The sequence below is a fragment of the Saimiri boliviensis genome, chromosome 10 (assembly GCF_048565385.1).
Source record: "Saimiri boliviensis isolate mSaiBol1 chromosome 10, mSaiBol1.pri, whole genome shotgun sequence".
Classification (NCBI taxonomy): domain Eukaryota; kingdom Metazoa; phylum Chordata; class Mammalia; order Primates; family Cebidae; genus Saimiri; species Saimiri boliviensis.
The window spans coordinates 107,380,199-107,668,556 of record NC_133458.1 but is presented as its reverse complement, the minus strand read 5'-3'; the positions used below and the strand labels follow the sequence as shown (position 1 = coordinate 107,668,556).

At 44.5% G+C, this 288,358-nt stretch overlaps 3 protein-coding genes and 1 non-coding gene across 17 annotated transcripts; 2 read left to right on the top strand and 2 right to left on the bottom strand.

Moving 5' to 3' along the window:
* Positions 1-41,570: 41,570 nt before the first annotated feature.
* IKZF1 (IKAROS family zinc finger 1) lies at positions 41,571-141,389 on the top strand. 9 transcript variants are annotated; one of them, XM_074379696.1, is made up of 9 exons: positions 41,571-41,616; positions 56,313-56,366; positions 64,476-64,595; positions 104,909-104,968; positions 113,703-113,963; positions 119,665-119,832; positions 124,439-124,564; positions 128,797-128,931; positions 136,869-141,389. In XM_074379696.1, exons 2-9 carry the CDS (start codon positions 56,327-56,329, stop codon positions 137,576-137,578), a joined length of 1,620 nt encoding a protein of 539 aa, XP_074235797.1. In that variant the 5' UTR covers positions 41,571-41,616; positions 56,313-56,326; the 3' UTR covers positions 137,579-141,389. The 9 variants fall into 9 exon arrangements, with proteins under 9 accessions (XP_074235797.1, XP_074235798.1, XP_074235799.1 ...); XM_074379694.1 differs by lacking the exon at positions 41,571-41,616 and adding an exon at positions 42,051-42,432; XM_074379695.1 differs by lacking the exon at positions 41,571-41,616 and adding an exon at positions 42,051-46,432.
* Positions 141,390-166,435: 25,046 nt separating this feature from the next.
* LOC120360924 (U6 spliceosomal RNA) lies at positions 166,436-166,541 on the top strand. The gene has a single exon (XR_005577306.1). It is a non-coding gene; the product is annotated as a U6 spliceosomal RNA (small nuclear RNA).
* Positions 166,542-176,171: 9,630 nt separating this feature from the next.
* Positions 176,172-181,629, bottom strand: FIGNL1 (fidgetin like 1). 3 transcript variants are annotated; one of them, XM_074379693.1, is made up of 4 exons: positions 181,558-181,629; positions 179,472-179,580; positions 179,275-179,366; positions 176,172-178,554 (listed from the first exon to the last, which is right to left on the bottom strand). In XM_074379693.1, exon 4 carries the CDS (start codon positions 178,542-178,544, stop codon positions 176,520-176,522), a length of 2,025 nt encoding a protein of 674 aa, XP_074235794.1. In that variant the 5' UTR covers positions 178,545-178,554; positions 179,275-179,366; positions 179,472-179,580; positions 181,558-181,629; the 3' UTR covers positions 176,172-176,519. The 3 variants fall into 3 exon arrangements, with proteins under 3 accessions (XP_074235794.1, XP_074235793.1, XP_039318029.2); XM_074379692.1 differs by having other exon boundaries at positions 179,275-179,346; XM_039462095.2 differs by lacking the exon at positions 179,275-179,366.
* Positions 181,630-186,707: 5,078 nt separating this feature from the next.
* Positions 186,708-285,820, bottom strand: DDC (dopa decarboxylase). 4 transcript variants are annotated; one of them, XR_005577297.2, is made up of 16 exons: positions 285,625-285,820; positions 261,414-261,642; positions 257,541-257,654; positions 255,520-255,639; positions 245,892-246,026; positions 244,835-244,978; positions 231,520-231,586; positions 226,575-226,669; positions 222,441-222,508; positions 206,640-206,716; positions 203,053-203,072; positions 195,788-195,886; positions 193,278-193,379; positions 188,986-189,204; positions 187,551-187,597; positions 186,711-187,114 (listed from the first exon to the last, which is right to left on the bottom strand). XR_005577297.2 is itself a non-coding variant. In XM_039462140.2 (15 exons), the coding sequence occupies exons 2-14, from the start codon at positions 261,612-261,614 to the stop codon at positions 189,004-189,006; spliced, it is 1,443 nt and encodes a 480-aa protein (XP_039318074.1). In that variant the 5' UTR covers positions 261,615-261,642; positions 285,621-285,819; the 3' UTR covers positions 186,708-187,114; positions 188,986-189,003. The 4 variants fall into 4 exon arrangements, 3 of the variants coding, with proteins under 3 accessions (XP_039318074.1, XP_074235792.1, XP_039318073.1); XM_039462140.2 differs by lacking the exon at positions 187,551-187,597 and having other exon boundaries at positions 186,708-187,114; positions 285,621-285,819; XM_074379691.1 differs by lacking the exons at positions 187,551-187,597; positions 285,625-285,820 and adding an exon at positions 281,133-281,191 and having other exon boundaries at positions 186,708-187,114.
* Positions 285,821-288,358: the final 2,538 nt, after the last annotated feature.

Sequence of the window (288,358 nt, the reverse complement as noted above, 5' to 3'; positions counted from 1 at the left end):
TATGGATATCTTTGTTCACCACTGCGTTGTTGGTGCTGGCATAGTTCCCAGCATAGTGGAGAAACAAAATCACTATATAATGCACTTTTTACTGTGGATTAAAGCCAAAAAGACTGTAAGTGCTTGAAAGAAAAAGCTCTCTTTTGCTTCATGTACCTCCCCCTCTACAAGGCTGAGCATCTTGCCTTCCACATAACAAGTGTTTATTATCAAATGAATGAATGAATGAACAAAAGTATTAAACACTTATTGAGTACCTTCTGGAGGGCAAGCTAAAGAGCAAAGAAATAGAAGAAAGTTCCTGTTCTTTATGAGTATAAAATTGAGTTGAGAAGGGGTGATATAGATACAGGGAGTTAGATAACATTGTCAAGTAAATTTAAGTCACCTATGATACGTGCAGACATGGAATATGAAAGAAAATTTACTGAAGACATAATCGCAGGCAGTTAGGAATGCCTTCTGGGAGATAAAAGACTGGAAGTAGCTCTTACAAAAAGGACTGTAGAAAATGGAAGATATAGGTAAGGAAACTAGTATGCTGCCATATGTTTGATGCATGATTTCTTATTTAATCTTCACATGTCATCAAAGAGGGGGGAAAAATAAGAGCCCATGTGTAGTAAATAGTGGGTCAGGATCTGAATCCAAAGCTACCTGACTCTCCAAAGAATGTTTTCATTCTACATGGGAATACCTCACACTTGAAAACAGGAAGAAGGAATTAAATGAAGGAAGAATGACGTGAGAAAGGACCTGGGATTGGGGTGCACGAAACGTTAAGATGGCGTGGAGTTTGTTTCATGGGAGGCAATGCTAGCAACATTGGTAGAAGCCAGGTGTTGGAAACCGTCAAAAGCACGCTCTGCAGCTTGTACTTTGTTCTGTCCTTTGAATGGGGAACTTTTAAAAATATTAAAAGGGACTAAGTATTCCAGGAAAATTAGTCAACCTCTATAGAAGGTAAATTAAAAAGGTGAGGATTCAGAGGCAGAGAATGAGAGCTATTGCAAGGGCCCAGAGGAATGATGCTGACGGACTTGGCTAAAGTGAGTTACTCATTCATTCAATCTCTTAAGTATTCTCAAGTATCTCAAGAAATACAGAAAAGAAAAAAAAAAAAAAAAAACAGGACAGGTGCAGTGCTTTTTCTAATGGCATCTACTTTCTAGTGGGGAAGAGAGGCAGTTAGGAGGGAAAAAAAAAGTGAATATTGCCAGAGAGGAACAGCATCATGAAGAATCATCAGGACAGTGGGGCGGAGGGTCAGGCAGAGGAGCTGGTGGAGTTGGGTGGACAGGGAAGGCCTAAGGAGGGCAGAACAAGCCCCAGGACCAGAAAAGCCAGGCAGCAGAGCGGTGGGGGAGCCTGGCTCAGGATGAGTCTGGAGAGAGGACAGAGGTCTGATGATACAGGGTTCGTATTGAATGAGGGAAGGAAAACGTGAATGAAAGAGATACTAGGAAGATAGGTTCTGTTGTAGGTTCTGTGTGTCTTTGAACATGGGGATAAGGAAGAATTTCAGGGTGATTTCAGATTTCTGAGTCTCTAGGACTAAGAGGTGACAAGGAGAGGTGAGGGCTTTGGCTTGGGGGAAAGGGGAAGTTTTAGGTTTTATGAAAAAGAGCAGTAGGAGATAGAGGTAGCCCATGACTCATTTGTGGCTTGAAACCTCTTTCTTATAAGAGCAAACTATTTTCTTTCATACCATTGTGGAATTTCCGAAGCTGGAATTGCTGACTACATCACAGAACTGATTTGCTCAGCTGAGAACGTTGTGTGACTTGGGAAAGGTGGTCACACCTACCTCTACCTACAATGTGTGAATGTGGGGTGTGCAAAACTGCCAAAGGGGCAGGACTCCAGGCCTTTTTCTATCAAAACACATTGCACTAGTTTTAAATTTGGCTATGAAGAGCTCTCCTAATTTCAAAATTGTTTTAAAGTTGGTTAACAATTTGAAAAAAAAAAAAAAACAAGAATGAAATCAATGAGCATGAAATATAAAGGAATGAAGATGGTGGAGGGTGTGACGAAAAACCTCTGTTGAGAGTTGCAGGATGGAGGATAACATCCACAGAAACTTAGAAACTGATTGAGGGCTTTGCTCCGAGCTTCCCTGGCTTGTCTAAGTCAGGACAAAAGAGAAAAACTCCAGGCTGCACGATGCGCAAGCTGGTCACAGTGGATCTTGCTGCTTTTCCGGAAAAATCACCTTCCTTGGCCTTGTGCTTTAGAAGGGCATATTTGTATAGGATGCAAAGTTATTAATAACATCCCTGATTTTTCTTTAAAAAATCCACAATAACAATTATTCCATGTGGCTATTTCTTTCAACAATCCTTGGTGGAAAATCTGAGTCTGAAAAGCTTTGTGGGGTCTTGAGGGGCAGAGAGTTGGGTTCCAGGTATTACACTTGTGGAGGTCTGGCTTAGTCCTGGGATAAAGATTGGATAATCTTGATGAAGAGCCATCACTACAGTCTAGGGTATCCTGGGTAAGCAGCGTCTCTGAAGATGGTGGGTCTTTCCTAGCAGACAGGTGCTCTACCTGTAGCCTGAGGGAGAGGCTCCTGCTTTGGTAGAGAGGGCGTTAGGTAGAGAGGGTCACAGAGTGGGGCTTGTGCTGGAGCACAGGAAAGACAGGGTGGGGGGGCAGGGCTGTACTTCACCTCCTCCCCTCTTTTGGACTCCACTGGCTCTTCTTGCTGCCCCAAGTGTGTGGTCTGCACCACCTCGCACTTGTGACTTTCCTGTCATTCTTTGCCCCTATGCAATGCGCCCTTGCTCCGGAGAGTCTAGGCTCTGTGCTGGGAAAGCTCGTCACAGCTCATCTTCCTGGAGAAACAGACTTTTGCCTCCCACCCTGCCTTCTCAGCATGTCAGCTTGGATAAGTGCTTCAGGTGGGGCGAATGCCACTTTAAACTTTGAAATCAGAATGAAATCAGTGAGCATGAAATATGAAGGAATAAAGATGGTGGAGGATGTGTTCTCAGGCCAGCCAAGAGCCGCAAGGCCCCCTGTGGCACCCCTTCTCCAAGCCCAGGCGACTCTTCCGAGTCACGTCTTCCCCAGGCCCTCCTGCAGTCCTGCCCCTCCATCCCCATTGCTTGGCTTGTCTTAATTAAAATTTTTAATAAAAAAAAAAGAAAAATCAAAAGCTAGTGATCATGAGCCTTCCTTGTAAAAAACACGGCTTATTTCTATCATTAGCAACCTGTGCTGCAACAGAACCCCTGACACGTGCATTTCAGGAGCAATTAGGAATCGCTGGCTGCATTTACATAACATTAAAATCACTGTCTACTTGTGCAAAATAAAATGAATCTCTTCTCATTGCTCCCATAGGCCCTGGCCTGAGATCGATTTCTATCTGCTTTTGCCTTTTAGCCACACGGATTTACTTGATCTGTCCATTATTTGCTTTCCTGGTAACGGGAGGGTTCCCTCCACTCTAACTGCCTGGCCAGGAGCAGTGGGCTGGGCACACCCGCGCCAAACCACTCAACAAAAAGGGGTGAGGCAGGGCCACAGTCTATCTCATCTCCCCTCCCCGGCATGCCTTGCAGCTGCAGGAAGCCACCCACCCATATTTCAGAAACCACAGGCTCCTGTGGGTTCCAAGAGCCTCTGTCCTGGGTGTGCTTTGAAACATGCACACAGTTTAATGTCTGGTTAGTCACCTTCTTTTGCATTGCTCAACTGGAACTGGGAAGATGCACCATTTACTGTGAACCACGCATGGTCTGATCTTCAGTCTTTCCCTTCCTTCCTGGGCAGCCATTCTAGCAGCAACGCGCCACTGCTGCATGATGGAGTTCTAGCTCAGCTGGTGTGTGGAAAGGAGGAGACAGTTTCTTGCTATGAACACCCTCCCACCGCACGACGGCGGGCTGTAAGCAAAACAGAGATGCGTTTTCAGCTGCCACCTGTCATGTCAGAAGCCAGGATGGTTCGCTACGGAATAAGGAAGAAAAGGCCACCTAGTTGGAACCATGACTGAGTTGCTTCTCCCCTACTCCTGTGCCCCTGCAGCCTCTCCTTTCGTCCAGAACCCCTCTTCCCTTTCGCACCTGCCTACCCCCTTATTTGTTTAAGACTCAGCCCAGGGCCTGAAATGCACACTTTCCCCTCTAGCCTCTTCCTGACTTTCCTCTGGCTCACATGCCCCTGCACTACGCTGCCGTAGCCTGTGGTCTGAGCCCCCGGAGGACAGAGGAATGTCTGTCCCCATGTCTGGATCCAGCAAAGAGTCTGGCTGCAGGAGGCACTCAGGGGATGCTCCTCAGCTTGAAGTCAGAAAGATCCTGGTTTGCCTCAGCTAACTGGTTGCAGAACAGTTAAAGAAGGAATATCTAGATCAGAGGTAGCCAGCCGAGGCCAGAGGTAGACTCTGCAGCCAGCACCTTTAGGCCTGCCTGAGGCTGCAGTGAGCACCTCAGCTGACCGCATTCAGCCTTCCTGACAGCGAGACAGGAGAGGCCAGCATGCCCTTGCAGCTGCCAATCAATTGTCCAGGGTAGGCACCCCTCCCTAAACTGGCAGTGCCCCCAGTTTATGAGGCCTCTGCACTATGTGACTTCTCCATTCTCTCGGTGCCATGTTACATGGCCAGCGATTAGCCACAATGCTCAGATGAGGAAACTGAGGTTCGAAGAGGTTACACCACACACTCAAGATCACATAACTCATAAAGACCAGACATATGAACCTACAAATGTTGATAAATCCAAGTCACTGTGTTTTCGGTTGTTTGCTTTTCCCTAGCCACTCACTCTGGTGGCAGGAGCAGCTTCATGGACCTGTGAGCAGTGCAGTCTCTCAGGGTTTTGCAGTTAACGCTCTGTGGTTGCAGTCTTGAAAGTGTGAATAAATTTACCTTGAATTTGTGTTTTGTCCATGAAGTCTGATGAAGCAATGTAGTATGCACTGGGGACTCAGAGTTTCTGCTCATGTGGGGCTCCCTTCCAGCCGCCTCCCCTTCCTAGGGATGGATTCTCAGCCACCTGCCCCAGCACCCCCCTCAGCAACCACTGCCATCTGCTGGGAGGGGACCTGAGCATGTGCATGGGAATACTTGGGTCTCCATAGTTGTGAACAGACCCCTGGGTACCTGTGATTGTCTGCAATCTCCCCATGAGTATTCCTGTGTCCAAGGGATGTGATATTAAATAGCAAGTCAAAAACACCATGACACCTTAAGAGAGAGACCTGGAAAGGAGGAAAAACTGATTCTCCTGCTATTTGAACAAGGGGTCCCCTAATTTCCGTTTGCACTGGACCCTACAAATTATGTAGCAGCCCCGTCTGGCAGAGGTGTGCCAGGCAACCCTGTATGTCCGCTACCTAGCAAGATGGATGGTGGGGGATTGGCCCTTCCAGTGTCCCACGGGGTCTGGTTTCTTAGATGATAGTTAGTCTTAAGGAATAGGGTAAAGGGAGGAACAGCAACAGATGCCACCTTCATGATATGCTCCGGAGACTGACCTCCTTCCATCTCTCTCTCGAAACTCATGCTCTGCTAAGCCCAGGGCCTCAACTTGGCCAGCAAGTTGAGCTGAGGCCACCTCCTGCTCTACGAAGAGGATAACAAGTATTGTTGAATATCTAAGAGTTACATTTTTAACACTTGTGTCTAAAACAAGGTCACAGTTTTGCATCTGCAATAATTTATGCCTGGAAATAAGGAAGTGAAATTCCCACCTACTGGAAAGACAGTTAGGAGGGCTGTTCCGTGGGGCAAGTGTGGCTTAGAACTGTGCAAACACACATAGCAGGTGCAGGGAGACTCAGGAGCCGTGAACAAGTAGCTGCCATGAGCACTACTGCTGGGTACAGACAGGGACCAGCCTTCTTTCCTCTTTTGAACTGCAGGAAAGGGCAGGAGCACATATTTCACTGGCAACAGGCAAGGTTTGAAGGAGACCAAGCCAGGGAAGGATTTGTCTGTGCGAGATGTGTGTCCCCACAGGGGCAGTCTGCACTGCCCGGCATCCCACCCCAGGATTCTCACTGCCTGTTAAGGTGCTTGAAATCCTCTCCTCTTGGACTTTACGTAAAATTCTGTAGCTTCTTTCTGTCCTACTCATTCTGGGTTCCTCTACTCGGCATCCTCGTGTACTGCTCAGCCCTCATATCTGCTGGAATTTCTTCAGAAAACTCTGAGCTGAGACGGTTGGTACCGACTTCATCACCAGCTTAGGAGTGGCAGTGAGGGCTGACGCCCATCCTGGTGTCACACTATCTTGATCTGGACAGAAAAGGGATCCAATCAGAGCAGAAGATATTTGCTGGGGCCTTGGAGAAAATGCAGCTTTCTCTTGTGGGAAAACTTTAAGGGTAAACATCATCCGTTTCTCTGAATGGTAAGGCGTGAGAATACAAAGTCTGGAGGTGAGGGCTACGATGATCCAAGGCCCACCAAGTGCAGTCCACCAGGCTGGCACTGTAGAAGGCAGATCACAAAGGTAGAGCGAAACTGAGCCATTCTTTTCACTGCCGATTTATTCACCTGACCCTGCCCCTGGCATCTGCTCTCAGCTTTTAAAATTGGAGCTAATACATTTCCCATATTGTTTAGACAAGTTTCAGGTTTTATTAAATTCAAAAACTTTTACTCACTTCATAGACATTAAATTATATGATGTTCAATTTGCATTTTCATACAGTAGTGATGTTAACTCCTAATTTTACCTCTTCTTGACCACATGGCACGTGTTCAATTTGCGTTTTCATACAGTAGTGATGTTAACTCTTAATTTTACTTCTTTTTGACCACATGGCACATGGGGGTGCGTCAGTCACCCAGTCCATAGAGTTATCCCAGTGACCCTCACCCTTTATTATACAAATAATGTCCTCCCCTTGGGTGTGAGCGGAACCTGTTGAATGTGTTGAGATAGCCACTGCTGCTCTTATGTTACGGTTCATGGCAAATGGGGTTTGCAGATAGAATTAAGGTTAGTAACCAGTTGACTTTGAGTTAATCAAGAGAGATGTTATCTTGTTGAACAAGAGCCCTTTTCATCCATCTCTAGAGGTCAAAGATGGGAAGTGAGACATTCAAAGCATGAGAGAGATAAGACATGAGGGTGATTCTCCGTGACTGGCTTTGAACATGGAGGGGGCCACCTGGCAAGGAATGTGGGCAGCAGTGGGAGCTGACAGCAGTCCCTGCTGAGGGCCAACAAAAAAAAAACGGGCTCAGCCTTACAACCCAGAGGAGCTGAATCTGCCAACAACCTGAATGACCTGAGAAGGTGATTCTTTCCCAGAGCTTCCAGATAAGGACTCAGCACAGCCAGCATCTCAATTTCAGCCTCAGGAGACTCTGAGCAGAAAACCCAGTCATGCTGTGACCAGCCTTCTACCCACAGAATTGTGAGGTGATAACTGGGAATTGTTTGAAGGCACTAATTTAATGATAATTTGTCATGCATCAATAGGAATGTAGCACAGAGGGACAGACCCCAGCAGCCTGTCTGAAGTTTCATCCAGAGCTACAAGGCTATTTGTACCCTGGCTGTCACAGTTATTTGAAGAAATAGAGTCCTTTTTTGCCTAAGTTTATTGAAATTCAATTTCCATTTTTGGTGACCAAAATTCCCCCAATATAGTTCTTCAGTTCTTATAATCTTTTTTAATTTATATTTTATGATATGCTACAAATAATAAGGTGACCTGTGTCAGAGATATTCAGATTTTTAGAAAACTTGCTGAGAATTTTTAATTGTTTTCCAAAAAAGTTATGTCAATATATCCTGCCACCAAAAACAGAACAAAACTATCAATATACCAACAGCAGCATAAATCTACCATTATCACTGCTCTTGCATTATTTGGTTAAAAGGTGGTATTAATTTGTACCTGCATTTTGTTTTGATTTTCAGCTTTCAAACTTAACATGTGCAATCAATTTGCATGAACTCTCCATTCATTAATTATGCCCAAGTTTCTATTGGGGTGCAGATTTTTTTCTTACCATTTTCCAATGAGAATACCTATTAAATTTCTGTCATATGTAAACCATTTCTCAGTCTGTTTTCTTTGAATTTTATTTCTATTAAGTATGTTATTTATTTAGTAGAAGTCTCTTATTTTATGTTTCATATCTGTTGTTTCCTTTAAGATTTCTTATATTGGCTCAAAATCCTGGAATCTTGAAAACTTCCTGATATGCACTTTACTTCTATATTCATTGCCAGGGCTTGTCTATGTCATTTAGTTCTTCAAAGATTCATGTCTTAGATTTGTCTATTTTGTTTTTGTGTGTTTTCTATTTTTTTCTTTTATCACATTTTTAAGGTGACCTCAGTTGCCAGATACAGAAACTCAATTCAAATAGGCATGAACAACAGTTGATGATTTATTTACAAGATGTTTGGGTAGCTGACAGATTCAAAGGCCAAGATGAAGAGTGACAAGGGTGGAGGAGGCCTAAGAGGGAAAACTCTCTGCCTCCTTCTCTGTTTCTCTCTTAACTACAGGAGTTCAGACTTTTGTTTGTTTTTTTTTTTTTTGTTTTGTTTTGTTTTGTTTTGTTTTGTTTTGTTTTGTTTTGCCATTGGCCAAAATTTTGCTCTGCTGAAGAAAACAGGGCATCTCAGGCCTGAAGCCCTGCAGCTCCATTATTCAAGGCAATGATTATCTCTCTGCCAGAAGCACCCAGTAAATTCTAGGAAAGGGCCCAACTGGCTCAGTTTGGGACACCTGCTGGCCCAGCAGATGGAATCAAATAATCACTGGTGAGTGTTGCCTCTTGAAGGCACTTCTTCATTCTCACCTAGTGAGAAGACACCAAAACTCACCATTAGGTTTGAGCTCTTCATTGTACAAAGCCTCCTAGAAGTCTGAATCAGGCTACAGGTTGACGTCCAAAGTCAGGCAGAAGTCTCATTATTAAGAGGCTCTGGGAGTCCACACCCTGCGTTCTCCTGGGAATGACCATGGGCACCTGCTACTGCTGTAGAGCAGGGATTTCCCAGGCTGCTGTAGGATGCAGGCTCCCAGGGAATCCCCCATCTACCATTCATACTTGGAAAGAGATTCTCTAAATTTGGACTCCTTGGTTTTATTTGACCAAATTGAAAAGCTTTCAGATCAAGCGTTCTTTTGTTCTTTTAACAAGAACATGAAGACCAGGAAAGCAGTATTCTTTACACAATACTCTGCTTTGCCCGAATATCATGGTCTGCTCATGGTATTTACTACATAATAATTATTTAACAAATTCCCTGGGTTCTCGTCTGAAATAAGTCCACGTCTTCAGGAATTCACTTCTCATGGGATGTCACATTGCAATACCTAACGATAACTTTTAAGACACATTTCTGGGAGGGGAGGATAACAGGCTTCTCTCTGCTCTCTTATGTACTTCTGTTTCTCCAGTTCATGTCGGTTAATTTTCTTTGCATCATTTGGGGCTTTGATTTCAGTCAGCATTATTAATAATTTACTCTTTGACTTAATGGGGCTGCTGAGCGGATGAGACAGGTCTGGTTGAAGCAGTGTGAGCTCCCTGATATGGACAGCTATGGGCACCGTGTGTGTTGCCAAGTGCATTACAGAGTAATAAATGTATAACGAGCTAGGCCGTCTGTGTGTGCTAAAAATGAACTCTGAGTTAAGTAAGAGAAGCATTTCCATTGTGCTGTCTGTGCTAGTAAGGAGCCCTTTCTGTGAACTGTCATGAGCTAGAGACTTGTTCAGAATCCACTTCTGAGAATGGGCACAGTGTATATAAATGACTAGCCTTCGTGCCTGCAAACCTTGAATTATTTTAGAAGCTGCTTCTAATTATTTAGAACCGTGTCTAAATAAGTTACTTGAATCAGGAGAGATCCATATCCCTGTTCCTAACCAGGCACCATGGAACAGATCTTTAGGTGTTACTAAAAATTTCTCCTTTCATTCATTTAGTGAGATGTGGTCTAAACTGTACCAGTGTAGTTCATGGGTGTGAAATGGTTAAACAGTAAAACCTCATATGTGTGCAGCTGTGGGGTGGGAGGGCTGGGGTCTTCAGCAGCTGGACACAGTCAGTGTGGGAGAGAGAACCACATTCACAATGGGGGATAATTTATTGTCTATACTCTAGACAACTCTGGTTCCCCTCACACTAAATCCAGAGTAGTCTTCAGATTGGAGGGGGAAAACTCGTGTCCAGGTAACAATGCAGAACATTCTAGAAAGACTAAGCTAGAGGAAAGACTCTCCCTTACATTCGGTGGCAACCAAAGAGATTTAAACACAGGAGCGGGTGACTGTCCTTAAGATATGGGTGCCAATCAGCTGTAGGGAGAGGGTAAGAATCTTTCCAGTTGGAGTGAAAAACTCCAGGCAAGAAAGAGCCCCCTTGTCATGGACAAGGTGTGGAGCAGGAGTAGGACTCCTCCAAGGGAACTCAACAGTGATGAGGACCTGAGAACTCCAGACACTGACAGAAAATAGGGCCAATATCATTCCCTCCACTGCACTCAGCTAAGAGCTTCACCAGCAGAGGGGGAGTGAAGGCTAATGTCAGACACACTGGTTGTTTTTATACATGTAATCATAAGAACCCCTGAGTTATGGTCATCTATCACAATCCAAATGTGGTAGGTCATCACCAGAAACCCAGTCTGCATGGAGTGCCCTGCCGTCATACTTAATGACAACTTTTAGACACATTTTTTTCTAATCAACCTTTTTTCAATTATTTCAGTAAGAGTAAGAGATCAGGAAAGCAAGTTTCTTTGAAGAATTTTGTCTGAATGTCACTGTCTGTTATTTATTTTACTACAGAGATATATTACAGGGTTTCCAAATTTTAAAAAAAGGTGAAGCAGAATTATCTTTGCATTAAATTTTCTGCTATTTCAATATACTTCCAGGATTTCACTGCCTTCAACACAGCACTTCTCCAGCAGGTAGGAAGGAAAGGGACATTCAGCCCAGCCCTCTCAGCTCTCTGCTCTTGACTAACTCCATCCCTTACAGTGGAACTAGGTCGCATCTTCAATGCAGCTTGCTCAGGAGGAAGTGGGCGGGAAGATCAGTCACTCTCCAGCTATCCCCTCAGCAGTAAGACAGGAGTTCTCCTCTGGCCACAAACCCCATGGACGCTGAGGAACGGCAGCCCTCTTCACCGTGTGGGGCCACGGAGACAAGATGAACCCATGGGACCCTCATGCCGATGCTCCCACAAGGGGGTCCAAGTGGCAGCCTCTGGGTGCCAAGGACAGAATTAGCCACCATCCTGGAATAGGGACCCAATCTTTATTTGATCATCCCGTCAACATGTATTGAGTGCCTATCTTGAATCTAGATCCTGAAGGAGGCTCTAGCTCCAGGAGGAGGCTCTAGGTCCTGCTCTTGAAATCTCACACATCCTGTTCACCAAAATCCTGGGCTTGTAAAGAAAGGGTGGGGAGGAGATCTAAGCAGCTCCATCTTGGAAGGACAAAGGGGTCCCAAGGGGCTTTTTAAAACTTACTCTTCTCCTCCTGCAGAGTAAAGTTTAAACATTTGTCTTCAGAGACAGAGAAAGCAAGCATGGCTGTGCAGAATAAACCCATTAAGTTCTTACAGAACAATCTATTTAATTAAGTGCTTGAAATGTGCCAGGTATCATTCTAATCACTCTACACAACTGTTTAATCATCACTTTATACTACCTTTGTACCAGGCATATTTCTGTGTACTTTAATAATATGAAATCATTCAATTCTCTAAGCAATCTTATGAAGGGTACTGTTATTATCCCCATTTTACAGACGAGAAAATTGAGAAGCTAAATAATTTGCCCAGGGACACACAGCAAGTAAGAAGACCCAGGATTCAAATACAGGCAATCTCACTGTAGACTCCATGCTCCTAACCCCAGAGCCTAATCCCAGGTAGAGAAGCAGTGAGTGTCAGGCACAGAAGCAGGACTGGAGGTGTCTGTTTCAGTAAGAACCCATCCCTATTACCAGATGTGCAAACAAGGAGACAGTTGTAGTACCATCCACTGGGCTGTGGGGATGAGGAGAGAGTTTATAATCGGAAAAGGAAGGTAAATTCATAACAGACATGGGAGTCAAGTCTTAGCTTCACAAACTACCAGCTGTTCTGAGCCTCAGTTTTACCCATCTGCAAAATGGGGATTATGATATGCGCCTTGTAGAGGTATGGTGAGAATCCAGTGATGCATAAATAACTATTCACGCAGTGCCTAGCACAAATTTGGTGAGTAGAAAATATTCTCACTTCTATAGCCTATGTCACGCCTTCCTAGATGGAGATTTACTGTGAAGTCGGATCAGGCAACACGCCTTCCTCAAGTGTCCCCAACACATCTGTGGCACCTGAAAAGCTGCTGCTAACAGCTTCTGCTGAACACACAGACACAGAAGCTGTTCAGATCACAGTGATGTGACCAGGTAACATCTGAGGCTCCTTCTGGTTCAAACCACTCCAGGAATCAATATTATCATAATTATCCACTTGTCATTATCATTGACAAGCCAATCAATAATCATAGAATAAAAATACATTTACATTGGAAAATCAGTTGAAGACTATTGGGCAAACTTCCTTTGCTTTATATGTAACGTATTAACAGGAAACCAACATTTTGAATGCAATGTACTTGTTTAAATACAAGGAAAAATGAGTTGTTACTCAATTCCAATAAAGTCCAGAAATAACTTGTGAAAAATGTAGTAGTGATGTTGGAGAAAGGAGAGTCTTATTTGTTTAATGTCACCTTGTGAGACTGAAATTTTTACAAAATCAAGTAGAAGATTTAATACATTTTCAGAATGTCTAAACAGAAAACTTTTCTTTTAGTATTTTCTTTCTGTCTAAAACTAAAAAAAGAGAAAAGTTTTAGACAGAAAAAAAAATACATTGCTGCTGTCCAGATAGTGACAAATGATGTCAAATGTTAATACGTAGCAGCTGCTTATCATTACACACAAAACGGCTTTAATAGTCACTGTGGAAGATTATATAAGTAAAGTGATTGGGAGAGGAAGAAGAAAAGAAAGAGAAAGGGAAGGTGAGGCAAGAGATGATACGTTTTTCTAATCTGATTTTACAATGGCTCAATTACTCTCTTTTACACTTCATTTACTCTGTGCTTCTAAATTTATACAGCTCATGAATGGGCCCCACTTCCCCAGGAATATTGCCCATCAGGCTCCATATCTTAAAACCCCACCCTGCCAGAGCTCCTGACCCTCTTTAGTGGATGGGCTGATTGATTTCTCATTAATTGTCAAAAATCCATTTATTTCTTCTCTAATAAATCTTCTTAATAATTCAATTAATCTCCTTCCTAGAACATATGCTAAATTTAGAGAAGGTCCTTCAACTTCAGAGGTACCATGATGCAGGAATATTTATATAATAGCAAATTCATTCTTTCCAGAACATTAGCCCAGAATTTTTAATAACCTTTCGGGAGCCATCAGATTTGCACATTACGACAATGGCTAAGTCTCCAGCCCAATTTATCCTCTTACTCAGATACCCACTTTAACTAATTCACACGCTAGAAATGTATCCATTTTAAATTGGGAATTTAGAGGTCTCCTTGATAGAAAGCAGTAAAATAGTATGCTCTAATTTCAGGCATGTATAATGGAAATCTTATTCCTAAACTGTTATTAAATTACTGGAATATTGTGCTTGTAGCTTCTGTGACCCATTACATGTGGCAACATCTCTATTTAAATGTCATCTTGGGCCATCTTTTCAAAGACACATCAGAAAAATAACAGAGTTTTCACTAATAAAGAAACACCTTTCCAAATAGTTCTCAATCAAATAAATTATTTCCTTACTAGATGGTCACAAATTAATCAACAAATAAATGTTCATTAAGCATCATAGGGGAAGGAGGGCCTTTATGCTCCAATCAACTCACCCTTGCCCTCCTTGCAGAAATGGATTGAAAAAGAATGTTGTACCTCCTCTTCCTTTCTCATCTTTTTGTTTGTACATCTAATCACTGGCTCCTGCCTTGTCTAATTACGTTCCATAACCATACAGAAAATGCAACTCCTGAGTTTTTCAGGGAAAAAGAAAACATACAAGATTGCTTGTAACAGAATTCCATGTCAGAGAAATTCACATCTGGGCAGCAACTGGGTAGTAACAGAAGTTTTAGCAAAACTGAAGGACCCACTACTAGGAGGTAAGGGGCACACAGAAAGTCTTCAGTGTTTGATAATCAGCCTTAATTCTGGAAGAAGATTCTGCCTCACAGAATGACTACTCACCCCTCTCCTATCTCACCCTCTGCCTTCTGGTTCTTTCCCTCTCCTTTTCTCTTGAATATTAGTTTAGCTGCCTGTTCTCTGGGCTAATCTTTGACCACACCAATGTCCTTAGCATCAAATGTTTACATGGGTTTGCTTGTTTTGTTAAACAAATACACTTTCTTTCTTTTATTTTCTTTTAATTATTAAGATGCCTCAAAATTTCGTTGCATGAGAATAGCCAAAATTGAGAAAGAAAACTCTTAAATTTGTATCAACAGGGAAATAATTAAGTCAAAAATGATGTATCCATATGACGTAACGCTGTGCATTTTTTAAATGATGATATAGAATTGTATGTTTGAAGTTCAAAAATTGTTCATGTGGCTATAATTTCTTTTTTAATTACTGAGTAGACACAGTATTATAAAGCATACATAAAGTATAATGATTAATCATCCAACAGTAATGAACTCACTTAGCACTTGAGAAAATATTCATCATCCTTACTTTGAGGCCCAGTGGGTGCCTCTGATCTCATTCCCTTCTGTACCTACTCACAGAAAATCATTATCCGGAATTTTAGGTTTATTTCCTTCTGTTCTTCAGAAAATTATTATTATTTTTCCAACATCTATTAGATAATATTATTTATTATCTAAAAATATATAATTTTTCCTACATCTATTAGATAATTTTTGGCTTTTATATCTTTGGACTTCATAGGAATTGAAGTATAACTTTTTTCAGACTGCGGTGACATGATCTCAGCTCACTGCAACTTTCATCTCCCAGATTCTAGCAATTCTCCTGCCTCAGCCTCCCGAGTAGCTGGGACTACAGGCACACTTCACCATATCCAGCTAATGGAAGTATAACTTTCATAGTCTTCTGTGATTTGCTTTTTCCACTCAAGACTAAGTTCCTAACATTCATCTGTATTGATGTATAGCATAGTCAGCTCACTTCACCTGCTTTGTAGCCTCCCATTGAAAGCATACGTCACAATTTTTAAAAATATTTACCTCCCAGTGGACCTTCTGGTTTCTTAAAGCTTTTGTTATTACGAAGAGTGCTACTAGAAATAATATTCTTGAATATTTAATTTTTACTAATTTGGTGATATACGCTAATACAGTTTTAATTTGCATTTCCCTGATTACGAATGAGATTGAACATCTTTTTATGTGTTTATGAATCATTTATGTTTCTCCTGGACCCCTTCCTTACACCTTATACAAAAAGTAACTCAAGATGGATTAAAGACTTAAATGTAAAACCCAAAACCATAAAAACCCTAGAAGAAAATGCAGACAATGTCATTCAGGACATAGGCATAGGCAAAGACTTCATGACTAAAACACCAAAAGCAATTTCAACAAAAGCCAAAATTGACAAATGGGACCTAATCAAATTAAAGAGCTTCTGCACAGCAAAAGAAATTATCATCAGAGTGAACAGGCAACCTACAGAATGGGAGAAAATTTTTGCAAGCTACCCATCTGACAAAGGTATAATATACAGAACCTACAGGGAACTTAAACAAATTTACAAGAAGAAAGCAAACATCCCCATTAAAAAGTGGGTGAAGGACATGAACAGACACTTCTCAAAAGAAGACATGCAGCCAACAAACAAATGAAAAAAAGCTCATCATCACTGATCATTAGAGAAATGCAAATCAAAACCACAATGAGATGCCATCTCACATCAGTTAGAATGATGATTATTAAAAAGTCAGGAAACAACAGATACTGGAAAGACTGTGGAGAAAGGCCCTTACACTACCACCAACTTTTACATTGTTGGTGATAGTGTAAATTAGTTCAATCACTGTGAAGGCACTGTGGTGACTCCTCAAGGATCTAGAATCAGAAATACCATTTGACTCAGCAATCCCATTACTGGGTAGATACCAAAGGATTATAAATTATTCCACTATAAAGAAATATACACCATATGTTTACTACAGCACTATTTACAATAGCAAAGATTTGGAACCAACCCAAATCCCCAATGATGATAGACTGGATAAAGAAAATGTGGCCCATATACCCCATGGAATACTACGCAGCCATTAAAAAGAATGAGTTCATGTCCTTTGCAGGGACTTGGATGAAGCTAAAAGCCATCCTTCTCAGCAAACGAACACAGGAACAGAAAACTAGACAATGGATGTTCTCATTCATAAGTGCGAGTTGACAACTGAGAACACATGGACACAGGGAGGGGAACACCACACACTGGGGCCTGTTGTGGGGTAGAGGGCAGGGAGAGGAAGAGCATTAAGACAAATACTTAATGCATGTGGGGCTTAAAACCTAGATGGTGGGTTGATAGGTGCAGCAAACCACCATGGTACATATATTCCTATGTAACAAACCTGCACATTCTGTACATGTATCCCCAGAACGTAAAGTAACATTTAAAAAAATAAGTAATTTATGTTCTTTTTTTGTGTCTATTCAAGGCTTTTGTCCATTTTGCTATTATTTTTATTATCAGTTTAAAAAATCTGACTTGGAGGGTAGATTTTCTTCTAGAGCAAATGCTTGGTAGTTTACAATTTTATCTGTAATAATTTTATTTTAGAGAAAGAGACTGAGAAAAGGTTTAATTTTCATCTTTTTCCAATGTGGATAAAAAATTAGTTATACCATATAGGTATAAGTGTGTTTCTGGGGTCTCTATTCTGTTCCATTGATCAGTTTGTTTAATTCCAATACCAATCATTATGTTATTCATATTTTTTGTGGGCTGTTAAGGCATATAGCTCCACATTTTTGCTTAGGATTTTCTTAGTTATTCTTAACTCTTGGAGCTCCTAATATAAATATTAAAATTATCTTGTCAAATTCTTTAAAAAGATGGAGTTTGATTGGGATTGCATTGAATTTTTAAATCAATTTGAAAAATTAACATCTTTAAAATATCAAGCTATTTGATCTATGAACATGGTACACCTATTTAAGTGTATGATGGTACCTATATTTCCATCTAGACTTGTATGTCCTTTTCTGTTTCCAGATTATGAGGCTATTTCTTAGCTTGGAATAATTATATTTTTCTGATGAGGCTGTAATGATGCTCTTATTTTTTCATAATATCCTTTACCTTAGAGTCTCTTTTGTTTAGTAGGAATATACTGCACCTGTTTTTATTTCTTTGTTTATTTGTTTTTGGTTTTTGTTTATTATTTTGGTCTCTATTTGGCTATGATATCTTTTCCCACAGTTTCACTTTTAATCCTTCTGATAACTTGTGTTATATGTCTGTTGTAAAAAGTACATCGCTTGCTTTGCCTTTAAAATCCACTCTGCAAATCTAGTTCAATCTCAACTACAGAATGTGGCCTACTGAAACTTCTTTCAATTAAGGACATATTCTAATTTATTTATTTCACCCTATTTTGTGTTTTCTATTTGTATTCTTTTTTTTTTTTTTACTCTTTTCTTGCTTCCTTTTGCATTTAGTGTTTTCTCTTCATTACTGGATTGGAAGTTATCTACCTTATTCCTACTTTTTAGTGGTTACCACAGAAGTGTTAACATGCATACATAATACGAAAAGTTAGTAAATATTTTTACCTCAATCCAAAATATGTCAAGACCTGAGAACACCTCAGCTTCAGACCTTTTTCTTCTAATCCTGACATGCTATTGCCATAGTTGCAACTCAACAAAGGCTGGCCAGTACCTTAGATTTCTTCTAGATGGTACTTTTTCTGAAGCTGAAACTTATTTCCGTATTGGCACAGCCTCACCTCTCTCCTCCCAGGATCTCTATTACCAACTTCAGATGGAACTAGATGGAGTTTATCCCCAGGCTTTGGTGAAATCTGAGCCAGTGAGAGGAGGAAACTGCTGCTTGACTGCATCTTTGCCAGGATGAAGATGACCAGGGAATATTCTTGTACCCCATCTGCCCATCACTGAATGCAGTCCATGTGGGCTTAGACTGTAGAAATTAAGAGTTGTGTCTATTACATACTCTATGCTCTTGAGCTCTATTTCTGGTTGTAAGAATATTCTAAGGTTCTTTTTAGAGAGGGGAACTTTGAAGCTCTAAGAGAGGAAGTGACTGAGGTCAACCAGGAGTCAGTTGGCAGAACCAAAAATAGACCCCAGGTCTCATTCTCAGTTCAGACAAGGCAGCATGTTCTGCTCTGATGCTGAGAGAGTAAGGGGGTGGGGGGGGGGGAGAATTTTCAACAGACCATATGTGTGAAGTGGAAGCAAGGGAATTATCTCCCTTAGAACAGATCTTTCTTCTCTTCTTCCCCTCAAGCCCGTCTGAAACTCCTCTGCTAACTGGCTTGAGCACTTGAAATATTCCAGATGCAAGAAACGCAGACTGGCAAGAGTGGCAGGCACCCTTCCCACAGCTGCAGCTCAGGTCTTGTGATTTCCGCCAGGCTCAAGCTTGGCCTCTTGGTTTCTCCTTGCCCCGTGTGCTGAGTGTGGGAAAATTCTGCGTGGACACATCTTTTCTTCAGCACTCTAGGAGTTTTCTACCCTGGACTCTCCCTCCCGAGGACGGCAGCAGGCACGCACATCTGCTTAGGGGCCGAGCTGGCTGTTTCAGACCACGCTGGAAGCTGCAGTGAGAAGATCCAGTTAACTCTGAGCTTCCCTCTCATGCAGTTCTGAAGTCCCCAAGGTTAGGGCCTTCGAGAACAGAGAAAGTGTGGAGTGCTCTGCTCCCAAATTCACTGGGAGAAGAGGTTCCGTTGTCCTTGGTTTCTTCTGTGTGTAAAACTTTTCTTCACTGGTGGAGTTGTTTGAGGCTCTCCATGTGATCTTTCAAAAAAGAGACCGAGGCTCACTCAGTGTGAGAGGAGAGAAATGAGCACAAGCTAAACGCAGTCCCTTCTAATGGCTTCTCTTTCCCAGAAATAAGAGGTTATAGAGAAAACACAAATGGAATCTAAATCTGGTAAGATTTGCAGAACCTCAAGGTTTCGCTGGGTCAGGAACAGGGTAAAAATAGTCTCTAAGGATGAATCCTGGCCAGGAAAATAGAGACAAGTGAAGGACAGGGAAATACGTTGTAAAATTTCACTTTTTCCAGCTTCCTATTTGGTTTCACTCTGAATTTTCTCTGAATGATTTATTTCTCCCACCGCCTTCATAGCACCATGAGGAGCTGGCTACAGTACCAGATCCAGGAGATGGAGGCATGGGTGCTTTTCAAATGTCCGTTGGTAAAAGGTGTAGTAAAAATAGATCCCAGAAGCAGGAAACATGCCCACAAAGCTGGCCAGACGAAGTCCTGGGATGCAGGAACCCAGCCACTCAGCACAAAAGACAGCCACGGGGCTCGCAGTGCAGACTCAAGGGCCCCAAGAAGAGGAACGACCAAAGGTCACCTCGTCTTTGGAATGCTTCCAGCTATCCCAAACAAGCAAATGACGATCACATTTCTGAAAATCCTCACCATGGGGGCATTCCTGCTTCCCCTGATGGCTGGTTCCTTTCCTCTGGGCAGTTGTTACAGACACTTACGTTAATTTTCCTGGGGGCAAGCCTGCTCCATTTCATCTAGTTCCTCATTCTCTCCAGATGGCCCTATTATGTGCTAGGGTCACAGAGCCAAACAGATGGACTTGAAGATACCATTCCTCTGCTGTTATGGTCATAATCATCTTTTTTTGAAGAACTGCCCAAAGAAATTCAGCCGTGAAGATCAGCAATAGCAACAATATCTCACAGTTCAACCATTCTCCCTTCGGATAATTAGTCAGGTGGAGAGTAACAGAGACCCATTCAGCTACCTAAAGTAAAAATTTGTGTTTGGTTTCATTCTCTTTGTTTCTTTCCAGAATGAAGTGAGTCCCATGGTGTTGAAGGGCAGAGAGGCACCCGAGGCCTTTTCAGAAGTTAGAATGAGAAACAAGAAAGCCCCAGTGAGCTCAGCAGAACCTCAGCCCCTCTCCTGCCTCCATCAGCCTTAACAGAGTCTTCTCTCTTCCTCTCTAGGGCGTTTCGTTCCTATAACTCTGCAAAAGGCATGTGCCTGCTGTGTTAAATATATGAACACATATGAAAGCCCAAATCTCTGTTTCACAGCCTTCCTCAGCTATCAATCAGCATGTTAGGTATTAATGCCAAATTCCAGGGGGTGAAAATCTAACTGGCCCATTGGAGTTCGGGGGCAGCCCCAGGTCCAATAAACACAGTCCAGAAGGTGTGAGGCTGCTGGATGAAATAGAGATACCTGCCCATTTTTTAGTGAGACCTATGTGGACTCCCAAAACCTATCTATTGCAGAGACTGGCTAAGAACTTTCACAGACTCAAAGTAGTTACAAACTACCACTTTGTCCTTCTCTGTATAAGAAAATACCATCTTACACCAGTTAGAATGGCGATCATTAAAAAGTCAGAAGACAATTGATGCTGGAGAGGATGTGGAGAAATGGGAACACTTTTACACTGTTGGTGTGAGTGTAAATTAGTTCAACCATTGTGGAAGACAGTGTGGTGATTCCTCAAGGATCTAGAAATAGAAATACCTTTTGACCGAGCAATCCCATTACTGAGTAGATACTCAAAGGATTGTTAATCATTATATTCTAAAGACACATGCACACGTATGTTTATTGTGGCACTGTTCACAATAGCAAAGACTCGGAACCAACCCAAATGCCCATCAATGATAGTCTAAATAAAGAAAATGTGGCACATATACACCATAGAATACTATGCAGCCATAAAAAAGGATGAGTTCATGTCCTTTGCAGGGACATGGAAACTATCATTCTCAGCAAACTAACACCAGAACAGACAACCAAACACTGCATGTTCTCATTCATAAGTGGAAGTGTAACAATGAGAACACATGGACACAGGGAGGGGAACATCACACACTGGGGCCTGTCAGGGATGGGGATCTAGGGGAATAGCGTTAGGAGAAATACCTAATAGAGATGATGAGGTGATAGATGCAGCCAACCACCACGACACATGTATACCTATGCAACAAACCTGCACATTCTGCACATGTACCCCAGAACTTAAAGTATAATATTTTTTAAAAACGGCAGCTCCAAAACCTTGGAAGAGAGGTTACTTGAGCACTTAGATGCTTCCCTGGCACTCTTTATTTTTGCTAGGATTAATCCTCAATAGGCGAGAAAGTTTTGAGTGGGCCTGAACCCTCCCTGGGTGTGATCAGTGGTAGCCCACATCCTGTCTGCTGAGCAGATCAATGTGTTAATGGGCCATGGATCAGTTCACTCATGGATCAGTTAGTAGTAGGCGGGTCATTTGCACAAGTTTGTCCCCAGTATTAACTCATTCCCGCTGTGCTGCTGGCCATAGGAATGTGTGCGCCAGTCAGTTTGGACAGCAAGCCTCCATCTGTCACTTGTCAGAAGGAAATTGCAAAGCCCAAGCACTCTGTATCATCTTGGTAAAGATGAAATAAGGAACTGAATTATTACTTGGAGGATAGAAGACAGGTAGAATACAAAGCCATGACGATGTTCAGATTTCAATAATCTCTTAATTCACCAAATGATTTATAAAGAAGCCCCTGACTTGCATACATCTCCTCTTCTGCATAGCGTTTATCACCCTGAGTGCCATTTGATCTCATTTCTGTCTTCCTCAATAAACACTGGTGTTCTTAAACGAAAGCAGCATATTATAGCCTCTTGCAGGCTTAGGGGCCCAGCCCAGGACCTGGTATGTCACTATAAACAGTTAACAGTGGATGGATGAAGAAATGATGAATGGAGGGAAACATTTAGGGATTAAAGGTTAAAAAGAACATAGGAAGGGACTGATAGGCAAGGGAAGGAAGGAGGGATGGAGGAAGGAAGGGAGGAAGGAAGGAAGGAGGGAGGGAGGGAGGGAAGGAAGGAGGGAGGGAGGGAGGGAAGGAAGGAAGGGAAGGATGGGAAGGGAGGGAAGGAGGGAAGGAGGGATGGAGGAAGAAAGGAAGGAAGGAAGGAAGGAGGGAGGGAGGGAAAGGAAGGAAGGGAAGGAAGGATGGGAAGGGAGGGAAGGAGGGAAGGAGGGAGGGAGGAAGGGCGTTCAGTAGCAAGTATAACAATCCCAGTGAGCACCGGGATCATGCATCCCATAATGCAGTTCCACACACAGATGAGTTTCACCTCCTGGATCAAACCTCCTGGACCAACACAGAACTGGGACTGGGCTTCACTCAAGAAGCAAATGAGTCTGACCCAGGGCTAAAAGACCTCAGTCTTCAGGGACTCCTGCCTCCTGTTTGTGTGCCCTTCCCTTCCACTCAGGCGGCAGTGCTCTTCTGGCATCCTCCCCAAATCAGAAGGGAAGTCACTGCCACTGGCCGTTTGCTCTTATTGATGGATTACACTGCAGTGTAAATATGCTTTATCAACTTTAGCCCAGTGGTTCTTAATCTTTTTTGGCAGGAGAAGAGAGAAGTTGGCTGGGTGCATCACAGACCTGCCCTGACGTCTTGATAAAAGATAAGGATCCTCTCCTCAGGGAAACCCACCCCCCGCCACCCCTAAAATGCAAAAGCTCAGTTTCAGGGGTTCCCAACTTGAGATCTGTTATCAGGGTCTCCTAGACTCTGTATTATTTGGCTCTGCATTTTTTTTTTCCAGTTTTAAGCTTCTGATCTCTAATTGGGGAAGCCCCTTACTTAGAGGATTATCAGATATCAATAACCAGATAGGGAGGAAGACATTTCTCTGGTCAGAGTCAGACTTCAAAGTGCACTCCTGTTGGACATCTGGGTAACAGAGCAGTAAGGTAGCAGGGTGACATAGGAACACTTCTCCGGTACTCTGGGATCTCTCTGGCCCTGTGTGGACTCTCTTTCTCTCACACACACTAGCCACTGGATGGAAGTCCCAGATATTAAAGCCCCTGGGAAGCCGCCCTCCATTAATGACTGATGTGTCACCGGTTAGCAGCCTTGCTTCCTAATTTTCTAGAATTGTATACCTTTGGACTTCTAGGATGACTATCACATACATAATTTTTAATAGATTTTTGTTTGTTTGTTTTTGAGATAGAGTCTTGCTCTGTTGTCAAGGCTGTAGTGCAGTGGCACAATCTCAGCTCACTCCAACCTCCACCTCCTGGGTTCAAGCAATTCTCCACGTAGCTGGAATTACAGATACCCACCACCACGCCTGGCTAATTTTTGTGTTTTTAGTAGAGACAGGATTTCACCATGTTGGCCAGGCTTGTCTCAAACTCGTGATCTCAACTGATCTACCCACCTTGGTCTCCCAAAGTGCCGGGATTACAGGAGTAAGCCATTGCACCCGGCCTGCACAGATTTTTCTAAAGACAGGGTCTGCCTCTGCTGCCCAGGCTGGAGTGTAGCAGCACAACCACAGCTTGACCTTCTGCTGGGCTCAGTGTGTGTGTGTGCGTGCGTGCGTGCGTGCGTGCATGTGTGTGTGCAGATGCGGTTTTGCCATGTTTCCCAGGATGGTTGCAAACGTCTGAGTTCAGGCGATCTTCCTGCCTTAGCCTTCCAGAGTGCTAGGAGTCACTGTGCTCATACACACTTGCTACAATTGATGAGCCTACACTAACATGTCATTATCACCCAAAGTCCATAGCTTACATTAGAGTTCGTGCTTGACGATATAAATTATATGAGTTATGACAAATATAGAAAGACACATATCCACCATTATTGTATCATACACATCGTTCCACTGCCCTAAAAGTCTTCTGTGCCCTCCCAATTTATCCCTCCCTCCTTGCTACCCCCAACACCTGCCAACCTTTGATCTCTGTTCTGTCTCCATAATTTTACCTTTTCCAGAATATCATAGAGTGAAAATCATACAGTATGTAGCCTTTTCAGACTGTCTTTTTTCACTTAATAATATGCCCTTAAGATTCCTTCATGTATTTTCATGGCTTGATAGATCATTTATTGTTAGCACCGAGTAATACTCCATTGTCTGGATATACCACAGTTTATTTACCCATTCACCTACTGAAGGACATCTGCTTGCTCCCAAGTGCAGCCAGTTACAAATAAAGCTGCTGTAAATACTTATGTACAGGTTTTTGTGTGGACACCAGTTTTCAGTTCTTTTGGGTGAATATCAAGTGTGTGATTACTGAACTGCATTTGGTAAGAATTGCATTTAAGTTTGTGAGAAACTGCCAGCTGAGTTCCACAGTGGCTGAACCATTTTGCATCCTCCTCAGCAATGAGTGAGACGCCCTCTTGCTCCACATCTCACACCTTTGCTGTTGTCAGTACTGTGGATTTCCATCATTCTAATAGGTGTGTAGTATTATCCCATTGTTTTAATTTATATCTTCTTAATGGCATATGATGTTGAGCACCTTTCATGTGCTAATGTGTCACCTGCATATCTTCTTTGGTGAGGCGTCTGTACTTCCACGCTGTTTGTTCTGCTGATAATGAAGTTTCTTACGGCAGATACTATAACCTTGTTTCTCAGGAAATCGTTGTAACCTTCTTTGTTGGCTTTTATTGTAGATCAATTTTCCCCAAATCTAAATTATGTCCCAATTTTATAAAATGAAAACCAAAATTAATTTAAGTATTTGGTTTGTCACCAGTTACTACTCTTACAGTTTATGAATTGGAACTACCTTATCATTTTTAAAATCCTCCAGAATCTCTTTTTAAAGTCGACAACACTTTTTATTTCCTGTCTTCAAGGAAGAAATAATGGCTGAGCAGATAACTCCTTCCAGTTTCTTGGGTATCAGAGAATATAAGCCACTGGGTCCAACTGCAATGAACAAATTAAGCTTTCATAGCTACTTTTTGGTCACTTTCTTTCCAATTCTAGTATACATTATCCCCACATAAAGGCTTCTAGCTTTTAGGTTACATTTTTTTTAAGAAAACATAAACCATAAAATATCCGTACTTTCCTAATTTTACACTAAAGCTCTAAGTTCACCAAACAGGTTAAGAATATGCATTTTTAACAACAACAACATTTTTAAAAAGACAATTTAATTTGAAATCTTTTGGGGAAAAAATTTAAGTAAATAATCATAGATTATAAAACATGCTGAGGATCCTGTTACCAAAACATTTGAATTCTCAAAAATGCAGTTAAAATGACATTAAAATATGACATGGAAAGCACACCAAACAAAATAAAAAATATATAAACAGAACTTCATCCAAATTAAAACCTGGGCTGGGCACAGTGACTCACACCTGTAATCCCAGCACTTTGAAAGGCTGAAGTGGGCAGATCACCTGAGGTCGGCAATTCGAGACCAGCCTGACCAACATGGAGAAACCGTGTCTCTACTAAAAATACAAAATTAGCCAGGCATGGTGGCACATGCCTATAATCCCAGCTACTTGGGAGGCTGAGGCAGGAGAATCGCTTGAACCCAGAATGGGGAGGTTGTTGTGAGCCGAGATCGTGCCATTGCACTCCAGCCTAGGCAAGAAGAGTGAAACTCTGTCCAAAAAAAAAAAAAAAAAAAAAAAAACTTAAAACATGTAGTGCATTGAGGCTACTATCAAGAGAGTGAAAAGACAGAATTGGAGAAAATATTTATTTATAAACCAGGTATCTGATATGATTCTCTATACTAGAATATATAAAGTCAAGTATATATTCAGAAGATATAAAGTATCCAGAGTATATAAAGAAACTTACAACTCAACAACAAAATGACAAAAAACCCTGTTAAAACTGTGCAAAAGACTTGCTCATCATTTCTTTCAAGATATGCAAGTGGCCAATAAGCACAGCAAAAGATGCTCCATGACATTAGTTATTAAGGAAATGTAAATTAAAACCACTTTACAGCCACTAGAATGGTTATAATTCAAGAAAAAAAAAAAAGAATGGGCTTTGATAAGGATATGGAGAAATTGGAATACTATATATTGCTGGAAGGAATTAAAATGAATTGCAATGTGGTCCTACAATTCAACTCCTAGGTATGTACCCAAAATAATTCAAAACAGGTGTTCAATCAAAAACTTGTGCATGAATGTTTATAACAGCTCTGTTCACAATAGCCAAAAGGTAGAATCAACCTAAATGTTCATCAACAGATGAATAGATAAACCAAATGTGATGTATTCTTATAGCGGAATTTGCTCCACTATAAAATAGAATGGAATACTGATACATGCTATAACATAGCTTAATTTTAAAAAAATATTATGCTAAGTAAAAGAAGCCACAGACAAAAGGCCACATGGTACATGCTCCCATTTGTGTAAAATATCCAGAACAGGCAAATTAATAGAGACAGAAAACAGACTAGATGCTACCAGGGGTTGAGGGCAGCAGAAAATGGGAGTGACTGCTTAATGCGTATTGGAATGAAAACGTTGTGGAAATAGTAGCGGCAATGGTTGCATAACACTGTGAATGTACTTAATGCCGTTGAATTGCATGCTTTAAAATGGTTATGATGGTAAGCTCTATGTTATGTGTATTTTACCACAATAAAAGAGACAATAAGTGTTTCAAAGCCATGATTTAAATTAGTTTTACTAGTGCATTTTATTTCAGAGCCTGGTTTTTGCATTTTATAAAGATAGAGCTAATCCATGTTTTAAGCTTTTGTTCTAAATAGAGGAGAGAGAATGTTGAAATGTTTCTCACCTTCACCCTGTGTTCTTGGCATATTGGCTGCAAATGTACATTATTTTATTTTTTAAACTTAATTTGGCCTCCACAGTTATGCGTTATAGCTTGAGGTTCAAGATACAGGAGAGTTTCATCATAAATGCTTTTGGAATCATATTTATGAATTTTTCTAAACTTTGTATATGTCTGAGTTGTAGTTACTGTTTTACAGTAAACCCAGTCTTTCACTTTCCCGGTAAAGTTTATAACTATCAAAATCTCACTTAACATCGTTGGACTCACTTATCTCTTAGATTTAATTAAATTTTCAAACAGTCGTTGCTCATTATGTATTTTCCTTCTCCTTCAAAAATGAATCAATTATTGGTTTCCAACGTATTTTTGACCAAATTTAAGTTCTTGTTAATACTTCTTTAATTCTGTGAAGCAAGTCAAGTGAGTTATCTCAACTATATTTTCATAATGTATGTAGACTTATTGATAATATTAAGTATTACTGCAATGGTTAATGTTATATGTCAACGTGACTGGGCTAAAGGATGCCCAGATGGTTGAGAAAGAATGATTTCTGGGTGTGTCTATAAGGGTGTTTCTGGAAGAAATCAGCGTTTGAACCAGTGGACTGAGTAAAGAAGATCAGCATCACTGACATGGGTGGCACCCATTCAATCTGTTTGGGACCCAAATAGCACAAAAATGCAGAGAAAGGGCAAATTCTCTCCATACTCTCTCTCTCTCTGCTTAAGCTGGGACATCCATCCTCTCCTGCCCTCAGATATTGGCATGCTCCTGGTTCTCAGGCCTTGGACTGCCATCTACACCACCAGGTTTTCTTGGGCCCCAGCATGTAGATGGCAGATTATAGTGCTTCTCAGTCTCCATAATCATGTGAACCAATTACCTCATAATAAATCTCTTTAGATCTATGTCAATATCTACACCTGCACGTATTCTATTGGTTCTGTTCTCTGGAGACCTGTTTGGTATGTCCCCCGCAACCCAATCTCATCTTGAATTGTAATTCCCATAACCCCGACATGTTGTGAGAGGGGCCTCATGGAAGGTCATTTAATTATGAGAGCAGTTACTCTCATGCTGTTCTCATGGTAGTGAGTGAGTTCTTGCAAGATTTGTTTGCTTCCCTTTCTGCCATGATTGTAAGTTTCCTGAGGTCTCCCCAGCCATGCTGAACTGTGAGTGAATTAAACCTCTTTCCTTTATAAATTACCCAGTCTCAGGTATGCCTTTATTAGCAGCATGAGAACTAATACACCTATAATACAATTACTAATAAATGATAATGTAGTACAGTCAAAGAATATGGAAAATTATTAAGAAGAAAATATAAATCACTCAAGAACCTCTTACTCGCTGTTAACGTTAATATTTTAGTGAATAGCCTTCAGATATATGTATGAGAGATATATAAAATGCTTAAAACAATCCTGCAATTTTCATTTTCACTCTACTGTACATAGTGGATATCTTTTCTTCTTAGAAAATAAACATAAGTCATCTACTGATAGATCAAAAATATTCTTTTGTGGGAATATATCAAATACGATTTCATTTGGGATGAGCATTCAGTTTTCAATTCTTGCTTCTGTGAACATCATTCTAGTGAATGTTAAACACCCATACATGTATTTCCATATACAATCAGTTGTCTTTGCAGGTATTTCTTGAGGTTATGAAGTAAAAGGCCTCATGCCTTCTATAGTTTGAGTCCTACTGATATGTAATGCTAACTTTCCTCTGATCTGCCCTAGGAATCTCAACACCAGACCCCAATCTCCATAACCTAAAGACAATCTTTTCATTGTAAATTGACAAATTACAGTTGTATATATTTATGAGGTACAAAGTGAGATTATGCTTTACAAGTAGATTGTAGAAAAACTAAATCAAGCTAATTAACATATCTATTACCTCAAATACCTTTCATTCTTTTGTGGTGAGAATGTTTATTCTTAGGGATTCTGAAAAGGTCCAATACACTATCACTAATTATATTCACCACACTCTACAACAGATCTCAGAAACCACCCTTATTTCTCTTGTTTAACTGAGGCATCATCTAACAGTTTACTTTAGTTTTTGTCTTTTAACCTCTACTAAAGTTGATCATTTTTTTGCTTTCAGTGGTGTTTTGTATTTTTTTGTAAATTGTATAATCATGTTCTTCACCCATTGCTTCTTATTTCTTTTTTATTCATTTGCAAGAGCTCTTCATATATTAGGAAATATAACTTTTCTTTCATATTCATTGCAAATATTATATCAAAATACCATTAGTATCTAATAATGGTCTTCTTGTCTTTTTCTTTTGTAAAAATACTTTGTCTCTGAAATTTTCAAATACATACATAGAGATAATTACATATGGAATCTCCTTATAGCTATTACTCAGCTTCAATAATAATTGAAACTACTACCAATCTGGTTTTATCTGTCAACCACTCTTTTTCTTTGTTGTTTTAAGCCAAGCTCATGCTACCCATAAATACATCTGTAGGCATCTCTAATTAATATGAATGTTTGGACTCATAACCATTACCATGTTCCCAAGTTATCCACACGTAATATGATGGAAATTTCACCAACTCACATAAAACCCTTTTGGATAGCATATACCCATTTCAAAACTTCTTACAGCTATCCATACTCCTTCTCCTGGCCTGTCTCCTGAAGCTGTTCGGGCTATCAAATTAGAAACTATTTCATCCATCTACTTGTCATAGGTTCTTGAACAAATTTTCATAATGTTTATCAGATTCACTTTTTCCACAAAGGTTTTTTTCTTCATTCAGATGTTCTCCCCACATTGTTCACTTTCTCTTTTCTTTTCTGTGTATCCGATATTTGCAGGCTTTTGAACCTAAAGGTGGTTGTAATTCCTATTTTCATTGCCTCTCCTCAATTGCAACTCAATATTTTCAATTTAAGTGATAGTGTGTGCTGAGATGGCAAGCTCTTCCTGTTAATTTTCCATGTTGTAGGCATTTACATAGGCATTTGGGGAAGTTAAGGGTTTTCCCCAAAGCATTTCCCACTTACCACAACTGTCCAACTCACAGCAGACTTTAGGATTTCCCCCAGATCAATACACTTATTTTAGTCTCATATTAACTCATCTTCATTAAATCTCCCTTTGCCTATGCAGCAAGCAGCCTGCCCCCAGAGTCCCAGTCTTCACCAGGTGTCTCTCCTCTTTTACTCAGGAGGACTTTCCCAGGAAAACCATGCCACTAGCCAAAACACACACACACAGACACACACACACACACACACACACACACACACCCCAAAGAAAAACATAAAACTTTTCTGTGAGGGATCTTTATCCCTAGAATGCTTCTGTTTTATTTCTTCTTCAGATTAGGAGAATTTGTGACTTCTTCACTCATATTTTTTATACAGCCCTGAAGTCAAACCATCCAAGTTTGACTGGCATGGGGTTAGTCAATATAGGTTAGCAGGTGATGGAGTTAGTGATTGTGTTTGTGCATATCTGAAGATATGATAAGCTCTGGCTGGTTTTAGCACAGTTAGCTCTCGGTGCTTGGGTCCTTGTGGAATAGAATGGCATAAAAGCCAGGAGGCCAGGTCCACTTAGTGATGATGGGGCAGGACTTTGCAAAGATTTTCCCTAAAGCTGTTCTCAGTTCCATATCAGCCTCCTTGAAGTATGTTACCAAGGCCAAACTGAAGTCATAGAGTATCAGTTAGGGGGTTTCATAGTGATCATCTTGTCAACCTCTATCATCTAATGAATAAACCTAAAACTTAGGAAGGTGAACTGAATGACTTGCCCATAGTTGGAGAGAGAATCATGACCCAGACCAGGTCTCTGGAATCTTCCATCCACCAAACCAAACCAAACCATCTCTGGTGTCACCCTCTGGCTACTGTGCTTTCTACTCAAGCACACAAGGCCAGTGTTGACTCTACAAAGCATTACATGTTACAGCAGAGCCTCAAACAACTCTGTGGGACTAATTGCCATAATCAAATTAATTCCAAGGGAATGAAACATACTTTCTCAATCTGGGGTCTCATCTGTCGCAATTCTAGAATCCCTCATGATGGACATCAGGGAAATGGAATTTAGTATGGCCCTGTTGGATGAACTAAAGTCTACTAAACAAAAGGGAATAGTGAGCGTGGGACTAAGAAGAATAATAGACTTCAAAGGAGAACAGATGATGAGCTTTGATGCCCGCAGGAAGCCCCAGGACAAAGCTTCGGTCCCATCCTACTCTTGACTGGCCTCAGACCTTAAGGTAGTTGGTCTTTTGTCTGTAAAAAGACAACAGGATTGGGTCTCTAAGTGAAGAAATAAATAGTAAGTAGTTCTCCAGGTTTTCTGCAGCTATGTCTCATATTTGACAATCTTACACTCACCGACTTGACAGTCTGCTTTCACTAATCCATATGCATATAAGGTGTATATTACCCCCACGTCTACGAGATTCTCACTTAGCCAACGACATCTGTCTTTGAACTGTCACGAAATGCTAGAATGATTCTTTTTCTTTTGTGGTGTCAATTCCTCTTTCTGTCATTATTAACCTTGTTAAATACCCTCTTCCCTCCCCTTCTGAAAGGCATGAACTGAGTGCTAAGTTTCAAACATACCCCCTTAACACATCCAGATGGGGGGAAAAAAGCACATCTAGCTATCTACTTAATCAAACATCGACTTTCACTCCATCAACGGGGAGTAGGCCCTTTTGTACATTTAACAAATTCAAGCAATTTAGCAACTGGGTTAAAGTCTATGTAAAGTACTTCAACAACATGGGAAATGAAGACACTGGTCTTCTGTCTTAGAATTGGTTAATGGAAGACATGAAGTCTCAAAATGCGCACAACAGTGGGTTCTTACGGAGCTGCCTAATGCACTGCTGGGAAAACCTTGAGAAGTTTTCCATCACGGGGGGAGGGGAGTTGACAGTTTTTGCCTTTGCTGTCAGTTCCACTGTGGGAGGCTCCTAAATTTATTATACCTGGGAAATGATTCTAGTGCAAACCCATCCTGAAAGAAGCCAAAGACGTGAGGCATGCAGAACGCCCTTCTACAGGTAATATTGGCTCCTACCCCAAGTTACAGAGGCCGAGTCAAGGTGACTCCATGGGTCACGACCATGGGTCATTTTATCTAACTTAATCAAGGTGGGGCACAGCAAGAAATTGATCCTATTGGCCTTGCTACATCAATCAGTTTTCCAAGGCTTAACTGAAAAAAAAAAAAACAAAAACAAAAACAAAAAAACAAAAAAAAATAGTTTAGCTCATAAAACAGAATTGTCACAGTGGAGTGGTGGTGTTTTCCATCAGCAACAACATCTATAAACCACCCTTTCTACTGAGTAGTCAAAATGCTCAATGCCACCTGTTAGACGCTCACATGTCAAACATTAGTTTTGGGTGATCAAGGAGCAGCTGTATGTCTTTTTAAAAAAATTAAAATAACTCTCCTCCCTTTGGGGAACTCCTTTACCTCAATTTTTTCAACCACAAAATAAGAATAATAATGTGGTCCAACTTTCTGGGGAGGAGAAGATTGATAAGTGCTTTTTGCTGATGAGCTCAAAAGCCACGCAAATATAAATCACTGAGTACTGCACGCATTGCCACACTGCTACGGAGGTGCCAGGAGCTTTCAATGAAATCAACAGGAGCTCCAGGAATGCAGAAGAAATACATATTGAGAGCGATGGGCCCAGAGCGTTTTGGTGGTGCTTATTGAAGAACAGTGTTGTAGTAAAGCGGCAGCTGCTAAGTGTATGATTATCGACTGCTGCATTTGGATTTGCTCTGAGAACTCTGCTACATCAGGTAGTCCGGCTCAAAGGACATCAATCATTTGGTGCAACACTCTGTGTCTTATGGACTTAATGGCCTTTGAATCCAAAGGGCCAAAAGCTGCCCTCTGAAGTGAGCAAAGGGCTCTTCAAAGGCTGGAGGAATACAAGGAGGATGAACTGACTTTTGATTCACAAATAGTAAAGAACCTAATAATAAGGTAATTAAAGTAGCACGCAGGTTCTGACCTTCAAAGCGTCAATAAACAAGTGCATATCTGTGCTTTACTCTTTAGCCCCTGGAACCAAATCCCTGGGTTTTACCCTCAGCTTAGTCCCTCAGCTTAGTCACCTTTTGATGGCCATGGAATGTGTCCCCAACTATAGTCAACTACCTTACAAACATATATATGTCCTGTATTTCTATTTGTACAAAAGAATTCGCTCTTCATCCTGCATATTCTCTTTTCAAAAGTAGCCTTCGCTTATCATGGAAAAATAAAGACAACATTATTCTTTCTCCCAAAATGCAGTGCCATTCAGTACAACTTGTTGGAAATATCCTGCTTGGCTGAAAATGTTTATGAGTTATAATCACAGAAAATAAAGGGATACTATAATGAGAAGTCAATCTTTCAGTTTAATTGCAGAACACTTTTTAAGCTAAAGAAAATTGTGAATTTGAGCTCTGAAGTGGAAATAAAGTTGCCAGCTTCAGACTGCATATCACAGAAAATGAGTTCTTTTTCTTCATTAGAAAAACATATCTGCAAGTAATAAGAGATTATGAGTAAATATTAAAAGAATACATTGCACTGGGCTGTGTGTAGCTATAGAATACAATATATCTTTGAATTATTTCTAAATCACCAATTTAGAGAAACTCTGCTCCTGGCCTTACTAAATTATAATCCGTATTCTTATCCGAAATAAAGAGGTATCACTCACTTAGGATAATTGCCTGCTACAACCAGAACAGGAATAGGGAAAATTCATTATGGTAGTGAAGTCTTGTATTTTGAAATTATTCTTTGCTTCCTTTTTGAAAAATAGCTTGAAACTGAGCAGAATAATGCACGTATGAGGAAAGTGTGAATCAAAGTGTCAACTTTTAGTTGAAGGAAGGAAATTTGGAATATTCTGTACTGACGCCTTTCCTGCTAAGAGAGCATTAAAAAGGTGAAGCAGAAACACGGCTGGTGCTTGATGCTGAGCCCCAGACAGGACAGATTTTTGGGAAGGGAAGGAGGGACTTTCGGCTCTCAGGAGAAGAAAACACAGTCCCTCTGCATATTGGAAAACAAATGTGCCAACTCCTTGCCATGTTATGTAAACAATAATGTTTTTCCTGAGTTACAAAAGTAAGATAAACCGTTCAAAAGTAGCCCCATGAAATGGAACTCTCTGTTGATTATCTGCTCACTGTCCCAGGAACTGAGGAAACAAACACAAAAGTCCAATCTCTACTTACATGGAGAGCAAACAGTAAAGCATACCCACGAAAACCAGAGAGGAGGCAGGAGGAAAGGTGGCGCTTGGGCGGATCCAGGTGGCTCCCTTTCCAGAACAGACAATGACAATGCAACCACAATGACAATTGAGAAAACACTTGAAGCCAGTAAGGGGGAAGAAATCCAGGGGAGGTAGAAATCCAGGGGAGGACTTTCTAAGAGAGAGCAGTGAGAGCAAGGCCATGAGTTGGTCTGGAGTATTTGAGGACTACAAGGTAGGGCCCGGTGGCCAGATACGGGCAAGCGAGTGGGAGAGTAGCCAGGCCCGTGTCGTCAGCAGGGAGGAGTGAGAAAGGAAGGAAATCACACACCTTCCTAGGACTTTGGCTTGGACTAGGGGAGGGGGTTGGTCTGCATTCCACACAGAAGCACCCCGATCTGACTCTGCTCTTCGTCAAGCTCTCTCTGGATGCTGTGAGGGACAGGGGTGGGAGTAGAGAGAACCCTGAGGAGGCTGCTGCTATTTGCAGGTGAGAAGTGACCAGCCGGTCTACCATGGAGGGAGAGGAGGTTGGACCATGGATACCTGTTACATGCAGAGCTGGCGAGATCCCCCCATGGGCTGGATGGCGAGGGAGACAGAGAGGCATCAAGAATGACTCCAAGGGTTTGGCCTCAGCAATGGCTAGTGGCTATTCGTGAGATGAAGGGGTCTCAGTGAAGCAGCTGAGAGAAGATCAGGGATTCAGCTGGGAGGTAGCAAATATGAGTTGCCTATTAGGCTTCCAAGTAAAGGCATCAAGGAGGTGGGAGAGTTCAAACGGAGGTCTGAACAGCAGGTGTAAATTTTTGGAGTAAGGCTACAGAGATGACATTGCAAATTGATTCTGGAGATGTTCCTTCAAGGAACTGACTGTGAAGGGAGACATGTCCAGGGTCTCCTCTGGAGAGCTGCATTTGTTTAGGAAAGAGACAGGGGAGAAAAACAGCCAATGAATAGACAGGAGAAAAGCCTGGCCAGTGGGGTGTCCTGAAGATCTACCTCACTGATATCAGGGTTCAATGAAGTGTTGGTGCAAGTTTTTGGTAAATTTTAAAGTGCTACATAAATGCTTACTACTCTTGGGACCAGTTGGACTTTGCTCCATCCATTGAGATCATTCTTCCCATCTCCTGGATTTTAAAACAAAAAATCCACTTGCAACTTAGTCAAGGTTAGTTTCAGCTGAGAATCTGGAGGCACATTCCTGGGAATCAGAGCTTCTGCCTTCTTGTTAGATAGCACTTTCTAAGAATCTATACAGCCACCCGTATGCAGGGGAAGGGGAGAAGGGTGAGCAGATACTGATTACCAGATATTACAATTGAAGATTTATGGTCATGCTTTTGTTTAATCCTAACCACAACTCTGCAAAGCAGGATTTGTTTTTCCTGTTGCAGAAATGCGAATGTGATCCTCAGAGAGGTGATGTTAGTCAGCTGAGTTCACGGAATGCCTTTGCCATGTACCTGTGGTCTAAGCTACATGAGAGGCTGAGGTGGAGGGATCCCTTGGGCCAAGGAGGGGAGGTTGCAATGAGCCGAGAGCATGCCACTGCACTCCAGCCTGGGTGATGGAGTGAGATCTTGCCTCAAAAAAAAAAAAAAAAAAGAAAGAAAGAAAGAAAGAAAAAGAAAAGAAAAGAGAATTGCTATAATTCAAAAATAACTAGACTGAATTTCAGCGTACTTGATTGCTGGAAAGGCTGTTCACATACCTTAATCTTTCCTGGACAGGTATATCCCATCTGAACCCTCTACCAAGACTGCTCCTTCTAAGATTGATAATTTGGCCTTAGGGGAAATAAAAAATTTAAGGAGAACTGGAGAAAAATGTTTCACCAGTTGGAGAAAGGTGTCTTAAACCAGCAGTCCCAAACTTTTTAGCACCAGGGACTGGTTTCATGGAAGACAACTTTTTTTTCACAGAGGTCGGGAGGGGATGGTTTGGGGATGATTCAAGAGCACTACATTTATTGTGCACCTTAGTTCTATTATTATTAAGTTGTAATACATAATGAAATAACAACTCACCATAATGTAGAATCAGTGGGAACCCTAAACTTGTTTTCCTACAACTAGATGGTTCCATCTAGGGATGATGGGAGACAGTGACAGATTATCAGGCATTAGATTCTCATAAGGAGCATACAGCCTAGATCCCTCACATGCATGGTTCACAATAGGACTTGCGCTCCTAAGAGAATCTAATGCCACATTGATCTGATGGGAGGTAGAGCTCGGGCAGTAATGCAAGTGATGGGGAGTGGCTGTAAATACAGATGAAGCTTTGCTTGCTCACCCACCGCTCATCTCCTGCTGTGCAACCCTGTATTGGTCCATGGCCATGAGGTTGGGAATTCCTGTCTTACAGGAATCAGTCCTTGGAGAGATCTCATTTCTGTGCTGGGAAATGTGGCGTAAGCAGGAAGAAAGAGCATAAGGATGGAGCCAGAGGAGGAGCCAGCATGATTCACAAGGTAATTTGAAAAGAGAGGGCAGAGGCAAGGCTGAAATATCATAACTGGGCAAGATTTGTATCCCAGCCTGGTCACATAAAAACTGAATGCTTCAAAGTCCCGAACACTTACCCAGGGCATGATATCTGCCAGGAAGCCATCGAAGTGTCCTTAATGTGCACTAACTCGTTTAGATCTCAAACATTTTCAAGGATGTTTGTGCCACGGCAATGTTCCCATTTTACAGAAGAGGAAACTAAGGCATGGAGAAGCCTAGTCACTTTCAGAGCTAACGCCAATAGTTTGACTCCAGAGTTTGTCACTTCACAGCCGGGTTCTGGGCTTTCCTTCAGCCCCTGGCGAGTCACCTGCCCTGAACTTCAGTGTCCTCATGTGAAATGGGGACCACAGTGCTGGCTTTGCTGCATCGTTAGATGGGAGATAACACCTGAATGCCTGTTACAGAGCTGGGCTCAGGGCGGGGTGATTGTTACAATATTACTATTAATCTTTGGTTAAGTCTCTCTTTTAAGAGGGATGTTTCTAAGTACCCCATCCCCCACCAGCCAGGTGTGGAGCAGAAAAGCACTTGCTCAGACCTCTTGAATGCTCTCTCCTCCCCACTTCCCTCCGTGTGACCCCCACCGCTGGCAACTCTTTAGTGCTGTTCTTTGTGTTCCAAAAGGCTCATGTCAGAATTTATCGAGACAGATTTTGCATCAGAATGAAACTGTTAATTGTCCACCGACTTTACTAGATTGTGAGTTCCTTAAGGGACAAATCCTACCTTCTGCTTTCTTGTGACTACTCGCATCTCAAGTGCTACCTGCAATGGTACACTCTCAATAAATACAGGCTTTCTGAATACATAAACGAATACATGCCACCAGAATGTTTACGCTTCCTGCTCCAATCCCATTCCTATCCAAAGAATCAACTGGGAGTGACACACAGCTCTGTTTTTCCTTGTTCTGATTTGTTCAGGTCAGATGAATATGTTATTTTTTATTACTCATCAAAAACATCTTCAGAAACTTTTCATCAGAATGTTTTTTATATAAACCTACCTATCTCCTCCAAATCACTATATCTGACTCGGTGTGTTTTTTAATCTCTTCTAACCAAATGATATTGATAGAAATTTGTTGGTTTTGAGAACATAAGTATATTTCTCTTAAAATTTCAAAGGGAATAGAGTGAAAGCATTATCAGGAAGTGGGAAGAATTTGTATGTCAGCTGCAGCCCATCCTTGACTCAAAACCTACAGGCAGAGATGTGAGTGGTCAGTAGTGCTAAAGGATTTCTGTGGTTCCTGCAAACCAGAAGCCACTGAGGAGCCAAGATAGGGCCTTACAGATGTTTCAGGAAACCGAGCGCCCAGAGGAGTGTCTTGCAGGGCTCACCAGGTGCTTCCTAACCAGGCACTGCCAGCAGGATAGCCCTAGCTCTGTACCAGCCCCCTGTCTCTCCTCTGCATCCTGCTCCGTCACCTCCAGCAGCAGGTGGGAACCAGTGGACTGTTCTTAGAAACAGACAAACCAACGAGGGAGCCCAAGAAAAAAGATTGAGGACCTCACCCCAAGTCAATGATCATTAGTTTTTAAAAACAGCAAAAGCAGAAGCTGGAGGTCATGAAAATTGGGAAAAAGAAAGCAAAGAAGCAGTGTCTTTGTTGCAACCATTTCATCCAAATCCTGGGGTCTTTCTTCTCCTGCTCCCTGCTCCTGTGCCTTTTCAGATGAAACTAAATGAGTTCTCTTAGCTTAACACTATAGAAAGACAACTGGCTTTTATTTTTTAGCAAAAACAAAACAAAAATTTTTGCTGTTATTTATTCTTGCTGTTTTACAGCCATCAGAGGAAGCATTCTCTTTATATTGCTGTTAACAGATTTTTTTAATTGATGAAAAATACAACTGTAATAACTACTTCCATATATTATTTTATTTCACCTAATTCTATCAAGACCATCGTGAAGTAGATATGCTCTGCAGATAAGAAACTGAAGCTCAGACTTTAACTTGTCAAACACAGTAAGAAACAAAACTATTAACCATATCATATCACTTGAGTTATTCTTTTACTTTCTTTTGAAAGTAAAAAACTCACTCTCCTTTGAAAATCCCATCCAGGCTTTACTTGGACAAAAGTGCCTAGCTACCTCTCTTTCCATAGCGAGCTCTGAATAAGTAGCCGTTGATTAATCCTATAGGTGGTCTCTATTCTTTTGATAATACAACCTCAGAAGAAGAAAAATTGGTGATTTAGCAATTATTTCCTGAATAAATTAAAGTGTTTTAACACTCTAACATTATGAAGAGGGCAATACATAAATAAAATAAAATGACTTTAGACATAAAATGTCTACAAAACCGTTTTACATGTTTCAATTTCTCCCTACATGTTTTCCCATTCATTGTGCATTTTCCTATTTTCCTAAAGGTTTGAACATTTGATTTATGTCATCTCTCTGGTCCCTCTGAGTCTATCCACAGACCCCAGGTTACAATAATACAAGCTTGAGTTCCTTCAACTCCACCTGCTTGGCAGCAAGGGTAAGGTGTGGTGCCTGCAGCCTGACTGCTATTTTTGTTTTGAGACAGGGTCTTGCTCTGTCACCGAAGCTGGAGTGCAGTGGTGCCAATCATGGCTTACTGTAGCCTCAAACTTCTGGGCTCAAGCGATCCTCCTGCCTCAGCCTCCTACGTAGGTTGTTGGAACTGTAGGTGCATACCATGACACCTAATTTTTAAATTTTTAATTAAAATGGGGTTTGATTTTTAAAGTTTAACTTTTTTTTTTGTACAAACAGTCTTGCTTTGCTGCCCAGGCTGGTCTGGAACTCTTGGCTTGAAGTGATCTTCCTACCTTGGCCTCTAAACGCAGGTGTGAGTCACTGCACCCAGCCAAGAAGCCTGAGTCTTCACAGCACAATCCTCATCTCATTGGGAAATTGGTTGTGTTAGCGGGGAATAGACGTTCCTACTTGGAGTGTACTCCTCTCTGTCAGGCATGTGGCAAGGTATTCCATACGTGATCTACTTAACCCACAAACAACTCCACCAGGAAGCTTATATTAACACCATCAATTTGCAGATGGGGAAACGACCTCATTTTTGAGAGGGGAAGGACCTCAGAGTCATAAGCCCAAACTATCTGGGCTCATAGCCCCATGCGCTCCTGCCTCAGTGGGCTACACCTCGGTGAGATGCCTGTTTCTGTCCACCAGTCCACTCCTGAGGAGCAGGGCACATATTTAGAGAGACATACCAGCGGCTAAAGGTACTTCCGCATGCAAGAACTAGAGGGGTCCCGTGTCCCCCTTCACAGCATTGCTGGCCTCCCTCTGGGCCTTGTACCTTATGTATATTGCCTCATTTAATCCAAGCAACGACTCTTCAGGATTAGTGGCATGCATTCTTTTTACAGACAAGATGATGCCCAGGAGTTTGAATAACCTGCCCAAGGTCACGCAGTGGAGGAGAGGACTAGAAGGTAAATCAACGGATCTTTCACTACCCTCCCCTTCTCCGGGCTGTTGCAGTGAGTTAACTGGCTCAGGCTTGCCCAGCGGATTGTCCTTCAGGACACACTGAGTACTGTAGTAAGAGCTATCTAAGTGCCCAGGAAGAATGTGGCCAGGCGCTGTTTGTGATCCACCGGTAGACGGGCCTTCTCCCAGGGGCAACAGAGGCAGATCCCTGTCTCTGGTGTGCCCGGGCCTCAACTTGGCAGCCTCTTGGGCCAGGCCACAGCCTTCCCAGGCGGCAATGGTCTCCAGCCACACTGAACTACCCTGAAGGGACATTTCCTGCTTATTCCCTTGCCCCGCTGTGCCCTCTACCCGGAAGGCCTTGCCTTCTTCGCTTTGCATGTCCTGCCCTTGGGAGGCTCCTTGGTCCTTCTTCGCTCTGCCTACGGATCTTCACGCCTTCCGCCTTCCCGAGGCACTGCGCACAAGCAGAAGCCCGCCCTCGGCCCTCTTCGAGGGCACTCCTCCTCACAGTGGTTCCCGGGATTTTTCTTCTGTGCCTTCCTAGTGGCCTCTACAAGTCTGGAAGGGCAGGAGCCGCATCTCACTTCTCTGGTTCCCTTCCCCTAGCGCCTGGCGGGAGCCCAGGCTGCATTTGTGGAATTCATGACTTTTTCTCTCCTGCTCAAGCTGAACACACTGCTGGCTCCCGCTCGGGTGGAGCCGGGCTAATCAGAGTGAGGGGCTCCCCGTAGGGCGAAAGGGTGCGCTGTCAGGTGGCATTCCCGTTTTACGGAGACACACGGCGTCTTACACTTCAGGGAGAGGTCTGAGGCGCAAAGAGCCGTCGAGCGGACTGCGGGATTGCTCCGCTGTCATCTCCGCCCGCAGCCGCCCTTCGCCACGCACTTGCGTGTGCACCCAGGCCAACATGGAAGGCGCCATCCTAACTTCTGCCGTGAGCAGGTGGGAGGGAAGAGAGACGAGAGGTATTCCATTGGTTGTCTGGGAAAATGAATTGCACCTTCCCCTCCCTTACGGAGGATCAACTTTTCCCACCCCCTCGGGTGGGCACTTTCATCCTGGGGCCGGAGCCCGAACCCGGGAGCCAAGGGGCCCCAATTCCAGGGACGTGAAGCTGAGCGTGCAGCGGGCGCTCCCAGACACTGGGGAAAGTGCTTTACGGTGTCCCGAGTCCCTCAAGTAGTCGCCAGCTGTGCGAGCGTGCGGGTGCCCGGACCGGCTAGCGGCACCGGGTGCAGGGTGGCGGGCCCGGCGGCAGGGTGGCGGGCCCGGCGGCGCGCGTCCCCCTCTCCTCCCCCTCCCGGCGGCCCGCACGTGTCGCCCGCGCCGCGCCCCCACGGGTTACGCGCGGGTCCCGCAGCGCCGCGGCCAAGCTGGGCTGCCCGGCCGGCGGGCACAGCGCGGGCCGCCGCATCCCGTGCGGGGCCGCGGCGCGATGCTGCGCTGGAATGAGGAAGCGCGGCGGCGAGGGGAGGGCCCGGGCGCGCTGCGCGCGGGGGTGGCGGCGGCGCGCCGAGCGGGCCAGGCGCGGGCGAGCTGGCTGCAGCCGGCGGCGGCGCCAGAAGGTACGGCCCGCGCCCGCCGCCGCCCCGGCGGCCTTTGGGGGCTGAGCCGGAGCCCGGCGCGGTTGCAAAGTTTGCGCGCGCGGCCCCGCTGGCCCGGAGTTGTGGCTGAGACGGGTGCCGCGCGAGCCGGGGGAGCCGGCGACGGGGCGGGGACGGGACGGCGCGCCTTCTCCGTGTCCCGCTCTGAGCCCCCTCTGCGCTCCCCGCTAGGTGTAGCAGAGCTGCGAGCCGGGGGACGGCCGAGCCGTGCGCGCGGGGCCGAGCGGGCTGCGGGGCAGGTCGAGCAGGGGCGGCCAGCGTGCGTCACCCCAAAGTTTGCGGAGCGCGGGGCGGCGGGGCGCGCGCTCGGGCCACCCGCCGCTCTGGGCGGCAGCAGGTGGTGACGCGAGGGCGCGGCGGGGGCGGCCGGCACGGAGAGGGCCAGGTACACGGCCCGCGGGCGGCGCTGTGCGCGCGGGGCAGCCGGTCTGCTGGGAGCGCGAAAGCCGGGTCGGAGCCGGCGGGGGGCGGGGAGTGTGGCGGAGAAATGGGGAACAATGCGAGTGAGCAACTTCAGGAAGTCATTGTGAAAGAAAGCTGGGAAGAGCTCCGCGGCCAAGTGAGCAGGACACTCTAACAAGTGCCTGCGCGGCCCGCGCCCGGGGCGGTAACTGCGGCGACCCCCCTGGGTCCCCGCGCTGCGCAGCCCAGCCCGGACGGGACGCTCGGCCGCGGCTAGGCGGGCGAGCCTGGCGGGGCAGAGGGAGCCCCGGCTCCGAGGTTGCTCTTCGCACCCGAGGATCAGTCTTGGCCCCAAAGCGCGACGCACAAATCCACGTGAGTGTTTTCAAATTGAATTTCAATAGGAAAACTTGGGGTAACTGGTGAATTAAAAAAAAAATGTAAAGAAAGGCGGCAAGATTGGTAATCACTGGTGTCGCTCAGATCCGCCTCTTCTTTCTGAGGACAGTGAGAGCGTTGACTTCTGTCAAGGATCTGCCGCTCTGCACTGTGCCCGCAGGTGCAGGACCAGGCCGGCATGGGACACTTCTGAGCAGCCCCGCTGTCACCCAGAGGAGGAGGATCTAGCCCCCAGCCATATTTAAATTTATAGACCTACATAAACCCACAGAAGGCAGCCTTTGTAAAGTCATGTGTAAAGAGTTTTCCTTGTGCTTGAGCCGAGAGCTTTCTTTTTATACTATAAAAATAATGAGATCGAGTCTGAACTTGATTTCTGTAAAAGAGGAATTATCCCGGCTTTGAAAAGTTAGTCCTTTTGCTGACTGCAGGTTTGGCCCTCAAGTCACCAAACCTTCTCAGGAAAAACACTTAGTAATATTAAGGCATCAGGTTACTTGTGGTTACATTTGAAAATGTATTTTAAATATTTGTTAAACATCGTTGGTGATGCCTAAGGAACCTCGTGAGGGCTTGATTGTTTTTCCTTCTAATTTGGAGGCACAGTGTATGGCATCTAATGACCGAAAACTCTAGCGATTCCGTAGGGTCTGACCAGGCACAGCTTTCAAATGCAGCTTCCCTCTTTCTAGGGACTGCAGCCCACCCAGACTGAATTTCAATGTGGCACTTTCTGCTCAGGTTTCCCACTCACAATTTCCCACTGTGCTTCAGGCAGTATAATTCAGCTTTGAGATACCTTGCTTTAAACTTCCAGACAAAATAGTGTTGAAGAAATATCTCCTTATTAGTTCCATCAGCTTCTGTTAAAAAAGGAAAATTTATGGAATTTGAAAATACTTCGTATGATGTTTAAACCTTCATAGAAATTCAGATGCTTTTAAAGACTGGTTCACTTTGGTTATGAGAAAAGGAGGGAGAGAAACCCACAGAAAAATGTACCGGGTCCTCCTGAGTTTATTTATTTGTTTGAAGATGTTTGTTCAATCAAATGTATTATACTCATCGTTTAAATGGGGTTTTAAGAAGTAACAGTTGCAGTATTACTGATATTAGAATGTGTAAGAATTGTTTCTGTGACAAATCAGATCATTTGGGCTGTGGCTTAAAATGTACACAAGGCAAATATTTATGGCAGGAAGCTTCACCATCTTTAACTGGCATCTTGTAAAACACAGAACATGTTAAAGAAGTAATGTGTACACATGCATATAAATAATGATGTCACATTAAAAATACTACACCATTCTTGCTTGATTGAATGTATCCGATTTCAAATTTCACCGTGAAGATATTTCATACCTTTTTTACGTGAAAAATAAAAAAAGTGCTTCTCAGTCTCACAGTCCACCAGAGCTGATGACCGGAACATTTTATTGAACTAAGTGGTCATGTTTTCTTCCCCTTTTGTTTCATGGTGAGAGTTGAAGGAAGGAGTTTGGAAACTCTCCAGTACTTTAATTCATCAATGTTCTAATTAGAGTGCTACCTCTTGGAAAACTACATATCCCCATAATGCAGAACCGTCATAGCAATTAATCGCCCACCCCCGGGGTCTTCAGGAGACCACAAGGGCTACAGATGAAAGTGTGGATGTGTTAGGTTTGACCCTCTTGAAGAGTTTTAGGCAGGCACCTAAAGAGAAGATCAGTTGTGGCCATTTGTAGCCATTTTCCTTGTCGAAAAACTAAGATCACAGTGAATGTGTTGGCCGAGAGGTCTAAAGCCCCGTTGTGCCACCGGCCGCTGTCTTCCTTGTGTGACTGGAGGCTTGGAGTTTGAGAACAGTGGTTCTTTGGTTTGGATAAATTTTTGTTCTTGATTTGGATGTATGTGTTTCATGCGTTGTTAATGTAGCATATTTTCAATATAAACATCAAAGATTTTGAAATTGGGAAGAACTCTATATACATTAATATACATACACACACACACTTCAAGATGATGCATATATTAACAGATACATGAAATAAAGAAATTCCATGTGCATATGCATGTACACAGAGCATGCACATAGCGTGAAGTGAGAGGCATGGGCAATGTGAAGGAGTTTCAACATCAGACTGACATGAAATTAGTATTAAAGGCCCCCTTTGTTTTTAACCTTTTACTGAAACAAAATGCATTTTCCTATGTTATATAATAGTAAATTTTAGGCATAAATAACATTTTTTGAGTGTTTTCATAATGTTACATATTAATGTAATGTAACTGCAATTAACTAAGAATTCATCAAGGATAGCACTGTTTTGTGGCATTTTTTCCCTCCTCTAATCTTTGGAATTGTGAAATAATTTCACCATGATATAAGTGTTGGTTCTTGTCATATTCTAAGGGAGATTGATGTAAGTGGCTTCACTCCAGCTTACAGAAGGTAAACCTTTTTGTGTTCTCTGAAAACGCTTGCCTTCTGATGCCTCTGTTTCTAAGACTGACAAGCGCTCTGGGGTACTGTGAGCCTGCTTCTAGTGGCAGAATTGCTGCAGCTCCTGCCCTGGCTGTGAACATTGTTCTCCGTCTGGTGTCTCTATGTTCATATTTACAGAGACTTCAGATCTATTCCATTTCATGTTTGTGTTGAATATTCATTCCATTTTATGGGAGAAAACACAAGATGTAAAAGCAACAAGTGACCCATGCTTTGAAGCTTACAAGAGAAGAAACATGAATCTATTTCACATCTTAAAAACAGATCAGTTTCATTTTGCTCGAAAAGGGCACGTGTACATTTTGACCTAGGTTTTAGAAACGTAGAGTTTCAAAGGATCAGCATTATATACACTGTTGCTCACACACGCACACTTAAAATTCAGAGGAGGAACAAGACAGAAATGAAGTTTTATTAGGGACGTAGGGCACCTAAAACCAAAGGATATCAATAGTAACAAAACCGTTTTTACTGTGTGCTCACTGAACACTCATGCTGATGTCTTCATGCAGACCATGGACTTTCTTATATTTCTTTGCGGTTTAATAAATGACTGCATACCTCAGATTACCTTTCCACATCTCCTGGAATACATGTTTATGTTCCTAAAGTTTCTGTGTCATGACTTTAGTAGCTTTAGTTTGAGTTTTTAAATGTTTGGTGATATTCCAACAAATATTTTTGAAGACATCATGAAACCTTACGAAGTGCTGCATATTGCAAGTGAGATACAACAGCAAACAAAAGATTTGCAGAAGGTTTTTAAGTGGTGATTTGCAGAAGGTTTTTAAGTGGCGATAAGTGCGGGCCTGCCCATTTTGGTGTCTCCTTGGTGGTTACTCCTCAGAAGACCCGGAGGAAGAGCAACTCAGACCTAATCCACAGGCAACTGCCAGACTGTTTCAGTTGGCGATTTTTCCCTCTCATGTTTGACGGTGATAAATAGGTAGATGCCAGAGGAGTCTTCGGCCAACCACCTGTCAATAAACTCTTAAAAGTGGTGCAAACCCCAGCTCACAGGTATGGGGGCCATTTGTCTTGCCTGTTTACAGGCCTGGCCCTAATTCTTTTATCCCATGGCCATTTCTGCCTTTGGGGAACTCACAATTCCTGTTGACTAAAAGAGCGCCCTTTTCCACCACAAGCTTGACAAACCAGACGTCCGCATAATTTCTGAACTCATTTTGGTTAGGGCAGGAAGCACAGGCTCCCTTCCTGTCTGTGTTTTCCTAAGAGAAAACGGTCTTCCCTCCTTTTTTGCATATTTGGCAAGCGGTTCCACCTTTCTCTGCACCCTGGTGGAGTGTGAAGGCAGCAGTGGAACCTTTTGGAGCGGGCGGAGAACACAGAGGCCCCGTAGCCAGGCACCAAGATCCCTCCCAGGTGGCTGAGTCTGAGGGGAACTCCGAGCAGCCCTGGGTCCTCAAAGACTGGATTTGTGTGGAAAAGGCAGCTCTCACTTGGCCTTGGCCAGGCCTTGGTTGGTTGGTGAGTGCCACATGGCTTCTTGGTGTGCTTGCCTGGATTGGAATAGCCAGTGTGTTCTTCCTTCTTCCCTGCTGGTGTTTCCGTAGTGGGTGGTCTGAGCCCAAAGCAGCTCCCATACCCCTGTGCGGGCCGCCTGTCTTGGGTGATGGAGAGTATCATTAATGCTCCCTCTGCACGCTCTGCTTTCGGATGGCCCCATGCTCCACCTCCTGATAGCTCATGGCGCAGGGCCACGGCTTAACGAATGGCTGGAAATGGGTCCTAATTAGTGGCAAAGTGCTTTCTTCATATTTTCTCACTCAAGTGTGCAGTGATTCATTTTTCTTCTGCAATCAGCTCACTGCTAAAGGAAATCTGACTCTCTTCCCGCCATTTCACACCAAAAGTTAAGTCTAATGGGTAGGAGGTTGGGCTTCTGGAGAGAGTAGTGCGATAGGAAGAGAGGACCCGTCGTGGGCTTGTCTGTCTGCTCCTCTTTCCTTCCCCTTTTCCTCCCTTCTCTTCTCTCTCTCTCCCTTCCTTCCACTTCCCTTCCCTTCTTTTTCCTTCCCTCCCCATTTTCTTTCTATAATTGGTGGGGGTTTTGTACAGACTGTTGAAACACTAGGAACTGCATGAAGTGTTTGTGAATGACCTGACACAGATTGAACTAGATTTGTATGCTCCATTTTTGAGATCACACACTGAAACCTACACCTTTTAAAGCATTTTCTGTTAGTTTGAAACTATTTGAAATGAACAGTATGGGTTAGAGTCCTGTTCTGAAGCTAGTAAGTAGTTCCGCTATGAATATTGATTGATCAGTTTTTGGTAAACTTTTGTCGTTACACCAGATTTCCACTGGCAAACCTGGAACGAGTAAAATTCCACATAAGACGCTTCCCTAGACCTAATGGGAAAAATGTTTAATTTAGAGTCTTTAGGAGAAATGAGAATGAGAAATTGACCTTTTGTAAGCTTACTTCTCAGGCACTCTGAAGTGTGTTCCAGTGCTGTTAATGGAAACTACAGAGAGCTAGCAACCCCCTAGTGTGAGCCCCACTTTTAACCTGAAAAAGCGACCTTTTCCTCCTCCTTTGTGCTGAGTTATGTGTAGGGCAGAAAATCAAGCTGATATTCAAAGAGATTCACTGCAAAAACATATTGATAAATTGTATATTCTATTTTATTAAATTAACACCATACTGCTAATTATCTCAGATTGTTAAAGATAAGGCAATTAATTATCATTTTAAAAATTGGTAGGAAATTGTGAGTACTTTTGCAGCACCAGTGTTATCCCACTCTAGTATGAGGTTGTGGATGTTTCCTTGAATTGAAAGAATTTTCACTTTAAGAGCAGACAACGTTTTTGTTAAAGGAATGAAGTTTGCTAAAAAAGGAACATACAAAGTAAAACATTAAAAAATAAATAATTTCATCATACCTAAGGGCTGCAGAAAAATCTGACTGCAGTGTTTAAAATGAGTTTTCCCGCATTTTCCTCTGTGATGGACAGGAGCACTCTCCGTCAGGTTATAAATAAAGACATGCCCATTTTTGTAGTCCTGCAAATGAGGAAGTTGTAAACTCTCTGAGGTTTTACTGACGAGCCCCCTCTCCCTGGCTGTGCATGAAGAGATCATAGGCCACAAGTGAAGGGCTATAAAATGGGGTCTAAACTATCCTGGTGGGGCCTGATACCCATGTTTTGCATGGACCTTGCGATGCGATGCGTGGTTTTTAGCATGAGTGTCTTAAGAACTCTTCCAGATTTGGGTTACAGGACAGCCAGCGCTGAGCTCCCTATTGCAGAACAAAATAAGAATCTAGAACCTTCTTGCAAACAGGATCCAGCTGAAACACCAAGTTAGATTCTCAAGTGATGTTCTTTTCTTTCATTATTTGATTGTTGTCAGTAGCGGTTATTGATACTAAGTCATTGATACATTTCTTCTTCCCTTTGCCCTTTGAGACACGGGTTATTCTGACTTCAGTGGAACCCCTTGAAGGTGGGGTAAGCAAAGTGAATTTCCAAAGTAATGCTACTAAGAGATCAAACTGCAATTTAAGGAGATTTTTGAATCAACTTTAGTGTGTGATCTCATATACTATGAGCATAGTTCAAAAATGTGAGCATAGATTAATTTCTTATAGTTATGAAAAAAATCTCATTTGAATTGATGATAGCTGATAATTTTACGGAAGTCTTAAACACAACAGAGCTCAGAATTCAGTCCCTTTGGGGAAATTTTTGATTAGTCTGGAAACCAAGTGGCCTCACCTAGTTTGAAGACAGCAATCAGGATGTCTGCACCTTTTCATCCTCTCTGGAGCCAAGACTAAATAACCATTATTGTCTACAGGTTAGGCCAAAGCAGCTTTTTATATCACATGGAGTAAGAGGTAAATAGGTACGTGTGCAACAATGAACCCCTAATGTGTTTACTCTAGAACACATGTGCTGTTTATATGTGGGTTTTGTAGATCTTGTCTTACCACTTGCTAATGGCAGATACTATATCTAAATAAAATGAAGAAAATTTATAGTACCTAGGAATGTGTCCTCAGTGGGCAAATCAATCAGTAATGACTCCCAGTTATTTTTAATAAATATGCAGTGTGGGTTCATAAACAATGGAATATTCCTGTGAAGATCTAAATAATTTTAATTCTTTGGGACTAGATAAAATATAGCTCTTACCAAATAAGCTCACACAAACACTTATTTTAATAGAAGTCAGGTGGCTTTGCAGAAACTTCAGTGTTACAGGTACCTTGTTTGAGATGTTATGGGTATGCAAGTGGTTTTCTTTATTATGTATAGTGTTAAGTTTGAGTTTTAAAATATCCACCTGAAATCATTTACTTGTACATTAAGATAATTTCACTGCTGAGAAGGCATGATAAGCATTCTTTGTGACACCATATGGCCTTGCTGAGGGAAAAACTTACTGTTAAAACTTTGTGTTTATCGCTCTTTAAAAAATGAAAAAAAAAAAGAACTTTGAAAATAATGGAAACACAACTGTTCCTGGTCTCCTCCTCTATATTTTATCTTCTTAATATAAATTTTAAAAAGTCAAGACCTGGCGCATATCTGTGTAGACCCTTCTTTGGAGGCAGTTCCTGTGTTTTGTAAAGCTGTAGGTTTTATTTTTATTGCATTTCATTTTGTTGCACAGCTCCTGGGCATGCATGAAGGTCTTCTGAAATCAGTAAGAGGGCAGAAGAAAACGATTCTAAATTTAGATTTTTTAACTTAAGTGATGAAGTGTGAAACGCCATTTGTATTTGAGGAAGCTACCTAGGAAGTGGCTGATGTCGATGGCCAAAATCAGGAAAGGGCCTGTAAAAGCCTCTGTCAGATTTGACCGTGTATGCCTCTCCCATGGCTGCCCAATCAACAGCGGTAGTAGTTTGAGAGCAGATGGTACAGTAGTATAGACAGGAAGTCTCTCCTTTGCATGTGAACCATGCACCCCTCTGAGAGGGCAGAAACAATGCAATACACCTGTAACGTCAGGGCACACAGCCATGGCCAGCTCCAACTCCAGCTCTGGGCTTCTTGCATCAACAAACGTAAACACAGAGGACTGTCTCCAACTCCACTTTCTCTATTTTTAAGACAACCTTTCGAATACAGTATCTACCGTCTTTTCTTATACCTCAGTTTGAGACAGGTGGCTCCACTGTGGCATTTAAAATGTTCCGTTTCTCTTCCCTCTGTATCAAATACCTCTTTACAAAGAAAACGTTCAAACAGCCTAGTTTTTAACTGTATTTTAAAAGGTTTCCTTAGTTCCCTTTGACCCTTCCTCTTTTGCATATCAGTTCCTGGCCGTAAAAATAAAATAAAATAAATGCTAGGACAGAATCACACATCTGAGCAGATTCACCCTCAAAAAGAAGGTTACAGTGGAACAAACCGCAGGAGGAGTTTTCCGTGGCTCAGTCAAATGTCGGGGGAGGGCGGTGTGAAAGCCAGATTGGATTCCTGCTTTCCTGTTTAAATCTTGTTTTTCATTGTTATTTGTACCAGCAATACCCTGTGGAATAATCATGAAAATGTGTAGATTGGCAGCTAATTTTTGAAAAATGAAAAGAATCAGAAATGAAATAAGAGTGCTCAGAAGTTTTTATGCTCTCTCAACCTGTTTTGTCAAATTGTTACGAAAACCTATAAGGTCTCTTTGACTAGATACAAAGACTTTGCATATTGCCTTAGCTTTCTCTTGAAGCATTTCCTTTTTTAAAATACAGTGTAATTCACAGTGATAGGGTAGATTTGCAAAAGTACAGTCTACCAGTCTGAAAATGAAAGGACTTGTCTCTGAGCAGGAATAATGGGTTTTATTAAAGAGGTCTCTGACCTAAGGCATTTTGAATAAATTAAAGGCTTGGTCCATGTTCCCCCACGTGTCGTATCTACTCCCTTCAATATAAGCATCATTGAGTATTTAAGGAAATAACCTGAAATGTAACTCTAGTGTAGCTTCACTTGTCAGGGAGGAAAAAGTAAATAGCATACCTTTGGTCAAATAACCAGAACTTTACTGTGCTATAGAAGTTTTATGATGAAGTTTGCCTTTATTGCAGAGTATTGCAAAGATCATGTTTGGTTTGTGGCAATATAAAAGTAGCATCCATCCTCATCTGTCGTACGTTTGGAGTGCATGACCCCTGCACTGGGCTGTGACATTCTGATGGGAAAGACTGCTAGAGAGAAAGAAGCATTACCGTCAGACTGCACGAGTTCGAGTCTCAGCTCTGTTGTTGATTAGCTATATGACCCGGGGAAAGCTATTTCTCTTAGTCTTGGTTCTCTTATCTATAAAATGGAGATGGTAATGCAGAGGCCTTTGGTTTAATTGGGAGAGTTAAAGACACATTTACATATTTAGCAAATAGGTGGTGAATTTCAGCTCTACACTGGACACTATGCCAGGTGTTCAAATAAGCAAGTGGACAAGACAGACAATGCCCATGGTCTTATGAGGTTTAACCATTTGACTCTTAAAAGAAACTCAGTAGGTTGCTTGGATAAAGCCAGTGGGTACCAGTATCCTTTGCTTCATAACCTTTTCCTGGCGTACTCAAAAGTATTCAGTAAATGTTACAAAATATCACTGGACAAAGAATCCTCCATAGACTACCAGTGGAGAAGGAAGGCATTTGCTTAAAAACAAATTAACAGAAAGGCACTGTAAGGCAGCTCTTTAAGTTTCAGAGAACTCCAATTATTTTAAAGCTTGCAGAAGTACTGTGGGCTACCAACAGATAGGCTAATTTTGAGTGATCCTAAGTACTTTGTACGGTAACTTTGGGATGCTGTGTACTTAGTGGTTTTTTAACAGCTGTAAATTTGGGCTGTGAGGAAAGCAGTACAGTTGTGATTCTTGACAGGCATCTGCATTTTCATTTTTACTGCATTTGTCTAGACTCAGCTTGTCAGAATTATGGAAGAGACTCCTTGTGTCACTGTGAAGAGAGGTATTCACTGTCAGAAAGCAGAGAGGAGCTGGAGGCAGCTCAGAGGCCTGAGATCCCCCTACAGGAGCCCCAGCAGGCTCCGCAGAGCTCTGGCCAGACTCTCCTCTGGGGTGCTGCAGTTAGAATGAGTTCACTTCCCAGCCAGGCTTGCCAAGGCGCCTCACCTGGAAGCAGCAACTGCCCAGGCCTGTTGGATGTTTCTTCCCAGGACACAGCCAGGTCCCAGTCCCGCCTCAGTGTGGAAGGAGGAAAGGCAGGGTCCAGGAAGCTGTTTCAGGACAGGCCTGAGGACCCCCAGGGACACCTCGCAGGGTCAGCGGGGGCTGTAAGTCAGCACCGCCCACGCAGCCTGGAAGACGCCCCTGTGCTGTTGGCTTGCCTGGCTCCTGGTCCGGCTTCTGCTCCTCCTTTGTAAAGTTATGGGTGTGCTATCAGTTTCCAGCTGAAACTAGGAAAGTAAGTCCTGTTTGGTCAGAAAGAGGGAGAGAAAGGAGAAGGACAGAGAGAGACTGAGAAAGAGACAGTCTCTCTCAGACAAAGGGAGACAGAGGGAGGGAGGGAGGGAGGGAAAGAAAAAGAGATGGGAGGTGGGCGGAGAAGGAGGGAGAGATGCAGAATAATAGAGGAAAGACAGAGATTTGGACCTCCCAAGTCAGTGGACAATCCGGAGTGGGAGCGGGGGGTGCCTGGTGGCTTGTGACGGCAGAGTCCGCTCCCCGCTCCTAGAGGCGCAGCCATGGACAGCTTCTGTCACGTTAGTCCTGCACTTATCTCTGCATCTATTTCCCCTTGTGCATGATTCAGAACTGCGTGCTCCTAGAAAACAATAATAGCATTCATGTTCATAAGAACTGTGCAGGTGAAAGATAGTTTGCTGATACTGTTGTATTTTCTACTGTTGATTCTTTCAGCTCTTGCCTGAAATGGTTTGGATTTCCCAGGCAAAGTAGGAAACTGTGGTCTGTTTCTGTGAAATAATTATTCCTTCTGGCATCTCCCTTTACAGACCTACTGATTTGGGTTTTTCATTTAGGTGAAAGTTTGTGAAACCACGCCATTAGTTTGCTTTTGCAATTAACTCCTTTTACTGAACGTCAGCGCCTTTTAAGCTGAGGCCATATCCAGCTTAAATTCCATGTTTTACTTTACACTGTGTTTCTTCCGTGTGGGAGAAGAAGGGCTGCCTAAGTGCTTGTAAATTACACAGCCAAAGTGCTGCACGTGCTGTCAAGGGAGCGTGGTGGGACATGGTACCCGTCTGGACACTTGAGGCTGCCCTTTGTAAGCTGTCTTGAAAGAGGCCATGTTTTCTTTCCCTCAAACACTTTCCCATTGTTTGATTATTCCTTTAGCCTTTCTCTGGAAGCAAAGCCACTTTTACAAAAAAAAGTCAGTGCTTTTTCATCTTAAGAGATGCAAGTTTGGAGTCTGGGAAAGTTTTCGGGAGCTCATCAGCTCATGCCTCACGATGTCAGACGAGTCAGGCCGCAGAATTCACAGGGCCCAGTGCAGACTGAAAACTTGAGGCCCCCTTATTCAGAAATCATTCAGAATTTTGGTGAACATCACCCCAAGCAGAGAGATCCCCTAAGCACCAGCCCCCAAGCAACTGTACTCACGAGCCCATGAAGCCCCTTGCTGTCAGAAGCAGTGTGGTTGAAATTGTGTGTGAACTTGGAAGTGAGGTGGATTGTGAAACACAGGTCTCCATGCTGGGGCAGGAGATGGGGATAGGGCATCGAATGGAAATGCCCACCCAGCAGGCCCATGTGTGGAAATGCAGAGCTCTCTGGCTCCTGCAGACTTGGCTGCTGACACTGTACTTGCTCCAGGAAGGTGCTCACTGTGGTGTGATCTGCTGCTCACCCTCAGCTCCCTCCAGGAGACTGGTGCCCGGACTATTTGCAAATGACTACAAAAGGAAGGAGGTTCCTACGGAGCAAAGCTTGATCTCGGACCAGCCGAGGGCAGTTTTTCAGGATTCCTGCTTGAAACTGTTCTCACATCTCACCCCGCTGAAAGGATCAGTGTGTCCAGAGGACTCAGCATCGATCACCTCTGTCTCCATGCAGGAAACCCAGGGGCTCAGGCCGCATTCTACTACTAGAAGGGTGTTTGCCTGTGGTGCTTAGGTGGAAGAGCCTTGACTGTGCCTTAGGAAAGTTTTTTTATTATTATTATTTTAATTGAAAATAATGAGTATGCAACAATAGGGCATTGGTTGTATAAATGAGTTGAGTAGTGTGTAGCCAATAAAATGATGATGATGATGTATATTTGTTAGATAAAAAGATATGTATAGTATTAAATTAAAAAATATTTTAAAGCAGTATATTTGTAATCTGTTTAGTGTCTTCTTTTTGTAAAATGAAGATAAATACATATACAGAAAAAAAATCAGTAGTCCTAAGTGGTAGAAATTATGAGCATTTTCTTGCCTTTAAAAAAGGTTGTAAAAAATTACATCATTTGTGTAGCAAAAAGTTTAAAGTCACCATTCTAAAAATTTCGTGTTGGTATAGTTGCTGTCACAATATTTAACTTCTGCATGCTTCAGCAATCAATACGGAGGTATTTAAGACCTGGTGTGTGAGAGGCCACATTAAAATACCATACATGTCTTCAGAAAACGAAAGCACTAAGTTCTAACTTCTTATACTAGTGTAGCACGATGATTAGAAAGATTTTTGTCATTTGAGTCTATCTTGTTTCTTTATCATTGTTTTGACAGATTCAGAAGAATCATGGCTTTTTCCCTTTTTAACAGTAAGGTATCTGAGACAATCGATGTCTTGCGTTCTTGGTAGTGCTGGTCACATGCTTGTGTCTGGGCTAGTGTGTCTGGCTTCCGTGTGCTGGAGGATGCTTACTCTAGTTTCTGAAACACATTTTCTGTACGGTGGCCACTGGCTGTGCTCCTAAGCCACACACCCACCTTGAAAATTCATGCCACTTTTGGAAATAGATAAAAACCCTCCCATCCAGAAAAAGTGACTATCATGTATATCCTCGTCATGACTAATACTGATATTCCTGAAATTGAAAATACATATTCCATATGTACCATAAAAGGCATAAAAGATATGTGGAGTGATAGATGTATTATATATAACACTTCTACCCACACAGTTTTCAGCCTAATTGAGAGGGTAAGGTCCCTGAATCATACATCAGTTTTCAGGTCTCTGCTGAAAGCAGGCCTCAGCTCAAATCCACACATCTGAACCAAAGAGATAAAGGTGGCCAAGAAAAAAAGGGGGACTGGGTAACAACCTGGTTTAAAATCAACAAATAGACTCCGTTGTCTGGTTAGCAAAGGAGCTCTTCTGAAAATCATTTACCAGAGCATAAATGAGCAGACTTCCTTGAGGTCACCTTCTGCTGGCCACAGCTTTCTTATCCATGGAGCTGCCAGCTGTCATCCACTTTGGGGCACCTGAGACTGCCGAGTGATAGGCCAGGACCCCAAGTGCGAAACACACAACACACCTTTTTGTTTCTACTCTACCGATGTTGGGGTTCCCTCCCTGGTGTCTATGGCTCGTAGTGCACTTCGTGGAACATTCACTGTGACCACGGAAGGACAGCATCTTCCAGTTGTTTTTTTGTTTGTTTTTTTAGTTTAAACCAATCTGAGAAGTCAGCCATCTGTCAGCAAAACAGGAAGGCTTGGGCCCTCTCCTGGGCTCGTTTTGCTGCCGTTGTGAGCTTCACTTCTCCCCGTGTAAGAGCTCTGGTGAAGGCTGAGGCAAGGGCCCAGAAAGATTGAGGGACAAAGACAGGAGCGCCCGCATCGCCCATCTGCCAGGCTGGAGGTGTATTCATTATTGATGGAGGTAGTGCAGTTGCGGCTCAGATATGCAGCCCTGCCTGGGTAAATGAGACATTCTTCAGCAAATTGCTTCGTTTTTTGATTGCTGATTGTATGCGTGTCACCAAGCTGACTCAAGGTTCATCGATGCATGCTCAGTAAATTAGAAAGAACATAACTATGGATCAGCCAAGAGAATGAATTCTGTGCCTACAATGACCCAGGGCCATTTAATTTTCTGCTTAATTTTGTTGCAGTCAGTTTGCATTTTGGGTTATTATGCAGTCGGAAATTAACAATAAATAACAAATTTGGTCCTCCTGTGCTTGTAATGATATTTTTATAAATCTTTGTAATGCTGTTTTTAAAAGGATCAAGGTCTGTGCCAGTCTGATACTCTGGCAAGTATGTGAGGAAGAAAATGCATTATTCTTGCTAGATAACCTTGTTGTTAAATAGCATAGGGATTCTTTATCTCTCTCTCTCTCTCTCTCTCTCTCTCTCTCTCTCTCTCTCTCTCTCTCTCTTTCTCTCTCTCTCTCTCATATCTTATTAGTATTTTTGCTTTTAACTAAAATCCCTTCCTCTCTTTCTCAGATAACCTGAGGACAATGGATGCTGATGAGGGTCAAGACATGTCCCAAGTTTCAGGTGAGACCTTATGAGATACCTGTGTGGGGAGTGCCTGAGAAAAGCTCTGGGGCCAGAAGTCAGGATGCTTGGTATGCTCATGGGGGAGGAATAGGGGCTATTCTGCAAAAGGAAAGACCATGATAGAATTTGCCTGAGTGTGTCCTCCACCTGTTACAAATGATCCGACTTTGAGAAGCTGAACAGAAAGTTTCAAGAAGAAATTAGTTTTACTATTAAACCTCAGGAAACAAAAATAGAAAGAGCTAAATACATATTTGTATTGTTGGAAGGAGAAATGGCTGATTGATCTGCCCTAAAACCCAAACACATGCCAATGGTGTATTTAAAAAGAGAGAGAGAAAGGAAGAGGAAGAAGCGGGGAGAGAGAAGGAGAAAGTAGCTTGAAAAACATAATTGTTGAGCATGGTCATGACTTTTTGTTCATTAAGCATGAATACAACATTTCTCCCCTTTGCCATGTATCTTTTGAAGCCGTATTGGACATAGCTCTTCTCATCCAGGAGACCCAGGAAGTAGAGAAGTCTGTAGTGGGAGAAACCTCAGGGTGGGTCACAGACTGTGACCATTTGGCAGTACTGAGGATGGATGGCCAGCCATTCCAGCAAAACTGCACAGTTCCCCAGTGCATGGACATAGGAAGACAGCTTTCTGTCTGGCCCTGTATCCAGAGGCATCAGCCCCAGTAGTGGCTTCCATGGACTTTGGGGTTTTTGGTATTTCATATTTTCGTGTCTCGTGGGGACACAGTCAGCCTCAGAGGCTGGCCTCTATTCAAGAAAAGCCTCTCAGTGGCATCTTGCCTTGGCTGAGTGCCCTTGTGTTTTGAAGTTTCTATGGGATTCCACATGTCAGTACTCCTGATGAAGACCAAGACCAGTGTGTGGCTGCTGCCCTGCTTGCTGGCCTCCCTGGAGAAGGTGAAGGAGAGAATCTCCTGAGTTCCATGGAAATGGAGATCGATCTTCCAATCGCAGGCCTTCCTCTCCACCGCTCCTTCAGCCACCATATTCCTGTTTTAGGTTTTGGACTTTCAACTCTCCCAGATGCGAAGAACAAACAAAGGCTAGCTTATTTTTCTCTTAGAGTTAGGCTTCATATTTATTACAATCTAATTTTCATATTCTTTATGTAATTCTCATATTCTGTATCTTAAAAGTAACTCTCACATATGAGAATTGTGTAATTCTCTTTGTATATCATTGAATAATTTCACTTAATTTTTCAATTTTTAATAGAAATAAAATAATTGTGTACATAGACAAAACACAAAGTAATTGGGCACTTAGTGATGTTGTGATACATACAATGTATAGTAATTGGATCAGGTAAATCAACATATACATTGTCTCAAACATGTATCATTTCTTTGTGTTGGGGACATTCGGTATCTTCCTTCTAGCTATTTGAAACTATGTATCATTGTTAAGTACAGTCATCCTGCAACGCTGTAAAACTCTAGAACTTACTCCTCCTATCTAGCTGTAATTTTGTCTCCTTTAACAAATCTCTCCCTATCTTCCCCTCCTTCCACACTTCCCAGCTTCTAGTAGCCTCTGTCCTACTTTTTACTTTGATGACAGCAGCATTTGTTAGCTTCCACATATGAGTGAGAACGTGTGGCTTTTGAACTTTTAGAATGTGGTGTTCAGGCACTTCGTGGTACAGCTGGTAGAAGTGAAAATGTGTCCAAAAGTTTGTGATTATCTGTATAAACTAAAATTGTATAAATCCAACAATCTATCAACTTTGCATTGAAGAACTTACCTTTGAGGTGTAGTCTCACAAGTGCACAGAGCATTTAAGCATTTGTTCATTGCAGCAGTTATCAATATTTTAAAACTATGGTACATCGGTGTACTTCCACATACGGCTCTTAAAAATAAGGAGGATGTGAATGAACTAGTATGAAAGGAAGTCCAAAATACATGTGAAAGTGGCAAAAGCATGATTCTCGATGGTATGCAAAGTATGATCCCATTCTTTAAAAAGGAAATAAATTACATACACGCACACATTTTCCATATGCTTGGCACATATGTTTAGGAAGATTCCAGACTTCCTCTTGGAAGATTGGTGGTAGAAGGAAGTGGGTGAGGTAGGGAAGAGGAGGAGGAGAAGGAAAACTTTGCTTTTCATCTTCTACCTTTTAGCATTATTTGAATTTATTTTCCTTAAGCGCATACTTTGTTTTTTAAACAAATAAACAAAAAAAAGCACAACAAAAAACTAGTTAAATGAGAAGGGGGGGCGCAAAAAGCAGTTTAACTCTCTGTTGGCTTCACCAACCTCTCATGCAGCCTAGGAGAGCTGGTCTACGAAACACTGGCACATGAAGACTACGATCCTCACTCATGGAAGAGGGTCTCGTTCACTGGGTTTTCTGACTGACTAGAAGTGATAGAGTCAGAAAACCCAAAGATGTTTCAAATTTCCAGAGGCGAAAAGATGTTTCATTGTTTCTGCTCTTCTGCTTTTCCCTGTCACTTTCACCTTGGGTAGCTTCTAATTGGTATTTTGCATGGCACATTTGAAGAAAATGAAGCCCCTTTGGCCAATGCAGGGATCTCCACTCATATTCTAGAGTCAAAGCTGAATGCTGACGCCTAGGGTCATGTCTAGAATGTTTCTATAAGGAATAGCCACTCAATATTCTGATCTCAGGTCTTAGTAACAAAGCTAACAAAAGCCTGATTTTCCTCTGGAGATTTTCTTGTCACTACCACTATACAAAATAAGTAATTTGTTCTGCACTCTGACTGTTTAAAGGATAGAGTATCTGGGGGTGAGGATAAGAATGGAGGCCTTATTACACAAGACTTCCTGGAAAAGGAGACTTTTTTTTTTTGTTGGTAATGATTTGGTCTGAAATTTAGTTTGTATACACTTACCAAAGGGATTCCTGTTTCTAAAACACTCATGGTACTTTTGATTTCTGTGAGCCTTTGAGTACTCTACATAGTGAAGACAGCACTTAAAAGAGTCATGCCACTTTTAGAAAGAATTAAAGGATACTTTTTCTACTTCTTGGAGTTTCGTCTCTGCTTCCCCAGTTAAAACCAGCATTTGTTTTTTCGTTTCTAAAGTTGGAATAAGTGACAGCTATGGCATAAGGATGTACATTTAACCAAATAAGAGTTAATATTCTTAATAAGAAATCTCAGGAATATGTTACTGAATCATCTTCTTTTCCCATAAAGTATTTAAGTATCAGCAATTTCATAGGATTCAACCTAACATATGCAAAATGTTTGATAAACAGATAAAGACTTAATATCTGTTTGTTTGTTTGTTTGTTTGTTTGTTTGTTTGTTTTTTCCAAAGCACTGGGTTCTTTGTTCCTTGAGATTTATCCTAAGTATGGGCTGTGTCCTGGCTTACTGTGCCTTGCAGATGTGTAGTAGCAGACACTCCATAAGTGTTTAGTGACTTGAATCCATAGGGTATTGAGAAAATGCTATTGATAGACTTGGAGGAGAGAATATCTAAAGCAGGGTACCCTTTAGGACACAGCTCACTAGTTTTGGGGTAAAGCATATTTTTCCTTTCTTTGTGTTTTTGGCCATCTTTCCAAAATATGTGTTGTAACTATGCATTATTTTTTGGTTTGGTTTCTAAGGAAAGAGTCAGCCAGGGGAAAGTGGAGTATATATGAGCTGAGAGACTTGCGTCAGCATCCCATCTCTGCCTCCCACAATGGGAACTGAGACAGTTATCTTTGCCTCCTGGACTATTGTAGTATTATCTCTAACAGGAGGGACTTGAACCAGTTGATCTCTAAGGTTCCTCTGGCACCTCTGACCCTAAATACATATTGGATTTTTACTTAATGCTATTTGTAGTTTTGTTGGGATATGGAAACCAGAAGTACACCCTTAGATATATATAATCTGCTTAGGTAAAGAATGTTTGTATATATTACAGTGTCAATGGCAATATTTAATCTAGTTAAGCATAGTAAATCACATTGATTGAATGCTTTGTATTTGCCAAACATTACATGAAGTGTTTTCTCATTTCAAACTCATAAAGTCCCACAGAAGAAAACACAGTTATCATCTCCAACTTGCAGGGAGCTGAGACCCAGAAAATTTAAATAACTGACCACAAGTCCGGCAGGGAGTCAGAGATGACTCTGGGGTGTGAGCCCTACTTGGACCCTAGACTTCAAACTCCTCCACTACTTTATAGAGTTGAGATTCTATATTTTGACCTTGTATTTACCCAGGGAATTATGCCCCTGTGGGCAATTGTATATAATAAAACCTCATGCATTTGGGAGGGGGGGATAACAGAACTTTGTGGAGTGAATTATAATCTACTTGAGAAATTATTTGCTTACAGTTTATAAGCTAATTGTACAATTTCTCATTCAGTTTACCCAAAACACTTCTCATAGGTAATGCTTTATTTGAAACATAGGCCATAGATAAGTTAAACATAAATTTGTATTTTTACAATTTAGCCAGAGGTTTATTTCATTTTTCTACATAAGTGAATTGTATTGCATCTTCTAAATTATTCTGTTTAAACACTTGATGTCTTGCTATCTCCATCACTGTGTGTTTGCTGGGAGCTCGGTGAAATATATGCCTTATGTTTCTCTGTGTTCTCTGTGCACATAGTTTACCAAATAATGCCATAAGCTTACTTAGCATATTAGAATCCATGCAGATTGTTTTTATTTTATCTTTACTGCAACCCTGTGAGATAGACCAAAATCATGTTTTTCAGTCTCCTTTTTCCACTTGAGGAAATGAGTCTTAAAAAGGTGACCAGTCTCATGTTCCCATTGGTCTTACAACTAATCGGTGAAGCCAGAAAGCCAGAATTATGTCCTGGGTCAGCTAACTTCTAGTCACTGTGTGTTAGTATTTGAGATGTGTTGGCTTGATTTAATCATTTATTTTTTAGTGTTTTTAAACCTTTGCATACTTTTACATTTTAAATGGTTAACCAGACAAACTCATTTAAAGTCAATGCATAAAAATACTGTGTCTGTTATGACAGGTTTCATGAAGTGATAACTTTTCATCATGGAGATCCTCAGCCGTCACAGACGATGAGGGACCCAGGGTACAGAGGCTCACGTGAGAGGTGAAAGTCTCAGCAGCCTGGACTCACACTTTGGGGCTTTTAGGCAAATCAGACAACCTGTTAAGAACTATCACTGAGTTGAGGCAAGGCGAGCTTGAATTAATGCAGAGCCCTTGGTGAGCATGTGAATATATCTCACTTCACCACCATCCAGTTCTGATTCTTTACTAGATGCCCCTATACGTACTAAGGCTGATTGTTTATTCTCCCTTCTCCCCATGTGGTTTCTTCTGCATAGAGAGTTTCTATTGATCAGTCTGACCCATGGTATTTTGGAATTGTGATCCCTACTGTTTCATTATTCCTTTTCCTCCCCCATGTTGAAAAAAATAAATGTCCTGAGATGCAAGATCAGGGACAGTGGAGCACTGACATTTAGTTCAGTGCAGGAACTGAAGGCAGATGTAATTCTTAAGAACCACACCTGTTATTATGAACCATCCTCAACAAATTGTAGGGGATCCTCTTCTCTCATAGACCCAGCATTTAATTCTTTTTGAAAAAGTAGGAGTTATTTGGATGTATTTTAGCATGCACTGAGCAGAAAGGATGGCATTCCTTCACTGGGTAACTCCTGATTCTTTATGATCCTCTCTTGGCTCCAGGGCGCCATGCACCTAAGGGCGTCTCAGAGCACCTTTCAGTGCTCCAGCATGATCACAAGGAAAAGCCATAGGAGGAGAAAAGAGTCAATAAAGTTTAGTTTCTCAACCTCCCACCCCCACCCCATAGCAATGACAGCTGGTTACTCATGAAACACGTGCACACCGCACACGCTCTGTACACATTTACTCATTGGGATAGCATGTCAGGCCTGGAGGCTCCGTGGTCGTTTCTATGAAGGTACTTTAGCAGGTCTTCAAGAAGGGAAGTGGACTAGGTTCCTGCCTCCCCAAATTGCAAGGTCGCCACTTTACACAGAAGACCTGTTGTGTATATTACAGTTCTGTGTAAGATTATTTTGTTATTCTTACCCGCTGCCCCACCCCCACAGAAAAAAGATTCCTCTTCCTAAAGCCCTGGGAGTTTGAACATCATTGCTCTAGAAAGTCATCTTACACAAAAATTGTAAGAGTGGTCAGGTGGTTCATACACCTCCTGCGTTCTCCTCGGTGGAGTTTTTCCCCATTTATGAAAGAGGTGAAAACACTAAGATATTTAGCGATTGTCACTTTAAAATTTTTCTATTTATAGCATGAAGATAGTAATGACTTAATGTACATTTCCAAGGCTCTAACATAAGATGAGGACATTCGATCAATGTCTCTCTGGCCTTCGCTTTTCCTTGGGAAATTCTTATAATCCTGCTCCATCTTTAACTATTCATTTTGTATTGGCTATCCAAACACACCAAATAATGCTCTTTCTGAAAATATGCCAATTGTGGTAATTACAGTTAAGCTGGAATATTAAATTGTGATGTCTGTTTTCTAGAGAGGGAAGTAGTATTCCCCAGAGCGTAGGCTTGGTGCCTGTGCAGCTTCTATTTTAAATATTCCAGTAAGGGTTGTTTTATATACCAAGTTTGATTTTACTGGTCTTGCTAGTCAACTGAAATGCTGGTGTTACTCTTCTGGGAGGTTTATTCAAACAAGCAAGGACATTGCACATAGTACCTACTCATATTTTTTAGACATTTTAATATTTGGTATATCATTTGCACACACTCTTTAAAATCTAGCTTCGTCTGTGTGTTCATGTCATTTTGTCTGTTGCTAGCTCAGTCAGTAGACACACACTGCCAGGCTGTTGCCATTTCATTAGACTTCTTCAGGACCTTCATCTAAAACTGTCTTCCACACCTAGCTATACAGCATTAGTTCACATCATCCGTTTCTTGCATGTGGGTTGTGTCTCACCTCAAGTTTAAGTTAGATTGGAAGGGCAGAAATTATAGGAGTTGCAGCTTCAATGGGGAAAAAAAAGCATTTTCTACTAGTCATGGCTTCCCAAGGAAGGTTGGATTCCTCACGGTAGGAGTGATTCCACATTGCCGGAGCCTCTGGTCCAATTGAATTCTAATCCAGTCAAAATAAATATAGGTGTTCGGTAAAACCCAATTTCATTTTCTAAATCCTACTTTGTACAGTATAAGCAATTTTTGTATTTATGTGGATTGTGTTTCATTTTCCTATTTCAAAGAAAAGAATTCAGGTTGGCCGACTCCTTTGCATGCAGAGGGGGTCATTTTCCCAGGGGCATGGGGTTCCCTTCCATTCCCTGTCCAGTCTTCTTCTCCCCACCAAGTTAAGTCTAACCAAGCAGCTGGTAAGATACTCGCTGGCTCTTGAAAAGAAAGTGAGCAGATAGCAGAATGCATGACTCTAAGCAGTGTGCCTACTGTGATGTCGTCAAACAAAAATTGACAGGAGGGTGTGGTGCAACAAGCTCATTGGAACAAGCTCACAGTGGGGAAGTTGACAAAAGATAGGGAGAACCCTAAAACCATAGATGCCTTTTGACGCAGTGATAGAACGTCTAGCTATTTATACTGTGCTGATTGCTAGGGACATGAGCAAAGATTGGCTATTAGGATGTTCATTACAGTGTTGTTTAATAATAATAAAAAGAACACAGTATGAACTCAAAAATAGGAAAAGAACTTAAATAAATCCTAGTGTACCCATTATAAATCAAACTATGGAAATATGGCCCCTAGCATGGAAATATGTTTCTGAGAATGTCTAAAATCTATTTTATTTTGTAAAAGAAAATATGTCATCTCATATTATTTATAGTATATAGAGGTGATTTTAAGAGTGGCAGTGTCTGGGATTACAGGTTATTTTATTTCTTCCCTTTTGCACATCTGGGTTCTCTCATTTGTTTTGTGTGGGGAGCAGTGACTTTTTTTTTTTTACAAAAAGAAAAAGGTATTTGTATCTCAGCAGAGAAAGCACTGGCTCCACCCAGTGCCTGCCACCTCATGCCACCCTCTCAAGCCAAGCCAAGGGGAAGTCCAGGCACCTTGACAATGAACGCCCAAGACTCAAGCTCCTTCTTTATCCTCAGGGAAGGAAAGCCCCCCTGTAAGTGATACTCCAGATGAGGGCGATGAGCCCATGCCGATCCCCGAGGACCTCTCCACCACCTCGGGAGGACAGCAAAGCTCCAAGAGTGACAGAGTTGTGGGTAAGTGGGTCACCGGCCGCCTCCACGCCTGTGAAACCTTTCTCTCTTTGCATTTGGATCCAAGTCATTTTTTCCATTGCGTTCCCTCAATTGGCATATTGGAGAGCTACAGCACAGAGGTCGGCAGGATGGGGGTCCTCTGGTATGCGGGAGGATGGACACTCACAGGCCAGCATGACCGTGAGAGCCACACACACCCCAGAAAATGTCCAAGTTGAGGAGCAATCTTCCCCAGGGATGCGTCTCTGTTACTGTCCCCTGCCCTCACTGCCCCTTCAGGAATATCGAATGTTACGGATTGTGTTTTGGCAACAGTGCTTCAGTGTTTGGGGTTAGAAGAAGCCACATCTGGCCATTTTGTGTTATCCCTTTAATCCCTCATTCTTAAATTTCAGATTTAACTGAAAATAGAAAGTTTCATAAATGGCAATTTTTAAATGTGAGAAAAAAATCTAAGTTAGCACAGATTTGCACACCTTTTCCATGAAAACGTATGTATGGAACCATCATCTGCAAGTCCACTGGCTAACTTACACATGCGACAGTTTGTGTTTGGAACGCTTCACTCACCCTCTTTATTTCAAGAAATCAAAGACTGGGAAAAGTTAACTAACCAAGGTCAAATGACAGAGTCAGAACTGAACCAAATTTCTGACTCAAAGACTAGTCAGAAATTCAGTTATACCATGTTCTCATGAGCTAATGAGTCAACACTTCCTTGGAATACCTGTTTTATTTCAAAAGATAAAAGGCTGTGATACTGAGAGCCACCTATTGACACAAAGAGTATCATGAAGGGACATACAGGTAAAATGAGGTAGACTGGATCAGTGTGGGTCATACTTAAGCCCCCATAGCCAAGGAGGGAACAAGGATTCCCATAAGCCTGAGTATCTAAAATTCTCAGGCTTATGCAAATCACCTCACTGTCTGCCTATAGGACATCCTAGTGCAATAATGGGAAATTGCGGTAACCGAGAATTTTATCTACATGTACAGAAAACATACTTTATATGTTTTTTATGTGTATTAGAAACCAAGTAGACTAGGTATAATGATTCTTTTTTTTTTTTTTTTTTAACTCAGCAGTACAGTTAATGACACAAACTGATAAAGATAATGGCTAAAGCCATTGGGTGTAGATGAATCCAGAAAACAAGTACATTTATGAACTATTTTATTCTATAGGAAAATGGCTATGATAAGTGGGAAAGCAGAGGGGAAGAGAAATGCACTGTGGCTCATCCGCTCTATTCTACCCAAGAAAGATACATACGTCATTTCAGGGTTTTCCAACACTGGGATGCAAATGATTATGTTTGATTTCAACTTAGGTTTTTATTTTTGAGATTATCTTCTATGCATTGCAAGTGATACTGGTTTTACCATAGACTGTACCATTATAAGGGTTCCGTTCAAAACACATTTATATAAGTTAAAAAGTCAAATGAAATGAAAACATTAAGTCACTAGTAGTACACAGATATGATAAAAGTTTGCCAAAGTGCTGCAGGAATAGCCATTTGGAGGGTGATGTTACCTGACTTGTTTAGTCCCTAAAGCACCCAGCGCCAAGGGTACTGTTCTCCCTGCTTAACACAGGAGCAAACAGATGCTCACACCTTGCCTGAGAATACAGAGAGGCTCAGGCACTGAGCCAGAATAAATGACCCACTAACCATGTAAATGAGAGTCTGGATGTCAGAATGAGGACGCCGGCTAGGGTCACTATGGAGAGATGGGTTCTCCCTGGAATCCCTGCAGCTGCCCTTAGAGGCTGTGAGCCATCGTGGCTGGGGGCATCCTTTAGAGAACTGAAAGTCAGGCTGATTCCTGGAGAGTGAAGACTAGCACACATGCCTTCAAAACAGTGTCAGTATCCTGTTCCTTATAGACTTCACATTGTTGGTAGGTTTTCCTGGATGGGAGATCACCCAGCACCTGGTTGGCATTACTGACAGGTTCCCAGAGACGTGTCTCTTCGTTCAGAGTCCTGCCCTCGGTCCTAGCTGCACCCAGCACAGGCATCACCTAGGAGTCAGGGGCAGGTTTGCCATTGCTCATAGGCTCTGACCCTGCCCTTTATCATGTTTGACATGATTTTCAGCCCACTTTTTCTTCAGGATGAAGTTGAGAAAATATAACTTCAGAATTGTGAAATTAAAAAGCCCTAGAAAACCTCTTTGCTTGGCTTGTAAGTAGCAGTTGATGCAGCCCTGTGGACGGGTGGGGACAGCCATGTGACGTGGGCACTGAGATGCTTTAGGAGAATGGGAGAATGAATACCTCTCAGTGGAGCTGGAGGCTAGAGGAGTGATGGGTTACTGCAAAGAAAGCAAAAAACACGAAGGCCTGCAGACAAGCTGGGCACCACACAAAGGACAGGCTTGAGAAGAGGAAGTGAGGGAGGGAGAGGCTCTCACAAGACTCAAGGCCCAGGAGACACGGAGGGAAGCGAGGGCTCTTCACAGAGCTGAGTTAGAGACCACCCTCGATGGTTCTGGAAGGAAACCAGCCGGCTTTCGTATGTGGTGACAGGCTGTTCATTAATTTGTAGTGTATAGCATTCAATAAATCAAATATGTAGAGAACATTAGGAAACAATATAAAAAGGTAAGGAAATTCGTGGATAAAGGAAATAAACTGGGCACCGTATTTCATCAAATTATTCCATGGGAATAAGTCATCAGAGCGAAGGACTGTAAAGAGTGCACAGCGAAACGAGAAGACAGCCCTCCCCGGGGACAGAAGCCATGGGGCCGGCAGGAGGAAGTGGAGTTGCTTAAGTGCAGGGTGAGCAGCAGGGTCGGAGAGGGCCGTGTGGGCAAGGCACACCTCGGAAGGGACAGGTCCGGGCCCCCTCCTCCCTGGCCTGGAGCTTCTGGCAAGGCTTTTCTTCTCTGAGCCTCAGTTTCCTCTTTTGAAGGTAGCAGTAGCAACTAAACCCATGTCAGAGTAGCAAAGACGCAAAGGAAAAAGGACAGAAAAAGAAATGCGATTTGTGCAAGACAGAAATTTCAGAATTTATGAGAACGGCAAAGGAACCCGTTGGAGCTTCAGTTGGGAAAACGGAGACAATAGATGACCTTGTAACACCAAGGATAGAAAAAGGATTTCACTGAAAAGAGCCAGAAGAGAAAGGAGGAACTTGTTAGAATAGGGCGAGTCTGAAGGACAGAGTAGGGTGCTGGCCAGCACCACCTGACCGAGTCGAGCCAGCTGTCGCTGTTGAAATTTTAAGGAGAAATGGTCAGAGGCTAAAAGATGGGAAAAAAAAAAGGTGGAAAGTTAGTTGCTAATAATAGATTACAAGGGTGTCTGCTTTAGAAAGAGACAAGGAATGCTTTTGGAAAGCTGTGAGCTGTTATGACCACTGGCAACCTTCAGTTTTAGACAAATCGAATCTCAACAAGGAAAACAGACCCTATTAATAAACAAATTGATGGGAATGGTGGAAATCAGTCCCCTGTGATGAGGGTGTGAGGATATACTGATTGGTGAGTCATTCCCAGAATAAGCAAGTAATGGTTTCACACCTCATTGCTTTATTCAATGTGGAAGGAACGTTCTAGGTTTGTGTATAAGTTTGGGGAGAAGGAGACAGAGCCAGGAGGGAGAGCAGCCCTGCGGCCATGATTTGGCCTTGAAACAAAGGATTTAAAGTGCTGCTTGGAGAATTTAAGTTACACTTACAGGAGAGATGTAGTCTTGACTCTCCTTTTGGCAAGGGGAGATTTAGTCATCAATGGTCTATTTAATGAGACTGTAGCTTGTTCTTCTGAAGTGGTCTTTTTAAAAACTAGGGAACTCTCACCTCTCTGAAGTGGTTGTGTCTGAAACTGTTTCACGCTGAGCATGCACTCAGTGACCTCTTCAGGCAACCCCAAATTTACTCAGTCAACCACGGCACACATACCAGAAAAGTAGAAACATGAATTCAGACTTCTTCTGAAAACTCTGGAGCAGGGGCTCTTAAAAGTTTTTCATTTAGGAATTATGTCAGAGTTGGAGTCTGGAGAGCAGGTAAGTGTTTTGGATGAGGAAAGTAACAGCTTAGTTATTTTCTTCCCTTATCCAGTAATAGCTCCATTTTTTTTCCTCCTTCTCGATACATCCCTTTTTGCCAGTCACCGACTTCCGTCTTGTACACATTTCCATGCTCTATGTTAACCAAGAGTCCTCAGCTAGGATTCTGTTGACAAGCACACAGGTCTGGAGGTACAAGGCCATTCCTCCCCCGTGAATTCAGGCAGCAGGGGAGGCATTTGGGTGGGTGGAACAGAGGAACAAAAGACCAGAGGATAGAGAAAAAAAGATTCCAGGTTAGAAAATGGGATGGCCGCCCCGGAGGAAGAAGACAGGCTAATTTAGGGCTTAGAGTAAAACTGAAGAGAACACGCAGGGCAGAGGCACAGGGATGCCATAGAACTTAATTGGGAACACGATTGACATAAGCAGGGATGGGTTGGTTGAGTTCGTGCAAGGCGGAAGGATGGAGGCCTATGTGGGCCCGGGACTGGGCCTACTGAATGGCTTGCTGTCTGGCTTGATAATCGGGACATCCTCAGGCAACAGTTACTCAGGTGGGAGGGAACGTGAGTTTGAATATAGGAAGATAAGGTATATTTCTATATGCCCCGGTACATTCTAGAATGTGCTTCTTTGGCTCTGTACACGGGAGCAGCCAGCTCCTCAAGTTGTGAGGAGATCGCCATGATTTCATGAGCGGTTTATTTCAGCTGGCACCCCACGGAGTGGTGTTCAAAGGCTGTCAGTGCCCTGAGAGAAACTGAGTCAGTACCACTTAGGTTCTTCACGTTGAATAATTTGAACTGTATTTGATTTACCCTAGCACAAACTGAAAAAAAAAAAAAAAAAAAAAAAGGTAGATGGCTCACATCTGTAATCCCAGCACTTTGGGAGGCCGAGGTGGGCGGATCACGAGGTCAAGAGATCGAGACCATCCTGGCCAACATGGTGAAACCCCATCTCTACTAAAAATACAAAAAAATTAGCCGGGCATGGTGGCGTGCGCCTGTTGTCCCAGCTACTTGGGAGGCTGAGGCAGGAGAATTGCTTGAACCCGGGAGGTGGAGGTTGCAGAGAGCCGAGGTCGCGCCACTGCACTCCAGCCTGGTGCCTGGTGACGCAGTGAGACTCTGTCTCAAAAAAAAAAAAAAAAAAAAAAAAAGTAGAAAAAAAATCTAGATATTTTCCCCCTGGACAACAGAACAAATGATTGAGTGTGTAAAAGCATAAATCTTTTTTTTTTAAATTCATTCAATCGAAGTGAAAATTTCTTTACTCAGCCATGAGTTCTAGGACTGCAGTGGGAATTGTAAGAGGATTACTGTATTTTTAATTGGCTGTTCTGTTGCCAAATCTCCCCTTCATTTTACAGTGTCAGGCAGAAGACCAGCACAGTACCAGGGGGTAGACAAATGGTGGTAACAGTCCTCTACAGCCTGGGAGGGACAGCGGTGCTGGGGACAGCTTTCACCAGGGAAAGAAAGCAGCTGCCCTGGTCTAGTTGGAGATTGGGCAGCAGGCTTCTGAGCACGGATGCGAAGCCTGCTTATCTAATCAGCAGCTAGAGGAAGTTGTTTTTATCTGTGAAATGCATCTCTTCTAAACCGATAAACCCCATTTTAGCTGGGGAGAAATATTATCTAGCAGCATCTGAGCATTAGCTGCAGCTGAGCTCAAGCATGTTCAAATGTGAGAGAAGTCTCAAGCTGAGAACTGTTTGCCGAGCTTCAAGTGGCTGGAGTATTGGTTTTCAAGTTTTCTTTTTTCTTCTTCTCTAAGGAATAACTGAAAGCATATTGTTTGGGTTCTTGTTCACCTTGCTTTTTTAGTTCCTTTCCACCTTCATAGTTGAATTATAATTCAGTGGTCCATAGAGCAAATTTTGAAAATTCTGTGTTACTCATCTTGCAATTTACTAGCTCCATCTTGGAATGGCTTGTGAAGACAGCAGGTATTGTCAGCACGAACATATATCCAAACCAGAAAATGCCAGTTGGAAAACCTCTTCTTTTTCAAATTTCCCAAACGTGAGATATAGCATCACAAAATAATCTGCCCACCTCTAAGCGTTTCCATGTTTGGTAAGAGAGGCTGTCATGTAACAGGTTCATTGCTTTGCATTTCAAAGTAAATTTTAATTTACAGTCTTCTAGGTTGCCTTTTGGGTGGGTTTTTTATGACTTCTAATTTGTCAAAAAGTTCAGAATGTTTAGGGATCATGATGTTTTCCACAGAACCTCATGACAGCTTTGACTTTAGATTAAAGTAAGTGACTGTTGTGCTATATCAGATACCATCTTGTACTAGGTTTTTGGAATAGACCGGTGAGACCAAACAGCAGAAGTTTAATCACTTTCCTTGGAAAACTGAAATTGATGTGCGTGTGTTTGTGTATATCTGCATGTGGTAAATGTGTCTTGTGTGTGCAAGTGTCTGTATATATGTGGGGGGTATATGTGGTGTATGATGGATGTATATGTGTGTATGGCATGTGTATATTTGTATCTGTGTACATCTGTGTTTATGCATGTAGTTGTGTGTGGTATGTATGTATATATTTGTGTGTGCATGCATGTGTGTGCTGTGTGTATATGTATGTGAGGTGTATATGTTTATGCTGCATATATGTATATGGGATGTGTATGTGTGTGATGTGTGTATATGAATGGGATGTTTAGTGTATGTGTGTTGTGTATATGTGTATGGGATGTGTGGTGTATATGTGTAGTGTGTATATATATCTGTGAAATGTGTAGTATGTATGTGTGATCTGTATGTGTATGGGATGTGTGGTGTATAGTGTGTATATGTGTATATCATATGTGGTGTGTGTATACTGTGTGGGATGTGTGCTGTGTGGTGTATATGTGTGTATGGGATATGTGATGTGTATATGTGATGTGTATGGGCATGGAATGTGTAGTGTGTGGTGTGTGTGTATGGGATGTGTGGTGTATAGTATATATATGCGTATGGGATATATGGTGTGTATGTGGGTGTGTGTGCATGTGATATGTATATTTCTGCAGGATGTGTGGGGTGTGGTGTATATGTGTGCATTGGATGTGTGTTGAGTATATGTGGTGTATATGGTATGTGTGTTTGCATGGGATGTGTGGTGTGTATGTGTGTATGGGATGTGTGGTGTGTATGTGTGTATGGGATGTGTGGTGTGTATATGTATGTGAGATGTGTGGTAGGTATGTGTGTGAGATATGTGGTGTGCATGTGTGGTGTGTATGTGTATGGGATATGTGGTGTGTGGTGTGCAAGTGTGTATGGGGTGTGTGGTGTGTATGTGTGGTGCGTTGTATGTGTGTGAGATGTGTGTATGTGTGGTATGTATGTATGTGGGATGTGTGGTGTATGATATGTATGTATGTATGGTACATTGCATGTGTATGGGATGTGTGGTGTGTGATGTGTATGTGTGTTGTATGTGTATGGGATACCTGGTGTGTGTGTGTATGGGATGTGGTATGTATGTGTGTTGTATGTGCATGGGATGTGTGGTGTGTATGTGTGGAACATTGTACGTGTATGGGATTTGTGGTGTGTATGTGTGTTGTGTGTGTATGGGATGTGTGATGTGTGGTGTGTGTATGGGGCGTGTGGTGTGTATGTGTGTTGTATGTGTATGGGATGTGTGGTCTGTCTGTGGTGTATGTGTGCACATGCATGTGGCAGCTGAGCCACAGGGTATTGCTGTGCCCGGGAGCAGGCCATGTGGATAGGCAGGCCCAGCTCTGTCATTTCCTGGCTATTGGCCCTGGTATGTGGCTCCTCCATTCCTGCACTGTGAGGTGAGGGCATTCCCTCAATCCTGGCTGTCATGTCTGTGAAGCCTGACCCAGAGGATCACAGCATAGACCACTGTCCCGGGCAGCCGCGCTGACATTATCATCTTGCGCATTTTGGTATGCTCCGTGTCAGACATTCCTGCTAAGCAGGTGGCTTTAGGGAGAAGCCCTGACTCACTGATTCCAACAAAAAGCTTACAATTCCTCGGTGATTTAAAAAAAGATGGGGAGGGAGCAGCTTGTGGCCAGTCTGGCAAGGCCCACAGGGTCCAGAGAGAGCTCAGTTGGCAAAGCCATGTGGTTCCCACAGCAGGAAGCACTGGGGCAGGAGGAGCCCTGCCTGGCCCCTGGGGAGACAGAGGCCGGGACGAGTCCTTTTGCCACAGGCGTGCATGTGCTGGTAGCGGGGTGTGCATGTGGACCTTAGTCACGCCTCTGCTGTCTCCTTCTTTGGGAAGGTGTAGAGGGGGCAGGAGTTGGATGGGCTCCGGCTCAGGCTCAGAGGCACAGGAGGCCCGTGCTTGCTGTGCAGCTGAGGAATGAATGGTGCACTGCTGGGAAGGGAAGCCTCAAACGCGCTGATCTGGGAATAGCCCTTCAGGTGGCCTGTCAGATAGCTTGTCCTCGGGACAGGCAGCAGCCAGAGGTCAGGAGGCCTTTGGTACAGAGGAGAGGTGGGCCAGGAGGCACGGCAGGAGGGGAAGAGGGGCAGGGAGGGGTGTCCCAGCAGCCCCGTGGTGTTTGCTCTTTTGAGGCAGCTCCATCCGTTGGAGCCGTGTTCACCTCGGTAGGTGACTGGGGCCACAGTGATTCCACTGAATGCAGTGGGAACAGCCCAGAATAGGGGTTAGTGTGAGACCCCGGGATGGTGCCTATCCTTGGAACCATCCGGACGGTAGGGATGTCAGCTGTGGGTGAGTTCCAGCTACGGGACACCATCAGCTTGGGAGAGACAGCTGGCGAAACAGCAGGACCACAGGGGCTCTGGGGAGTAAATACGTTTAACTGTCTAAGGGAGGAGCGGAGAAGGAGACAGAGAGTAAGTTGTGTGATTCGGGCAAAATTTCTAGAAACAAACATGGCAGGGAAGCCTGGGAGAGCGATTTTAGCAAAGGTGAAAGAAATTGCCAGGGGCAGGATGGTGGCCAAGAAAGAGGTGTCTGGCGGGGGGAGTCAGTGGTGGGTTTCCCACAAGCAGCCCAGTAGTGTTGGGGCAGAAACCAACCTTGTGTGAGAGGGACCAGGGGCAGCACAGGAGAGGAGGCAGCAGCTGTGGGCTGGCGGTGGCATCCGGAACTAAGGGAAGAAGACAAGGAGTTGGTTGGGGTCGGGGGTCAGAGGGGACGGTATTTATAGAGTAGTGTTTTCAGGGGAAGGTTTAAATGGGATTGAAGACCAGTAAGTGGGAGCTAGCAGGGAAGAAAGCATTCAAATCTCTCCGGCAGCCCCAGAGTAGGCTGGCATGAGTCACCTATAAGCGGGGCCTGGTCCTGGACTCTCCCCCAGGTCTCCTCCTGGCGCTGTCCTCCCTTCGCTCAGGGCTCTGTGCAGAGGTCCCGCACAGAGGGGTCTTCCTGGACACATGCTGTAAGATGGCGTTCTCCTTGCCCTGCTTTATAGCAGCCGTGTCACCACCCACAGGTGGAGGACTCAGCTCTGATTTGCTCCCTGTGTGATCCCCAGCACCTGGGCATCCCCCAGCCTACAGTAGGCTGGTATCCGATACACGAGTACTAAACAAATGAATGGAATGTGGCGCTGCTCTCTCAAAGATGAGGGCAAACAGAGCATGTAGGACAGGAGAGAGAACTTGCTAAGTGAGAGGAGAGAATTTAAGACTGCGTCTGACTGTTCATCATTTTATTTTAGGTCACTGTTTCTCAGTGGACACAGTGATATCGGGGGTAGAGGGGCACTTCTTCAGGTGAGACTCCCCTTCCCGTTGCAGGATATTTAGCCACCAACATCACAGGTGGTACTATGATGATTGTGATACCCCAATGTCTCCCCGTTTCCCAGGTGAGGCCTCTGCTGGAAAAGCCATCATTTAGCCCAGACTCATTCATCGTCACATCCTTACCTCCCACTCAGAAGAGCTTTGAAAATTCAGAGGGGCATCCTTGGCAGATTTGTTAGGTTTTTTACTATAGCAAGTAACATTCCAGAATCTGACATGTGAATTAAAAAAAAAAAAAATCTGTAGAGAAATTGGACCAGAAAAGTTTGAAAAATGCAAACCTTACATTTTCAACCATGTTTGCAGTGGTGACTCCGTGCCTTCAAAGGTGCAGATTAACTACAAAAAGCTGCTTATTTTTATAAACAAAAACCGACACATGAGTCTTAATCTTCATCTTATGTTGATGCCTTCAATTCAAGATCACATTGAACCTAGTTGGTTTAATTAGTAGAACCAACTTCTAGAAAATGAAGAGATCCTCAGATTAAAAGTGCTGTCAGAGTAGATAGAGAACGTTTTCTGTTGCCGGGTTTCTGGTCCCAGTTTTATTTTCTGCTTTGTTTCATCTGCGTTGAAAGAATACTTAGCTCTGGGTATAAAACAACCAACCGACATTTCGTTAACTTTCCTTCTACATGGGGTTTCAGAAAGAAATGGGAAAATAAAGCAGGCGGCGGGGGGGGTGTTGAGCTGTGGTTGCCAGTTGCCACCTGTCCCCCTATCTGGTTAGGGCATTTTCTGATTTGGGAAGTGTAAATATAACCCAGAAAAAACAGCTTCCCCTCCTTTTATGCAAAAGTAGAAAGGCTTGAACAGAGTACAGCCTTAACATTGCCCCGGAAAGTTTCCACAGAACGCGTTAGACTACGTGAAAGCCCTTGCTCTGGAGGAGTGGGCCATGCCAGGAAGCTCCCTGCCAAGCCCTCTCTTGCTGGCAACTCAGGGCTGGGCCTGGGCTACTCTCTCCCACCAGATAAGCCCAGTTTTCTTCAAGGCCCTAGCAGGAACCTACATTTCACAAGTGACCGCAGACCTGCTCACCATTTTAAGTTCTCTGCCTGTTAGGATCAGTGACATAAGAGAAACTTGTGGGAAACTCAGAAAGCGTGCTCCGGTGAGCAGTGAGCTGCCTAGAATCAACCAACTGCTAATACTCAGAAAATCTGCCTGAAGTCGACTGTGGTTGGGAGTATTTACAGCACAGAAATCAGTGAATGCTGCAAATCCGGGCTTTTTCGTTTTTCTTTTTGAGAGCCGGTTTATCTGCACACCACTGACTTAAATACACTTTTAATGTCCTGACAGCTGAAATTTGACAGTGCAATTTGAAAGGAGGAATTTTTGTGGGGTAGGGGTGTGTGTGCGTGCGTGCGTGCGTGTGTGTGTGTGTGTGTGTGTGTGGTGCAGGAGGAGCTGGGAAAGGGTGACTCTACTGGGGAGGACTGTGAGGTACATATATATAATTTGTCCAACAAGAGTTGGTTCCAAATGACCCTTTGCTGTTGATATTACAAACTAGAAATGCTGGAGCAACTAGACTCTCCATATTCTGAACAAAACACTTCTTTAGCATTTAGTTTGGTTGCTGGGGGAGTATGATTAGAAAAGTATTCTGTGTCTTATTTATGAGATATTATTCTTGTTATTGCTATTATTTGGAGCTGAATGATTTTTATTTGGGGCTGAATGATATTTAAATGTAAAGCAAGATGTCTAAATTGCATTAATATGTCACTAAATTCGTATGATTTTTTTCCAGAAAAATATTAGCCCATGAAATATTTTTTAATTCCTGTGATTAACTTGGTCTTCTGCAAAGAAATTTCTGTTGACTTCCTTAGATGAAGTGCAGCCCTGAGACGGGTGTGCAGGCCCAGGAAGTGGCCTGTGCAGTTCTCCCTGTGCTTGCAGGGGTGGCTTCGTGAAGGCACTTTCTCAGTAAGGGCTTAGCAATACGTGCATGTGTAGGGAGACTATCAGAAAACCTCCTTCCCTGCACAAGGGCTGGAGACACTGTATTTTGGTGCTTTGAAGCACCTGACCCTTGCTGCAACTCCATTAACTGAAGAGCGAGCCGTTTGGTGCCCTAGTTTCAGGAGTGAGTTCAGCTGCAGGGATCTCAGAGAGACAGGTCTAGGGTGTGTCTCTGCAAGGCCTGCTGCCAGGAGAGTACTTCCCCCACAGGGGATGTGGCTGCAGGCTGTCGATTTCCACTGAAATCACCGGGCGATGATTCCGGTGAAGCCCTGAACATCCGGTGTCACTCCTCACCGGGCTGGGTGTGATCGATGGAAGGTCTCCAGCACAGCCCCTTGCTGCATGGTGGAGCCCAGTGGTAGATGTGGCCGTTCTCGTTTTCAGAATGAAGGACTGTTACCCTAGAAGTGAAATCCTACTGAAATGAGTAAAGGGCTGTTATTATATTTCTACAGGCAGCTGTATGATCATTTTTATTATTATTCTTGGAACCTGGCAGAATTTTGACTGCTTTTGCAATATCTCTATGCTCTCCAGTTGAACTTGGTGGCAATAAAAATAAGAATCTTCCAGTGCCCCTGAGCATTTCTACTCTGTCCATAATGTTTAGTGACAATTAACTATTACCAGGTGTAGCTACCCTTACTTAATCTTAGCATTACAGTGTAAGTAATCCTTAGTGAAATTATTGTTCTATAGAGAATGCTGTGATCTAAGGGAAGTGACTTTCATCCTGAGATGATAATGGAGTTGTTTTTGTCATTCCAAAGGCTGCATTTATTCACTGTTTTAAAGTATCGTTGCTATTCATGTATGGTCTTAACACTGATTTTTATATTTGACTTTGTAGCTTTAAGTGTAAAAATTTCTGTTAAGGGTTTATATGTGTTAGTTAATTTTTCCCATTTCAATAACCATGTTTATTATTGGTGGAGTCTCCTAAAACATACCCTTAAAGTCTGCTTGCCCTGTGCACATTTTAAATGTTAGGGGTTCTCTTTTTTTTTTTTTTTTTGAGACCGAGTTTCACCCTGCCTCTCAGGCTGCAGTGCAGTGGTGCAATCTTGGCTCACTGCAGCTTTCGCCTCCTGGGTTCAAGCAATTCACCTGTCCCAGCCTCCCAAGCAGCTGGGATTACCCACCCACCAGGGTACCCACCACCATGGCCAGTTAATTTTTTGTGTTTTCGATAGAGATAGCGTTTCACTATGTTGGCCAGGCTGGTCTCAAATTCCAGACCTTGAGTGATCCACATGCCTCAGCCTTCCAAAGTGCTGGGATTACAGACGTGAGCCACCGTGCCCAGCCAGTATGGACTCTTTCTAATCAGAACATAGGCAGACTGTCCCAGCCCAGCTTTATGCCTTATGAGATGCAACAACCTTGAACAGTCATTGTTTGAGGGGCAGAGGTTTTACAGATGGATGATAGCTAGCATCTGTGGAACATTATTTGCGAAGTATAGGACTCTGATATGACAAAGTAGCACTGTCCAATGGGAACATAATTTGACCTGCATATGCACTTGTCCATTTCTTAGAAACCACATTCAAAAAGAAAAATGGTATAGGTGAAATTAATCTGGATATATTTTCTTAACTGAGTATACCTAAATGTTATTTAAATATGTACTCAGTATAAGCAATTGTTAATGAAATATTTTACTCTTTTTGAACTATGTCTTTGAAACCCAGGGTTTATTTTTTTTATCCTCACCACACACTTCAATTTGGGTTGGTCACATTTCAGGTAATCAGGAGTCACGTGGGTCTAGGGGTTACCTATTGGACAGGGCAGATCTTGAAACTTCCAAAGAACTATGTGTCATTACATTGCGGCGGGGTGGGGCGGGGTGGGGGGGCTTTTTAGATTAACCCTTATCGAATGTTAGCCAAAGACTAGTCATTTATCAACTCTCTAAAAGTAGTTTTTAAATCATTTTGCTTTTCAAAACATCTTCTCAGTGTTCAAGTACAAATGTATGTGAACACCTGCTTTTTTAATTCTTTCATTTTTTGCCCACATTTGACTTAAAGAAAATCTAGGTCCAGTCCAATGTTAACCATTGGGTTTATTTTCTGTAGCTGTGTTTTAAGTATAGGTCTTGTACTTGCAGGCATTTTGGTTAAGTACAAGGTAATGAGAATACAGCAAACACAGCAACATGTAAACCTGTGCAACGAAGCAGGTTTTCAAAGCTAAGTAGCTGAATTAAATGTAGAAGTACATGACATTTAGCTCTTGTCTTCGTCACCTTCATTTTATTCCCGTATACTCTATGGTAACTTTTTAAAGTTGGGAAGTCCTCTTTAAATTTTTGAAATGAGGTAGGATGCTTTATAGACATGAGGCAGGTTCCCTGAGAGTGCCCTTGAGGACAGGCTCTAAGTAAACGAAGCTGCAAAGACAGACACCATCACACCTATGGAACTGTTTTGCAAAAGTGTGGAGAGTAATGCCTCTTGATACTTCCTAAAAGATGCTTTTGCAACCTGATGAAGCAACAGAGGAGAGGTGATGAAGGAAAGGTTGTGTTTTGTCTTTTTTTTTTTTTTTTTTTTTTTTCAAAGAGAGAAAGATAAGCAGCAAACTGCCTGCCTGCAGCCAGAGAAAGCAGTTCCGCCTTGGCACCCATGTCCTCACAGCCCAAGCAGGGCCACCCTGGCATGTGAATCTCCTCCGCAGTGTGGACCCACTCCTCCTCCCAGACCCCAGCCTTCCTGGGTAAGGGACACCTCTCGCCTCTAACCACTGCTCTTCCTGCAGTTCAGGAGACAGTGTGTGCTCCTGTGGCGGCTGTATTTCCTGAGTACACCATGATCCAAAAAGGCACAGGTTCGTCATGGAGGCCTTGATTGGGCTGTTACTGTCTTCTGACCTTTCTTGTTTGCTTACCTGTTTTTTTCCTTCCGCCTTTTTCCTTCCTTCCTCTGTCTATTTTCCTCTTCCTTCCTCTCTTCCTTTTTATCTTTCTTTCCCCTCCTTTCTCTTTCTCCTTTCTTTCTTTCCTTCCTTCCACTTTCTTTCCCTCCCTCCTTCCTCCCTCTCTCCTTCCTTCCTTCCCTACCTCCCTCCCTTTGCTCCTTCCTTCCTTCTCTTCTTCCTTTGGTTTTCATCCATTCTTCCTTCCTTCCTCTCTCCTTTTCTCCCTCCCTTTCTTCCTTTTAACATTGGATCAGGAATATTATTTCATCAGGATTCTGTTACTTGGGTCCAAGAACTAGTGACCAAATTGTTTTTCCCAGGAGTAAACTTTTCTACAAGACATAGAGAAAAGCCTGCCAGTACCCTCAGGCACGCCATCCTGTGTGACAGGTAACCTAAAATATTAGTACAGCTGGAAATAACCGGAAGAGTCAAAGCTACCCACATTTCTTGCATTTTCCTGCTCATCAAATGAATTAGGGATTACTTGGCTTGAGATTTGTGGACAAGGAGAACTAGTTTGTACAAGAGGCTTGTGCCAGGAGAAGACACACCGTGGTGAAAATGTTCCCGTCTCTAGCTGTGGTCCTCTCGTGTCTTTAACTGAGTGTACGCAGAGTGTAGTACATGCAGAGGGGCCTGAGGCACCAGCACGCATGCCCCGCAGACTCGCCCTTTGGGGTCCACATTTTTTCTGTCACTCACGTTTACTTTGCATCCCCCTCTTTGGATTACCTTCAGAGACCCGAGCGCCTGCTTTTGTATATTTGAGTCTCTGTTTTATTTTTCTTTTAAAAATAGTCCAAAATCCTTTTAGAACCTAGACTTTTGAATATAAAGGTTGACTTAACCCAGGGAATGCTGTTTTTGTTCACAAATAAGGCTTAATTGTGAAGTCGCGAGAATCGCTTTCTGAGCCGACTTATAAATTTACCCACCTCTTTTTTCCCCAACCCCCAAAAGACCTCCAGAAGGTGAGCCCAGCTTGTTGTATAAGATTTTTGAAAAGGGAGGCGTGGTTTTAAGTTTCAGTTGTCTGCCTTACCAGAATCAGGATGTGTGGGGCAGGCCTACCTTCTGTTTCTTCATCTGCAAAATACATTGAATGAAATTGTATTTTTTCATAAATATATGATATGTAAAGTGATATTTCAAAAATGCATTAATCTACATGACCGGATCGGAAAGGATGCAGTTTGCCTTGTGTCTAGTGTGCAACTCTCCTCATACGCAGATGCTCAGGCTACATCTGTTGATGTCCTCTGCCTTCACTTCTTCGTCCCTTCCAAAGACTCCTTTACAAACTCATTCAGCAGTGTTTATAAGCCAGGTTCCTTCTCTTCACACATCACCGACAACAGGGCAAGTCATCCACATTTCACCTCTATATTTTTTTGCACTTTGGGAAACACATTTTACAACTTCCAGACTGTTTTCCTAAGTTCATCTGAGCACATCTAGAATTTTTCCATTCCTCTGCATCAGTGCTAAGCATACAAACATTGCGTATAAGCTATTATACTCCAGTTATTTTGTACCTCGTGTGCAGGTAGATTGCAGGATCCTGGCAGGCAGGTACCACATCTACTTGAAATGCTTCGTGATCATGTAACACAATGCAGTGTAAAAAGTAGAAGCGTAGTTACAGAAACACTAAATTCAATGTATTGTGATGATGCCTTTTTATGAGATAGACTTTAGAAATAGAAAATCATCTTCGTTGGAATTGAAAGTTAGGAAGCAACATTTTTTTTTTGTTTGTTTGTTTTTGAGACAGAGTTTCCTCTTGTTACCCAGGCTGGAGTGCAATGGTGCGATCTCAGCTCACTGCAACCTCCGCCTCCTGGGTTCAGGCAATTCTCCTGCCTCAGCCTCCTGAGTAGCTGGGATTACAGGCATGCGCCACCATGCCCAGCTAATTTTCTGTATTTTTAGTAGAGAAGGGGTTTCACCATGTTGACCAGGCTGGTCTTGATCTCTTGACCTCGTGATCCACCTGCCTCAGCCTCCCAAAGTGCTGGGATTACAGGCTTGAGCCACCGCGCCTGGCTGCAACATTTTAACTAAGAGATGAAAATACTTAAAAGGGAAAGGAGCAGTCCTTATACAGTTGAGAGGGGAAAAGAAAATGTGTCATCTAAAAACAAATATATTAGGTTGGTACAAAAGTAATTGTGGTTTTTGCCGTTAAAAGTAATAGCAAAAACCGCCATTATTTTTGCAGCAAACTAAGAGATGGGAAAAATAAGAGGAACAAATATTTTAAGCTTTGCTATATAGCTAGAATTTTCTTAGAAGTCTGCAGTCTGTGAAGGTCACAGCCTCTGGTCTTCTCCCAGCCCTCAGGGTGTAAATAATCTGAATTGACAGCATCCTGGGATCTCAGAAATTATTAGTACATCCCACAATGGATTACCACCTTACTAAAATACTCATGGGTATATATTACGAATTTGTTTTATCCTATTTGGTTGTAAAAACCATAAAGAAATCTGCAGGCTTATTAACATATTACTCAGAACCATATTCAAAGCACAAACCGATTCAGTTATAAGATATTGGACTCAATCATGGCAAATAGGAGGTATATAAGACCTGTTTCGCTTGAGAAGCTAAACGAACTGCAGAGGCCTAACGGGAAGCCTTGCACCGCACTCTACTTTAGGTTTGGAGCTCAGGTTTTGAGTGGTGTCAGCATTCCAGAATGCATGGGACTCCCTGGGAGGTGGGAATTGAGCCGGCTTTGGAGGATCAACTAATGAGACAGATGCATGTTAACTATCTGCTGTGGCCCAGGCACTCTGCTACACAGAGGGGTGAAGCAGAAAAATGAGATTCATAGGGCCAAAGAGTTTGCCTGCTGGTGCAAGAAAAGATAGATGTAGCTTGGCAGAAAGGAAAAAAAAAAGGTAAAAGAAATGAAATAGAGAATAATCTATCTTCTTGTCCCACAAGCAACTCTGCCTGGTTTTGAACATCTGATTCAGTTACAATACTTCATGAAAATATTTAGCTTGATGCATTGAAGTCCTTGGCTGCTTTTGTGGGATGCACTGATTTCAGTCTGACTATTCTCCTAGTGGAAAGGGGAGCAGTAGCTTCTGTCTGCATGTGCATGAAACAGATGGAAGTTAGAAGTGCTTCTAATGCAGACACCTTCATCCCACCCCCACTGCCCAGAGCTAGCCATGTACACAGCGTGTTTGAACAGTGTTATATCGCTGCTGTGCACAGAGATCCCCAGGCCCATAAAACTGCCAAGAGATCATCAGGCCCCAGTGCGTAAGTTCTTTGTGGGCATCCTTAACAGGTGATCAGCTCACCTGTTGAGACTCCTCAGGAGGCAGCCCACTGTGAGTTTAGGGAAGCACTGATTATTAGAAAAGCCCTAAACTTCTGCTTCTCTCTAAAGCCAGCCCTGCAGATGTCTGCACTGTAACTGCTTTCTCTTCTGTCAAGCAGAACCACCCTTCTAATCATTGACAACAGCTCTGCAAGTCCCTCTAAATAGCCTGTTCTCGGCCGGGCGCAGTGGTTCACACCTGTAATCCCAGCGCTTTGGGAGGCAGAGGCTGGTGGATCACAAGGTCAGTATATCAAGACCGTTGTGGCAAACATGGTGAAACCATGTCTCTACTAAAGTACAAAAAATTAGCTGGGCATGGTGGTGCACATCTGTAGTCCCAGATACTCAAGAGGCTTGAACCCAGGAGGTGGAAGTTGCAGTGAGTCGAGATCACACCACTGCACTCCAGCCTGGTGGCAGAACAAGACTCCACCTCAAACAAACAAACAAACAAGCAAAAATAGCCTGTTCTTTTGGCTAAACTGTGTTGGTGTCCTCAGAATGTAATGAAGCAGATACCATGATACCTTTTCCTTGCTTCTTCTCGCTGGTCTCACTCTTCCCTGGCATTCTTCAATGTGCCCGCGTCCTTCCTGGAACACTGCACCCAAAGGGCCTTCCTGGCTTTGCCAGGGAACGCAGAATGGAAAAGAAAGCCCAGCCCCTGCCTCCAAAGGAGCTTAGCCCTGTGGAAATCTACCTTTCCCCTCAGGATGTAATGGCAAGCAGTTTCCCAAAGCTAACTGTAATTCCACACAACTCACTGCCATTAGTCTGAGAAAGCCTGGCATATGAAACTCATTTTCCATGCTTCCTACCTTTATTTACCATTCCAGTTCTGCGGGGCAGAGAGCTGAGCCGGAATAACACCTTCCTCGCTCCTCCCAGTAGGGCACATGCGCACATATGAAATTGTGTTCCATTTCTGCAGCCACGACCCACGTTAACTGTCAACTGAGAACTCATGAGTCAGTTTCTCGGGAACAGCCCTGAAGACATTATCTCCCGATTCTTGTATTTGTGCCTTTGATATTTGGAGGGAAGGGTAGGATCTGGCAATTATTGTTATCTCATTTGGTTCAGTGTGTTTCATTTCAGCCTGTTAAGATCTGGAAATACTGTATGTGCTAGTTACAGGGACAGGGATAAATAAGGCAGCATTCCTGCCCTTGAGATGCTATTTCCACAGCTCTGTAAGATACCTAGCTAAAAACAGAGCCTTTTTTGAAAACAGCCTAGTAATTCGTTAAAATAATAATTGAAAGAAGATGAAGTTAGCATACCTGAGCTGCTAGGGATGCCTCCTCTTCTGATCCCTGACAAGGATCAGATCTCAGAGCCTCTGAGATCGCTGGCCTCCCTGCCTGCACAAGCCCTCGCAGAAGGGGAAACAGTTTACGATGGTTTGTCAGTGAACCAAGCTAAAATCAAAGTCGTACCCTTTAAACCAGGCATCCCCAAACTACGGCCGGCGGGCTGCATGCGGGCCCCCTGAGGCCATTTATTCGGCCCCCCGCCGCACTTCAGGAAGGGGCACCTCTTTCATTGGTGGTCAGTGAGAGGAGCACAGTATGTGGCAGCCCTCCAACGGTCTGAGGGCCAGTGAACTGGCCCCCTGTGTCAAAAGTTTGGGGATGCCTGCTTTAAACCATTGGAAACCAAGTTGTTGTGAGTTGCCTAAAGGGGGCAAAAATCCCACCATGCAACTGACGCAAGCAGGAAAGCAGACCACTGTCTCCCCAGGAGCCCTCCTTGACTTCTACTTTACATTATCCAGTGATGCCAGTCCTACAAGTAGCTTTGTCCATCCAATTTTGAATTGATTTTCATTTTTATTTTCGTGAGTGGAAATATTATCTTTAAACAAATCAGTCGTCTCCTGAAATCCAGAATTCCCGGAGCTCAGTTTACGTGTTTGACCCATGTCACATGATCCCACAAGTCACTCAAGGGTAGGTGGATTACCATCGATACGGAAAGATTTCTTAGAAAGCTTAAGTGAAAGGGAAACCGGGGAGAGAGTGTGCTTCATGAGAATAGGTACGCGGACGGCTGTTTGTGACGCTCTGTGCAGTGCTCCTGTTTGTGTTGAACCAAGCTGCGCTGCAGATGGACGCCCATCCCATTTCCCCCACTCGCACCAGAGAAGCTCACGTTGCAAGGTCTACAGAGGGGATTGCAGAGCAAGGGGCCATGCAGGGGAGCAAGGGACATTTTAGTGCAATCAAAGCATGAAATATGCACTTTTCCTTTATTTAGAAAGAATAAAGAAAATCCCAGGGTTTCCCTCTGATATGCTAGGGAGATTTCCAAGAAAATTCCTTTTTTGAGAGAAATCTCCGTTGATATCCCATCAGTCAGCCATACCTGCCTAACTGTTAGATAGCGAAAGAAATTCATTTTTTAAGTTTGTCAGAAAAATAAATTCTTTGAAGTCTTAAATTGCTCTTCCAGAATACATTATTAGTCATAGCTGAGGAAGAAGGAGAAAGAGTGGGGGGGGGGGGGGTTGTTGAATATTGATTTCGTAAGATGCCCCACAGGTTGGCTGTTGGCAGAATTCTCACCTCCAAAAGGAAAATGAGTGTGAGCTATGTTCAAAGAGAAACAGTTATTTTTGGCACATTCTTTGAGGTAAAACACCTCCTTAAGATGCTGTTTCCTCATTGCTGTGGGACCAAGATTAGAGCAAGAACATAGTGGTTTTGAGACCCTAGACGTCATCCAGGGCTACTGCAGACGCCCTGCCCTCTTGAATAATGAGACGGGCCACCATTTTTTTTCAAGAATGAACGAAGTGAACCACCATACCAGATGTGGTTAAGACTGCAGCTCTTCTGAAGATGGACATGAGCTGGTCAGGGTGGAGCAATCTGAATCAGCGACTTGTTATTTTGCACAGCAGTGTACCCACTCATTGAATAAAATGCACCAGAACCATGAACTGCAGATGCTAAGGAGAGTTGTCCTTCAATAAGGGAGACAGGCTGTGCTGGCTGCGGGGCACAGTTTATGTAACTTGGTCCTTGTCATGGGCAGGCATGACCCTCTCTCCACTTCACAGATGAGGAAGGTCCCCTGCACAGACCCAGTCTCCAGCATGACCTAGAGGTGTCAGGCACTACTTAGCATCACCAGCCTCCTGCTTAGTCACAGGGTCAGCCAGTTTGTAACATAAACGGAGGTTGACAAACTGATCTTTCCATCACACAACGGGTGTGAACCCATGTCTTCTGATTCTAAATCTTTTGCTTGTTAACTCTTAATCATCACCACTTTTTAGTGTAGCCCTGTGTGTTCATGGCCTTTGCTGCCATCAAAAGATCAACTATTAGCTGAATAACATGCTGAGACATGTTGGTGTTGTGTTTTAAATAGCACTAGGAGACTGGTAGGGAAATCTGACCATGATGGCTACTATCCAGTCTAGTTTGTCTTGGGAAGTGTTTGTTGAGTGTGTAATAAGGAGTAAGGAGGATGAATAAGAAATGGCCCAAGTCTTTTTAAGGGGGCAGCATTTACAAAATAAGCAAGGAGAGAAATCGACTTTGTTGAGAAGCGCATGGGCTTTTTAGAAGATAGGACGTGTATCCTGTACCTTCAAAAAGGGGTAGGATTTTAGAAGAGATGGATGGGGAAAAGGAACAGGGAGTGGGAACCAAATGTGGACCACAGAAGAGCAGATGTAACCGTGGAAGCCTGATCCCCCACTTTGGTTTATCGTGGGCCAAGAGGATAGACCTGTGAGGAGGGCTGGCCGCAGGGAGGCCTTCCAGAAGTCTGTCCTGCAGGCAGTAACAGCCACCCAGTCTATAAGCTGAGTGGGTGTGGGGGTGATGGGGAATGGGTGGGGAGTCATCGGGGTGGTTTACTCACCCCAAAATGTTAGCTACTTGGAAGCATTTCTTCTATTGCCTTTTATCCAGAAATCTTACAGCAAGTATCATCCTAGTGAAAACCTTGTCACATTGAGGGCATCTGTGCTTATGTTTTAATACATGTTATTGAGTCTATGAAAAATAAGGCTGGAACCTCTGAGCACCCTCCTTGCAAAGTTTCCGTCAAGGCTTTGGAAACAAGACAGAGTGTCTTACTCATTTTATAAATTCATTCAGAAAGCTGTAGGTTTGAAAATTCCAAAGTTAAATGTAAGAAGCTCTGAGACACACATGAAATTAATCCCCACATCAGTAGAGGTGTCTCAGCAGAGATGGGAAGAGGGGCAGGGAGGCAGGGCAGCCCCGGTGTGAGCCTTGCAGGCTGGGCTGAATCCCACGGCCACCACCGTCCACTGTGAGGCCCGGAGCCAGCTGGCCCCTCTCTGATCAGCACATGTTGACGCTGTCTCCTCAAGGGTACCGCGGTCTGACATCCCAGGATGCAGACCTGAACCCAGCACCCGCAGGGTCTGCACATTCCCTCTTTGAGGCAAAGCCCAGCTTGAGGCTGGTCCCTGACTCTCTTTCTCAAGAAGCCTGTGCAGATATTCCCCTCACCACTGTTTCCAGTTGCCTTTGGCTTTCAGGGTGCAGATGCCAAGTTTGGTTTTTCAAGGTCCATCTGGGAATTCAGGGAACTGAATGGGTAGCACTTCTGAACCCACCAGTAACCCATGCCTTGCGCACTGATTTTGAAAGAGAGTTTGCTTTAGGTGACTTTGCAGCTGGGTAGAGAATCCTGGGGCAGGATTCCGAGGCAGGTGCATGAGCGAGGATAAATTGGGTTTTGATGGCATGTTGCACCAGTGGACTCTAACGACGACCTCACCTCGCGCACAGATAACTCTGCCTTGTGCTTAACCGTTAGAAATGTGTCACTGAAGTGTGAACATATTTATGCTGTTAGATTTCCCATCATTTCTGTTCTTTCATTCCCTCTCATTTGCATTGGTTACTCATAAATGTAGATCTTTGGTACGATTTGTACAACTGCCGGGTGTCAATCTGTGAAATTGCGGAGCAAGCTGGGCTCTGCTAGCGCTTTATCCCTGCGTGCTGGCTCGTCCGGGTTGACTCAAAGGCAGTCTCACATTCAGCTGTGCTGGAGCCAAGGACCCAGGGAGTCAAAGGTGCTTCTGTTTTCTGTTTTTACCAATTTAAGACCTGCGTTTAAATACTAGTGATGCATTCTAGCAAAAGAGGTTTATATTTTAACACAGTCACTCTAATTGTTTAATTCCGTTTGTGTATTACCTCTCAGAAGAAAATAGTAGAAGCCAATTAACTATAGACTTCCTAAGTTTTAATTTTTTTTTAATTGCATTTTAGGTTTTGGGGTACATGTGAAGAACATGCAAGATTGTTGCATAGGTACACACGTGGCAGTGTGGTTTGCTGCCTTCCGTCCCCTCACCTGTATCTGTCATTTCTCCCCATGCTATCTCTTCCCACCTCCCCACCCCCCGTCCCTCCCCCACCTAAGTTTTAATTTAAGATCACCAAAACATTTACCACATCACAATGTTCATTACATGCTGTCTCTCTTTTTTTTTAATGTCATTTTTATAATATGGGGAGTGGGGGTGTGGATTTAATCATTATATTTTTATGATATTGGGGGTAGATTTAATCATTATGTAAATTGGGTTTTTTAATTTTAAAAAAGTCACTTATCTTGATGTAAAATCATATGTCTTCATAACCTTGATAGACTGAGTTTTGCATGATTACACCTTAAGGTTAAAACATATTTCATTTCATCATTTCCCAGAAGGGGCACTGAATTCACCCATTTCCTGTTTTTCATCTCAGAATGTTCTGTTTCCTCCATATCTACTTTCCCAGCAGCAGGACCCTGGAAGCAGTCACACCAACCTCATTTACCCCACCTGAGCTGTATGTACTTTGAACAGAGTTGCAATCAGATCAGCAATCTCTTTGCTCAGAAATGGATACGGGAGGTAAAATGTGCTGCCCCAATCATTATGTATAAAATTGTTCAGCAAGCTGGCCAGCGAGCCCTTCACTACAGCAAACGTTTTTCTAGAGCCCCTGCACTCTCTCAGGCTATGCCAGGCCTCACACTCCTGCTCACACGTTCAGAGGCCATCTTGGCCAGGATTTCCTTAAACCGGCATTTAGGGGAGGGGGTATTTCAAGACCAAATTTTCTAAACGACTCAAGCATACTCCCATTTTGTTTCTTGCGTATTTTAACACTTTTGGGTGAGGAAGAACCTGCTTCTGTTCTTCCTAGAACCTGCTAACAATCTCCCCAGCTCCCACGCCAGGATTCTTTAAAGACTATCTTGAAAACACTTCAACCTTTTCTTCTTAGCTCAAGAGTTCTATCCTAAATACTAACTCTGGCATTACAGGGAGATTAATTTGTGGGCACACTGTAAATTATAAACCCCTTAAACAGGGAAGATTGTATTATGTTTTCATTACTTTTCTCACTGATTCCTTCAGCAAACCTTTCTGTGCCTACGGAGCAGCAGAGGAATTGACTTCTAGAATTGCCACAGCAGTCCAGATTTCAACTGTGTAGTCCCCTTTCAGCCAGAAAGTACACTTGTGTTTCCCTGCCCGCAGGGCCTGAACCTCACTTCAGAAAAGTCATTGTGCATAGAGAGCTAATAGCTGCACCCGGCATGATCCTGCTTTGAATTCTCTTATCTGTTTGGATAGTATTATCTGTCTCTTCCTCTGCATTCTAATTTGCTACTTCTAATCTGCTGGGAATTATAATAAGAAAGAACCATTTAATCATTTTCACAACTATGCATAAAGCAATGTGTGTAAGTGCCAAGAGAGTGTATGAGGGACTTGCCCATGAGTAAATGCATGAGTCTTAGGTCAAGGGTTTTTTGCTTCTCTTTTGGTTGATTACCTCAGAGATCAGTTTTACTTTCTTTCTCACTCTTGACCTATCATCACTAGCCATATGGATGATGTGCATAACTTCTGAGTAAGAATAATGTCCATGGGTTGGGATGGGATTGGCTGGTGTTTCTGTGATCTCAAAGTTTATATATTTTAAATTTAGTGTTTCAGAATGAGACCAAAGGGGTGACATTTTCAACCTCTTTGGTCCGTCTTCAAGTTTTTCATTTAAAGTTTTTGTTGTGCTTCTATCACTTAAAGGAAGCCTCCAAATTGAAATCAAATACTAATGACATTTTGTCTAAGGTATAAATATGTTATTATTACTTATTAGGAAATTTGTTTTACTTGGCCCTCAACCATGATGTATCATGGCATAATCACTATCCTAAATTTGAATATCTTAACCTTGCATAAGGTAAGACTTTCTATGAATTACATGTATTGTATGTTTTCCCCTCTTACATATTTTTAAAAATTTTTTATACTTTGTTTTCTGCAAATGACTTATTGCCCATTACCAAGGTAATGGCTGCCCACGCTTCTTTTCCCCTGCTTACCCTTGTTTAGATCTTATGGTAGAATCTTTTCAAATAAAAGACTCAGAAAGACATGAAAGAAAGAGCTGGAGGAGCCTGAGGGGCTGACCGGGTGGTCCGCTAGGACACTGTGCCACAGCCCAGCCACAGGAGGCAGGGAGAGCCACGGGGCCCTTCTCTTCCACCAGCACTCAGCAGAATTTGCAGTTCTGTGTTTCCAAGGCTCCCAGGGCACTTGCATTTAAAGAGAGTGCACTAGCAAGCTGCCTTTCCTCTTCCTCAGTTCTGCCAGCCCTACTCTTGCCATGATGAGCAGTTGCATCCAACATCTCCTTCCCTGGCCCTCACACCTCCTGCAAGGCCTGAGGTCTGGAAGCCGCCTGAGCCTGCTGGCCTCTCCTTTCTTGTTTCTGTAATGGATGCCATGGCCCTGTGAGGGAGAAGAGAAAAAGAAGTTGCCCTCCTCCTCTGTCCGTACTTCCTGCCATGCTCTCACCCTCATAAGAGAGAAGGACTGACCATCCAGGCTAGTCCTCCAGTGACTCAGGAGAGGACATCCTGGCCAGAAGAGTCAGAGCTTCAGGTGTGCTCAGGTGGGTCAGCCCCTGAGGCTGTGAAGAGCCCGGGGGCCAGCAGATGCCACTTTCGCTCCAGGAAGAATTTTCACTTGTGTCCTTTTTATTTAAGGGACTCTCTTTACAGTGAATCTCTAGATTTACTAGTCACAAACACCTGCATTTATTTAAAAGTAGCCACAGTCCTCTTACATATTTCTCTCTAGGAGCATCACATTTCTGAGGGCCCTGCACCTGTTTTCTGCAGGAAGTTGCTATTGTCCCGGTTCCCCCTGCCCTCAGTGCCTCTGTCACTACAAGAAGGAGACCCTTCCTGCCACACTGGGATCCAGCCGGGCCCTGAGCTGGGACGCTGGGATCTTAGTAAAGGTCCAATGATGTCAGGACATAGAGGAGGCAGAATTCCTCTCCCTGCCCACCCCCGAGCCCCCGGTAGCATCCTCCCGGAGGGCGCTGATTTGCGTGTTCTGCCAGGCTCATCTGTAACTGGGGATTTAAGAGCCCCAGGTGTGGTGTGCCTTCCGTGCCTGCAAGCTGCATCTTTAGCAGTTCTCCCTGGCGTGGAAGGATCAGCGGTTCTTGCAGCCCGGGTGCCCTCCACAGCAAGCCCAAAACAGGTGCTGTGAGCAGCTAGTTCATGAGTGGTGATCCTGGGAGAAAGGAAAGGATGAAGGGGGAGAACCAGTGGAAAGGTGAGTCACCCAGTTGGTCACTGCTGTGAGTGCCTGGGCTTTCATCTCACCAGAGCCCTCACTAGCCATGGCGGCCTGGCAGAGGTGAGAATCATTCTGCTTTCTGGCTGCACCTGTGTGCACAGAGCCTGTTCCAAGCATCCCAGGCACAGGGCAGACATCGAGCAAGCGGCAGAGCTGGAGCAAGGGCCCTGGGTGGCCCCCTTATTGAACACAGACCTGAAGGGAGCCTGAGAGGTGGCCTCTGGGAGACAGTACAAGGCAGAAAGACAAGGCAGCCGGCTTTGAACTGCGCGCTTTTGTTTTTTAAGACAGAACAAAAAGTCAAGGTTGAGAGATGAGAAACCTTCTTGCCAAAAAGAGAACACCAAAATCATGGAGTCATAGGTCTTCCGTTAGGCTCTCTAGCATTTCTGCCTGTCTCTTCCCTAGTATCGGTGAAGAATTTTTAAAGTAACTAATCCATACCCTTGGTTACAGGCCCTGTGGTCACCGGGCTGTCTCCCCATGATGGGGATGAAGAGTGGTTAGTGCAGAAAGTTAGACCCCTGCCCCCCAGCTTGTTGAATGCACTGATGTCTATCTAGGAGGGAGGATGCTCAAGCATGGGATTTCACTGACGTATTTGGACAGCATCAGCCTTATGCTTTAGTGTCAAAATCGTCACATTGGGTAGGAACAATACATAATGAGTGGGAATGCCTTTTGTGACATGTATTCAGGAGATTCCCCTAGGAAGCTTCGGAGGCAGAGTCCTCAAGTGAGGAGGGGAACAGGCCTGAGTCTTGGGGGAAGGTGGACATGACTGGCCTCGTGCCTCTCTCCCTGGTGGCCTCAGCCTCCATCAGGCAAATCTTGAGCAGCCTCCTCCATTCTGCAGGCAAATGACTGAGATGTCTGAGCTCTCCTCCTCGACAGGCAGAAATTCACATGGGGAGAGGGCACCTGTGAATGGCCTTCTAGAAGTATCAGGAAGTTCTGGATCTAGTAAACCATGGGAGCAGATGGCCTGGGCTGCATTCGGATGCTCCTGCCCAGCCAGCTGGACCACACAGTGGTCATCATCATCATCAGTGAGCTGTTGAGGTGTTGAGGGCAGTCAAACAGTGTTGTGTATAAGATGGGTTGGGGTTCTGGCCAATCCCACCCCCACCTTGAAGCCTGGCTGGGTCTGCCCCCTCTGCAGGGCCACACCGTCCACTGGAAACTCTGTGCCCACTAGGCTATATGCTAAAGGGCTGTGGCCAATGTTCTGGTCCAGATTTTACCGGATCTGTAGTCTCTCTTGTTTTAATTCACTCCAGAGTTTAATGTGTTAGCTTGCAAATAAATAAATAAAGGGAAAGAAACAGTCCTCAGAAAGTCCCAGCCAAATTTAAATTTCAACAGACGATCAGCAGTTTCCACTAAGAACAATGAGAGTTCTGGGGCTAGCCAGTTTTTCTCTTGGAAAATAAGGAAGAGGGAAAGCGTTGCGTTCATTTAAAACCCTGCACTAGGGAGGCGCGTTCCCTGTGAACTCGGAGGCTGCAGTGAGCAGAGCAGGCTGGAGGCCTCCCGGCTGTCCTGCCCCTCCTGCCGCGTGCCTGTGAAAACGCTAGATAAGGACTTTTGCTCAGCGACCTCCACACTCCTCCGGTGGCGATGTCTTTGCCTCGGAGCTCTGCCACCGGTTATCTCTACAAACAGAAAATGCCACAGACGGGTTAATTCACCGTGTTGTTCTCATGTTCCCTCAGTTTCAGGCTTTCCTCTCTTTGCCTGCTTTCCTCACTTAGAAAATGATTTGGGGTTCCCTAAATGCATCTACCCCGATAGATCTATGTTTTCTGTTCCGTTAGTCCAAGTTGCATCTCAGCCCTAAAATTAAGTTTTTGATTATAATGTAAGGGAGTTGTACCGTATTTTAACTCTGGCTTTTTAAATACAAAAGAAAAATAACAGAATGGACTTTCAGAACGATCAGGAAGTTCTGGATCTAGTGCCTGGTGGGGGCAGATGGTCCTGGGCGGGCGTACTTTGATGGTCTTCCCCAGCCAGCTGGACCATAGAGGGAACTTGTCCCTGTCCCTCCAAGGTGGGGAACTAAGAGCTCATACTTTTTTAGCAGTTCGATTCAGACCTGAGAAAGGCTGTGTGTGTTCGAATTTGTGAGTGTGTGAGAGTGTCTCTGTGCCTGTGTTTGTGTGTGTGTGTGTGCATGTGTGTCTGTGGGGCGTGTCTGTGTGTGTGCATGGCTCTGTGTGTGTCTGCGTGTGCATGACTGTGTCTGTGTGTGCGCACGCGTGCTCTGCTAAGCCACTCAATGCAATTCCTTACTCTTACTTCCCTTTCTGTCACTTCTCCATAATTCTTTGTATTTCGGTTGGGCTGGTATCTCGCGGCGGCTTCCTCTTTTCCTGCATTCCTATATTTCATTATTTGCTCTTGTTCCTCTTCTAGGGCTTTTACAATACAGCCAGGAGGATGTGGAAACTCAGTTACAAGATGACACACAAGTGCAGTGTCACAATCGCTGTGCTTGGGCCCTACACTCCTGGAGACCAGGGCGGGACGGTGCCTCTGGATGTGGAGGGAAGGGCGGAAGATCACGGGGTGGCAGAAGGCCCGACCGTTCGGCCTTCTGGAGGCTGGGGTCTTGTGGTTGCTGGGCTGGTGGTACTCTGAACTCTAGAGTAACCGGGAGCAGGATGACCACACCCCTGACTGCCGACTCACCGGGCTCCCGACGGCTATGGGTGTGTGATTCGACTTGTGATCCTTCTACTTCCCCGCCCATCCTGCTGGCCCCTACTTCTCTCTCTGTGTCTGTGGAGTGTTATGACCGACTCCTTCTTCCAGGCATCTCCATCCCAACCCCAGACCAGTTCCCTTAAACCAGCTCCCACCACAGGACCGCACAAGCAGGGACCTCTCCCAGTTCCCATTGCCTGGGGACTTCGTCTCGGCTTCCAAGGCCTCTGGAACCGGGCCCTGCATCCTGGGGATCAGAGTCCCCATGTCTCCCTGGGCCAGCCACGCCCCTGCCCCCCCCAACAACACTGCTGGCCCTGCTGCGGCCCTGCACCTCCACTTGTTGAGATTCCCTCTTCCTGCTTCTCATTTTGAATGTCACCCTTCTGTGACTTCCCACAACCCCCAGCCACCCCTCCCTCCAGTGGACACGCCTTGTCTTCCTAAGAAACCCCTCCGTGTGTGGCCTCCTGGTACCCGGGGCTGCTGTGCACCGTAGTGCATGAGTTTGGGCTTGTTTTCCTCCTCCTGCTTATAGACTGCAGCATCCCTGGACACAGCCTGGATTTTCCCTCTATAATTTCTCTGGAGACTCCCTCAGGGCTCTGCACACACACACCTGTGCAATGCCCACATCAGAGATGGTCCCCACTGATGTGTAGTATGGGCTATTCGGCGGGCCTCATTTCATAAACTCATTAACAGCTAGGACGAGAAGACGTGCAGAAGTCAGCTCAGGACCTGCAGAAAGAGGGGGAAGCAGCAAGTGAAGAAACGGGCCTCGGAGTGCCACAAATTTGGGCTCCACTCCACTTTGCTCCTGTCTTACCTGGCCTTGGGCAGGTCGGGTGACCATTCTGAGTCTGATTTTCTCTCATTTGTAAAGCGGGGTGATATTTTTCTCCCAGGGCCGCTTCAAGGGTTAACAAAGTTCATGCGTAGGAAGGACATGGTACAGCACCTTCTCCTGGTGCAGGTGTCTGGAGTCACATGGCGACAGTGGTGGCACCAGGCAAATGATTTGACTTAGATGTTACACGCTGTCAGTTCTTGGATTTGTAAATGGGAAGAGTGCGTGACCTAAATTGGTCGTTTCCAGATACTTACTGGTAAATGGTTGTTGAATCACAAAACTAGAAAGATGGGTAAGAAAGGGAGGAACCCCTCCTTACTTCGAAGAATTGTTGTGATGTGAAGGACAGGACTTTTTGAGACATTCTCATCCTAAGAAACAGCTGGTATCTACTAGGAAAAAACATGACATTTGAAGGTTCTTCCCAAGAGATGTGAGGTTTTGACAGAAGTGCCAGGAAGCAGAGGTGTGTGAGTCTCGGGCCGGTCTCATGTGAAGGCTGTGGGATGGGGCCGGAGAGGGGCAGCCAGCATTTCCTGAGCACCGGCTGATGGCAGGGACCTGGTGCCTTTGCTCTGTGACTCTCCAGCTGTATGGTGACAAGAGGCTGGCGTTTTCTTTGGTTTCATATGTGAGGAAGCCAAGGCTTGGTGATGTCCTGGGCGTGGCTCAGGCCCCAGAGCTACTCAGAGGCAGAGACCGTCTGTAAACACTTTCAGCTGGCTGGAGGCAGGGTGCTACGGCCAGTGCTGATTTGCTCACATGCCAAGGCTTTATTGTGAGGAATAAATGAAATAACATATGCCTGGCATTTATACAGCACGGGGCTTTTTTGGAAATAATGAGGGGATCCGGGAGAGATGGAGGAAGAGAGAAGGGAAAGAAGAAAAAGAAAAGTCTTAAAGAGTTCCTTAGGAGAACTATAAATTACAAAGTCCTTGGAGTTTATTTTTTCCTGGTTAGAAATAAGCTTACCCGAAACGTTAAACGGCTTAAAGTATCCCCATCTCCTTCCTGATTTCTTCTCATAGCCACTGTGTGAGTTTCTTATTGACATACAGAATTCCGGCCAGGTGCAATGGCTCTCGCCTGTAATCCCAACACTTTGGGAGACCGAGGTGTGGGGATCACATGTACTCAGGAGTTTGAGACCAACTTAGGCAATATGGTGAAATCCTGTCTCTACAAAATAATAATAATAATAATAATAATAATACAAAAAGTAGCCTGGCATGGTGGCATATGCCTGTAGTGCCAGTTACTCGGGAGGGTGAAGCAGGAGACTCGCTTGAGCCCAGGAGGTGGAGACTGCAGTGAGCTGTGATCATGCCACTGCACTCCAGCTTGGGCCACAGAACAAGATCCCGCCTCAAAAAATAAAATAATTTTGCCACAAGTCACAATTCCTTGCTCAGAAATCTCTACAGGGGTGCTTCTTGGTTAAGAAATGGAGGAAGCATGCATTTCATCCTGACTTCTGAGTTAGACGTTCTAGGTCTTGTAGAGCCCAGATCTGATTCCTGCGGCCTTCTGCCCGTAGAGCTGGCAGGCGGGGGAATGTGCACAGAGTGACGAGGGGCGGGTCGGACGTTCAGAACAGTGGAGACTGCTGTCTCTTTGTCTTCGCTGCTGTCCTTCTGCAGGGTAATGTCGTTGTAAATAATGAACGCTCTACCTCTGAGTCGATTTTACTGAGCTGCCTTTTTAAATATGTGTGTAGAAAGGGCAATCTCTGTGTGTCATTTGCACCTGTGCATACATATGTGCACACATGCACACGTGATCACTCATGTGTACACGTGTGTGTACCAGTGCACCAGACCAGAGGCACACACCCCAATCCATGCTCCTCAGCCCCTTGCTTCCCTCTACAGACAGTTCAGCTACAGCTATGCCAGATTGCCTGCACTCTGATCTTCACCATCACCAGGTTCACAGCTTGAGCTCGTGCCTGAGAAATTCACTTTCTGGGAAGAGACTGCCAAGGCAGGACTGAAGGCTTCACCTCCATCTGTAGCAGCGTCAGGTCACGAGGGGCTGGCTGACTCCCCAGGATTTCTCAGCAGAATTACTACGCAAATACCCCTTCCTTAAAGATTAGCGACTACTTAAAGACACAAAGTGTGTGGGAGTGTACCTGTGGCCAAGAGCCAAGGGTTGAAGAGGGTGACTGCATTGTTCTTCCCGTCCCTCCTCCTCTGTGCTGAGTCACCTTCTGCTTGGAATTCTGACAGGGACCCGTTGGGCTTCTGGAAGGGAGGGACAGGACGGCAGAGGATCCACCCTCTGTGTGTCCTGGGGGAGATTACTTATCTCTGGCCTCCCTGAAGCAGGGCCTGGGCTTCTGGAATCTTTGGGGCTGACACCGTGCCAGCCCTGGGGATGAGAGGGAATGGCCATGTCTAACTGCAGAGCCTGAGAGGAGCTGCGCGCAGCCTCTGGAGTTCTCTTCAGTTGATCGCTTAGGAGTACAAAGGCCGCCGATGTGGATTTAAAGTCCTCAGCCCTTTCTTTGTGTGTTTTATTTTTCATCTGAAGTCAGGAGTGATAGGTCCTACACCCCAAGAATGTGTGAAATGCACATACAGTAACCCCATTTCAGGAAGCCAGGTCCAGCTCCACGGTGAAAACATTTCCTTCAGTCTTTAGTCCTTCGCTTTGCCAAACTCCCTTTGACGCCGGCAGCGACAGTTTCACCTGTTGCTTCTGTAAGTGTGCTACCGGAAAAACCACATCTAAAGCACGTGTGCAGTTACCTCAGCTAGAGCACATGCCAAACAGTTGATCAAAGGCTCTCGCCTGTGGCCCACGCTGCAGACACTCTGACGGCTGCCGAGCTCCGCACCTTTCCACGCTGCCCGCTGCGCCTCGCCTCTCCAGGCTGCAGGGAACACCGCGGTCCATCGCCACGTGGCTCTGTCCAGCGCTCCCCACCGCATGTCCGGCTGGGGCCTCCCTATGTAAAGGTTGCTGTCCATCCACACATTCCCACCCCTCCTGCCCACCACGTGGCCCACACTCTCCTGGGCAGCCCAGTTATTTTGTAGAATTTCTCCTCCTTATCATTTTGGCCCCTGTGATCCAGTATAAATCTCCCTTATTGTAATAAAATTTGGAATGACAAAATAAAATATCATTTTTCACTTATATTGAGGACCTCACCCTCTGCCACCCCGCTGTGATCCCTGACAAGAGCTTTCTGACCTAATCGGAAACTGTAGAACTACAGCCCACTTAGTTTTCTTCGGCCTTTCTTGATTGTCTGAATGTCCCTTTCCCGTTTCTCCTTTTAAAGCATGAGCTAAGCTCTATTACTCCGTTCTCACTATTATTTTTCCATTTTCTTCTTTGCACATGATTCTTCTTAAATTATAAGACGTGGGTAATTTCAGGAAGTGCCGTCATAGTGTTTCTTGGTAGGTTTAGAATAAGCAAATATCATTTTTTTAAATCATTTTTACCAAAAAGTAGTATTTCTTCCAAAGGAAGAGGGACACAACATTGGAAAAATACCTCTAAGCCTGTTCTTCAACCCATTGAACGTTTTCCCCAAAATTGTTCTATGGAGATCCTGGACCCGGTAGTTGGCTGACGTGAAACAGGCCTCACAGGGCGGCTGAGGAAGTGCTCCAAACTCAGGATTTAGGAAGCTTGCACATGGCACCAAAACCATTGTTTAAAAGCTAATCTCATAAAAGAACCATCATTTTGAACCTGCTATTTTCTTTCTTGTGCTCTTGAGAAGTGTCCATTTCTCCTTTTCTAAACCATAGGTGCATTAATTGGAGCTTTTTCTATCTTAATTAGTTCACTGTGAAAAATTAACATTGTGTGAGTAAAACATAAACAAAAATAGGGCAGGTGCCTATTGTGCTATGAAGAGAGAAAGGGCTACTTTTCTGTTAAGTTCTCCAAATCATCTGCTCTGGAGGGTAGCTCTGACAGCTGGGATTTGAAGTAAAGCATAGTGACTTTGACCATCACTGATATGTCCCATTTGATGCAGCCAAAATGGTCCCTCGACCTGACACTCGTCCCTGAAACACCATGAGGGTAAGTGAGGCCCTGTGGAAGGGCCACTCCTTTGCCAAATAGAGTAAGTGTCTACCCCAACCCCTTTGCCAAATAGAGTAAGTGTGTGCCGGGGCATTTGGAGCTGAAGGGGAGACAGACTCAGGGTTTGCAGGCGCTGGAGGCGTTTTCCTGCCTTCTTTTTTTTTTTTTTTTTTTTTTTTTTTTTTTTGAGACGGAGTTTCACTCTTGTTACCCAGGCTGGAGTGCAATGGCGCGATCTCGGCTCACCGCAATCTCCGCCTCCTGGGTTCAAGCAATTCTCCTGCCTCAGCCTCTCCTGAGTAGCTGGGATTACAGGCACGCGCCACCATGCCCAGCTAATATTTTGTATTTTTAGTAGAGATGGGGTTTCACCATGTTGACCAGGATGGTCTCGATCTCTTGACCTCGTGATCCACCCGCCTCGGCCTCCCAAAGTGCTGGGATTACAGGCTTGAGCCACCGCGCCCGGCCCTGCCTTCTTTTTCACCTTCAGTGGACTTGCAAAGCACTAGCCCTGTTGTCTTTCCCATCAGGGAAACATGGTGGATGTTAGTCGGTTGTAGCTAATCCTATGGGCCTTGAAGTCTTCATTGACAAGAAGGTAGATAGTACCTTTATCTGCCTATGGTTTTCTACTGAAAAACTAGCTACGGGGCTCTCTTTTTTGGTTTCAAGCATTTTTCCGTGAGGTTCGTCCACTAGCTTATCTGAATAATATGACCTGCTGAGAAGTTTATTGTCATTGCTCACCAGTTGTAGGGGGATTTTGACACAGGAGTGGACGTTTTTTCCTCGTCGTTAACAGTGCAGACCCACGGAAAATTTGGAAGCAGATGTGACCGGATAAGAGCAGGTTGAGGACGATAATCTTAGGGCAGTGAACACGATGACTGAAAGGGGTGACTGAAAGCGAGGTCCTCATGATGCAAACAAACCAACTTATATGCCAGACAGTGGACAGGAAACACAGGCAGGACGTGGTGCCAGCTGGGCTGCCTTAGCCGGGCGAAGGCAGGGGTTTCATGGCCATGCTGGGATGTGATGCGGATGGAAAACAATAGGAACGGAGACCTCTCCAAAGACCTCAGACATAATTTGGCCACGAGAGGCAAAGGTCGAGGCAAGCCCTGTGTGGGTTAGAATGTATGGAATCCAGATGAGGCCCCATCAGCATGCATGGGCTGCATAGGAGAGCTGGGTCTGGGGGTAAAGAGAGGGATTTGGGTTTGGCTGAGTGTGTTCTCGGCATGAGGGGAAGAATGGGCAGATGACCGAGGATGGAGCCCTGGTAGAGCTCACCAACGGCGTCCTGGGCGTGTTTTCACTTGCCTTCTTCTCCAGACTTCTGTGTGCCTGCTGGGTGGGCTATGCTGGGGTCACACAGGATCCAGAGCGGTGTAAGACACCATGACCTGCATGGCGTGACCCTTGACATCTGAAAAGAAGGGGCTGGTAGAGTGGGAAGGAGACAAGTGGCAGCAGAGTTGAAACCCTCAGGACTGACTGTAGGACAAGCAATGAAAGGAGCCACTGAGGAGTTACTCAGTCCCCTGGGGAGCTTAGATGTGAGACTTGCACCAACCAGCACTCCCCAGCTCCGTGTCCCTGGGTCTGACTGAACTTGATTGCATTTTAGCTGCCTCTTTTCTAAGACTGGAGCAACAATACCTTCCTTGAGTGTGCAGTCCATAGATGGCAGCCAGTGTTCTCTTCCCGTGAGAAGACTGGGAGTCTCCTAACTGGAGGGTGGTCTAAAAGCAAATGTATCCATCCACAGAAAGTCTGAAAGGTTTTTATAGAATCTTAACTTGGTAGCTCTTCATGATCTAACTAGTACTTTCTAGAAGTGTGGCCTGTGGTGCTCTGCCTAGGGTACTTGCTCCTCCCATCCACCTCCACCTTGCTGTCCTGTGCTGTGACTCTCACGAGCTCCGCCATGGGGTCAGGAAGCCCCACCATGAAATGCTAGATTTGGAGGCATTGCCAGGGTCACCACAAACCATACTCAAACAAGGTAATAATAGACTAACGATCGGACTGTGACTGACAGGTTAATGTGATTAAAAGAACATATACAAACAACAGCATTTTTCTAAATTCTCCTAAATACAAATCTGAATGTGTTTACCTTCAGAAAGATTTTTCCCAGAAAATTGTCAGTGTTCTTGCATTGGAAAATAGATCAGATCTCCTCTCTCTTGTTTTGAAAATCTCAAGTATGTTTAGCCTCTCCCCAGAGTGACAGCAGAACAAGAAGTTTATAATCTTATGCACAGCTAAATGCAAACTGAGAAGTGTGGTTTGCCGGTATTTCATTTGCCCTATAATGTTCATCAATTTGGCAATTCAAATATGATTCAGAATCCAAGGCATTCACAGCATTTTATGTGAAAATGTGCATGAGAGTTTGGGGAATAGAAATTCCTACCAATGAGTTAAATTTGCTCTGGATAAGAAAATATTTTATAAAATGTAGAAAACTGAGAACAAAGTTGAACACTTTTTTCATGTGCACCCTTTTATCAAACAATGGCCTGAATTTACTAAAGGAAAGAGAATAAGATTGAGAGGTAATCACCGAATAATAGCTTCCCCAATCCCACAGTGACTGTTTCTGACGAAAAGCAAGAGGGTCAACTTAGAGGCAGGACTATCTTCATGGGCAAGACAGGTCAGCACCTGCAAACCTCTCCAAGTGAGCGAGAAAAGGCAGGTTGTATGGCTCATTTTTCAGCTTGCCAGAAGCAACGTGAGAATATTGTCAGACTGCACAGCCCCTGGGGCCAGCCGGCTCCTGCAGTGCATTCAAGGAGCTCTCAGTGACCGCTGTGCATACTCACCTGCTCTGTGACTTCGTTCAGTCCCTACCCTGGATGTGCGGTGTGCCAGGCGCAGCTGCCGCAACAGTGAAGTCCCTGAGGGGGTGGGGCTAGGAGGGGTAACAGCCACACTTGCCCAGTTGTTCGTTCACTGGTTGGGAATTTGTTCGCTGGGGGACGCCGTTACTCCCCATGCCTCACGTGTAGGTGAGTGTGTGTATATTTGCATTAACACACAAACACACTTATGTGTGTCCCTGTGTGGGCAGCTGTAGTACCTTACACACCTTCCAGTGCCTCTCAAGCATCATAAATACAGCTTCCACAAATCCTCTGCTACCCGCCTGGCATCAAGAGAGCTTCCGGTGAATGGCTCCCACGAGATACTGGACTTTAGCATGGAACGGAGTGAGTTTCCACGTTTCATGTTGTACATAATTACCTGTTCAGCTAGAATAGTTCAGGCTTCATTTTCTGAGCTCAGAAGTTTATGTGCCTGAACATGGATGCTACAGGAACAAGAGTGAGCTCTCATCAATTCAGCATTACTGTGGAGACATGAAACAAACTAGTAAGTACAGCTGTATTTTGTTTTTTAAACAATTTTGTGACTTTTAGGGAACCACATATTTGGGACAAAAATCAACAAATAAATTTGAATTACACTAGGCAAAGAACTGATTATTTTCAAACATGATTGACATTCAATATCCAACTTTCCAAAAGAAGACATCCATGTGGCCAACAGTCATATGAAATAAAGCTCAACATCACTGACCATTGGAGAAATGCAAATCAAAGCCACAATGACATACCATCTCAAACCAATCAGAAGAGTTATTAATAAAAAGTCAAAAAATAGATACTGGTGAGTTGTAGAGAAAAAGGAATGTTCATACACTGTTGGTGAGACTGTAAATTAGTTTAACCATGTGGAAGAAGACAGTGGGGTAACTCGTCAAAGACCTAGACACCATTTGACCCAGCAATCCAATTACTGCATATATACCCAAAGAAAAATGAATCGTTCTACCATAAGTCACATGCACTCATATGTTCGTTGCAGCACTATTCACAATAGCAAAAACATGGAATCAACCCACATGCCCATCAGTGATCGACTGGATAAAGAAAATGTAGTCGACATACACCGTGGAATACTATGCAGCCATAAAAAAGAATGAGATCATGTCCTTTGCAGGAGCATGGATGGAGCTGGAAGCCATTATCCTTAGCAAATTAACCCAGGAACAGAAAACCAAGTACACGTGTTCTCACTTTTAAGTGTGAGCTAAATGAGGAGAACATATACACCGAGGCCTGTCAGAGGGTGGAGGTGGGAAAAGGAAGAGGATTAGGAAAAATAATAGGTAGTAGACTTAATACCTGAGTGGCAAAACAATCTGTATAACACACCGCCGTGACATGAGTTTACCTATGTAACACACCTGCCTATGTACTCCTGAGTCTGAAAGTTAAATTTTTAAAAAATTTAATGTCTATTACAGTATTCTTTATATTAAACGGCAATGTGTGGAGTGGGAAGTGTCTTGACAGAATTCAGTATTTCAAGGCTTACTCTTTGACTACCCAAGACTGCAAAAGGCTACATTTTCTTCTGGTGAGACAACGTTGAGACACATTGCGTTCAGATCTAATCTCTTAACTCCCTGATCTTCAGCGTGTTCAGTGTGTCGGTAAACATGAAGCCTCCCCAGTGCTGTAGTCATCATCGTACGTACAACAGGTGGCTAAGCTCTGGCTATAGAGCTGCAGGGATAGATTAGGAAGTTAACTCTCAAAGCAAGTCATCTTCAAGCACCCTATCGGCATTATCAGCAGTATAGGCAGTATTTCAGTGCTTTGCTGTTTAGTCAGAGTTTTGTACTCTATCACTGTTGTAATGTTCACATTTGCAAAAGGTAATACGTACCCTTTAAAACATCTTTGCCTTTTCTCCTATTATCTGAGATGCTAGCAACTCCATGAAGCAGAATAAGGGCAAACAAATGATATAAAGGGCTGAAACTCAATGAAGATGATAAGCTCCGCAAAGGGTATTGCAAAATTGGCTGTTTGCAGGCCAACAGGCAACATCCCCATGGAGGCAATTTATGCTACCTCTGTTTGATGGGACTCATAATATTGACTTACCCATTAGATGTGGACTAAATAAAATAAGCAGATAAAGAGTAAAGATTTGCTAGGAAATTATTCAACGAGTCACTTCAAGAAACAGCTTTCAAAATGTCTCTTAAACTGTGATGCCCATTATCCTAATAATTTATTTCCCAATAATTTCATGGGAAAAGAAGGAGGGTCTGTGGTCAGATAAGTCTGGAAAACACTGATTTAAGCAAAGTTCAATAGGTCTGTTTCCTGCAGGTCACCTCAGAGTCTTTACTCCGCTAACCTAGGAACTCATCCAACAAGTTGAATTTAGCAGCTACACTGTGTATGTAACTGCAACCGTTGCTGAGATGTGACTCTTGGAGGGAAAATGTTGTGTGTGTGTACACGTGTGTGCACATGTGCAGAATCTACCAAATCTCAAGGAAAAGGACTATGCTGGGAAACTGTCCTATGAAAGAGAATAGAAACCTGAAGACTTGAGGCAGGGATAGCATTTATGAAAGCAGCTGATAAGGACTGCTCACCAAAATGGGTAGCTCTTTTGTGGGTTGGGGAAAACAATAATTTTCCCCCACCCAATGTGCTGCATTTTCTAATTTTCTATGAACGCTTTCTAAGAAAAAGCTGAATGAAGAACATTTGCGATGCAGTCAGCTCATTAAGAAACACGCACTTTTGTGGAGATAACGTGCTGTCCCAGGAGACGCTCTGCGAGGAGCCTGAGGTTTTGGATCGGAGCTGCTGAATGGTTTCTCAGAGTTCTAGAATGTTTGGAGCTGCACCCTCTAAGATGTCGAAGCCATCAGTAACTGCTCCAAACCACTTTATGGGATATAATGCTGTGAGTTGAGACCTGAGGGGATTGTGGTCCTGTTCATGAGTAATTACTTTTCTGTTGCCTGTAGGGGGGTCAGCAATAGCAGATGAGTAGCTGAACAGTGGTTTTGAGTAATAAAACGTTCTTTTTTTAAAAGTAATGCTTTCTGTTAAACTCTGACTATATCTCTCTACTGGTATCACAACCCAGCTTTCTTTTTGCCTTCTTTGTTGCAGTTACATATGGGGCTGATGACTTTAGGGATTTCCATGCAATAATTCCCAAATCTTTCTCTCGTAAGTATTTACCTTGCTTCTGGAAAACAAAAGCATGCCTTCATCTCAGTCCATCATGTAAATATCGTGTGTGCATGTTCCTTCATTAACGCCTTTCTCACGCTTGAAAGAAAGGAGATACATTAAATATTCACTGTTGTATTCGTTAGACACCTAATATATCATTTATGGGTATTTATACCATGACATGCAAAAGGAAGGTCTAGGCAGCTGTGCGGTGTGCTGGGAGCATGGCAGTGGAGTCACCGTGAGGGCTGGAGTTAGAGTAGCACTGATGGGACTGTCTCTTCGCTGGTGCTGCTGGAGAGCTTTGAGATTACTGTTGTGATGATCTTTTTATTGAGTGTGAGCATAACATGGCCATACTTTCAATCACCAACGAAGAACTGAACGTGGTTTCAGATAGTTTTTACAATTTTGTAGGACAGGAGAAAGAGACAGGCTCTTCATCTGTGGCTTTGGAGTATTAATTTCAGAACTGAGAAGAGAAAATTGCAGGCCTCCAGGCCGTTTTTTCTGTGGCGCGTCGCCGCTGGAGCCAACGTTCTGTTCATGCTTAGTGCCCATAGGACCTTCTCTGATCTGAGCTGTTAAACCAACAACAGATGTGAATTTCATTTTTCTTTTTTAGGTATTGAGAACTGATAAATGATAAATATATTTGAGTAACATCCTCAAAGGAGTACTTTAAAGAACAGAGACTGCTTTTTAAAAATGTATAGAGAGCTGAATATTTAAAGTCACACAAGTTGATGATCCCCTTAGGATCTGTATTAGCAAATTCTCTAATACTGTAAAGCAACATCAGAAAACAGGTCGCCTTTGTTAACACTGTGAAAGTCATAATTACAGGCTCTAATTCAAAAGTGCCAGTAACAGTTAAAGACATTCTTGTTATCAAAAAACTATCTGGTGTCTAAGGAATTTAATAGTATCAATCTAAGTGTACCCTTTTGCTATAAACTAGATTGGCTGCTTTTCCAGTCTATGAAAGTTACAGAATCTTTCTTTTACTGATATTTCTTTGATTCCACTTTAAACAATAGCTTGATACCAGGTGTCTATGTATGTACCTGTAAATGCTTATATGTGTGTATCTGTTTACATGTAAGCTTATATGAACATATAGAACATTATAGTATTGGGCAGAGAACTAATATTGATCTGAAGAATCATGTTGTTGAAGGGTTTTGAGAAGTCAAATGCACTAGAGAGTGAGCTAATGCATCCTAAAACGTGTTTCTGTGAAGTCTGAGGAAGGTGTCAGCCAGAGCATATTGAAGTGTTGAAGCAGACTCCAGTGAAGACTTCAGACTGTGAGAATCACTGCATGTACATATGTATTATTATGATACTTACGGTTTTTATAAAAGATGATATACACTTGGATACACTTTCTGTCTGTATATTTATGCAGCTGTGTCCATAAAGTATTGGTGTCTCTCTTTGCCCTTCTTCCCACTGTTGGCATTGTGACTGTCCTCTTCACACAAGTGGTTAGTTGGTCTTGATGCCTTTCCCCCAAAACAGCAACCAAACTGTTCTGGGCCAATATCACCACCTTGTGGTCATAATGAAGAATTGCCCTCTTTGCCCTGAACACCTCTTTTCTTCTTAAAAATTAAAAATAACCCCCTTTGACCGTCTCTACTGTCCTCATTCCAGTCTGTGTACCAAGCTGCTAGAGGAAAGAAAATGGTCTATATGATTGTAGCTTGCTCTTTTTTAACCTGTTTATCTTTTTACTCTCTTGCCTTTCTTTTCTCTCCCTGCCCTTATTCCATTTAAAGTTCTTAAATTGCAAATAAGGAGAAAAGTATTTTCTAATAATGCAGCCTGATGGGATGAAAACAACCATCTACATTTTAAATGATATTAAGTTATACTAAATGGTTCCATTCACCTTAAAATGCTTAAAAGTCTTATAAATCTCTTTTAGAGGCAACGCAAAAATATCTCTATGTATCTCCTCTTCATCTCAAATTTTCATTTAATCACCGTGATTCAAGAGATATCTTATTTTCATTTCATTTGCTTTTTACTTGCTAGTCCCATTGTTGCAAGAATATTTCTGTCTACCAGTTGTCAAGTAAAATATTGAGCATTTCAAGCTTACGTGGCCTAAACGCACACTGGAGTGACTATTTCGGACTATCTTTCCAATGGGAAAATGCATTCTGAGTACCAAACATTTACCTTTACAGTAAATACGAAGACACATTCTAAAAAGGAAAGGGAAATTAAGAGGAAGCATAATTCCTTGGTCAGGTGGGGACTGACAGTGTGCATTATACCCATGCATTAAAAAATGTTTAATTATCCATGAGCACACACAGTGCCTGGCACAGATGCGGGCCTCTTGGCTCCTGTTGGCATCTCAGTTCCTTGAATCATCCAGATTCTTCAATCCAAACTTCTCTGTCTACCAAGGTTCACCTTCCATACAGGGGTGTGGGGTCTCTCTCAGTCTACTGTTGGGTGCCAATGACATAGGAGACCTCCAAGATAGGACAATGAAATTTGGATGTTTCCCAATTTTACGTAGCACCTGAGAAGGAAAGCAGCTCTTGACTAGGACTTTGAAAGCATCCACTCTTCATATTTATTGCTGCGTGTATCGAATAATAAAATTGGGCTCTTGTCCATTATCTCTTCGTCAATGAAAGAGCTCAGGGTGGGCCTGAGCCAGAGTGTTCTGGGGAAAGAGAGGACCAGTCTCCACTTCATGTTCTATATTTAATCAGTTCATTTCAGCACCTTACTGAGTTTGGCATTTTTCTAAGTCATGGGGTGGTGGGGTTACAAAATATTTATCAGTATCTTTCCTGTCTTCAGGGAGATGTACCATTTCACTGAAGCAATACCACAGCTAAGCAGTTCCAGCTCCGAGTACCAGAGGAGAGAGTGAGCGGTTTAGGAACTTACAGAAGGGCATGGCCAGGCAACTCGGGCCCTGGCAAATGTTCCATAGAGACAGCATCCATAGAGCTGGACCAAGCACAGTGCCTGCAAGTCAGGGGCAGGCAGGTTTATGGAACTGATTCTGGGGCAGGTATGATCAGCACCATTTAAGGAATGGCAGTTGTTAGGAAACTGAAGGAATTTCTCATATGTCATTTTCAACAGAATTAAGCAGGAGCCTTGCACGTATCCCTCTGGGTTGGCTCCGGGGTATTAGGAAGCTGCCAGCAGGTGGGCGGCTTCAGAGGGCCATTCCTTCCCACCTCCTCCATCATTAGTGGAAGCAACAGCTGGTGTCATTGTCTTCTGCAGGATGATGGATTTCAAAATGAAGGGAAGGGCCCGCAAAATTCACAGTCTCGCAGAGCCTCCCTCACAAGTGGATGTGTTCACTGCCATCAACAGCCCAAGCCCCACTTGTTCTCTTCTTCTAGGTAAAGGGAAAGGCCTGCAAGACAAAGGCCCTGAACTCCTCACCCCTTGAATGGGAGGCATATTGGTGGAGGCTGTCACACACCTACGGTGGCAGGCACCTGCCATCAGGGCTCCCACCAGCTTCCAGGGCTTGCTCCTCTGCCCTCTGTGTGGACGCCTTCCACCGCTGCAAACCTGTCTCTCAGAAGAACCCCTTCTGGCACTCACCTCCCACTTGCCTCTCCTGGGCACCTTCTTCACTCTCAGGGGCCAAACCGAGAAAGTGTGAATCCAGTGCTACCAATCTTGCCCTCAGGAGTTAGTTTCATGCCCCACTAATTGACGTTCTTCCAAGCCTGCACCAGCCTGTGCTGCCCTTTTTAAAGGAGGCATACATATGGCCCAGCTGGTACAGAAGATTCTAGATTTCAGTGAGTACAGGACTCCATGGCCCCTTCTTCTGTCTTTCTTTTTTCTGTCCACATCTCTGATTGAGCTTACCTTCAAGGGAAAACCCCAGAAGCCTTTTTCACACTTAGACGGGAAGCCAAGACACTCTCATTCTGGGCTTGTGTTTTTAAAATCTGTATTTTAAGTTCCCAGGTCCTTACATTTATGACTAATGGGTTTCAGATTTTGAGATCCAGTCTATAGTTGCAACTTATGAAGATAGTTTCAAGCCCTGATTTCTGTCCTCTACGAAAACCGTAAGCAAATTGTTGGTATTCTCCTCCTAGCCAGATAAGAGACCCCCATTTTCCTGGACGGCCTCCTTGGGTGGACAGAAGTCTCTTGATCTCGTCTATGTAACCAGCACCCAGTCTGCATTTTTCCACAAAGAAACGAAGACCTTAACCCTGTTTATGGGAAATTCACACACTGCTTGACTCTAACTTGCCCCTTGGGGACAGTATTGGCCACTCTGTTCCCGCCAAATCCTGCCGGCACCCGGCAGTCATCCAGTCCCTGTCTTAGACTTCACAGGCCTTTCCTGTCATAACATGGCTTAGAACTTGAATAACGCTGGAAGCTTCCAGCCCTGGAACTCTCGGCATCTGCCATCTAACTCCTGTTTAAAAGGTGTTGAGCATTTGCTAACACGGGCTTCTCTGTCCCTTTTCCATTGTTTTCGGTTTTTCGCCCTCGCCCACAGTAATCTGTGGATATTGTCTGCATACTCATTTTTAGAAACCTAGAGCATCTCAGTATCCTTAATTTTCCTCTTCGAACTCTACCTCTTCCTGAGTTGATCATCCCTACTGCCATTCCTACAGACCTGTGTGACCAATTTTCTACAGATGTCCTTACACCTAGCCATCTAGGTGGCGATGTAGGTACCTGTCTCTAAGATTGTACTTGGTATCCACATTGATCTCAGGACAGTACGTGATCGCCTCTTGTGCCTTTTGAGCCTCTTTCTCTTTTGGTTGTGTTACATCTCTCAGAGACCGCGTCACGAAGGCTAAGAAGGACAGAGTGCTGCTTTCAGCCACCATTTGTCCAACGAGTGACTCATCTCCAGGCTTCTGGCTTAGAGGATGTCTGTGATATCTAAGGCGGCATCCATCGTGGGCTTTCCCCACGCTTCTGCTTCCTTCCTGACACATAGCTTTGCCTCCTCCTGCAAGCAGCCTGCTATGGCAGCGCTGCTGCTCCTGATGCCAGAAACCCAAAGGTCGTGTCCAAAGCTTCCCCGCTGTTCTGCTCCTGCCTGCACGCACCCACACATTCATCAACAGCACATGCCATAGAACATGCCAAAGAATCCCAGAAATACTCGTTCTTAATGATCCAGGAGAACAACTGATAGCTTCTGGCAAGTCCTGGTAGGCCATATGTGCCCATGGGAAAGCAAGAGTCAATTCTCTGTAGCTGGTTGCCTCTGCATTTACGAAGTCAAGCTGAGTAGGGGAACATGCCGAGGGGATTATCCCAATGCCCATTCTTCTGCGTGCTGTCCTTTTTCTAGCCTCTGAAGCGCTCAGTCTGCACGTTCGCTATGGCCCCTGTCTTAGCGCCTGTATTTGAAAAACTTGCCACACCCATCTCAACTTCCTCCATTGTGTTCTTATCTCATTTTTTAAACAAGATAAATGATTAAAAATATATATTTTTTTGAGACAGCATCTCGCTCTGTCATCTGGGCTGGAGTGCGGTGGTACAGTCTTGGCTCACTGCCATCTTCACCTCCTTCAAGCAATTCTCCTGCCTCAGCCTTCTGAGTAGCTGAGATTACAGGCGCATGCCACCATGCCTGGCTAATTTTTGTATTTTTAGTAGGAACGGGGGTTTCACCATGTTGGTCAGGCTGGTCTTGAACTGCTGACCTCGTGACCCACCTGCCTTGGCCTCCCAAAGTGCTGGGATTACAGGCGTGAGCCACCACACCCAGCCCTAAAAATAATCTTAGATTAAGGAGTACGCAGATCTTTGCAGCCTCATGGTGTTTCCAGAGCAGGCTCATGTAGACACTGGTGAGCAAGGAGGGCCTAGAGAACTGGGTTCCTCCCGAAAAGATGCACAGCTTCTACCTGACAGTACTGATTGGAGAGAACTCAACGGTCATTAAGAACCATTGCCCCTACAGCCAACCAGCCTCACCTGCCTGCCTGTCTCCTTTATTTTCCAAGAATCTCATTCCTGGCAGTGGGGAGAGGCTAGCAGGAGACTGCTCAGGTGCTCTGAGGCTCTGATCCTCAGAATCTGAAGGGGAGAGCATTTGGAGAATTCCCACTGCTGGATTTCTCAGGATGATCCTGCATAATGCCAGGATCTGATGGAGGAGACAGGCAGCTCTGTTCAGCCTCTGGAGCATCCTCCCTTCAGCGCTCTCCAAGTCCACCATGTCCCAGTTAATTCATTTCATGTCCTTAATCATCTGTAAGTCATATCCCTAAAGAGCTAATGGGAAAATACTAGAGTACAGTCAGCCCTCCGTGTCCATGGGTCCAGCCTCTGCAGATCAACTCACCATGGGTTGAAAAAAACAGTATTCGAGAGACACAGAACCTGTGGATATGGACGGCGGATTTTTTGTATCCATAGATTCTCTAGTGCCAATTTAGGGACTTGTGCATCCATGGACCTTCAGAAGTTTCGGAACCAAGGCACTGCAGTTACCAAGGGATGGCTGTATAAGGGGTTAGGAATTTGGATGTTGGAGCCAGGCTACCTGCAGTTACCTTCCAGCTCTGCCACTTGCTAGCTATGTGACCTTAGCAAGTTGTTCAATCTCTCTGTGCCTTGGCTTCTTCAACTGTAAAACAGGATAATGATAGCATTGCCTTATGGAGTTGTGAAGGTTAAATAGCAGAGTGCAATTAACGTGCTGTGTGCTGTGTGCCCAGCACGTGGTGTTGGGGTTAGGTAGAAAACCACTGGAACCACTGGGGGTGAGCTTCCACGTGCCATGCCCCAGCCCCTGTTCTCAGCTGACTTTTCATCTGCCCTGTTAGGCTGATGCTGTAATAATTTCCATTTTCATGGATGAGGAAATCAAGGCACAGAGAAGTTACATGACTTGCCTAAGATCTCAGAGTTTCTAAATAGTGCAGCTAGGACTCCAGACCAGGTATTTTTATTGCAGTGTCTGGATTGTAGTTCTCTAAATCAAGAGTAACTCACTGAATGAAATAAGCTGGGAGTATTATTAATCAAGTTGGTTATTTAAAACAATTGCTCTCAGTCCGCAGTGTGCCTTAAAATCTTTTGGAGGGTTCATTAAAACAGACTGCTGGGTCAACCCCTGAGTTCCTGAGCCAGCAGCTCTAGGGTGAGCCTGAGTCTGTGCTTCTAGCAAGTTCTCAGGTGATGCTGATGCTGCTTCTCCAGGGTCCAAACTTGGAGAACCATTGATTGAAAATGTTGATCAAAAATTAGGTAGGTTAGGCTGAGCACAGTGGCTCATACCTGTAATCCCAACACTTTGGGAGGCCAAGACAGATAGATCAACAAGCTCAGGAGTTTGAGACCAGCCTGGGCAACATGGCAAGACCCATCTCTACAAAAAAATACCAAAAAAAAACCAAAAAACATTGGCCAGATATGGTGGCACACAACTTTAGTCACAACTACCAGGTAGGTTGAGGTGGGAGGATCACTTGAGCCTGGGAGACAGAGGCTGCAGTGAGCCATGCCACTGCACTCCAGCCAGGGTGACAGAGCAAGACCCTGAAGACCCTGTCATATATATATATATATATGTATATGTATGTTTAGTCTTGATTTTCATCTATCTCATTGATCATTTTACTTGGCAGAATTTACCTATTAACTCTTAATAGTCCGTAACAATGATGATTAAAATGATGGCTTTCAGTGTAACTACAAATTCTCTTAGTCATTACAGTGTTGGATTTACCAATGTATCATCAGTCAGTTTTCTGAAGTGTGCAAATGAAATATCTCCTATCTTTTTTAGGAAGGATAATATTTGAACGACATAATTACCCTAAGATGTGTGACTTAAAGGAAACAGTAATGCAGAGTCAGTAGTGGTCATTATATTCAAGACACAAAAAGTTCACTTCCCACCCCCACCCCACACAAGCTAAGCTTCTTTCTCTTTGGAAAAAAAGAGATATCTACATTCATAAACTATCCCAATTAATCCTTCAGCAAGTAGAAGTGGTGGAAGAAATGACATCATTCCTTTAGAACACAGGGTTCGTTTACATTATTTAAGATAAACAGGAATTCAAATACTCATGTACTAAAGAAACAGATCTTCCAGAAATCTAAAGGGAACTGTGGTCAGAACTCTGAGCATTTTTGTGTTTACTGAGTTTTGTCCCAAGGTTTATTAATGTTTACATGGCACAAGGAAAGGTAGCATCACAAGTAACGGACGTTTTCAGGCTTGATAACCACTTATTAGGTGTTTTGCCAAACAAGTTCACACATCCTAGAGAGTTGGATTGTGTGACCCAGTATCCCCCCTCTAGGGCAAGGCGCACATCCGGTTGGGTGGAGGAGTTTGCCGTTCGCCTCAGACCACTCCTGAGGTTCCATGAGGCTGCGGATTGGTGGCGTGAACCTGCTTAAAGTGAAGGCCCAGTTCTAAAGTGGGAACTGTGTAAATACCTTTCTACCATGTTTTCAGACACTCGCCGTTGGGGTCTGTGGAGAGGGCTGGCAGATCCCCCTTTAACCCCAGGTACATCCTGAGGCATGCCACCAAAGCCTTCTCGAGGCCGAATGCACGGGGATTCCAGGCTGCGCTCCCCTTGGATTGGCCAAGAACGTCTGTTTAGCAGCTCTCCACGCCTATTTGACTGTCTTTTTGCTGCTGTGTTGTTTTGTTGCGTCTTTTCTTTTTTTTGCAATGACACTGAGTGGCCTCCTGTATTGTTTCTTTCAGCCAGTAATGTTAAAGTAGAGACTCAGAGTGATGAAGAGAATGGGCGTGCCTGTGAAATGAATGGGGAAGAATGTGCGGAGGATTTACGAATGCTTGATGCCTCAGGAGAGAAAATGAATGGCTCCCACAGGGACCAAGGCAGCTCGGCTTTGTCAGGAGTTGGAGGCATTCGACTTCCTAACGGAAAACTAAAGTGTGATATCTGTGGGATCATTTGCATCGGGCCCAATGTGCTCATGGTTCACAAAAGAAGCCACACTGGTAAGGCCTGGCTCGGTTTTTCCTTTAGTGGCCTGAGAAGGTCCATGGGGTTTGAAGGAGGAAAGTATCCTGTCTTCCTTGAGTGTTCTGAGCATGTTTCAAATTGACTAGTAGCTCAGTTGTTGCAAGCGATTGGTTCCAAGTGGTACTGAGTCATAGAGTTCTTATTCTGGTACAGCCTGGGAAAGGACTTCTCAACATATACCAATTCCACCCTATGAATAAAACAAGGGAAAAGTGAACAGTATCACATGAGAGGCCTGACGAGGGCCTGTTATGTTAACACGTACTAAGTAGTCTCAACTGAGTCCTCGGGGAACGTGTGCAAGGTGATCACCCTCCACAAAACAAAACAAAAAGTCCTGATACACCAAAACTCACTCCTCAAAATTTCCACTGAGAAAAATGTGTGTTTTATTTGTATTCAGACTAACAGGGATTGATTTTTAGAAAAAATCGTGAATGATGCAATAGTAGAAAAATCAGGTTTTCAGAAAGACTTCAGGTGAGCTTTCAAATGGCTTGCCCTCCCACAGGGGAGACTTTGAATCAGATGCTTTTATTGCCACTGGTTATCAGCTCAAATTCCTGAAGAACTCCCAAATCCCCTGTCTTGCTGAAAGGTTTACTGGAGGTATAAGAGAATGTCATGTTCTATGTCCAGAAAGGAAGGAACACGGGCACCCTAGTGTCAACGAGTCGTGCTCAGGCTCGCGGGAAGCCCCCTCACCAGGGGCGTAGTAAACATGGCAAGGCCCCGCTGGCCGAGCTCTGCCAGTCCACATGTCTCTAATAGTCGGTCACGTGGATGGAACTGTCACAGAGTTGTCCAACACAACTGTCCCGTCACTGCCGCTCATGATACTGAAGTCTTAGAAGTAGAATACAAATGACACACACTTATTTAACTGCAGGCAGAAGGTTTCTTACGAATTGAACAGAAACTTTTCTTCACGTGAGAAGCTGTTCTAAAGTTGGGTAAAACACAATAGATCGAGCACCTCTAGCAGTCACTGAAAGCTGGAACATGAAACATAGAGACCCTGAGCCATCACTGCCTCTGAGCTGGCATTGTCAGGTCATCATAAAGCTAGTGTTTGCCACTGCAAAAGAGGAAAACAATAGTTGAAAATCCTGTTTGAAAGGCCTAGCAGATTCTGTCAGATACCTCAGGAAAGGGATGATGATGACTTGAAATCAGACCCTGTGTGCTGTTTACGTGGGACCAAACAAAAATATGTTTATCAAAAATTAAGCAGGAATTCAGAAAATTCCATGAGCCAGAAAGCTGTGTTATCAGGAAATGTAGATATTTGTGGGGTGGTAATTTTTATATTTGAATCAGGGCAGTTTCCAAAATGATCTATTCCATTTGTAGTGTATCTGGAAAACTGTCAAAATAAGTTGATATCAATAGATATCCATCGTCAATAAAAATTCAACTTCTAAAATTAAGCAAACTTTGCTTTTTCGAATGGCCTCTTTAACCTCAAATGACCCAGTGAAATAGACCCATCACACTCAGCCCTAAGTGAAGCCAGCATGTGCAAGGGTGGTCCCAGCCTCGCCTTTGTAACGAGGTGGAAATTAACATGAAGGTAGGCTACCCTGTGATAGACACTTAACAGGATACTCCAGGACTCATGGTAATATATCCCTGATGAGGATTAGACCTCACAAATGAATTACTTTCCTATTAATGCATGTAAAGCCTGACTGTACAGTGAAAATTCTCTTAAATAAATATTTGATAAGTGACTCAAATTCTGGCATACTGTATTGCCAAAATATGATGACTGCCTGCCTTGATAAAAAGAATAATTACATTTAATGAATAAACCTGCCAAGTACAGATATGCCAGGTGGCACCTGCTGTTTGCTGCTCACTTCTCCCAACAAATAGCAGCTCGTTGCCACCTGTACACCAATAAGCTGAGTTTTTCACTTACAGAACAAATAACTTTCAGAAGTCAATTTTATAGTTTCTGCCTTGCCCTTTATTAAAGAAATAAACACACTTGAAGCAATGAACTCATGAACTGTCTTCATCATGCATTTCCACTTGCCTAAATATAGAGGGTCCCAGGTAGATACAGAAATACCTGGTTTGACCAAACTTAGTTTGAATAGCTAGACATGCTAGAAAGGTTTTCATTTTCTTGGGATCTGAGAGGACTATGTTAGAAAAGGAATGGTTTCTCGATCCTCTATGCTTAAAATATTTTGAGAGCAGTGCTTCTCAAACTTGAAAGAGCATGTAAATCACTTGAGGTCTTGTGAACATGCAGCTCTGCTTCAGACCTGGGGAGAGGCAGAACAGGCATTCCTAACAGGCTCCCAACGTGTGGAGCACTGAGCCCCCTCAGGCAGCCCGGCAGTGCACCTGAGCAGTGACACGAGCAGGGCCGTTCAGTGGGCTCTCCATCTGGGGCTTAGGTATGCCCTGAGTCCCCACAGGACAGGCTGGGACTTGCACTGTGACCACCGTTCCTCCTTTGGCCCGTGGCTGAGTCAGCTTCCCAGTCCCTTCTGGGATACACTGAGGGGATTCAGGGGGCAGTCTTGCCTCTGCCCGTATCCCCAGGTTGGTGAAGTGCCTCTGGTGCCATTTTCCAATCAGCTCATGGGCACCAGCACACCACTTCCCCTGTCGTGCAGCAGAGTTTTGGATTTTTGACTCAGGTGTAGTGGCCTTCCCCCCCCCAGTGTCTCGGGGTTAGTGTGAGAACCAGCTGGGAGAGACAGGAAGGAAGCAGGAAATGCAGAGCGCAAATCCACTGCATTATTATTCTAAATGAGGGGCTTTTCATAATAAAGACCAAGAAGAGTATCTGTGCCTACTTACTTACCATCTGTAAGATCAAAAGGTACAGTCCTCAAGCTTCCTAAACGCAGCACCCTAGTGGCACTGCTCTTCCTAGGTATGTTACGGTAGACCTACATCAGTTCTTGCAGTTCAAACATATTTTTTTCACTTTCTTCTGGTATGCCCTGAAATTCTGTGATGTAGGCATCCATGAAGACTTCATTTTTGCCCAGTGAAGTGATTGGGGGAGGCTCAAACGTTCTTACAGAGGGTTCCTAAAATGGGAGATCCGTGGAGTCACCAGGATTAAAAATTAAATTTCAAATTCATGACATCCAAGTCCTCATCCCAATGAAATGAAAGTAAATAAAACCTTGGAGAAACTTGACCTCAGCTGCAATAGCTGTTGACTTTCAGAAGGCAAATGATGGCCCCCAGCCATGCAAGAACACACATGGTGTGGGCTGTTCTTGTGCCTCAGCTCCATGGACGTGTCTTCTTAGCTGCAGACCCCCCTAAAGGAAACTGCTTGAGTAGAGTGCTCTGTATTGTCACTTTTGGGAATGCTCTCTTAAGACCCCATGCCTTGTGCTATGTGTTCATACCAGCATCGGCACTCAGAAGCAAAAAAGGTTTCCAGTGAAAGTTGTTTGCAGGCAGGTATTAAGACACCAGGCACAGCAGGATCCAAGTGAACTCATGCCTGCCTGCCCTGCTCTGCTCTGCAGAAAGGCAATGTGTCTGTGGCAATCTGCCCTTTCTGTCTGTGACGGACAGAGACCCTGGCTCTGCCTCCTGTTTTCCCTGAAGCCCTCCAGACCTGGGGAGACACACTGGACTCCAACACCTGCCCAGCACGGGAGGGGGTCTTTCCCAGGTGCAGGGCTAGAGTCACTAGCTTAGGATCATACCACAAAACACTGTGGTGTCTCCCGGATTTTCCCACATCCTTATTGTGAGCATTTCTGTGACATGAGCTTTCTCCTGGGGGCCACCCTGTCCAAATGAGGGCTGTGGTTGGGGGCGTGTCCATCTCACATTGTCTGGGTCTTCCTGCACCAGCTCACTCTACTTTTCCTTTCATATCCACTTGGAGTTAAATGCACACATTTATGCTCGAGTGCACGGAAGGCCCAGAAGTGTTCCTAATAGATAATTAAATGATCTCTCTCCAGTGGAAATGCTCCTGGGCTACCTGGCTGCTAGCTCTTATAGTCTCTTCATCCAGTATTGATTTGTATGTACGGGTTTCTAACTCAGAGAATATATTTAGTTAGTTAGTTAGTTAGTTTCGCCATCACCTTCCAACCTGCTTACATTTAAACTCCTCTCTGCTTAGCCAAGACCAATTGCTATAGGGATTTGCAGAAATACTAGATACCTCTGGGTTAGTATCAGGACCCCCTCCAATTGGCCTGTAATTGAATATCACTGTAAATTAGTTTCAGCTTTTATAGTAGTGCATCTAACCTGCCAGCTTAAAAAAAGTGATGATAATCATGAAATTCAAGTGTCAATATAGACTTTTAAATTTAATCTGGTGTGGATGTTAATAGTGCCAGATAGGCTTCTCTGTAATCATTTTTGAGAAGTGCTGTCTTCTTTACCATAATCACATTAATCAGTCGGGAAAATGGTTAAATAGACATTTTAATACATTGTCTCTTCCTGAGAAAAAAGTGACTCCAGGAAATATGTTGATATGGTATCTCAACACCAGGAATTGTGGTCACATAGCATTCTTCCTCTAAAGCATTTGTTTTTCAAAAGAGTTTCATGTTTACTTAAACATGACAAATGTATCACTCTTCGAAGTGAGACTTAAATGAAATATTCCCTGATTTGGATTCTAAGACCTGTGACTACTCAGTAGGACAACAGCCTATTTCTTTTTCTCAGATGCCTGTTTATCCCTTTGTCAGCTCCAGAATGGAGACACACATGCTGTCACACAGAGCAGAGGGTCAGCTGTTTTCTTAGTCACAAATGCAACAGTACAACCCCTGAAAGAATTCCTTCATAACAACTAAATTGCATCTCTTAGAATAACTCTACTTATAATTTGTCTTCTATGGATATAGAGAAATAAGAGCTTAAATGTTTTAGGATTTGTAAAGAAAGAAAAAGCTAGAAATCTCAATGCAACTCTGACTTGTATTCCCTGCCATAGGGAGGTTTGGGACTTTTCTTTGGAAGACGGGGGGCTTCCTTCACAGTTTCTTAACTTCTCATTTTATTCAATCTTTCTCCATCTCTCTCTCTCTTTCTCTCATCCTCACGCTCTCTGTCTGTCTCTCTCCTGATTTGCCTGCTTAGGGACAGACAGGTAATGGAGAAGAAATTGAAAGGGAAAATACAGGGAAAATGTAAATGAAAAGAAGTTATTATAACTGTTATAATGAAGTGCCTTTCATTTAAATATAAGAATGTAACGCTGAAATGAACTTGTGATCCTGAAATGCATTTTTAATGAGTTTCCTTTTTATTTTGCTGCTTCAGTGGCATATTTTAAAGACCCTTTGAAAAAAGCCACATTAAAAACCCCACCAAATGCCACAACACGCAAAATTGGATATTGGTTTATTCCAAAACTGCTGATCAGGAAGAGTGGCTCTTCATCACAAAATGTTGCAGTCACTTTATTTAAATGAGTTTGAATTTGCATTGTGATGTGCCATTCTGATTTAGGGAAAAAAAATTAGATTTTCAGATCAAATTGACCCAGCCAGTGAAGCGTTAAGGAGCTGGCAGGTTTAGTCTGAAAGCCTCATGTTCTATCAAACCTGCAGCCGGTGGAAGTCACCAAGCCCCCGTGGGAAACAACTTTCTCGTAGCGCTGTCCGCGTGTCCCCACGCTGAGTTTAGTTCTCACCAGCTCTCCTCTCTCCATCCCAGGAGAACGGCCCTTCCAGTGCAATCAGTGCGGGGCCTCCTTCACCCAGAAGGGCAACCTGCTTCGGCACATCAAGCTGCATTCCGGGGAGAAGCCCTTCAAATGCCACCTCTGCAACTACGCCTGCCGCCGGAGGGACGCCCTCACTGGCCACCTGAGGACACACTCCGGTAGGTCCCCTGGACGCCGTCCGGGGCTGTCCGGGTGTCTGGGGCTCCTCTGCTATGCCCTCGAGGGTCCCAGATTGCATCCTGGCTGGCTAACCCTGAGGCCCTCCCAGATCGCAACCCTGCGTCAGGTGTGGGCTGACACTTCCTTGACATTGTCCCCTTTCATATTCAACTTTCCCCATCGCACCAGGGGGATTGGGCGCCAGGACCCCCATGCACACACACACACACACACACACACACACACACACACACACACGTCTCACCTTAGGTAGCGTGTTTCAGAACAGGCCTCCTCATCCCATTTATCAGGCTAGTGGGGTTTCCATAAAGAATTGTGCAGGAAATGTTTTCACCACATGTACTGCTAAGACCAAAAACGTTTCCAAGTACAATTTGTTATGTTGGTTGTGAAGTCACACTTCAGGGTGTTTCACACAGTTATAATGGGATAGCTATTTTGCAGAACCAGTAGACAAGGGTGATTTAGGGCACACCCACCCAGACTGAGCCCAGTGTAGCTCTGACACCAAAAACCAGCCGAGGCCACAGTTGCAGAGGCCAGTCTAGGGCTGTTAACAGATTTTAGACAGCAGCCTTTCTCTTTGAATTAGACAGATAAAGTACAACCCAAATAATCCAGAGTCTTGGCAAGATCATCAGAGGCATAAATGCTCCATCATTCTCAAAACACTCCCATCCTGTGAAGCCCAAATCCACTAAAGTTTGGTTAGATCCCCTTCCTCTGCCTGCTGAGAAATAGTCCGGGGTGTTTCATTATCCAGCAGCCCCATAATTTCACAGAGCAGAGGAAAAGCGGGCTCTTGGCCAGCCTGTCACGGATCATGTTTGCCTGAGTGTGGTCTACACAACATGACACCCACAGGTCTCCTTCATACTGTCCAGTCGGGGATGTTTGCTATAGTACAGTGCATGGGGCTTGTGGGTGGGAGGTTGATGGCCTTTGTCCTTCCCCTCGAAGAGCCTCATGCCCCAGCCAGCCACCAGCCAGGGCCCTTCTCCAAGCAGTAGTCTCTCTAAGCGGGTGCCCTGAGGAATAGCAATGCTTCAGAACAACTGCTCTTCACCCTCCCCGGGTGGCAGGATAAGGAGGAGCCTCCCTCAGGGAGGCAGGGACGCGTGCTCCTTGTGAAAGGTCTGCAGCGGCTCAGGCCATCTCTTCCCAAATGTGACATGCGGATTTGATGGTTGGGGGTTTTAGAGGCTGCTCATTGCGTCCATCTCTTTATCACACATTTACTGAGCACCTTGGGGTGACCATTCTGCACGGGAGACCTCAGGTGCACACAAGGAAAGCACCAACGTGTTATAGGAGGCATGACATTGAATCCGAGGGGACGGAGGGAGCATAAGGAAGGGGACAGTGGATCCCGGGGTGAAAAGTCAAGAGAGACTTCCCATAGAAGGGAGGAACTTCCGAAGTACATGCTGGAAGGCGAGTGTCTGAAGTTTGTTTTAGAGAAGGTCTAAACCAGTGTGTGTCAGCAGTAATCCCAGAAAGGGGTGTGGCCCCCATATTGGCGAGAATTCAGTCTCTCTCCTGGCGGGTGGTCCTTGCAGTTGGCTGGAGACAAAAAGGAGAGGAGTCGCAGGGACTGGTGCACCCCCTCCTCTCCATCCTGACCTCCTTCCTGGTGGTGCACATGGAGAAGGATCCCCACATGCTCTCGATCAGAAAATTGTGAGGCTTTGGGTGATTTGACTTCCTAAAAACTTCCAAGAAAATGGCTATACCATGAGGAGTTGCTTCCCCCAGAGGGCAGGTGGGTCAGCAGGGGGGCTATGAAGTGGGACAGTTGCCTTGTTACAGGGGGCAGGGAGAACAGGTGGCTCCCCTGAGATGGGAAGACAGTAGCATGACAGTGAGCACCTTTAGATGTTCACCTGGGCGATGAGCATGGATGGCGGTTCCACCTGGAGCCAGAAGTGGTGCCTGGGGATGACAAGCAATTGGCCTCAGCTGAGAGGACTGTGCAGTTTCTGTGCCGTGCTAACAAGTGATCTAGGAAGAAGCCTCACAGCTGTCGTTTCTAAGGGGTCATGGAGACATAGACAGAGTTGGCAGCAGTATTACCTTGGGTTATTGGGAAGTGCCACTTCCCATGTCAGTGGAAAACACAAACACTCATTTTTAGGTTGACACCAACCCTACGTCATCATCATGCCCAGATTACTCTTGATTGCAGTGGAATCTGTCATGTACATCAGTCCTTAAAAGGAGAGCTGCTCTCTTTCCTTTCCTGTGTGGAGTTAGGAATATCTAGTGGAGTGTTTTATGTTATTCTGGCTCCAGGCCTGTATATTTCATTTCAGGCATGATGGTATCCTACTCTAAACACCGCAGATTACTTGAGTAATTATAGAACAGTGGTAGACTTTGGACCATGTATTTCTATTCCGGTTTCATGGATGAGCAAGTGGAGAAAACCATCATGGGTGCAGGGCTGCTGGGGATCTGTCTGTCCGAAAATAGTGCGGAGACACACACTGCTCTTGGGGAAAGAAGCAGTGATGATTTCTTCAAAATGATTTCAATGAAGTGAAATAAGGACTTTGGCCTTCGTCTGACAAATTCAGATGTGGTCACACTCTACTCCATTGGGAATGGCCATTCCCCTGTCCCGTTAAAAACCAGGATCAGTATCACAGCTTCCCCTAGCGGCTGGTGGTGGCCTGACGTCTTATGGACCAGCATGTTAGCAGAAATAGAGAATTTGTCCCATGCTGACAGCAGGAGGGGGCTGGGGGATTTGGAGGGGTAGAGAAGAGATCTCCCTTCCTGCCTTATGGCTTCCTTTGAAAATTGCAAGCTTAGAACTTCTTTCCTACAGAATATTGGGCTATGCTTCAAGGTACTCTTGAGCTTACTCGCTTATAGTGAACATGCTTTTTATGTTCCAGAATTAAAATCAACTATATTTTCAGAAAAATGGATATTAAGACACCATAGCATATATACCGGAAACAATTTGATCGTGAAATTTACTGAAGTCACAGCTTTTTCAGGAAAGGACACTATGGTTATCTATAGCCTATTAATTTCTAAAAGCAATATTCAATAAAATATGCAATTTTAGGCAATATTCTATATTGCAACATTATTTCTTGATGTTGGGGGTACATCACTTTATATAAATAAAGAGAGATCCTTTTCATACTCTATTAAATAGTCTGGAAGTCAAATTTTGGCTACCATGTTGATCTTCTTACTGTGGCATCTGTTCACCTAGGAAAGAGATTTAACCCATATAAGCTTTGGCTAAACCACTTTACCAAACGTTCCTATTTGGATGTTCTTAATTTTTTATACAATACTTTGAAATATGTTCAATCAAACAACATGAGAAAGAAGTCGAAGATTCTGCTGTTAGGTTGGAAATTTATATTCCTTATAGAAGTGATTAAAGATACTTTATTCAGTTTATCTCTTAAGATGGTATCTACTGAGGTCCTTAAACTTGGGCATGATATGGATTCCTGGCTAGTCTTTCTTTTTCCTAAAATATCACTCAATAAAATCCAAAAAGGACTAAAATTCATTATGTAGAACTGCACTGCCCCATGCAGTACCTACTACCTACATGTATTTTTAATAACAATTTAAAATTAAACAAAATTAGCACTAGCCACACTTTTTATGTCCAATAGCTACATGTGGCTGGTGGCTACCATATTGGACAGCACCATTGGAGAGCATTTCTATCATCATAGTAAGTTCTGTTGGACAAGGCTAACCTGGAAGCTACACCATCCTAAAGCTCTTTGGCAAGAAAGCAGAGCTTTTCCGTAAGCTCTGTTTATGAAAAATACATTTTGTATTATCTATGTATATGTATATGTATATGTATTGTATATGAAAATATGTATATGAAAATACATATACATAGAAATATACATATATGTAGAATAAAAAATACATATACATAGAAAATACAAAATATTTTGTATTACATCTACACATACATGGGAAATACAAAATATTTTGTATTATATAATAATGTAAGATCCATTTATGTTATGTAAGAAAGTGTATTTTAGAAATAAAATGCTCATTTCATTCAAGCATATTTGTCCAGCATGGTTTCTTCGAGACCTCCAGTGTATCACCTGGAACTGAATTCACTCTGGCTGCATTCAACGTAGCCGCAGCATCGTGGCAGATCCAGCCCACAGCATAGACTGAATTCTGCTCTGGAGGCGAATCTGAAGACAGTGTAGCCAACACACAGGCCTTCCTCACATCTCTGTCCAGTCACCAGCATCCACATTATAACACAGCAGTGGCTCGTTTCCACCAGTTAAAAGATAGGCTTCAGTGACTGAGGAGGAGAGAATTTGGTAGTCAGTAAAGCAGACAAATTAAGACAGAACAAGAGTCCCATGAGTACTTGGCACAATGAAAGAAACTCTTGTATACTAACATTTTTAAACTCAGGAATTTTGACCAAGTCCATAACACTTTTAGCTCTCAAGGGTAAACATTTTTTTTTTACTTTTTTTTGGTAATAATTGTATTGCATGCATTCCCCTTACACATAAGGCTGACATTTAATTGGGGTCTTGAACTCAATTGTGTTTTCTGCAGTTGGTAAACCTCACAAATGTGGATATTGTGGCCGAAGCTATAAACAGCGAAGCTCTTTAGAGGAACATAAAGAGCGTTGCCACAACTACTTGGAAAGCATGGGCCTTCCGGGCACGCTGTACCCAGGTAAGCGCTGCTGCTCTGATCGGAGGCCAGCCTGGTCGGCTCTCCCCCCAGCATGGCGGGGAAGGAGGGCGCTCTGCAAGCAGCCTTAGGAGCAGAGCCAAGGGCCTGCTTCCCGCCTGGGCTGGGAGGGAGGGAAGTTTTTGGCCAATAACATCACAGTTTCACCAGAAGCACACTGTGCACCCAGCTTTCCAGGTCCTCATCTGACCAGAGAGAGCTTGATTTTAAAACCCTTCCCCGCGTCCAATCAGGAGAAATGAGGATAGCAGTGACCTTAAAAGGTTTGGGGTTGTTTCTTGGATGTTGGTGGTTTTAAAACAACAACAACAAAACACCTCAAGTAATGATCATTTCTTTGTAAACAAAATAAAATGTAAAATCTTGTTTTAAAACAAATTTTTAACCAAGTTGATCAAATAAGAACTTTGAGGCCGTGACTTTAAGTGTCAGTTCGGACTGAGGGCATGGTATCCACCCCTGCCTGGAGTGTGAGGCTGAAGTTTGTTGGAAGCCCGCCGTCGTGGATACTATTGAGGCTGTCAAAGGATGAGAGGGAAAGTCACTTCTTTTGTAGGAGCTGTGATGCTCTGCTGTGTGTTGCATAACGAGATGGGACTGGATTCCGACCCCAAAGGCTATAGAGTAAATGATGTGGAGCGTATTGAGGAAGGCTGGATTCACCAGGAGAATGGCAGTGTTATAAAAGGTTCCTTCCTAATTGTTTAAGAGATAAGCAATTTATAAAAAGATCAAATAACGTTAATCTCTTTCAAAACAGTACGCATCTAGCACTACCCCTGGAAAAATCATCACTAGACTGTGAGGTCGAAATTCAACAAATGGCGGAGAATTTAGTAAGCCTTATTCACCTTTCTGACTTTAACAAATGGTTCTAAAGGGAAAATTCACCAGAGTACCCTCAGATTATTAATGGCAGATGAGAGCAGGAAAAAGTAATGTTGAGAATGCCTAAAAATGGATTCTGGTCGGTCTTGGCATGGAGAGGCAGCATCTCATCTGGCCAGAGCTCTGCACCCAGATGCTGTCTCCTCTGCCAGTCAGCCAGGGACCTGGGGCTCACAGGCGATTCCTCCGGGCCTCAATTTTCTCACCTGTGAAATGGGAAGATACCATTAAATCATCATCTGGCTTCTTTCAAAATCTCAGGCCTGGAATGGAAAGGTATTGAGGGTGAGTGGAAGAGAAGAAACGGGATATTAAAATAATAACAATAATAATTTAACACTTATTTATTCACATGGTGAGACCCCAGGGCAGAAGACTAATGGATGAGGAGATGATTATGTTCCTTTGAAATAAAATGGCAACACTCAAATGCCATTTTCTCTATAAGAAAATAAATGAATGGGTCTTGAAAGTAAATGCTCCTAATGATGTAGTTTATATATTAATGCTTAATAAGCCGTTTTATTTACTCAACGAATATTTCCTGAGGACTTATCATTGATAATATCAAGCCCTATTGAATACAGTAATCCGATATGCACATAGAATTGAAACCACAAAATGAACAAAAGAAACAGATAGTATATTGTTTCTGTCTGTTTCCCCTGCTGTTTTCATCACTAAAGAAATGAGCTGCAGTGCACAGCCAGCTGAGGGGTCTGCTCGGGGAGCAGGGGAAGCAGCACTCATTTCACTGAGACCTGGGTTTGGGTTTTCTGTTTTTGAATGTGACCCAGAGCTCGTCACTTAAATGTGAGTGATCATTCATGCCTGGCCACCCTCGTAGCAACGCTCTGAGGGAAACGTGAGGGAGTAGATCCAGGTTTGAGCAGGAGCATAGACACGTGTTACGTACTTACCTAAACATGGACGTTTCGGCCACTGACATACTGACACCTTCAAGCTAATCCTTCTCTGTTGCTCTCTTTGTCAGTAAGATTATGTCCCAGTATGTGTATTAAATATTACCCTGGGGTGAGTGTCAGTTTCACCCTAAGATGTTAATTTATTCCCTTTGATGGTTAAGTTACTTGGACTACCACAGCGATGCCTCTACGTCCCCATGCTCAGGAGGCATGAAAGCCTCTCTAGGAAGGAGCAGTGATCTGGTCTGTTTGGCAGCAGACAGAGTCAGTCCCGCACTTAATTACGTTGAATTGTTTCTGTCTGGTGTGGCATCAAAAAGTGCAAAATGATCATAAACACCTTTCTCCAGTCACCTTTGTTTTTTGCCCTTGCCAACACCTAACCCTGGTAGTTGCTGCTGGTTTAAGGAACTTGGAGCATTGAGGAGATCCATCAAAGGACTTTGAACGAAGTCCTCCTGACCTAAGCTTGGGGCCAGGAAGACAAGCAGGGGCTTGGGCATTTCAGCTGTGCAGTACCTGGGTGGGTGGAACCTGTGCCTTCTGATGCATCTCTCCTCCTCTGTCCCACTCTGAGAACCCCTCATCTCTGCTCGGATGGATGGGCGAGTAGTCTCTTCCCCTACCCCTAAAGCCCCATTAAATTGGATGGTTTCAGTAAAATCAAAGCCTCAGCTAGGTGGTATAGGAAAAGACGAATTTTTCTGAATATAATTTTCTTTAGTAAAAGGCTTTTGGGTCACCTGTTATAATTTCTCAATGTCTTTATAGAAAAAAAATAAGTTTCTCTTGAGCCTCTGGTGCACAGAGTCACCAGCCTTTGGAGGTGCTTGTATCTAAAGACAGAGCAGCCCATGACTGGGGATCATCAGACTCACTTGTTCCTTGCTGTGATCAACTCTGGGGGTGGAGGCTTTTGGGAAGCCCTGTGCCATGGTGCAGAGGAAGACCCCTGATTGCTGGGAGTCCTGGGCAGGCTACATGTGCAACTTTGCAGAGAAGGATGGACATGTCAGAAAGCACATTAGCCTAATAGATGAAGTGTGTGACCAGTAGAATTGGATTTTATGGATTTATGTTTATCTTGCATGTAAATCAGGATGTGGGCTATATATGTTTGCCCATTTAATAAAAAACACATATTTCAAATGGTAAAAATATACCAGCAACAATAGCCGATTTGAAATATGTGTTTGCAAAGTTACATTTGTAATAGCATTGAAAACATAAAATACTTAGAAATGAGGAAAATCAGCAAACCATACTGAAGCAAGAAGGAAAATGTGGGAGGTTGGAGAGGTGGAGAGGGCTGGTTGCTGTCCCTGCCCAAATTACAGTATCACTTCAACATAAAACTGACCTGTAATCTTACTGGAATCTGGTAACTGTGTGTCCTAAAGTATCTGGATATATACATGAGATAATTGGCAACGTTTTAAAAGAAGAGTAATGTCAAGTGATGTATGAAAATGTGGCTAAAATGGATGGAACTCTTTGAAGAATAGGCAGACAAATCAAAAATAGAGATGGATAAACCTACTGCAGACCCCATGATAAATCAGCGTGAAATACCTGAGGCAGGAGGAAGCATAAGGCAGGAACAGTATGGGAAGAATTGATCAGGCATTTAAGGTAATCAGTTTACATTATCAGCTCCTTATACATGAGGAGAAATTGCAGGGAAATGAGTTACATTTTTAGAACTCCAGCCCCAATAACTAGATGTAAAGGTAGATGCACTTACGCAGGATACAAAATTCTACCTTCAATTATGGAAAGAGATGACAGAACAATCGAGAATGACTAGAAATGGGCCACACATCAACATTCACCTCCGTAATTTCTAAATTCTCTACAATAGTCAGGGGTGCTTTGAGTTTCAGGAGTTTGCCGTGTGTTCAGAGATAAGGGGTTCTGGTTTTTTCTCCACATTGCCCAGATCTGCTGTAGTACTTTGGGGGCCACATTTTTGTATCTCAGTTCACCGTGCTGGTCCGTGAAGACAGTTCTTTGCACCTCAGAGGGCTACCATTAGGACTGAGTGAGGTAGTGGATTTGGGCGTATTCTGAAAGTTAAAAGGACTTGTCCAAGGCACATCATTGCTTAATCCAGTCCAGCCTCTGGCGTTGCTGGTGGTGCCTGTGCGTTTGGACGTGAAGGGGACAATGTGTGGTGAGCAGCTGTCGGAGGAAGAAGCCTTTGCAGGTGGCTGGTCATTGGCATTGCTGGGGCTGCCTCTGCCTGTCTGGCAGTGTTGCTGGGAAGATTAGAATTAATCTGTAGGAAGGGCCTGGCTCTTGTAGGCACTTAACAGATGTCAGATTTCACACTGGACATGACTAAACCCTTTAAACATAAGGCATTTCTAAACTGGCCTCTTTAACTGTCTTTGACTTTAGTCATTAAAGAAGAAACTAATCACAGTGAGATGGCAGAAGACCTGTGCAAGATAGGATCAGAGAGATCCCTCGTGCTGGACAGACTAGCAAGTAACGTCGCCAAGCGTAAGAGCTCTATGCCTCAGAAATTCCTTGGTAAGAGTTAAATGTTTGCTGTCTCTTAAAAAACAACTATGCGGGTGTTTTAGGTGCACTTGGAAATGAGTTGAGGGTAGAAGAAAGGGAAAAAAAGTGAGACTTTTTTCAAAAGCAAAAATTGGCAAGCTATATCATTCCTGAAATATCTTAGCATTTTTTCCACTAAGTGTCTTAGAAATAACAAATCTCCTGCCAGTTTTTCCTAGATGTGATTGTGTAGTGTCTGCGGCCTGCACTGTGATCTGCCTGTGGGCATCGTCCCTAAGGGGAGGTTGGGCCACCGTGCACGGGGTGGAGAGTGTGGGCCTGGCTCAGCTGGGCACATCACAGTGCAGGACACCCCAGGCCTAGCCGGCTTCTCCGAGCTTCAGATCCTCATTTTTCACATGAAGCTCTTAACGTTCCCCTTACGGGGACTCTGAAGGGTTCATGGGAGTAATTGTACAGTGACTGACCCCTGAGAAGTGTCTGCTGAAGACTGGGTTTAGCTAGGATTGCTCTTTTGCCTAATGCTTTGAGAGAGAAAAAGGAAGAACAAGACCATGCTTCTCTCTAGGAGCATTGCCCAGAGTAGGTGACAGGCACACCAACACCACCATCCAGCCAGATGCCACAGGGTCGGAGCCCGGGTCTGAGTGGAAAGGCGTAGGCTTGGGGACCAGTGCAGAGTCAATACAGAGCCACTCACTGACACTCGTCAATTCCGTAGCATCTCTCGGGGTGATTGTGAACATGCCATGACTGCCAGGATGTGAGAACATTTGGAAACCCTCAGTGTGAAGGTTTACTCTGTCCAGGAAAGAGGACCAATAAGTGCTTCATGAAGCTGAGGTGCACCTTGGAAGAGGGATAGGGTGTCGGCACATTCTAGGTGTTGGAAGAACGGGGCAATCTGGGCAGATGGATACAATCAGTGAGAAACCGGAATGCTGAGCACGAGGGCTGGAGTGAAGGCCTGAGCACATGACGGAGGAGCAGGGCGTGTTCCCAGCTTAACTCAGGAACCCGTGGGGAGGCAGGAAAAGTGAAGCTGTCCCAGGCAGCTCCACCACAGGATGGATGGCTTCCGATGCCAGGTGAGATAGGGACCCTTCATTCAGTCAGCAGGAAAGAAGCATTGGCATATTTTTGATGAGCGCAACGGCTAAGACAGTAAAGACAGCAAGTACCAAGAATGACTGGAAAAGGGGGAGTGTGGAGGCGGCGGCAGCGAGCTTGGAAAGAGAGGCTTATGAAGGGGAAGGGCGGGTGCCGGGGCATGTAGTGGTGCGGGCAGGGATTGGGTGAAGGAAACCGTGAGTCACACACACTCAAGTAGAGTAGTGTGCCCTTGATGGAAAGGGTAACACCAGGTTCTGGGAAAAGACGGGCTTCTGTTTTTGACGTGTTGATTTTCAAGGACCTCTGGCGTCTGTGACACATGGGGAAATTGTGGTGGGAGAGAAGTGGGGCCAGAACAGGGCCTAGTGAGGCCAGGGGTCCCAGAGGGCACCTGTTGACCTGCAGGATGGCAGGAAGGGGGAAGGACAGAGGCAAGGCCACATCCTGGGCACCAGCTTCAGTTTCAAACAGGGCTCCCTTTTGACCTTGGGATTAAATAGGGGTTTGTCATAGGTTGGGGGTGTAGAGGAGCAAGGGAGAGAAGGATTCAGTTTACAAAAGGGATGAAAGCCGCTGGTGAGGCAGTGAGGAGCTGTCCACATACGCTTGAGCCTTTGGACCATGAGAACGAGGGAGCCCCTGCCTTCCTGAACAGAGCAGGAGTGAGGGAGGTGCTGTGCTGAGCGTAAGTGCTGGGATTCCAACAGCAGTGGGCATAGGGCCCACAGGCTGCCCCCTGAGCAGCCAGCATCTGCTTGGAGGCCCTCTGGAGTGGACACAGTGACAGAGGGATGGGTGTTGACTGGGAGATGGGCAGAGATAAGGCAGTGAGTGTGTGCAAGAGGAATGAAGGGTCGCTGACCTTGAGAAGCTGGGACGACATCCTCTGTCAAGTGAGGAGCCTGCAGAATGCTTTGGCGAATGAGCATTCGCAGCCCCTTTTAGCTTTGGAGACTTGAAAACAAATGAGAAATTCGTCTGCGAAACTACTGGAGCCACTCCCCAACCCTGCCGCTGTGAGACCACAATGTGGGCGTTGGCTTGAGATGCTTCTGTGTTGGTAGATGAACTAAGCAACACAGTGCTCTGATGGGGCAAAGCGAAGATGAAAACGGAGTCCCCGGGGACACAGTGAGCACGGTGGGCAGGGGTAGCGGAAGAGGAGTCAGGAGCAAAAGACTCACTAGCAGCTGCGTGATCTGTTGGTGACTGGCAGCTCATTTGTAAAATAATGCCTCTTCCTGCCCTAAAATGCCTACCTTACCCCCACTTCAACTTGATGAGATTTCCGTCAGTCATTCCTAATGTGTCACAGCTTCTGCAGCCCTAAAATGAAAAGGCCAGTGAGCCTCTAAGGCCATGCCCCACTTCTCAGGTGCGGAGTTTAGCCTTCATGTGAACTTGGAAAGAGAGTAGGAATGCAGCTGTCCTCACACAAGCTGGCCCAGTAGTGCTTCAGTTGAGAGCTGCATGCTTCAGAGTCAGCTCCAGCTAGGAGTGACTGGTGGTGGCCTTGAGCATGGTGCTGGGCTCGGTGTTGCCATCTGTGGAGTGGGCGTGGACCTGTTGCCCCGCCTCCTCTCAGAGCTATCCCGAGGCTCAAAAGGGGTGATGAATGTGATGGTGCTGTCAACACTAGAAAGCTTCTTAGGAATGTAAGATGATAGGATTTTCATGTTGACCATTGCTCAGTGGCATATAGTTGTGCTTTATTCATCTATGACCTATGGTTAAAATTTTTACCTGAAACTTTGACATGAGTATGAATAAGTATTTCTTTTGCCAGCAACATTCCTCACCATGGGGGCCATTAAGGATCTCCTCCTCTGAGATCATCAAATCCAGGAGAACAGGACTGATTCATCTAATTAGAAAGGGGATTATATTAAATAGTAACACTTGTTGTTTTTAGTCTGGTGCGTGAGGTAGGAACATTTTTGACAGAGAAAAGCACAAAGAGGAAAACAGGAATTACCAGCATTCCTGCTTACCCATTATCATTTTCTTGGTATGTTTTCTTCTTTTATAAGAAAAAGAAACCCTGTTATATTACTAAAGTAACACGAAGTTAATATAAGGAATTTTAATGCAAAGATAAATGTTTTCAAATCACCACAAATCCCAACACCCAGAAATTACTAATATCAAAAACAGGGAAGCATCATTCCAAGTATCTTCCTATGCATATGTATGTGAGTGGATAGGCTGATGAATAGACGGATTGATGGATAGGTAAATAGGAAATAAATATCTTCATAAAGATTCCAACATATTATACATGCCTTAAATTCAAGAGGTGAAAAAAGACCCAAACAAAGCTGGAGAACTGGCTTATCTTAAATATTCTCTCACATAAAGGAATATTATTTTTAAAGGCTCCTCTAAGAGTAAAAATATGTATTATGTATTAAAAACATTAAGAAATTTGAATTATTTTTTAAATACAGTGGTTTCAATTTAAACAGTATCTACCGGCTCACTGCTTTGAAAAATAAGGACAGTATTCCAGTTCGCATTCAGCGTTCCAGTGTTCACAGCATCTTACTGTTTTTACATTGTTCAACTTTGTAATATTCACATTCTGTTCTGTAATCATAATTCATAGTAGTTTATTTATTACTACCTCTATTCAGATAGAGTCAAGGATCAGACCCTGCCCTCTAATCCCTATTTCTGTTTATTTTGATTAATCTCTTAATTGATTGGACTTTACATTCAAGCAACTTTTTGCAAAAAGTTTCTAAAGGTATTCTGTGATTGTATTGTGTTTGAGGATGGTGGCCTGTTGCCTTTGTTTTTGACGAGCATTTCGACAGAACCTAGAGTCCGGGGTCGCTGTTTTGTTTCGTTTTGTTTTGTTTTGTTTTCTCCCTCGAGAACTCTTTAGATTTTGCTGATGGCTTGTTGAATGTTGCTATGGAGACATCAAAGTCTAGGGTAACTGTTTCTTCTTTAAGGTGATTTGCATTTTATTCCTGAATGCCTGAGGGTTCTTTCTTTAACCTTGAAGTTAAATACCCTAATTAGGATGTATCTTGGTCTATTCATTCCGAATAAAAATTTCCTACCATTTTATCTAGAGAGTCCCTTTTTTCTCTATTTCTGGGAAATTCTCTTTTATATAAACATGTTTTGTTTCATCTATTGTGATCTCTGTTGAGGAATACCAGTTGTCCGTATGTTAATTTGTCTTCCATATCTGTTAACAGTTCTTTAAGATTTTTGTTTATTTCTTTGTCTATTTTTACATTACTCACTGTTCTCTTGTGGTTTTCCTCTGTCAGTAATTTGATTTTTAGTAGTTCCTGTTCCATTACTTGCTATTTTTAATCCATGCATTAATTCTGTAATAACATGATTTTTCTCCTTATTTTGTTTTCTGAAATTTGTAATCTCTTTCTTCCTCTTATTCTGTTGCTTTTGCATTTTATTTTGCATATTTTTAAAACTGGTTCCATGCTGTGAAGCAATTATGAGGCATTTCCTCTCTTCTTGGAATTAAGGACTTTTTTCCCCTAGGATGGACTCAGTGGCCTGTGTTTTACTTCCTTTCTTTCCCTGTATTACTAGAAAATATTTTCATAGTAACCATGACATTTTTTTCATCTTGCTTGTTCTGCTTGGTCTGATATAGTTTGATTGACGTTTCAACCTTCTTCTCACTGTATTTTTTTTTTTTCCCTGTGAGAGCTATTGAGTTTTCCAAATCCTGAATGAATGCCAAAGATGGGGTTGGAAGAGCTTGGTGAGGAAAAGTGCAGCCTTTGTTAAAATACTTTTCCTTTGCCTTCTCTCCCTCATCTGAAATTTAGCTAAATGCCCTAAGCCATCAGCACTGAACCAAGTTGGAGAATGCTTCATTCCCACAGGAGGTACTCTGGGGGCTTTGGACCATCTGCCCCTTCAGTGTAGACCACGGAGGACTTTGCTTCTGTCCCAGGGAGCCCACAGGGGCTCACTTCTCCATGGTCATCTGATTCTTGCCAGCCAAGGTTTCAACTGCTGTTTTGATCAGAACAGGAAACAGATACCTATTTGAATCATGTCTGTATGAATATGAGGTTATGAGGGGAAATGCTGAGGTTATTGTTTACTCGTATCTAAAGATTTGGAGCTGAGATTAGCAGCCACGCTTTGCCCTACATCTCATGCCAGAATTCTCTGTTTCTTTCCAGTCTTTGGTGTGTGTGTGTGTACTCATACACACTATAATGAAATACATATTATATATGTAGTTATATATATATATATATATATATATAATATTTGATGTCTATACATGACATGTTCTTTCAGCTGATTGCTGTTAGTGAAATTTATAGGTTTTTATTTTTCTTGTTTTGTTGGATAGCAGGGAAGAGAAATTCTATGGGTAATTTCCATGTGCCACAGTCATCTGGCATATATGTTGATTTTTTTCCTACACCCATTTGTTGTGATACCAGGTTTTGAAGACAACAGATTTCAGTGGTTGCTTGGGAAACCACAGAACCATGACTTGGGGAGAGACAAGATGATTAGGTGGGAAAGCATCTTTCTGGTGGGGCTGTAAAGAATTTTATGTTTAGCAAAATTGGCTACAAAGTCCATTCCCCTCCTTTTCTTGCCTTGATTCAGTAGAGGGATAGACTTGGATACAAACCAGAATGGATTTGTCCCGCTCTATAGTAAAAGTAACATGACATTGAGTTGCTCAACACACACAAAAATGTGTGTGGTTTCAGCAACATTCTACAATTACTTTTTCTGACCTTTAGTGGAGAGAAACACCACTTCTTTGGTCCCTACCATTGGCTTCATAGAGTTTTCATCCGGTTCTGTTTCTGGGAGGGTATAACTGGCCATGCACAAGTTTTCTTTCTGTAATCAGAGTATGTGCCACTTCTGACCACCAGTATATGAAAACAGACAGAAACAAGGCTATTAAATGATACATATTCACTGCAAAAGAAGACATGAAACTCAAAGGTATTTTATAGTATAATGGGGCATATATCCCCAGAAGATTCTTAATGGTCACAGATTTTATGAAAGTCCTATTAGTAAATTTGCGAATTACAGGGTAGTTTATCTTTCTGTTAGTAAGAACCAGCTGAAGCTCTCAGTGTCAGGTGCAGCGTGGGAGGTGGTGGAACCTTCCCTCGTGACCACCCCCATGAGCCACCATCAGCCATAACCTGCAGTTTGGGGAAGTCTTGAATTATCCCTCACTTTTGCCCCTTTTCAATCTGTTCTTTCCACAGTGAATGAGACGGCCACTTCTTCCTTCAAATCCTTCAGTGGTTTTCATTTTCCTTTAGACAAAGTCTCTGCCTGGCTGGCCTCTGCCTGTCCCTCCTGCATATCTCTCCAGCACTGCCCCCACCTGGGGCTCTGGTTCCCTGACCTTCACCTGGCCCTGCCACACCTCCCAGCCTCTTCTCCCTCCAGAACCTTCCTTCTTGTTATCCGCAACACTGGGACACAAAACCCTCCTTGTCTGGCTGACTCTTACAAGATCAGAAGCCTGTGTAATGCTCTCATAGCAAGCTCCCCTTGTCTTCATGGATTTCTCAGATGGAAGGAATTATCTGTGCGATCATGCATGAACGTCTACCTACCCTCCCCTGGTAGCTGTTTGTTGCAGTGGATGGGGACCACTCTCACTTGCTCACCGTGCTGTCCCTCTATCCCGTCCAGATGTGTTGAAGGAAGGAAATACACAGAGTAGGGGTAAAATATAAACTGTTCAGACATCCCCTGGATGGGCTCATGTGCTTTGATTCATTGATGTACCACCGCTGAGAGTAGAGCACAGTCACAGTCTTGCCATAAGGATGCAGTTACTGTCATTAATGAATTTCCTAATTAAGCCATGATTATTGAGAAGGTGTGTCTTCAAGAGAATTTTTTTTTATTAAGATGTTTTCTCCAAAGCTAATTGAACAAGCCAAATCTAGGCTCCTGTTTCACCATAGCCAGGGAAATGAGCTCATGGACTCCTGCGAACTGATGATGTTAGATCAGAAGTTTCTCGAGGCCAGGGCCCGGTCACTGCTGATGCCTCTGCAGTAGTTACATCAGTAGTTCTCAGTACTTTTTTAAAACAACAGACGAATAGCAAGTGTTTTCCCCGTAGCTTCCTTGCTGCGCCCCTTGCCCTCCATCGCATGTTTCTGTGGAGCCCTGCTTCAGGCCTGCCAACTACAGAGAACTACTTTTAAGTCTGAGTATCCTTTCCACTCTCATCACAAATCCGAGCTCATCTACCTTTCGGTTGTTTGTCAAAAATGTGTCACTTTATTATAAAAAATATACAGTCATCATGGATTTCAATTAAATTTTATACTCTATCATTAAAATTATTAAATGTAATTATTAAAGTTATTAAACATCCCATATTTTATATTGTACATAATGAATAATGATAATTGTGTATTTTAAGTCAATAAATGTAGAATTTAGTTGTAAATTACTGAGAACACTCTACTGAAAATGCATCATTTAAAATACGCTATTTTAAATATGAAATGAAATACAGTAACATAATTCAATTCAAGTCAATTAATCTCTGGTTCCCCTATTTATTCATTCATCCAACAAAATCTCTTTAAGTGCCTGTGATAGGTAGGTCCTGGCTCGTTGCGCTCCTAGACAGATGCATGGGGTGTGATGCAGCTGTGATGTGTCTGCAGGTGTGTGTGCAGGTGTGCAGGTGTGGGGTCCACAAGTACGCTGGGTCCCCAGGCAGTGTTCCCCTTCCCCTCCCCAGGCATAGATTTCAGTTGTCGCTGCCGGACCTGACCGGTTCCGGAGGTGGTCGCCCCCCACTCACTGTCACCTGCTTCCCACAGGGGACAAGGGCCTGTCCGACATGCCCTACGACAGCAGCGCCAGCTACGAGAAGGAGAACGAGATGATGAAGTCCCACGTGATGGACCAAGCCATCAACAACGCCATCAACTACCTGGGGGCCGAGTCTCTGCGCCCGCTGGTGCAGACGCCCCCGGGCGGCCCCGAGGTGGTCCCGGTCATCAGCCCCATGTACCAGCTGCACAAGCCGCTGGCGGAGGGCACCCCGCGCTCCAACCACTCGGCCCAGGACAGCGCCGTGGAGAACCTGCTGCTGCTCTCCAAGGCCAAGTCGGTGCCCTCGGAGCGCGAGGCGTCCCCGAGCAACAGCTGCCAAGACTCCACGGACACCGAGAGCAACAACGAGGAGCAGCGCGGCGGCCTCATCTACCTGACCAACCACATCGCCCCGCACGCGCGCAACGGGCTGTCGCTCAAGGAGGAGCACCGCGCCTACGACCTGCTGCGCGCCGCCTCCGAGAACTCGCAGGACGCGCTCCGCGTGGTCAGCACCAGCGGGGAGCAGATGAAGGTGTACAAGTGCGAACACTGCCGGGTGCTCTTCCTGGATCACGTCATGTACACCATCCACATGGGCTGCCACGGCTTCCGTGATCCTTTTGAGTGCAACATGTGCGGCTACCACAGCCAGGACCGCTACGAGTTCTCGTCGCACATAACGCGGGGGGAGCACCGCTTCCACATGAGCTAAAGCGCCCCGCGCCCCACCACCCCGAGCCACCCCCGGGAAAAGCACAAGGACTGCCGCCTCCTCGCTCCCGCCAGCAGCAGAGACTGGACTGGACCAGATAACGTTGTGCTTGGATGTGTAGCTGTTTTTCGTTTTATGTTTGAGTTGGTTGGGGTTTGATTTGCTTTTGAAAAGATTTTTTATTTTTAGAGGCAGGGCTGCATTGGGAGCACCCAGAACTGCTGGCTTCCTCGATGTTTCCCCAGACTGCTGGCTGAGATTCCCTCACCTGTTGCTTCCTAGAATCCCCTTTGCCAAATGATGAGTCTAAATTTTCAGAGAGAAATAGATAAAACAGGCCACAGCCCGGGAAGGAGTGTGCTGGTCTCTGTGCTAAGCACGGGGTTCACACGCCAGGTCTTTTCCAGTCCCCAGACACAGGGAGCACAGCCCCTGCCTGTGGCTCTGCCGGTGAGCAGACAGGACAGATGTGCCACCGCCCAAGTGCCCATACAGCAGGGCCAACAGTCCGTGCCCAGGCCAGCTTCGGGCCACATGCAGCTAGGGCTGAGAGGCTGCACTTTGGGAGAAAATACTATTTTAAGTTGTATTCTGCATAGGAAAATGAACTGTTTGGGGAAAGTCCTGTCTGTCTAACTGCCCTGGGTGGAGGTAGAGGTCAGGCTAGGGCCTTTGGGCTCCTCCTGGATGCACTGGTTTGCGGAGACTGCTCAGATGGCCTGAGCCTCCCAAGGCTTGCTGCCGGCTTAGGAGGAGTGGGTCTTCCTGTGGGCATATCTGGGGAGCCCAGTTCCCCACTTTCTCACTCCCATGCCTTTAATGGCCCCCAAAGTCTATCACTACAATTTAAACACCAGTCCCGAAATTTGGATCTTCGTTATTTTTGAACCTCTCAAACGTCAACATTCGTCAGAAGCCAAAGCTTTATTTCAGATCTGTTCCTTCCCTGGCTGAGAAGCCTCTTTTCCTGAAGAAATCCAGTCCTACTCCTTATTTTAGTTATGTATATCTGTTTGTAGCCACAAGCCTGAATTTCTCAGTGTTGGTAAATTTTTTTCCCTCTTCTCACTGTATATTATTCTCATTTTAAAGCCCATAAAATGAGTGATTTAGAATCATCATTAATTTTCAGCTTTATGAAATATGTGAAGCCCAGCATCTCTCTTGGTAACACACAGAACTCACCTGTTTGAAACTAAGCTTTCAAATGTGGTGAAGCTCTTTTCTGTAAAGGCAAAGCAGCATGTGTGTTCACATATACATAGGACGGCTGGCCCTGCACCTGTGGGATATTGGAATGCACAGGGCAATGGAGGGACTGAGCCAGACCCTCGTATAGTAATGCCACCAGATCCCCCAGGAAAGAGGCAGGTGGCATTGCCGGTGAGAACCCTGCCCATCCATGCTATGACATGGAGGCTCTGAAGTCCAAGAAAGGTGTGTGGAGATTCTAATCCCAACCAGCAAGGGTCTCATTCAAAATTAATGCTATCATTAAGGTCATTACTCTCAACCACCTAGGCAATGAATATACCATTTCAAATATTTACAACACTTCACCAACACTGTCCCAAGATGAAGCAACAGAGGGAAGATTGTACATAAGCACCTCAGCATTTAATCCAAACAGGGGTACTTAGTCTCAGCACTATGACATTTTGGGCTGAATACTTATTTGTTGGGAGGGAGCTCTCCTGTGCATCGTAGAATATTTAGCAGCATCCCTGGTCACTACCCAGTAGATGCCGGTAGCACCCCAAATTGACAACCCAAACTGTCTCCACGTATCACCAACTGTTCCCTTTGAGGAGAAATCACTCCTGTCGGAGAACCACGGACCTAAATGAATTCTAAACCCATCAAAGGTCTGGGAAGCCTTCCAAGAAAAAAATAAAATAAAATAAAATAAAATAAAGCACTTGAAGAATATTCTCAATATTCGCAGTCAGCAGTATCAAGCCTGACTTGTGATCCTGTGGAATCATTATAAATTCTATCAATGAATTATTCCCCTTCAGTCTTCAAAAACATATTTCCTCATAAACATTTGAGTTTTGTGGAAAGGATGGAGTTTACAAAGATACCATTCTTGAGCCATGGATTTCTCTGCTTACAGAAGGGTGTGGCATTTGGAAACTGGAATAAACAACATTGCCGCACCAATGCACTGAGTGAAGGAAGAGAGAGGAGCAAGGGCTTTAGACAGCACCCATTCAATATGCAATTACAGAGAAAGATGCGCCTTATCCAAGTTAACATCTCTAAGGTGAGAGCCTTCTTAGGGTCTCCCTAAGAGACTCTCTTGAGTTTGTTGCAAATTTCACCTACTCTGTCCTTTTCCATTCATCCCACTGTGTCAATTGGTTGAAGGGAGTTATTTTTTCAAGTGGAATTCAAACAAAGCTCAAACCAGAACTGTAAATAGTGGCTGCAGGAATTCTTTTCTAAACTGCTTTGCCCTTTCCTCTCACTGCCTTTTATAGCCAATATAAATGTCTCTTTCCATGGCTTCTGTTGTGGTTTTATAGTGTAACACCATTTTTCTTTGAAACTATTGTATTTAAAGTAAGGTTTCATATTATGTCAGCAAGTAATTAACTTATGTTTGAAAGGTGGTCATATCATGTACCAAAAGTTGCTGAACTTTCTCTTCTAGCTGGTAAAAGTAGGAGTTTGCATGACCTCACATTTTTCATTGTATAGTTCATTCTGTTGTATGATGGCATGAGTGTGTGTCTTGGGTACCACTGTGTACTGCTGTGTGCCTAGATGCCACGCACTCTCGTTGTGTTTGAGGTAAATATTGGAGACAGGAGGGTGACCCATAACAGCCTGGCCTGTTGATTACAGCTAGAAATCACTGTTTTTTGTTCCCTCCGGCTCCCTGCCACCCCAGCTTCCCAGGATGTGAATAGCCTGAATCTCAGCTCCTTGTTGCCTCATATTCCTTCTGTAATTTGTACCTAGAGAGTGTGATTATCCTAATCCAAGAGTCACTAAAAATCATCGCATTATCATTGTATTATCACCAAAGGTTAAGTCCTAGCACCAGTTGCTTCAGATAGCAGCATGTCCCATTTCAAATTTAAAATTAGACGCATAATAAAATCTTAGAATCTTCCTTGAGAAAGAGCTACCTGAGATGTAGGTTTGTTATATGGTTTTCCCCATTTTGTGCTTTTCTCTCTCTTTTTTTTTTCTTTTTTTACTGCAAACTATGAGTTTTGTCATGTCCTTCTCTTGCCAAAACAAACCCGAGATGAACTGGACTTATTCAGACAAATCACGACACCCGTGTATCCTTCCTTCCTTCAGTTCCAGCAATAATGAATGGTCAACTCTTTTAAAATCTGTATCTCTCTCATTCATTTCAATGTATTTTTACTTTACGATGAACCAAAATTATTAGACTTATTTAAGATGTACAGGCATCAGAAAAAAGCACATATGCTTTCAGTGCGATGGCACTCACTGTGAACATGTGTAACCACACATTAATATGCAATATTGTTTCCAATACTTTCTAATACACTTTTTTATAATGTTGTGTGTGGTGATTGTTCAGGTTGAATCTGTTGTATCCAGTACAGCTTTAGGTCTTCAGCTGCCCTTCTGGCGAGTACATGCACAGGATTGTAAATGAGAAATGCAGTCATAATATTTCCAGTCTGCCTCTATGATGATGTTAAATTATTGCTGTTTACCTGTGAACAAGGGATGTACCACTGGAGGAATAGAGTATCCTTTTGTACGCATTTTGAAATGCTTCTTCTGTAGTGATAGAACCAATAAATGCAACAAATACACTGTTTGCCCTATCCCGTGAAGTCCACACTGCCGTAAGAGAAGACCCAGAAGCAGAGCAGGAATCTGCCTAGACTTTCTCCCAGTGAGATCCCAGTATGAGAGGGAGAAGAGATGGGCCTCGGGACAGCGGCAGTACCACTTGGGAACATGTGTGGTGTCATGTGGCTGGTGCAGCAGTTCAGCGCAGCAGACCTCCCATCTGCAACAGTGCTGGGGCAAGGGGTTCCAAGTCCCAGTCTTGAGGGTGGGTGGGGATAGAGGGCAACAAGAGATGCATTTGCAGTTCTCCACTGCAGTATTCTGCAGCCATTCATTCCATGAGTGGCCGGGCCCAGGGTGGTGGGAGCACAGAGGGCAGAGTGACCACAGTAAGTACACCTTCAGCATAGCCACTTTGCAGAGCCTCAAGGGCTGGGCTGGTGCTGGGAGGTTCATCTGAGCTCTGCTGCGGAATCTCACTACTGCAGACTCTCTGGTGAAAATTGTCGTGCCTTTTGGATGAAGAGCCAGATATTTGGGTTCAGATGCAGCCAATCAAGTCAGGTGACTACCTTTAATACGGCACAACATCAGATCCAAACAAGATGAAACTCTAGGGAAATAAACAGTGTATTGGGTTTCACACCAGGGCCTGGCACCACTACCCAAGCAGGACTTTTGAAAATGTCTTTGCCAAGGCAGCATCTTTAGGAGAACTCTTCAGACTCCTTAGGTTATTTCATTGAGGGATCACGTTGTATATATGTACATATACATATAATGATACATCTGTTTACAAATCTGCTCAGCCATTTTTATAGCTACACCTTGCATATTTCCCAGTGATCACGGTGCAAAAAAAAAAAATAAATAAATAAAGAATATCTACAGTTAGTTAAAAAATAGCCTGGACTCAAACTAAGAAGGAAAAGTAACTTAGAAGGGTGGGGGTAGGACAAGAGTTGATAAAGATGCTGATGTGTATTTTTGTAACACTGTAAAATACAGGCTAGCAGCTCAATGCCTTAGGAAGCTAGAGCAGCAACGTAGTGACATGAAAAAGAGATTCCAAAACTCTTTTAGGAGCCATGGGTAGGATGACAGGCTTCATTTGTTAGTTTTCACTAGCTTGTCTTTTACAGAAGAATTATTCTCAACATAGCCTTTTGACGCTGTAAATCTTGAGTATTGATTTACCCTCTTCTGGTCTCCTGGAAACAGCTGCTAGCCGCATTTCACTTCTCTTCCTGAGGAGTGGGGTAAATTTTAAAAGTCAAGCTATAGTTCAGATGTTACCATAGAATTTTAGAATTGGAAATTTAAAATCAGGACTGGGGACCAGGAGACCCAAAATTCCTGATCTCATTTCTGATGGATTTGTCACATTTTCTGTCAAAATAAAATGTCTTGGAGGTTGTGACGCTTTGGTGAAACCCTCTCACATTCTCGTTGGAAGCACAGGGGTTCTTGAGGAACAAAATCCCTTTGGCTGTTTGCAAACTTCATGTCTTGTCTTTTATGGCCTCTCAACTCCAACACAGGGCCAGGCACAAAAGAGACACTCACGATATTGAGCAATTGGTAAAAGACCCAGAGGAAGTTCTCAGACAACCAAAGCAGAAACTCCACGTTCCTCCAAAGCCCGGGACATCCATCTGAAAACGTCCGGCCTTTTCTCTGCACTGGAACCCAGAACCGCTGGCCCAGGGTTGCTGTGCAGAGCTGAAGTCAAAACGTTGCTGTTGCCCGTACAGCTCCGTGTTGTCTGCCTTTTTGCAAATCATCCGCCCCTAACTTCCTCTAAGGAGGCAGAAAGGGATTCCCCGTGGCTCTTAGAATAGCAACCCTGCCCTCAGCATCCTAGACTCCCGTCGGCTTCTCCTGCCACTAAACAGGCCTAAGCAAAACCAACCCGCACCCAGTTTGGGGCCGCCGTGAGACTCCCTCACGGACCCCAGCCTTGCCCAGGCTCCATTGCCTCCAGTAGGCTCCCAGGAGTTTATTTCCCAAATGCAGCTCGGAATCACCTGGGTGGCTATTAAAAATACAGCTTCCAGAAGCCTCCTCCTTAACATCCTGGAGCTGGAGGTCTGGACACAGCCCACCCACGAGGTGGACTAGCCCCCAAATTGTGCTAAGCAGATTTCCAGTCCATTCCTCCTTGAGACAATTACACCCTTGCCTCTCTTCCTGGGCCAAAATCCATTTTTGGAGGGAAGGAGAGGAATCAGTAATAGTCTCTTTTTTTTTTTCCTCCCGAGTTTGAAACAACCCAGATATTATAGATAAAAGAAGCAATAAGTTGGAAACAACAAAAAAATAGCTTTCTTACTCATAAAACTGAGAGGAGAGGACACAGCTTCACGGTGTGACCCCAGCGGGCGTGACACTCGCCCTGCATTAGATAGACTTGCCACGTGGCCACAGGTAGCAATTAAGCTCAGAAGCCCCCAGCAAAGGCTGAGCCCTGCCCTACGGGATGGGGAGAGGGGACCAGACCCTGTACGCTACAGGCAGCAGAACCCCGTGGAGCAAGAGGAAGCACACTCAGTTCCTGCAACCAGACTCAAGTTCAAACCACTCCTTTCCTCCTCGGGTCCAGCAAGGGGCTTTACCAAAGTCCATCCACATGGAAACAGGAGGCAAGAAAAGAGAGTCCACAGCCATCCCCGCATCACCCCCCGGATCTCAGCATGTTTCCCCTAGAGGAGAAGCCAAGCCTGTTCACCTGGACCTCCATGGTCCACTAAGATGGGACATCATGCCTCAGCTGCCATTGGCCTCCGCAGCAGCTCAGTGTCACAGTGCCTCTCTCTGGCCACACTTCAGTGGGAGCCTCCTAAATGCCTGCCTGCCTCCCCAGTCTCCTTAGTCCAACCCAGCCTTCTGAGTTCTCAGTAGTGATTGTGTTAAAGCAGGAAACTGATCAGTCACTGACCCTGCCCGGCACACAGATCTCCCCTGGTTTCCTGCTACTTCAAATCCAAGTGCCATTTTCTCAGCCAGGAGCTCCAGGTGTCCCCGCCTTCGAGGTGTCCTTCTGGGCACATTTAGATGTGCGTACGGCATGGTGGTTAGGAACAGGACTCTGGAGCTGCCAAGCCTGGGTGTGAATATCTGCTCCATACATTAAGGCTGTGTGATGTTGGACACATAGGCTAACCTCTCTGAGCCCCAGTTTTCTCCTTACTGAAAGCCTCGAGGCTTATAACGAGCAAGGATTAAATCCTCAGTGTCTGTGAAGCACTGAGCTCAGCGCTGCGAGAGTGGCTGCTCAGCCTTTCTTGCCTCGCCTGGCATTTGTATAGCACCGTCTGGCCCCCTTATCTCAGTCCAGCTGCGTGACAGCCAAGCAAGACAGAGACCATCCACATCCCCCTTAGAGATCAGACAGTTGTGTCTGGGAAGCACCAAACCGCCTTGTAGCCACACTCATGTTCTGCATGAGCCTGGGGAAGATGATACGCGCCCCATCGTAAAGTGAAAGAAGCATCTCAGGGCTCCACAGAGCACTCAGAGTCCAGTGCAGCAGAGGCAGAATGGGGCCACGCCCCTCAGTCCCTATCTTCTCTCGGTTCCCATTCCATTTCGGCAGTGCCACCTCCAGGGAGGATACGGGATTTGATACACAGGAATGACAGGGTTTGCAATCCCATGGCTTCTGAATTCCAGGGAGGGGAGGAGAAAGCTGCGGGTGAAAACCCGCTTTCAGAGGAGTTTCCCTTGACTGCCTCCTCAACCAAACTCATCCACAAATTGCACATCAAGTTTCCCAGCCTCCAACTCGGTGAGCAGGCCCCTTCACCTCAGAGAATTCAGGGGCTTCTCCAGGGCATATGCCAGGGCAGGCACAGAGCGAGGAAGTGGGGTTGGGGGTTCTGGAGAGCTCTGGTCCCCTCCAGCCCTGCAGAGCATGCAAGGCAGCTGAGCTACCAGAGAGTTGGTCCCTGAGAGTTCGGAGAATGCATGAATCTGAACTAGAAACAGAAAAAGAAATGAGAGCCAGAGGCTGGGCAATGAAGGGCTATTTCAGAGCGCTGGAAACACAAGCTAAGCTAAGCATCAGGGGCCTGGGAGAGCTCTGAAAAATATCAGCAAGCCTAAAAGCATCTAGTCAAAGACGAGCGCAATCACCTGCACACTCAAGACCAAGGACAAGAGCAGGAGCGTTTCCCCAATTAGATAGTGTCCCTTCTGTGTCCCTGCCGCCAACACACAATGACACATTTGACTTTTGACTTCATTCTGTTGTCTCTGCATTGCATCTTATCCCTGGCTCTTCTTAATCTTAAGATCCTTCATTGGTTTGCTGAGTAACTTGAGCTGCAAAGGGGGAAACTGGGAAGTTGGGAATAAGATAAATCAATTTCTTCTTGACAAAAGAGAAACTCCTGACGTCACGTAATGACCTGACGCACTCACATCACATCGCTCCTGAGCCCTCAGCGCCTGGCTGTGTGCCGGGATCAAGGCTCACAGCATCACAGGAGTTAGGGACTGTAACCACCTGCTTGTGCCATTTGTACTCCCTGTCTGTCTCTATGAGTACCATTGTCACCTCCAGTTCTGCAGATGAGGATTTTGAAGCTTGGAAAAGCTGAGTAACCTGCCGGGGGTCACACAGCTGGAAAGTACTAGGACCAGCACTTGCCCCAGGGCGTCTGGTTCCTGTGCCTGCCCTCCAGAAAGCACAGTGAGAAATGACCCAGCACAAAGGTGATCATGAAGCAAGGTGCAGTGAAAGTGCTCTAAAGTGATAAAGCCCAGAGGAAGGAAACATCCCTTCTCCCTGGAGGATTACAGAAGGCTTCCTGGAAGAGATGTTGTCCGATTCCAGCTTTTCAGAATGACTGGGATTTTGACGTTGGAAGCAGGGGGGCCGCAGATGTGAATGAAATCTCTTGTGTGCCAGAACCAGAAGTCCAGCAGCAGTCGCCCCGTTTGTCTGGGAAGGAGTACTCAAGGAGGAAAAAAATGGGAGATGAATTCAGAAACGTAGATTGAGGACAGACAGGGGGAGTTTGAGCAGGTGAATAGGGAGGCATCCAGGAGCCTTAGGAGGTGAGGAGGGGGGTGCGCAACGGGAACTCTGGAGACAGGGATGGGGGCCATGCCGTCCCGGCAGAAGAGAGGCGTTACCCAGAGCAGGTATGCTGACGCTAGCCAGCAGAAGACAGGAGAGCAGAGAAGCAGAAGGAAAGGACCAGAGTCTGTCACAAGGACGCAGGGTCCATGAGCAGTGCTTTTTATTTTTTTTAAATTTAGTGCCATATCCTCAGTGTCAAAAAGAGTACCTGGAACATAGTAGATGTTCAATAAACATCTGTTGCGTAACATCTATTTAAGATAACTAAATTGTGCTTTGAAGAGAGGTGAGGAGTTGAAACCTAGTCTCAGAGCCTATGTGAGCCATCACTGAGAAAAGGGAAAATGGGCAGAGGATTTGAGGAGGGGAACTTGGTTTTGTGTAAGCACGAGTGAGACAGCCGGGTCCCCGTGGATGGCTGATGCATTTGGGAGTCATGAGGCATGGGCTCACATAATGGGGGCCGTGACAAGCACATGTCACCTCAGGAAAGAGGTGGAGGCACGGGACGACTCTGGGGAGCATGGGGACAGGAGAAACAGGAGGAACTGGAGAAAGGAAATAAGAGCGGCTGCTCCAGGTAGGAAGGCCTGGGCGTTGCGGACGGACAGCATCTCAGATTTGCTTTTTTAATTCAAAAAGAGAGGCCCATAAATAGGTTCAATAAAGCAGATGGAATGAGGAATGGGGCAGAGATGAGGCCACTGGGCCAGGTATTTAGGATACTGGCAATGACCTTCAAGTGCTGGGCGGCAGCGGGCTGCAAGGGTGGGCAGAGGCAGGCTCTGGAGAGCAGCCGGCAGAGAAGATGGGACCCTGAAGCACAGCCCAGGCCTCGTGGGGGCTGATGCTTTAAAAGGCCAAGTTCTTGGCTGCATCTTCCTAAGGAGAAACGTCTCACGGGGACGTTCCCTTGCTTTTCCAGCTTTTTGACAGGGTCAAGACAGTAACAAGGTGGACGTCCCTTGAACTCTTGCCTCCTGTCCATGTCTGGGATCTGGGCGGCTCAAGGCAGGCTGTATCACCTTCCAGCTCCAGGAGTGGCCCCTGCCCATGCCCCTCCTCCCTGGCAGCAGGCCCTGGGCCTGGGCTAAGCAGATGGCCCTGGCGACTCAGTGAATCGGCACCATGGGAAGCAGATGCACCCGCCATGGGTCCCTAGGCACAACTGGAACCTGCTGGGGGAGGAAATTTGCATACTAAGGATAATTTGGTACCAAAACTGTCCCCTGAACTGAACTGCATGGATCTCGATACAGTTAACAAATTTCACTTCTTCTTTCCCATGTTTTGTCAAACCAACTGGTCGTGACGTTGAGTGTGTGAATTGTCCCAAGGTTTCTCTTTCTCTGCCCCATGAGTCAGCCCTGGCTTCTCTCTCCGCTTGACTACCCCCTGGCCCAAGGAGGTGCCATGCACACGCACATGGGCCTCTCCCGAACAAGGCCACCCCAAGGCCTCCCTCCGTGGGCGCGACCACGCGGGATCCCAGGCTCCCAGAAGGCGTCAGTGGCTGCGGCCTCCTCTCCGCCACCGTCTCACGGCGCTGCTCCTCCCCAGGCACCTGCGAGAGCTTCCTCATTGTTATCCTCCCTCCAGCTTCCTGTGGGTAGAGGGTGGGCTGGGCCCCACAGCAAAGAGGCTGTGCAGTTTCAGGGCCCCTCAATTCAATTCCCCTTTCAGGGACCTCCTCCCTCTGGGCACTGCCCTGATCCCCACCCTCAGTGGGCACTGACCTTTGTAAAACCCTCTGTAAATCCCCTCTGCCCACACCCACTTCCCACCTCTGCGAGTACCACGATTCCTTTTTTAAGTTGGTTTCATACCACCCCATGGGAGAACAGTGGTGTGTTTACATGCATTGATAGGAAATTAAAGCCGGTACTCATGGAGGCAGGGACCCTGAGAGCTGCAGGAAGCTGGTCAGCTGGTGTCCCGGGTCAGATCCCCATCTCCAGGAAGGCACCGAGCCTCAGTGAGATGTGAACGCAAATGATCCCTCCCGCCTCCTCCCAGCATCCAAATCACACCCCATTCCCAGGTTCCCTCGCACCACAGGGACCTGCTGGTCCTGGGAAGTCTTCCCATGCCCGGCTGCCTGCTGAGTTCTTCTGGGACAACGCAGAACTTATTGCATCTAATTTTTAGAGCTTTCTTAAGACCTGGTCTCTGAGTTCATGTCAGTAGTGTCAGGGCTCTCAGCCAGCAGTGTGTGGGATGTCTACCTCCTCCATCGGACTGTAAGCCTGTGGAGGTCAGAGGCTGGCCTCACACATCCTGAGCCTCTAATAACAACAGAGTGAAGGCTAAATATTTCATCCCAGAGTCCTGGACTCTCTGAGGTCTTATCTTGTCCCAGGCAGTGACATGGGCCCGAGGCCCATGGCTTTCCCTTTGAAGCCCTGCCCATCTTTCTACTTGCTCCACCGCCAACACCAACTGACCCCCACCCCAACCCCAGAGGAAGGGCCAGACACAATAGGATGCTGACCCCTGGGCTCCCTGAGCTCCCTGGGTGCTCTAGGAGGGTCCTATTCTCATCTGAGCATTCAGGCCCTTCTTTTGGACAAGGAACTCCTCCAGAGGACAGGCAGACTGGTCCTGGGGTGAATCGGCTGAATCTAGAGAAGGGCTGTGGGTGTGGAGGAGTTCAGCCATGCGGCAGTCAGTGTCGGGGAGGGGGATTGCCCCCCAGAAGGCTTCTGGGGCTTGTTATTTTCCAATGTAAACATGCTTTTAGTCCTATAAATGTGTGCTTGTGTAACACTCATTCAAGTGCCACCCTATATACACAGTTCTGTCCTGTCCCACCAGCACTGACCCAGGACCAGGGTCTCTGTCTCTGACCCCTGGTCCTTGCCATCCCAGGACCAGGGGTCAGGGACAGAGACATGAGGACATAAGGCCACTGCCCTGGAGGAGCCGCGGGTTAGATGGGCAAGACTGTCCACAGACAAGCTCTGGGCTGCCGACACAGACACCTGGGACCCAAAGGTACCCAGGACCCATGGGACCAAGTGCATCTCAGCTGAACCTTGAAAAAACAGAAGCCAGAGAGGGAACACATCGAGTTATACAAAATACTCAAAGCCAAAGAAGGCAGGAAGACTGGAAGACAAACACAAAACAAAACAAAAATGCCCACAAATAGAATAGAGAACAGTTACAAACAGTCAATATGAATCCAAGGTACGCACAATCTCTTTGAACATCAGTAGTCTAAGCACAGCAGTTGAAAGAGAGAGTTTCAGTGGACCCAAAAGCAAGCCCCAACTGGATGTGGTCTATAAGAATCCATTTGAAGTATAATGACACATACGGATTAAAAGTAAAGAAATGAAGGAAAAAAACATCATAGTTACACTATCAAAAGAAAGCAGGAGTAGCTATACTGATTGATTTCAGACACAGAAGAGTCACAGAAAGCAAAGGCATCAGGGTAAGTAGGGGCGTTCCATAATGACACGGGGGTCAATTTTCCAACAAGGCATTCAATCCTTAACACGTACACTCCTAACAACAGAGCACCAGCATAATGAGGCACAACCAGAGAGAACCACACAGAAATCAATGAACCCACTCTTATTGCTGGAGACTCCAACCTTCTCCATCAGAAATGGACAGATCCAGTAGGCAGAAAATCAGTAAGGACACAGTTGAACTGAAAGACAGGAGTTATTTGGGCAAAGAAAGGCAGCAGACGGTTTCAGGCAGAGGGGGCAGCGTGAATGTGGTACAGAGCTTTGGACTGGGAATAGTGTTGAAGGAAGGCCGGCCGTGGGGCTGGGCCGGGGCAGTGTCCTGGGGGATGGGGCGGGGGGTGCCACAGGCCCAGGGAAGAGGGGTCCATCACTCAACCAAAGAAGCACCCTCTGAGGGCTGGGAAAGTGGGCAGGAGCTGCAGGGCTGTCATGAATGCAGGAGCCCCTGAGGAAGGGCGGAGAGGGGTGTGAGCACCAATTTCAGGTAGTGAAACTAAGGCCAGGGAAGCAGAGAGCCGTTTTCAAGGTCACAAGGAGTCACCCTCAAGCCACATTTCCTAAAGCCCATTATGCATAATGCAAAACAGGAGAATGGGGCAGATGATTTGGGCAAAGCCATACACTCTTCCCTCTTTTGGAGATCCACAAGGTGCCTTAACATTTGAAATGCCCTGGGAAGAATGGAAGATGGTTTATTTAATCCAGCTTTCCACAGATACAGTTAACCTAAAAATGTCCCGCCTGCCCTCTTTAACATTACCGTTAATATGCATGTCTCCGTAGGAAGGGAAACGCTTTAGGAAATGGGGTCTTACATGGAACACCGGGAGCCAGGGAGGGGCCACAGCCAGCCTGTGCCCTGCTCTTCCTTGGCTGGGCTGCGGTCCTGGCCTGCTGCCCTTGGGTTGCTAACGTCCCCAGCACTGCCGTTCCCTTCCTGTGGTGCCGGGCCCTGGATCATGGATAAAGGCACAGGCTTGGCTCGCAAGGCAACTTGGCCGTGGTTACACCATCCCAGGGTGAAGCAGGGTGGCCCACAGCCTGCTCCAAGGTCACCAGGCAAGCTGTCTCCTGGCTTCTGGAAATTAGACTTACCCTGAGAGAGGAACTGGCTTGGTGGGAGCCTCTGTCTGCTGCACACAGAGTGGGACCAGGGGATTTCAGCACTGAGGCTGGACGGGGTGCAGGGGGAGCCTAAGGTCCTTTCTCCTTAGGTCAGGAAGCAGAGAGGAAGGGCTCTCTGGCCTCCACAGCTTGCGTCTCTACTCGGCATTGAAATTCAGGACCTGACAATGGGCCTGAATAATTCAGAACAGATTTGGGTCCTAAGCATCTACGTGGACCAGATGAAAAGTCCCAGCCTACTTTTCTGTGTGCTTTCCCGTTCAGGCCTGGATGGAAAAGCAGCATTAGAGTCACTGTAAAATGCTTAGAGACTCGAAGACAAAGGAAGGAGGAACATTAGCATTTGCTGAGTTGGTTTCACATAGGTGCTCTTGTCATCTCGCAGGACGTTACTGTGCGCACTCACTAACATGGGATCCTAAGGCTCAGACAGGACAAGTAACGTCCCCAAAACCACACAGTGTTCACAGACCCTCGAAGCCAGGTTAAGGCAATTCGCAATAACAAAATCAGCGCAATACATCAATATTGAAGTAATTTAAGATCTTAATAACATATCTGAGTTTTAAAAGTAGAGAAGAAGAAAAGGTATCAGTGAATAAATTATCTTTGTTTTCCACATATTTCCCTACAACTGAATGCCTTTAGGTCATTTATTTTTACGTTTGACCATGTACAGATCTTTCCATGTGGAGTCAATCATTTGAAATCATGAACAAGAATCCTCAAAATGGTTTCTCTTGGGTAGCAAACCCCCTTACAATACCACATGTGGGGAGGTTGTGGGGGGTGGACAGAAGGGATTTGGGAAAGAGAAACATGATGAAGAGGTCTGACAACGCACTTCAACGGCATGCACCGGACTTTCAACAACGGAACAACAAGTGCTGAACAGGACTGGTAGTTCAGAGGAAAAATCAGAAGTAGAAGTAGGCTGGGTGTGGTGGCTCACGCCTGTAATCCCAGCACTTTGGGAGGTCAAGGCAGGCAGATCACCTGAAGTCAGGAGTTCAAGACCAGCCTGGCCAACATGGTGAAACCCTGTCTCTACTACAAACACAAAAATTAGCCGGGCACGGTGGCAGGTGCGTGTAATCCCAGCTACTCAGGAGGCTGAGGCAGGAGAATCGCTTGAACCCAGGAGGCGGAAGTTGCAGTGAGCCAAGATCATACCACTGCACTCTGACCTGAACAACAGAGTGAGACTCTGTCTCAAAAAAAAGTAGGAGAAGTAGTATTTGGGGTAGAAAAATAGCACAGAAAAAGGTTCTTTTGTACTCTGCTTGTTAATATGTAGTGATTATTTTCGAAGTTTTAGCCAGATATCAAACAGATACACAACACAAGATGGCACCTTTCTGAATGAAGTGAGTCTCAATGATCTCAGAAGAATCTCCCCCACAGCCCCTGTTCTGGACTGTGCAAAACACTCAGCCCAACCCTGGGATAAAATTAAATCTTTCCTGTTCTTGACAATCTCCATGCTTTAAAAGCACATTTATAAAGCCACAAGCGACAGCAAACCTCCAGGATTAGCAGACCCCAGAAGGCATAATGCTGAACCCAGCAGCACATAGTAGGTGTGGAGTAAACGTTTGTGAAATAGTCATAATCCCTCACTTCACATCCTGATGGTAGCTCTTCCGGTCATCTAAATATTCTTCAGTATGTAGAATGGCTGCAGACCAGGCTATGATGAACGCGTGACTTTATTTCTGCCCTAGGATCCGAGAGGGCGGGAAGCTACTGCCTTGACTAGCGGCCAGCCATCTCCAGCATTTCCAATGTCGACCAACAAGAAAAGCCTTTCTCACTGCCAGGCCTTCCTTCAGAAGGGCTCTGGACCCAGGAGCTAACTAGCTTTCCCACTGCACAGATGAACAGAGCATTCCCTCCAGTGGACACCGCCACATTTACGGAATGAGGATTTTTACGGGCCAGACACAGAAAAAAGGAATAGAGGAGTCATTTTCTCCACACCTTAGAGAAAAATGAGTCTGGGCCAGACCCTCACTGAGGTCCTCCAGCTCCTGGGTACCACACCCCTCACCAGCCCCTAGCACCCTGAGGGCAGCTCAGGCTCCCGGTAATGTGAACTGCAACTCATAAAGAGCAGCATGATGCTAAGAAAACAATCCCTCATTCTAAGGAGTACTCGGTCACTGATACACACTGGGTACACACAACCCCCTTACGCAGTACTACGTGTGTGAGAGAGTAAATGCAGTCACTGGAAAGGCACGCCTCCCAGACACACGCGGCGATCCTGCTTCCTGATTGTCTTCCATTTCACACCTGGAGCGTCACGAAGCCAGAACCTGCAACACAGCGTGTTTGTTTTGTTCCCCACGTCGAGGGTCCACGCGGGAGACTGCTTTTCCACAGGGTAGCCACTAGCCACACATGGCTATTTCAATTTACATTAAAATGAAACAGAATTGAAACTTCAGCCCCTCAGTTTTACCAGCCACATTCCAGGTGTTCCATCAGCAGATGTGACTGTGCCCGCCATAGTGGACAGCACAGATATGGACACACGTTTCCATCATCGTAGGAGGCTCTGTCAGGAAGTGCTGATGGCACGCCAGTGCCTGCCTTGCTCCCTGGGGCTCCCCACAGCCTAGCACAGTGCCTGGCACAAGGTGAGGGGTGCCCAGGAAAGATTTAATTCCCACCCCAAGTAAACCATTCATTCCCAGCTTCTTCCCCGAAGAAGTCTGCCCTGGGGTACTAAATCCTGAAGGCTGCCCTCAGTATTCAAAGTATGCAGCAACTTTCACTTCTTCTTTTCCGACCTGGCCCTTCACTGTGCCTGAGAGGGAAATACCACTTGCCCGAGGACGTGTGCTTTCTCTCAGGCAGGCACACTGGTCCCTCTCAAGGTGTGGGCTGACATGCTGGCTCTCTTCCTTGAACGCCGAGACACGCCTGGGATCTCCTAGCCCCACACCCTGTCTCTTGTGAGTCTGAGCCCTGGTGGGTTTCTGTGACTTCCAGTCCCCTCCTGTCAGTAGCAACCTACAAAACAGAAACTGAGAGGGTGGGATTTCCAGCAAATAGGGAAGGACTCGATACGCCCTGCTGGTAGATTGTTGCAGGATCATCCTCCCCTCAGGAGAAAAAGAGGAAAAAAGGGCAAATCACTTTCCTCTTGCTTCTGCTTCTCCTAAATAAACTGCTTGCCTAATTTCCTTTGCAGTTAGAGAAATGTTCCTTGTGAAAGCTGCTATTTCCACACATTCACACACTGTGCAGATTCCGGGGCTCCTGGAGGCATTTGCTTTTCCAGGTTCCCTCTCTCTGTAGTGGATGGTGTCCTTGCATCTCCGCTTGAAAAGAAACCTCTGGGCAAGTCGGCCTGGCTGAAGTCTTCAGACTCCTCTTTCAGTGGAGGGGTGCTGGCCTCCACTGGACCCTAGGGACAGGCAGGACACAGCTCTGGAAGGTTCCATCTGAAGGCTGGGGAGGTCCCTGCATGGCCCCATGACCATGCCAGCCGACACAGCCACTCAGTGAGGCAGGCTTCTCTGGGCTACATGCAGGATTTGAGAAAGTCTTACCACTCCTATACTCACCAGCTCGTAAATGATGTCCAGCCCCTTTCCTAATTCCAACCTATGCTTGGATAGTTGGTGTGTGTTGGGGTGCGGGTGAATCTATTTGGCTAATAATAGCCTCACCTGCTTCCTCTGTAAAAGCAGAGACTAAAAAGTGCTCATTGTAAGAGGAGTAGGAGGTGGGAAGAGATAGCATGGGGAGACATGGCAGATACAGGTGATGGGGAGGAGGGCAGCATATCACACTGCCACATGTGTACCTATGCGACAATCTTGCATGTTCTTCACATGTACCCCAAAACCTAAAATGCAATTAAAAAATAAAAAATAAAAAAGAGATGTGAAGAGAGCACCTAGAAAATGCCCAAGGTGATCAGTTCATTATCAGGCATGATTGTGAGAATGGTTTGCTCTGTGCTGAGGCGGTATGAATACCCTGGGGGCGGGATAACAGAAATCTCAAAAGCTCTTCAGCCGAAAGAATGAGTCCTCACCGCTCTCCCACTTCTCCACCATTTCATTGTGTCTGGTTGTTGCAGGAGAGAACAGTTCACTTAAAAGGGATCAAAAGCGCTTTTCACAGAGATAGAAGCAAGCATCAGTAACGCAACTCTGCTGGATGTCTCCCAAGTGATAAATACAGGCAGAACATTTTTACCGTCCAATTAATTTAGTATAAAAGTTAAAAAACAAAAAAACTACATACAATATATTAAAATAGAAAAATAGAAAGTGAAGAAACCCAAGATCTGAGCTTTTGGGCAAATGAATTGACGGAGTATTCCCTAACATCGGAGTTGGAATTCCTTAAAATGCGGTCACAATTTAAAGTGGTTTTCATGGAGGGATGGGTAGGATCGCCTCCAGGGCCTTCAGGGAGCCATGAGGAAACCTGAGAGACGCCCTCCACCTAGTGGTGAAGGAACGCAAGGCTGGACGGAACGGATGTAGTTAACCAATGCCTTTTCCAGGGAGGAGGAGCTGCACCCCTGACCCCTGCAAGCCTAGCCCAGCTCCTCCTGGGGAGAGGAAGCCAAGCCGACGGCCAGCAGGCAACTTACCCAGGTCACTTACCAAATTAAGGGTAGACACAGGGCTGCCACCCAGGTTGATTCTTTGCTAAGGGTTTGACTTCAAAATTATCCTTAATACCAGCTTTTGCGCCTACTCACATCAATTCTTGCATAAACCCTGCTAACACCCGGAGCAGGGTGATCCCTCACACCAGAGGGGCTGTGCAGAGACCATCGCTATGTGGCCCAGAACCCTTCTGGCCTGGATGGATGCTCCCATCCTACTCAGGCCTGTGGCCCCTCCCTGCCTCATTTGAGCCTCCTCGCCCAGGTCTGAACACAGGGTGTAAGGAGCCTTCATGCACTAAGAACCCAGCTCAGAATGCACTTTTTCTCCCTGCTGGTCCCTTTACCATGGCTGTCGCTGCTGTCTGCCACCTGCACGTGCCACAGCCTGCGAGGCCATCCTGGAGAGGGTGGATGAAAGAAAACAGCCCCTGGAAGCCAAGAGACCCGGGCTCCAATTCCAGACCTGCAGACTGTGAGTCCGGTGCGGTTGGGTGTGTTATTCACTGTCTGCGAGCCCTCATGTTTGCCTGTGAAGTTGACGATAATAATCTCTGCCTAAAAAGGAGGCTGTGAAGATGCAATGAGATGGTAGAGGAATGACATAGGGCCCAGCACATGAAAGTCTTGGAAAAAGGCAGCTCCCTTCCCCTGGCCCCTCAGCCTCCCATTCACTCCCACACCCTCAGCGCTACTTAGATCTTGTCATCTGCTTATCCAAATTGACTCACTTAGAAGTGAGTTAGGCCCAACTTTCAGACAGGGAGGCCCAGGAGCACCACTGTGGCGAGGACACAGCTGAGGGGAAGACAGGCATTTCTCGTGGCCTCTAGACCGCACCTCTCTTCCGCACACTCTTCTTTTTCTGTTCTCTCTCCATGAAATGAGGCATCATCCACCAGAAGCCTTTACTTCTCTTGTGATGAATCACTTGTATCTTTGAATAGGCAATTAAATTCAAGCAAATCATTCAGCACTGCTTTTTTTTCTTTTTTGGATGGAGTTTTGCACTTTCACCAGGCTGGAGTGCAGTGGCACGATCTCGGCTCACTGCAACCTCTGTCTCCTGGATTCAGGCAATTCCCCTGCCTCAGCCTCCTGAGTAGCTGGAACTACAGGCGCGTGCCACCACACCTGGTTAATTTTTTGTATTTTAGTACAGATGGGGTGGATGAAAGAAAACAGCCCCTGGAAGCCAAGAGACCATCCACCATGGCCAGGATGGTCTCCATCTCCTGACCTCATGATCCACCCGCCTCAGCCTCCCAAAGTGCTGAGATTACAGGTGTGAGCCACCATGCCCTGCCCATTCAGCATGCTTGATACCACTTTATTTGTCAGAGACAACCCAAATATCTATCAACACAAATGGATAAAAATCATGGCACATCGATGCAATGGGATACTACTCATCAGTGAAAAGGAATGAACACCGATGCATAAAACGACATGAATGAACTTCAAAATAATTATGTTTCACTAAAGAAGTCAGACAAAAAAGACTCTTTATATAAAATACGAATAGATGAAAACTATTGTTCAGTAGTTGCCTGGGACTGAGGGGAGAGCCATAGGTGGGAGGAAGGAATTTCCAAAGGCCAAAGGCAGGGAACTTGGGAATGACGCATGTGGGTTTTATTTTCATTGCGGTGATGGTTGTATCTGTGTGTATATTTGTTAAAATGTATCAAATTTACACAGGTAGAGTTCATTGTGTCTCAATTATGCCTCAACAAAGCTGCTTTGCACGTTTAGGGATCTGACGGGGATGAGATCGTTTTGAAACTGCACCTGAGTTTTGAGAGCTTTCCCAGCATGCTGCCGGATCCCCAGGAGGCCTTCGGCTCTGACTGTACAATGCCAGCGCACTCAGGGGAACACTCAGAAGCTGGGGTACACAGCCAGGAAGCCGAGGTAGGCCACTGATCTGGACTCACAGACACTGCTGTGCTACTCAGACCACACCTGGGGTAGCCTTATATTTTTAATTGTATTTAATGTTTGAATTACGGCTCACTTCAGTTCAGAAATTCTTTGAGATGATTTTAAATACAGAACAGTCCCCGATAACGGGTGTGCAAGAAGTTACACTTTCGCTTTCTTTTTTTGTTATTTTAATGAATTATTTTAATTTTATCTCCAGGCCTTGTCATATTAAGATGGCAGAAAATCAACCTCAGCAATCCCGGGCCCCCCCAGCTCAGGCTGTCAAGCTCCTGGAGCCTCACACAGGCCTGGGGTCCAAGAGCCCCCTGCACCAGCTGCCATCTGTCCTCTGAGGATGGCCTCTCCTTGGTTCTTCTGGCCCTGCTGGCTCTTTTGCTCCGGGGCCATGATGAGCTGAGGAGCCCTTGGTTAGGTGAAGTTGGTTCTTCCTGTTGCGCTGTGGCCCCACCTCTGAAGCTCCGTCATTCATTGCCTTAGAGCACTGCCAAAAAACCATGACAGTGGACCAGTCCCCATCTCCCCGCCCCTTCCCTCTTTGCTTCTCTCTTTCTCCTCCCTCCTTCCATCTCTCTCCTCTCCGTCTTTCCCCCACCCTCCTTCTTTCTCTCTCTCTCCTTCCTCCAGTCCAAAGAAGCATTGCTTTTGTCTGAAAGGAATTCCCCCTTCTCTTCATAGTGTCTTCAGACACCCCTTTCCCCCACATCCTACTGTTTTTATTAGATTAAGAATCCTATCTTAAATATCCTCCCAGGCAGACTTAGCTACCTGTTACGGGGAGAGAAAGAAGAAAAGAAAGTGGGAACAATAAGTGAACATCTCCAAACCTATCTTTTCCCATATGTAAGAAAATACACGTTCAAAAAATCAACACCAGAGCGAATATAAATTAAAACAAATGGTTAAAATGAGGTGCGTGAGCGCGCGCGCGCACACACACACACACTACATGTGTGCGTGTATCTATATCTATAACTCATCTCCTGATTTAGGGTTCGAAGCTATGTTACTAGTCCCATGACTTTCCTTTTAGGAGAATACAATGTACATTACACTTGACTCTGAGAGAAATATCTCCTTCATGGGACTTCAAATAAGAGACCCTGTGTATTTGTAATGCTTTCATTCTCAACCCTGCCTGCATGATAGGATCGTGTGGTAAGCCTTTACAGTACAAAAGCTCAGGACCCAGGCCGAAACAATGATGTCAGGTGTCTGGGGGTGCTTAAGGTTCTGTAGCTTCAAAGCTGCCCAGGTGCAGCCAGGGCCGGGAACCACCGACATAGGTGGTCTACGTCCTCAGCAGTCACCCTCTCCAGGCACCGCCTCGGCTTTTCCTCGTTAGACAACACAAGGTAGCCTGAAGGCCTGATGTCAAAAAGTAACTCAGAGGTCAACCCTGGCCCAGACATTCAGCTCTCAGATGAACTGACTGGATCTAGAGATAATCCAGGAAGCCAGCCTGTGGAACAGTAATCCTCCCACAAGACCAGGCACTGCAGAGGCTGTGATGCTCGGTGAAGGGAGAGCAGGCTCTGGGGGCTGCATCACTTCCGCAGGCGGTCTGCTGGCCTCCCTGGACTGTGACTTCCTTCAAGGCAGGCTCCAAGTCCCACTCATCTTTGTACTTCCACTGAAGCCAGTAGTTGTGAAAAAAAAAAAAAAGTTTACTTAATCAGTGATTATGACAAAAGAGATGAGACTGAGTCTATGTGAACGCAGAAGGAAGAACTGGAACAGTGGATGAAAGCCAGAGAAAAACTTTCCACGGTGAGAGATGGCTAATAGATGCCTGGGAAGGTACTGAACCCTGTCACTGGAGATAGTCAAGTCTCCTCAGAATCACTGGAATTGGTAAGGCACCCTGACATTCGAAAATTCCAGGTCTCTTCTATTCTAATATGAGTTTTCTGTTCGGAAATATGTGAACATCAAAGCAAGCTGATGATCTTTGGTAATTCATGGACAAGCGTGTTTCGGAACAGAATAGGCACTTGGTATTCACGAGCAATTTGGGCCGAGGGAGATTTACAGATCCCCAGCTTCACAAATACCACCACACAGAGTGTCCTGCTAAGATCCTGAGTAGTGAAGAGCAGAGATTCGGGAAGCTGATGGTGTTTTTATACTAGGCTTACCTTTTAGGCTGAAAGACTGGCCAGCACACACAACATGTCCGTAAGATCCAGGCCTCAGCACAGCTAACAGTACTACCTGTCCTGGAATTTGAGTCCTCACAAATAGCCAGAATCTCAAATGTTTAACCAAAAATGCAATATTTCCTGTATGCATTCACTTTAAAGCCAGGAACTGAGTCACATCGTATTTCATGCTAATTCTCAAGTCAAAATGAGATAGTAGCTCTTATTTCATGACACAAAGAACTTTGCTTCTGCTTCACTCTGTGAATATTACAGACAAAAATAAATAATGAACACCTAATGTGAGAAGTCTCAAAACCAAAGAGCTGAAGAAATAGATTTAGCAAAGATTTTAGCTCTAAATTCCGACTTGGGTTTGGAGATTAAATCCATTGGCTGAATCATTGATATGATTATTAGGCAACCAAATCTCTCATCTGTAGAATGGAGATAAAAATTGTTAAGATAAATGATCCAAACAGAAAAGAGAATGATTGCCTGTGAACTTTTCATGGCATACTGGGACACAGACTGACAGAACGAGCCAAGGACCCTTTAATTCTCTAGGAGAATCTGTTTATGCTTAACCTGCATTGCCATTGACTTGGCCCTAGATTCTGCAAAGCTGCTGATACACATGTACATTTGTCTTGTAGAGATTCAACCCATTTCTGCCCAATAGTGAAGATAATCCCAAAAGTTACACTTCAGTGACCTGAAGACATGGACAGGCTTTGCTGCTAACTTAGCAAACCTGCTCCCGCAATCCTCTCCCAGCTGCATGTGCATCCTCAGCCTCTCAAGGGCTCTTTTCATCAATTTGACATCCTGTTGATCCCCCATGAACTCATTAAATAATTCCTGATGAGTCCTCACTATTTTTGTGTGTTGTGGGTTACACAGTGTCCCCAAAAATTCACGTCCACCAGGATCCTCAGAACATGACCTTATTTGGAAGTAGAGTCATGGCGGAGGTCATTAAGGATATCAAGAGGAAATCATTCTGGATTTAGGATGGTCCCTCAATCCAAAGACTGGCGTCCTTATAGGAAAAGAGAGTGACACAGACAGACACGCAGTCTCAGGGGAAGAAGGCCACGTGAAGACAGAAGCCAAGACTGGAATAGCGCTGTGGCAGACGGAGGAGCACGGGAGTCACCAGCACTGGAGCAAAGCCTGTCAACAGCTTGAGGTTGGACTTCCAGCCTCCAGAACTGTGGGGGAAGAGATTTCTATTGTGCTGGTCATTTGTCACAGAAACCCTAGGAGACTAGTCCAGTGTTTGTCAGGATCAGGTTTCAACTCTGAAAATTAGACTTTGGCATAATAGTACCCGCCTCATAGGACTGTTGTGTTGATCAAATCATTTAATGCATATCAAGGGATTAACATGTGTCTGCAACACAGTGAGCACCCAATAAGTATTAGCTGTTATTATTAATGTAACAGGTGACTAGTAGACCTTCCACTAGTGGAGACTGATGATGCAGGAGAGTGCCGGTGGTTTCGGTATTTTGTGTAGATGCTGAAATTTCTCAAGTCTGCGCTGGGAGCAGTGGGGACAGCAGGGGCAGCTGGGATACCTGTATCCATGGTCCTCAGCCCACCCCCAAAGTAAATAGTGCATAGTTTCAAGGCCAGTCATTCTGCAGCCTTCTCCATGGTTTTGCCTGGCTCCTGGAGTGGAAGATTCTCCTGAAAGGAGAGACCGTTCTGGCTGCCATCACCCTAGAGCAGGAAGAGAAGAACTTTTACCTTGGGGGGAAGAATTCTTTGGGGGCTTGAAGCTGTAATCCCAGCAATTTGGGAGGCTGAGGCAGGCGGATCACCTAAGGTCAAGAGTTCGAGACGAACCTGGCTAACTTGGTTCCTTGTGCTGTCTCTACTAAAAATAGAAAAATTAGCTGGGCATAGTGGCGGGCATCTGTAGTCCCAGTTATTTGGGAGGTTGAGGCAGGAGAATCACTCGAACCTGGGAGGTAAAGGTTGCAGTAAGCCAAGATTATGCCACTGCACTTCAGTCTACGTGACAAAGTGAGACTGTGTCTCAAAAAATAAACGTTAATTAATCAAATAAACAAATAAAACACAGTGAACATGAAGAAGAGACAAGGAACACAGAGACTGTTAAGTTCTAGTACTTTATAGAGAAAGTTTGAGGGGTTTTACTTTTTGCCCCTGGGCCTATACAAAATTTTATGATTACCTCAGAAAATGTGGTTTTGTTTCTTATGCAAATTTATCTTTATTATTTTAATATATTTTCTCCTGTTTAAAGTTAATAACAAGTCTTAAGCTGATAACATCATTTATCATGTTACCACGGAAATTTTTTCCTTGCTTTTAAAAAATGTCATATTTTCTCTAGAATATTATAAGGTACCTACTATGTTTACATAAATTAGCACAATTTAATTAAAGGAAATACTATATTGAATTCCTCATTTCTGAAACTAGATATCTATGACTTGACCCTAAATTTCGGTATCATTTTAGGAGATCCTTACTAATAAAGTTTATTTCACAGGCTGCAACAAAGACAAGCCAGCTTCAGTATCACTGCCAATAAACCAAAAGTTGCCAGATTGGAATGCAAAACAGCCTTGGAAGGTACTCAGATTGGGCTCATTATCACGGACATCACTGCTCCGTTGTCTGGCAGTAATCCCAGGTAGGGATCTCTCTCTTCAGTCTCCCTAACTTATTTTATACTGAATGAAATAACCAACTCTACCATGTCAAAAGAGACTCACTTGAGCAAAAGAGAATTTATGAACTCTATTCAGTGGTGAGTAACTTGACTGCTTATGAAATGTCTGACACAAAAATGTGCTCAGTGGATTATGCAGTGGAATTGACAAAGAGAGAGAGGCTTGAAATTAAGGCTCGACTAGGATTAAGTTTTTCCAAAGTACTAAAATGCCTTAGAAAAAAGATTTGTTCATTTCTACGTGTACAATTCTAACGTGGATATTGTGTGCACTTTCCACTCTAATTTAGACCAGTTGAAAGGAATAAATAATGAAGTGCTGACATATTTATTTTGCATCTACTAAGCTTATCCATTAAAATAGATTTATCTGCACCATTTCCCTTAAATTACAATCATGCCCTGGTTTTACAGCAATTTTCTGTATTTTGCGAAATTATGCCTCCAGGTGCTTATCATGCACTTGGGGGTTGCATTGTTCCACCAGGTCAGAAGCATGTACATCGTCATGCTATTTCTTCCAGATGTGAGAGCTCAACAGTCTCTGCATCCCAAACTCCAATAAAATAGAAGTTATCCACTTCTGTGGTCACAGATGTAATGTTATGCATATATGTTGCTTGCTCAAAGATTCCTTTGTAGAACGGGTTTCTGAACATTCAGTTTCTTAAAATGCAGATGAAATTCGTATTTGCCTCACAACTACTTTTTAAAGCAATTTCAGTAGGTTTGCTCAATTTGGAGTTGGATGAATCTAGTTGCTAAGGTTTCTGATTCTGGGAGGTTTACTTCTAAATACAATCTTATATGTGTGTAAAACACGGAGACTTTCAACCTGTTTTTTAAAGATTCATTTTCTGTTTGGTCATCATCTTTTCAGCCCCATTTCCTAAATGCAATGCATGATGTTTTCTGAGAAGAATTTGTAATAGGGACTTTGAATTCTTACCACTTGTCTCTCCAAACAAACCTAATGGCGCCAGTTGAAAAAAATATATTGTTTAATTATTTAAGAAAGCGATGTTCGGTACTTTAAAAATAGTATTTTGTTGTTTTTTAATTATAAAAAAGTAGATTATCACTGTAAACAAAACAACCATATTGAATGTGTGAGTGAAGTCAAACGAAGTCTTCCTCCCTCCCGCAACGCCTACCCCCAGAGAGGTAAACACTTTTAACTGTCATTGTATGCTCTTCTGGAGCTTTTCGTATTCCTTTGCTTACGTTTATTAAGTACATGAACTATATGCAGCTTGCTTTTTTCACTGAACATAGAATTTGGAGCTCTTTCCCTATCAGTGCACATACATTGACTTGATTTTTAAAATCCACTGCACAGACCATAGAACAGATTCAGCTATCTTTCACTGATGGATAGTTAAGCCATCTGTTTTTTTTTTTTTTTTTTTTTTTTTTTTTTTTTTTAAAGTGTCTCAGTGAACTTATGTATGTAGTATAGATTCCTAGAAGTGGAATCATTTTTGGCGGATATTACCAGATTCCTATCCAAAAAGGCTGGGTTTACCTAAACTCTGCAACATTTTACTCTCCAAACTTTTGCCAACGCTGGGCAATATCACTATTTCCAGATGTTATGCTAGTATTATAATTTTTTAATTTTAAATTTATATTTTTAGGCTTTTAGCTGAATGTGTAAATGTCTGTGACTGGTATTTTCTTTAAATTTATGTTTGGATGCTTTTAGTTCAATGTGTAAAGGTTTATGACGGATGTAAAGGCAGTAACTTCTTATCAGCATAAAATATTTTTCTCTATCTACTTTATTGCTTTTTACCTTGATTCCTCCTTTTTCTGGTATTAAAAGCCCTGTTCCTCATCTTTGTTGGCACTTTGCTGTTTATATTTCTATTCCTTTATTTTCAATATTTCTATTTCATTTTATAAAGATAATGTAATTAAACGTTGCCTTTTTACCTAATCTAGGTGGCTTTGCTTATTAATCAAGTTTTCACATTTATTGTTAATCCTGAAATGTTTGCTGTTTTTCCTGACATCTTATTTAAAATTTTCTCTTTATTAAGCGTTTATTAGTTTCACTTCAACTTTAAACATTTTTTTTCTCGATTTCACTGAATTAACTGGGTTTCCTTTATTTTTATTTTTTTCTCTTATGATTTGGAAGTTTCGTATCCCATTTCTGATCTATGTCCTATTTCTATTTTACTGACAGTTACACTTACATTTTAGACATAAACAAACACATTTAAACAAGTTTTGATCTTTACATGAGATATATACATATTTAATATATTTATATTCACGTTACATATGTTTAGTTAGATGTTTTAGCAATACTGATTGAATACTTTTTATTTAAATGAAAGTAACTTTATGTAAAATAGCTGATGATCACTTATTAAAACTCACAAAGTCATCTATCTACCTCAAGTATTGAACAGGCATAACATAAACAGTAAACTAAAATGCAATGTTAGATACATATTATTTTGTGAGTTCCAAACTTCAGTATCAACAACTTTAAGGACTTTTTCAATAAAAATATATATCAATAATAGCACTATTCCAAGCATTTCCATTTTTATATAGCTTTATGTTCTTTTGCTCTTCAATAGGTACTTCTAAATTATTTATAACTATTAATATTACTTTTTAAATTTTCCTCTGTAAATAATTTTATGGTATAATTTGCACCACATGATTTTATATAACAGAATGAGCCTGGACTGCAGCAAAATGCCTAACAATGAAGGCTGAGAGTTTTTAAAGATCGGTATCCAAATATGTGTCAATGTTGGGGTAAATGGATGTGAGGCTCTTAAAGAGCAAAATCCAGTCTATTTCTGTGAAGCACCAGATTCTCACCTTTTACCTTAAAGGTATAAAAATTAAATTATTTTTCAGTTCAAAAGGCTGCCTGCAGATGTACAGCACGGAGTTGTAAGAGAAATAGCCTTAATTATAGACAGAGTCACAGATACTATGATCTAGATCTGCCCTGTCCAACATGGCGGCCTCTGGTCTCACGTGACTGAGCACTTGAACTGTGGTGAGCTGGAACTGAGTCGTGCTTTAAATGCAAAATTACACCAGATTTCAAAGACCCAATACAGAAAAGAAAAAATTATGTAAAGTATCTCATAAATCTTATATTGATTACATGTTGAAATGATAATAGGATATTAATTTCATCTAATTCCTTTTACTATTTTAATGTGGCTACCAGAAGGTTTAAAATGTAATATGTGGTTCTCATTATGTATCTGTTCAACAGAGGTCTCCTAGATGTCCTTGGATCCACTCGAGAGATGAATGACTGATGAAATCATGACTGCAAAGAGCACCATTCTCCATGAGCAGTGACAGAGTGTAGGAAGGGTAGCACCTCCCGGTGGGGCTCTTACCTGCCATGCACAGTAGGTGCTGTGCAACCCCCAGATTCTACTCTGCTCAGAGGTCATGTGTTAGTTATCGTTTTCTTGGAGCTCCAATAATTGTCTTGACAACACCTTTTGACAGTTCCAGGTCTGTTTAGTTTAATTCAGTATAAGGATTTCAGCAGTAATTTGCTGAAAACGGGAGATTATCCACTCTTTAATGAGACAAATGTCTATTGAAGTCATTTTTATGGCAAAATATAGCTGCCTTTTTAAAAATTTAGTTATCATATATTCCAAATTTGTGATAGGGCCCAATAATGGGAGCAGTGGCTGAATTTATGAGTCTGGATTTACTTTGTTTTTGCACCATATTATTCCTGTTTTCTAAATAATCAGAGCCCTTGTAGTGGATAAATTACACTAAACTACTTCTGTGCTCCATAGATATATTAATCTAAAATCCTGACTTCCTGTTGTTATTGTTGTCCTCTATGAAGAGTAACATCCAAGCCTCCTGACAATGTCATCTTTCAGGAAACAATGTGATCTTACTGTTTTGCTTTTTCACTGTTCTAGAAGTTTAATGGATGTGCTCACTTTGGCAATATATACTAAAATTGGAACGATACAGAGAAGATTAGCATGGCCTCTGAGCAAGGATGACATGCAAATTCATAAAGTACTTCATATAAAAAAATACTTCAAAATAAAAAATATGTATTTTTAAAAGACCAGTGAATAAAGCACATGGCTTGAGTAGGGTTCCCTGCAATGTCCTCACCCCCTGGCCTCCTGACTGCCTTCTGCCCTTGCTGTTATGACGCCAGAGCCTGACCCACCCCAACCCACTGCACAGGCTTCACTTCAAATCCCTCACCTTGTGCCTGCCGTGGGGCCCACCTTTCAATCTCAATGCCCTGGTCCTAACCCTAAACCTACATACTTTCAACATCAAGACGTACCTGAACATATGCCAACCTCCCTCAAACAAAACATAACACAATAAAATATAAGCAGTTGTTTTATTTTTCTTATATCTTATTCCTGTGTGTTGAAATCTTCTAGAATTTTAGTTTTGGATATTTTTAATGTTATGTTTTTATCTCAGGAATTCATTTTAACCATTGTATTAAACTGTACAACTATATTGTCAAAAATTATTTAGACTCTGTCACAGGGTTGGCTGGTTCTTTTGCTCATGGTAGCTTGGTATGTACTATAGCTTTCCTTTTGCTGACTTCTTTATCCTGATTCATTTTTCATTTCCCTAAGGCATTCTTTTTCCCTTTTTCCCCCAGAAAGACTATATGAATGATAATTTGGGGGTCCATTGGGTCTAAATAAGAATTTACTGCAGTCCCGTTTGACATCTTAGATCTACAAAACTAATCGCAAAATTATTTGCCCCCAGAACTTTGTAAGCACTGTTTTATTATTATTACTATTATTATTATTCTTTTTAGAGACAGTGTCTTACTCTGTCACCCAGGCTAAAGTGCAGTGGTACAATCATGACTCACTGCAGCCTCGAACTTCTAGGCTCAAGTGATTCTTTTACCTCAGCCTCCCGAGTCTCTGGGATCACAGGCATATGCCACCACGCTTGGCTTATTTTTAGAGAGATGGAGTCTCTGTTGCCCAGGCTGGCCTCGAACTCCTGGTCTTTAGTGATCCTCGTTCTTACCTCAGCCTCCCAAGGTGCTGGGATTGCAGGTGTGAGCCACTGCGCCTGTTACTTTTCAGTAATGTCATTTGACACTTCAGTCTTTCATAGACTGCCTTTTTGGCTGTGCTCTCTTGCTCTTTCCCCAGGCTCAGAGACTTTACCAAGATATGTCTCAATCCATCCCCAAGTCTCGTTTAATCCTCTGTTGAAAGAAAACTCCCTCTAACCGAACGTTTCCTCTACTCTCACGTAACAATCAGCACAGAAGACTTCTGTTAACAAATGTGGGTTTTTTCCCCCATACACCCATCAGCGGACACCAGCTGCATGTCCTCTAATTCAATTCCAACACTGTTTACCTAGAGATAGTGTCAGATGCCACAGGCTGAGGGGTCAGTCCCCAAGAATCCTCCCCCATACCAGTCGCCAAGTACGGGCCTTCAGAACTTCTGACCAACCAGCTTCAAGTTAAGTTTCCCACGACCCCTTCTTTGGGTTCAATGAATTTGAAGAAGGACCTTACAGAACTCAGGGAAGCACTTGCTTAGTTCACCAGTTTATTGCTCTATACTGGAAAAAATACAGATAAAGAAACACTAGGGCGAGTATGGGGGAAGGAGCTTGGAGCTTCCATGCCCTCCCTGGGTGTACCACCCTCCAGGAACCTCCACATGCTCAGCTACTGGGAAGCTTTCTGAACCCTGTCCTCTTGGGGTTTCATGAGAGTATAAATACAATCAGAAAGGTGGAAGAACATTAGGGTGGAAGGAGGCCTAACATATCTAACATCATAGAAAGACTATATATATAAAGGCTGTGGGAGTTATGAGCCAAAGAACCCTGGATAAAAAACCTATATATATCCTAACACTCACGCTCATTAGATGCTTTTGATATGAATTATGTATTTCACTCAAAAAATTATCTGTTAATAATGTGATTATAATCTCCCTCTCTCCATTTTACTTTCTATAGATTCCCCATTATATGGATATTAATTTCCTGGAATCTATCCTACTACTTAACTCCTCACTCCAGCTGTCTGCTGAAGATTGTAAAATGATTTCACAGCTTATTCTGCATCTATCTTGTTTCAGCCCTTTTCATTTAAAAAAATTCAGTCTTTCCATTAAGATTTTTATTCGAACTTAGAACTCTTCTGTTTCCTGAATCTTTACTTCATGGCTGTGATAGACTCTGAAGCAGGCCCCATGATCCCTGCCTTCTGGTAATTGTCATTTTTAATATTCTTCCCTGAGAGTGGAAAGGGCCTGTGTCTTGCTCTCACCCAAAAGAATACAGCAAAGGTGACAAAGGGTCATCTGTGTGATTCCATTAAAGAAGATAATGCCATCTGTGCTGCTGGAAAAGCTCTCTCCCCTTCTGACTTTGGGGAAGCAAGCAGCCATGTTGGAATGCCTACATGGCAAGGAACTGAGGGCAACCTCCAGCCAATAGATGGCAAGAACTGAGGCCCTTTGTCTAGTCATCTGTAAGGAACTGAACATTGCCCAATAACCATGTGAGCTGAGCAGTGGATCCTTCCCCAAGCCTCAGATGGGACCATAGCCCTGACCAACACCTCCATTGCAGCCCTATGGGTCCCTGAAGCAGAGGACCCAGCTAAGCCTGACCCACAGAAACTGCAAGGTCATTAATGTGTGTTGTTTAAACTCACAAGTTTGACTGGGTGTGGTGGCTCACGCCTGTAATGCCAGTACTTTGGGAGGCTGAGGTGGGAGAATAATGAGGTCAGGAGATGGAGATCATCCTGGCCAACATGATCAAACCCCATTTCTCCTAAAAATATAAAAATTGGCTGAGCATGGTGGTGCACACCTGTAGTCCCAGCTACTCAGGAGGCTGAGGTAGAACAGCTTCAACCCGGGAGGCAGAGATTGCAACGAGCTGAGATCGCATCACTGCACTCCAGCCTGGCAACAGAGTAAGATGCCATCTCAAAAAAAAAAAAAAGTCACTAAGTTTGTGGTGATCTTGTTATGCAATAATACACTAATACAAGAGCTATTTTAATTTGGTGGCTACCATGTCTTCTGGGATCAAGACTTTTTACAGCTCCACTCAGTCTCCTGAATCAATGCTGCTTCTCTGCGTGCCTCTCACAAAGTTGGGTTTTTCAGAAGTCTCATGAATCTTACATGGTTGCAAAGTGAACATAAAGTCTCTGACTGGAAAGAACCTTCTAACGGGTGTGACATAGGATTAGAGACAAAGACACGCATGTGTTAGAAGTTAGTGGAGGCTATCTCACAAACAGTGGTCATAGAAGGCCTTGCTGGAGAAATTATATTTTGCTAACCTGAAGAGAGCTCTAACAGCTAGGCTTCACTGGCTGTGGCAGGCCCTGTGGGTCAGCAGGCACACTGCTACTTGTTGAGATGACTGAGCCCAGCTGTCACAAACCAATGGCCCAAGTGTCCCTACCACAGCAAAAGTATTTTCAGTTAGTAACACTTACCAATAAAAAACGTAGGAAAATATGATAGTAATAGACATGCATGTGTTGGAAGTTAGTGGAGGCTCTCTCACAGTGGTCACAGAAGGCCTTGCTGGAGAAATTATATTTACTAACTTGAAGAAACTGTAAGGAAGAGATTTCCACTCTCAAAGAACAGTGTAATATTCCCTACCCCACATTGCTGTGATAACAAACTACCATAAATCTACCAGCTTAGAACCACACATAGTTACAGCTTAGAACCCACAGTCTGTATATCAGAAGTCTGGGAGGCTCTACTGGTTTCTCTGCTCTGGGTTCTAAAGACTGAAATCAAGATGTCAGCTGACCTGGACTCTTATCTGCAATCTCTTGGGGAGGCTTCCTGGCTCATTTAGGTTGCTAAGAATTCACTTCTATGCAGTTGTAGGACTGACATCTCTGCTTTGTGTTGGCTATCATCTGGAGGCTTCCCTCTAGCCCTTGCGCGTGGCTCCTGCAGCACGGAGTTGCAACTGCAGAGCAAATCCTTCTCACGGTTGCAATTGTGGACATCCCATATCTTTCTTCTGCCTCTTCAGCCTTCCTCTTCTCTAACCAGCCAGAGAACATTCTCTGCTTTTAAGGACTTACGAAATTAGATTGGCCCTACACAAATAATTCAAGATAACCTCTCTATCTAAAGGTCTGTAACCACATTACCTCTGCAAGGTCCCTTCTCAGCAGGGCCTAGATTTGATTGAATAAGCAGAGGATGGGTCTCTTGGAGTAACGTCTTCAGAATTCTGCCTACCATCCTTTCTATATGGGAAACATGTTTGTTCACCTTAAGATCCAGTGGGATGAAGCACAGTAAGAAAGGAGACTGAAGAGAAATTATATTTGGCCCTAGGAAGGAATTTTTATTTTATTTTCATTTCAACAGGAATCTGTTGGAAGATTTTTGCATGGGGAAGTATTGCTAAAGTATACTTTAAAAGTGATCAGTATGCTGAGAAAAGCTTTCTTAGCAATTGTCTTTCACGCTGCTCAGCCACTGACAGAGAGAGATGTGTTAACTGTGGTGTGAGCATGACCTCCTCTATGTCTCGGCATAAGCCTGCATGTGTCAGTGGCAAAGATATAGAGATACTGTAGGAAGAGGGGGTCGACCCTTAAAAAAATGTGGAAATAGGTAAAAAGTTACGAAGTGAGACAGGAGTTAGTTCCATTAAGTTCCACTGATTCATCAAATACTTGTGCTTCTGTCTAACGTGGCACCCAGAAGTACCTGCCACCCTGACTCACTTCTCAGGCTGCAGGGCCCATAAAAGCCAGGTGACTGTAAATGGCTCCCAGATTTAGGGAAATCCACTTCCCAGTGGCTCATGGGCCTGTGCTCTGCAAGACTTGTCCTGGCAATCCTTTCAGATACCAGACCACTGGCCCACAGCCTATTTTGCTGCCTATGCTAGGGGTATAGCCCAGGCACTGCAGAGAACCAATCTCAGCACACGTGTTCACAGCCATTATTTAGCTCAGGGATTCCAACAACCTAATACCATTTGCTCTGTAACCTCCAGAAACACCTGTCATATTTGAAATGGTATCCTTCTCTCTTTTCCAACATCACATTGGATTTTAGTGTATATTTTTTCATTTCAACGAATATTTTGCACATACGGGCAGGAAAGGTAAATTTGTGGCTTAGGCCACTATTTTAAATGGAAAGTTTGATAACATACCTTTTCTTATTAAGTTAAAATATTCTTCTGGGGAAAGAAAAAGCTGGGGTAGTATTTTCCTAGAAGCCTTTTAAGGGAAAGTTGTGCTGCATGCATTTCTTGGATACAAAGGTAAGGTGCAACTCTGACTCTAAAGCATGGGACTACCAAGTGGTTACATCTCTCTCTGGGACAGCATGGCTTCGTCACACATGGGGATGAGATCCAGGGCCTGACAGTCCAGGACAGTGAGTGAAGACAGGCAGAGGAGGAGACAAGGAGTAAAGGAAACAAGGCTCTGCTCTGGACTCTGACTGCACAGGTTCTAGTGCTTAGGAGTGCTTTCCCTGGCCATATCCGAGGAAACTGGGACTTGCCTGTATTTTCCCTGTCATCTCTACATTTCTGAGCAGAAATCGATGAAGAGAGGTCTAACAGCTAGGCTTCATGGGCCATGGCAGGCCCTGTTGGGTCAGCAGGCACACTGCTGCTTGAGATGCCTGAGCATAGCTGTCACAAAACATCCATGACCCAAGTGTCCTTAAACACAGCATGTTGCCTTTATAAAACGCCACCTTATGTGGATTGCCTAATTTTTCTGTTTCCCTTTTATTAAGTGATTTATTATATATTAAGTGGTCCATTATGCTGACTTAACTCCTTAATAAAGCCCTCTCTTCATGTTTTCCCTTTTTTTTTTTGTAATGAGCCAAATCAGTAATACTTAAAAGTTAGCCCTTATATGGCTAGACTTTGTTTTGTACTTCTCAGTACCCAGCACCTGATACTCTGTAAGCAATTCTCAAATTCATAAATTTTTGGTAAGTGATAACAGAAATCTGGATGTGTCAATTAAGGATTGTCCAGTATAATTCCCTCACTTTTATCACTTAAAAAATAAATAAATAAATAAATAAAACACAGATCTTAGGGAGTTCACGCAGACTGTCTAAGGTTAGAATCACCGGCAGTTTTCTAATGCCCATTTTAATGCTCCTTCTATTGTAAACTGTGTTGTAAAAGGATCTTTTTAAGGGCAAGAGTTAAAAGTGGTGACTACATCTCATTTTTTCTCCCAAGACTCCCTCCATTCACCGAGGCTGCTGGGGCAAACCTTCAAGATGGCCCCACCTGCTCAAAGTGTTTAAAATGTGCTCCAGGACAATGGGGAGGGAAGAAAAAAGAAGAAGGAAAAAAAATCTGCTCCAGATTCTCCCTCAATACCAACTCCTGAACTGAGGTCAAGAACTTGGAATATAAGAAGGAAGTTAAAAGATGTTATCTTTATTTGACCTGTCCTTTTGCCATGGACTTAGATAGAATCTTTTCTTTTAATCAGATCCCTAAAGGTGGGTTGTAAAGTATCCCTTTAAAAAACACTGGAGAGTAACAATGGAGACCAATAAATAACATATAAGCAGGAATACAGAAAAATAATAACCCAGGACAGACCTATTAAAAAGTTCTGAAGTGTAGAAAGAGAGAACATAACTAAGAGATGTTTCTTTGGAATTAGAATTTTTCCACAAAACAAGATAGATGGCATATGATCTCTAATAATATGATACAAATCCCACAAACACTAAGCAGAATGAGCTAGGACAATCACCCGAAAAAGTTGAAAAGATCCTTCACAGCAACAGGAGCAAAATCAAGGCAGATTCAGAGAAGGTGCACAATCACAAACCACGAACCAGGCCTTTTACATCTGTATTTTACATTTAATCCTCACTCTCCGACAGACAAATATAAACTACTCTCACTTTAAAACTGAAACTGAATAATTAAGTCACCAACAGTCACCAGTAAATGACAGCCAGAATTGAACAGGTCTATTTGGCTCCACGGCCCGTGATCTTTAGACTATGACTCTACCAAGACCAGCTGTCAATATTAAAAGCAGACTTGCTATTTTAGAATTGAGAAAATGAGTTAAAATTTCAGAAAAATTAGAAATTCACCACAGAATGAATACATATCAAAAGGATCATAAATTATTAGATGTCAAAAAGATTTAAGAAGGCCTCAAATTATAAATTAGAATAAATCACCATACTCATCCATACTCCTGTCAAACTGTTAGCATTAATATCACAACCAAGTGAAATGTTTGGTAAACGTGTATTTCTACTAAGGAAATGTAATTTTTAAAGACATTAAATATCCGGCTAGCATTCATGTTTCTGAAACAATGCCTAAAGACAGTGCAGTGCCACACTTGAGAGAATTTAATCCAACATTATATTCAATCAAGACAATCATATTTGGCGAGAATAAGAAATCTTAAAACTTGTAGTAAGCTTCCCGCCCAACTACATCAGGAAGACTCAAAATCACAGTGCTGAGACAAAGAACGCTTTTCTGTGGTATAACATAGAAACAACAGTTGACCCCCTAACTCAAATTTTCTTTCCAGCTTTAAAATATCCTGACTATTCCTTTCAGGTTTAGATTCTTATTTAACAGAGTAGACTTTAATTCAAGAGGGGTCATTTCTTGAGCATGTGTAACATGGGCTCTGCCTAATCCAAGCTGAGCTAAACCAACTGGACTTTCTCTCCTTGTCACACTTTCTAAACTCCATAGAAAGAAGTGGCCCTGTGGTTGGTGATCAAGGGAGCTTAAAATCAGAGATGGCAGAAGACGTAACTGGAAAAAACTGACCATAAATATTAAGGGCAAATTACAGAGCTAAACAGAACCTTAACCCTAGAGGGCAAAGGCTGATAAATCTAAATAGCCACAGTAATTGTAAGGCCCAAGAGGGCAGGACTGATATACAATTAAATACCAGGAAAGAAAAACTAAAGAATTCCTTGACATCGATACCAAAAAACCCAAGGTTATAGTGCTGTTTATATAGAAGTAGAAAGGGACAAAGACAGTAATGAATATTGTGAAATGTTTTAAGATGTTACAAGATATAACTAAGAACTAAAGACAAGAAGTTTAACATCTAAATTCAAATAAAAACACCAGGTGTGGTGGCTCACACCTGTAATCCCAGCACTTCAGGGGGCTGAGGTAGGTAGATCAAGTTTGAGGCCAGGAGTTCGAGACCAGCCTAAGCAACATGGCGAAACCCCATCTCTACTAAAAATACAAAAATTAGCCAGGTGTGGTGGTGTACAGCTGTGGTCTCAGCTACACAGGAGGCTGAGGCGCAAGAATCACTGGAACCCAGAGGGCAAAGGTTGCAGTGAGCCAAGATCGCATCACTGCACTCGGGCCTAGACAACACAGCAAGGCTCTGTCTCAAAAACAAAACAAAACATAAAACAAATTCTAATGAAAGACAACCACACATTACAAAGGGAACAACTAAAAATTGCAACAACAATCCTTTAACATAAAAACAGAACGCAAACCAAGAAAAAATTTAAACTACACATATACACAAACTGTCTCAATTCAGCAACTAAAGTGTTTTGATTGGACATTTGAAGTTGCACTGTTCACAAGAGAAAACATTCCAACTTAAATGTAACCTCCATGAGACCAAGGATATTTGTCTGTGTCGTTCATTGCTTTACCTTCAGTTTTTTTAATAAATGCAAAAAGAATGCCAATAAATAACGAAATTGCCTACTGCCCAACGCTGCCACAGTATAGTCCCTCTGATTCAGCGCAGATGGAGTTTTACAGGAACTACTTTTCAAGAGAACAATTTAGAATGCAAGCCAAAAGCTTCCAAAAGTGCATATTCTTAAATCCAATAATTACTCAAGAAATTTATACACATTTTTAAAAAAATCACTAAATGGCATCCCACATAGTTCCTTTATAATAAACAAAAGATGAACAACCTAACGTTCTGCCCTATATGCCCTCTACCAGATGACTCAGTTATAGTCCATCCATGGAATCCTAGGCAATCATAACAGGACATTTATGTTTACATGGAAAGTGAAGATACGCTTTAGAGAGCAGGCTACAAAAGACAATACATTACACAATCCTACTGCTGTATAAAACAAAACCTCTAGAAGAATCTATGCTTAAATGTTAATAGAGTGTCCCGCAAAGTGGTAGGATAACAGTCATTTTTATTCTTTACTTATCTCTATTTTCTCACGTTTCTATAATGCACGTTTCAAAAAACACAATGGGTCTGGTATAAAAATCTGCAAACACTTATTTTTGAAAGAAAGCAGTATTATAGGCTGCAGTGTCAAACAAAACATTAATGTTAAGTATCACACACTTCCCTGAAAATAACCAACACCCTTAATTACACCTTCAGTTCTGTGAATATATCTGTAATACTAGATCATACCTTGCTATTTCTGAAAATGTTAGTCCTGATAAAAATGAAAAACCGTAAGAGGTTAACAAATTGGCAGAATAAAGTAAAAACTGGCACTTTAGCTTTTAGTGAGATCTTCAATCTGCTGAAATAACACTAAGCAATGCTCTGTTCCAAATGTAAACCATCATACTAGCCAACATGAACAATTACGTGGCCATCGGAAAGAACACTCTTCAATAAAAGACGGGTATTAATCAGATATAACTTTATACGTAATCTTCAACTAAAGAAATTAATTTGAGCTCACTTTGCATGTTATATAACTTCTAGAGAAAGACTTCTTAGAAACAAAAGTTCATTCTCACTTTGTTTAGACAGGCTTACACATCAGGTAATAAATGGAAAGCCAAACTTACATTAACATATGCTGTCAATTAGTTGTAAAATCTGAGCTATTATTTGAAGTACAGAATTCAGAATATTTTCTAAAAAAAAAAAAAAAAAAAAAAAAAATTAACACATCCCCAGCTTTCTATGCTAAAAAATAAAAAAGACTGTACTACAGAGATGCCCTCTTTTAATTCCAAGTATCCCATTTACTTTCCACAACCAAAAGTTTTGTTCCAGTTTTCGTAAAGCTCTAAATCTTTTGGAGAAACACTAGGTCGCACAGTTCTAAAAGCATTTTCAAAATCAATATAAGCTATTGGCCGAACTTGATCTGGTGTTATGGTAGCAATGTCAGCCGTTTGTAAACTGCGAATAGGACCAAGAGAAGCCTCTCTGCAAAGCTGTGTCATGTCTGCTCCTGAAAACCCATCAGACAGCTGTACAATCTGTTCAATTTCTTCTTCACTGAGGCAACACTGCTCTTTGGACATGAGATTAATTACTATCTGTTTCCTGGCTGAAGCTTCTGGGAGGGGAATATAAAGCCTTTTCACCAATCTTCTTCGGGCAGCCTCATCAATTTCTTGCGGCCGATTTGTTGCTCCCACCACTAGGATACGATCTTCAGAAGATGTTGTCGCCCCATCTAATTGAACTAAAAATTCTGTTTTAATCCTTCTAGAAGATTCATGCTCACCATCTCCCCGTTGAGATAACAGGGAATCAATTTCATCAATAAATATCACAGCTGGTTGCTGACACCTTGCAACAGCAAACAATGCACGGACCATCTTCTCCCCCTCGCCTACCCATTTAGAAGTTAAGGATGAAGCAGAGATGCTAAAGAATGTTGCCCCAGACTGACTAGCAATGCACTTGCCAATTAGAGTTTTACCAGTCCCAGGAGGACCAAACAGCAAAATTCCTTTAGGGGGTCCCCTTAAACCAGTAAAGATGTCTGGCCTCAACATGGGCCACACGACTATTTCCTTTATGGTGGCTTTAGCAAATTCTACCCCTGCAATATCTTCCCAATTTACTGGAGGTCCATGATCCATAATCTCATTCATAATAAGTTCAATCATCTTTGGCTCCAAGTTCTTCAGACGCTCATCGACTGGATGTGCTGGTTCTGTAGGTCCTGCCCCAAAAGGCTTATACTGCATTCCTCCATTCTGCTCTCCCCCATCTTGCTTAGGTATAGGAGGAACAAACTTTCCAAGTATTCCTCGGGATCTACTAGCTCCTAGAGACTTTTTTACACCACCATATGAAGACCCTGATGCACGCTGAGGTTGGTGGTACTTTTTCTGCTGATCTACCCACAATTGTTCTTTTGCAGTTTTAAAAATAGGCAGGCTGCTATCCTCCTTTGGGCCATTATCTTCTGTTTTACTATAAGCCTTATTCAGTAATGGATTGGAAAGTGCATCAATGGTACTAGAACCATAAAAAGACTTTCTTTGCAGATTTTCAGAAGCAGCAGGAAAACAAGACTGATTAGATAAGAACATATTAAGTCCTATGTTTTCTTTTGGAGAGCTGGGATTTTCCTTTTTGACATTTCCAAACAATGGTGTGGCATGGAATTTTGCAGTGGCTGACTCACCTACAGGTGCTGAGAATGCAGGACAAGTCTTAGCAGTGTTAGTCACCATAGGTGGCTGGGCACTCTGAAGGAGTTTCAAAGGATTGCTCTCTGGGAAGTCTTGGGTCCTATCTCGATCATGAGCTGAGTTAGGCAGTTGGTCACTCTCTTGAGAACTACCACAAACACTAAATTTAGGAAGACCAAAGACAGTGGCCTCCTTATGGATTACCACTGATGCATGAGCAGGTTCCAACAAAGAGTCTCTGAATTTTTTGCCAGCTTGCATCATCTTCTGTACACTACTCATTTTGAAAACATTATTTATTGACAATCCAGACTGCCACTTGTCACTATCTGTTTGTTGAGACCCTGCCAAAGTCAAAATGTTTTCTGCATAATTATTCAAGCCAGATTCAACATTGTCAGAATCAATAATTGCAGAATATTTCTCTGCATAGTTTTTGAACAGTTTGGTAGCACAGACCTGGGAGATCTCAGAGTTTGCCCATGCATACTGAATGCGTAATATCTGTGCACGGTATGCATCTGCCTTCTGTCCTGCACATATGCCAGATGTAATTGCAAAGTAATTCTTCTGCCATTCACTCAGGTGCACAGATCTAGAGCTGGAGGTCTGCATTTTAGAGGTTCTATAACAAACAACAAAAACGAAAATTAATCAGTATGAAGAAAACAAAGATGTAATACTTTAAAAATAGTTTTAACATCTCTGCTAATCTGAAGGAAGGTACACCGGACTTTTTATTTATAAAGTAGATTTATAAGGACAGGTTATGAGAGAAATATCTAGCTAACCATAGATCTCAAGTGTTCAAGACCTATCAATATGAAGTCTGGAAAATTAAAGACTTCATTAAATAATAATTTTTATAAGTAAAATTGTTTTAGTTATATAACAATTTTACCTGTGAATAGGGAAAGCATTCATAAGGTTTAGATGAAAAGGATTTAAAATTGATCAGAAAAAGAAAAGCAATATTAAAGAACAATGGAACTATAGACACATAAAGCAAAACAAAACAAACAAGAGGTTTAACTCTGATCTGTAAAAGAAACTAGGTGAATAAGCTTAAGTGAGCCTTTTATTACCACTGAAGGGTCTTCAGTTTTCTTTTTTATTGTTGTTGAGATGGAGTCTCACCCAATCTGGAGGGCAGTAGTGCTATCCTGGCTCACTGCAACCTCTGCCTCCTGGGTTCAAGTGATTCTCCTGCCCCAGCCTCCCAAGTAGCTGGGATTAAAGGCATCCACCACCACACCCAGCTAAGTTTTGTATTTTCAGTAGAGACAGGGTTTCACCATGTTGGTCAGGCTGGTCTCAAACTCCTGACCTCAGGTAATCCACTCACCTTGGCCTCTCAAAGTGCTGGGAATACAGGCGTGAGCCACACTGCACCCAGCTGGTTATTCAGTTTTCTTATCTGCAAAGTGAGAGGAACCACTGGGAGAATCAAATCAAGTAATGAAAATGAAAATAATCTGAAAACTATCTTTATCCCTATCACACAAATGTAGAAACTGAGGCTGAGAGAGTTAAAGAACTTACTTGAGATCACACAGCCAGTTACGAATGGTACCAGAAATCGAACACAAGCAGTTTCACTCCAGGTACTGTGCACTTCTTCATGTACACAATGCTTCTTGATGCTGCTATCCTAGGTCACAGATTGAACAGCCTGGATCACAAGTTTGAACTATGGCATGTTGAAATGGTTTTAATAACTTATTCATGAATAAGCACCCAAAACAAAATGCCCTAGAATATCTCTCGGTTTCCTAATTTCACATAAGCATTAAAAAATGAAACTGTTACAGTAAATAGGAGAACAACCTAACCTTCTGGTAAAATGATTTTACTTTAGATTTCTTCTGTCAAGTTATTCACATAACCTTCTTCACACTGTTACACTGAAACACAACTGTTGCTCTATCTCATTGCTAAATAGATTGAATTGACTTAAAAATATCCACAAGAAAATTGTATTAAAACTTTTCTTAGTTTCCTACCAGTATTTCAATCAAGTAAAAACTAAGAAACCCTACTTTTTAGGCTCAAGTATTTGAAAATTTGCCTTCCAAATTACTTGTAAGTACAGCTTAATAAGCAATAGGCTATTTTCGTACAACAGCTATGTTTAATACAGCATTTATCTCCCATGCCTTACAAATAATTTGTCACATTGTAAGTAGGTGTTCATAAATCTTTGTTTAAAAACTTAAGATCCAGAGCTTTAAATTAAAGACACGATAATTTATTGAAAGCTGTAAAGCTAGATAAGCTAGAGTCAAAACTAGATCTGACCTCCCCTGTCAAGGAGTTCATCCCTCTTTTCAGTATACCATTTTGACTTTTAAACTCATGTATACAATACTGGAAATGAGAAACTGAAAGAAAGGTAACTTGGAAAACACTTGACACAAAGTTTCACAATTAGTATTATCATTCTCTTCCTCTCCATGGCTTCATTCCACTTTATCATCTGTTACCCTGGGATTTCTACAATACCTCAGAGTTCTAGTCACTGTGTTCAGAATAAACCCCCTTCTTTCCACCTTCACCTTTTCCTTCCATATTCATCTTCCAAGTCTTACTTCTTTTCAGTTCAATCATTTAAATAGCAAATAGGAATAACCAAAAACTGGCCATCACTGATCAGTGACACAACCATTGTCTTGCTTACCATTTTCAAGTCAATTTAACCTTCATGGCCTTTCCTAGATCTAAAAAGTACGATTAATTAGCATTGTCATACGAACTGCATTTCAATCTTCTTTATTTTGCCAATGTTCTGATTATTTTAATAATGTGATTAACTCTCTTCCTATATAGCTGGCTTCTGCAGGGAGGAATTGTTTTCCATTACATTTACACTGTCTTAGTACCTAGAATACACTGTCATTTAGAATAACAGCTACTGAAACACTGACAGAGTGCCTACTCAGTACCAAGCACCGCGCAGGCCTTTCATAGGACTCTGTTCTTGATGCAAAACAGGAGTTCAGAGCGCAGGGTCTGGAGCCAGGCTGCCTGCGTTCAGCTCCTGGCTCTATCATCTGCCAGCAGTGACTGCAGGAAAATCCCCTGATGTCTTTCTGCCGGTTTTCACCTCTAAAAGCAGCGCAGCAATCTCACAGAGCTGACAAGGTCTTTTAATTCTGCAAAGCACTCGACACAGATCTCAGCACTTAGAAAACACTCCAGAAAAGAGCGCTGCCTCCGATGCCTCACAGGGACCCCTCCAAGGTAGGAGCCCGTCCTTCTCATCACAGAGGTTAAGAGCCGGCCCCGGGAGAGCGGACGGACCCCTCGCTGCGGGCGCCCAGGGCCCCGCCGGCCCCGGTCAATGCCGCCGTCCACGCCGGGACCCTCCCTCCTGATCACAGCTGAGTCTGGTGTCTGGTTCTGGGCTGGCGGGGAAGCCACCCTCCCCGAACCCAGAAGCAGAAGGGGACAGGGGTGCCGAGAGCACAGCCCCGGTCTGACTCCCGCCGCCCGCGGCCGCCCACGAAGCCCCCGCCGCGCGACCCCTCAACATTCCAGAGGCACCCGCCCGCCTCGCGCCCGCGCCCAACCCTGACGCTCCACAAGGGTCAGCACGGCCCCCGCCCCACCTCCCGTCACCGCGTCCTACCTGCGGCCGCTGGCGGACGCCGTCTGCCTCCGAAAAGCGCGGGGACCGACGTGCGCCTGCGCGCTGCTGACGCCATCGGGCTCGCGCCGTGCGTGCGTGCGTGCGTGCGTGCGTGTTGCGGGCGTGCGGCGCGCGGGGCGGGGCCGTGGGCGTGGTCCATGGGCCCGAGCTCCGCCTCCTGGGCCGCGGCTCCGACCTGCGGTGTTTTACTAAGCGCTTACTGCAGACCCTCCGCCGAAGGAGCCCTGCCCGCAGTCCGGCCGCGGTGGTGCACGTCAAGTGGTCAGTTGTCTGCGTTCCCTTGTGCAGACGCTTCATGTTTAAAAGTCCTTTCAAAAAATACAAGGAGGCGATGGAAATGGAATGAAGAGTCCAAGGATTCCCGCAGAGCGCGGCTCACCGGCAGTCCACGGGAGAGTGAGCTGCAGCTCACCTGGGAGAGGACCGCGCGGCTCCTCTGCGTCCGCCCAGGCGAGCGAGCGTGGATCCCCTGCGCCCACCCGGGACAGCCCGCCGCGCGCCCTCTGTGCTGCGGGCGGGGAGCGGGCGGCGGGAGAGGGGCGGATCCGCTTCGGTCCGCGGTTCAGATGCCGTTACTCCAAGCCACCCTAGCCGGACGAGGCCTGAGGCTGTGCCCCCGCTTGAATCCGGGCCCAGCACGTGTCACCTCCCACCCTCGCACCCTGCAGTTTGCATGCCACTCAGCACGTGAGCGGGTGCTCAGCAGTGTTCCCTGGCTGAAAGAACCACACAGAGTAGCATGCAAAATGACATGCATGTTTAAGATAAAATAAGAGGGAGGACACCTATTCTCTGAACCCGGCAGCTCAGATCTCCCCTCAGCCAACACTTGCATCCTTTAGACAGCTCTCTGCAGTGTAGGGGCACCTCCATGAAATTTTGAAAAGCACTCCATCATTACCTTCCATTTTGTTCTGGAGCCAGGTTTCAAAAGAAGAGTGCTGGATTTTAATTTAGTGAATTGGGTTTTCAGACACAAGTTAACAGAGCAGCCCCTCACAGTGGCCTCCGCAGTAAATAATGATGTCACATCACAGAACAAGAAGTCTGGAGGTTGGCGGGAAATGTGGGCCTGGTGACTCAGTCATGAAGGACCATCTCTCCATTCAGCCACCTTCTCACCTGTGGGTTTTCCTACCCAGGCTTGTCACCTCATTGTCGAGAGATGCCCTCACAGTCCAGGCTAGGTAGCTTCACACGACCCAATTCAAAATAGAAAGATGGAGCCAAACTGAGAAAGGACCTTTTCCCTCTGAACACTTCTCTCTGGAAAAAGAAAATGTTTCCCAGAAAGCCTCCTAACCTTCCTCTTGTATCTCCTTGACTAGCCGGGTCTCCTGAATATCCTTTTCTGAGAAAGAGAGGGTCTGGTGCAGGGGATAGAGAAAATGACTAGCAACTAGCAGCACATGTTGTTTAAATACAACATTTAAAGAAACGCAAGGTACAATTTGAGATCTTTTTAAGGTTTTTGAAGTCTTCACAAAATAAAAAGGAATTGGACAATGTAATTTAAAAAATAGAAGAGGTTGCGCTGAAAACAACAGCTCCTAATTCATTTCATGGCTTAGATAATCAGGGAAGATGCTTTTTTTTCTAATTCCATAATGTATCAACTATTTTTAAATTATTTTATAATTACCCAAAGTATGTCATGTAGAATGAAAGTAAAATGAAAACAGTTATATCAAGGCCAAGTCAGTTGTATGCTCACCGGCTATTTAGAAATTTCTAAATACATGTGTATTTAGAAATGGCCATATAGATACTATTTGGGTAATGTTAGGGATGGAAAATTTATGCCCTCCCCCCCCAAAATTTGTATGCTGAAATCCTAAGCCCAATATGATGGTTTTAAGGGGTGGGGCCTTTGCGAAGTGATTAGGTCATGAGAGCTGAGTCTTCATGGATAAGATTGGCAAGTACCCTTGTAAAGCTGCTCCAGAGGCCGGGCATGGTGGCTCACACCTGTAATCCCAACACTTTGGGAGGCCAAGGCAGGCAGATCACCTGAAGCCAGAAGTTAAAGACCAGCCTGGCCAACATGGCGAAACCCTGTCTCTACTAAAAATACAAAAATTAGCCAGGTGTGGTGGCGGGCACCTGTAATCCCAGCTACTTGGGAGGCTGAGGCCTGAGAATCACTTGAACCTGCAAAATGGAGGTTGCAGTGAGATGAGATTGTACCACTGCACTCCGGCCTGGGGGATACAGCAAGACTCTGTCTCCAAAAAATAAAAAATAAAATAAAATAATAAAATAAGACCCAGAGAACTTATTAGCCCTCTTTCCACCACCTAAGGATGCAAAGAAAGGATGGCAACCTGGAACAGAGCCCTCACCAGAATTCAATCATGCTGGCACTCTGACTTCCAGCCTCCAGGACTGTGAGAAATAAATGTATGTTGTTTATGAGCCACCCAGCGTATGGTACTTTGTTATAGCAGCTCTAGACAGGCTAAGACAGGTAATTAGCTATTTTTGATGATTCTCATCATCAAAATTTTCGTGATGGCATTTTGGAGAAATCACATAAACCACTTCTTTACCCTCCTAAAAGTATTGCTCAAATACTGAATTATATTTGTGCTTGCCAAAGTTAACTTTCTTCCAACAAGTAATACTAGCCACTTCACGTTGTACTTTTGTTACAAAAGCATTTCCCAATCCAGTGGTTTTCATCTTCTGGCCTGGTTGGCAAAAGTGTAACTCACTTCTGTACTCTCTCTGAAGTCTCCCCATCAGGTGTAAAACAGGAATAAACTTCTCTTACCCATGAAGCCATTATAAGGATTATAATAAACATAAGATATAATTATTAAATTATCAAAGCAGTCGCTGGCATGTGGCAGACATTCAACAGAAACCGTGTTGTTAAGTTATTTTTGTTGTTACCGTTAATACTCTTACTGGGATTCAAACCCTTATGCCATATCAAGACTTTTCCATCTTTGACAAATAAGACATATTAGGATAGTATCGTAATGCATTAGCATAATATGGAAGAGTTTAGTGCTTGAGCTATTCAATCACTAAACTTTGCTTCCAAGACCACAGACTGGTGGTATATACTGTGCGTGTGTGTGTGTGTGTGTTTGTGCACACGTGCATGTGCACATAGGAGAAAGAATATGCTGTGATTTCTTCTTCTGGGTAGAAGTTGTTGAGCCTTTGAGGGAAAGGTTTTCACCTACAGCAAGCAGTGCCAGTTCTCTTGATGGGAGGGATTCTGGGAGATGGCTGCTCATTTCCATATTCATGAATTTTATAAACATGGTCCCGGATAAATGCCAGTGTACACTTCAGTGAGCTCATTTGTTTTTGAGCAGAGGGGATAATATGGCCCTAAATAATGTGCCTCCCTGTCAGCAAGGAGAATTACATTCTGGAGATGTGTGTATCAGTGGGTGTGGGAGGCATTTGGGGTTGAGGAGATAAGAAAGCCGACAGGACAAAGCTCAGAGGGAAAACAGCCCAATCTGAATCCAGTTCTTTCTCTGTGGGATTCCCTGTATGTGGATTCCCACTGACTTCCAAACCTCTCGGCTCCCTGTCTCAGTGGTAAGGAAGATAAAAGAACCAGGATTGACGGGCTGGTGGTGTTCCAGCCTGCCAGCAGAGGTGTAAGATGTGTGGGCCCAGGGGGAACCAAGTGCACAATTTTCATTGGCTACACTGAATGAATCATAAAGGAATGTGAAGAGGCTACCTCTGGCATCACTGTCATAAACAGAGCTGATGGCGGGGGGGAGGGGTGTTCTCCCTGTGTCAAAAGACAAAGTTATGACAAATTTACAGATCAAATTGGCTTTTATTCATGATTCATGAATCCAGTAGCCTCCATTCTATAAATGGGTAATAAAGGAAGTCCTTCTTCCTGTTTCTAGGGCAGGGGATTTGGATCTGAGAACCACTTTATTCAGAAGTCAAGAGGTGGGGTGAACTGCCATGAGTTATCTAGAAATGAGCAAGAAATCAGACAAGCTTTTCTCTCTGTTGTGTCTCTGTCTAAGCTGAGGTCTTAGACTCTCCATCAAAAGGATCCAGCCAGTTCAGAGGGAGGACATCTTCAGTCACTTGCTGGCCTCCTACCCTGCTTCTGTACAGCATCCCCGTTGCCCCTGCCATCCAGTCTCCTCCCTCCAATCAGGTCTCAGCCATCTTTCCAAAGTATATTTGTGGATGGGGTTGGATGAGCCCACAAAAGCAGAGAGCTGGTATCAATGATATTAGTGGCTCCCATTGGAGCCCTTGCAGCAATCTTAACTCAAGGGCTGAAAAAGAAGCTTATAAAATTTAGACATCCCAGCCTTAACTCAAGAAGCTGAGTGCACCATGCTCTACTGGTCCTAACAAGGGTGGCCCCTGGTGGGCCCTGAAAACACAGCCTGGGTCCCCACATCATGGTGGAGGTGAGGTCTTGTTTGCTGTTGGGTAGAGCACAAATGACCTGGCCAAATTAGATGGGGAACTACTTACCATCTGACATATTTCCAGATTTCTGAACAACAGATCATATCATTCGCTTATGTTCACATAGATATCGGAGGTCTTTGAAATTCAAATATACTTAGTAATAACCCATGGACCCTTTCTGAGGGTGCCTTTGATAGTTTTATGGTCTTCAAAGGACGAGAACTAATCTTGGGATTAAAACACGTGTTTCTAAAAGCAAAATGGTTCCCAATACACACAGCGAACTTAAAGTGAGATTGAGCAGATACCACATCCTTGTTGGAATTTATGTATTTACAGAAGCACTCCTCAGTTCCTTATCAATCATGATACTATAGGACAGACTGGTCACACCAGAAAATCAAGGCCCAGAAAGCCACAGAGTCCTTCCCATCGCAGCAGAGACCTCGATCTCACTGCTCCTGGTTGTCTCTTGGTTCTCATTTTATTTCCACAGATGAAGTTATCTCCAAGTAAAACTTGTGTATTTTTAATGTATCCAGAACAGTGCCTGACATAAATGAGACACTCAAGGAACATTTGTTGAATAAATGAATGCAGTTTAAATACATCCCAAGGATGCAGTATCTTTGTCTACTTTGGAGGGAATGTCTGTATCACAAGAATAAATTTGACACAACATAAAACAAGATGATCATCTGACACAATTAGCATTTCACTTGAATTGTTTATTAAGCATTTAGCCACATGACAAAAGACAATTTAAAGACCACAGATAGAATTTCAAGTTGCAAGAACATAGATTGCCTTGGAAAACATATCAGTGATGCTTTCCTGCCACTTCTGATGGCTGTAAGAACATGACAATCTATAATGTTTTACTCAACAAAAATCACAGTGAAATAATGAATAAAAGCTATAGCTACTAAGATTGACTTTTTATATAGCAAATAATATTTCTTTGTTGATGAGACACTAAGCAGACAAAAATCACAACCCTCTGGATAACTCTGGAGAAAGACACAGGAAGCCACAGACAGACTTGCTTCCACAAAGCCAGGATGATATTTATTTCCTTCTTATTCCAGTTTTCAGATATATCTCCCTTCAACTTTGATTCCTACAGGGAAAAAAATAGCATGAACATATGACTACATTAAAACAAGTAAGAATAAGGATGGTATGGACTTCTTATTTAAATATGAAGAAGGAATATATCATTTCTCCAATGAAACAGAGATAACGGTGCAGTGCCAGAGAGTCTGAACTTAAATAAACAAATTTTTACTGCCAATCTGGCCTTCTCTGATGAAAATTATATGAGTTTCAACTAGAATCTCTGCCTAATTTTCTACCCTCTGTAAAATAACAATAGTTCTTGCCTTCTCTCAGAACTAGAACCACATGAATATGATGTAATTACCTCAAAGAAGTACAAGTAAAATCAAGGTATTAAGATTTTTATTGTTCTAATCAATCTGTCCAAAACAACATACATGCATTAAAATTTACTACTGTATCATGTATTTTTTAAAAAAAATAAATTTCATTTTTACCTTTTGAATCTACAGCAAATATAATGATTCCAGAGGAACTGTGACTCCTATCAGAAACACAACTTTGTTTCAGATAAATTTTCAGAGCTACACTCTCCACATATGTTCTTCTGGGCATATGCCAATAAGATCCTGATATGATCCATGCTTATGAGATAGATGTGAACATGGGGTTGCAGAGATGTGAGTCAGTAGCATTTGCCTGATAGGGATTTGTTCTGTATAGCTCTTACAGCGGTACTTTCCCTCCCCTCACATAGACTTATGCTGAGAGCAATGGAATAACCAACATATAGGCCTCTCCCCACTACCTTCCAGAGATGCACGACATATCACTTTGGAGTTGCTCTGGGTCAGGAGTTCTTCCTCAGACCTCAGGTCTCTCTCAGCTTACAAGTGGGGGTAGGCCTTGGTTGTACCAGGAAAAGGACCATTGAACAGGGCCCGTTTTGACTGAGAAGGTAGCTCTTTGGCCTCACCTTTCAGGAGCCATGGACCAGTCTCTCATATACACAAAACATGATTTCAACCTATGATTTGTTGAGCACTATAGTTTTTCAGCTATTCACAATGAAAATCAACATCAAAGAAGATAAAGTCGTAGGCAATTAGGAAATGCATTAAGTGACACACAGATTCTAAATCCCCCGTGGGTTATAATGAGTGGAAAATTGTGAAAGGAAGAGGGGGAGAGAGAAAGAGAAGCAGGTGCTAAGGAGGGGTCACAGATTCATCTACCAAATGGGACACAAAGACAAAAAAAAAAAAAAAAAAAGACAGAAAAAAGTAGACATACTCCAGTGGGATGACATTCTTAAGATAACCTAATGAAGACGCTTCTAAGGTTGTCTGGGTTCCCACAGACGCAATCTTAAACACCCTCCATGTTGCCAACACTGTGTTTGGGTTAAAACGTATGCTTTGTTTTGTGTTTGTTTTTACAAATTAACTGCATGCTGTCTGCAGGGTTTAACCGTGAAAGATAAACCCCTCACAACTGGAAGAAGCCTGGTAGTCAAAACATATCCTTTCTTTAAACCATCAAGAATTTGGACGGCAAACCATGAGTCGCAATAAATTCCCTTTTTATTGCTTTCATTCGTTCTCTAAAGGTCACCGGTTTCTTATATAAGCTTATTACGATCGTAGGTTATCTCAACAAACGCTGTTTGAAAAAATCTGAAGGGATATTATAGAGATTGATGTAAGAGAATAACAAGTAAAAAAATTCTAAGTTTTAAAAGAATTATTACAATGTATCATTCCTTCTACTTCTGCAGAATAAAGATGGTTTTCTCTTCCTTATTTGAAGGTGGAGGAAGTGCAGTATGGCAGCATTGAGTGGCCGGGCTAGGCCTGCAGCTGGGTCTGCACTCCAGGACACTCTTGCCGTGGGACAAGGACACAGGCAGAAAATGAGCCCGGGGCGGCCTACCTGCAGCTGGCTTCGCTTCTACTTCCTCTCTGCTTGCAGCACGTTCGCCGCCATCTCTTTGATGTGCTCCCAGGCCACCTGCACGTGGGCAGATTCCACGGTGCGAGAGCAGATGGCAAAGCGCAGGACAAACTTGTCCCTGAGGTGACATGGAACCAAGTGGATTTTTTTGGCACTGTTTATTCTTTGCAGAAGAGCTTCATTCACTTTGTTGGAACCCTGGAGGGATTGAAAGAGAGGAACTGTGCTCAGGTCTCTGAGGACTCAAAAATCAACCAGTCATGTAGGAAGGCCAGTGCTTGGCCACCCTGCCATACGTCACGGAGAAGCTGACTAACCATTCCCCCTGCATTTATGATGTTACAAAATTCAACAAAATAATAGCAACACGCCCTAAAAGACTGCATCCATCTTCTCCCCACAATACAATTTCTCCATATTCTAATATGCCATCAAAAGATGACCTTTCCGTGGTCCAAGTTTGTTTTAAGGAAAGTAAAGATCCCTAGATATGACATCTATAAATATACAAGCTTAATCAGCAGAACTGGGATTTCTGATGGCACCAGGGGAGGAGCCTCTAAAGTCTCACAGAAACATAGAAGAGTCTCAACAACCTAGAAAACAAAGCATAATAGTCAAGCTAGTGCTAGAATCTGAGAAGAATATCCACGAATTACAGGACCCAGGGACCATTGGTGACTCTCCAGATGAGCACAGCCCGCCAACCTGGGGTAGGGCAGAGGCCCCACCCCTCCCACTACACCAGAGATGGAAGCCTGGTGTCAATCAGCCAATGGGAAGCCCTTGCTGTCCCGCCTGGGTCCTGCTTCCATAGCAGCCATTCTCCTGAGCCTTCACCTCCATGCCCCTTTGCTCCTCTCTCCTTCTTCCATTTGTAGGCAGTGAGAAGACTCCACATCTTCTAAGCCATGGAGTCTTAAGTAGAAGGAGCTGAATGTGGGACAGTGCATGCTAGTCGCCCGAACTTTGCAGGACTGTACTGTGTGGCCCTGTCTTCAGAGTGGGGAAGCAGGGACGATGAGTGGGAAGTGGAGAGTTCTGTCCACCGCATGGAACCACCTCAGACGAGCACCTGCTGGATGCTGGTGCCTGACCATAGACCTGCACAAATCCCCTGGCCTCTAGCTGTGGGCCTGAGCGCCCTGCTCCAGTTGTACCCAGGTAGACCGTGATGGGCCAGAGGAAATTTGGAAACCGTGGGTGAACACATGGTCTGGGCAAATCTGGATCAGGGTTCAAGGATGAGGCCAGATAAGAAAAGAAACTATGGTACCAAGGGAATGGAATTTTACCAAAAAGACTCAGCATGAGAGCAAACATCTGAAATGTATGGAGTGCAGAAAATGGAAGCGAATTATTTAAGGAAAATGTGCTTGCCATTTCCAAACAGACGGGACAGGGCAGCACTTCCATGAAGGAGAGGCAGGAAGCCTAGCAGAGGTGGGACAATGACAAGGAGCAAAGTAGGCCGAGCAGGCACAGATGGAGGCCGAGGAAGGACTGGCGGAGACGGGGATGCAGGGAGAAAGACCATGACGCCATACAATGCCACGTCTGGTTTAATAAAGAGCCACATGGCACACAAGATGTGAAAACAGCCAAGCAGTTGTCTTCATTCTCGTTTTCGCTGTGGCAAAACAAGAGCACTGGCATGGTCTCAGCTCACTGCAACCTCCACCTCCCAGGTTCAAGTGATTCTCCTTTCTCAGCGTCCCTAGGGGCTGGGATTACAGGCGTGTGCCACCACTCCTAATTTTTGTATTTGAAGCATTCAGCATGAGAGGACCTGAAATTCAGATTGGAGAAGATTAGACAAGGAGAGAGTAAGGCCAAGATGGCAGACGTGGAGGCAGAAAAGTGAGCCACATTTGTTTGACTAATGTGCTTCCTCCAGAAAGTGGATTTCTAGACTGGAGGCACAAGCGAAGTTTTACAAAAGGAAACATTTGTCAGCTGAACGATGCCTGGGCTTCTTGCACGAGAGGGCTCACTACACGGCATGCGAGAAGAATGGATGGAAACCATACACAGATGGGTTTGGTGGCATCCGTAAATTATGCAAATAAAATAAAAGCCATAACCTTGACAACATTATGCTAAGTAAAAGAAGACAGTCCTAAAAGGCAATATGTTGTATGATTTCATTCATACAGATGTCTAGAGTAGACAACCCTGCAGAGACAGAAAACAGATTAGTGGCCCTAAGGACAGGGAATGTGGAGTGACTGCGTACGGAGAACCAGCTCCGTCAGGAGACTCCCACCCAGGCAGCTGAAGGCACTGAGAGACAGACACCCAGATAGCTCAGCAGAGTGGATCTATTCTGGGGACCAACAGCCTGAGAGCCGGCGGGGCTGACAGCTCTCCAGATTGGAGGCCCCAAGCCGAGATTCATCCACCTATCTATTTGCTCTTTGACTGGTGAGTCTAATTAATACACATATGTTCTACATAGACACATAACTCAGGAATATACCAGGTAGGCAGCTGTTACCTGCCAACATCTAATTACAAACTAAAAGGTATCCTCCACAGGGGAGCCATGGAGGCAGAGGAAACTTAATGTTTCTCAACAACTGGTTGTGGGGTTTCTTTTTGGGGGATGAAAATTTTCTAGAATTAGATTGTGATGATGGCTGTGCAACTCTGTAGATAACACTAAAAACACTCAAATGTAGACTTTCTTTTTTTGCAACAGAGTCTTGCTCTGTCACCCAGACTGGAGTGCAATGGGCAATCTCAGCTCACTGCAGCCTCCACCTCTGAGATTCAAGTGATTCTCCTGCCTCAGCCTCCTGAGGAGCTGGGATTACAGGTATGTGCCACCACTCCTGACTAATTTTTGTATTTGTAGTAGAGATGAGTAAAAAAATTTAAAAATAAATTTAAGATAAATAAATAAATAGCGGGGGAGTGGTCAGTGTTTAAAAAAAAGAGAGAAAGAGACGAGGTTTCATCATGTTGGTCAGGCTCTTCTCAAACTCCTGACCTCAAGTGATCCGCCCTCCTCAGCCTCCCAAAGTGGTGAAATTATAGGCGAGAACCACCACGCCCAGCCCAACTGTAGACTTTAAGTGAACAAAGTGAATTATATCTCAATAGAACCATTAAAAGTTTATTTTTAAAAAGTGCTACAAGAAAACTGTCAGCGAAAACAAGAATGAAAACAGCTACTTGACGGCAGATGAGTCTAATAAGCACAGTGTCAACACCAAGGTTGGTAGACTGGCCACATCCTAGACACAGATGGACCGAGGCTTCTCGCACAGACACCCAGAGCGTGTCTCGCCCTCCAGTCCTCTGGGCACCCCCAGGTCTCATCACTTTGTGCTCTTTCAAGAGCTCAAGTCTCCACTCCAGCTCTGCTGCCTGCAGGCTTTCCCACGGCCTCAGCTCCTCCCTGCCTCAGAGCTCCAAGAGTGAGGTGAGGCAACTGGACATGGTAGGTGGAGTGGCAGTGCCACACACTGATGGGCAGCCCCTTGACAATGACACTGAGCCCAGCCTGCTCCTTCTGCTGAGTGCTGTTCTTTAATTTGAACAAGGAAGCCTCCTGCAGAGGCTTGAAATGATTGTGAATTAAACGCGCCTTCAAAAACCATACAGAGCATTAGGTCTCACCTGGCTTCACGTACACAAGGGAGATTACCAAGGGGCATGTGTGCAGAGCATCTTACAGCCTTTTTGAGAACTGTGTCATGACTCTCAGCAGAGATGGCTTATGCCCCAACCCCCGCAGGCCAGCCTGACCTCACCTGGTGAACACACAGCATCAGGCGACAAAATAACGGCACACCACAGCACAGTGTGAAACAGACTCCTGTGTGGGCATCTTGTCGAGGTGCAGAGCCAGCAGCTCTGGGGAGGGGCTCAAGACTGGCTTTTCTAAGGAGTTCCCAGGCAAGGCTGAAGACACTGATGCTGTTGATCCACAGAGGACTTTCAGATGAGTGAGGCTATGGACCGGCCACTGTCCTCCAGGGAGGGCCAGTGGCAGAGGTGTGAGATGGAGCCTTGGGGGATGGAAAAATGGTAAGGATGATAGGGCCAGTGAGCTGTGTACGTGAGAAGTCTCAGGGCAGGCTTGAGGAAGCAGGAACAGCCGCCATACGTGGAAGCAGAGCCGTGCGGTGGGCTGAAAATGTAGGCGTTGCTCTGCCATCTCTGGAGAGTCAGTGCCGGTTTTTTAGCATGGAGGTAATGAATGACACTTTCCCCTCTGTCACATTCACAGAAAATGAAAAAGAATGGACTAGATGTAGACAAACCTTGAGCCGAAAGCAGACAAGCCCCAGAGTGACTTCCGCACAGATTTCAAAGCGGGGATCCTGGCGCACCAGTGACTCAAACTCATGGGACAGCTGGACGTGCTTGAAAGAGGAAAAGGAAAATCTGTTTTTCTCATGGCCACTTAATTCAGAATGTAACCACCTAGGAAACCTTATTAGACTGCACATCTGTAATTCATTTAGACTCTCTTGGCAATTCTCAAATGCTTGTGCTGTCCACTGATCAGCTGTTCCCAGGAAGGCTGAGAAACTCATTCCCTACCATGAGCAAAGGTCCAGTGTCTTCAGGGGAACATCGACCATCATTTTCTTCTGTTCATGAGACTATTCTTATTCCACCCAGACCATCTTTTATCATGTCAAACTAAATACCGTGAGGGGGTATTGGAACATTCTGGAAGAGACAATGGCTAACACCCATTGCGTTGCTCCTCTGTGCTTGTGGTGCCAGTGCCCACCTCTGCAACATCCTCAGGACGGCCAAAAATACAGAGGATATGCTGAGTATCCCCATTTTGCAGATAAGAAAACAGGCTGGGAGAGGGCAAGCCGCATGCCCAAGGTGCACCTGGAGACCTTGGCTGAGCTGGGATTCTAAGGCAGCCTGATGGCTGCCATGGCTCTTGCTCTTCCTTGGCATCTGCCACCCAGAACTGGGCATCCTGTCCGCTCTGTCACATTCAGAAATGGCTCTGTCACATTCAGAAATGGTCATTGAATACACCAACCTTATTTCACTTCCAGATAGTTATGGAACTCAGAAGCTATTCAGATAGCATGTGACCCTAGGAGAAGGAGCCCTCTGTGGCGTAGGCCCGTACCTTGCTCATTCTAAGCCCCTGCATCCAGCATGGCCCCCACGCTGCAGGTGCTGGGGAGGAAGCTGCGCCATCGCCGGCCCGGGTGGCTGGGACCAAAACACCTGTCATACGAGCGGTTCCTCATCATGCCACCAGAGGGCACCAAAGACCTAGGCCTCATGGGCGATCCCAAAGTCGGTTCCCGCCCACGGAGACAGGCTTTGAGCACTGCTGGACTCTGCTCCTAAGGCAGGCTTGGGTCCCCCTTCCGAAAGAAGTGGGGTGTGTTTTAAACAGAAGACAGCATGATCACAACTAGTTGTCCTGAGCTTAAAGATGTTGTTATTGTGGGGAGATAAACCCCTCATTTGTTGGCCTGCTTTCCTACCAAAAGCTGAATTCATCTCAAATGGGGAGAGGGGTCTTTCCTACTCATGAATTCATATACCTACTCCTTTCCCAGTCCTCACCCCTAAACAGGTCCTCATAGTGCTCGGCAGCTCCTGAAACTGTCCTCACCAAAGCTTTGGGAGGTAGACAGTTCGTGGCATGTCCTAGGCATTCCACTAAAGCTTGCAAATGGATGCGCCTTTTTATATGCTGTGCCACAGAGGAGGCTGCTGGGGACGCCTGCCCCTGTGCAGCTGGTTGTGAAGCGGCAACAGGACTTAAAATGAAGGACTGTCACCAGCACTAAGGCTGAATATCGCAGGTGCGCTTGTTCCCATGAAGCCTGGGGACGTCTGTCCATCAAGATGAGGCCACAGCTTAGGAAGGACAACAGGATGGGAGGGAGCCAGCAGAACAGCAGCTGGCCTTCTGCAGCTGGCTAAACGGGTGGCTTTGGCCAGTTTCTGCCTCATATTCAGGCCTCAGTTTCCTCAATTGTTGTTTTTTTTTAAATGCAGGGGAGACGGGCTTGGAGCTGATGAAGGCTTCTCAAATTTTAGTGCATAGCGAAGGTGTCTGGTTTACTTGTTAAAACAGAAGTCACTGGGCCCCTCCGCAGGCCAGCACTGCTGCTCTGAAGCATATCTGAGAACCACTGGCCTAGGGAATATCTATCTTATTCTGGCAATTTGGGGGAACAGAAACACATTCATTATGTTCTCATGATTGCCATTGTTCAATGAACTTCATTCTTGGCTAGATGTAGCTAAACACAACCTATGTGGTGTTTCTACTTTGACCATCTTCCTGGACCTGATACCCTGCAATCTCAACAAAAGTGACTTAATAGATCTTATAAATAACCTCGACAACCCAAACTACAGTCTGGTTCCCTTGCCGTGTGTCTGCTTATTAAGACGTTTGAAGGCCAGGCACAGCGTCTCAGGTCTGTATAACCAGCACTTTGGGAGGCCGAGGCAGGTGGATCACCTGAGGTCAGGAAGTTCGAGACCAGCCTGACCAACATGGTGAAACCCCATCTCAACTTAAAATACAAAAATTAGCTGGGCATGGTGGTGTGTGCCTGTAATCCCAGCTACTCAGGAGACTGAGGCAGGAGGATTGCTTGAACCTGGGAGGCAGAGGTTGCAGTGAGCTGAGATGGAGCCATTGCACTCCAGCCTGGGCAACAAGAGCAAAACTCCATCTCAAAAAAAAAAAAATTTTTTTTTAGTTTATTTCTAAAGTCCCAAAAGACCTCTGCAGTTTTACCCAGATAAATAATAAAAACAAAGTCACCTTGCGGATATAAGCCTGCAGTCCTTTGACCCCATACATCCTAAATACGAACCACATTTTCAAAGAGCGAAATCTTCGGCCCAGGGGTATCTGCCAGTGCTGAAATGAAAGACGAAACGGAGCATCAGTGAGGAAGATACTAAAAGCCAGCTTCCTTTTCGGCTCACTGGCTCACCCATTTCTCTTGGAGGTAGCCGATTCCCTGGTGGCCACTCTGCTCCCTCTACCATGGCTGGTCTTGGATAGCAAGGCCCATGGTGGTGTGGGCAGGGGCTTTCTTTGCAACTCTCCGAGAGAGAGGAGCACCGACAGGGACTGCTGACATGGGAGCCCGCGGTGTTCACTGTTTTCACTCAAAAGATGTTTGTGGACATCACAGCAGGGCCAGACCCTGGGCTAAGCTCTGGGGTTCCATGGTGAACAAACAGGTTAGGAAACATGGCCCTGCCCCCTGCGAGCACACCATCCAGTGGGGCCAGGGGAGTGATTTTCATTGATCTCTTGCCTACGAGGAAGGAGGGACCCAGAACCCACTATCATCTGCCGTTTCGGCCCTGGTTGTTCTGGTACCGTTTTCTAGAGCAATACTGGTCCCCTTTTGGTCCCACTGATCACCATGGAGTGCCCCCAGACCCCTCATCAGAAAACACAACGTGTGTCTGCGTACTGGTGCTCCAGAAGCTTTCCTACTCCTTCCCCTCTTTCCCCGAGACCTCGTCAGCTGACTGGCCCCCACACACTCGGAGGGACGGAGATGTGGCGAGGTGAGCAGGAGAGGACCCGGACGAGGGGGCTGCTGGGAAGTGAGCATAGCAGCACTGTGTGGTCATTTTAACAGTCATATTCTATTTGAGCTACAAAGCGGACGCTGAGGAGAGCTGAGCCAGCTCCCCGCTGGGCCTGGGTGACACAGTGCAGCCAGGCGCAACACCCAGGCGCAGCCGGGCCATCTGCGGGCGGGGTTGCTCAGCCGGAGTCCTGAATCCTGCACTGCTCTCAGTAGGAGGGCTCACAGGCGGTTTTTAAAGTGTGGATGGAGGCCAGGTGCGGTGGCTTACTCCTGCAACCCCAGCACTTTGGGAGGCCGAGGCAGGTGGATTACCTGAGGTCAGGAGTTCGAGATCAGCCTGACCAACATAGTGAAACCCCGTCTCTACTAAAAATATAAAAATCAGGTTGGTGTGGTGGTGCGTGCCTATAATCCCAGCTACTTTGGCAGCTGAGGCAGGACAATCACTTGAACTCAGAAGACAGAGGTTGCAGTGAGCCAAGATTGCACCATTGCACTCCAGCCTGGGCAATAGAGTGAGACTCCATCTCTAAATAAATACATAAAACAAAGTGTGGGTGGAATGAACGGACAGCAGCTAATTTTGGACACAAGAGAAGCAGCTAAAGGGCCCAGAGCCAGGGTTCTGCAGGAGCTTCTCAGGTCAAAAGGGACTCGACCTCAGACTCAGGCATTCAGCATGGTCCCTCCCCGTTGCATGCCAGGCCCTGCCAGGTGTGTTGACATATCATCTCCACTGAGCTTTCTAGCAGCACTGTAAACAGGGGTTCTGGATGCCCACTTTCCTGGAGCGGAAGCAGGTGTGGAGAGTGACTTGTCCAACGTCACTGAGCCAGCATGCGGCAGAGCCTGAGCCAAACCTGCACACCCAGTTGTCTGCTCATCAGCACTGAGTTCTCAAGCTGTTGGGATGCTCAAGAGCTAAGCTAACTTGTCTTTTTGGGAAATCTAAAAGAAGAATCCCTTACCACGCCACTAACTGGCTGACTATCTACCTATCAGACAAGATAGGTAGATAGGTAGATAGATCTACCTATCTACCTTCCTTGTCATGGTTTAGCATGGGTGCTGCACTCCAAAGTCACTCCTCTGCCAGTCATCCTCTTGCAAATTAAAATGTGGTTTCGTCTAACATTTGGAAAAATACCAAGGTAAACTTAATTTCTGTGGTCCTGGAGTGAAAATACACACCATCTAATTGAATGCTCACTCTAATGTGGCTCAAAATGTTGTCATGATCTCTCCGGAGGCACTGTCCCCTCCCCCACTATGCTCCTGGGCACCTGCAGTAGATGGGAGGACTATGAGCCATGTGGGCTGTGGCCCCCGTGGACCCAGCCTCACCTCCTGCCAGACCGAGTTCCCAGAGGAAAGGAGCACTGTCTCATTTGTCATTTTACTCCCAGCCGCAAGCCCAGCACCTGGCGGGGCTCAGAGCGGCCAGCCCACATTCTGTGAAAGATTGCTGATGGACATACTTAAACAAATCTGGAGAAAAACCCATCTGACCCTCACTCATGCATCCAGCTAAAAGGATTCTGCACATAGAAGACAATTCGTATTTGACGCTTCTGGGGCATCAAATGAGCTATTTCCTGGTACTTTTTCCTCCACAGTTGATCATTTTTAAAAGTATATTTTGTCTCACTTTTGATAAGCCATCAACATCTTCCAGAAGATGCAGTTTACTCATCCAAATAGCGTGCAGGACTGCGTGGCTCAGTGGCCTGTGACCCAGCTCCGTGGTCCTATCTTTCAATAGGTTCAGCAAACTTTTTAACTTTTCTGAACCTCTGTCTCCTCCCCTATGAAATAGGCATAATGATGCCTGCTTTGCCCAGGACTTTGCACACTGCAGGCAAATGGTGCTATCTTACATCTTCAGCATTCCATTCAGCATCAGAAAGAACAGAGCGCCCTTGCCGCACCTGGTGTCCTGAACAGCCTTCTCTCGGTACTAACACTCCAATCCTGTGCCCTCATCCGCTGACGGAGGACAGAACTACCAGCCCCTGCTCATCCTTTTCCCCCCACCCCACACACCCCCAGTGGCCTGGTAGGGAGCCCCCTGTCAAGGGCTCCTCTCCTTTAGCCTGATGACTCTGACAGCCTTAGGTTTGGGTTTCCAACCTCTTTGAACAACATGAGAATGTCTATGATATTTCTTCCCATTCCCTGCTGAGTCCAGCAAAGCAAATGCTCTGGGGACGTTTGCCTGAAATTCACATTACAGGCGGAAATCATAGAGTCCGAGAGGTGCACGTGCGCAGAGCGGGAAAGAGGTCACTCTACTGTAGCTAAAATAGCAACACAGAGAAGATGCTGGGAAATATGGCCAGGGACCTCCCTGGGTGGTGGCAGATGGACAGGGTCCAGTGAGAGACAGTGACGCTTGTGCCTGCACCCAGGGATAGAAAGAGCAGAGCTGGGGTGAGAGGTGCCCCTTGGGCTCTGCATGCCAGGGTCTCTGAGGCTGCTCCCATACTCATACCCGGCCAACTTGTGTGTGCTTTCTCAGTGGCTGCCTGGGACTGTCCCCACATGGCCATTCCTGCTTCCTGGGGCTGGCGCGTTTAGAAGCCCCTCTGCTCCAGAACAGCTTCCACCCTCTGCAGTCCATCTTTCATAAGGTTCATTCCTTTGTCTCCTCATCAGCCATGAAATATTGGCTGTGAACACATGATGCACCAACTCTGTCTCTCTCCAGGGAACACAGTAGCACAGAAGGCCAATTGCCCCAAAGGGCCCCCCAAGCCTGCTGGATGCCAGTGAGGCCAGGCTGCCGTGGTGCTTCCCACCTGCCTGGGTTCCTTTAGAAGCAACAGGCAGCCAAACAAGAGCTGTCCCCACACCGCTCCTGACTCAGGCGCTGCCAGCCATGGTGCCAGGGACCTCAGCATCACCGCCTGCCCTGCTCTGCCCGTAGCCCCGAGAATTAAACGCCGGCTCCCCCTGCAGTGGGCTCCAGGCTGTGAGCTCAAAAAAAAAAAAAAAAAAAAACCAGCAAGAGGAAATCTGGCGGGCAGAGGACTAGCTAAGGACTTGGGATAAGTCCTCTTGGGTCACAAACGGGCAGCCTGGAAGATCGAGGTGTCTCAGGTATGTTTCAGAAGAGACATCAGGGCCTGCGTGGTCTGCGCCTCTGTCTCCCTCAGTGGCTGGGAGTCCTGGAGGCGGCTTTGGGCCTCACTCATCTCTGAGTAGCTGCAGGAGCAGCTCGTCGCTCCTGGTTGGAAGGGGAGTGCCAGTGAAGGGGCTGCCTTGAGATGGGGTGAAAGAGACCCAGGTGTCACAGCAGACCCAACAGGATGGGGGGTACAGGGGCCACTCAAAGGGTGCTTTGAAAGTAGGGCTGGGGCACAGGTTGCTGAGCCTTGACCTTTCCTTAACTGAGGCCAACACCTTTCATTAAGCTAGTAGAGATAACTAGTTGAAGTAACAGGACAAATGCCTTCCAATGAACGCCATCAAGGCGAGGCGAATGGTGGGCTCAAGTCTTCTGGATTCGCAGTGGGGAAAGGGAGTGTGGCTTGAGGTGCCCAGGAGAATAAGGCTCAGCATTAAGGACAGAAGGACAAGATCAGACTCTTTCCTCACCCCATGAGAGGCAGGGACTGGCGGCGGAGGGAGTAGGATGAAGAGCGTAGGGTTGGGGAGAAGCAGTCAGCCCTGAGGACCAGAAGGTTGGTGCAGAAAAACAGACTGGGAAAGCCCCGGGGAGCCCTGCCGCCTCCGTGGTTCTGCAGGCGGGTGCCAGTACAGATCTGTGATTCTTGATGAACGGTAGAGACCGTCTGAGGAGCTCCTGTACCCTGAGCTGCTAGATGCGGGCAGAGCTGAGATGGTTCTTGTCTTGGGCAACGTAACATAAACCAGCATTTCTGGGGTTGGTGCCCCAGGCCTTTGAAAGACAGTGCCAAATGTATTAAAAAGGACTTTGATTCCTTGAAGACTTGTTAGTCGATATGGAGTTTTGTTTGTTTGTTTGTCTGAGACAGAGTCTTGCTCTGTCACCCAGGATAGAGTGCAGTGGCACCATCTCAGCTCACTGCAACCTCCACCTCCTGAGTTCAAGTAATTCTTTCACCTCAGCCTCCCGTGTAGCTGGGATTACAGGCGCACACCACCATATCCAACTAATTTATGTATTTTTTTTTTAGTAGAGACAGGGTTTCACCTTGTTGGCCAGGCAGGTCTTAAACTCCTGACCTTGTGATCCACCCACCTCGGCCTCCCAAAGTGCTGAAATTACAGGCATGAGCCACCGTGCCCGCCCATGAATATGGCATTTTCAGCAAAGCTTGTTATTTTATGTGTCATGTGACATAGTGTCAGGCCTTTTTTTTCTAATGATATCTAAGCTGGGAAGGAACGACATTAAATAATAATAAAAGACATGAAGTGTTCATGCCTGTGCCCATCAGCCCATGTTCAGTGTCATGCAGTGGGAAACAGCTCGCCAGCAGCAGAAAGCTGGATGTGCCAGATGCCCACTGCACAGTCATTCAGGGAAGCAAGGAACTTTCCCAGCAAAGTAGTGAAGTAACAGGGAACTAATCATACCACATACCACGGGGTTCTACATGGCCTTTCTGTACTTACTAAGGCTGTGGAGGAGTGGAGAAGGCATCGCAACTTTAGTTTCAGCGCCATGAGAACCAGCTGCAGTGTGGTCTGTGCAGCACGTGGCCCTCATGCGACAGGAAGTCTGAGAAAGGCCACGAACAAAGGGAGGAGGAGGAGGACACACAGGCCGCGGCGGCATGAGGATGCAAGGTCAGGCTGAGCCGGTCCTCTAGCTGTTTTTAGTATTATTGTCATGTTTTCCCTTCAATAATAACTTTCCAGGCTGGGCGCGGTGGCTCACGCCTATAATCCCAACACTTTGGGAGGCCGAGGCAGGTGGATCATGAGATCAGGAGGTTGAGATCATCCTGGCCAACAATGTGAAACCACGTCTCTACTAAAAATACAAATAAATTAGCTGGGTGTGGTGGGTACCCGGGTAGGCCCAGCTCCTCGGGAGGCTGAGGCAGCAGAATTGCTTGAATCCAGGAGGCAGAGATTGCAGTGAGCCAAGACTGTGCCACTGCACTCCAGCCTGGGCAACAGTGTGAGACTCTGTCTCAAAAATAATAGTAATAATAATAATAACTTTCTAAAAGATAAGTCAGATTGTCAGTGGTGATTGATATAAAAGTTTTAAACAGCATCATCCATGGGTCTTGCCACTGTGCCCTTATGCTTATGTGCACGCACCCTGGCCTTTCTCCCTAGGTGTGGAGCTGGGTGGTCCCAAGCGAGCTTTACCAAAATTGTCCTTCAACCAGCCTTGATGGCTTAGGAAGATTTACTGGTGCCCCCCACCTCCTGGCTCACAGCTGTCACAGGAAGAAGGAAAGCTACACATGCCTTTTGAGGGGTAGCGCCTGCTGGGTCATTATCACGCCGGCTGCTGACAGTAGCACTTACACACAAACACACCTCTATTGGGCAATGGCAGCCCCTGCTTTGATGATGTCTGGTGCCCACCACATCTGACCAGAAAGAAAGGGACACAGGTCATCTTTTTTTCTTTGAAATGGAGTATCACTCCGTCACTCAGTCTGGAGTGCAGTGGTGGGAACTTGGCTCACTGCAACCTTCGCCTCCCGGGTTCCATCAATTCTCCAGCCTCAGCCACCCAAGTAGCTGGAATTACAGGTGCCTACCACTACACCCAGCTAGTTTTTGTATTTTTAGCACAGATGGGATTTCATCACATTGGCCAGGCTGGTCTCGAACTCCTGACCTCAGGTGATCCACCCACCTCGGCCTCCCAAAGTGCTGGGATTACAGACATGAGCCACCATGCCCGGCCACAGATCCTCTCTTGATGGCAGAAGACAGCCAGCTCTGTGGCCACACCTCTCTCCCCACTGAATTTCACCCTACCCCTTGGGTTCTATTTTTTGGATAATCCTTGCATCACTGCCTGTGGTTACAAATTCCTTTCCAGACTAACACTAGGACAATGTGGCATTTTAAAAGTATGCCTCATTCAACATTTGTGGCAAATAAAAAGGAGAGAGGACCAATGCATTTGAGACCAGGCTGCCGAGGTACTGGCCCCGCCTGGGAGCGTTTGACGTTTCCTGACTCTGCACTGTCCCACCGCCCCCACCTGTGCAGCCCCAGGCACACAGCAGTCCAGGGCAGTGGGGAACCTTTCCTTCCAGAGGAATGGGGACAGAGTCTCCTTCTCCATCCCCAGGAGCGAAGTCCAGGTTTTGCCTTCCTCACCTGAGACCTCTGACTGGGGGGCTCAGCAGAGCTACCCACCACCCGGCAGGACCCCACTAATCTGTCAGTTAGGACTCAGTTAGAAGGTGCCCACCAGTGCTGATCTTGAGAGTGGGGGAGGAGATGTGTGACAGCCGCAGAGGCCCCAAGGACTCCATTGGCATTTGAGATTACAGAGGAATCTCTCACTTACCCGGTAGTCAGTGATAAATCCTGGAGAAAAGAGAAAGAAAAAGAAAAAAGAAACGGTTAGACAGATTTGTTGATCACACGCTAATCCTTTTCATCTTCCACGTAAATTTCTCGTGTCTTCTAAGCCAGAAATAAAACTGCCTAAAGGCTGGATCTGGGTGTTCTTTGGGCACTTCCCAGGATAACATATTCAAGGGGAGTCCCCCCAGAACAGGATGCCCAAAACACAAATCGGACATGTTACACTCTTAATAGACCCCCATTAGTTTTGCTTTCTGCGGTTACATAGCTTGAACATCTGAGGTTTCATCTAGAGCCCAGTAGAGAGTTAACATTCAGATCAGTGTAAATTGTCCATCACTCATTTATTCATGCATGGGAAAGTGAATGTGTGATATACGGAGTGATTAGAATATTTTCAAAAGAAGAGAATGAAACTCTTGGTGGGAGTATTCATCTCTGTATCCATGGATCTTAGCAGATCTTAGTTCAGTATCTGGGACAGAGCAGATACTCAGTGAGTATCTGTTGAGTCAGTTTTAACATCCAGGATTCGTTGGCTCCACATTGGTTATGAAAAATGGTTGATTTGCCTTTGAGCCTCCCCTTATGCCTATAGAACCCTGGATGTGGGCTCATAGATGGGAGTTTCCATTAATGCAAGTGATCCTGCACAAGGCGTCTGGTGAGGATTTTTTTTTTTTTTTTTTTTTTTTTTTTTTTTTTTTGAGATGGAGTTTCGCTGGAGTGCAATGGCGTGATCTTGGCTCACCGCAACCTTCGTCTCCTGGGTTCAAGCAATTCTCCTGCCTCAGCCTCCCGAGTAGCTGGGACTACAGGTGTGCACCACCATGCCCAGCTAACTTTTGTATTTTTTTAGTAGAGACGGGGTTTCACCATGTTGACCAGGATGGTCTCGATCTCTTGACCTCGTGATCCACCCGTCTTGGCCTCCTAAAGTGCTGGGATTATAGGCGTGAGCCACCGCGCCCCGCCCTCAGGTGAGGATTCTGACAACATGCCGCAATCCTGCTGCACAGATCTGTGGAGAAGGGAGTCTCGTGCTCTGGGAGAAGATCCACGAATGTGGGCTGGACCAGGCACTTTGGTGCCCCCTACTTCCCCCGTCAACAGGGGCAGGCCCTGGCCATGCTCAGCTGGGACAAGCTGTTCACCTAATACAACCCATGCCCCACCCTGCACTTCATCCACTGCACAGGAGTGTCTACGTTGTATTTACAAGAACACCTGAAGTCACCACTTGGTGTCATTCCCTGACTGCCATCTGGCTGCCAGGAGAAAATAGGTATTTTCTCCATTAGCATAAAAAGTGGCAGTGCTGGGAGGAGATGCAGGACCTCCACCCCCTATTTTATGAGTGACCCTGAGACAGAAAGCCCAAAGCCACACAGCCTATCTCGACCCATAACCAGTACTCTCCTTTTCGCCACGCAGCCTCTCATTAGTAAGGGAGCTTGCTATACAAACATAACATCCGTAGCAGCGTTCTACAATGATTCACAGAGACCAATGCAAATGAAACAACAGCACCCAACAGAGTGCATGCAGGCGGCTCTCAGTAAGAAACTGTCGAGGCCGGGTGCAGTGACTCACACTCTCCTAACCTGAGACCTCGACTGGGGGGCTCAGCAGAGCTGTCTGCACCGGGCAGGACCCCAGTGATTTGTCAATTAGGACCCAGTTAGAAGGTACCCACCAGTGCGTGCTGATCATGAGAATGGGGGAGGAGACGTGTGACAGCCACGGAAACCCAGCACTTTGGGAGGCCAAGACATGCAAATTGCTCAAGCTCAGGAGTTCAAGACCAGCCTGGGCAATATAGTGAAACCCCGTCACTTCCAAAAAAAATACAAAAAATTATCTGGGTGTTGTGGTTCATGTCTGTGGTCCTAGGTACTCGAGAGGCTGAGGTGGGAGGATCACTTGAGCCTGGCTCAGTGAGCCAAGGTTGTACCACTGTACTCCAGCTTGCGCAACAGAGCAAGACCCTGTCTCCAAAAAGAAAAAAAAAAATGTTAAACAATCAGATGATTGTCATGAATGAATATGAGGGAATGCAATACCTTTTTAATTTCTATTACTGTATCATCTGATATGGTAGCTACTAGCCACATGTGGCTGTTGACATTTAAATGTAAGTAAATTAAAACTAAAGAAAATTAAACTTCAGTTCTGCAACAGACGAGCCACATTTCAAGCGCTCAGTAGCCACATGTGGACTGGTGGCTGTCATATTGGGTGGTGCAGAATTATAGAAGATTTCCCTCACTGCAGAAACTTCTACAGGACAGAGAAACCGGAGGCTCTCAGTAGAAGAATTCAGATACAGTGTCTAATTAGTTCAAGTTCCTATCTGCTTTTCCATGAATCTGCTTCCTCATGGACGAATGAAGAACCGGCCCAATTTAGAAGCTTCTTTGCACAATTCTTTACTGTTAACATAAAAAATGCCAAACCTCTCAGCCAGCAATTTCCTCTGACAATGATTTTACCTGAACTGTGGACTACTTAATAGGTCTTGGGTGCCTCGTAAGACATAAAACTTCATGAGATACATGTGGGAAGGGAAGCTTGTAAATTGGTAATTGCTAAGTGGTACAGAGTTAAAACAATGCATGGAACAAGACTGGTAAGAAATACAGCAATATATTAGCAACATTTGCATTTGAGCGGTGGGATTATGGGCATTTTCTGGCTCAGCATTGACACTGTTTTCCAAATGTACAACTTTAGTAAATAAAGGACACATCTTCAAAGCCTAAGTGACTGGTGTAACCACTTTCCCCCCTCACCAGCATTGTGACAGAATTTTCAGGTATCAAAAAAAAATTTTTGCTTATTTTGGTTCTAGTCCAATGCCTACCATTAATTGGCCAGATACACTGGCCCACCTTAAATGAGATGGCATAGAAAAAGTGCAAAAGCTAAGAATTATGCATTCCCTGCTGTGGCTCTGGAGCAGCCTGTGTCCCCCGATGCCACTTTGATAACTACCCACTGATCCTCTCCCTGCTAGACTTTGCAGGCAGGTGCTGAGGCTCCTTGGCTATTGCCAGCACCAGGCCCACTGACCGAATGACCTAGGCACGCCTTTGTGTGCCAATCTGAGTCTTGGCTTCATCTTATTTTCTCTTCCCTCACCCACCCTACTCAACCTCCTTCATTTACTTTGCTTCCTTGTGGTGTTGGTGGAAAGTGATGCAAAGCCTTTTTGTAAATTTAAATAATTTTGTAAAATTATTCTATTAAAGACGTTTCCTTGTCTGCAGGAGGTGTGCATGCCCATGTTTAATATCCCCTGGCTGTGCCCATCTACTGCTGCTCCTGCACTGAGCCCGGAAGGTTCTCGGTGCTTCTAGAGTGGAAGCGTCCCCCAGGGAGCCACCCCAGGCCTCTGAATCAACCCACAGGGAATGGGCTGCGAGGGCAAATCTACAGAGCACCCGGCTCCTCTGCCGGAGCCTCCTTGGATGTGGACAGTCTTCCCCTAACTCCCAGGCACCTCCAGGGCAGCTCTGAGGGAAACAAGACCAGAAACAGTCCACAGAGAGCAAGCTCACAGCTTACCTGAATCCTGATGGCTGTGCTTCAGGTAAGTGGGATCCAGTCTAAAGGCTCCTGTTAAGTCTGCTCTCTTTTTCACCCTGGTTTTAGAGAACAAATGATAGGGCTGGTAATTAGGCACCCTAGACTGGACCCTCTCCCCACCTGGCTCAGCTCAGGAACCTGCTTCTGGCCCTGCCGTAAACACCACTCTGCCTTCACTCCCTGTCTCTGCTCCAAGTACCTGGGGAGGGAGTCTTAGAATAAAATATGAGTATTTGGTCTTTGTTGCTGGTTCCTGGTACACAGCTCCTAAAACCCTTGAGATCTCTCGGTGATAAGAGTGTGTTTCGCATGTTAATAAGACAGCCGAGGGCTGGGGTCTCCTCGATGGCTTCCAATCTCCAGGGAGGGTAGGGGCTGGAGATGGGCCAGTGATTTAACCAATCATGCCCACTGAATGACACTCCATTAAAAACTCCTAAGTGGCGGGGTTCGAGAGCTTCTGGGTTGGTAAATGGTTCACAATGCCAGGATGGTGGCAGACACAAAGAGGGCACGGAAGGCACGTGACCTACCACCCCACCCACACCTTGCCCTGCGCAGTTCTTCACTTGTACTCTATAACCTGTAAACCTCAGTAAGATGCTTCTTTTGAATTCCGTGAGTTGGTCTAGGAAGTTATTGAATCTGGCGCAGGGGTTATGGGAACTCCCCCGATTTTGTAGCCACGGTGGACAGAAGTGTGGGTAACCCGGAGACCCAACATTCAGGCTTGTGAGACTGAGCCCTTAACCCTGTGGAGTCTGACGCTACATCGGGGTAGATACAGTCAGAATAGGGGCGAGTTTAGGACACCCAGCTGGTATCTGCAGAGTTGGAGAATTGGTGTCAAGAGGGAAAACCACACAGGTTAGCTTTTGTTCCTCTCTTTCCAGGGACAGCACAGTGCCCGGCCCTGCTAGCATCAGTGTGTGTGTGTGGGGTGAGGGGTGGGTGAAAATCCCCAGGGCTAATGAGCAAGAAGGCCAGGACGCCGTGGGCTGCAGACGGGTCCTCTCCCACCTGTCTGCACACGGCACACTCACATTGGTAGTCATTCTACATAACTCAGGCCCAAATTCTCACTGGGCTGGGCTTTGAAGGGCCGGTGCTTTATGGTAATTGCCATTGCTTCACTTCATTAGTAGGGTGGTGACATCACTGTAAAGCAATTTTGCGGCAAATAAAGTATCCTAAGGGCAAACTAGAGAAGAAATGTCAATCTGACAGTAGCTTAGGCTTGAAAAGAAATATAATGTGAGAGTACCTGAAAGACAGAACCCAGTGAGCATGAAATAGGATGCTGGGATGTGGCTTACCAAGGAAGTGAGAGAGAGGCTGGATTTACCTGTCAAAGAGCATTGAGGCTTTATTTTTTTAAGGTTAAACACAGACAAGGTCAGTAGGGATAATAAGGTGAATCGTGTATATTCTTTCTTTGACTTGTGGAAGAAAATCGATGGCACCTAATTTTGTGTGTGTATGGGAATTTTCTTGCACCATCGGCATTTTATGAGGAGCCCCTCATTGCGGTGGGGTGGAGGGGGTATGGTCCTTTGGATCTCTCTGCTTTAGAAAGCTCTGTGCCTAGCCTCAAAGAGAGGGGACCAAGAAGGGGGTGAATACCTGTAGCTATCAGTAGAACTCTGCCCTTTGCTCACGAAGACCACTTTCCCTTCTCATTTTTTTAATTTAAAATATTTTGCACTTATTAAAGCCATACAAAAAGATGTAAAGAATAAATCACTACCCCCTGCTTATGAAATAAACTTAAATTTTAGGTATTAATGAAAGTTACATATCCCTGCCCCTCCCGCACTTCCTCTCCCTGCCCCACACAAGAGGTCAAAAGGCTGATGTTGGGCTCCTATTCTTACGAAGTTCTACAAAATTTTCTCTCCAAATCCCTAAGCAATCTACATTATTTTGCAAAGTGCTAAACATACCATAACATAAACTTAAGACATATTATCATAAATGTTATAATAGACCTATGTAAATGTGAATGTAAAAATAGACCTATGAATTTCACATTCATTCATGCACAGAGCTCTTGCTCAGTCATTTGTATGACCTCATGGGAGTTTAGTGCATGCGCATATCCCAATCCATTCATTCTATTATTTCCCATTTATTGATGACAAATTACACTGCTGTGAACACGGGACCATCTCTGTGCATACCACCTGGAGCCCCTAGCGGCATCCCCCATCGGCCATATATCTGCCAATGGAATAGCACAAGGTGAGCTACATTGAGCTAGAGGAAACATCTACAGCCCTACTCAGTGGTACGAAATCAGTCTCCACAATGAGAGAGCTCCTCTTCTTCCATATTCCGGCCAGCGTTTAGTATGAAGAGACTATTATCAACAACCTGTAGTATTTCACTGGGATTTCCATTTCCATTTCTGATTACTAACGGGGGTAAGTAACTTCACGTTTATTAAGCACATCTGTTTCCTCCTTGGTAAATTATTTTCTGTTCATTTTTCTATTAGATTACTTATCTTCGTCATATTGAACCTCAACAATTCGGTAAATATTGGGAGCCTTCCCTGGAATGTGTATGGCCCGTTTCTGGCTCTCTTAGCCTTCTAATCTGCTCTACCTGTCTGTGCCCGCACTGAGCTACATGAGCTTCACTCACACATTTATATTTGAGGAGGTAACTTTCTCACTACATTTTTTCCACAATTATCTTGGTTATTCTTGCCCCACATAAATATTATGCCAGGCAGGATATTTATTAGAACTATGCTGATGTCTAATATTGAGTCTTCCTCTTTACAAACGTTATGAGTCCACTTAGTTATGACTTCTTTAATGACTTCCAAGAAATTGTAGACTTTTCTCCATATAAATCTGAACAGGTTTTGATATGTTTGTTCACAGTAACCTTACGTATTTTCTTGCTATTATAAAGAGTATTCCTCTTGTAAATATTAGACTTACTGTTTAATATAGATTAAAAATGCAAGCTTAAAAATGTTAGTGTGTCTAGACATCTTGCTGGGTTCTTTTATTAATAATACTTTGAGGATTCTCTTTTTATTGCGATTACATCATCCGACAATAATGAGAGTTTACGTCTTTCGTTCTGATCCTGACACGTTTACTTCTTTGTCTATTTTTTTACTACAGAGGTTAGGAAAATCCAATGTTGAACCGAAGTGGAGATTATTTTTTCCTGATTTTAAGGGGAGTGCTTCTAATATTTCACCGTTTAGTATAGGTTCATTATGATTTTGGTAGTTAAGTTTTAGCAGATTAAGAAAGTTCTCTACTGTTCCCATTTTACTAAGACATTTCGTCCTGAACTGTTGTTGACTTTTATCTAATGCTTTTTCTGCATCTAATGCGATAACCTTTTTCTCCTTCACTGCTAACATGGTGAATGGCATTTTAAAATCTTCCAATATTAAAACATCCTGGCATATCCAGATTAAACACAGTTTGGTCATGGCACACTATGTATTTTTAAATAGGATTGGATTTTATTTGTGAATGTTTGACTTAGAATTTTGACATTTAAGTTTCTGAGATTGTTTTATAGTTTTGCTGTCGCAGCTACTAATCTGGTTTTAGAATCAAATTTAGACTGGCTTCATGATATAAGAGGCAGTGTGGCCTCTTTTGCTGTTCTCTGTGAATTATACTTACGATTGAACTGATAAGTTTCTGCAGTTTAGCATACTCACTGTTTAAGAATTTAGGTATTTCTGTTGTATGAAAATTTAACTATTGACAGATTGTATTAGCGATAAGATTTTTCAGGTTTTCCGTTTACTCTTGAGTTCGTTTTGGTATCACGTTTTGTTGCAGTTATTGTATATATGTGTTTATGGGCAATTTTTGGCATGTTGTTATTCATAATGCTCCCTTACTATTTTGGGAACTCTCTGAAGTATCTGTAATTATGCCTTTTTTATTTTCTACTACAGATTATCTGGGTCTTCTGTTTATTTTATTTTTTTGAGACAGAGTCTCTCTCTGTTGCCAGGCTGGAGTGCAGTGGTGCAATCTTGGCTCACTGCAATCTCTGCCTCCTGGGTTCAAGAAATTCTCTGCCTCAGCCTCCCAAAGTGCTGGGACTACAGGCACGCACCACCATGCCCAGCTAGTTTTTGTATTTTTAGTAGAGATGGGGTTTCACCATGTTAGCCAGGATGGTCTCGATCTCCTGACCTCAAGATCCACCTGCCTCAGCCTCCCAAAGTGCTGGGGTTATAGGTGTGAGTCACCATGCCCAGCCTCTTCTCTTTATTTTTGACCCATCTTTCCAGAGGTTGTTTATGTAATTAGGCGGGCCAACTAACAACATCCAGCTTTGTCGATCCTCTCTGCTGGGTCTTTTTTGTGTATTTTGTTACATTTCTTAACTCTTATTGTTTTCTTCCTTTTACTTTTTGAAGGTTTATTTGGTTGCTGCTTTCTAGATTAATTTTGATACTTAGCTTATGATTTTCTGTCTTTCTCTTTTCAATCGAATTCTATTTTGTAGGTGCTGCATGAGCTGTGTGTCTTTTTGTTGCATCTTTCTTTCTATTCAGTTCTCAGTATTTGCAGTTCCCCATTATACTTTATTCATTGGCCCATGTTTCCAGTGGGCCTGTGGTAGTCTCCCCGTCAATATCTAGGTGCTAAATTTGCATTTCCTGGTAAGATTTAATGGATATTACAAAGAGAACGAATTTTATGAAAGCAGATGTGTATGCATACTTGGGGACATACATGGGCGCGTGCACACACACACACACACACACACACACACAGAAACATGCTTTTGTGGCACCAAAGTCACCTCACATGGTGACCGCACCTGCAAGGGCCTCTTGGTGAGGAAAGCCTCTCTCTGTAACCAGACACATTCCTAGAAGATCAGGAAAAGGACCCCTGTGTTGGGTTAAAAGCCTGGCTTCTTAAGTTTCTTTTTTAAAAATCTACAACACTACATACTGCTCATTGAATGAGCACTCACATTACCTCCTGGTGCCAATAATATCTATAAAACATTCAAGATACTAAACAGTTCCTAAGCACAAAGAAGCCAAAAAGATAAGTAGAAAACTATCCACTGAGACTTTTGAAACAAATTCTAGAATCAAGTCTTAATGATTACTAGAATGATTAAAACTGTTTTAAAGAAATAGAATTTTTTAAAACCTCCCAATGTAACAGATGTGTACAAACACTATAAAACAATTCGTGGCAAAATTTAACTCTTTTGGAGAAAAACAGGTCATCTTTTAAATGTGGATAACATATGCCTTTGGTGTATACGGAATTTGAATCTTTCTTTGGAGATCTGAAATTAAAGAGCAAATAAGCTCTGGACAGAATGACTCACATTTACATATAAAAGATTCAAAATACCAAATGAACAATAAAAAGCTTATGAACAGAATAATGAATTCATTATAAAATGTATTTACTAGGCTTATAATAATTGCCAGTTTTAGAAACTTCAATTATTTTGACCATTTCAATATTTAAAGAGTAGAACCAAAGTGTTTATGTTAAACTATGGACTAACCATTAGCGCAATTTCATTAAACAAAAGAGAAACACTTCTAATTTTAAGGAATATAAAAAAAAAACAGTGAAAGCAATTTTAAAAATCCATTTATGTGTTGTTTATTGAATTAGTGAAATTTTAAAAGACACTAAGAATTCACCACTTAGAATTTTTTTGCTTAAACTCTTAGGAATCTAGAGGAATATCTGTCCTTTTGTGAATTCTGGTTCTTACCAGTGTCATTATCTGTATTCCGTTGTGTTAAGGCAGATCACTTTACCATCTCTTAGACTGTCAAAATATTTGTTTTTATTTCCTGATAACCAAACAGTGCACAAAAGCCTCTGAGTAGCTTCTCAGCCCTCACTCTCCCCACTCCCTGTCACCACATTAAAAGGCACCATTCGCTAATAGGCAGGGGAAGCCAACCTTAACCAAGTGTGATAAGTGGCTCCTACCTCTTAGGTGGGATAATAATAATATTGTCCAAAAAAACCTCATGAACAGAATAATGAATTCATTATGTAGTGTATTTGCTGTGCTTGTCATGATTGCCAGTTTAACGTAGCGGTGTCTAGAGGAAGGGATGCTGCTGTCCACCTACTTGGCTTTTGCTCTGAGGCTGTACATCCTGGGCTAAAATTCAAGACTATTTCAGTGTTTACAGTGAAAATTGAGTCAATAACACTTTGAACAAAAGTAACCCTGATTTTGGCTCATTTACACCAAATAAAACAGCTCTCATTCTCCAGCTTCTATATCCCTGAGAAATGATTCCGACGTGTTCTATGTGTATCTTTTTACTCGTATGTGTGTTTGTAACATGTAAATTGCTTGCATGAATGCACGCTTGGTTTGCACACTGTCAGATACAGCACAGGCCACTGTGTCAGCAAGGCAGTGTGAAGACTGTCCACTGTGGAATGAAAAAAATAAAATTCTTTGGTGGTAAGAAAAATGGGGAAGTGGGTGTTTGGGTATAGTGAGATCAAATGAAACTGTAAGTTTCATAGGAATCGAATAAACAAATCATTAAGATTATGGTGTTTAAAATAACCTGACCTGGTTTAAATCCTTAGATATGGGGCTTATGGCTTTAACTAGTGATTTCTTATGAGCGCTGTTATGGACCAAATTATGTCCCCCTTCGTCCACATTCATATGTTGAAATTTCAACTCCCAGGACCTCAGAATGTGACTGACTGTATTTAAAGATAAGGCCTTTAAGAGGTGATTTAGTTAAAATGGGGTCAGATGGTGGGGGCTTTGAAAGGAAAATAAAAACTTGGGACCCCAATTCACTCTGCCAAAAAGAAAAATTAAGCTCAAAGCTGAGTCACACAAGGAGCTGCCTTTCCTTTTGTTTCTAAGTAGAGAGCTAGAGATAAAAGGTACAATATCTCCACAGGTAGCTACTCTAAGTTCACCTGACCTTGTTGTAAAGCGGCATTTTACTGAATGGGAGATGGATACGTAATTGACGACTCCCCTACCTGTTCCTTTTCTCTCGCAACCTGTGGATTACCACACCCTTCTTTCCCCTTCAGACTACTTTTAATAGTCTAAAGTAGGGCAAAGAACATTTTTTAAAACACGCAAATGAAAAAATTTAAATGTATAAGATCTGCCTCTGTCTGGGACTGTTATGTCTATTTGTTCATATGTAACGTGGAAATAATATTTCACCTCCAATTATATGAAAGAGCTTTAATTAACTGGCTTAAAGAAAAGTTTTTATCAGACTAATAGAAACTAGCTCAGAGGCTTTTCTGTTCACATAGTTTTAGTAACCTTTGGTAAGATTAATCTGGTAAATTTAGTCTCAAAACTCTCTCCAGTAATTTGAAAACGTAAAATCATATTATATTAAATTAAGTAATCGTCGATCTTTCACTGAGAATTAGGGTTAGTAGTATATAGTAAGACGTATTTTTGGTGAAGTTTATAAAATACATGAGAATGTGTTTTTTGCTTAGGAAAATATAATTTTTCTAGTTTAGAAGACCTTTCTACTGGTGTTGAGACAAAAACCACTGTTTCTATCCAACCATTTTTTTGTAAACTGATAATGTGTATTGATATATCATGGCTACAGTTCTGAAGACAAAGCTATAGGATCTTTAGTTGCATGACTGTTTATGTGTGCTTAGATGTGTTTATGTATAAACACATTATGTATACATAATGTGTTTCATTATGTGTTGTGGTCACAAGGTACCAAATTGGCTTAAAAGCAAAGGAATACTCAGGCCAGGCACAGTGGCTCATGCCTGTAATCTCAGCACTTTGGGAGGCTGAGGTGAGTGGATCACAAGGTCAAGAGATCAAGACCATCCTGGCCAACATGGTGAAACCCCATCTCTACTTAAAAAATGCAAAAATTAGCTGGGCATGGTGGCATGCACCTGTAGTCCCAGCTACTTGGGAAGCTGAAGCAGGAGAATAGCTTGAACCCAGGAGGTGGAGATTGCAGTGAGCCAAGATTGTGCCACTGCACTCCAGCCTGGCGCCTGGTGACAGAGCAAGACTCTGTCTCAAAAAAAGAATAAAAAAATTAAAAAAATAAATAAATGAGTACTCACACAAATTTAGTAAATAATCCAAATGCTTTTCAAGTTCATATGACTTGAATTAATCTTTAATAAACAAGCTGGCTTTAAAATTATTGGCAAAATACAATTAGGAAGTCATAAGAACTGTCAACACACTATTGTTTAGATTTATTCATTAAGTAGCTTCATATTTATCTTTGCTAAATATTATAAGGTGTCAATATTTGGAATGAGGGCTATGAAGCCATAAATGCGGCCCAAAAGGGAATTATCTTTGTGTAATTTTTGGTAAGTAAGGAATTTAATATTGTTGGTTTAATAGCAAACAGTTAATCCTGAATTACTTGGCAAAAAGTAAAAACAAACGCATTTAACCTAAAGCTTTTTACATAGGTAAATACCTGAAATTTGCAGGCTATAACATTGGTTAACAGGGAAATAACTTTAAATGAAGACTATCAGTTTTCATAAGCAATCTATTAAAATTAATTAGACTAATTAATACATGAATTTAAATTTTACTTGGATTAATTATAAACATGTCAATATTTTTGACAAATAATTTAGAACGACATATAATTTTAAAATGACATAAAATTTAGAATCTAAAGTTGCATTAAACTAAATAATAGATATTGCTTAAATGTCTGGGTCATTTCCAATTTAAAAAAAGTATAGGAAAATGTTTTTCTAAAAATAATGTGTTCTTATTAAAGAAAATAATTTTTGTCTAATTCAAAGATTATTTAAAGGTCATTTCTAAAACAAGGTAACAGGAACCAGTAAATAAAAGAGATGCAAAAAATGTTACAAATATTAAATGGTGTTTTTGGTAAGAAAGATTAAAAGAAAAATAATTTCACATGACAAAAAATGTTGTATGATAAATTTTTTATCCTAAAATAGAATGACTGGTTATTTAAAAAAGAGGATATCTGGGATAAAAGTCGAAGCATTCAGTAAGTGGTTTGTGTAAGTCATAATAAAGTTTATAAAAAGAGAATTTATGAAAAATGTTTATGTGATCAAGTTGGCTATAATTAAAAGAAAATTATTTATAAGAGTCTTTCTAGAAATTGGGCTTTGATATTAAAAACACACTCATAAACTAAAAAATTGGTTAGAACAATAAAATTTTCTTAAGGTACTAATTTAGTCTTAATAAAAATTACAAGACATTTAAATTTTCATAAACCAAAAGTTCAACTTTAATTTCATCTCACTGTTTTCAGCTTTCTCTCCCCTTCAGGGCATGAGATAGTAGCTCTTTCAACATTTTATCAGCTCCTTTAATTTTTTTCCCCTCTGATTCTGACTGATGTTGCAGCCTGATTTAAAATATATATATATATTTAAATATATAAATATATATATATATATATAAATATATATAAATATATATAAATATATATAAATATATATATATATATATATATATATATATATATATATAACTTCTTATTTTAAAAGTCTAAAGTGAATAGTTTGGTTGGTTGGTTGGTTGTTTCTGAAATGAAGTCTTGCTCTGTCACCCAGGCTGGAGTCCAGAGGCACCATCTCAGTTTACTGCAGCCTCTACCTCCTGGGTTCCAGCAATTCTTGTGCCTCAGCCTCCAGAGTTGCTGAGATTACAGACACACACCACCACACCCAGTTAATTTTTTGTATTTGTAGTGGAGTTGGGGTTTCACCATGTTGGCCAGGCTGGATCCTAACCTCAAGGGATCCTCTGGCCTTGGCTTCCCAAAGTGCTGGGATTTCCAGCACGAGCCACCACACTCAGCCTAAAGCAAATGTTTTCTTCCTATATTATTCTCTAAGTTCTGTGAAATAGAAAACTTTCGCTTATGACCCAGGATACACTCTTCCTATGTCTAACTAATTAAAGTCCTAAAAAACTGAGATTTAAAAAATTAAGGTTATTACATCCATATAACTTTCTGTATTGCTTCTAAAGTCCTTGTACTTTTAAGTTACAGGACTTTGACTCCTGCTTCTAAAACAGACACAAAGTCCAGCTAAATCTTAAACACTGACAGCCATTAAAAGCCTCGTCTTCAAACCCAGGAGATGATAATCAAAATAAACTGTGTTCATGAGACACAGGGCCAGAAATTAAAACGATTCAACCCCTCTAAGTCCAAGGACTGCTGCAGAAGAAGTGGGCACATAAGAGTGGAAGAGCCAATTTTGAGAGATAAAAGTAGTTGTTTCTCTGTAAATTTAACGCTAATATCAAAGAAACACTGATGCAAGACCAGCATCTGTGTCCCTATGCCAGATTACCAAAGTTTTCTTGGGACAGTAACCCATTCTTCAATTAAAAAATTATAAAAGTTCATGAAAAGATGTATGGACCAGGCACAGTGGCACATGCCTGTAATCCCAGCACTTTGGGAGGCTGAGGTGGGTCAATCACCTGAGGTCAAGAGTTCAAGACCAGACCAACATGGTGAAACTTTGTCGGTAGTAAAAATATAAAAATTAGCCAGGCATGGTGGTGCACACCTGTAATCCCATCTACTCAGGAGACTGAAGCAGGAGAATCACCTGAACCTGGGAGGCAGAGGCTGCAAGATCAGGCTCCTGCACTCCAGCCTGGGCAACAGAGTAAGACTCTGACTCAAAAAAAAAAAAAAAAAAACCACATACACACAAAAAAACAGATTTATGGAAATTATACATTGATCAAGATAATTAAAATTTAATATACTTATTTATTTATTTTATTTTATTATTATTATTTTTTTTGAGACAGAGTTTCGCTCTTGTTACCCAGGCTGGAGTGCAATGGTGCGATCTCGGCTCACCGCAACCTCCGCCTCCTGGGTTCAGGCAATTCTCCTGCCTCAGCCTCCTGAGTAGCTGGGATTACAGGCACACGCCACCGTGCCCAGCTAATGTTTTGTATTTTTAGTAGAGACGGGGTTTCACCATGTTGACCAGGATGGTCTCGATCTCTTGACCTCGTGATCCACCCGCCTCGGCCTCCCAAAGTGCTGGGATTACAGGCTTGAGCCACCGCGCCCGGCCCATTAATATACTTATTTATAAAATTTGAGAGACAGATTTAATTGGCCTGATACTCTCGTTATCAGGACTTATTGTTTAGAAAAGTAAGTCTCTTCTCTCAAAGAATAAAGGGGTTTCCCTTTCTTGTGAAATCTTCGAGTTATCACTTTGGCTAAATGAGTGACTTATTTTTCAGTGACCTGTGTTTGAGCCTGCTCTGTCATGGGTTATTTTACCAAGGCTTTGACTGGAATGACATTTTCAGATTGCCTTGAGAAAATAAGGGTGACCTACAGAGATAACAAGAGCCTCTTGGACAAACTGGCCCCATACCTCGTCCTTCACAGGGTCCTGGACTGTGCTAAGCAAAAAATGTCAGTTTCTAACAGGGCGAGGAAACTCAAGTTTTGTGGGACCTTGAAAAGAGAATAATTCAACCAGTTCACACAGGTATCTACAGGCACAGATAAATCCTTGGCTGGGATTGAGGCTTTTAAAAAGCTCTAAATCTTAGATTCTTTATGAAAGGGTTCCAACAAAACCAATTTAAAAAAAGAGAGAGAGAGAGAAAGAGCACTGGCAAACCTATATGGCAAATGATTACTCCTGCTGCACTTTATCCAAGTAATCAAGCCAATCATAATAGGACTAAAATTTATTTTACAAATACATTGGCCCGATTATAATTTTCTATTTAATAGAATTGGGGAGAGAGAAATATTATGTTTCAAAATAAACTGTAGTACACCTGTAATTAGATTTTAGCTTTGTGTAATGGTTGTCCATTTTTATTGTTTTCTACAATTTGGACTGAATTCTAAAATTTTTCCTGGCTACAATTCTCCAAAATAATGTTCTCAGTTTTTTTTCTTCTTTCTTTTCTTTTTTAATCATGATTTGAAACCACTAAAAATTAAGCTATACTTTTCTTAAAGCCCCGTAAACTGAAGCTAGACAAAATCCATTTTGGAAGAAAACAACAGGAATCTCTTTACATAAGTAAACCACTTCCATACCTGCCTACTGATGTACAGACTTCAGAGTAACCTGGCCTGTATCAGTTTTTCAGGATTGTTCTTTCTTGATGTTTATTTGTTTTTTCTCTCTCTCTGTTCCTCCACTTATTTTTTTTTCTTCATGGGTCATGAGACTTTACAACCTGCTAAAAATGAGCTTTCCTAACAAGTTGAGACCCATCTGTCTAGAAATAAACTGTATTAGCCGCAAAAGACCAGATGATACCCAAGATCAGGGACTCATTTCCTTCTAAAATGCATTCTCTGAAAGATTTTTTAAAAAAGAAGACAGGGAGAAATGTGAAAGGAAAATAAAAACTTGGTTCTTCAATTTACTATGCAAAGGAAAAAAAAAATAAGCTGAACGCTTTCATGTAAGAAGACGCCTTTCCTTTTTTGCTAAGCAGAAAGCTACAGATAAAAGGTTAAATATCTCTGTAGGTAGCTACTCCATGTTCACCTTATATTATATAAAGAGCTATTTTACTGAGCGTGAAGACAAATACATCATTCACTATTTCCCTTCCTGCTCCTTTTCTCTCACGTGACTTGGTTTCAGTAATGTGACCATCCCTTCCCTTTTTCCCCACCACCCTTCCTTTCCCTTTATGTACTGATGGCCTCAAAATCATCTTTGGAGAAAGGCACAGACCACACCCTGTTTCTGTGATTCCTTGTTTATTCTTCCAGGAATGTCCTTAAGCTTAGCAAAATAAACATCTGAATTGATGGAGACCTGTCTCAGATACTTTTTGGTTAACAGGCCTAGCGTCCTTATAAGAGGAGAAGATGACCACCTGCAAGCCCGGGAGAGGCCTCAGAAGAAACCAGCCTGCTGATGGCTTTGTCTCGGACCTCTGGCCTCTAGGACTGAGAGAGAAACACCATCTCCTGTTTAAGCTGCCCATCGAGGTACTTGGTTAAGCCAGCCCTAGCCAACTAATTAACGCAAGCGCAGGGCCCCCAAACAGTAAAGATCAGCAGTTTCTGGGTGAAAACACAAATCCTTCAAAATCAGATTTCACCCCTCAAATTCGTGCCATTTGTATGGTGTCATGGAACGGAACCTTGGGTTTGGGAGAGATCTGATTTTCCCAGGTACACGAAATCTCACCAAATTCTTTGACCCTTGTTCTGTCGAGAACGCACCGGTTCAGGAGAGAAAGAGCGTATTCTTTATTATAATTTAATATGTATTTTGTAGCCTGTCAAGCCCGTAGGAGGATAAGAGGCTCCACAAGTATTGCAACCACCCGGCCCACCCCTGCCACCCACCCCAGAGGCTGGGAACTAACCCCACCGCCCTTCTCTTGTGGCAGACTTCCGGGCACCGCAGCCCTCTCTTGTGTCTTAGGGCTTACATTTAATTCCTTCTACAGGCGAATCACCCTCTGTCCTCTCTCCCTTCACCAAATGGCTTCCCTGTGTGTCCTGTGTCTTCCCTACGTCACCTCCACTTTGTCAAATTTCCCCTCACAGGCTGGTGGCTGAACTGAATCCCGAGGGCCAGGGAGGAGCTGTCCAAAACAGATGAGCCCACAGCCACCAGCTGGCCAGCATCCTCTCTGCAGCGCCTGCGGCAGCCTTGGGACATCAGCTCAGCCGCAGGCACCCCATGGCTGGAAAGGCTTGACTCCTTCTCACCAGGACACTGACTTAGCAAGTTTTCTCTCAGCCTTAACATAGGCACTGGTTGTCTGGACCCGAGAGCAGGATGCCCCATTCATTACACTTCTTCTTATCATGTGTCAATACTTGCCTTCACAATCAAGGACCCAAAATGTTTCTGATCTGACTGCTTCAGTTTCCTCATCTGTAAAAAGAGCGTGGCAATGTCTGTGTCCCCCATCACCGGGCTGTCGTGGGGGTCCGGAGAGCTACGAGAGGTTAGGGACTTAGAAGGCAGGCTGGACCTATTCGCAGTCACTAACAGTCTTGCTGGTATCACTGTTTTATCCAAGCACTGGCGACGGCCTCGGAGGGCACCAGAACCCCTCTTCCGGACAGCCCCATCAGCCCTTGCCCTGCTCCAGGGTGGTTCTAGGACTGCCTTTGTGGAAGGAATATGAGGACACTGGTCCCTTGCAAAATAAAAGCATCCAGGGAGAGCCACTTGTTCCTGCCAGAGCTGGTGGGCGCTCTGCCTGGTCCCTCTGAACTCCAGCTCCCTTAGAGAATTTTCCCCACTGACCAAAAAACCTCAACCGAGCGGATTTGCATTTCAATCAAAATTACACCTCGAATAAAGGGACTTCTGGCACACTGTGCAAACTGTCCTCACCATGCTCCACCTTGGGTAAAACAGAAAAACACAAGCACAGGAAAACAAAAGAATACTCACATTCATAACAGCCATGGCTTCCATCAGTACTTATTAGTATTTCAGACAAAATTAAGTCTGAAATACCCACATACCAACTGTTTTAAAATTATATAGCAGAAGTTTGGGTAAAAAGACTGACAAAAAATTCATTTGAATACAAGTAAAGAACTAGAAATATGGTTTGCCTCTAAAAAAAAAAAAATAACAGTGGACGGATATTTTGGTAAACTGGGAGAGCTGAGACTGGTTGTTGTTTTGTATAAAAGCTGCTTTCCTCATGCTTAGGAAGAAGGAGAAAAATCATTCATTCACTTAATTAAATACTGAACAATTTTGCAAAGCCTTCTGAACATTTGAAAAATTTTTCAATTTTGCATACTGTACAAAATTCATGCAAATCCTCCTGGCCCTATGATCAGTCAATCAACTTCTCACTTTAAAAATTAGAGAAATTAGTTTCTAGTGCCCCCGTACCACTGCCTATTATCATTATTTCTTTAAATATTACGTAGGTGGTGTAATATTACCCACTTTAATGCTTCAGTTCTTTTTCTTATTCTAAATATCACCAAGGTATTATTGTATTGTTATTACGAATTTCCAGGGAAATTCTTAGGAAACATGGTTTTTATTTTTCCTTAGCAAATACTTTTTTTTTTTGAGACAGAGTCTTGCTTTGTCACCCAGGCTGGAGTGCGGTCGCACGATCTCAGTTCACTGCAACCTCTGCCTCCCAGGTTCAAGCGGTTCTCTTGCCTCAACCTCCTGAGTGGCTGGGATTGCAGGCATGCACCACCATGCTGTGCTAATTCTTTGTATTTTTAGTAGACACAGGGTTTCACCATGTTGGCCAGACTGGTCTCAAACTCCTGACCTCAGGTTATCCACCCGTCTCGGCCTCCCAAAGTGCTGGGATTACAGGCGTGAGCCACCAACCGTGTCTGGCCTTAGAAAATACTTTTAAGCATTTGGACTCAGATTGCTTAAACTTAGTATTCAACTGAGACTAGTTATGAATCTAAGAATGAAAACAGAAGCCACTGAATTAGAAGTGTGTACTGAAACTGCATTGCATTTGTTTTCTGTTAATGCTGGAGAAATCAAATCACCGATTGTCTTTTTTAGCCTTCTCATTTCTTATGCCAGCATGTTGCAATGATATTTCCTAGATAAAAGTTTCCAGCAAGGCGAAGACTTAGCAAGAATTCCATCGAGGGTTCAGAAATGGCAGCAAGCAGTGAGCTAAGTGACTACTGCCCCCCTTTGGCTCTGGCATCCTCCCTGCCAGCTTCTTTCAAATGCACCGTCACCTCGGAAGAGCACAGGGGACAGGCAACTGACGTCCATGAGAAGGGAAACTTACCACATGGCAGAGCAGTCAAAATTCACCAACAGCCATTTGTGAGGATTAAAGTTGAATGAATCTGCAAACTGCCAAAGAACACGAATAAGAAAAAGAAAACGTTTTCCTCATAAATGTTTCATTATAGAGAAGACCCCATACATGATGATAAAAGTTTATGGCACAACTAACCCACAGTGGTAGAGGCCAGGTAGGGTTGCCCAGGGGAATGGCACTAACTTGCAGTGGGCAGGAGAGTCTTCAGGAGCGCTGGAATTGTCCTCTTGATCTGGGTGATGAGTATAGGGGAGTATATGTACTGAGAGCTGATTTGTATGTTTTCTAAATCTAGATTATAACCCAATAAAATGGAACAAAAATTTTAAAGTTTATATTTCCAGAAGAAAAGCACTTTCAAATTTACATAGTCTAATGTGACACAATATATATCCTTATTATATATTAAACTACTGGAATACTTGGAAGAACCGGAATTTTCCTTCACAAATACAATGTACAGGAATTGTGTTGATTCGGCCTGTGAAATACTTTATGCTTGACGTTCCTTCCACTTGCTGAGCTAGCAAAGGTCTCAGACTACAGGTGTCATGATCAACAGTGGGAAAGTGAAAATTTCTTAGCTAACCTACAATAGGTAGGGATAAACCCAGTTTTCATTTCATTGATGGGTTCTTTTGGCAGCATTGCCATAACGTATCAACAGTTCTCCCCATTTACCTACATGATGTTTCTACCTCTCTCTCTTTTCTTTCTTTCTTTTTTTTTTTTTTTAATTATTAAGAGACAGGGTCTCACTTTGTTACCCAGGCAGGAGTGCAGTGGCACAAACACGGCTCACTGTAGCCTCAACCTCCCAAGCTCAAGCGATCCTTCTGCCTCAGCTTTCTAAGTAGCTGGGACTGCAGGCATGTGTCCCCACACACAGCTAATTATTTAAATTTTGTTTGTAGAGACAGGTGTCTCATTACATTACCCAAGCTGATCTCCAATTCCTGGGCTTAAGCCATCCTCTTGCCTCGGCCTCCCAAAGTGCTGGGATTACAGGTGTGAGCCACTGCACCCAACCAGCTCCTTCCTTTTTAAAGACAATGTTCAAGTTCATTGTATTCCGAACAGCTACAGACTCCCTAGCTGAAAGATCCTGGGCAACAACTGCGAACACCTGGCTCTGGCTGCGTGCATCAGTGTTGGGGCCACCCTATTTTCAAGGAGAAAATGAGATTTCAACCACCAAGAGTGACAGAGGAGGACACTGTGTTTTCGCTGGGTTGTCGTAAATGGTGCTTTCTTACATTTTTCAGATGCATGTCCTGGTTGATCACTTGACTGGTGAACAGGGACAGGATCCACCTTAATGGCCATGGGGCTAGATTGATACCGAAATAAAGGCGGCTGCCACAGTGAGGCCTCAGTCTGGCTGACTCTCCTACTGGAAAACTTCTCAGTCTTCCCAAGGCCCTAGGGCACCTCCTGTCTACTTGGCTCCAGGGGTGTGTGCCGAGGAGGCAGCAGAGGCTTGAGGGGCCTGTGGGGGCATCCTGGGAGACATTTGGTCGGTGGATGGCAACCGTCCACATCAACCAGCTCCGGAGACCCAGGTTCATTTCCTTCCAGGTTTCAATAAAAGTAATTTTGAGAAAGGGACAGGAAATTACAGCAAGTTTCATTTGTTGATAAAGAGAGACAAAAGGTGAAAGAGGAGCTCTGTTTGCTAGGAGTTTTACGAGTTCCCTCCTATGGGGCTGATCTGTTTAAACTTCTCTCATTACCCAACAGTGATATTATCCTCCTGCGGACGACGGACCGACCGAGAGAAAGGTTCTTATCTCCAAGGGCAGGGCCACCACAGGATATTGCAGCCTCCTTATCTGCCCCGCTGAGACACACAGTCCTCAGCTGGGCACGGAAACAGAGTCGGGAGCAATAATTCAGGAAAAATGGCAATGACTCATGGTACCACATGAAATCCTGTCTGCTGCTGATAGGATCTGGCTGGAATGCCCAGTGCTGTGGTGGTCGGACAATTAGGCACCCTTCTATGAAAGATGAAACCTCAAGTTGTCAGTTCATAGGGAAAAGAACAGTAGTGCTAGGAAAAGATCACGAACCCTAAACCTGATACCCAGAGTTAGAAAAGAGAATCAAGCTCAGGCCAGCCTTGGGGAGGGCACATACATCCCAGAGGATTGCTTAGCCCTTCCTCCCTTGAAACTGCCCCAGGACAGATATTCCAAATGATGGAGATTATCTCCATAATACTATGTATTTATACAATACAGAGATTTATTCTTCATTTCCAGCACCAAACACCCACCTTTTTTTTTCTTTTTTTTTTTCTAGCCAATATTTAATAATCCCATAGCAATTGATGTGTAAAAAAATGTCTTTACACATTTAGCTAGTTAGCTACCGGCAATGAACTGTATTAGCTGGGTACTGGCATTGTATTATGAGAACTTCTCTTATACTATGAGAATTTCAGAATGACAGGCTGTATGACTTGGGAAGGCTCTCGCCCCTGTTCTAAGGAAGTGGGATTTCCATTAATCGCTAGAACCGGTTCAAACATAATGGCTAAAACAAACCGCAATAGTGAGAAAACAGATGTCAGCTCCTCGTGAAAGGAGAGGTCAGTACCGAATATTTTATAGGCCTTCGTAAGCTCCCTTTTACTTTTTTCTCCCCAGTACTTTTATAGGCCTTTGGAAGCTGCCTTTACCCCCAAGGATCCGTCCTCTAAGTCCTAGGTCATATTAGGCACTCAACAAGTAATTATTGAATGAAGAGGTGAATAAATGTGATGGAGACATAAACCAGAATATGACTTCATTCATTAGCAGTAAGAGGATTATTCTTTCCAAAGATGGGGCCATTTGTATTCTGTACCTCTGATGCCCACTTTTGTGAAATTACAGCACTGTGAGAATTCCAAGTCGTAATTAGAATACTGAATAGCAAGCCTGACAGTCAAGCAAAGGAAGATGTCAAGGGAAAGTTTTTCTAAGATACGGTGGAAAATAACAAAAGCACCTAATGCATGTTCAGTACTTACTGCGTGCCAGGCATTGCATTTAATTCCTTAAAACATGATTAACTCACCTACTCCTTACAGCGATCCCACACAGGATGCATTATTATGAAATCTATTTTATGGGGCATAGGAAGGATATCTAAGTCGCCCAAGGGTACACAGCTAGTCCTAAGGATAAATCTGGCATTCAAACCAAGGAGTCTAATGCCAAAGACTGTGCCCTTCATTCTGCATCACACATAGGTGGGGTCTCACGACACCTCCTGCCTCTTGGCGGAAAGCATTTCTCTTTTGGCCAGTGCCACAGCTCCCCTGCTTTGCTACCTCCTTCTCTTGGACATGCTGCCAAAGACTGCCTCTTGGGACCCCCCATGGCATTCAAAGCTGAGTCCTCCAGGAGGAGAGACTTCCTACCCTATGAGACACCACCAGCAATGAAATCCCCCTTGAGTCTGAACACACCGCAGTCTATCAATCCGGTTATTTCTTTGTATTAAGTCTGTACATTTTACATTCAGTCGCTTTTTAGAGAAGCAGAGTGTTGGCCAATAATTTTTACTGCTACTTCTCAAAAGAAGCAGGCTTTTCACTTAGCATTAAAGACCATGTTTACAATTTCCAGATGAGTGCCTAGGGGCATTTAAATGCATTGGTAGCTGCTCGTTCGATATTGGTTAAAGAGAATATCATGTTTAGATGTATGAGCAGAACATGACCGTCATATTGAACCAGATTGTATGGAATTGCAGGTTGGTATTTTAAATTACTCTTCAAGCGCATTAAGATTTGATTTTGCTCCTGAAGACTTTCCCTTGGTTTTATAAGCTAACATCTATCCTTTCTGTTTGGGACTTGTGTAGCTTGAAATGGAGCTGTAAGTGTCGGGAGTATTTATTTCCGGAGGACAGGCTGTGTGACTGGGGAAGGTTCTCGCCCCTGTTCTAAGGAAGTGGGATTTCCATTAATCACTAGAATTGGTTCAAACATAACTGGCTAAAACAAACCGCAATGGCGAGAAATCGGATGTCAGCGCCTCGTGAAGCCAGAGGTCAGTAACGGAGGGCTGTGCAAACGGCCTTAGGGAGCGCGAAGGGCTCACCTACCTCCACTCCGTTCAGAAGGGGCCGGAACTCGGGGCAGATGAACGCGCTGCCTGCATAGGCCGCATCGATGTGCAGCCACACATCTTCCTTGTTGCCTAAAGTCCAGAAACAACCTGTGAGTCCCCAGACAGATGCCTCACCACGGAGCCTGCCAGCGGACCTCGGCCTGCCCAAGCACCCTTCTTGAGGGGAGCATGTCAACTCTACTTGCTGAACTGATGACTGGGCCCCCAAAAGGCCCCAGGTATGTGCTGCTGGCCCCAGACACACACCAGGGAACGTGGAAGCAGCTGCGCCCCTTGGCTTTCTCTCCTGACCCTGGTAGCTGAGCGTAGCTGCGAGGGCCCACGGTGCGACAGCCCCGTGTTACTAACCTGCACATCACCCCAGTGACACCACCCTTTCCACCCACCTGGAATTCCCTCCCCGGTTCCCTTTGCTAATCCATTCTCAAGTCCCTCCAGAAACATCACCCGAGTGGGGGTCTGCACGCAGTCCACGCCGACTTCCACCTGCCCCACTCCGTCCCCTCCACGAGGTGAAGTTATTTTACACCGTCTTGGATCACCCCCTGCTCCCTTCATGAACAGGGTTTCTGTTTCCCAACCATACCTAGCGGCCTTGTGGGCAGGGGCTGCCTCACTCAGGAGCAGGGAGAGCCACAGGTGAGCATGCTCCCTTCCTTTTGACAGATCTGGGCTCAACTCCTGCTTCCATCCGCTCCCCAGCCAAGGGGCCCTATCTACTTCTCCAAACCTCTCTCGCCTCCCAGGAATGGAGATGGAAGCAGGACCCACAGGCCCAAGGGAGGAGCGAGGGAATATTTACAATGTGCCTGCCAGGACTGCAGCACTGAGCAGCGGAGAAATAAATGTGGCTTCCAGGGTTGGCTGCCTCTCAGCCTCAGGTACCCACCACATGAAGAGCTGAAGGGTGAAGGACCTTAGAGAGGACAAGAGCCACCCTCGCCTCACAGGGTGGATGCCAGAGTCAGGGCACCAGCGGGTAGGTGTCAGGGTCAGCCCTGCATTGTAGGGATCTACGGATTCCTTGTTCACTCACCATCCACGGTGCAATGAGGTGTGAGGCTCTCAGGGGCACTAATTAGTCACAATGGGATAATCCCAATCAGGAGGGCTACACCATCATGATGTTATCACCACTGGAAAGTCCCACCTCCAATACCATCATCTTAGGTTAGGATTTCAGCAGATAGACTTTGCGGGGGATACAAACGTTCAGACCACAGCAAGCTTTGAAACGTACACCTATCTTATGACGGGATCTGAAGTTTTTCTCAACCTCACTGCCAATCTTAGCTACAGGGATGGATGTCCCATGATTACTGAGTGACTCCTCAGGGAGAAGCTCTGTGAATCTTAAGGCCTTGTGTTCTTCCTGGCTCACAGCCACATCCACTTGGGGTTAAGCACGCACCTGGTGAGACTGATTCTCAGGGAGGTGATGAGCCCCAGAGCCTTGGCTCAGGTCCACAGTGCTCTGTGACCTTTGGCCTCCCATGCCCTGGCATGGATATCCAGGTCCTCAGGACACACTTGACCTTGATCCAACTGACGGGTTTCATCCCGATGATCAAACCGAGTCAAAGCTTTGAAATGCCTTAAGTCTTTTATCAGCAGTGGCTTTGTGGAGGAGTGTGTTCCCTCTAAGCTTGCAGTTGGCCTAAAACTCCTGCAGAAGGGAACTTACAGGCCCCCAAGGGAAGTGGACTCTAGAAGGCTTCTCTGGTTTCCATGGGGAAGTATGGAGCTGTGGGTCTGCCTCTGCACTCTGCACATCATATGCCATCCGCTGACAGCACACACTGTATACATGCCACGGCCCATCTAGGAACCAGGCAGACACAGAGATCCTCAGCCAGAGCTTGGGGTGTCGCATGCACCAGGAGGGCACACCTAGCCCTGAGGCAAAGCCACCTCAGCGGGCAGTGATGGGACAGCCCCACACCCCTCCAGCCTCCTCCTGCCAGTGACTATTTCCTTCTGAGACTTCCTGGGAATTTGAGGCAGGTCTGGCTGCCCCTCCAGCTGTGTGTCTTCCCCCCGTTATGCTGGCACCTCAGGATGCAGCTGTGGCTGCCTGTCCTGTGCTGTTCCCTTCCGCACTCCTTGAGATGGCCTCCCCAGCTCAGCCTGTACTCTCGTCCCCAGTTTTCCCACTTCCCTACTGGCACCTAACTGACTTCAAACATCTACTTTCTGTATCTCATCTGCTCAGTAAAACCTGCCAACTGATCCATCCAAGCAGACCAATCTGAACAGCCTCAATGGCAAATCATTTTAAATGCAGTAGAAAGAAAATGTCTCTCCAATGGCAGCAATTGAAAGAAAACCATCTTCTGATTTGTTTTCTTTGTCAAGTAATGGTGGGTGAATAACTTAACTGAATTACGTTAGTAGATTATTCTAATCATACTATAGAATCAGGTCAGCTCAGGATCTCAGAACAGTCTCACTTGGAGTTGAAGAATGCTAAATATCTGGTCACAGGCAAACGGTAGCAGGAGAGAGAAAGCAGGTAAAAAGGTGCTTAGTTGTTAAGGTATCACAAACAGTTAGTAATATACCATCATCAATAAAAATGGAATTGTTGGCCAGGTGCAGTGGTTCACGCCTGTAATTCCATCACTCTGGGAGACCAAGTCAGGCAGATCACCTGAGGTCAGGAGTTTGAGACCAGCCTGCCAATGTGATGAAACCCCATCTCTAATAAAAATAGAAAAATTACTTGGGCATGGTGATGTGTGTCTGTGATCCCAACTACTCGGGAGGCTGAGGCAGGAGAATCTCTTGAACCCAGGAGCAGAGGTTGCAGTGAGCCGAGACTGTACCACTGCACTCCAGCCTGGGCAACAGAGCGAGACTCCATCTCAAAAAAAAAAAAAAAAAAGAGAGAAAAAAAGGAATTGTCAAAGCTGACCTCCCCTTTGCATTTTGGCAATGAACGAAAGAGTTTTGGCATTCACCCAAGTCAGCTCCTTCTGCACAACCCCGAAAGCAACCTCAGTGTTTCAAACCAAACAAATCATAAATCAAGCTCTATCCACAACCTCCAGCCTCTGCAAAGAAGACGAGGCCCCAGGCCAGCAGGATGGCCTGAGCTGGGTCCATCCAGTGGACTGTGACTGGCAGGTGACACACACTGGCTGTCATCTCCATGGGCAGCGGGCAGCCTGCACTGGGCCCAGGAGACAGCAGGCTGTGTGGGCTCTGTCCGGCAGAAGACCTCAGACCTTTAAATCCGATAGCCCTGGGGAATTACATCAGCCGGCTACTGGCCAGGACATTCAGTTCTTAGCCTGACATCTGAGTCAGAGGACTCCAAGTCGCTTGGCTGAGCTGCTGAAGGTTTGCAGCTGATGAGGCCAGTACTGTGGCTGCAGTCCCGAGTCAGCCAGCTCTATCCCTTCTCCCAGCCCGGAGCTGTACATGACCACCTCCAGCCGTTCTTACAGTTGTAAGAACAACTAAACAGTGGAGCAAAACCCTGTGAGAGCAGGCAAGTCTTGCCCCCACCTCCTAAGACATCCTAAGCCTCAAACAGTGGAGCAAAACCCTGTGAGAGCAGGCAAGTCTTGCCCCCACCTCCTAAGACATCCTAAGCCTCAAACAGTGGAGCAAAACCCTGTGAGAGCAGGCAAGTCTTGCCCCCACCTCCTGGCGGCTCCCAGCACCGCCTCCCTTGCTGTGCAGCAATGCACTCCACCTTTGAGATGGTGCATTTTCCCTGCATTAATTCATCCTCTGAATAATACTGTGGGGAAACATTGTTATTTTATGAGAACAAGTGGAGCTTTTCTCTTCCCTTTACAGACAGCTTAAGTGAAGCTCAGAATGTAAGCTTCGGGGGTGGGCCTGGGCTGGATGCTAGCTTCCTTGTGACTGATGCCATGTCCAGCTCACCCAGGGGTACCTTAAGCACTGGCCTTCCCCAGCAGCTGACCTCAGGAGGGGAGGCCAATGTTCAGGAGAGGAGTGTCCACTCCTCCGAGTATGAACCATGGATGACTCTTGGGTTAGGAGAGGTGAGAACTGTGCCTGGCTTATGCAGACTAAGGATGAAGCCAATTCCCTGGGGGCTGGCGTGGTATCAGGCACAGGCCACAGGTATGTGGTCTGAAGGCCTGACTCGGGCAGCTCCACCCACAGACAAGCGGTCAGAACATTCCCATCCCAGAGGTACACAGAAAGGGCGAGCCCCGTGAGCCGACGTCCCTTCCCGACAAGGGTTCCTCGGTCCACAGAAGCAGCTTCAAGGCCTGCTGAGTTCCCAGAGCCACATGTCAAAGATGAAATTCTAGAAACACGGCTACTCATTCACGTTCACCTTTTGGAAACACAGCATCCTAAGCCTCAGTGAGAAAACCTAGCAACTCTGAATGAGGGAGGGAGGAGGTGAGAATGACCCCTGAAAACATCCAAGCACAGTTTATTCCTTGGTGAAATCCAGTTTCATTGTGTTGATTTTCTAAACTACCTTCAGCAATTTTCTTAACTACATTCAGTAATTCCAAAAGCGGTGAAAAGGGATATACCAGAGAATTGCATTTAAGCATGGACAATTCTCGTGGCAGGTGTACGCATGACCCACATATGAGGTGTTTACTCCAAGATTTTGAAGAGCTTATTCTCCTCAACAGGGTCAAAATGGCCTGCAATTTTACATAGCTTTTATATTGCTTGGAATATTGCTTTTCTTACAAATAATGTGTTGGTAGAACTAAGCTCAGCTCCTGTCCAATTAGCCCAAATTCTCAGTTAGTGGAGTTCAGGCTAATGAGGTTTGTGTTATTGCAAATCGAGAAGAGCTGTGCAAAGCATCACACTATGAAATTAACAAGAAAGAGAGATCAGCGAGGAAGGTCTGCTAAATTCCTCATATACAGAGAACATTTTCCAAAAAGGAAATGGAATCAGATACTTACAGATAGGACCGACTTCCAAGAGATTGTCAAAGGAGCAGCACGTTGTGGTCCCCAGGGTGGCAACCACCTAGAGGGTAAGAAACAGACAACCTTTTATCCCCCACGTGCCAGTCACTGCTGTAACCTCCACACAAGCAACTGCTGCTCCATGGTCCAAGCCACGGCCATGAGCTGAGATCCCAGTGAATGTCTGCTCTGTGGAAACGTAAGCCCATAAATGCACATGGAATCTTTGGGTGAAGGCATCATAACAGGTTAAGAGAAACACATTTGTAGACAGAAAACTAAGCTCTGAGGTTAGAAACAGGGAACTTGCAGAAGATTTTCCATGGTGCCTTGGGGCAGAAATGAAGCATTCTACCATCTGGAAAATGATCCCTCTATTCCACTTTATTAAATTTACTTTTATATGTATATGTATCTATTTCAATTAAATTTTAATTAATGTTCTATGTAACATTAGTGCAACTATGTTCTTATATTCTATATATACATTTTATTATAATTTAATTAAATGTGTAATTACTTAAATTATAATTAAACTATACATATATGTGTATATTTTATTTTCTACATATATGTGTGTGTGTATATACATAGAATGTAAGAACATAGTTACTACTGTGGAGTGGAAGCCTAGTTTTTTCCTAGTTTGGGGTGTGTGTGTGTGTGTGTGTGTGTGTGCGCGCGCACGTGTGTATGTGAATACACATACGTGCAATGCACATAGCAAGTGCAGTAGAGATGAAGCTCCCTCCAGCAGGGCCCGGATCACACAAAGCACCCTGGATGCTTCTTCCAGAACAGCCTTTGGCATCAGTTAAGAGTCACACCAGGATCTTGAGCAAGAGTATCAGTCACCAGCTTTAATCCGCTGCCTTTCTCCTTGTGAATGATACTGTTCCCAAATAGTAATTCAGCCCCCAGGAGGTCATGAGAAAACACTGCTGACATTGAGAATAGTTTTAAAAGGGATGTTCTGAGAAAGCATTGAGTGCTGTCAGTCACACAACTAGAAAATGCAGGCTAGGAGTCCCTGTGGCCTCTCCTGACCTCTGAGGGCCTCGTAGTGCCACAAACGCACTGGCACAGCCTGATTGTGTTGTCCCCACACACGTATCTGTCTCTCCCTCCAGACCCATGGTGCTCCCAAAACCAGGGACCCTGCCTCATTGTTTTGTGTTGGACTGAACATTTGCACTTCGCCGGATCTTGTATGGATGCTGAAACCTATTGCTGAACTGAAACAGTTCTCTCCAAAGGATCAAAATTCACATTATGTTTACAAAACCAAAGGGCCTAATTGATTTATGGATGTCATGTAGTCTAGATAATGAAATTTCTCTCCAGATGCGACGAGAGTGTGGAATCGAATTAAATTTGTGTGACCTTGATTGAGCCGCCTCTAAAGTCTCAGCTATGCCATGTGTCCTGAGGTTAAAGATAGAGAGGTCAGAAACTTGTATGTGAGAACTCCAGTTGGAGGCCTTTCTGGTTCCATTTCACCTATGACTACATGCATTTCACCTGGAAACCAGCTCTTCCTCTTAGAGAGAAAAGAAGTGATCATGCGAGTTAGCACGGAGTCAGCCTTTGGAAGGTTCATCTTACGGGCCTTGCCCTGCTCCTCTCACAGGCGGCTGGGCTGGACAAGGTACTTCTCAGAGTGATGCCTGCTCAGGAACCAGAATTTTCCATGCCGAACCATGGGGTGGGGACCCAAAACAGGTCCGGACTGGACTCTGGAAGGGCTCTCTGTGTCACCAAGTTATGCTGAAGGGAGTCAGTCCCCCAAGGGGCTACCCTCAGGTGCAGCAGGGGCATTCTGTATAATTGGAGCTGTCTTCTTGTTCAGGATGGTGAGCCCAACAAGTCGGGAAATGACTGCCATTAAAAACAGCTTGGTCCTCACAGTCCCCAAGAGGAGGGGGACATGGGGAAGTACCAGGATCTGTCAGGTGGCAGAGTGGGTGGGGAAAAAAACTGCAAAAGAACCTGTGTGTGGTTTCCACAGGAAGAACCAGACAGGGCAAGGGTGAGCAGGCTTAGGATCGGCTGGTTTGAACAATTTCAGTGGGCTCTGGGGTCACATTTGGTTAGCTCCAGGTCGCATTTGGAGCAGGGGATGTCCCTAGGTGTCAGGCACCCAGCCTTGGAGTGATCATGTCAGGAGGATAGTGGCCCAGAGTGTGAGAGGCCCACAGAGGAGGTGGTGGGGTAGGAGCTCTGGGCTGATGGCTTTGCATTTGAAAGGCGAACTTGCACATAGTCCATTGAGATCTCTGGTGGGGAGTTGGGGAGAGATAGCATGGGGAGAAATGCCAGATATAGGTGATGGGGAGGAAGGCAGCAAACCACACTGCCACGTGTGTACCTATGCAACAATCTTGCATGTTCTTCACATGTACCCCAAAACCTAAAATGCAAAAAAAAAAAAAAAAAAAAAAAGATCCCTGGAATCCGCTCTCCCTGAGAATGGCAATCCCTCCAGGGTCAGCAAGACCCAAAGGTGTCACAGCATCAGAAGCACAGATGGTAAAAAGGCATGGTGAATCCAGATAGTTAAACCATGTACGTGGGGCACAGAGCCCTGGGTTGAAGACCAAACTCCATGTCACATTGGCACCTGGCTGGGCTATATTTTTCTTACCTACAATGCAACATATTGGACTTACAGAACTGCCCAGTCTATCAGGTGCCAATGGGCTTCCATCTTGCAGACCTCAATGTTTCTCCTGGTGCTCAGCCTCCTTTGTTAACCTCTGGATGGCCCCTCCTCATGTCAAGCATCAAGAGTTCTCCACATTTATTTTGTTTTGGTAAGATGAGTCACTTAGTGGGAATTGAAGTCAGTGTGTTGTTTTTCTCTGCAACTTGCAATTTCATCTTGACATATAATTGAACATTAAAGTGCTTTCAGACACCTGGCTACTCAGCTGGTAGAGCAGGAGTGTCTTAGAATGCCTTATCTATGTCCTTAAGAGAATACTGAAGAAACAAAGAATGACTTAATCATATTTAATATTGCTCGAAACTGGTTTTTTAAACTCCCAGAATCATATCTTAGACATGACATATCTCTAGTTTTGCAATTCCTTTCATCTGATTTTCTCCAGTTAAACACTAAATGCTATAACTTCTTTTTTATTTTTGAGACGGTTTCGCTCTTATCCTGGCTAGAGTGCAGTGGCATGATCTTGGCTCACCGCAACCTCCGCCTCCTGGGTTCAAGTGATTCTCTTGCCTCACCCTCCCAAGTAGCTGGGATTACAGGCACCCTTCACCCATGCCCAGCTAATTTTTTGAATTTTTAGTAGAGATGGGGTTTCACCATGGTGGCCAGGCTGCTCTCGAACTCTTGACCTCAGATGATCCACCTGCCTCGGCCTTCCAACATTCTGGGATTACAGGCGTGGGCCACCATGCCCCGCCAATAACTTCTATTATTAAAATTAATATACTAAATGTGCCCTTATTAAAATTATTTTCTATTAATGTGTGCATATGAGAGCATCTAGAATGATGTTCAAACAGTAATACTGCCTCTCTGTTAAGATTTTGGGTGACATAAACCTTTATTCTTAAATTCTTATGTAATTATTGACTTGTTGTTGTTGTTGTTTTGAGTATGAAACATCTTTGTAGAAACAATAAAACCCTGTCTTGTCCTGGCAGTGGCCTAGGTTGAGAACAGGGCGACGTTCTTTGCGGCTGACTCTGCAGCAGGCCTGATGATGAAAGCCTTTCCTGTATGATATTTAATTGCCACCACTTATGAGTTAGATATGTTCATGATTCCCACTTTACAGTTGACTTATGTGAGACTCCAGGAGGTGGGTAATTGACCCAGGACACCAGATAGGCAGGAGCAGACCCAGTGAGACCCTAGGCTGGGTTAGCTCTTTTTGTCCTGCCATGCCCTGGGCAAACAGGACCCCTGGGGCACCAGTCCCTGAATGTCAGTTAAGGAGCCAAGCACCCCAGGCCATGCCAGAGGCCCCTCCAACAAACCCAAGTCATTTGTGGTGGCAAGGAGGAGGCCTAGGGGCTGCAAGGACAGTGTTCTAAGTGGCTTGTCTACGTGGGGCTAAGCTACGAGTCAGCCCGTCCTAATTCTCAGAAGCCACTTTAAAGCTAGCACCTGCTCCGCTCCAGGCTCTGATTACCCCGGCTCAGCATTGCTCAATGACGCTAACCCGATTCCAGTCGATCTGCAGAGGCATAATCACATTTGTGCAGGGGGAAGGAGGGGCAGGGGACGGTGCGGGCCTCCATCTCAAAGAGCCCCGCGGTCTTCCTGCAGCGGCAGAGCCTAGTGTGACCTCCTCTTCTGCACCCTTGTCCCTTCAGCCAGCCCGCTCCGCTCATGTCAGTGCCTGGCAGGCATCGCCCTCTGTGGCCTGACCTTATCAAGCTGGCTCATTAGGGAAGCAAATTGTCCTGAGAAACAAGGGGAAACTTTATTATAAGTCCCAGGCTTGTTCATAGAAGGGCAATGATTCAGCTTTTCTGGTTCAAACCCTGCCAAATGTGCCCCTTGCCCTCAGCAGCGGGTCTTCAATTTTAAGGGATCTGCAGCCACTTTGAGAAGATAATGAAGACCATGTGGCTACATCCCAGAAGGACGCATATAGTCATTATGCACAAGCCCCGTTATAACTGCAAGGGCACAGCTGAGCAGTGAGACAAGGCTCAAGCTCCAACCCTTCTCCTACGTGGGCCTGGACTCTCTCCAGCTTCACAGTCCTTTGGCTGTCAGTTAAAGACAACAAGCAAGTTGCATTTCCTGGAATGTCCTGTGCCCTTCCACATCTCTATATGCTGCAGTCCTCTTCCCTTCAACAAGAAAGCCACCATGACCAGGATCACCTGCCTGGATATCCCCTGGCCCAGCTCCTGTGTTCTCTCTCAGCAACAGGCTTTCCAGATCCCCTCTAGGGAAGTTTATTTGCACCCTCTTCCCACGCATATATGCATCATTCTCATCAAGCGGTGCGGGGATGGGAACACACCTGTCTTCCCACCAAGAACCATGCCACAAGGAAAGGGACCATGGCTCGTCACACACCTCCGGGGCTGGTACGGTGCTGGTGCAGAAGGCAGCCTACAAGAAAAAAAGTGATTCTCCGCTCTGATCTGATACCTAGGATTGGCCCACATCTGTGGCTTCTTCTGTCAACAGAATGTTGCAGAATTTTGATCTTTAGGGCAAAATTCCAACAGAAGCATGTTAATTTGGTACTTCCATCTTCCTCAAGGAAAACAGAATTTGATTTTGTGCCTCTCAATACAGTGTGTAGTCTTCTCTCCCATGCTTCTGCCTCCTCCACCAGCTCCTTCACGTGCACAGATAAATCTCTCTCAGCACGTCTCTCTCGGGCCAACTCACTCCAGCAACTTCACTATTTACTCTTCTTTCCTTCCCAGGCAAAATTCTTTGTAAAGGAATACATTTCCACATTTTTCATTCCCTCATTAGCCCACTGGGTTCTGAATTTCACCCACGGACATTCTAGTAAATAAATAAACTCCTAAGAAAAATCACAAATTACTTCCTCTTAGCAAATGAACAAACAAATGAATGAGTCATCTCTCAGTGCCTGTAGTACTTGGCATCTCCAGCAAGTTCACCATTACATTTATTTCTTAACAATATTTTAATGTTTAACAACTTTTTATTAAAAAAACTTTTAGTATAAATTGGTACAATGTTTTTGAAGGAGAATGTATCGAGTCTTGGGGGAAAAAAATCCATCTCTTTCATTAAGTAATTTCAGTGCTAGAAATTGTTCCCAAGCAACTCTGATAAGTAAATTTACTTATTTACTTGTCTTAATTATGTAAGATTCTTATGTATCTTACTTACTTACTTTATTTACATAAGTTATTATGGATAGGTAAATACGTAAATAAATAAAATTTTTAAGTGCACCAATTACTACAAGAAAGAATGTAAGTAGGCCCCATGCTGTGGATCACACCTGTAATCCTAGCACTTTGGGAGGCTAAGGCGGGTGGATCTCTTGAGGTCAGGAGTTCAAGACCAGCCTGACCAACATGATGAAACCCCATCTCTACTAAAAAAAAAAAAAAAAATTAGCCCGGTGTGGTGGTGCATGTCTGGAATCTGAGCTACTCGGGAGGCTGAGGCAAGAGAATCACTTCTTAAACCTAAGTGTCAGAGGCTGCAGTGAGCCGAGATCACACCACTGCACTCCAGCCTGGGTGACAGAATGAGACTCCATCTCAAAAAAACAAAACAAACAAACAAACAAAAAAGCAAAAACAGAAAGAATGTAAGTAACATAAAAAATTCAAAACATATGAAAAAATGCTCATCATCACTGGTCATTAGAGAAATGCAAATCAAAACTACATTGAGATGCCATCTCATGCCAGTAAGAATGGCGATCATTTAAAAATCTGGAGACAACAGATGCTGGAGAGGATGTGGAGAAATAGGAACACTTTTACACTGTCGGTGGGAGTGTCAATTAGTTCAACCATTGTGGAAGACAGTGTGGCAATTCCTCAGGGACCTAGAAATAGAAATTCCATTTGACCCAGCAATCCCATTACTGGGTATATATCCAAAGGATTAGAAATCGTTCTATTATAAGGATACACACACATGGATGTTCACTGCAGCACTGTTTACAATAGCAAAGACTTGGAACCAACCCAAATGCCCATCGATGATAGACTGGACAGGGAAAATGTGGCACATATACACATGGAATACTATGCAGCCATAAAAAATGATGAGTTCATGTCCTTTGTAGGGACATGGGTGAACCTGGAAACCATCATTCTCAGCAAACTGACACAAGAACAGAAAATCAGACACCTCATGTTCTTACTCACAGGTGGGTGTTGAACAATGAGAATGCATGGACACAGGGAGGGTAGCATCACACACTGGGGTCTGTCAGGGGGAACTAAGGGAGGGACAGTGGTGGGTGGGGAGTTGGGGAGGGATAATATGGGGAGAAATGCCAGATAGAGGTGATGGAGATGGAGGCAGCAAACCACATTGCCATGTATGTACCTATGCAACTATCCTGCATGTTCTTTACATGTACCTCAGAACCTAAAATGCAATAAAATATATATTTAAAAAAACAACTCAAAGGTTTAACACTAGCTTATTGCTAGGATATATATATATATATATATATATATATATATATATATACACACATACATATGTAAATTATCAGTAGGTCTTCTATACACCAACAGCAATCAAGTGGAAAATCAAATCATAAACCCTTTTATAATAGCTTCCAAAAAAAAAACCAAAACACTTAGGAATATACCTAACCAAGGAGTTGAAAGACCTCTACAAGGAAAAATACAAAACACTGCCAAAAGAAATCATAGACAACACAAACAAATGGAAATACATTCCATGCTCAAGGATTGGTAGAATCAATATTGTGAAAATGACCATACTGGCAAAAGCAATCTACAAATTCAATGCAATCCCCATCAAAATAACAGCATTATTCTTCACAGAATTAGGAAAAAAATTCTAAAATTCATATGGAACCAAAAAAGAGCCAGCATAGCCAAGACAAAACTAAGCAAAAAGAACAAATCTGGAGGCATCACACTACCTGATTTCAAACTACACTATAAGGCCATTGTCACCAAAGCAGCAGGTACTGGTATTAAAATAGGCACATAGACTGACGGAACACAATAGAGAACCCAGAAATAAATCCAAATACTTACAGCCAACTGATATTTCACAAAGCAAACAAAAACATAACGTGAGGAAGGGACACTCTTTTCAACAAATGGCACTGGGATAATTGGCTAGCCACATGTAGAAGAATTAAATTGGATCATCATCTATCACCTCATAAAAAAAAATCACCTGCTATTGTGAATGACTCCCCCCTTGATGATTGTTTAGAAACACCCTGGCCTGCAACCATGTCCCTCTAACCTGCTCATTCTGCTTCTGTACAGTTCTGCTTCAGCTAGGTTCCCCCTCCCCTACCTAACTCAAGGTATAAAGGGGAATCAAGCCTCTTCCTTGGGGCTGAGAGAATTTTGAGCATTAGCTGTCTCTTGGTCACTGGCTAGTTAATAAAGGACTCTTAAATTGGAACTCAGAGCATGGCGCTTTCCTTCTAACTCACTCGGATATAACAATATGATCCAGCAACTGTGCTCCTTGGTAGTTACCCAAATAAGTTGAAAACTTATGTACACATAAAAACCTGCACAGAAATGCTTGCAGCACTCCATTAATAATTGTCAAAATTTGGAAGCAACCAAGATGTCTTGTCCCTCAATAGGTAAATGCATAAATGAATTGTGGCACATTCGTATCAGAAAACAGCATTCACCAATGAAAAGAAATAAAGTAGTACAAAAAGACATGGAAGAAACTTAAATACATGTTAGTGAAATAAGCCAATCTGGAAAGGCTACATATTGTTTGATTCCATCTGTATGACATTCTAAAAAAGAAAAAATGATGGAGACAATCACAAAGATTAGTGGTTGTCAATGGTTCAAGTGGAGGGAGAGAGGAATAAATAGGTGGAGCAAAGGGGATTTTTATGGAACTGAAACGATTCAGTATAACACTGAAATGGTGGATACATGTCATCATATGCTTGTTAAAACGTATAGAAAGTTCAATACAAATAGTGACCCCTAATGTAAATCATGGATGTTAGATATCCAGTATTGGTGACTCAATTTTAACAAATGTATCACACTCCTGTAAGGTGCTAATAATTGAGGGAAAATGAAGGTTGGGATATAAGAAGGCATATGTCCTTCCTGCTTATTTGTCTGTAAGCCTAAAACAACTCTAACAAAATTAAACTTATTGATTTAAAAAAATCAATCCATCATCCAATTAGAAAATGGGCAAAAGACAGGAAGACATATGTCATTGAGGAGGATATATGGATAGTGAACAAGCACATGAAAAAGCATTCGACATCATTAGTTGTCAGGGAACTGCAAATTAGGTCTATGATGAGATATTAATGCATATCATTCAAAACAGATAAAATAAAAAATCATGACGACAATACCAAATGACGGTGAGGATGCAAAGAACCTGATTTTCTCAAGCATTGATAATAGAAATGTAAAATAATATAATCACTCTGAAAAATACTTCATCAGTTTCTTTTTAAAAAAAATTAAACATAACAACTACCATAAGATTCTTAATTGCACTCTTAGGCATTTATCCCAGAGAAATGAAAACATATGTCCACTCAAACACCTATACATTAATGTTCATAGATGCGTTATTTCTAATAGCCAAAATATGGAAACAGCTACAATGCCCCTCAATAGGTGAATGGGTAAACCAACTGTAGTACAGATAATATCGTACCCAATCTCTGTGGTGCAACAGCAAAAAGGAACAAACTATTGATACACGCAACAACTTGGATGGATCTCAAGGCCATTATGCTGAGTGACAAAGCTGATCTTGAAATGACACATACTGCATGATCCCATTTATATAACATTCTCAAAATGACAAAAGTACTAAGATAGAAAACATATTAGTAATTGCCAAGGGTTGAGAGTGGTGGGCGATCAGGAGGGTGAGAGTGCTATCAGGGAGTAGCAGAGGCACACCTTTGGGGTGCTAGAGGATTTCAGTATTCTCATTGGCATGGTGGCTACGTGAATCTATACCTGTGATAAATGACACACGCACAATGAACCAATGTCAGTCTCCTGCCTTTCATATGACACTACGGTTATAGAAGCTGTAACAATTAGGGGAAATTGGGTGAAGGGTTAGTACACGGAAGTTCTGTGTGATAACTTTGTAATTTTCTATGAATCTACAATTATTTCAAAATAAAAAGTTGGCTGGGCATGGTGGCTCATGCCCGTAATCCCAGCACTTTGGGAGGCCAACAAGGGCAGATCACCTGCAGCCAGGAGTTCAGACGAGCTTAGCCAACAGGATGAGACCCTGCCTCTACTAAAAATACAAAAGTTAGCCAGGTGTGGTAGTACACACCTGTAATTCCCAGCTAGGCTGAGGTAGGAGAACCGCTAGAACCCCCGAGGCACATGTTGCAGTGAGCCGAGATTACTCCACTGAACTCCAAATATAAATAAGTTAAAAACTTTTTAATGTTTAGAAATATGAACATGACATATTTATCAGCTAGGCATAGCTAAAGAGAGAATTGGTAAATTGTAAATAATTTGACTGAAGCATGGAGATAAAGAAAAAAAAAAAAAAAGAATGTGAGACATGTAAAAGGGCCTGCAAGATGCACAACAGTGAGCAGAAAGATTTAACATACACGTAATCAGAGTCCCAGAATGGGAGAAGAGAGGAAATGAAGAGAGGCAAACTCTGGGAATATAATAGGTTAGAATTTTCTAAAACTGAGGAGAGAAACCAAATTACAGATTCAGGAAGTTCTGTAAAATCCAAGAAGAGTAAGTACAAAAAATATTATCCTTGTATCACAGTAAAATAAAGACAAAAATCAAATGCTACAAGCAGTACCCCCCAGTGTAGGCTCAAGAGGAAATGCCATGTTTTTACATGTTCTTCATCATCAAAACGTTAAAATTCTAGCTGACATCACAACAGAAATCATGGAAGAAAGAATTCAGTAGACTTATACAAAGTACCAAAAATAAAACTAGCTACCAAACATTCTAGAATTCTATACCCAGAAAAAATATCCTCCAAAAGTAAAGGCAAAATCAAGACACTTTCAGAATAACAGAAGTGAGATAATTCATTGTATCAAATTTACATTAAAAATTTCCAAAGGAAATTCTACAGACTAAAGGAAAAGGTGCCAGATGAAAATATGAAAATGTCCAGAGATAAGAAAATGGAATAATATGAAACAATTAATCCAAGAAGAGACAAACATAGAGAAAAGGAATCAAATAATAGTTGGGCCAAATAAAAAACAAAAAGTAAGACAGTAGAACATTTAAATGTATCAATAACTACCTTGAATGTAAATGAACAAAATAAATATCAGTCATCACACTGGATTTAAAAACAAATTTTTAAAAAGCAACAATTGATGCTTCTTTCACAGGATACATCTTAAATATAAATCAACAGGAAGGTTGAAAGTAGGATGGAAAACGTCTATATCATGCAAACATTAGCCAATAGAAAACAGATGTAAAAAAAAAAAGAAAGAAAACAAATGTGATTATTGCAACGTCAAAGTAGACTACAGGACAAGATTTATTACTAGAGATAAAGCGGGCATTTTCTAGTGATAAATGATCTTTCACCAGGAAGTTATGACAATTCTAAACTTGTATGCACCAAATTAATATGCTTCAAAATACGTACAAAGTTTAACAGATATAAAAGTGGAAATAGACATATCTACAATCATAGTGTGAGATTTTAACATACCTCTCTCAGCAACTAATTTGCATTTCTTTGGTTATTAAAGGATCAGAACTGGTTTTGTGTTATTAGTTTTTTGTGATTATATTTGAAACTGACTCTTCATATATTTTGCATATTTTTCCATTGGAATGTTCCTTTTTGCTTACTGATATGTAAGCCTTCTTTTTAAGATTTACCTTACAACATACGCTGTGAGTAGTTCTTGCCAGCATGTCTTTTTATTTTATGCGTTTTAAAATTTTTGTAAAATACAATCTTCTCAACATTTCAAGTGATGTTTCTTGCATTGTTTTCATTCTTCAAACTTAAAAGAGTGTGTTTTGATTGATTTATTTTTCCCTAGACAGAGTATTCTAGTGAGACTTAATATTGACGCTCTAGGTTCAAAGAAATTCGCCTCATTTAAATAGAATCTCTTCAAATTGTACTGAAATTGTAGGTGGGAATTTAAAGGGGGATCTTTCTTTCTACCTGAATGATGTTTCTTCTAAATCTTTATTTATCTAACAAATATTTATTGAGCTTTTGTTCAGGGCTGGACACTGTTTCAGGAGCTAGGGATAAAGCAGGGATTCAAATAGACCTTCCCTCCAGGCACATTCTATCGGGAAGAAGGAGGCAGTAAACACGTATGGCCTGTGGAGGGGCATGCAACGGAGAAAGACAGAGCCTAGCAGGAGGGCAGAGTCAGGCATTCAGGATAAGATGGCAGGTGCACCTTGATCCACTGGCAGACTCCTCTCCTCCAAATGTCTTGGCTGTCACCTTGCTCTGTGTGCTATTTTTGAGCCATGTCAGTCCTTCCACATGACACTGCTTTGCTTATGCTACTGACTCTTCCATAACCCACCCAGATTAGGGTAAAATTTTACTTAAAATCGTAACTGCCATGACTTCCTCAGTCACATTAGCTATTCAATAGATGGAAAGTAACTTGAATTGACAACAACAACAAAAAAAAATTGCAGGTGAAAAGCATTTCTCGAAGAGTAATTCTTAAATAAAAAATAGTAGTTGTTATTAATGTGTTGCTTATAAAATCTCTATTCAACCTAGATTTCTGTAACACTTCAGAAATGTCCAGATACTGAAGAGTGTTTATCTACACGTTTCTTAATCCTGGATTCTAATAAGAACCTTGAAGTTGCTGTGAAACATTTCTGATGCCTGGTTGTGTCCACAGAGATTCTGGCAAAGTCAATCAGGAGCAAAGCCTGGGCATCAGTAATTTTTCAAAGATCCCCAGGTGACCTAATATGCAACCAGGCTGAACACCATGGGGAGTGACACAACGTGACATTTTAATTGCCAGCACACATGTGCATCACTTTCAGGCACATTATACCGTCACAGCCACATCAGTTATAACAATTCCCATCTCTGTTGCAAAGTCAGCAATGTCTTCCCCACTGGGAAATGCACACCTGAGCACAGGAGAACCGGCATGCTCCTTGGCTAGTTAGAAATTTCGCCTACAATTAGTCACTGCCTGCTGGTAACACACCTCTCACAAGTGATGCATCCTAGTTTCTACTGAGAACAACTGGTCTAGGCAGCAAGACCTGTTGTTTTTATTTTTAATTTAACTCACTCATAATTATTCCTCATTACATAGAGCATTGAACCTGTCACAAAGGGCTGTCAAGGGGTGATCACGCTGTGTTCCTTTTAACAGGAAGCAGAAACAAGATGCCTTGGCTTGACAGAATCCACCAGGCAGGAGGTTCGGGTTCTTTTTATTTGAGTGTGGTGGAGTCTTTTTCCAGCCTTCTTCAAGAATAAGTATCACCTGGCCAGCCGCCATCACGGCAACTTGCAAAGTAGCTCTGGCTTCCCCTGGTCCTGCCCCCAGGCCCAGGCAGGGCTCAGAGACCCCCCCTGCCCACCTTATGCAACAACTGCTGCTGAACTTACAAAGAATGGAATCAGGCCAGCTGCCTTGTCTCCCTCCAGGGCTTCCTGCAGGGCAGACGCACGCATGGCAAAGTTGCCGTCTGAGGGGATGGCTTTTAACTTCACTCCACCAATTAACCCAGCTCTTTCCACCGAGGAGTGTGCCTGGAAAGAAGACAGCAGAGTTGGATTTGTACAGGTGTGTGACACAGTTATTACCAGGCCCTGGATCCACAGAGAGCAGCCAACATTGCAGGTTGTTCTCACGCCGCAGTGGGCAGAACCGCTCTGGACGCCTCCCTCTCCCCTGCACCTTCATGAGACCCCTTTTTTCCTAGAGTTGTTTCTATTCCTGTGGAATCTTGCTTTTGAGTTTAAATAATCAGGCACTAACAAGGGTAAAGTGCTGGGTCAATGTTCATGAAGTTTGTCATTTGTTTGAATTTAAGAGCGAGTGGCAAGACTCTGGAAAGTAGATCCCAGAGGTGGACTTAGAAATCCAGGCTCAAATCTGTGCCTGCCCCTGACTGTGGGATCCTAGGAGCCTAGTGGCCAAGCTAGGTAAACCGTGCCCGGAAGAAAGAAACCAGCCAGGAGGCATCACCACTGTGGCAGATCCATCCTCTCCCAGAGGTTCCCAGGAAAGGCAATTCTCATGAATGCCACCACCTTTCGCCCTGCAGCCCCGCTGCCACTGTCTCCTGCTTGGCCATAACCAGGGGCCTGAAATCACAGAGTAACAAAGCGGCAGGGCCCAGGTCTTTGATCCCCATGTGCAGTTTCACTACAGCTCAGAAGGCAGGCCAGATAATCACAACATAAGTCCGTGCTGGTAGAAAAGGGGACAGAGCCAGTCACAGTGATGTCTCCACATGTTAATTTCCTTTTTAACCTGATCTATCCAGTTCCCACCCAAGAATTCACCCCTTCCCTTTAGTTCAGGTCTCTGTTTAGTGATACCTGAGGAACTGCTCTTAGATTTGGAAGGATGCTGGTTGGTTCGGTTTGGTTTGAATTTGACATAAAACCAAATCTTCAGGTCTTGAAGTCTTGGCTGATACCCCCTCAACACACTCACCTGATCAGATGAGTAAGCCACCAGCTTCTCCATGATGGCGGCCTGTGTCAGGTCTGGGGACTCTGCCTGCAGCCGATGGATCACTTTGGTCCGAGCAGCCAGCAGGGCCATCAGGGTGGCTTCGCTGGCACTTCCCTAAATCCAAGAGAAGGTCCAAATGAAATCCACAACATAGCAAAGACATTGGTACCTACACTATTGGAAGAACATACTGTTTTGTGTCCATATCCTTCTTAAAATATGAATCTGAAATGGCAAAGTTCACTCTGCTCTGCTTGGAGGAAAACTAATATTTTTGACACCTGAGACCACCACCTCAGCTCTTTGTATGAGTTTGCCGTTGCTGGGTCCGTGTTGTGTAACAGCAGCAGCTAACATTTCTGACCACTTCCCTGCAGCAGGTATTGTGAGAGCGTCTCCTCATGGAGTGTCCCCAGCCTGGCCTAGGAGGACTGCTCCTGTCTCCATCAGAGTAGAACGGCCCAGGGCACCAGCACGCAAGCCCACTCCATGTTCATATTCCCTCGGACAGAGCGATTTGCATTTGTCTGTAAAATTGGGGTGCAAATTTTCCTTGAGACTAAGAGATGCCTTGAAGGATTTCTTTTGATCCCCAATGACAGGTGCTGAATTGTGTCTCCCCAAATTCATAGGTTGACGCCTTAACCCCCAGGACCTCAAATGTGACCATATTTGGAGATAGACTCTTCAGAGAGGTAATTAAAAGAAAATGAGGTCACATTGGATTGGCCGGGCTATAATCCAATCTGACAAGCTCCTGATAAAATTTGCCCATAATCCCAGCACTTTGGGAGGCAGAGGAGGGCACACCACTTGAGCCCAGCAGTTGGGGACCAGCCTGGGCAACACACTGAAACCCCGTCTCTATAATAAAAATACAAAAATCAACCAGGCATGGTGGCGTGCCGTAATCCCAGCTACTCAAGAGGCTGAAATGAGAAGATTACTTGAACCTGGGAGGCAGAGGTTGCAGTGAGCCGTGACTGCACCACTGCACTCCAGCCTGGGTGACACAGTGAGATCCTGTCTCAAAAAAAATAAGCAAATAAAAAGAAGAGGAAATTAAGCCCCCAGACACGGGCATGCACAGAGGGAAGACCATGTGAGGACACAGGGAGAAGGAGGCCATCTGCATGCCCAGGAGAGAGGCCCCCAGAGAACCAACCCTGTGGGCTTTTGGATTTGGGGCTTGCAGCTTTTGGAACTGTGAAAAAAGAAATTCTGGGACCTAGAAATAGAAATTCCATCTGACCCAGCAATCCCACTACTGGGTATATATCCAAAGGATTATAAATCGTTCTACTATAAGGACACACGCACACGAATGTTCACTGCAGCACTGTTTACAATAGCAAAGGCTTGGAACCAACCCAAATGCCCATCGATAATAGACTGGACAGGGAAAATGTGGCACATATACACCATGGAATACTATGTAGCCATCAAAAACGATGAGTTTGTGTCCTTTGTAGGGACACGGATGAATCTGGAAACCATCATTCTCAGCAAACTGACACAAGAACAGAAAATCAAACACCGCATGTTCTCACTCATAGGTGGGTGTTGAACAATGAGAACACATGGACACAGGGAGGGGAGCACTACACACTGGGGTCTGTCAGGGGGAAATAGGGGAGGAACAGCAGGGGGTGGGGAATTGGGGAGGGATAGCATGGGGAGAAATGCCAGATATAGATGAAGGGAAGGAAGGCAGCAAATCACACTGCCGTGTGTGTCCCTATGCAACAATCTTGCATGTTCTTCACATGTACCCCCAAACCTAAAATGCAATAAAAAAAGAAAAAAGAAATTCTTCCATCCGCCCAGTCTGTGATATTTTGTTAGGGCAGCCCTGGCAAACTAATGCATTCAGTGCCTGTTATGTTAGCCCATTTAAATAGTAAAATAATCCCATTTGTGCGTTTTATCATCTTCAGATGGGGAAACAGATGCCCAGGCAGGTTCAATAACTTGCCCCAAATCAGCAGCTAGGCAGGGCACGGTCAGGAGTGAGCCCACACCCACCCTTTCTAGGGTGCCATGGGCCTAGAAAGGAAGGGGCGGCAAGCATCTTCCCTCTTAAGTAAGTCCCCGAAGAAACCCATCTACCAACCTATACGAAAGGACGTTAGAAAGGACAAATGAAAAAAAGGTAGATTCTTGTTGACCATGAAAATGACTATCAGTTAATGACATGATAGGTTTTACAGAGATAGAGAAATATATAATAAAATAATTAAGTGGAAATGCTAACCTCTCTTCTTAACATTTGATGCTCTCTCCTTTGATCCCGATTTCTCATTTTGATTTTGCCATGACACTACTTATTCTTTTGAGCCAACTCACATCCTTTGGAGAGACAGTAATATTGTAAGATAAATATATTTATTCGTGTTGCTGTAGCACTAAGGGATGAGTTCAAATATACAGATATATGCTTCTCTTAATTCAGCCTCTAAAATGGGTACTTTGTTTCCTTTGGGCTGTATTTTCATGAGCAATTATCTTAGACATTGTTTTAGAGAAGGTTTACAAACTTGGCCAGAGGAGGGAGAGGAGGGGTAAAACAATCTTGGCTGGCAAAGTTAAACCAGCCATTCCAGGAAACCCAGGCTCCCTGAGAGCCGGCACCTTACACCTCTCCCACGCACCCCATCATTCCTCCTCTCCCTTATTTCCTCCTGTGCCCCATCTGCCCCCACACAGATTTTATTTCTCATGTCCCACCCATTCCCATTGGAAATGTAACGTGAAAAGCCTAGTGGAAGACATGGTGCCTTGTTCTCGTGCTTGACACACAGGCGTGACTGCAGCTTCCCTGGCTAAACTCTACCTTCTGCTTTAAGCCTTGGGACACCTGTGTTCATTCTCTGAACATTCTGATGAAAGGCCCTGAATCACCATGACAACTCATTATGGCTCTTGCAAGGGAGAAGGAGGAGGGGGTTTAGTTCACGTCCTGAGAAAAAATTCACCTGCTTAAGTCAACAAAATGATTCTTTAAAAGCCCAAAGGAGCAAATCATCAGTAGCACATCTAGAACCACACCGCCCCAAGGCCACCAGGGTGGCCTGGCAGCCTTGAGCGTGATGTCGGGTGGCGCTCTCTGCGCTTTGCGGGCAGAAGATCTTTGTGGAGAGAAGCATGGGGAGGGTGACGTGCGGTACAAAGCAGGAACGATGGCTCTGCGCGATGGCAGCAGACAAAGGTTGCCATGGCAAGTCTGCTCGAGAGGCAGGAGGGGAAGCTGGTGAGGTCTGATGCTTCCGGCTGCTGATGCCGTGAGCAGAAATGTCCTTTCATCTTCTGCTTTTTTTTTCAAACCAAAAAATTGGCTTTTCTTCCACAGGAGCTTTCAACCCCAATTAAGAGACCATTTCTGCAGCCCACGTTTGTCCGGCCTCACAATGACAGTTTGCCATTTGACTCAGACACCCATCGCTGTGCTGATGCCCACAGCTGTGATTACAGCTCTGAGGGGATCGATGATAACCCAGGCTGGCTCACAGGCTGTCACCAGGCTCCTGTGCTCTTTGGGGCCTCACCAATTACAGACAATCAGCCTTGTCTGCTGGGAAGGGTGAGCTTCCGGCAGCAAACACAGACCCCATTTCTTGCTTTCATCCAGAGGAAAAAAAAAAAAAAAAAAAAACTGAGTGAATTGGGCTCACAGAAAGATTGTGTTAAAGCTGGGGCTAAGCGATGCCAGGAATAACCCTACCCAAATGCTAGGGACTTGTATGCTCTCTCAAAAACGAGGTTGTCTTTAAGGAAAAGAAAATGCAACATGTACATCTCTGGACACCAACCCAACCTGACGGTCGGGCATGAGCTGGTGTCACCATCATAACGCTGGTTGTCTTTCCGACCGCCCTCGGCTTTAATTTGCCTTTGCGGCTAGGCATGTTCCACTAGCTTTCTGGGTGGGCCTCAATATCCTTATCCATGAAAAAGATTGTCAATAATGTAATCACTCCTCATAAATATTTTGAGGATGAAGACAATAACAGAAAGCACAACACATAGGATAAAACATAGCCAAGCTCATAGTTGCTATTTAATGAAAAGTAGCTACAATTATAATAGACATGCCTTATATTATGGGGGATTGATAAGATTTTTTTGAGAAGTATCTAATTAGTGGAGCCATCTTGGACTGCTGAAAAAAATGGAATATGACATTGTTTTTGTTAGAAGGTGCGATCGCCTAGTAATGCTTCAATTTTTGTTTTGTTCCATTTTGATTTGGGGCAGGGGGAGCATGAATGTTCAACTTGAACACAGCCAGGAGAGCCCCAGGAGAAAGCTGATCATCCTGGAAGATGGTTGCACTTCATCCTGAAGACTATCCTTCAAAACTTTTTTTTATAAGAATGAAAAATTTGATGCAACACAAATATCTTAGGTATTATTTATATAGATTAAGACGCATTATAGAAACTCATGCAGTACTATTTTTTCAAAGAATATTTAGATAGTGGGAAACACTCGTAATAAAATGATAAGGAAAGCACCATACAGATAATCCGTATGTGTTGTATTATTTCAATTTTGTTTGTAAACATACATTCACATGTAGATACTGAACTAACAGGGAATATGACAAGCTCCTATGTCCTTTCATTTTTATGGTAAATGTCCAATGCCTAGGTAGAAAAGGGACAATCTTTTTTAATTTTTTTGAGACAGGGTCGCAGTCTGTCACCCAAACTGGAGTGCATAGCGCGATCTCAACTCACCTCAACTTCCACCTCCCAGATTCAAATGATTCTCCTGCCTCAGCCTTTCGAGTAGCTGGGATTATAGGCACGTGCCACCACACCCAGCTAATTTTTATATTTTTAGTAGAGATAGGGTTTCACCATGTTGGCCAGGCTGGTCTTAAACTTCTGACCTCAAATGATCCACCTGCCTCGGCCTCCCAAATTGCTGGGATTACAGGTGTGAGCCACTGCACCTGGCCCATAATCATTGTTTAAAGAGGAATAGTAGAATCAAGATTGCCATTGAAGACAATAAATTGCCAGTGTGGAAAACTAAAACTATGTGGAGAAAACCGGAAAAAACTTCCCAAAAATATAGAAGAGAAGATGACCAAAAAAAGGGAAATATCAAAAGAAAGAGAGAAACCATGGAAGAGATACCCAATCTGTGGAAAACTGAAGCCCCTGAAAAAGAGTGGCATGGCCCACAATGACTAACACACAGTAGAAGAAAAATCTCCATGCTGCACAGAGCTGAGTGGTGGATCAGCAGGGCTCAGCAAATGCAGGGAGGGTAAAATGAGAGCAGCAGGCTGGGCGTGGTGGCTCACACCTGTAATCCCAGCACTTTGGGAGGCTGAGGTGGGTGGATCAGGATTTTGAGACCAGACTGGGCAAAATGGCGAAACCCTGTCTCTACTAAAAATACAAAAATTAGCTGGGTATGGTAGTGAGAGCCTGTAGTCCCATATACTTGGGAGGCTGAGGCAGGAGAATCACTTGAACCCGGGAGGCAGAGGTTGCAGTGAGCTGAGATCGTGCCACTGCATAGCCTGGGTGACAAGAGTGAGACTCCGTCTTGAAAAAAAATGGGGGGTAACAAATGGAAAAGAAATGGAAAAGTAGATCTTGGCTCACGTATGCAACTAAAAGAAAAAATAAGTCAGCCACCAGCATCCAGGCCTCTTGTAAAGGGGTAGACCATGCATGCACTTGCCTGGAATCAAAACCCCGGCCTCTGCAGGCGCACAGCTGTCCCGCTAGGTCCCTAATTGCTGCCACCCTCCGTCTCTGGATACTCAGACTCTGCCTTTTGTAGGCAAGTGTGGCGAGGACATTCCTGGAGAATCAGGACTGAGGTTCCAGTGGCTGGAAAGCTGGCTGGCCTTCACCAAGGCAAAGTGCAGTCAGCAGTGCATTGGCTGTGGACCGTGTGCAGTAGCCCCCTCCCCTCGCTGGAAGGGCAACGGTGACAGCCTGTCTTTGCTGTGATCATGGCCAAGGAGGCTTCTCCAGCTGCATACCCACTGACAAGAAGAAAATTTTGCTGGGAGTGAAGGACGCTGCTTTTGCTGAGTCATTGTTGCTGCTGGGTAGACTGGTACAACTCACAGCAACATACTGAAGCTTTGCTGACAGCATAGCTGACATCTTCTTTCCCTTCCCTCCTTCCCTCTCTCCCTCCCTCCCTCCCTCCCTCCCTCCCTCCTTCCCTCCTTCCTTTCTTCCTCTCTCTCTCTTTCTCTCTTTCCAGGCTAGAGTGTAATCCCTGCAACCTCCACCTCCTAGGTTGAAGCTATTCTCTATCTCAGCCTCCCAAGTAGCTGGGATTATAAGTGTCCGCCACCACACCCAGATAATTTTTGTATTTTTAGCAGAGATAGGATTTCACCATGTTGGCCAGGCTGGTCTTAGACTCCGTACCTCAGGTGATCTGCCCATCTTGGCCTCCCAAAGTGCTGGGATTATAGGCGTGAGCCACCATGCCTGGCCTGACATTTCATTTTCATCACTTCCCTATTTAATATCACTTATGTCTGATGGAAATTGAGGTAACCAAAGAATTTGAGGGAGGAGCACTTGGAGGGAGAGCTCTGAGCCTGGCCACAGGGCTTGCGGGTCACGGAGAAGGCCGCCATCAGTCCCCAGTCCCGGCACGTGGCCTGTTCAGGTTTCTCTTTGTCATCCGGGTGAATTAGAGTTCACTTTTTTTTGCCCAGATTCTAGGACTAGGCATTATAAACAAATTCCCTCCATGACTCTGAAGCACACTGGATGTGGTAGCCAGATTAATGCAGAACCAAAGATTCAGGGCTTGGTTCCCAGAATCTGTGATTGTTTCCCTTACAGGGAAAAGGTGACTTTGCTGATGTGATTAAGTTGAGAGCCTTGACTGGGGAGATTATCTCAGATTGTCTGGATGGATTCAATCCAATCACATGTGTGCTTAAAAGTGGAAACCGGAGCCGGGCGCGGTGGCTCAAGCCTGTAATCCCAGCACTTTGGGAGGCCGAGGTGGGTGGATCACGAGGTCAAGAGATCGAGACCATCCTGGTCAACATGGTGAAACCCCGTCTCTACTAAAAATACTAAAAATTAGCTGGGCATGGTGGCGTGTGCCTGTAATCCCAGCTACTCAGGAGGCCGAGGCAGGAGAATTGCCTGAACCCAGGAGGCGGAGGTTGCGGTGAGCCGAGATCGCGCCATTGCACTCCAGCCTGGGCAACAAGAGCGAAACTCCGTCTCAAAAAAAAAAAAACAAAAAACAAAAAACAAAAACAAAAAAAAAAAAAAAAAAAAAAAAAAGTGGAAACCGTCTGGGCGCGGTGGCTCACACCTGTAATCCCAGCACTTTGGGAGGCCGAGGAGGGTGGATCACAAGGTAATGAGATCGAGACCATCCTGGCCAACATGGTGAAACCCCATCTCTACTAAAAAATATAAAAATTAGCTGGGTGTGGTGGTGCGTGCCTGTAGTCCCAGCTACTTGGGAAGCTGAGGCAGGAGAATTGTTTAAACCCAGGAGGCAAAGGGTGCAGTGAGCTGAGATTGTGCCACTGCACTCTAGCCTGGAGCCAGACAACAAAGCAAGACTCTGTCTCAAAAAAAAAAAAAAGAAAAAAAAAAAGTGGAAACCCACTTTCTTATGTTTTATGTGGTCAGAGGGAGATGTGGCCATGAAGGTGTGAAAGGAAAATAAATCTCAGGACCCCAAAATCACTAAGCCAAAGGGGAAAGTCAAGCTGGGAACTTCTTAGGCCAAACCTGCCTCCCATTCTATTCCTAAAAGAGATAGCTACTAAGATAAAAAGCTACATGACTCCCTCACAAGGAATTTCCTTTTGAACGAAAGACAGAAAGTCACAGAACTCAAAGTCACCCCTCTGCCCACTGACATAGCTGCACATCTGATTGCCTCCTTTGGAAAGGCTAATCAGAAACTCAAAAGAATGCAACACATTTTCTCTTATCAACCTATGACCTGAAAGCCTCCACCCTGCTTCAAGTTGTCCCAACTTTCCAGACCAAATGTACATCTTATATCTGTTGATTGACGTCTCATGTCCCACTCAAATGTATAAAACCAAGTTGTGCCCAACCACCTTGGGCACACGTCATCAGGATCTCCTGAGACCATGTCACGAGCAAGCATCCTTAACTTCAGCAAAATAGACTTTCTAAGTTGATTGAGACCTGTCTCAGATATTTGAGATTTACAAAAGAAAGGTGAGAAGGATGGGACATGGCTGGCTTTGAAAATGGAAATGGGGATGTAGGCCAAGGAATTTCAGAAGCCTCTACAAGCCAGAAGAGGCAAGGAAACAGATTCGCCCTGGGCCTCCAAGGTATCAACTTTGGTTTTAGCTCAATAAGACCCAGGTCAGACTTCCGACATACGGAACTGTAAAGATAATCAATTTGTCTTGTTTTGAGCCACTAACATTTGTCACAACATCAACAGAAACAAATACTGGGGCACATAAAATTCTCAATCCTGTTGTGCAGTCTTAGGACTGGAAGTGGAGAGACCTGTCTGCTAGTTTCACGCGGCCACACCGGCCACGTGCTTTGCACGAAGGTGCTCTCCGGTCTGTGCCTCACTGTTCCCACCCACTGAATGGGCCTTCGCCAATTCTCAGAGCCTTGTGGAAGACAGTATCTGAAAAGGAAGCCCCTTTTTCCCAAAGTTAACAATGCTTTTCTAATGAGACTGTCATCTCCTTGACCCAAGCAAAGTGATTAAGGGAGCGTTCTGGGTTTAATATAGTTCATATTCCATGCTAGGAATATATATATATTTAATGCATCAGTGACTTTTTAATCCAAGTCATCCCAGTGCCATTTGTCCTGGAACCCCAGCGGGATAGAAATCCCATCATGACTGTCCTTTGTCTATCTTGCTTCCTGGTGTACAGTCTGACACGCAGTCACTCTCAACAGACACACGTTACATGAAGAGAATGAATTCAATTGGTGCACAGAAGCAGCAGCATCTTCAAGTAAATGACTGGTTCAAAGACAAATAGCATTTCTAGCCTCTGAAGCCTGGTCACAGCTGCTACCTGTGCTGCCCTCAGAGGAAGATCACAGGCTCTGAGCCACACAGATATGGGATCTGTAACTTACCAGCTAGGAGCCAGCGGGCAAGCTACCTAATGTTCTGGGCCCCAGTTTCCTCCCCTGTAAAAAGGGGTATTAAAATGTTTCTTCACGTGTAAAAAGGGGTATTAAAATTCAAAGTGTTATTATGAGAATTAAATGAGCTAATGCCTGGAAAATGCTTAGGCACAGTGGCCGGCGATAGGAATCCCACACGAATGTTAGTTGCTGTAGTTATTTTCAGGCACCCCCTGTGTCATAGCTGCTATTCTACCTGCCACAGCTAGGGGCCTGGGGAACTGAGTGCCCTGCCCTGGGGAAGTGAGTGAAGGACAGTACTGGATCCTAATCCACATCCTGCCAATACCAAGACCAGCATCTTCCCAGGAGCTCGGTTTTGTTTATTCTCCAGGAGAAATCTGAGGACCTCACAGGAAGCATGAGCACCTCTTTTCCCGCCTGCAGCTGCAGTCCTGTGCAGAGCCCGCGCATATCCAAAGTGGCCCTCCCGTATCCCACCTCACCTGGATCACTCCTCCCCCTTCTCCGGCTTTCCCAGCCAAGAAGGCCTCTGGCAGCTCCAGCATCTTCCCGAGCCAGTCCATCATCACGGTCTCCAGTTCTGTACACGCTGGGCTTGCGGCCTGTGGTGGGGAGAGGGAAGGGATTAACCAAGAGCCAGGCATTGCAGAATGTTGGGAGCAGCAGTAACAAGGGGACTTAACCTTCCACTAAAGCCCAGATTAAAATCAGAAATGATTCAAAGGCCTGAAGTATGTTTGACCTAGACTCATGCAAGGAGATTGGCTGGGGGGGAACACATGGGCTACCGTAATGAACCTTACTCCACTGAGCCCTACTGCATGGACACTGAGGCCTTGCTAGTATATTCATTTGTTCATTTATAGAAGGGTCCAGAAAGCCCACTGGCAGACTCTCCTCCATAGTCACAAATGAAGGGAATGAGGAAGTGGGCGCTGGGCAGCTGTGACCCTCTGGGCATTCTGAGAAGTCATTGATCTTGTCTTGTAAGCTCCCAGTGACTGCTCTATGAACTCTCCCCTCTCTGCAGAGGCTGGTCTTGGGCCCCACCCAATGGCGGATTGAGCCTCCACCTTCATGAAGGTCTCCAACATAAGGGGTCCAAGGCGGGGCTCCGAGGTGCTCTCGTGCCTAGATATGCATCCTGATGCGTCGCTAGTATGATCTAAGTGAGAAGAGTGCCTTCTCCCTTCTGGCCAGCCCATCCTGCTGGGTTCTACCCTGGCCTGGCCAAACCCAGCTCTACCAGTAGCCTATGCGCTCTGCCAGGGACCAGGTATCAGGCAACGCAGCCTGAGAGACAGCAAGGCCCGAGGGGAACCAGATTGTCCTGGAATGAGCAGATAGAGATGGATGCCAACTACCCCTGCAGGGAAAGAATGGGTTTGGGTCAGCAGAGCTAAATGAAATCCTACAATATCCAGTGGAAAGAAATGCTCTTTAGGAGAGAGTGTGCTCAGCTCAGGCCACACTGAGGGGACCCAGGCCAGCCTGCCCAGCAGAGAGGAGGCCCCAGTGCCCGACAGAGAGCAGCACAGATACTACTGGCTGGAGCCAGTGATGGGTTTTTCAGCCCTGCCTGTGGGGCCTTTGATGCCTGATCCGGCGTCGCAGCCCAAAGAAGAGCAAGCACCAGCCTGGTGAAGCAGAGGTGTCTCAGTGGTGTGAATTCGTAATTAACAGCTCCTTTTACATATCACAGCATGCCACATAGACTGATGCCTACGAGTCCACCTGGCTCCAAGCCACAGACAAGGTGAATGCTCTGGACCCCGAAGGCCAAGGACAACCCCTGGCCTTTGAGAAACTCCCCAGGGCGCAGCAGCCCTTGGACACTGACCATCAGCTGGCAGCTCTACCTCCAAGCTGTCTGCATTTGGGAGGTAGGCATCTTTCCTCTAAGGCTGTGCCTGGAGCAGAGAGCCACGGGCGGAGCCAGCCCTGCCTGCCGTTCTTCAGAGCAGGGACTTTTCTAGGCATTTTACCTCCAGATAGGGTGGAACTGGTGGTATGCAGGCAGGAGCTACGCCCATTTCCAGAGATCCCCTGCTCCAAGGCTCTCAGCACATCTGATGGGCTGGTTGGGGCCTCTCCCCAGGCAGCAGCCCTGGCTGAGAACAGATGGAATGAGACAGGGGCAGTAGTGGTTTTCAAGCTGTGGAGGATATAGAAATTCTCTGAGCTGCTTGGGGAAATGCAGATTCCCAGACTCGGGCTGTAGAAACTCTGGGCCCCAGACTGTGATGTTAGTTCATACCAAGTGTTTCCAACACACCCTGTGCAGAATGGACTTTGACTTGCTGAGACGTTCTCTGTTCTGAATCCCTCCTTTCTCAGAGGCACCTTCTCTGATCTGAATCCGTTCTCCTCTCTGCAACAGTGGCTCATTTGCCCACAGATGGCACTGCCATCTGCTCAGGTCCCATGTGCATAGGTACTGTGTCCCCACCCCGGGATCCTGCCACAGGCAGGACCCTTTCTCCAGACACACCTCGACACTCACCCAGGAGAAGCCGATGCAGCCGATGGCCCCACACAGCATGTCTGCAAGCATGGCTGGGTACGAGCTGGCCGTGGGGAAGTAGGCGAAGAAGTAGGGGCTGTGCCAGTGCGTCACCTGCATGGGAGGATGGAACAGCTACTCAGGAGCGAGGAAAGCTAGGCCTCAAGAGAGTGAGGGACCCAGGTACCCCCATAACCCCCAGTCGCCAGGTGCAGCCAGACCCAGAGTTGGGTCAGTACAGTTCCCCTAATGTCAGCCATCCCTGTACCTTCCTCCATTACTCTAGAGCATTTACACATCACCTTACCATCCCCACTCCAAATCAGCTCCTCCTTTTTGATGCTGGAACACACTTGCTAGCTCAGAAGGAAATGTTACGTCTCCAAAATATAGTGAAAAATCCTTATCATTTTCCATAACAAACGTAGTCTCAAAAAAACCACACCGTGCTGCACATTCTTGCTCCCGTGCTCTCGTCAGTGAAGGTGCTGCCCCAAGGCTGATCGCTGCGTGCCAAAAGCTTAGTTTCCCTAAAACTACTCTAAAAAAATAAACTCTCCATTTAAAGAAAAAGAGCCTGATTTTTGAGGTTTCTTCAGGCAAGCCACAAACACGCGTCTGGTCTTTCCACTGCCCCTGGCTCTTCTAGAGGAGCCGAGTCATTCCCTCCAGCCAAGCAGCTCCATCAGCCACCAGACATCTCGCCTCTGCTGTCCTTCAGCCTGGCCACTGTCCCTTGCCATTTGCTCTGGCTGGGGGCATCCCACCTTTCTGCAGCCCATAAGGTACACACCTGCTGTGTTCTGGACAAGGCACAAAGGAAAAGCTCATGTGGGTTGGGAGGGGACCCATAAGGGACAGTGACAGCTCCATGTGGCACACTTGGGGACAGAGGGTTTCGGGATCCAGGAGGCGAGGGTTGCCGTGCACACCTAGGCAGGAGCCTCTCTGGGTTGGGAAGGTCTCCATGGTAACAAGGGCCAGCTTTGAACATCTCAGAGTCTGAAAGGATGATCCGGAGAGGACAGAGGAGCGTGTATAGCCTAATCTTTGCATCTTTAAATTTGTTTCTGCCAATGTAGTGCCTGCCATGAAGGAACAGAATAAAGCCCTCAGGACAATCCTCAGCCCCTGTGCAGTGAGAAGGTATAGAGACTGCCATTCGGACCCCTCTCGGGCTGTGACCATACACTGCTTTCCAAGAGACATTGTCCTGTTCCCCATCATCGCTTGCTGGTGCTCCCTGTCCATCTTGCCTGTGGGAATTGCATGGCGTTACCTGGACTGCAAGTTCAGCAGGGACTCTGATTTGCTGGGCTGCCCTAGACAACTGACTGCACCTCTCTGTGCACGGTCATCCCCTCAGATAAAATGAAAGCACATGGTCTGGTGCTTCCTCCAGGCCTGGCTCAGAATCCCAGGGGCTGAGGATATGTTGTCCAGCTTGGCTGCTCTGCTTTGAATGTGAGTGTCTATGCACCATTCGTCTCAAAATCCTAACCCCCAATGTGATGGCATCAGGAGACAGTGTCTTTGGGAGGCGATTAGGGCATATGGGTGGGGTCCCCTTAATAAGATTAGTACCCCCTACAATGGGATTAGTGCCCTCATAAGAAGATGCAGAGAGCTGGCTACCTCTGGGTTATGTGAGTACACACGGGAAGGCGGCTGTCTGTAAACCAGGGAGCGAGCCCTCACCTGCACCTAATGCTTTGATCTCAGACTTCCAGTCTCTAAACTGTGAGATATCAATGTTGTTTAAGCCTCCCAGTCTACATCATTTGTTGAAGCAGTCCAAGCTAAGATATTATCATTTCACCCAGTCTGGGAAGAGATCCAAACATTTCTTTCTCAATAGCACTCATCTTTAAGTGCATGTTGTCTAAGACGTAGCACGAGCAATCTCCCGATTGTGAAGGCAGCTGACTGAGAAAGCTCACCAAGAAGTAGGAGTGTTCAGAGGTTTATTTAATAACCACAGCCACCCCAGGCCTGCCAGGGCTGGGGGAGTGGTGGAGAGAGGGCGCCAGCCCAGTCTAGGCTTGGGAGCTCAGGTGCGGGACATTGGTGGTGAGGCTGAGAGGCCGAGAGGAGCTGTGTAGGCTGTGATGCCTTCAGCATCGCAGATCCAGGCCCACGGCATTGTTAGGGGCTAAAAACATGCTTAAATTTCTTTTATAATCAGGAGGAAAAAGAAGTGAACTTTCAGGTTAAAGAAAAAAAAAATTTATGTTAATGTATGCATCTTTATGCCAATGCATTTGTAAAGCATAATTTTCCCTATTTCTAGGGAGGAAGGAGCCGATGAAGACAAAGCTCCCAGGGCCCAGGAGAGTAAGAGCAGCCAGGCACCTGACTCGCCCCTCAGCACCTGGAGACCCTGTGTGGCTTTGTCTCCCTCCTCTCCCTGTGGCCCCTGGGCTGGAAAAGGACAGAAGCGATTTTTGATTAAGCACAGATGTGTGCTCCTTTGCTTCACTCTCCGCTGAGATGGCTGGGCCTGCACGGCCTGGAAGCTCACCTGGTTTCCTGCAATCACAGGAGCTGGCAGGTTGCAGCTCCCACCCAGGGCCCCTGCCCAAGGCCTGTGCATTTCTCAGCTCAGCTCCACGCAGTGAATACCCCCACAGAAGGAAGCAGGAGACTTCAAATCCTCCCCCCAGTCTCCTGTAGTCCCCACTGCCTGACATTTAACCATGCCTCCCTGAAGGGTTTTATGCTGAACAGCTTAGTGCATTTGCACCATTTCTAGCAAGAACCCGAATCCCGTTGTTTGCTCAAAACACAAATGCCAAGTGAGAATCCCCTGGAAGAGGAAACCGGAGCAGTGTGGTGAGAGAAACTGGTCCCTGAGGTCCAGGGCCTGACGCCCAGCCCCGCTCCATGATCAGAGGCCTGTGATCTTGGCCGACCTTATGCCATCCCAGGGCCTTGACATTCTGTGTGAATTGAATGAGTGGGTCCTGATGGTCCCACACCCCTTTTCTACAAGAATCACATGTCGTTGCTCATGGGCCTTACAACCACAGATGTGCCGGGTGGTGACAGCAATCAGCCAGTGTAGCCCATGGAGATCTTCCCTGCCTGAACTCTGCACATTGTTGCATGAAAGGGCAGGTTTGGCCACCCTGATGAACATTCCTGATCTGGAAACTGGCCGGGCGGCAACTCTCCAGACCCCTGACCAGGACAGAGCGATATTAACCAACAGGCATTTAGGTGAACTCCTTGGCAGGGAAAATCTACCGTGGAAGCGTAGAGCTGAAGGGAAGTTCCTCTGAGCTCCAGCCCTGCTGCCCTGTGAGTGCGTATCGGAGACGGCAGCCAGTCCCGTTTATCTCTGCCCTCTGTGTACTCCAGGCCTACTGGCTTCAGAGAAAGAGGGCTCCCTTGGTGGGCAATGCCACGCTGCCTACTCTCAAACTAAATAAAGCGTCTCTTCCATATATGCAAGTTACCTTTTGCTAAACACAAGGATGGTGGAAGTGCGCTTCATTTGGGGCAAATGACTTACTTGAAAGCAGCCACCAGGGGCTCGCTTCCTGATGTGTATGAGGACAGACTGTATGTACCGGGTGTCTCCGGGCAGGGAATGAGTCTCAGGGCACTTGGAGGAAAGAGCTTCACGGCCTTTGGAGCACGCAGGATTTGGGTTGGAATCCAGCTTCATCATTTACTAGCTGTGTGACCTGAGGTGGACCACCTAACCTCTCTGAGCCTCCATTTCCTCAGTTGTAAAATAGAAATGACAAAAGTTGCTCTCCAACCTGACTGCCATGATTCCCTGAAAAAACACATGTGAATTGCTCAGAGCCCAGTAGGTGCTATGTGAGTGCTAGCCCTCCTGTTTTCTGACCTCGGGAGCACACTTACCCCTGGCATGATTATCTTCTCAATGTCGCTGATGATGTCCTCAAATGTGTCTGGCTCCTGGGGGGCAGCAGCAGGGATCAGCGGCCGCAGGTAGCCGGGCTCCACGTCAGGGTAGACCTGGCGTCCCTCAATGCCTTCCAAGTAGTTGGCCACGTAATCCACCATCTCCTTCCCTCTCCTGCGAAATTCACTTGCATTCATGGTTCCTGGGCTCTGTCAGAGGTGAAAACTGCAAACAGAGAGAAAATGAATTAATTTACATTCCCACCAACAGTGTAAAAGTGTTCCTATTTCTCCACATCCTCTCCAGCATTTGACCCAGCAATCCCATTACTGGGTATATATCCAAAGGATTATAAATCATTCTACTACAAGGACACGTGCACACGAATGTTCATTGCAGCACTGTTTACAATAGCAAAGACCTGGAACCAACCCAAATGCCCAACGATGATAGACTGGATAGGGAAAATGTGGTACATATACACCATGGAATATTACACAGCCATCAAAAACGATGAGTTCACGTCCTTTGTAGGGACATGGATGAACCTGGAAACCATTATTCTCAGCAAACTGACACAAGAGCAGAAAATCAAACACTGTATATTCTCACTCATAGGTGGGTGTTGAACAATGAGAACACATGGACACAGGGAGGGGAGCACTACACACTGGGGTCCGTTGGGGGAAAATGGGGGAGGGGTGGGGGGGTGGGGAGGTGGGAAGAGATAGCATGGGGAGAAATGACAGATACAGGTGAGGGGACGGAAGGCAGCAAACCACACTGCCAAGTGTGTACCTATGCAACAATCTTGCATGTTCATCACATGTACCCCAAAACCTAAAATGCAATAAAAAAAAATAAAAATTAAAAAAAAAAAAAGAAAATGATTCAGTAAGTAAACTTTGCAGACTCTTGAACTGGAAGGTGGAGATTCTAAGCAAGCCATGGGTAGGGCCACCTGGGCAGTGACCGCATACCCTGGAGACCACTTGGATCCCAAGTAAGGGAGCTTCCCTGCCACGTCTAAAGGAGGTAGAAATTGCACTGGATTTGGGACTATGGCAAAAGCTGCGTCTCCTCTTTACTAGCTATTCCACCGGTCTCTTTATTTCGGTTTCTGCGTTAGTGAAATAGACTAAAAGCACACATTTATTTTTTCTTTCTTTCTTTCTTTCCTCTCCTTTTTTTTTTTTTTTTTTTTTTTTTTTTTTGACAAAATCTCTGTTGCCCAGACTGGAGTGCAATGGCGCTATCTTGGCTCACGGCTGCAACCTCTGCCTCCCAGGTTTAAGCGATTGTCATGCCTCAGCCTCCTGAGTAGCTAGGATTACAGGCACCCACCACCACGCCTGGATAATTTTTGTATTTTTAATAGAGACAGGGTTTTACCATGTTAGCCAGGCTGGTCTCAAACTCCTGACCTCAGGTGGTCCACCTGCCTCAGCCTCCCAAAGTGCTAGGATTACAGGCATGAGCCACCACACCCAGCCTATTTTCATCATCTATTCCAACTTTAATGAAAACACTGGTCCAAGTCCTGCCTCTGCCCCTTACCTGCCTTTGAAAGAGACAATCTTGCCCCTTAGAGCCCCTTTCCTCATCTGGGAAATGAAGACGGTGATGCTGACCTCTCAGGAAGGTATGAAGTCACAATCACACAATATACTCAAGCCTCAGCTCTGAGCCTGGGGCAGTGCATGCCCTCAAAGTTAGTCTTCTTCCCTCCTCCTGATTCTGCCACAGATGGAGCTGCACCTTTATGTCCCATCTGCTTTTCGAAACGAATGCTCTCCTCCCTCCTAGCATAAGTCATATGCAGGCAATTCTCCTTATTGCTGATAGCTGTATTCTGTCTACAATAGTTGCCGTGAACTCTGAATCAGTGAATACTGAACCATTTCTTCTAGGGGAAATACTGTTTCCTGAAGAGTGATCCCAACATTTTTGTCAACAAATCAATACAGAAACTTTTTATGTGTTTTTAAAAGACACCGTATTTAGCATATATCGATTCATTAACATTGGACTCACAGCCAATAGCACCGTCACTCTTGACTGGGGAAGCTTCTCTAACATGTCTGTTTTCTCCATAAGGCACATCTTGTGCATAGGACGGCTAGGCAGCCCTTCGGCACCTCATTTGGTGGTCATTTTAAACAGCAAAATCCCCAAGGGGGAAAAAAAAAACATTAAAATGTGAAGGACGTGGCACTAAATAGACAGAGAGAAGGACACATGTTTCCAGTATGAGAGCGGAAGCCAGAAAGCAGCGTCCACGAGTTCTGCCTCAGCTGGGAACATGTGCATCGGACAAGCACATTCTCCGCCATGCTACACATATGCACGTCCCTCAGTGGTCTGAAAAGCACCACGAGTATTGAGATTCATTGACCCTGGGGGGTTACACACGAATTTTAGCAAGTGAGAGAATTTGCCTATGTGGAATCTGTGAATAGGAATCAATTGTATTTTCAAAACAGGACAGTTAACAACACAGAGAAAAAGATAAGCCTAGAATCCCACCATCCGAAATTCTGGCATGTGTCCTTCTAGAATTTTTATTTTGAGAGGGAGTTTCACTCTTGTTGCCCAGGCTGAAGTGCAATGGTCTGATCTTGGTTCACCGCGACCTCTGCCTCCTGGGTTCAGGCGATTCTCCTGCCTCAGCCTCCTGAGTAGTTGGGATTATAGGTGCCCGTCACCACCCCAGCTAATTTTTGTACTTTTAGTAGAGATGGGGTTTTACTACGTTAGTCAGGCTGGTCTCAAACTCCTGACCTCAGGTGATCTGCCCACCTCAGCATCTCAAAGTGCTGGGATTACAGGCAAGAGCCATCGCTCCTGGCCTCTAGAATATTTTCTATTTGTGAGAGACAATTGCATGCTAGCCAAGGGATACATTTTCAAATCCCTTTCATACTCTAAAGTTGTACAATTTAAGACAGATTTTCCCCTGGGAGTGAAGTGCTTAGGATGACTCTAAATTCACTGTTATTAGCAGTGCCAATGACTTTAATATCAGCTTCCCAGCAATTCTCCATTTTCCCCATTGCCCAAACTGGGACTTCTGACAATTTTTGTGAGGTTAAAAGCGGTAAAGAAAAATTGTTCTCTAGACACTTGTTAAAAGTGACAAGACGGATTTTACCCAAGACCACTGCAATAGGGATAGAGTGCTACAAAAGGGAAGGGACTGAGCTCAACTCCAAAATCAACAGGGCACAGAGGGACTTACAGTCAACGGGCAGATGAGAAATCCATGGGTGGAAAATTAATAAGATGAACTTGGGTCAGTATCAAGGGTGGAGGGGAAAAGGGAAACTCTGATTAGATACAAAAGCTGGAAACACACGAGCTTGATTGGACATCAAGAGCGTGCTCAGCTAAGCTGTTCCATCTTGGGGCAGAGGAGCTTCGCCGAAGGTTGGTCAAGGTCCTTTGACAAAGGTACACCTGCTTGAATGTGGTTTTCCTTCCATTGGCATTCTCTCAAACACTTTTATTTCCGTGTTCTCTGCTAGATGAACGGTTACAGCAGTTTTTATGGTATTTTAAGGCTTGTTAGATCCAGCCCCCATATTAAAGCTATTGGTTGAAGAAGCATTTCTCAGCTAGTGAGTGTTTGAGCGGCAGTGATTGAGATGCAAGATTAGACTCTAAATTATAGCAACAGCGAATGCCAAACTAACAAGCATGAGAAAAACCACAATGAATGAAGTTCTGTTGCATCTCTGTGCTTCTTAAGCCAAGGACCAAGGAGTGTCCTGTTCACCAGCAAAATATCATGGCCACCTGCTACTTTAATCTTGTTTAAAGTGACTATTTTAAATTTTGCACATACAGTGAAACTTGGTTTTTACCTCAAGTGGAAGTACTTCAAATTAATGTGACTCAGGTTTTTAAGCCAAACAGTATCACGCTGCAAATCTTTTTGCTAGCTTTTTTTTCTTCACTAATTTCTAAGTACATGACATTAAAGGTAGTAAAGTACATTTCTCATATTGATAAATACTTTTCTTTTTTCTTTTTTTCTTTTTCTTTTTTTTAATTACTGTCATCCATTGACCATTTTATTTTATTTTTTTATTGTACTTTAGGTTCTGGGGTACATGTGCAGATCATGCAGGATTGTTGTATAGGTACATACATGGCAAAGTGGTTTGCTGCCTTCATGCCCCCATCACCTATATCTGGTATTTCTCCCCGCATTGTCCCTCCCCACCCTCCCCACCCCCTGCTGTCCCTCCCCTAGTCCCCCCAACTGACCCCAGTGTGTGATGATCCCCTCCCTGTGTCCACGTGTTCTTATCGTTCAACACTCGCCTATGAGTGAGAACATGCGGTGTTTGGTTTTCTGTTCTTGTGTCAGTTTGCTGAGAATGATGGTTTCCAGATTCATCCATGTCCCTATGAAGGACAGCAACTCATTGTTTTCTATGGCTGTGTAGTATTCCATGGTGTATGTGTGCCACATTTTCTTTATCCAGTCTATTGTTGATGGACATTTGGGATGGTTCCAAGTCTTTGCTATTATAAACAGTGCCACAACGAACTACTTGTGCATGTGTCTTTTTATAATAGAACAATTTATAATTCTTTGGGTGTACACCCAGTATTGGGATTGCTGGGTCTAATGGAATTTCTATTTCTAGGTCCTTGAGGAATCGCCACGCTGTCTTCCACAATGGTTGAACTAATTTACACTCCCACCAACAGTGTAAAACTTTTCCTATTTCTCCACATCCTCTCCAGCATCTACTGTCTCCTGATTTTTTAATGATCGCCATTCTAACTGGCGTGAGATGGTATCTCAATGTGGTTTTGATTTGCATTTCTCTAATGATCAGTGATGATAAGCATTTTTTCATATGTTTGTTGGCCTCATAGATGTCTTCTTTTGAAAAGTGGCTGTTCATATACTTCACCCACTTTTGAATGGGTTTTTTTTTTTTCTTGTAAATCTGTTTTAGTTCTTTGTAGATTCTGCATATTAGCCCATTGTCAGATGGGTAGATTGCAAAAACTTTTTCCCATTCTGTTGGTTGCCAGTTTGCTCTAATGATAGTCTCCTTTGCAGTGCAGAAGCTCTGGAGATTGATTAGATCCCATTTGTCTATTTTGGCTTTGTTGAAGGTGGGTAATAACAAATCTCTCTGAGTTAAAGGAACATGTTCTAACCCAATGTAAAGAAACTAAACACCTTGAAAAAAAGGTTAGATGAAATGCTAACTAGAATAACCAGCTTAGGGAAGAACATAAATGACTTGATGGAGCTGAAAAACACAGCACAAGAATTTCATGAAGCATATACAAGTTTCAATAGCCGAATAGATCAAGCAGAAGAAAGGATATCTTTTTTTTTTTTTTTTTTGAGACAGATCTTGCTCTATCATCCAGGCTAGAGTGCAGTGGCGTGATCTTGACTGACTGCAACCTCTGCCTCCCAGGTTCAAGTGATTCCCCTGCCTCAACCTCCCAAGTAGCTGGAACTACAGGGTATGGTGGTACACGTCCTGCTAATTTTTCTTTTTCTTTCTTTCTTTCTTTCTTTTTTTTTTTTTTTTTTTTTGTATTTTTAGCAGAGATTGGGTTTTGCCATGTTGGCCAGCCTAGTCTTGAACTCCTGATCTCAGGTGATCTGCCTGACTCAGTGTCTCAAAGTGCAGGGATTCCAGGCATGAGCCACCATACCCAGCCAATAAATACTTTTCTATTGTGTGATTTCTCACAAGTATTTCACAAGGTGAATGTGCCATGTTCACAACATGTACCTCTGTTGTTGAACACTTATATTATTTCCAATTTTCACCCACATAGTGGGAAGCATTGGTGTATCTCAGTAGCCAACACTCCAAGACCAAGAGCCAAAGAAAGGACTGTGAGTCACACCCTGATTCTACGTATTAGCTATTGTAATCACATGTATTAGCTATTGTAATAGTGTGTATTAGCTGTACAACCAGCGCAAATTGCTGCCATGTTAAACCTCATTTTCTTTAACTGGGAACACAAATCATGACAACAATAGTTTAGGTACTCCCTGTTTTATTGCATTTTTTACAAATAGAAGGTTTGTGGCAACCCCGAATCCCAACATGTGCTCACTTGATGTCTCTGTGTTACATTTTAGAGATTTTTGCAATATTTCAAACCATTTCATTATTATTAATCTGTTATAGCGATCTATGGTCAGAAATCTTAGTGTTAACTATTGTAATTGTTTTGGGACAGCATGGACCACACCCATATTATGGTCAACTTAATAAATTTGTGTGTCTGACTACACCACTGACCCATTGTTCTCCTGTCTTTCTCCTTTTCTTGGGCCTCCCTGTTCTCTGAGTTGTGGCAATATTGAAATTAGGTCAGTTAATAACCCTGAAATGGCCTCTAAGTGTTCAAGTGACAGGAAGAGTAGGTAGTATGTCTCACTTTAAATCAAAAACTAGAAATGATTCAGCTGAGTGAGGAAGGCATGTCAAAAGTTGAGCTAGGTCAAAAGTGAGGCCTCTTGCCCCAGACAGGAAAAGTTCTTGAAGGAAATTAGAAGTGCTACTCCAGTCAGTACATGAATGCTGAGAAAAATAGCCTTATTTCTGATACGGAGAATGTTTTAGTGGTCTGGATTGAAGATCAAACCAGCCATGACATTTCTTTAAACCAAAGCTCAATCCATAGCAAGGTCTTAATTTCATTCAATTCTATTAAGACTGAGAGAGGTGAAAAAGTTGCAGAAAAAAAAGTCTGAAGTTAGCAGACTTTGGTCCATGAGGTTTATGGAAAGAAGCTGTCTCCATTACATAAAAGTGCAAGGTGAAACAGTAAGAGCCAATGGAGAAGCCATGGCAAGTTATCCAGAAGATCTAGCAAAGATAATCCATGAAAGTGGCTACAGTAAACAACAGAGCTTCAATGTAGACAACATAGCTTTCTGTTAGAAGAAGACACCCTCCTGGGCTTTCATAGCCAGAGAGGAGAAGTCAATGCCTGACATCAAAGCTTCAAAGCACAGGCTATCTCTCATTAGGGGATAACACAGCTGGTGACTTTAAGTTGCAGCCTGTGCTTACTTACCATTCTGAAAATTCTAGGGCCCTTAAAAATTATGCCAAATCTACTCTGCTCGTGCTTTATAAATGGAACAACAAAGCCTGGATGACAGCACATCTGTTTACAGTATGGTTTACTGAATATTTGAAGACCATTGTCGAGACTTACTTCTCAGAAGGAAAGATTCCTTTCAAAAATATTACTGCTCATTGACAATGCACCTGGCCACTCAAGAGCTCTGATGGAGATGTACAAGGAGATGAATGTTGTTTTCATTCCTGCTAACACAACATCCATTCTGCAGTTCATCTCTCAAAGAGTAATTTCGACTTTCAAGTCTTATTACTTAAGAAATGCGTTTCATAAGGCTACATCTGCCATACATAGTGATTCCTCTGATGAACTTCAGCAAAGTAAATTGAAAATCTTTTGGAAAGAATTTACTATTCTAGATGCCACTAAGAGCATTTGTGATTCATGGGAAGAGGTCACAATATCAATATTAACAGGAGTTTGGAAGAAGTTGATTCCAATCCTCATAGATGACTTTGAGGTTCAAAATTCCAGGGGAGGAAGTCATTGCAGATATGGTGGAAATAAAAAGAGAACTAGAATTTTCAGTGGAGCCTGAAGATGTGATTGAATTGCTGCAACCTCATCACAAAATTGGAAGATTAGTTGCTTCTTGTGGATGAGCAAAGACAGTAGTTTCTTGAGATATGATCTAGTCTTGTTGAAGAGACCATGAATATTGTTGAAACAACAGCAAAGGATTTAGAATATTACATAAACCGAGTTGCCAAAGCAGCAGTGAGATTTAATTGACTCCAATTTTGAAAGAAGTTCTACTGGGAGTAAAATGCTATCAAACAGCTTCAAATGCTACAGAGAAATCCTTCATGAAAGGAAGCGTCAATTGATGCAGCAAACTTCATTGTTGCTTTGTTTTAAGGAATTGCCACAGTTATCATAATTTTCAGGTACTGAGGAAGGAGATCCAGGCATCTAGGATCACCTCCCCCTTGACCTCCTCACTGCAGTTCAAGGGAAGAAAAGGCTGGCCAACTGGCGCCTCCTAAATCACCTTCCTATAGATGGCAGGCATAGTATGGGGAATCTCTCCAGAAGGCACTGTTTGTACTTAAACAAGATCAAACCTCCACTCCACTCCTCCTCCATCGGCCAAGACCCTTTCATACGTGATTTCTAAAACTGTAAACCCAAGATGCTTTCATGTGTAATTTCTAAGGCTGTAAACCTAAGATCCTTTCACGTGTAATATCTAGAGTGTAAGGCTATATAAAGGCAGAGTTTCTCTTTGTTGAAGAGCTCGGCTGTTAGACAAAGAATTGTCGCCTTGCTCCGGGGCTGTAATAAAACACCTCTTCCTTCCTAGTTCAGTGTCCCAGAGGTCTGTTTCTCACAGCCGATCCTGCATCAGTACCACTACCCTGATTGGTCAGCAGCCATCAACATGGAGGCAAGCCCCTTCACCAGCAAAAAGATTACATTTGCTGAAGGATCAGGTGATCCTTAGCATTTTAGCAATAAGTTAATTTTATATTAAGGTATATACTTTTCATATATAATGTGATTGCACACTCAACAGACTACAGTATAGTGAAAACAGAACTGTTGTATGCACTGGAGAGTCAAAAACTTCATGCGACTCACTTGATGGTGGTCACCTGGAACTGAATTTGCAATATTTCTGATGTGCAAACTCCGAAAATTTGAGACAGGTATCAGTTATTTTATAAAGTTTATTTTGCCAATGTTGAGGACACGCCTGTGACATAGCCTCAGGAAGCCCTGACGACCTGTCCCCAAGGTGGGACATGAGCATTTTTATACACTCCCAACAGGGAGTGTATAAGAATGCTCATTTTAGGGAGACATGAGACATCAATCAATTTGTAAGAAGTACATTAGTTTCGTCCAGAAAGGTAGAGGCAGTACAAATCAAGGCCCCCCCACTGGGGGCTTTCAGGTCACAGGTAGGTGAAAGATAGATGGCTGCATTTGTTTGAGTTTCTGATAAGTCTTTCCAGAGAATGCAATCAGAATATGCATGTATCTCTGTGAGCAAAAGGATGACCTGAATAGAACGGGAGACAGATTTGTCCTGAGTGGTCCCCAGCTTGAAAGGGCCTAAGATATTTTCCTTTCACGGAGATATGCCTATAACACCCCCAAGAATTTTTTTGTTAACAACTAAATAAATAAATGGTAACAATTTAGCACTCAGTAAATATCAGCTATTAGCTTTTCTAAATAATCCTAAAATGTGCAACCTACTGTTAACATTTCTACACACTTTCTTTTGCATTAAAAATTTATAAAAAGAACACTTACACTTATAATTCATTTAGAACAAATTCTTCTAGAGATAAGTATTTGTAGTGTTTCAAAAATATATTGCCAAATTTTCCCCAAAAACACCTTTTTTTTTAACCAAATTACTCTCCCAGTAGGGAATGTTCAAGAATGCTCATTTGACCATACAGTCACTGGGACTGAATGTTCATCTTAAGTTTAACCAGCCTTATAAGCATTAATGATTCTGTTGTAATTTTTTTTTTGAGACAGGGTCTCACTCTATCGCCCAGGCTGGAGTGCAGGGGTGTCATCTTGGCTCAGTGCAACCTCCACCTCCTGGGTTCAAGCAATTCTCAAGCCTCAACCTCCCAAGTAGCTGGGATTACAGGTGCATGCCACCAACAGGGTTTCACTATGTTGGCCAGACTGGTCTCTAACTCCATACCTCAAGTGTTCCACCTGCCTCGGCCTCCCAAAATACTAAGATTACAGGCGTGAGCCACCACACCTGGCCCCATTGTGCTTTGATTAATGAAATTGAATAGCTTTTTTGTGTGTTTCTTTGACATTTGGATTTTTTTCAACGAATTTCTTGCTCATTGCATTCTTTTCCACTAGGGTGTTAGATATTTCTTATTTAATTGTGAGAGTTCTAATATACTAATACTTCTACTCTTACGTCTGTGAAATGTTTTGCAGGCATTTTTCTCATTTTTATTGAACCCAATTTGCTTATAATTCTATTCTGATCTGTAAGAATTTTAATTTTTATGTAGTGAAATCTCATAATCTTTTCTTCAGGACTTGAATGATTTGGTGTACAACTATTGGCAATGCCTTTTGAAGCAAATATTCTAACTGTATTTACCCCCCTGAGGGGCCACACAAGTGAGGCAGCAAGCTGAAGACTCAGAAGGGATAGCTGGGCAAGGTTCAGAAAGACGCTCAGCTTCCAGGAATACCAGCTTTAAGCCAAGCACCAGGCCAAAGCACGTGTCTCTTCGTGCTGCGTAAACAAACGCAGCAGGCAGACACATACAACACACCCCAAAAGAAATATTCCTAGTCAAAGTGTAAAATAAGACCTGGTCTTATTTTTTAAATTATTCTCTGTTATTTATTCACAGATTATTTCCCAAAAAGACCTTTTTAGAAGTCTCTTAGCACAAAGCCACAGAGAATCTTGTCCTCATTTTGTAGCTGTTTGATATTTTATGCTCCCGAGCTGTGTAAATATTAGCTGGAAGACTTCGCCTATGATAAAGGCTGTGGCTTATGCCTCTCCAGGCCCTTGAAACAGCTTCTGTTGACATAATCTGCGCAGTGTTCCAGCAGCTGCACACCACGCTATTCTCCACGCTATTCTCTACTCCACACCATTGTTCACGCTGCGCTATTCTCCATGTGGCCCCTGTGGTGCATTGCCTGTGCACGGTGAGCTGGCTGCCTCCCTGGACTTCTGGTTCAATGTCTTTTTGCATCAGCAACAGTCAGAGTTCATCTCCAGCCCCACATGCTTCAAGAAGAGATGGGCTCCCCTGAGCTCCCTCAGACCTCCCGATTGACCGGTGGGGTTATTTTGTTGTAATGCATCATTTCACGGCTACCCTTTGCTAACGGTCGGCTTCTCCAAGCAGGGTCCTCAACTTATTTATTTTTTCATTCTCAGGACCAGTCACAGGCCCTGGAGAACAGTGGACACTGTAGGTGTTTGCTGAATGATGAAGGAATGAATGATCTTTGGTCCTCTAGACATTTAATTTCTGTAATACTCTATTGGACTCTACAATCTACCTTTGAGACAGCTCAAATCACCAGCCCATCCCATGTCTACCACAAGGAAGAGTCACAGGAGACACTAATGGCTCAGGAGCCACAGCTCCTCCCACCACTGAGTCCTGATCGCTTCTACCTTTGCTATCTCCTGTCTCAGTCCCTGCCCAGCACCTAGCCCTCCATGCTCCGCACTTGACTAAGTGTCCCACGGTCTGGGCACTGGAATTTCACTCCTAGGAATTCTCTGCCAAAGCCACTGGAAAAAATCCAGCCCAGACCCCTCGTACCCCAGGCAGGCCCATGTGAGGGAGTGGATTCCTCACAGGCCCAGGGGTGGAGACGGCAGTCATGCATTGTGGATCTGTCCATGGTCCTGCCTGTTCATGCACATAGGACATGATTTTGCTTCAAACACTGGGACACTGGAGACTTTGTCCAGCCTCTCTTGATTTTCCTTTTCTATCCTGATGAAAAAAATAGGGTTGACATTATTTACCCCATTCCAAAAAAAAAAGAGCCATAGTTTATGTCTCAGAAAACATGTATGCTTTTGGGACTGTGAGGCCCTGGCTCACTCTCCCCTTCAAGCATATATGTATAAATTCAGGTAGAAAACTAATTTGGGTGATTTCCCCCGGGTTTACTGGTTTCTTTTTTCTTTTCTTTTCTTTTCTTTCTTTCTTTCTTTCTTTCTTTCTTTCTTTCTTTCTTTCTTTCTTTCTTTCTTTCTTTCTTTCTCTTTCTTTCTTTCTTTCTTTCTTTCTTTCTTTCTTTCTTTCTTTCTTTCTTTTTTTGTTTCTTTGAGATGGAGTCTTGCTCTGCCACCCAGGCTGGAGTGCAGTAGCATGATCTCGGCTGACTGCAACCTCCACCTCCCGGGTTCAAGCAATTCTCCTGCCTCAGCCTCCCAAGTGGCTGGCATTACAGGCATGCCATCATGCCTGGCTAATTTTTGTATTTTTAGTAGAGATGGGGTTTCACCATATTGGTCAGGCTAGTCTTGAACTTCTGACCTTGTGATCCACCCACCTCAGCCTCCCAAAGTGCTGGGATTACAAGCCTGAGCCACCACACTTTTCCTGACTGGCTTCTTAATGAACATAAAAATGCCTAGAAGGAGAAATGCTTCCAATAGAGACCATAAAGAAGTTTCTAGCCATGAAAGCTTTTCAATAACAGGGAAATGGCTATCTAATAAACTTGCCTCAAAAAAGACCCTCTAAGTTCTTTTATTAACCCTTAAGACTCTGGTTAAACAGCAGGCCACTAAGAAGCTTTACATGAGCATTTCTGTCACTGGCCAAGAGGCACATGAATAATCCAAATCCGCTCACGAGTGGCCTCCTGCTACACCACCAAGTGTCAGGCAGACGCGAGGTCAAGGTCACCACTTTCAGTTACTCTATGACTTTCCACCTCCACCCTGTCTGAGGCTCCCTCTCAGCCTCTGTGAAAGCAAGAATGCATGGAAATCTCTCCCTCCAGTGCTCCCGGGAAGATGAATGAGATGACGGGGTGAGCGCCTGCTGCAGAGTCAGTGTTCAGTAAAACGTTTTCATTAATAACAGGGGAACTGTGGTGGGGGTGGGCGGGGAGAAGGGAAACATGAGGACTCTACTTTCTGTTCATCATTCCTGTAAACCTGAAACTGCTCTGAAAGTCTTTTTTTTTAAGTGAAAACTAAAATTATTAACTGGGCAGAAGTGACTCCTTTTGAGGCTTTTCAGGCCAGCTTCCTCAGCTCCTTCCCGCCTCCCCATTTAGGACACATTATCTTCACCTGTATTTCTCTTCCACGGATCTCAAACCCATCTGTTTACACACTGGAAATCTACTGTTTTGCAACTGCTGGTTCTTTCTAGCCTATGAGACTTAGGTGATGCGGACAGCTTTGTCAGATTCTTTGATGAGATAATAGTCAGGGACTAGAGTCAGAGTTATGCTCTGGGCTGCTTTCCGTAAAATGCCCTTCTCAGAGACTGTGGTCCCCAAAGCCAGTTATTCCACATGCTTGGCCCCAGGTTCCCACAGCATTCCTCAGAAAGTCATGAAGATTCTGTGTCACTGAGACCCTTAGCACATGAGCTGTAAAAACTACAGAGAGAGAAACATCACAGACTTCCTTTCATGGGTAAAAGCAACATAAACAGAAAGTGTTCTGGGAGGTGGCATGGTGCTGCAGGGGAGAGGTGTGGACTTTGGATCCACACAGCTCCGCTTGTATCTTTTCTCCATGGTTGACCTTAAATAACTGAGGAAGGGTGACCTTAAATAACCGAGGAAGCTCAGCTAACCTCTCTGGCCACCATGCTGCACTCCCATCCCTCTAATGGAGAGATAGGAGAGACTCTACTCCTGGAACCAGGATCCAGGCCATTTGTGCAAATCTGCCACTGAGCCAGTCTTGCTGGGACAGCAGGCATGGAGGAGGAGGCTCAGCCAGCGTCACGAGGATGGTGGTACCTCTGCCCTCCAGCCTCTTTGCTCCCATTGGTAGAACCCTTCTGCAAACCAGGTATTCGGGGCCCCTGAGAAGCATGGTCTGCGTGATTTGGAGTCAGTGAGGGAGACAGAAGACCTATTGGAAAAGAGACCCAGGACAGGCTGACGCCTTAGCTCCCATGCTTTATTGGTAAGAGCTACTACTATGCTCATTTTACAAGGGAAGGACCTGGGACCCAGAGACGGGAAGGGCTATCCTAGGTGTGAAGCTGGCTGAAGCAAAGCAGAGGCAGAACACCTGTTTCCTTCATCCTGTAGGCCAAAGTGTCGCTCATTATAACTGACACAATTAAGCCAGGGCACCACACACACACACATATGCACACACCCTCGCCACTGTCTTACACTGGTACCACTACTTTTGTGTAAACCTGGGTGTTCTTGTTTAAATAGGCACTCTCTCATCGGTCTAGAAAATAGTTAACACTGATATAAAATTACATGCGCTAAGAACTACGTTAAGCTCTTTGCATGGTTCTTGTATTTAATCTTCGTAAGAACCTTGTCAGGATTATTACTCCCTTTAACAGATGAGAACACCAAGGCACAGAGAGGCTGCACAACTGAACCAAGACTCCACACCTGCTGCAGTCAGATCACGCCACAGCTGAACTCGGACAGTCTGGCTCCTAAAGGCCCCCTAGAGAATCCCCTGGACGCAAACACAGGCAGAGAGTATCCCTAACAGCTGTAGTCAGATGCATATCCGTGGATGAAAAGAGCATGGCTTACGAAACTTCAGGATAGAAACTTGCAAAACCAGTTTCTCCCAGGGTGCAAGGAATGATTTCCTGAATGCCTACTGAGGGCCACAGGGCACCGCAGCTTCCACAGTGCCTTGGTTGCTTATAGATCATGTTGGTTACAAATGGCAACCAGAACGAGACAGGGCTTGGGGAGCTCTTGGCTGGAGGTGAGACCTGGCCAAGCCCCCTCTCTTAATCCCTTTGGGCTGCTATAAAAGTACTATAGACTGAGCAGTTAATAAACAACAGACAATGATTTCGTAGAGCTGTGAGGCCGGAAGTCCAAGATTAAGGCCTGGCAGATCTGGTGTCTGATGAGGCTTGTTTCTCACAGACATTGTTTTCTATGTCCTCACATGGTGAAGGGGTGACGAGTCTCTCTAGGGTCTCTTTGTGTTGAGATGGAGTCTCGCTCTTTTGCCTAGGCTGAAGTGCAGTGGCACAATCTCTGCTCACTGCCACCTCCACCTCCCGGGTTCAAATGATTTCCAGCTAATTTTTTGTATTTTTAGTACAGATGGGGTTTCACCATGTCGGCTAGGCTGGTCTTGAATTCATGAGAGCTCTGACTTCATGACCTTGTAAGAGAGACCCTAGAGGGCCAGGCGTGGTGGCTCATGCCTGTAATCCTAGCACTTTGAGAGGCCAAAGTGGGCAGATCACTTGAGGTCAGGTTATCACTTAATGCAGGTGATCACTCTGACTTCATTACCTAATCACCTCCCAAAGTTCCCCTTCCCTAATACATTGCCGGTGAGGATTTCAACATAGGAATGTTGGGAGAAACACACACATGCACTCCATTGCCAATCCACTTGCAATCTGTACCATGGCCATCATCCTAGGCACCACACAGAACCGTGAAGAGAGTACAAGATAATTACAAGGCAGACGCTCGAAGCTAGCACTTCACTCTCTACACCTATGCAAATTCAGGAGGAATCAAATCTAGCATTTCAAAGGAGTTTTGGTCCGGAGAGGAACTCCTGCAAGGGCCTTTGCACTGGGTTCTAAGTCTCACTCCATCCATCTGGCCTCCCTGGCCAGCTTGATCTGTGTTGGAAAATGAACCTGCCACAGTCAAGTGGAGCTATGCTTTCAACACTAATTCCACAGGACAGTCCTCCTCCTCCTCCTCCTCCTCCTCCTCCTCCTCCTCCTCCTCCTCCTCCTCCTCCTCCTCTTCCTCATGGAGAGTAGAAAGAATGGAATAACGGGTTTGCATTCAAAGAAAACAACTTGAGTCCATAGCTCTGCTGCAAGAGGCATGCAACTGCCGGCTGACATCTTGGCCTCTCTGAGTCTGTTTCTTCGCTTGTAAAATGGGGCTGCAAGCTCATGTAGGCAGAGAGCACTTTGGACTGCAAACCTGTGTCTAGCATTTATTATTATTGATGTTACAAAAGACAGGCATATGCCTATTCTCCTGCAGTAGCATAAGAAGAAAAGGAAGAACATTTCTACAAGAAACAAAGATGAAAATGCAAAGGAAAGCCTTGCTCCTCTGCTGACAAGAAAGAGGAAAGAGCTTTGTGCCGCTGTTTCTTATTCATTCCCTGTTTAATAATCAATGCTCCATCAAAGCAGATTCTTGGCCAACAATTATCCATAGAAAGGAGCCACAGAGAAATTTGCCTTGATTTTCAATATTCCTCCCATGGAAAGATACTACTTCCACTCACATCTCTGTAACCATGCTGTGATCTAAGTTAATGCTGGCTGGAAACATTCATAACTTGAGCAATTTCAAAAGACAAAGAATGTCAAGGACATGAAATTGATTGATATTTTTCCAGTTTAGTCCTGACCGTAGACAATTAAAATAGTTGCAATGAGGATGTGTGTATGATTTGGGTCCTTTTTTCACTTGACATTTTTTCTGTATGCCTAATTATAATATGCACAATTTCCTTACCATAACGCTCCTATTTGCTCTTATTAAGGGCTGCTGAGCAGGGAATTTCACAATGTTCCGATGACACCACCCACCCGCTTTCTCTGTCAGTTGTTTGCTGCATGGGCAGCACTGTCAAGAGTAAATGACTGCACTCCACCATCACCATACGCATTACAACTCTTGGGTCTGTCCCTCAGAGATATTAATTCTCCAGGGGACCTGAGACATGTGAGTTGTACAGTTCTTTTTGCACGTTGTCAATTTCTTTTTGAAAAACTAGAATGATATGGAAATATCACCCACCATCAGGCAACGAGCAGAGACACCCCATCTCTGTAAGCTTTTATCCTTCATTCAAATTTTAACTTTAAATCTTAAAGCATTCAAGTTTTATTCTTCTCATTCATGGTTGCTAGTTTTAAAAGTTTGCATGAGAACCACCAGGTAATTTGAATTTTAACATTTCTCCTTTGTTTTCATTTTATTAAAGAGTTATTTCTGAAGAAACTTTTCAGAAATCACCACCCCCGCCCCCCAGAAATTTTTCCCTTATTTTTTTTCTCAGTTCTTTCCCTCTTTCTCTCGTGGTCACATTAATAGTTCTCAAGAGATCATCACCATCTGCCTTTGCTATAGGCTTGAGATGATTCAAATTACGTTCTAGTTGGTTGCTTGTTTTCATAATAGTCATAACGTCCTATGCCCGTGATGTGTCCTGGTGTCCTGTCTATTATAAACATAGGACACCGCACTGTGGATCTATTGAGTATGCTTTGGCACCTCTTTGGAGAGTCCTGATGAGCAAGTACCATGGTAAATATTAACTTCTCAGTTCACGGCGAATGCTTCCTTATTCCTCATATTGAACAGTTGCTGGCCTGGGGCCTGGTGTGGCTAAGAACCCTACACTTGAAGTGTCCCCAGGTAAAATTCTGAGAATCTGTTGCACCTTGCTTGCCACATCCTATTGTCCAAGAAACCAAACAAATCAGCCGTGCCCAAGCTCCCGATAAGCTCGTGCTATGTATCATCTCACCGAACACACTCACAACCCTGCCAGGCCAGTAGAGGGACTGCTGTTTAACTTGACCACAGCCGCATAGCGAGTAAGTGCAGGAGTGGGTGCCTGGGAACCCACTTACACCTGAGTTGTCAGCTGCCTGTGTCCTCACCATGGCCAGAAATGAGACCACAGCTCTACACAGGCCTCCCACTGGGGATGGGAAAGGCAGTGTCTGCAACCCAGAGTGTGGTCCGGGGCTCCTGCCTGCTTCACTGTACGTGGGAGAACGGGGAGCATGGCTTCAAGTGGGAGCGCTGAGCCCACAGACACACATCTGCCTCCACCCACCTGGGCTGATCCCAACAGAAATAGGCAGAAGCTCAATACACCCTGCTGCCCTCCATCCCTCAAGAGAAGTGCCTCTCCCCTACCTCCTCCAAAACAGAAGAAATGTTGAGTACGTGCCACATACAAGGCAGTAGTGTAAGCCCTTTACCTATATTCTCCTAAACTTGACATCAGCTCTGCAAAGTAGCAGGGTGATCCCCTCTACAACAATGCAGAGAGGCTCTGGGAAGCTTGCAGAAGTCATGGAGCTCCCCTCCGCCTGCACAGCTCAGAAGCGGCTTTCACAGCTGCCTCTGCCCAGTCCAGAAGACCAGGACCCTCCGCTGCCTCTTAGCACAGTGGAAGTCTAACCTCTCCAGAAGGCCCTGTGCCCATCACTGCCCCATATGCCCATGAAGCACTTCTGGGCTCCCTGAGTGTCTTCCTTCAGAAATACCAACAAGCACCAGACAAATACAAAACATCAGAACACCTTTTTTGCTTTTTTTTTTGGAGACGGAGTCTCACTCTGTCGTCCAGGCTGTAGTACAACAGCCTGATCTCGGCTCACTGCAACCTCTGCCTCCTGGGTTTGAGCAATTCTCCTGCCTCAGCCCCCTGAGTAGCTGGGACTATAGGCATGCACCAAAATGCCTGTCTAATTTTTGTATTTTTAGTAGAGATGGGGTTTCACCATGTTGGCCAGGCTGGTCTTGAACACCCAGCCTCGGGTAATCCACTCATCTCAGCCGCCCAAAGTGCTGGGATTATGGGCACAAGCCACCGTGCCCAGCCACAGAACACCTCTTTTAAAATATCCACATAGTGTGGTTTTCCTAGAACCTTTCCCTAAACTTATTAGCTGACTCAAATTGAGTTTCTGAAAGTAAAACCTTCGGAATAATCAACATCTTGAAGATCAGAAAACAAATGTAATTAGATCCCCCAGACTATCTCTGAATTTGTGGGGAGGGGAGTTAAAGGGGATTCATTTTAATTATTTTATTCACACTGGCTGTGTGCAGAAGCCCACCCAGTGTGTGCCCAGAAGACAGGAAGAAAAGAAACTGCTGAGAATGGCATGATCTTGTTTCCTTCAGAAACATCCAGACACCCCTTGTCTTGCTCTGTGGTCATCCATCCAGGAGGCTTGTGTTCTAGCCTGGGGTCACCACTGGCCACTGGCCAGGACTCCTGTTCCCTAAGCAAAAGGGGTCTGTTTGTCTCTGGCATCCTTGACAAACCCACAGAGGATCAGCTTTTGTGCAGCGATGTTGCCTTTTGGAGGGGAAACCCTGCTTATCTGAATGAGAAATTTTCTGCAAGGAGTCTCTGCCCTTGGAGTCTCCAAGAAAGAAACATGCTTATGGGGAGAACCCACGTCACCTGCCCAAATTTCCCTTGGAACCTGAAGAAAACAGGCCATGGAGGCCGTGGTGGGCCACAAGGCAGCAGGCTCAGAGCCCTGGCACTTTCCTCGCTTATTCATAATAGAGTTCTAATTTGTTGAGGACCTACTGTGTGCCCGCCCCTTTATAAAACCAGACCCAGTTTTCACCACAATCTGCTGGGAGGATGCTGTTAATTAGCTCCTCTCCCTCACCTCTGAGGGAGGAAAGGCAGCTGGGGAAGTGGGCGCCTGAATGCAAACCTGGGTCTGGGAGGCTGCACCACCTCCCTTCCCACCCACCGCGTGGCCTCTGTGGGCTCTCCATGCACACGAGCCAGTCTGGAAAATAATTTCCACTCACTTGGTTATGTTGCTGTCATGGCTCTAGGAATACAGCCTAAAAAGCAACCCAAAGTTTGGGATTCTTTCCCTGACCTGTTGCTCACAGATGGCACAAAAAAGCGGCCGACCTAGGTTGGTGCTATTTTCTTGAAAAGTTTCTGTAAACCCTGTGCCACCTGCACACACTGGAGGCTCAGCTGTCCCTGTCGGCAGAGCCTCCTTCCTCCTGCCGGAGGAGAACTCAACACAGCTAGAATCAACTGGCAAACCTCCCACCCCAAGCCCCAGGGTCATGGCCATCTGGGGAGCTGGACGTGTGAGTCTGGTCCCCAAGCCATGAGTACAAAGAGCGGTACTCACAGGCAGCCGGGAGTGGCTTGCTCTCTGTCTTCTCTCTCTCCTCTCCACAGTGACAGTTAAGAGGCATAGAGGATGCGATTGCCATTTATGTAGACACAGTGTCCGCCTCCCTGAAGCCAATCAGAGCTGCCGGCTCTGCATTATTTACTGAGCAGCATCTCTCCACCCTCTCACCACCTCCTGCCCCGACTCTGCCCCCAGGGAGAGAGAGCCATCCTAGCAGGATGGAGAGGAGGAGCAGAGCCTGCAGGGGCTGGGGAGAGCCCAGGGAAAAATGGGCCCTGTCTTCCCAGGCACTGTGTGGGACGCAGACTCGCGGGCAGTGCTCCTGGGACTCTCCCAGCAACTCTGAGAACCCCCAGGCTCCACCCCAGGGGTGAGGAGGGTAGCCTGGCATTTGGGGAATGCTCAGTCTGGGCCTGCTCCTTCTGTGAGGGACTATTAGGACCCTGCGATACCCTGGAGGCTCAGGGTGCCAAGCCCACTTCCCTAGATGAGAAAGTGAAGCCAGATGCAGATTAGGTGTTGAGCCACCTGCATCTCATTCAAAGTCCCGTGCTGTTACCCTTAAGCCTATCAGCATCTAATACATGGTTGGAGCTCTGTCTCTCTTCCCAGCATAAGGCAGAAACAGGGAGGAGCATCTTCCCCGCCCTCACTCCCACCTCTGGTTGATGGGTGTGCTAGAAGGAGCAGGACTCTGTTTCTTCTGAAAGTGCATGTGGAGTCATGTGAAGCTAGGAAAAGGGCCGGGCCTTTGCAGAGGAGAAGGGGTGGGGAACAGGGTCCACTCATGACAAGCAGCCTGCAGGTGCCTCTGCCCCCGACCACACACACGTGTACACACACCATACACACTCATGCCTGCACACACCTGCATGCACACGCACACACACGCACAAGAACACATGTGCATGTTTACACACACTACACACATGCACAATAGCACATCATACATGCATGCATACCACGCACACATTCTTGCACACATGCACACACACACATACCTAAGTGCGTGCATGCACGCACAAACACAGACCACATCCAGGGCTTGTGGCACAGTCCAGAGCTAGAAATTCCCCAAGGAGAGCCATCCATCCTCTCACTTTAAACAGCATCTTTTCAAAGAAGCAGTTACCCCTGTAGAGCAGAGACCCCTTGGAGCTGGGGCAGAGGCAGCAGCCTTCAAGGTAGCAGGACATGCCATGGGTACCGGGGCTGCAGGGTGGGGAACCCGCAGGTGGAACAAGTGAGGGGACCCTGGTCTCAGCCTGTGAATAAGCAGCTCCCTCCAGCAGCCACGCAGGGACCCGCAGGCAGCGGTCACATGCACAGTGGAAGCAGTAAGGAGATTAGGTCCACTTACGCAGAGGGCGAGACGGGAGCTGCCCAGTAGTCACCATCCAGGGGGAACCAGAAGCCAGCAGCAGGGTGGCTCATCCTCCCAAACACTGTGAGTTCAGTCATGACTACAGGGGAGAGGCAGGTCCCAGCTATGAACATTGGAGCTCTGTGGAGGGGCACAGTCTCAAGCTGGACAGCCAGGCACTTCTTGAGCTAAAATTTCTCTGTCCTGAGGAACACAGACCTCTCTTTCTCCCCCGTGGCAATGCTCCCATGAGGAAGACCCTGTTGAGGGAAGACTGACCAGGAGCTTAGGGGCTGCAGTGGGTGACTGAGCACAGGGCTCCCTCAGCGTGAGGCTGGAGCTGCACTGCTCCCTGGGTGGGTGCCCTTCACCCTGCACACGGCTTGGGCTACACACCAGAGGGACACAGGTACGAAGAGGGGCTGGTATTTTATTATCATGTATGCATAAGTAGTACTTAATTTCTATTTTTTTTTTTTTGATACGTGAGTTATTCAGTAGCTACTGAAAAAATGTCCAGATGGCCTGGCACGGTGGCTCATGCCCATAATCCCAGCATTTTGGGAGGCCGAGGTGGGCGCATCACCTGAGGTCAGGAGTTCGAGACCACCCTGGCCAACATGGCAAAACCCCACCTCTATTAAGAATACAAAAATCAGTCGGGCATAGTGGCAGGTGCTTGTAATCCCAGCTACTCAAAGGGTGAGGGAGGAGAATCATTTGAACTCAAGAGGCAGAGGTTGCAATGAGCCAAGATTGGGCTACGCACTCCAGCCTGGACAGCAGAGAGACTCCGTCTCAAAAAAAAAAAAGAAATGTCCAGACATACATAGCAATATTTGCTCATTTTAAAATTGAATTCTAATTTAATTAATTGGATTGAATTTTGGTCAGAAAACACATTGGTGTGAGAGCAATTCTCTGATAGATGTTGACAATTTACATTATGCTCTGATACTGCCCCGGATTTTGTAAATATTTCAGGTGCACTTGGGAAGAAAGTATATTTTCTTATTTTTAGGTACATGATTCCATATATGTCTAATAAAGCAAGATTATTACTTTTGTTTTTGAAATTTTCTAAAGAATTACTAATGTTTTGTTTGCTAAATCTATCATCCAGTTTATTATAATTGGTAAAAATGGTTCATTTGTTGATTTCTCTCCATAGTTGAACCAAGATCTTTTTTATATGTTTAAGGCTCTATACATCTTTGGAATTGTAACATATTCTTGGTGGAGTAAAACTTTTATAATTTTATTTTATTGGTAGTAGTATTATTTCATGAGATAGGGTCTCACTCTGTCGCCCAGGCTGAAGTGCAGTGACTTGATCTCCACTCACCAAAACCTCCCCTCCCAGGCTCAAGCGATTCTCCTGCTTCAGCCTCCTAAGTAGCTGAGACTATAGGCGGATGCCACCATGCCTGGCTTATTTTTTTATTTTTAGTAGAGATGAGGTCTCACCATGTTGCCCAGGCTGGTCTCAAAGTCCTGAGCTCAAGTGATCCGCCCACCTTAGCCTTCCAAAATGCTGGGATTATAGATGTGAGCCACAGCACCCGGTCCTCATTTTACATAATTAATTAATTAATTGAGTTGATTACTCAATTGACCTTATTAAAATGTGAAAACCCTGTTCTTCTTCCACAGTTGTGCTTGCATTCAACACTCCTGAGCTTCTCCCCTTTCTTAGAGACCAGGGAGGCATGAAGCTCAGGGGTGGCACTGTAGGCAGATGGCTGTGTCTCTTCAAACTTATTTAGTAATTTTTAAGGGTCTGAAAATATTAAGCTGCACCAACATTTCCCTGGTTTCAAAATGTCATGTATCTGCTTTGTGGGTCTTTTTTTTTTTTTTTTTTTTGGAGATCGAGTCTCACACTGTTGCCTGGACTGGAGCTCAGTGGCTGGTTCTCGGCTCACAACTTCCACCTCCCAGGTTCAAGCGATTCTCCTTGCCTCAGCCTCCCAAGTAGCTGGGATTACAGGTGCCTGCCACCAGGTCCAGGTAATTTTTTTGTATTTTTAGTAGAGAAGGGGTTTCACTATGTTGGCCAGGCTGGTCTCGAATTCCTCACCTTGTGATCCGCCTGCCTCGGCCTCCCAAAGTGCTGGGATTACAGGCTTGAGCCACTGCGCCCAGCCCAGGGTCACCTTTATCCTGCACCTCATCCAGAGAAGCACAGAGAGCAAGGCCGAATGCTGGAGGGACTTACCCCAGCCATGGGACCAGCACTTGTCACCCTGGAATGACACATTGGATTGCTTGGCTGCCAGACAGCACCCAGAACAGACAGGCTTCGTTCACATTTCGTCTCCGCCAGCTGCAAGACCTTGTGCCATCTTCCTTCCCAACTCTGGCTATGTGCTTACTTGTGAAATGGGGATGGGACTGGAGGTGAAGAACGTGAACCTTCTTCTAGACAGAGCCCAACGCAAACTGACCACTCAGAAGTGATGGTTTTAACTCACGCGTGATAGGGAGCAACAATTTCTTTGCAAAACTGATGTATCCAGATGGGAGTTGTACTCAACATGGCAAGCTGGTGGGAAAGATCTTCTAATTCTCCTCAAATCACACTGCATAGATAGACACGGAATTGACCTCTAAGGAGACCGTGCCATCCACGGTAAGGAGAGAGCGCTCACGGAGCCTCAGAGGTTGGGAAGGTAAGGGCAGAGTTCACGTTGATTAATCGCCTCCATAAAATTGTGGGATTTAACCCTCACAAGGTAGATACTATGAAAATCCTCATTTACAGAAAACACAGAAGCTCTGGGGAATAAAATACCCACCACCACCCGTGGCGGTGCGTGTGCAAGGCAGAACCACGTCTGGCCTGCGTTTGCTGCTGAGCCATAGCCATGACATCATTCCCAGTGCCTCATCAGACATGTGACACTGGAGTGACTGTGTGCATGGGGAGCAACTGAGTACACAGTCCCCACAGAACAAAAGCCCCTGCCAGCCTGCGGCAGGAGAGAAAGCACCGCGCAAGGTCCGTCAACCGAGTTAAGTTTTAAGCAAATGTTCAGTAACGTGGGGCCAGAGAGTCAAGGTACAGTGTTGCTGTTCCCCCTACTACCATCTGAGTAGGTATAAAACCAGAGACTTACACACCCGGAATGTGAATTCCTTGTAGGGCTACTCTCCTTGATGGGATTCTCCAGCTTCGGGGACTGCGGGGGATGTGGAGAAGCCGCGGTCAGTCGTCTTGAAACTCTAAGCCACACGTTTCCCTCCTCTGGCATTTCCAGCCTCATGTGCCAGTTAAACATTAATTCCTGATGGTGACAAAGGTCAAGGAAATCTTGAGAAATAGCTCTCTTCTGAAAATCCTGAGAGCACAGTCTGAAAAGATGGATTCATCCCCAATCCTGGAAGCTTGGATCTTTCTTATGCAATTCTACAAACGTCCCGCCATTTACTAAACAGCCCTGATTTCAACTTCGCAGCCCATTAGGTCATCTGACATGCTCCAGCCCTGCAGGAGGTGATGCCTGCATTGCACACAGCCTCCTGCCGCCCCAAAGTTAGCCTGCACTTCCTGGTGCGGCGCTCAGCCATATGGGCAAGATTTCCAGGTTCAGGTATCAGCAGAACCCAGGAACTCACCTTCCTTCCCCAAACGCATCAAAATCATAGTCGAGATGCATGAAATAATGCTCTGAGTGGAATCTGGACACATTTCTAGAAAAAAACCCAGAGTTGATAGAATTTTATTAGAGCACCAAGCAGGGCTGAGAAAGCAACATTGAGAACTTGAGCGGGCACGGCCTCCCGGGAGCTTAGGAGCTGGTCTTTCGGGCACACCCCCAGCGCTCTGCTCTAAGCGTGGGGCTCGGTGGGTGTGAAGAGCAGAGTGAGAGTGAGGCTGGCTGCAGGCAGCTCGTTAAAGGACTGGAAACAAGGCAGAGAGGGCTGTCACCAGAGGTGTTTGTCACAGGCTAGATGCAGGGAAGAGCTCGCCTTGCTCATCCTAGGGCCCTGGAGCAGGCGGGGGTGGGGCACCTGGGGTTCACATTGTTAGGACTGGAACTGGAGAGAGAAGCGGAGCGACAGTGAGGAGTCTCCAAACCTCCACAGGAGCCACTGGAGAAACGAAGGAAAGGAGTTTTGATTTGCATTTCTCTGATGACCAGTGACGACGAGCATTTTTTCATGTTTGTTGGCCTCCTGTATGTCTTCTTTTGTAAAGTGTCTGTTCATATCCTTCACCCACTTTTGAATGGGCTTGTTTTTTTTTTTTTTTTCTTGTTAATCTGTTTTAGTTCTTCGTAAATTCTGGATATCAGCCCTTTGTCAGATGGGTAGATTGCAAAAATTTTTTCCCATTCTGTTGGTGACCAATTCACTCTAATGACTGTTTCTTTTGCCGTGCAGAAGCTGTGGAGCTTGATTAGGTCCGAAGGCAGCAAATCACACTGCCATGTGTATACCTATGCAACAATCTTGCATGTTCTTCACATGTACCCCAAAACCTAAAATGCAATAAATAAATAAATAAATAAATAAATAAGGAAAGGAGATGAATGGCAAGTCAGCCCTCCAGGGATGCATTCCCAAATGCTCCAGCCTGGAGTCTCACAAGAGCTGAGACCGGAAGAAGTGATTATCCTTGGTAAGGGGAAGAATGAGGGAAGGGCTCTGAGCAGGGAACAGCCTCTGCAAAGCCCCTGAGGATCAAGCTCAGCATCTCCTTAGGCCCTGAGAGAAGGCCAGCCCCTAAAGACAATTCAAAGTGGGGGAAAGAGACTTACAAGCCATGTTACATAATCTGTATCCTCCCAACTGTCATGGAAGGCATTGAAGCGTTTCCAGAAAGCAGTAACCTTAGTTTACTTATGGTTTAAGATCACTCTGGCTCTGGGGTAGAAAATGGATCAGAGGGACATAAGGGTGAAAGCGTTGGACCATTTAAGTTGGATCACCAAGTTCCACCACATTCCATGGCTTTCTGTACTCTCCTGCAAATCAGGAGTGAATTCAAGTGAATTCATTCTACGGGATGGGCTGGGGGAAGGAAGGGGTTTGAGATGAAGAAACGTGGTAATATTCCCTATGTGTGCGTGTGTGTGCAAGCGCGTTAAGAGGGTGCTGGGGAAGGGGAGGACTCCAGGGGGTGGAGTGACTACCCAGTCATGAAGCCAGTGGGTGTGATGACAGTCATGGACTGAGAGGAAGAAGACTGGGGGTGGACCACTGGGTGGGGGGAAATGAAGGACGCCAAGGATTCAGTGTCGGAGTTAAATTTCAGACAGCTCATATCATGTGATTTGAGATGTCCAGTACAGCTCAGAAAAGAGGCCCAGACAGGAAATAAAGTTATGGGTTGAAAGTGTTCAGATGATATTTGAAGCAACAGAACTGGAAAAAATTATCCATAGAGGAGAGAGAGCACAATTTTAAATCCTCAAAAAAGGAGAACTAGTCGTGTCCAACCCCTGACCAACAGTTATCTGTCAATAGAGAAATCTACCTAGGAATCAGCATCCATTCCCAGAAGTGACTCTCTCCATGTTTCCTTTCTTCTTGCAGGACGAGGGTTTATGGGAATTGTGGCGAGGCTTTGAGGACCAAAGAAAGAAATCTAGGGCAGGACTTCCCAACCATGACACTTTGTCAGTCAGGGATCCAGAAAACTGGAAACAATGGGATATGGATAAAGGAATATAAGAAGAGATTTTTTTTGTGGAAATTGGCTCATGCGATTATGGAAGCTGGGAAGTCCCACAGTCTTCCATCTTCGGGTTGAAGAACTAGGAAGGCAGGTGGTAAAATCCATTCTGAGATTGAAGGCCCAAGAGCAGAAGACAAATGTCCCAGCTCAAGAAGGGAAAGAATTTGCCCTTCA

Bases quoted from the DNA above. Each gene is read 5' to 3' on its own strand.
- FIGNL1 (XM_074379693.1), bottom strand. From the start codon at position 178,544: ATGCAGACCTCCAGCTCTAGATCTGTGCACCTGAGTGAATGGCAGAAG.
- IKZF1 (XM_074379696.1), top strand. From the start codon at position 56,327: ATGGATGCTGATGAGGGTCAAGACATGTCCCAAGTTTCAG. The intron at 104,969-113,702 runs GTAAGTATTTAC...TGTTTCTTTCAG, and splicing joins AATTCCCAAATCTTTCTCTC to CCAGTAATGTTAAAGTAGAG. The intron at 113,964-119,664 runs GTAAGGCCTGGC...TCTCCATCCCAG, and splicing joins TCACAAAAGAAGCCACACTG to GAGAACGGCCCTTCCAGTGC.
- DDC (XM_039462140.2), bottom strand. From the start codon at position 261,614: ATGAATGCAAGTGAATTTCGCAGGAGAGGGAAGGAGATGGTGGATTAC. The intron at 244,979-245,891 runs GTGAGTGTGTTG...TCTTCTTTCCAG, and splicing joins TGGCTTACTCATCTGATCAG to GCACACTCCTCGGTGGAAAG. The intron at 206,717-222,440 runs GTAAGTTTCCCT...CTCTAAAACCAG, and splicing joins TTTGACTGCTCTGCCATGTG to GGTGAAAAAGAGAGCAGACT.